Genomic DNA, 288,358 nt, shown 5'->3' on the forward strand with positions numbered 1-288,358 from the left:
GGGAAGCTGGCTCCACCAGATCTGATTCTTCAGCATTGCAGGATGGTCAGCTGGTGGGAGTAAGTGGAGCGGGTGGGTCTGGTGGATTGTGATTTGGAAAATAATTGTGCAATATATCTTGGTGCTGTTTGAGAGGCATTTGTGTGTAATGGCTAGGGATTTAACAATGAAATGTTCCCAGATGGGGAGCTAGTTATCCCCTTTTCCTGCTGCTGAGATGTGCTTGCACTTAAGTGTGCTGAGAGCCACTCTGACGGCGTTATTCTGAACAATTTGCAGTTTGTGCGACGAAGTCCTGCAAATAAGGCATTACAGTAGCCCAGCCAAGGCTTTGTGTATGGTGTCACAACTTTCAGAGGTCAACAACGGTCTGCAGGCATTACTTAGTTTGGAGGTGTGGGTTGCCTTGCCAAAGATGGAATTGCATTAAGTTGTCTTGGGAGGGAGAGAGTAGCGTCCAGGTAAACCCCCAGTGTCTTGATACTGCTTGAGACCATAATGGGGATGCACTCAATGGTGAAGGACTTGTAGGCAGGGCTGAGTTTGTTGAGTGTGGTGTGTGACCCCACCAAAAGGATTTCCGTCTTTTCGTCATTAAGACAGAGATTGTGAGTGGCCGATCCACGCCTGACTGGTGTGATATTTTGAAAGGAGATTAATTGAGTCAGTGGCATAGTTCTGAGTGAGGGAAGCAGAATCTATGTGTCACCTGCATAGTTTGTGTGGGTGATTACTTTGTCATCAAGCAAGTCAAATAGAGGCTTTGTGAATATTTTGTGGTGTCGGGGGCACATACGAGCCTTGTGTGACTGGGGCTGGAAGCACTGTCACGCTATTTGAGAACACCCTCATGGTACGTTCTGAGAGGAAGGATGATATCCAAGAGATGGCATCTGGTGGAAAGTGAAACGAGATGGCTTACTGGCATTTGGTGTTAAAGAGTAAAGCAGGATGGGGGAAAGAGGAGCTCCAGGAGCTTCTCTGAGTGGAAAAAGAGAGGTTTTGACAGTGGCAGTGTGAGAAAGAGAATCAGGGCCATACCGCAAGAGAGGACACCTGGAGCCAGATTACAGAATCGCTGCACATGTACAAGTGCAATGTTTTGCGATAGTGGCAGTATGGCAAAAATGCCCTAGTGCAAACAACATATGCGTTCAAGGCATTTTTGCAACAGGGTAAACTTTGTCCTATTGCTTATGCTTTTCTGATTTATCACTAGGACAGACTCACCCTGGGAAAGAACGCTTTAAAACAATATCATTTTTTTGCAGTAAGACAGTGCTTGCATTAGTGGTAATTCCATTTAAAATGTAAAACACCTACATGTCTGTAATCTCTATGCAGGGTTCTTTTGTTTCTACCAAATGGCAGTGGAAATAGAGATCTCCTACTTTTGCTGATCACCACTCATCTGTAGATAACTCCCTTCGTTGCAGGTCTGCACATATAGGAAATTAATTGTGTTCTTGCTCTTGCCAGAAAAAACATCTCCACCTGCCTGCTAAGGCATGTTGACTATCATGTGAGCACATATGATTGCACATTGGGAAGGAGTGCCATTGGTACCCACCTCCCATGTTTAAAAAGTAAATAGAATTCTGCATTTGCATGCCTGTCTTGAGTATGCAGAGCAAAATCTTTAACATTATAGTTGGGAGTGCACTATGCAATAATCTAAACACAATGTACCCACAAAAAAGAGGCCCTGGTGCAGAGGACCACCAGGAAAGTTACATACATACCACAACAGCAGAGATTTTTGGAGAGAGGAGTGAAGATCTTTTTCATAAAGTTATTTTAGACACCTCAATATCCCTGTTGTATAAGTGATCACATTCTGTACTCTTTTCTACATTTTAAGTAACACTGTGTAATTATCTCTGTACCTTAGCAGTTTTTAGTGTTCCTCAACTGCATAGTGAAACAAAGTTTTTTTTTTAAAAAAAACATCCACTCTAGTTGACCATGTGAGTTATCAATCATGTTAGTGTTATGCTTACTTATTTCCAATTCGTGGATTTAAATTTCAATCTGCATGCCTGATATGATTTGTTCTTTAAGGTTGTACATAATATTTGGCCGTTTGTTCAAATACTTTTAAAAATGAAAAGCCTCATCTTGATATCGCTTGATCAATTTATATTTTTTCTTTTCTTTCCTGACACACAATCAGCGCTGTCATCATTCCCGTGTCGTTTATCGTAGATCTCCTTGTGTGTCACTAGTTTTGGACTAAATATCTCTTAATGGTTTTTAATATATTGTTAGTTCACCATGAATGCAAATTTTGTGTAATCTTCTTTTGTGAATAAGGCAGCACAAGATTACAAATATCATTCAATGCATTGAGTTTACTTTATTTGTAAAGGATATTGTACCACCGCTTGACAAACATCAACCTAACTGCGGTTGAAATCTAAATTTCTATAGTCTCTGCCTGCAGCATCTTTGCCAATCTGCCCTGGTAATCAACCACGCTTTCTTTCTAAACAGCTAAGCAATAAATATACATACAATTCCGTCATTACTTCGATTTTAGATTTTGTTTCCAAACATTCACTTGTGCAGTGGAACTCTATCTTAATAAATAACCTACAGTTCAATCACAATTTTTACAATGAAACTGGAGATGTATGCCTCTGTGGTTCTGTCTCAAATCAAGTTCATTCATCCCAGGGAAAAAATCCCCGAAAAATATATGTTGCAATTTGTATGTAGGCTTTATGATGGGTCAGTCATACATGTATGTCACTGTCTAGGTAAATATATCCTAAATGTTCCATATGTTTGTGTCACAATCTACAAATAGAAATCTGGACGAATAAGATATAGATTAATGTTCTGGACAGGGCCCTCCACTATAAACATTTAATTAGCACTAGCCATACAAGAAATACATGTCAGAAGGTCGGAAACCCATATTCTTATTTGTATAAGGGTACATGGAAAGTCATTGTAATTCTTATGAATAATCAATTTCAAATGTATACGTCTATTATTTGCTTTTTTTAGTGGTGATTTTAACTGACAATTGTTTATTTTCTGCGTTCAGGCTGCTGCTTAGGTCACAGTGTAGTATTAGAGATTCTATTCCAAACATTCTGATTGGCTGAGAGTAGTTCTATAATGGAATGCATGTGCTAATTGGAAATCCCACTTCAGATAATCATTCTGCAATGTGATAACTACCTGAAGGTCATTCCAGAGATAAATTGAAAACATTATTTTTAAATGATTGGATTATGTCCTAATTTAGAAACCTTTGTTTGTTTGTTTATTTTATTTGTAAAGCGCTCCAGACCCGTGGGTAGATGGGGGCATAAAGAGTTCAGTTACAGGAATGAGGTATACATTATACATTGGTCAACAAGTATAGATTACAACAATTTACAGCGTTTTACATTATTTACAGAACTTCAGCAGGTTCAGCGGAGATTCAGAGGTAATCACTACTCTTTGTTCAGTAGCCAGCGAATAACCTGTTTCCTAAAGATAGGGAAGGACTCAATTGTTTTGATATTGAGGGGTAGGGAGTTCCAGAGTCGAGAGGCAAGCACAGTGAAACTGGAACCGCCTGCTCTGTTTAATGTGAATCTAGGCACTACCAAGCATAAGGAGTTGGATGACCTGGTAATTCTGGGAGCGGATTTCATAGTGAATTTGTTGGTGAGATAAGGTGGGGCTAGGTTATTTAAGGCTTTGTAGGTGAGGCAGATAGTTTTGAGGTCAATTTTTTGTTGTATTGAGAGCCATTTGCAAGCTTTCCTTGTAGTGGAAATGTGCTCTCGTCTGGGGATGTTAAGTGCTGCGCGCAATGCATTATTCTGGAGAACCTGGAGTTTGTTAATTATTGATTGGGTGGCACCTAGGTATAGGCTGTTGCAATAGTCCAGTTTGGACTGTGTGAGTGCTCTGGCAAGTGTGAGGCAGCTGTGGGGCGAAAGGAAATGTCTGTAGGCTCTTATCAGTTTGCCAGTATAGGCGGTGGCTGATGTGGTCATATTAGTTTGTTTGGTGAGGTTGGTGTTGGCATCAAAGTAAAAGCCTAGGGTTTTCACACTATTATCAATAGGAATGGTGTTGCCATCGATGATGATGTTTTTGTAGTGAGGACTGATTTTGGACAGGTTGCTGGGAGAGCCAACTAGGAGAAGCTCTGTCTTCTCATCATTCAGACAGAGAACCCAGGGTTGTTTTAGGTTGCTAGGGACTGGGTTATTAGCGAAGGAGAGGTTGATAAGTTTAGTAATGAAAGGGGAGAGGTCTCTGGCTGCATCTTTTATTATCTGGGCGGGACAGCTGTCCCCTTTGCAATTAGATGGGTTTAATGAGGCGATGATTTTTTGGACTTCTGCAGTAGTGACTTTTTTAAAGGTGAAGGCTGTATTAAGATCGGTGGGAGAGGATGCGTTTGGGCTGGTAGATTTGCTGCTAAGGAGTTGTAGGCGTTTGTCCTCAATTTTGGTTTGGATTCCTAGGAATTTGGAGTTAAGGGCGTTTTGGATGCTGGTGCACCAGGGCTTGTCTTTTATACAAGTGTCTGCAGGTGGATCTGGGTTCTCTAGTTCCTTTAGAATTTTGAAGAGTTCTTTAGTGGATGAGCCTGCCTGATCTATCCTGACATTATAAGCGTCTTTTTTAGTGCGAATTATCTCTTTTTTGTATAGGGTGGATGTAAGCCTGAGGTTGGATTTGTTTTCCACTGATGGGTTTGTCTTCCATATGAGTTCTAGTTTAGCTTTTTGTTTCCTGAGTTGTTTAAATTCAGGGGTGTACCACGAGTTTAGATGGGCTGTTGGTTTGCTTTTGTGTGTTTTCAGGGGGGGAATGGTATCTATGGCACTGGCCATGGACATGTTGACGGTGTCAACCCGTAGGTTTAGTTCAGCATTGGCCGGTAGTGCATTTAGGGCTGGTAGGACCAGTGGTATCAAGGCCTTGGCCGTAATGTTTCCTTTATTTCTGGTCGGGCAGGCAGGTGCCATTGGGCATTTGTAAGGAGCTGCCTGATAGATATTAATAGCGTTGGCAGTACACTCTGAGCTGCTGAAAGCAATAGGGCTAGAGCAGAGTAGGCAGCAACATTGGCAGTACACTCTGAGCTGCTAAAAGCAATACGCCTAGAACACAGTAGGCTACAGCGTTGGCAGTACACTCTGAGCTGCTGAAAGCAATAGGGCTAGAGCACAGTAGGCAGCAACATTGGCAGTACACTCTGAGCTGCTAAAAGCAATAGGGCTAGAGCCCAGTAGGCAGCAACATTGGCAGTACACTCTGAGCTGCCAAAAGAAATAGGGCTAGAGCACAGTAGGCAGCAACATTGGCAGTACACTCTGAGCTGCTAAAAGCAATATGGCTAGAGCACAGTAGACAGCACCAGTGGCAGTACACTCTGAGCTGCTAAAAGCAATAGGGCTAGAACACAGTAGGCTACAGCGTTGGCAGTACACTCTGAGCTGCTGAAAGCAATAGGGCTAGAGCACAGTAGGCAGCAAAATTGGCAGTACACTCTGAGCTGCTAAAAGCAATAGGGCTAGAGCACAGTAGGCAGCAACATTGGCAGTACACTCTGAGCTGCTAAAAGCAATAGGGCTAGAGCACAGTAGGCAGCAACATTGGTAGTACACTCTGAGCTGCTAAAAGCAATAGGGTTAGAGCACAGTAGGCAGCAACATTGGCAGTACACTCTGAGATGCTAAAAGCAATATGGCTAGAGCACAGTAGACAGCACCAGTGGCAGTACACTCTGAACTGCTAAAAGCAATAGGGCTAGAACACAGTAGGCTACAGCTTTGGCAGTACACTCTGAGCTGCTGAAAGCAATAGGGCTAGAGCACAGTAGGCAGCAACATTGGCAGGACATTCTGAGCTGCTAAAAGCAATAAGGCTAGAGCACAGTAGGCAGCAACATTAGCAGTACACTCTGAGCTGCTAAAAGCAATAGGGCTAGAGCACAGTAGGCAGCAACATTGGTAGTACACTCTGAGCTGCTAAAAGCAATAGGTCTAGAGCACAGTAGGCAGCAACATTGGCAGTTCACTCTGAGATGCTAAAAGCAATATGGCTAGAGCACAGTAGACAGCACCAGTGGCAGTACACTCTGAGCTGCTAAAAGCAATAGGGCTAGAACACAGTAGGCTACAGCTTTGGCAGTACACTCTGAGCTGCTGAAAGCAATAGGGCTAGAGCACAGTAGGCAGCAACATTGGCAGTACACTCTGAGCTGCTAAAAGCAATAAGGCTAGAGCACAGTAGGCAGCAACATTGGCAGTACACTCTGAGGTGCTAGAAGCAATAGGGCTAGAACACAGTAGGCAGCAACATTGGCAGTACACTCTGAGATGCTAAAAGCAATAGTGCGGCATTTGGATATGTGGGCATATTGTTAGGCTGGATTACAGTGGGCAGCAGTGATGACAGTATACTTGAGGCTACTGCATTTCCGGGTGTATATTTACAGATAGTTCGAATGGAAACAGTTTTCTGTAGTACTTACAGATTGTGATGGCAGGGTTGCAATTGGCAAAGGGTGACAGTGAGGACTTTGTAGTTTCAATGTTAGCCAAGGCAAGGGCGGTGGTGCACCCGAGCAGAGTTTTGGAGCCTGGGCTCTGGCAGTCTCTGGTCAGGCTCAGGTCAGGAGCCTTAGTGAGTGCATCTGGGGGCAAATTAAGTGAGTGTGGCGGCGGCCATCTTAGAAGGTGGCAACATCGTGGAGTGTTGGGCAAATGTGCCGGGTAGAGGCTTGTTGCTGCAGATATTCTCGTTGCACACCTCACAGAGTGGTCGCAGATAATTACAACACGGAGCTACGGGCTCGACGCGTGTGTGTGCGACTGGATGCAGGCATGCCGGAGGTTGGCTGTAATAAGCCTCAGGCTTACCTCGGCATCTGGGAGGGCTGCATGAGATGAGGGGGGGGGCGGTCTGCTTCACTGCAGCGCCCGAAAGTGGCGCGAGCTCCGGCTCAACCAGGTTTTGGAGTAAAGAAATAGGAACATGTTCTCCCTGGAATGTTATCTGAACTGAACTTTAACTGGGACTGGGATTGACTCCCCCAGGTGTTTGGCCATGGACATGACACAAAGTGAGGATCACATGGGCCTAAAGCCTAACGCTACAATTTCAGGAATCAATATCGTTTGAAATATCGTTCTAGTTATTTGCAGATGATTAATCTCTGGATACTAGCTACATTCTTTGATCAATAAGTGCTTCAGGTTACAATGACAAAACAGGTGTCCTGGTATACGAGACTTTTGAGCTAGTCTAATAGCATCACCACCTGCCATTGGATTTAAAGGTTGGGTGATAGGCATTGGAGTTATTAATTCAAGTGAGGCTACCTTACATCGAGTGCTGCCCTTAGAGAGGGAAAGGCAGCAAGTCTACTGTATAAAGTCAACTCAGTGACAGAGAGAAATCAACCCCATGATTGGCAAGGCCACTCTATGCCCAGAAAGAAGCCAATTAAAAAAAAAAAAAAAACTTTACGTTGCTATGCAGTTGAGGTGGACATCATTTTTAATGTAATCAGGGATGCCAACACTACCACCGTTAAATAGGGATCTGTGAAAGAAGATCAAACAACTGGAATATCTTAATCGAAAAGAAGTCAACCGAAAACTACATGCAGTAATTCTAGGATGATATTATAGACTCCAAAACACACCAAGTGGACTGTGTACGCCACTTGAACGTACATTATGTAAAGACATTAATGATTTTGTGAACAAATCGGAACAGGCCCTCAATAAGTGTTCCCTGGATTTGATCTTACTGAGCATGCAGGAAAAATCTAAATGTGTTGTCAATTTAAATAAGGAGATTAGTGAAATTCAGGCTGAACTCAGTACATTTATGAAACGGGACGAATTGCAAACAATATTCACTGATATAAATACTAGATTAGAGGCTAACCCCTCTGAATTGGAGAAAAAGAAAATCAGAACACTGAAGAGGGATATCTATGACCGCATAAATGACGAGGTACCTAAATTACAGACACTACCTATGTTCTCACATGTTTATCCAACATTTTTTTATTTTTTTTTAATTGTGTTTTATAACACACCTAATAGCGTACCTGAGTTCAGGTTCTAAGCACAGATCAGTATTTGAACGCTGTTGCTCTGTGTGGTTTTGCTTCCACAACTAGCATGTTGCCCCTGTGCTATCCTCCTTACATTGTGAACCAAGCAATACTCTGCTTACTATAAATTCTAAGAGCCTTTACATGAACATTCCAAGTGACTTAGGCTTGGACACATTGGAATGCCTGTTGCTGAATGAGGCGCATACAGGCACCAGCAAGGATGTAATTCACATCGTATTAGAATGTATTGCCAGAACACCTAATTCTGCTACGTTCGTTAGTTAATACTTTATTTCTGCAAATCATGCCATAAAGGTAGACACATGAAACGCATATACAAAACACAATTAAAACCATTAAAATAGGGATAAAAACAATTGTAAAATACTCTCCATAAGGTTGCCAAACACCCACCATATTAAGCTACCAATACAAATGTAATACAGTCAATACACAACAATAACAAATAAATGATTCTAATAGTCACATATGCATGAGTTACACAAATTACAATGATTACACAGAAACGACGTTGCAAACCAGTACAGGTTATTGCATGTGCTTTGTTCTTCTTCTCCATACTCTAAATACGTAGTTGCTCATGGAGAAAGTTGCAAGAGTGTCCTTAGTGGCTAAAAATAATGGCATAGCCTTGTCAATAGATCTGTGGCTGACTTCTTTTCTCTCCGACCGACCCTCCCAGGTCCAACTTGGGTCCTTCCTCTGCGATATCTTTTTCTCTACCTGTGGTGTCCCCCAGGGATCTAACCTCTCTCCCTGGCTGTTTAACCAATACCTGACACTCTTTGCCCACTGCATTGCCGCTCTCTGCCCCAACTTTCAGTGCTATGCGGATGATACCCAGATCATTTTCAGGCTACCCTCTGCCTCCTCCTCTCCTTCCCTCATCTCTGTCTGTCTGCCATCCAGGATGGTGTGCCGCCAATTACATCTGCCTTAATGCCAGTAAGACTGAGATTCTACTCATTGGCACACACTCCCGCCTTCCCTGCAGCTCTCTGGCCAGCCTCTCTTGGCCCTCTTGCTGCTCCCACCTGCAAAGCTAAAAACCTTGGGGTCATCTTCGAATCCACACTCTCCTTCTCTCCTCACATATCTGACGTCTCTAAGAAGTCACACTTCCAGCTGCACCTCCTTAGAGGTATTCTTCCTTTCCTCTCCTTCCCCCATGAAGCTCACTGTCTCCAGAGCCCTAATTCTCCCCTAGGCTGGACTATTGTAACAGCCTCTATCTAAATCTGCCTGCCTCTACTCTCCACCCTCTGCAACCTATCCAGAACAGGACTGCGAGACTTGTCCTTGGCCTCAAGCCCAGGGATCGTATCTCTCCAAGACTGAAATCTCTGCACTGGCTCCCGGTGGCTGCGAATGATTAAGTTCAAAACCCTCTGCATTGACCACAAGGCCTTCTGAGGCCTGGGGCCGCAATACCTTCAACTTGCTCTTCCTAAATATCTTCCTTCTTGAGCTCTTCGCTCTTCCGCCTCCAACTCCCTCAGGGTCAGTCGCTTCTCCAAGCGATGAGTTGGTGGTAGATCTCTCTCTCCGGCAGGGGCCTCCTTCTGGAATAGCCTTCCTGCCTCCCTGAAACTTGAGGAGAACCATCTCCGGTTCCGGAAGCACCTCAAAACCTTCCTCTTTGCTTCTGCTTTCTCTCCCCCTCTCCCTTGCTGAATTCCAGACAGAAACTGCACTGGTTACCTGGCCACCCTTTCTGATCTCGGGCCCAGGCCCAGCCAGTTTCCCACTGGAACTGCCTCCCGGACAACCCCTGCACTTGGGGACTGTTTTCTGTATCCTTACAGTGCCCCTACCAGCACTTATGTCTGCACTTACCTTGCACTGTGCCACCAGCTGGCCGTTTCTATTTATCTTATTTATTCTACCTTCCCATGTACTGCACTTTCCCCTCCCCCTTCACCCACGCACTTTCCCTTTTCCCCCTTCCCATGAACGTGCACAATCTGAATGAGACCTGTCCTAGTAGGATCGCTGTCTGTCTTCCCCTTGTTTCTCCCGCCCTTGCCTCGCCGTGCCTTGAAACACTTGTGTATAGGCACATTATAAATGCCATATCATATCATATCCAATTCCTCGAGTTTAAATAATAGGTTTGAGAATACTTCTCCTCAAATCTCTGTAGTGTGGGCAGAACAAGGCAAAATGGGTCATATATTCGATATCATTAGGGCAAAATGGATATATGGGAATACTTTTATGATTCCACTTATTCTTAACAGCAGCCAGTGGAAGAATTCCCAAGAGAGCATTCAAAAACAAGGGTCTCATCAATTAGCGATACATTCTATCTAAATAAACCTCATAGACCAGAGTCTGTTTGAATGACCAAGATCTTGATAATTGGTTAGATTGAGTACACCTTTTACAAATGTAATTCTCCTTCACAACATTTAGGGCATCATTACTGATTGTGTTTTACCTGCTGCAAATTGTATCCAGATTGGACTAGAAGTCGATCAGGCCCAAGGCTTGAAATTTCTTTTTTAAATGCTGCAACAATGGCAAATACATTGCTCCATCCTGGCAGTACACTCTAAGCTGCTAAAAGCAATAGGGCCAGAGCACAGTAGGCAGCAACATTGGCAGTACACTCTGAGCTGCTAAAAGCAATATGGCTAGAGCACAGTAGACAGCACCAGTGGCAGTACACTCTGAACTGCTAAAAGCAATAGGGCTAGAACACAGTAGGCTACAGCGTTGGCAGTACACTCTGAGCTGCTGAAAGCAATAGGGCTAGAGCACAGTAGGCAGCAACATTGGCAGTACACTCTGAGCTGCTAAAAGCAATAAGGCTAGAGCACAGTAGGCAGCAACATTGGCAGTACACTCTGAGCTGCTAGAAGCAATAGGGCTAGAACACAGTAGGCAGCAACATTGGCAGTACACTCTGAGCTGCTAAAAGCAATAGTGCGGCATTTGGATATGTGGGCATATTGTTAGGCTGGATTACAGTGGGCAGCAGTGATGACAGTATACTTGAGGCTACTGCATTTCTGGGTGTATATTTACAGATAGTTCGAATGGAAACAGTTTTCTGTAGTACTTACAGATTGTGATGGCAGGGTTGCAATTGGCAAAGGGTGACAGTGAGGACTTTGTAGTTTCAATGTTAGCCAAGGCAAGGGCGGTGGTGCACCCGAGCAGAGTTTTGGAGCCTGGGCTCTGGCAGTCTCTGGTCAGGCTCAGGTCAGGAGCCTTAGTGAGTGCATCTGGAGGCAAATTAAGTGAGTGTGGCGGCGGCCATCTTAGAAGGTGGCGACATCGTGGAGTGTTGGGCAAATGTGCCGGGTAGAGGCTTGTTGCTGCAGATATTCTCGTTGCACACCTCACAGAGTGGTCACGGATAATTACAACACAGAGCTACGGGCTCGACGCGTGTGTGTGCGACTGGATGCAGGCATGCCGGAGGTTGGCTGTAATAAGCCTCAGGCTTACCTCGGCATCTGGGAGGGCTGCATGAGATGAGGGGGGGCGGTCTGCTTCACTGCAGAGCCCGAAAGTGGCGCAAGTTTCGGCTCAACCAGGTTTTGGAGTAAAGAAATAGGAACATGTTCTCCCTGGAATGTTATCTGAACTGAACTTTCACTGGGACTGGGATTAACTCCCCCAGGTGTCTGGGCACAGCAAAGCCAGGCAAAGTGAGGATCACATGGGCCTAAAGCCTAACGCTACAATTTCAGGAATCAATATCGTTTGAAATATCGTTCTAGTTATTTGCAGATGATTAATCTCTGGATACTAGCTACATTCTTTGATCAATAAGTGCTTCAGGTTACAATGACAAAACAGGTGTCCTGGTATACGAGACTTTTGGGCTAGTCTAATAGCATCACCACCTGCCATTGGATTTAAAGGTTGGGTGATAGGCATTGGAGTCATTAATTCAAGTGAGGCTACCTTACATCGAGTGCTGCCCTTAGAGAGGGAAAGGCAGCAAGTCTACTGTATAAAGTCAACTCAGTGACAGAGAGAAATCAACCCCAAGATTGGCAAGGCCACTCTATGCCCAGAAAGAAGCCAACTAAAAAAAAAAAAAAAACTTTACGTTGCTCTGCAGATGAGGTGGACATCATTTTTAATGTAATCAGGGATGCCAACACTACCACCGTTAAATAGGGATCTGTGAAAGAAGATCAAACAACTGGAATATCTTAATCGAAAAGAAGTCAACCGAAAACTACATACAGTAATTCTAGGATGATATTATAGACTCCAAAACACACCAAGTGGACTGTGTACGCCACTTGAACGTACATTATCTAAAGACAATAATGATTTTGTGAACAAATCGGAACAGGCCCTCAATAACTGTTCCCTGGATTTGATCTTACTGACCATGCAGGAAAAATCTAAATGTGTTGTCAATTTAAATAAGGAGATTAGTGAAATTCAGGCTGAACTCAGTACATTTATGAAACGGGACGAATTGCAAACAATATTCACTGATATAAATACTAGATTAGAGGCTAACCCCTCTGAATTGGAGAAAAAGAAAATCAGAAGAGGGAAGAGGGATATCTATGACCGCATAAATGACGAGGTACCTAAATTACAGACACTACCTATGTTCTCACATGTTTATCCAACATTTTTTATTTTATTTTTAATTGTGTTTTATAACACACCTAATAGCGTACCTGAGTTCAGTTTCTAAGCACAGATCCAGTATTTGAACGCTGTTGCTCTGTGTGGTTTTGCTTCCACAACTAGCATGTTGCCCCTGTGCTATCCTCCTTACATTGTGAACCAAGCAATACTCTGCTTACTATAAATTCTAAGAGCCTTTACATGAACATTCCAAGTGACTTAGGCTTGGACACATTGGAATGCCTGTTGCTGAACGAGGCGCATACAGGCACCAGCAAGGATGTAATTCACATCGTATTAGAATGCATTGCCAGAACACCTAATTCTGCTACGTTCGTTAGTTAATACTTTATTTCTGCAAATCATGCCATAAAGGTAGACACATGAAACGCATATACAAAACACAATTAAAACCATTAAAATAGGGATAAGAACAATTGGAAAATACTCTCCATAAGGTTGCCAAAAACCCACCATATTAAGCTACCAATACAAATGTAATACAGTCAATACACAACAATCACAACTAAATGATTCTAATAGTCACATATGCATGAGTTACACAAATTACAATGATTACACAGAAACGACGTTGCAAACCAGTACAGGTTATTGCATGTGCTTTGTTCTTCTTCTCCATACTCTAAATACGTAGTTGCTCATGGAGAAAGTTGCAAGAGTGTCCTTAGTGGCTAAAAATAATGGCATAGCCTTGTCAATAGATCTGTGGCTGACTTCTTTTCTCTCCAACCGACCCTCCCAGGTCCAACTTGGGTCCTTCCTCTGCGATATCTTTTTCTCTACCTGTGGTGTCCCCCAGGGATCTAACCTCTCTCCCTGGCTGTTTAACCAATACCTGACACTCTTTGCCCACTGCATTGCCGCTCTCTGCCCCAACTTTCAGTGCTATGCGGATGATACCCAGATCATTTTCAGGCTACCCTCTGCCTCCTCCTCTCCTTCTCTAATCTCTGACTGTCTGTCTGCCATCCAGGATGGTGTGCCGCCAATTACATCTGCCTTAATGCCAGTAAGACTGAGATTCTACTCATTGGCACACACTCCCTCCTTCCCTGCAGCTCTCTGGCCAGCCTCTCTTGGCCCTCTTGCTGCTCCCACCTGCAAAGCTAAAAACCTTGGGGTCATCTTCGAATCCACACTCTCCTTCTCTCCTCACATATCTGACGTCTCTAAGAAGTCACACTTCCAGCTGCACCTCCTTAGAGGTATTCTTCCTTTCCTCTCCTTCCCCCATGAAGCTCACTGTCTCCAGAGCCCTAATTCCCCCCTAGGCTGGACTATTGTAACAGCCTCTATCTAAATCTGCCTGCCTCTACTCTCCACCCTCTGCAACCTATCCAGAACAGGACTGCGAGACTTGTCCTTGGCCTCAAGCCCAGGGATCGTATCTCTCCAAGACTGAAATCTCTGCACTGGCTCCCAGTGGCTGCGAATGATTAAGTTCAAAACCCTCTGCATTGACCACAAGGCCTTCTGAGGCCTGGGGCCGCAATACCTTCAACTTGCTCTTCCTAAATATCTTCCTTCTTGAGCTCTTCGCTCTTCCGCCTCCAACTCCCTCAGGGTCAGTCGCTTCTCCAAGCGATGAGTTGGTGGTAGATCTCTCTCTCCGGCAGGGGCCTCCTTCTGGAATAGCCTTCCTGCCTCCCTGAAACTTGAGGAGAACCATCTCCGGTTCCGGAAGCACCTCAAAACCTTCCTCTTTGCTTCTGCTTTCTCTCCCCCTCTCCCTTGCTGAATTCCAGACAGAAACTGCACTGGTTACCTGGCCACCCTTTCTGATCTCGGGCCCAGGCCCAGCCAGTTTCCCACTGGAACTGCCTCCCGGACAACCCCTGCACTTGGGGACTGTTTTCTGTATCCTTACAGTGCCCCTACCAGCACTTATGTCTGCACTTACCTTGCACTGTGCCACCAGCTGGCCGTTTCTATTTATCTTATTTATTCTACCTTCCCATGTACTGCACTTTCCCCTTCACCCACGCACTTTCCCTTTTCCCCCTTCCCATGAACGTGCACAATCTGAATGAGACCTGTCCTAGTAGGATCGCTGTCTGTCTTCCCCTTGTTTCCCCCGCCCTTGCCTCGTCGTGCCTTGAAACACTTGTGTATAGGCACGTTATAAATGCCATATCATATCATATCATATCATATCCAATTCCTCGAGTTTAAATAATAGGTTTGAGAATACTTCTCCTCAAATCTCTGTAGTGTGGGCAGAACAAGGCAAAATGGGTCATATATTCGATATCATTAGGGCAAAATGGATATATGGGAATACTTTTATGATTCCACTTATTCTTCACAGCAGCCAGTGGAAGAATTCCCAAGAGAGCATTCAAAAACCAGGGTCTCATCAATTAGCGATACATTCTATCTAAATAAACCTGATAGCCCAGAGTCTGTTTGAATGACCAAGATCTTGATAATTGGTTAGATTGAGTACACCTTATACAAATGTAATTCTCCTTCACAACATTTAGGGCATCATTACTGATTGTGTTTTACCTGCTGCAAATTGTATCCAGATTGGACCAGAAGTCGATCAGGCCCAAGGCTTGAAATTTCTTTTTTAAATGCTGCAACAATGGCAAATACATTGCTCCATCCTGAGATAGCATGTCTATTAAAGCCTGGCTGTACTTAACTTCTCATTGGTCCCCAATTTTGCCCACTACAACATTGGCTTAGACGTACAGGTCTCAGCAATTGGCTGCAGACTTACTTCAAGACAGACCAATAAATTAGAAGCACTGGCAGGCAGTCACAATAGGTTCTTTAAAAAATGTCTTTTTCATCACTGCCAGGCAAGAGCTGTTAGACCAGCCTAAGAGCTTGGCGCCATAGGGTGCTGCCTGTTTCGCTTGAGCATTATATGCTTTGGGGCTGACCCTCTCATCACCGCCCCGTGTTCTTTAGTAAACTTGTCTAGAACACCACTATGCCTAGCCAAGATTATATTGACTTTATCTAGCTGGTCCTTCCACTTAAAATCCTCCTTTACTCTGATCCCCCAGAGTCAAACGTGTAGACTTGTTCAATCAGGCCATTCCACAGTCTTAATCTTATTTTAGGAGATTTATGGACCATGTTCCACCTGAAGACCATAGCCTTGGTCTTTTGGTTGTTAAAAACAGACAGTTTGCCCATCAAATATTTCCAACTGATGATGCAGTCCCACTGGAGTAAGAGAAAGAAGGATTGTGTCATCCACAAACATTAGAATTGGGATCTTATCACTTCCCAATGTACGTGCATCAGTTGGGGCCTCCAATAATTTATTAATTACCCCATTAATGAATATGCAAAATAGTGTGGGGACCAGCACACATCCTTTCTGAACCCCCATTTCTATTCTCACAGTATCCGGTAAGGCAGGATTAACCCCATAGCAGATCACGGTGCTGTTACCTGTATAAAGGGACTTAATACTGTTTAATAGCTCTAGAACAATGCCCATTTCTCAATGTTACCCCATAACCTTGCTCTTAGGACTTGTTTAATGCCATCCTTAAATCAATAAAGACGGCATGAATAAGAATTTTCCTCAACACAATATGCCTAATTATACGTTTGGTGGTATCTCACTGGTAAATCGGTGGGTTACCACCAAACGGAATTACCATGGCTAGCACTCAGTCTGGTCAAACTACTGCTAGATTCTGAGTGCCATTAAGGGCAGCTACTCCCAATTCTATGAAGTCCCATAGTATTCCATACGTGGAATTGCTGGTATTACCAGCAGTGGTAATACTGGTGCCGGCAATACAGGACATTTCTGCTTGTGGGGTGATGGAATTGCTTCGAGCTCTGAACTGAGTCAGCTCTCCTACAGAATGGAGTAAGGTGGTCTCTGTAGGCAGGGTGACACACTCTGGCCCAAGTTCTGAAAGCAAAGGCAGTTCAAAATGTGGATCAAGGTCAAAAAAAGTTACTTTTACAGCATTCAAAACGTTCTTTCACAGTTTCACAGTTCAACAAAAGTTCATGCAGGTCACCCTCAATCAGGCTTAGACCTATAAAAGCAGAAAGTTCACGCAGGTCTCCCTCTGTCAGTCTCGGACCTTTTAATCATAGTACTTGAAGGGGTGCCATTCCCGAAGTTTAATGAACATTCTTTAGGGGTTCCTAACCCCTAACTCATCACACTTCCAGTCTCCCTCAGTCAGGCTCTGAACTTTTCCTGAAGGTGAAGAATTTCAAATGTGCAATGCTTTTACTAAAGACTTCTGGAGGACCACTTCGACTTTCCCTTCAGCTTGCACTTTTGTGTTATTTGCCGAAGTGTCCCTTGGTCTGGGTAGTACAGTATCATAAGCACAAAAGTTCAACATTCACTTTTCACTTCCCCTTCTGCCGCGGTCAATCTTGATCATTGTGCATTTTAGAGTTCATTCAATTTGTTGCTTTATAACAAAACATTTCACCATTCTATGAACTTTCCAGTGGGCTACTTCCTTTTGCCGGAGCACTCTGCTACTCTGTATCAATGACTTCACAGTTATCAATAATGTAAAGTTCACCACAGGTCTGCCTTCCTTTGCGTCTCATCCACAAATTACTTCACAGTTATCAATAATTTAAAGTTTACCACGGATCTGCCTTCCTTTGCGTCTCATCCACAGGTGTGCAGCCTTCAATTAGGAGATATACTGTTGAAACGTCAATCTTTCCTTGACACATGCCAGCCTTTCATGTCACTCACCAACTCACTGGCTATGTGCATTCCTTTCTTGTCTTTTGCAGTTTGAATTCACATGCCAAGGTTAATACCACAGGCTTGGCTACACCTCCCCAATTCTGTCGTTCACCTGGGAGGGTCACTGGCACCCTTGAAACATAATGCAGTCTTCTTTTCTGGGATTTGACTTTCTCCACATATCTTTCATGGCTCTTTGGAGACAAAAACCTTCTGCAGGGTACTCCTGGATTTCTCTACCCTTTGCTCTCATCACTCTGTCCATTGCTCTGCTCCAGTTGGGTCTCCTTTGCCCCGCAGTTCTGCTGTTTTCGTGTTCCACCTTGTTCAGAGTATGTCTCTATATTCCGCCTTTTATCCGTGTGGGGCAAGCTAATGGTTATCAGATGGATGTGATTGAAGTAAAGGGCCTGAATTTGCCCTGACTCGATTAGCGGGACGTGTCCAATGAGATATGTAAGAGTTAGCCTCATTACTCTCAGTTGCCCTCTTCCTCAGCCCAGTGTTTAAGAAAGGGGGGGTTAGGACAATGGCAAATCCTATAAAAAAGGATTGGTCACAGGTACGGGAAAGGGGGGAATACCGCGTCTCACCATCGGTCACCTTACCATCATTCCACAAAGACCCCTCACCAGGTGATCCTCCTGCACTGGTCCACCCCCAGGTTCTCGATCCAAAGGTGATGGCCATGCCCTGGCCACCAGAGAGAGAGATCCCGAGGGACTATTAGGTGAGACAGTTGTTGGTTTCTCACATACCCTTCCCCTATGCGATGTAATAACTGTTTCACAGGCAAACCGTGCAAGGAAATCAACGTTCCCCTGGTCTTAACCTTTTCGGTGTTCCACAGTGAAACAGTAGGGTTGCAAGTCTAAGAAACATTGCATGACTCGATGGTTAGAGTACTTTCATTGTCTTATCCATACCAAAGGTGAGTGGTCAATAGTGAGTGTGAATTTTCTCCATAGAAGGTAGTAAAATGGACAATTGCCCATCTGATGGCAAGGACTTACAGTTCCAATGCAAGGGAGTTATTTTCATGGGGGAAAGGTTTATGATTAGTGAATAGGATTGGGTGTTTTAATACATTGGGCCTCATTACGAGATGGGCGCAAATGGATACTGGGCACCGTTAAGGACATCGGTGCCGGTAATCCCTTTGGGCCCTATTCCGAGGTCCCTTAGCGTGCCCCTTCCTTAACGCCTGGTTTTACCAGGCGTTATGGATGGGGCCCGTTAAGGGACTTCAGAGCTAATAACGGTACCGCAATTTGCGGTATCGTTATAAGCGCCTTCCCATTGAGTCCTATGGGGCTGAAATGGGAATGGGGAATGGCTTTTTCAATGGGGACTTACTGGTCAGGCAAAGGTCGGAATAGACCGGTAAGTCCCCATTGAACGAGGGCGGCCTCGGTACCAGTATTGGAGATAGTCATGGCGCTAATAGCGCCATGACTACCTCCAACCTTGTAATGAGGCCCATTGTGTATTTGCAATAATACTGATCCTAACCCTGTGAGGAAGGCATTGTTCTGTAATACGAATTCCTTTGAGAAGTTTGCTACCTTTAATATTGGATTTTGGCATACGTTTGTTACAGATTATTGTACCAAGCCATGTCCTGATCAGTCCAATTAATGTTCTGGGGTGCTGCATTCTTTAGTTTGTCTGTCAGTTTGGCTATTTTACATGAAATATCTGGGATAATCCTACAATAATATCCATTCAATTTCTAGGAATGCCTTGAGGTCTCTCTTGGTCTTGGGTGTGGGAGAATCTAGGACATCCTTCACTTTTTCTTACTGGGGCTGGACACTGCCATTCCCTACAAAGAACCATGGGTATTTCACTGCTGGCTGAGCTAGCTTACATTTTGATGGATTGGCAGTTAAGCCAGCCTCTCGGAGGGTTCTCCTAATAGTAGAAAGATGGAAAAGATGGTCTTCCCAAGTTTTACTCTAAATTACTATGTTGTCAATATAGGCCCTACAGAAATCAGAATAAGGCTGTAATATCCTGTCCATGAGTTGTTGGAAAGTTGCTGGAGGCCCATGCAATCCAAAAGAGAGATCTTTCAATTGGTATAGTCCTATTGGTGTCAAGAATGCTGCCTTTTCTTTATCAGGTCCATACACAGGGGCCTGCCAATATCATTTGGTTAAATCTAGGGTTGACAAAAATGTGGCATTTCCAAGTTTATCTATTAAATCATCAATACGTGGCATAGGATAGGCATTGAAGGCGGAGATGGCATTGACCTGCCTAAAGTCTATGCAAAACCTCCAAGAGTGATCGGGTTTAGTCATCAACACATTCGACGAGGACCATGGACTCAAAGAAGGTTTGATGATGTTTGCCTTTAACATTTGTATAACCTAATCAATCACTACCTGCTTTTGTGCTTCTGTGAGTCTGTATCACTTCAAATGGACCACTTTCCCCTTTGGAGTTCTGATATAGTAGTAAGTACCATGTTCTCTCTCTGGTTTCTCGCAAAATACATCTGAAAATGCAGTAATAAGGTTGTTCGAATACTCTTTCTTGTGTTTAGATAGTTCTTGGGGAATGCATTCAGAGTTGTATATCTCCTTGGGTACCAAACAAGAAAATATAGTGTAGGTAGTACACGAAGGATTAACTTTCCACTCTTTCATGTGATTTACGTGGTAGAGGTGCATCTTTTGCCTTCTACCATGTTGGGCTATTTTATAGGTCCAGGTTCCTGTTTGCTAAAGTACCTCGTAGGGCCCATGCAAGTTTGAAACACGTTTATTTTCAGAGGTAGGTAAGAGGACTAGCACTTTCTGTCCTACTGAAAATGATATTAGATTTACCTTCTTGTCATAGGTACATTTTTGTTGGGCTTCAACTTTCTCCATATAATTGTGAACTAGACTCTGGATGAGTTTCATGTTCTCTCGCAATCAGGGTAGCTGTCTGTGATAGGGGGATTGGTGCCTCTTCCCTTTCTTCCCCTTTACTTATCCATCTCCCTCAGGAATCATTTGTAAGAAAGCTGCTGCGACTACTGGATAATGTCACTGGGCGAAGGCTAGGTCGGGAAGGATGGTAGGTTCTGCTTCCTTTTTTCCTTTGGCGGTATGTATCTCATCGGCCTCTCCAAAGCCTAAGTTACCTCTCTCAGTTTCCCCTGGTTCATTTTCTTCCTCAAAACAGGGAAATAGAGCATTCTCAAGAATTCCCTGTCCAATGTTGTCCACAGGACATATTTCAAATGGGGTCTCGCCATGGTTCTGTAAGAGAACTTTTATGTCTCCCCAAAAGTCTGGATCTATAACGCCCGCTAGGACATCTCAATTAAATGTCCAGACTAGGCCAGTTTTTGGAGCCAATCTTATATAACAACCCGAAGGGTGTATTAGAACTAAGTCTGTGGGAATCATCCCTTTTTTCCGAGGAGGGATAGTGGCTTCTCTGCTGATACACATACCAAAGCCTATGGATTTGTTTGTGGTGGTAGTGGGGTAAGAGGCTCTTTGACTAAGTTTCAGGAATTTTAGGGTCCCCCAATTTGTCTCAATTGAGTCCCACTCAACACCATATGTAAGGGAGGCATGGCATCACAAATATGACACTGACGCAAGAGGTACAATTTGTAAAACCTTTATACTATTCAATTTTTGGGGTTTGGAAAAACTCCTACTTTGCCCTATAGGTATGATGAGAGTAATCTCTGCCAGCAAATAATAAAGAAAATACAGTCCTAATCAGTCTCTGCCAAATCAGAGATGGCCTATGCTAACACAACCTAATGCCTGCCCTATCTCTCATACAAAAAGTGTGTAAAGGGGAATATGTATGCAGAGGAAAATAAGTGTTAGAATAATAAGAATCAATGTGGATGAATCAGCTCTGCTCCCCAGATTGGACAGCACAGAGTAAGACGGGCCACGTAGACAGGATGACACACTCTGGGTGAGGTTCTCATAACAAAGGCAGTTCAAAACATGAATCGATGCCCGCCCCCTTCCCCAAGCCTAATGCACATTCTTTAAGGTTTCCATTCCCCTAACTTAATAGACTTCAGTTCTCCCTCAGTCAGGATCGGATCTTTTCCTGATGTCGAAGACATTCGAATGTGCAAGGCTTTTACTATAGACCTCCGCTGGACCCCTTCGACTTTCACTTCAGCTCATACTCCTGTGCTATTTGCCCCAGTGTCTCTTGGTCTGGTTAGTTCAGAATCATAAGCACAGAAAATCAACATTCACTTTTCACTTCCCCTTCTCCCGGGGTCAAACATGTTCTTTATGCATTTTAGAGTTCACTCACTTAGTTGGTTTATAGAAAAACGTATCACCTTTCGCTGAGACTTCCGAGTGGACTACTTCACAGTTATCAGTAATTTAAAGTTGACCACAGTCCTGCCTTCCTTTGCGTCTCATCCAAACGCGTACAGCCTTCAATTGTGAGATAAGCTGTTGCAACTTCAATCTTTCCTTGGCACACACCGGCCTTTTGTGTCGCTCGCCAGCTTACCGCATGTGTGCTTTCCTTTGTTGTCTTTGTAGTTTTAATTCAAAGTCAAGATTAATACCATAGGCTTAGCTTCGCCTCCCCAACTCTGTCGTTCACACGTGAGATTCGCTGGTTCCCTTGAAACACAATGCAGTGTTCTTGTCTGGGATTTGGCCTTCTCTATGTATCTTTCACACCTCTTTGGCGACAACAACCTCCTGCAGGCACCTCCTGGATTTCTCTACCCTTTCTCTTGTCCCGCTGTCCGTCACTCCGCTCAAGTAGGTTCTCCATCGCCACAGAAGTTCTGCTGCTTCTCGTGTTCCACCTTACTCAGAGTGTGTCTTCATGTTTTGCATTTTATCCGTGTGTGGGGAGCTAATGGGTATCAGATGGATGTGATGAAAGTCAAGTGCCTGACTTTGCCTGACCTGATTAGCAGGACACAGTGTTTAAGAAACGGGTTGGGGGTTCAGACGGTGGCGAATCCTATAAAATAGGATGGGTCATGGGTATGGGAAAGAGGGGAATACTACGTCTCACCATCCGTCACCTCACCCCCATTCCCTGAAGGCCCCTCACCCAGGTGATCCTCCCACCCTGGTCCACCCCCACATTCTGGATCCAAAGGCGATGGCTGTGCCTTGGCCACCTGAGAAAGAGATCCCCAGGGACTAGTAGGTGAGACAACAGTGGGTTTCTCACACCACATTGAGATCGTTTTAAAATTCAGGGCAGTTGAGTATTCTTGTTGACATGCAATATTTAACCATTTTTGTATCCGTATTAATCTTCTACTGTTCCTCCATTCTTCCACTCCTCTATCTATTGGTACTGTTTTTACACTCCCTCTCTCCTTAGACCTGCACCATATCTCTGTAAACCATAAGTACAGTTGTTTCTTGCTGTTCACATTTGCCATAGGTTTGCCTGTACTTGCTATCGTGTCTCCCTGCTCTCCAGTACTTGACTGTGTTTCCTCAATTCTACCCTCCAATTGCCATTTCTATTCACCCTTGCTTTCTAACATTTCTCTTTTAGTTCATGCACTTTTCTTTTTGTTGAAAGTGGCACATGCACGTAGTGACGCCATTGTGCATGCCCATGATGACATTACTGCACATGTATGATGCTTTTTAAGCTACTCTGCACTGTGTTTTCTCATACCTTACCACCTCTCTGACTTCCTGTGGTCCTCTCTATAAGAGAGGATGATCTTGACTATCCCAAGAGACTGAATTTGTTTTTACTGAATATGAGGGACAGGTATTTTCTACCACCAGTACCATGTCTTGTGTATGTAATGTTTATCCAGATATCTGTGAAACTGTTTTGTTTGACATTGTTTTTCTAATATTGTTTTGTATGTTTTTCTCTTTTTGTTGCATGTATATATTATTTCTAGATGCACCATGATGAAGGATAGGTATCTATCCGAAATGCATCAGCCAAGACATCTGCTCTCCTTTGACTTGTCATTGTGCTTTGACATTTGTGTTTATAAATATATTGTTGTGCATGTATAGGTCTTGTACGTGTTCCTATCTATGACACTCACCGAGCACACAGAGTTTTGTAGTGCCTTAGTTGCACCTCTTTTGTGAGCACACGGCATTGAAGCAAGTTTGCCTCAATAATTCTTCTTGCTGGCTAAAAGCCACGACAAGCACAGTTGTGCCTGATTTGTATACGATTCAAAGAAATATGAACACAAATCCCTTCTCGAAGAGGGTGCTGTGGTATTAGGTTAGATTTAAAGTCAAACAGTAGTAAAATGGAAATGTATACAGATTACTGTTCTGTTTCCATAGCTAATATGATTTTGTAAATAGTATATTGCAAATGGTGATACATTTGTCAGCATTATGGTAATAACAACTGAATTGATCACCTCTTGATCATTAAGATAAATTGTCTACTTTAATACTACTTTAATAATTCACCATAAAATGAATTAGAATCTTCCAATCCGTCACTTTATTTTCAAAAAATAAATGCAGGAAAAAACATGTAATGATTTTGTGTAACATACATTGCTGAAAAGACCTGTCTTCTCATTCTAAGACAAAGTACCAACTTACGTTTGTTGCATTTCGATTTTGTGTATTAGAACTACCTTTGAATTTAAGTATTTGTCCAATGGAAGTTACAGTGGTTTTCACTGATAGATACATTTCTTTATGTTGGAGTGCCAATGCACAATCAATGGTCAAAGGTAATACATACATACCCGTTTCACAATAACAATAATGTATACACAATACTCAATTATTTAAAAACATACCATAATAATTCGATACATCATTACTTTATTCATGTTGCTAAAACAGTGGTCAGTCATTATTATTTGTGCACCTGGATCTGAAATACATAACTAACTAATGATTTCCTGTGTTCAATTTCTCTACCAAGTGCCATGCAACCAACCAATATACACAGGAACTATGTAATTGCATTATTCCTTCCATAGCAGCATGCCATGTTTTGTAGATGAAATGATTTCGACAGGCCAATGAATGTTTTCCTCAAGAAATCCAGGCATAACCCAGAGAAAATCACAAAGTGCTCCACAGTTTCATGTCATGAGCGCAACAAAGAATTCACTTGCTTTATTCCGGCATTTAAATGGTGTTTTTTGATGCGTCTCCTACAGCATCGTGCATTTTAAGGCCCAATGTGTGCTCATTAGGCCGCAGTGCTTCTAGTGCACACACATCATCGCAGTCTGATTACTCGCCGAAAATGGTGGCCTCTCCATTAGGCACCAGAGTGCCCGCCTGACTTCCTGATTCGGAACAAGAAATTCTCACCATTAGTCCACGTCCTACTGATAAGGACCAATCGGGAGCCGGCTGGCGAACGCCGGCCCCACCAAAGACCCACGCACAAGAGTCCTGTTAGTGCCTGTTTGTGCCAGCGTGCAGCATTCGGCATAGACATCTGCCCACTTACCCCAGGGTAGGCCACCCTGCAACCTTTCAGGTTACTGCATAGTATTGCCTGCAACCAGTCTATCATGCCTGATAATCAGCTCTGTACAATGCCTGAACGAACAACGCCTCACACCCAGGTACTCTAATCTCATACAACAAACACCTTGACAGTCCCCCATTTAGACATCTAAAGTAACCGAGCACGACTTTCCAATACATTCAGCTATAAACCACTGTACACCTAGTATCCACTTGTACTGAATTATACCCGGCATACAGCTGCCTGACCAAAAATGCCATGTCTCTAATAGGTACCTCAAACACCCTGATAAACGCGCACTGTGATGGTAACTTGCACTGCTTTTGAAATCTGCATCAAGCTTGTCGTGCTAACGGTGTACTGTGATGGTAACTTGCACTGCTTTTGAAATCTGCATCTAGCCTGCCGTACTAAATGCGCACTGTGATGGTAACTTGCTTTTGAGAATTTGATTCTTGCCTGTCGTGCTGAGGATGTACTGTGATGGTAACTTGCACTGCTTTTGAAATCTGCAGCTAGCCTGTCTTGCTAACGCTGGACTGCCTGCCATCTCAGCATGCGCATATTCATCCTACCTGTCGCCATACTATTCCATGTCTGCTAACAATATGCATGTTATGTTCGCTACTCCACCTCCTCTTTACCTACAGTAAGCTCCAAAGCTGAACGTACTTGCCTATGTGCACTAACAGTACAAATGGCCCTTAGCCCACACCGCCTGCCCTCAGTAACTGCACTCAGCCCTATGTGCCTCACATCATGCTTCATACTGGGAAACTGTATCTTGGCCATAGCATAATCTAGACATTGTCTAGCCCTATCACTGCCCCCTACACTAGAATATTGCATCTAGCCTACAGAACCTTATCATTGTGCCTCATGCTGGTAAACTGTATTTAGCCCATATTGCCTGATCACTGTGCCTTATGCTGGTAAACTGTGTTTAGCCCATAATGCCTGATCATTGTGCGGTATGCTGGTAAACTGTATTTAGCCCATAGTGCCTGATCACTGTGCCTTATGCTGGTAACTGTATTTAGCCCATAGTGCCTGATCATTGTGCCTTATGCCGGTAAGCTGGCTCCAGAAAGCAGTTGCCCCCACCCTCTCCCTAGCTATCCCTGACAACTTCACCATTATCAGAAAAGACAGAGAAACTCTAAAGGTGGAGAGATAGCATTCATTTGTAAATCCAGCCTCGATACAAGAGAAATGGAATCCACCCCCTCTCATTCCACCAAATTGTTATCAGTCAACTACGACTATCTGCCTCCCATACAGGCTCATTAGGGGCTTTCGAAGAAGACATAACGACTCTCCTCATTACCAATACCAAATCCAGCTCCCAAACTATTTTACTCAGAGACTTCAATCCAAATGACACCATCCTATCTAATGCCATCACAGAAGTAGACCTTACCTTCAGGAACAACAGACCTACCCATACGAAAGGTTGTACCCTGGATTGGTTTGCAGACATCAGCTGTCTTTCCTCCATAACAAATTCTGAACCATGTGTGTGGACAGATCACAACCTGATCTCATTTACCATCCAAGACAGTCCTCAATCTAACTCGGCTAGACCCATGGCCCCTCTGGCCCTAAACAGAAACAGAAAGAACATAACAGTCCCAAACCTCCTGCCCCTGCTACAACACATCACCAATTTTGTGAACCTACCCTCCAATCCTACAGATCAGGTTGACCTTTACAATAATACCATCAACTCAGCTATTGATACCATTGCACCACTTAAACTCAGCAAAGAGAAACATCCTCCAAACAAACCAGACCCAGTCACCAATTTAAATTCAACTTTTTCTCAACCGTTAAGGCTGGGAAAATAATGTCTTCCCTAAACCATATTAATAAAGAAGCCACAAAAAACGTGCCTCTGTTCATCTCCACCTTTATCAACACCTCTTTCAAATCTTGCTCAGTACCCACTAATCTCAAAGATGCCCGGATACTACTCTTACTAAAAAAGCCTAATCTAAACCCCAATATTCCCACCAACTATAGGCCAATCACAACCGTACCCTTTCTTCTCAAAATCCTTGACAAAGCTGCCTATCTCCAGATTCAAGCTTATCTGGAGATCAACAACCTACTGGGTACACGCCAATCAGACTTCAAGCCTAGACATGGGACAGAGACAGCCCTCATTGACATGAAGAATCAATTAGATGACCAGAAAGATAAAGGCAAAGACTCCATCCTTCTCCTCTTGGACCTGTCTGCCGTGTTTGACCTCGTCGACCATAACGTCCTGTGCAATCATCTTAAAACAACTGCACACTTTTATAAGGAAGCCACCACCTGGATAAGCTCATTCCTGGACAACAGGTCAATGCGATTCCTCTCACCCACCTCCACAGCAGATCCAGTACCCATTACATGCGGAGTACCACAAGGGTCCTGCGTCCCCCCATCCCTATATAATATTTTTACAAAGCCCCTGTTTGACATACTTGACAATCTGGGTGTCTCATATACCACCTTTGCTGACGACACCCAGATTCTCATCCCTATCCTAGGTGACTATGACAAAGACACAACCATAATCAATCAAATGTATCTAATTATACAAATAAGGATGGACACCAACGGCTATGCCTCAACAACGAAAAACAGAGTTCTTAATTGTGGGGTCCCCTAAAAAACGGACTAAATTATCCACCCTGTACAATTCCATCCTCATTGATGGAATTAAGATCAAAGTTTCTACCTAGACTCGGGCCTCAACCTTAATAAAATAATCAACACCACAGCGTCTGCCACCAACTTTACATGCAAACGGATTTATTCATGAAAATCATTCCTGTCTGTGGTAAGCTGTATTACAATTAATCCTTTCCAAAGTGGACTACCGCAATGCCTTATGCTTAGGCACCAGCAAACGTAACACCACTAAATTACAGACAATCCAGAACAACGCCCTAAGAGCGGCTTTAGCCAAAACCAACCCCCAACACATGTCTCACATGAGATGTGATACCAATTGACTTTCCATAAATGACAGAATCAAGCTCAAATCACTCAAACTTACTCATAAATGCCTGTCCAACAAGGCTCCCCTATATCTCACAGACATATTTACCAAACACACCTCAACAAGTCCCATCAGAAAAGCACAAACCAACGGTTTCAGAATACCCAAATTCAAGCTAAAAACAGGAGGTGCTAGCTTCCCAGTCCTGGCCGTGCAGCTATGGAACTCTATCCCTGACTCATTAAGAGCCATATCTCCCTTCCATTGCTTTAAGACTAACGCCAAGTGGTTGCACTCCCTAGACTGCTAAACCCCTAGTATGTTTTCTGGTACTTCTCTCTGTAGACTTCACCTAAATATGAAACAGTAATTAAGGAATCTATCTATTGTATATTTGTACTTCAATGCCTCTTTCACCTGTTTATATCTGTATATAGCTGCATATTGTATATATTCTGTATTCTATTTTATCCTGGCATATGTAACTCTGTAACCTGCTCTGCGCCCACATGCCTACAGGCCCGGCACACACTATAAATGAATAAACAATTACAATTACAATGTCCTTTCATGCATGTGATCAATAATTCATATTACCATTCTTTTTTCCACCTACTTAATTACGCGTTAATTGTTGTTAGCCCTAGTGTAAGTCAAACTAGAATGTCGATATGGGATTTTTTGACAACCCACTGTATATGCCCAGAGATCTGACTCCCCATAATACTACATGCATTCTTTCTTTTCTTCATGTATCATTTCTTATCAAGTAGCTTGGTTCCAAACATAAATTCTGCGGTCCGGTAACCCATCTTTCTAGGCCTAAAACTGTTAAATATTTCTGACTGTAACTCAACTAAAGTATGCTAAAAATTGAAAGATCTGAACACATTTTCTAAGATGGTATTAACATTACATTATTGTTCTCCCATTTTGTAAGCCAAAGTATAATAGGTGCTATAGTTTCAAAACATCTACCTCCTGATGTATATGGTTGTGGATTTCAGGACACACAGAGGAGAGCATACACATTTCTTCTGAACACCTTGCTGTATGGTTGCTTGTTGAACCCACAGTGATGATCCATACAGCCCAATGGACAAGCTCTTGGCTCTGTAAATCTTAACATGTTGATCTATTGTGTGGTAAACCATAGTTCTATTAAGTATGGGATGGCCTGTTCAGTTTTTCCCATCCTAATTGCTTGTCGGGACAGATGATCATTCCAATGACATGCCAAAGTAAAACAGATTCCTAGGTAGTCAAAGCTATATCACAGTTCTGATTTACATGTTCCCACTTGCATAACCTTAAAAAGTGCCATTATGTTACATTTTCAGAAATTGACAATCAACTCTCTGTCTGCAGTGTATTTAGAATATGTCCTCTTCAATTACATTAGAGCCAATAGTGTTCTTGCGACTAAAATTTCAACAACAGTGTAACTGCATACAGGAACTCACCTATTCCCCACTCTTGGCATATCGTATCTACTTCCTCCAAGTATTGAAATAAAGTGTTAGCATTTATGTTAGACAGCATTGGTGCCAGGACACAACTTTAGTTAATCTACTGGTTATACCTTATAATACTGGGCCGCTTATTCAGTATGTAATTCTATAATTATGTTTATAAGTTCCACATTTTGTCAGTGAGCAAAGCTCTAGCAACATTTTCAAAGGATACGGTGAGATCCATAAATGCCACATATCGTGGGCTATTTAACCCATATATACATACTTAGCTATAGTCAAGTGCAAATTAATTCCCTGATGCACAGTGCCTATTCTTTTACAAATGCCTAGTTGAGAATCACATAACATGTGTCCCTCTTCCAGCCAGACTAATAGTCTATCCTGAATAATGTTACTGACATGTTGGTCAGTGTCTGATAGTAGGGAAAATGGCCTACATGGTTCAGGAAATCCTATATTCACCTTTTTTGAGGGGAAGCATGATTACCCGCCTTTCCAGGCTTTCGGAATTTCTTTAAAACATGAAATAAATATAAAGTAAGCAATGGTACTGTACCTGTACTTTAGGCTCCTTTTTATATATGCGCTTCTTTGCGTCCCGCTGCTTTAAATCAGTGTTGGAGATGAAGGGCTATATCGACCCTTGTCTATGTAATTACTGGAATTTCAAACCTATACATAGCTCCCACCAACAAGTTTTTGTCATCATCATGACCTGGCAGGCAATTTACAATTTTTGAAAAATGAGATGAGTTAAAGCTTAATCAGTTGGCCCCAAGACATTTTCTTATGATCTCTTTATCCACCTCCTTATTGCACAATCATTCCAAGTTTAGAGAAATCCTTACATGTTGCTGCTTCTAAGATTTCCTCACAAGACACTCCTACTAATTTCTTGATCCTACTTGTGTGGGTGTTCTCATGGTTTCTCCTTGCTACCAGCCCATTCTCCATGTCAATTAGTCTTTTTTCTAAGAGGGCAAATAACCTCTGACTTTTTGTTTTTCCAATTGCATTACAGCCAGGTTGAAATATGTGCATTCTGCCCATTAAAATCCATCAGCTTCAAGTTATCTACTATGAGTTCCATCAACATTTGAGATGCCAAAATTCTATTTGTGTCTCACAAATCATCAATTAGGTAGAACATGAATTCATTTTTACCGCCCTCCTTTATTTTTTTATACATATGGGTGTTAGCGAGTGCACGGTTGAGTGCTGTTCCGATGTGGGTGTCCACTGGAGTTTTCTAGTATTCTCAGTGATATCTATTGTTCTTCGCCGCTGCCCGTTGGAGGTATACAACAAACTGAATTACCTGCTTTGTCAACTCAGATACTTTAATCTGGACCCATATAAAGTGTATTGACACTCACTTATGATAATTTGTTTACCTGTAGAGCTATACCTGCTGTTGGAATTTGGGCACTCCACCTTGCTACAGGCACAGCTTAAAAGATGCGTGGCACGGGCACCAGAGATGAGTGCACAGTTGAATGCTGTTTCGCTGTTTGTGGTGTGCATGGGGTGAGTGGGAGCTTAATATTTTACCTATTGCTAACTTAGGAACATGCCGACTACTGGAAAACGCTGCCAACTGCGTAGTAATGCTAAACTGGCATGTAAACGCTGAACCAGAGTTCTCACTGGCAAAAAGCCACTAATTGTCAGAGCTAGCCCTGCAGCATCCATGACCTCTGATGGTATGACACAGGGGGTAATTGAAACAGTATGGGACAAAAGAGGTGAACCAGCCATGGCTCGGGATAAAGTTACCACCAACCTGAAACCGGTAAACAAACCAGCTAGTCCCGATAAGTGTACGTCATAGAGGTTCATCATGGAATACACAATTATAATCATATTGACCTGTCTGAGGCAGATCCGAGACAGTAATTCACTTGTGAACATGGTGATGAACCTACAGAAACCTAGAGATATAACAAATGTGCCATTTCTTATTACTTCTGCAACTCTATCGCTAACCTTGGTGTCTCCCAAACTATCCGACCTAGAGAAATCACCAGACCTTGAAAGATACCCAGGTAGGGCCTGAGCATCCTCCTTACTATTAGAGGATTCCTGTTCCTCGTCTGTAACATCTGATGAGGAACAGGAGGGAGAGCCTGAGAGTATGAGGATTTTGAAGGCTTTATTTACCTTGTGCAATTCTATGTATAAAGAGCAACAATATCTGAAAGTGCGTAGGACTAAGCTGGTAGAGGTGGTGTTGAATAATACTGATTGTATGTCTACTGGCACTCAGGTAGGATTTATGGATAGCAAGCCAGCTAATATGGGGACTAATACAAGTGATCAAAATGAATTAAATGCAGATGATTTGATCCTAACAGTACATGCAGGAATGGATGGAACGATAAAGGATATTAATCATTCTCTCCCTGCAAAGAGGGCTCCATCTAACAAAAGGGATGAGGCAATTAAAATTGCAAAGCAAAGCAATGGGTCAATGAACAGATCTAAGATAGTACCCCTAAAAAGGGGCAAGAATAATAACAATAGAGTGAAACAGGCCATGACAAATGCGAAAGTGGATAAGGTTAGATGTGTGGAATCACCATTATAGTACAATTTGATGGATGGGGTGAGGGAGATGGTCCCAATCCAAAACACCAGTCAAATTTACAGGAAACAAATGGGTAGGGTGCCCAAGCATAATGTAACTGACAAAAAAAGTGTGCAAGCTAACCTTGAACCTTGGCTGGATAAGGAAAAGATACAGACAAAATATCAATAATCCAGACCAAGTTCCAAGTAGTGATTCCTGTGATTCCTGTGATCAGTGTGCTGATTGTGAAATCATAGAGGATGATTTGGATTGGTCTACTCCCCAGTGGGAGCCCACACACAAACACACCAAGATATATTGATAAATAATATTACCAAAGTAGGCACTGCAAGCGTGAAGGACATATTATGACACCCTAAATTACAATCTAGAAAGATTCAAATTATTGATCCCTATGCCTCTGCATGGAGCCCCTATTTGAATAGATTGAACATATTGGAACTCATCCATCAAATACCCGATTTAAAAGCCATTGGGACTCAGGACTTAAACATGGTGCGGGTGCCCAAATCTTTACATGAACATCATTGAACTATTATACACCTAGTTTCACCTATCCTGACTGAATGCATACTATCAGATGCTTCACAGTTTATGGATTTGATAGATGAGATTATAAGAATGGAGGAAACCTGCCTATAACTAAAAATAAACCTGGGAGGAATAAAGAGATGGCTAAAAACATTTCTGACATTGATTTGGACAAATTGGTTAAACAAATTGTAAACTCCCTGCGGGATAATACCTCAGGTGGTGGTGGAGTTGTCATTGAATGCAACCATGGGAATCCTAATAAGGCTACTGATTGATGCACCAAGGGGGCGGGGAGCTGCCTTAAATTCATGTCAAGGAACACTAGAGGGTTCCATTCATTTGTATAAAACTAACTTGTTCGAATAGAGATTATAAATTTGGTGGCTATCAGATCCTTAACCATAATTTTGGGAGGCCTTTGTGGGGACACATCTTGGGATTTCGGACAGACTTGTTATTGGCACCTTATGTCCTTACTTTTCCCTCTAGTACCATCTTGGCAGGGATGTTAGAATTTACAATCAAAGGGTTTTTACAAAAAATATTGATCATCAATATATATAATACCCTAAACAACATGATCATGAATCAGATCATTTCTGACTGGAAAGGTTGTTGGAGGACTGGACTAAAGAACATATAGGGCCACATTACGTGTATGGAGGTAATGAAAAAGGGAAGGCAGAATGCTATTACCGGCATTGTTAACGGGTCCGGGCCATTACGAGCCGACAACCCGGCAATACCGCCACCGCCCATACCGTACCCCTTCTCACCGGCATACATGCGTATACATGCCCCTTTGTGGCTGAAATACCGGCATGCCGCTAACAGGGGGACATCACAAGTTACGTGGGCATGCACCTAGCGGCATCCCGAAGGCAGTAATTAGGGCCTGCATGATGGCGGCAATACAGACATCGTGGACCACCCACAAATAGCAACCAACTGCCACAGGTGCACACAATAACCACAGGTGAAGTTAATGGAGCATGTCTCAATACAAAAGGAGCACACCCACACAACACACCCCTTCCCACTCCAAAATGATCGCACTAGCTGTTGCAATCCTGGGGCTGGAGGACATGCCTCTACTGCTACAACAGCAACAACAACAACAACAACAGCAACAACAACAACAACAACAACAACATCAACAACAGGCAGCATAGAGGAGATTCAGGAGGAGAAGGAGGGTGAGACAGGCCCAGCAAGTCCCACCAGTGCAGCCAGTAGTACCACATAGGCAGCCACCAATCCCTCACATCAGAGCCAGTCCATTCAATCTAACCCCTGAGCAGATCCACACCCGGTACCGGTTGGAATGGGACACCATCACCCACATAGTGGACATGATACATGACGACATTGTCAGCCTGATAGAAATCCACACTGCCATCCCCCTCCACTGAAGGTAGTGACTGTGCTCCACTTCTTGGCCACATGCACCTACCAGCACACAGTGGGCCAGCTGCATGGCATATCACAACCTCTCTTCTCACGCATGCTGACCCAAGTGCTGGATCCCTCCTGAAGCATGCTAGCACCCACATATCCCTACCATGCACTGCCCAGAAGCTTGCCGACACTAAAGTAGGCTTCCATTGACCTGACAGGCATGCCCAATTACGTCGGTGCCCTTGACTGCACCAATATCAAATTGGTTGTCCCTCATGCAATAGAGGCGGTGTACCGCAATTGCAAGCAATACCACTCCATCAATGTGCAGATGGTATGTGACTCCAGCAAGATCGTCACACATTGTTGTGCCCGATATCCCGGATCCACACATGATGCCATGGTGTTGCGGAACTCCACGCTACCCTGCTACATGGAGCGCCATGCTGGACGACGTGCCTGGCTGCTTGCTAAGTTGCCTGACTGGGCCATGGTAATGCATTAGGGTTGTAAGGTGGAGGGCTGCATACTCCACCTGGGTGGGTTTGGGGGGGAAGCATACTCCACCTGGGTGGGATTGGGGGGATGCATACTCCACCTGGGTAAAATTTGGGGGGTGCATACTCCACCTGGGTTGGATTGGGCTGTGAGTGGACAATGCACTCAGAGCTAAACAATGTTGTCCTGAACATCCCAACCAGAACATGACACATCAATTCCATACATAAGACCAATGCCGCACATCAATGACAACATGCCAGTCGCACAAGCAGGCCACCATGGGTATGTCGAGCGATGCATGACTAATCATGATTACAACTGTTCCAATGTCGCTAGTGTGATTAGGTACAGAGTAGCATAAACTGCAATAATGGGTGGCAACACATCATTCCCCATCCACAGTACATCCGCATCAGCATGCAAGTGAACACCCTGCATCATCTGTACAATGTAATCAACACTAGTACACCATTGTGCAGTACACAATGCATAAAATGAACCTGTGTGCAAACATCCAGGGACATGTGCATGTCAACATCAAATGGTTGCAGCCATGGCCGTTAATCCTAAAGGTGTTGGCTCAGATTGACTCACACATCCCTCTTTGTGCTCTCATGCAGGTGATGGAGGCTATCCCTTGAAGCCCTGGCTACTTACCCCTGTGCGGAACCCACAAAACAGGCACAAAAAGGAGTACAATCGAGTTCATACCCATAGACGTGGTGTGATTGAGCAGACCTTTGGCCTGTTGAAGGCACGGTTCCGCTGCCTAAGCAGGTCTGGTGGAGCACTCCTTTATGGCTCTGAGAAGGTGGCAAAGATCACCATGGTCTGTGTCATGCTGTACAACATGTGCATCCGGAGGAACGTACCACTGCCACCTGACATTGACATGCATGTATCGGGTGAGGATGATGATGATGGAGGAGAAGCAGCACCCCTGGCAGTATGTGATGCACAAGATGGCCGCGCTGTATGCCAATCACTGATTGATGATTACTTCTGAACCACAGGGACGTTGATGGTTATCTGTCAGTACTACACTGAGCAATGGGAATGGGTGGACATGGACACAGGGTGTGTGGGGAGTTGGGCACTGCGCGCTGTCATGAATAGAATGAACACACACAAAATGAGCAGTGTCCAGGCATTAAATGATTTTGAACACAACGGGTGTATTAAGAAAAATAACAAGATAATGCTTCCTCCCACCAGCACTCACACACACTCCCCCTCCCCTCAAAACACCCAAACACCCCATACCCCCCAAACACCCCAAACACCCCCAAACAGCCCAAATCCCACAATGAACACCCCCTTGATCCCCTAAACACCACCTCCCCCCTCACCATTGTCATCCCACACACAATGTGGTTGGACTGGCTATTTCCTGACTTTTTTGTGTTGGGGGCAGAATTTCTGTGTGCCTTGCACTACGCCTTGTCATCCACACAGGGCTTGAGGGAGCGGAGCTTGCAGGTGTGGACGATGGGGTGGTGGCGGATGGGTTTTGCACCACCGATGCTGGTTGTTGGTGCTGCATGTGTTCCAGCATCCTGTTTAGGACCTGTGTGACGGCCCCCAACTGTCTCGTATCATTATGGCACTTGAATTGATGGCTGCAATGGTTCCGGCATTCGACTCCCAGATCTCACAGCGTGTTTCCTCGCCCTCGGCCACATACTGGCACACCAGCTCAATCATCGAGTCCTGGCAGGCCTCTACCCTTGACAGGCATGCCTTCATGTCAGTGGGGGATGTGGAGGTGGAGGGTGCTGCAGCTGGGTGGGCCATTGCATGGCTGGCCTCTGGGGTGCTTGACAGTTGCAGACGCCGCAGTTGAACAGCTGATTCCAGCATGGAGCTGGATGGTGTGCCCTGTGTGGAGTTGTAGGGGTGGACAGGGGGCTTGGTGTGGGAGGACATTTCTCATGGATGTTGCCATCAATGTCCCCAAATTCCTCCACTTGCACATCCTCATCACTGAGGGGGTATGTGGCTGCTGCCTCACCCACAGAACTGGTGGCAGCGGAGTGGGTTCCATCAGGCTCACATTCAGCAATTGTTGACAACTGATTTTTGGCAGTCTTATCCGCTGCTGTTGTCTCCCCCTGAGCCTGCCTGGCATGTACAGGTGCCCTGGGTTGCACTCTTGCCCACAGTGCTGTCCCGCAGGTGGAAGGCCCAGTGTCCTGTGGTCTGCCCCTGGATGTTGATGCCCTTGGTGCAGGGTCCTGCCCTTCACCTTCTGCATCAGTGCATGTGGGGGAACAAAAGATGCAGGGCATCAGTGATGGTGTTACATGCAAGATGTGTTGGTGCGGTACAGTATTTGATTACTCATGCATTGCATTCTTTTAGTTGTGTTACACAGGGTACTTTCAAGGGGGGGCATCTTGGCATGAGCCGTGGCCTCTCCATTCGGTACTGATGTGTAGCAGGTGGCATACCGTTGTATTGCAGTTTGTGTGATGTGTGACATGCGATTTGTCCCTGTGTGTTGGGTGTCTGTTGGTAATGGAATTGGCACACAGCATGCATTTCATTGTGCCAGGGTTTGGGCCTCCATGTGGACATGGATCTGTATATGTTTGTATGATGGGACATGCTTTGGCTTGGCTCACTTTCACATCTGTTGTACTGCATCATGGTTTGGCCTAATGGAATTTACGTGGTCACTCACCTCCATCTCCTGTCACTGCACCCATCTCCATTTCGCCAAAGCCCTCTATGGACTACATTCATATGGTGGTGCTGCAGGTCTCTTCCCAGCGCATCAATTTCACTGATGAGTGGGCACCCCCACCTGTGGCCATGGACTCCCTGCAATTGGATGGCAGGATATTATGAACCCGGAGAGATAGGTCATCACAGCATTTTTTACAGTCTTTGACTGTGCGGGGGGGGGGGGTGGTGCCAACCGCTGCCACCTTGCGCGCACCCTCCTCCCATATTTCTTTTTTTCTCATTTGTGCTTCCCTTTTGAGGTTGTTTGCAAAAACCTCATCTGCATGGGCTGCAAGAGTATCAGCCATCATGTTTAGCTCCTCATCGGAGAAGCACTTCTTGCGCAGACGGGGGTAGTTTTGCGGGTAGCCTTGGACATGCTGGATGGTATGGCCCTGCTCTCTACTCTGTGGCACTGATGGAATGAGAGGATTGCAATGGATTGTGTTTTTAGAGATGGCCGCCGGCGCATTTCACGTTTCGACGCGATGATGTTACTTCCGCGTCTGGTATTACGAGCCTAGTATTAGCATGATGTTATTACTGGGTCAGTATTAAGGGGTTGCTCCTTGGCTTAGGTGGTATCGGCGGGTCCCTTGATGGTGCTATCGGGGGGTTGGAGGGCCTTTACCGGCATGGTGCTGCGGCCATTACCGGCATGGGGATTCGCGCATACTCGCGCACTCGTAATCTGCCACTATTAGTGGCGTCAAGGGTGCACGGATGTGCTATTACCCCCATGCCGGTAATGACTCCGTTTTTACCTCCATGCTCATAATGAGGCCCATAGGCTCACTATACTTGATTACTGGCCACCTAAATTATAATAGATTCCTCACAAAAGATGTAAATATGGACTTTAAATGTGTAGTTAATAATAATGCAGCTACTCTATACTTGTGGATGAAACTTTAATAATACAAATGGCTTACTAAAGCTGTATCTCGAAAATTGGGAATCTGATGGCCATCCATATACTTGGTCCGCAAGAAATTGCAAGTCATGGATCGATTACATTTTGGTTCCTTATAATATGACACAACACATTGGCAAGCTGGATATTGTCCCCACCTGTGTAAGCGATCATGTTGTAAAGAAGTTCACTATTGCTGACATTTAAAAGAAAAATGGTAGGGGAAGTAGGGAATTTGACTTGGAACAGGACGTGTTGGGCGATTAAAGATATCGAGAAATATACCTCTTTTTTACCATTATTGCCCTGCTGAAATACAAGAAAGAGGAGATTACTGCTGATCTGTTTGTTTGCCTATCTGAGCATGGAAAGAACTATATACAGAAACCATCAAGTGATCTTTGGCAAAAAAATAAATGTATTAAAAGGAAACCATATGACTTAGAGATCGCACAAGGACAACACAAATATGAGAGGATTTTAAGATTAGTGAAGAAATTGAGGGTTATGAATATAACTTGGAAGGAAGAAAACATATGTCAAATTAAAACTAAATTTAAAATTCTCTCAGAATACTTTAGTCATCGATACATACCACTAAATGGTTTTCCATGTATGAAGCTATAGATAGGCTGATGGGCATACATTCTGGTACATTTACAAACTCAGATGCCCAATAATTTAAGAACAGGAACTGAGCTAAATCCAATATCGGAAAGGAAGTGGACTAGACATATTGCTGGGCTATACTCTAAAAAGACTAAAGTAGCTCCCCCAAAGGTTGACCTGAGTAAAGTGGATATAGAAACTGTCATAGGTACTGAATATGATACAGTTGTTGCAATTATCTGTAAACTGAGGCCACCCAAGGGCCTGAACGTGAAGGTTTCCAAATCTAATCTATAAGCACAAACCAGAATATTGGGGCTCCATTTTATCACATCTATTTGCAAATGTCATCAGCACTGGATTCATACCACTTAGCTGGAAGGCCTCTATTGTCATGAACTACAGAACAAGCCCCTTTTGGACTTCCTGGTCCTTGTCTCAACGGGGCTTACACTCCCTTGTACTTCCAACATGGCCTTCCACTGTGAAACACCTTCCTCGCTCTACACCTTCGACGTAGCGTGTTCTATTAATAGACCACGCCTCCCGCGGCTCCGCGCGTCTCAATGCTATTGCGAAGTAGCGACCAGACGTGTGCTCCATAGCTCGCGGTATTGTTTCCCTTGCTTCTTCCAGTCAACCCAATTTCTAGTCCTTTTCCTTCCTTTCTTGATTCCTGGACTTGTGTGCTAGCAGCGCTCTCTGTAAATTTCCCGGATTCCTGGATCCTTGCATCCCAGAACTTTGAACGCACGCTGGAGTCGGAAGAGACTCGTGCAGCCTTATTCAAGACTCGATCCGTCCGCAAGAAGGCATCGATCAAGAAATCCAGCAAAGATCGAACTCAGGTGAGAAGGGGGGAACTCCTTGACAGTTTGAGACGCCACCCGACCGAACTCGATATGGACATGGAAGCGGCCGTCCAGGACCTGATGCGTGGCATGCAAGAGCTATCAACCGAGGTGCAGAATCTAAAGGCGGAAAAAGCCGCTCTCAATTAGTTCTATCCTGTGATTCTACCACAAAAGAAAGTGTGTTGCCTGGCGGCATAGTGGACCAATACGATGGGTCGGGAAAAACCCTTCGCGGATTCCTGGATTCATGTTTGGTCCACTTTACTTTTAAGCCCTAGTACTTTACAACTCCCAGGGCTAAGGTGGGGTTCATAATTTCCCACCTTTCCGGAAACGCCTTAACCTGGGCTACGCCCCTCGTTAATTCCAGCAATGCTCTCCTAGATGACTATGATGGCTTCATACAAGCCCTTAAAACCATGTTTGACCGTCCAGAGCAGGTCTATAGTGCCCAGGAACACCTGTTAGACTTTCAGCAAGGATCCCAGGATATGCTCACCTATGTTACCCGATTCAAGCAATTAGTCAAGGAAGCTGATTGTCCCCTGAGGTGAGTTTTACCCTTTTCAGGAGAGGACTGAATGAGGAGATTAAGGATGAGTTGCCCAGAGTGGCTCGCCCAAACTCATTCCAGGCACTAAAGGACCTTGCCATGCAAATAGATTTCCGTATCCAGGAAAGGAAGGCAGAGAAGAAGAAATCCAGAGGTAATCCTCCGAAGCTGTCCTTTGAGAGTACCACCAAGATGGACACAAACCCAGGCTCAGTCTCTGAACCAGAACCCATGCAGATAGGAGCCTTCCGTGGACTTATATCCCCGCAAGAAAGGATGAGAAGGATTTATACAGGGTTGTGCATCTATTGTGCCTCAGACAAACACTTGGTTGGGGAGTGTCCTCTAGCCCCTCCTTGGCATTCAGGAAACGCCACCTCCCGATCCTAGAAGGAGCAGAGCTTCGGGAGAGGGATGTTTGCTCCACATCAATTCCATCCTTGAACTCTCCTGGACAAAACAATTTGGTGATACTACAGGCCTTCCTGTCGCCCACTAAGAATAAGACCTATCCCATTCTGGCCTTTGTAGACTGCGGAGCTATGGGAAGTTTCATTGATCAAGACTGGGTTGTTAGTCATCATATTCCGTACGAGACACAAAGCACCATGCAGCCGGTGGAAGCAATCGACGGAAGACCCCTCACTTCAGGACCCATAAGCCTGCAGACAAAAGAGATCCTGCTTTCCATAAACCATCACCAAGAGCGGATTACATTCGACATCATTAAGTCAGCTCATTACCCCATGATATTGGGTATGCCCTGGTTACAGAAGCACAATCCGTATATCGTTTGGACAGCAGGATCACTATTCCTAGGCTCAGAGTTTTGTATGTCCCACTGTCTATTCCTGGATCCCTCCTCGACACCCCCTAAAGAACCACTAAGAGACCAGCAAACTCCACTCATGGTTTCCAATATCATATAAGTCCCAGAGGCCTATCAGGGATATGCTGATGTATTTTCAACTGCCATAGTCCAGGCCTTACCCCCTCACAGACCTGAAGACTATGCCATAGATACAGATCCCTCAGCAGTGATTCCCTTCGTTAGAATGTTCATCCTTTCCGAACCTGAGAAAAAGGCCCTCTGAGAATATTTGGATACCAACCTTGAAAACGGCACCATAAGACCCTCAACATCTCCAGCGGGTGCTTCGTTGTTCTTTGTTCCCAAGAAGGACACCAAGGAACTCAGACCTTACCTCGATTATCGTGGCTTAAATCAATGCACCCTCAAAAATCGGTACCCTCTGCCCCTGATCTCAGATAGCCTGGAAGCTGTGAGAGGCGCCGTAATATTCACGAAGTTGGATCTCCAGGGTGCCTATCATTTGATCTGTGTCCGGGAAGGAGACGAATGGAAAACAGCCTTTAGAACACCCTTTGGTCACTATGAATATCTAGTCATACCCTTTAGATTAGCTAATGCCCCCGCAGTTTTTCAACGTTTTATGGATAGGGTGTTTTCTGACATGTTATTCCTCTTCGTCATTGTCTATCTGGATGACATATTGATCTTTTCCAAGGATCCTCTAAAGCATGAAGAACATGTAAAGGCAGTATTACAACGACTCTGTGAACACACACTTTTAGCCAAACCCGAAAAATGCTTGTTTCAAGTTACTTCTGTTCACTATCTAGGATTCATCCTTAGTCCAGAAGGAATTGGTATGGACCCTTCAAAGGTAAAGGCCATACTAGCATGGCCCGCTCCCACGTCCGTGAAACAAGTTCAATCCTTCCTGGGGCTTGCCAACTTCTTCTGGAAGTTCATCTCTACCTTTTCCGAGATCGTTCAGCCGATCGTTGCCCTCTTGAAGAAAGACACCGACTTTATCTGGTCTACACCGCAAGATAAGGCATTCCAACATTTAAAGACAGAGTTCACGCAAGCCCCCATCCTGGCCCAACCCAACATAAAAATCGGCCATTCCTAGTGGAAATGGATGCCTCTAACTACGCCATAGGAGCGGTCTTGAAGAAGGAACGTATAAACTGGAACACCCCATTGCTTACTTCTCACGAACCCTGACTCCCAGTGAGAAACATTACTCCGTCCTGGAAAAGGAACTGTTAGCCATCCACCAAGCCTTCACTGAATGGCGACATCTACTTCTGGGTGCTAGATATCCAGTTCAGGTCCGCATGGATCATCGGAATCTTCAAATTCTACAGTCGTTGGAGTGCAGGAACAGTTATCAGGCGCATTGGGCCTACTTCTTTGCCCAGTAGCAATTCCAAATCACTCATGTTCCCGGATCACAAAACATGATTGCTGATGCCTTATCTCGACGTCCTGACTATGTAACTACTGAAGACAGGTCCTATCCTAAGATGTTTCCCCACACGATATTTGTAGCTCAAGCAGTTAACCTCCAGGAAGAAATTTGAGTGCAAACCCTATCCTCTGACCTCTGGAAGGATATTTCAAGGAAGAATCCATGGAACCTAAGAGTTAAGGAAGGATATTTATTCAAGGACAATGCACTGGTCATTCCTACACAGAAATTACAACAAAGAATAATAAACCTATGTCATGATACTCTTCACTACGGACATCGTGGCATAACCAACACCCGCCGTCTCATACAAAGGCAGTTTTGGTGGCCTGGAATGAAGACCAACGTACAGCAGTACATCAAAGCTTGTACTATCTGCAGTCAAAATAAACATGATAATAAGAGACCGGCAGGTCTTCTACTGCAACCTACACTGCCAACAAGGCCATGGGAATTCATTGCTACAGACTTCATTGTGGAATTACCACCTTCCCGAGGATACACGACCATCATGGTTACCATAGACTTGTTCACTCATATGGCTCATTTTACACCCCTGTGTAAGCTACCATCCTCGTCCGAGCTTGCTGGAATCGTCCTGGAACACATATTCTGTTTACATGGACTTCCTTCCAAGATCATATCTGATCGAGGACCTCAATACATCTCTCAATTCTGGAAACATCTCTGCCGCATTTTGGGAATCCAACGCGCCCTCTCATCTGGTTATCATCCCCAAACCAATGGGGCCACAGAACATGCTAATCAGACCCTGGAGCAGTATCTTCGATGTTTCGCCACCAAGGTTCAGGATGACTGGTCGCTCCTGATACCCGTGGCTGAATTCGCCTAAAACAATTCTGATCATTCAACACTTAAGACCAGTCCCTTTTATTGTAGCCAAGGTTTCCATCCATCAGTTCTACCCTCTGTTCTCCCTCATCCTACACCAGTACCTACTGTCGACTCCTGGATAGAAACCCTCATCAACCTACACCAGGAGGCCAAAGAAAACCTAGAGAGGGCCAGAACACAGACTAAGAGGTATGCAGATTCCAAAAGAAGACCAGGTCCTTCTTTTGCAATTGGTGATCAAGTCTGGTTGTCCTCAAAATTACTACCCCAACATCTACAGCCAAACAAGTTGGCCCCTCGGTACTGTGGTACATTTTCCATCAAGGAAATGATCAATCCAGTTTCATACCGGATCAGACTACCAGACTCCTGGAAGAAAATTCACCCAGTATTTCACACATCCTTACTAAAACCCTACACCCAATCCTCCCGGAAATCCTGCCGACCTCCTCCTCTGCTGGTTGACAACCAATTGGAATATGAAGTATCCCGAATATGTGACTCCAGGTATAAATGGGGTCAGCTTCAGTACCTGGTTGAATGGAAAGGATATCATCCTAGTGAAAGAACCTGGGAACCACTTTCTAATCTCAAGGCCCCTCGACTGCTCAGAAGATTTTACATTATACACCCGGGCAAACCCGGAGGAATGGGTCTTCGGAGGAGGCATGCTGTCATGAACTACAGAACACGCCCCTTTTGGACTTCTTGGTCCTTGTCTCAACGGGGCTTACACTCCCTTCTGGGGCCTGGGGCCTAAATACCTTCAACTCTCTCTTCCTAAATATCTTCCTTCACGAGCCCTTCGCTCATCCGTCTCCAACTCCCTCATGGTCAGCTGCTTCTCGAAGCAACGAGCTGGGGGTAGATCTCTCTCCGCAGCAGGGGCCTCCCTCTGGAACAGCCTTCCTGCCTCCCTGAAACTTGAGGAGAACCATCTCCGGTTCCGGAAGCACCTCAAAACCTTCCTCTTCGCTTCTGCCTTTTCTCTCCCTCTCCCCTGCTAAACCTGCTTAACTCCCCACTGAAATTCTGCACTAAACCTGCATCTTGGCCACTCTCAGCGACCTCGGTCCAGGGCCCAGCCACTCTCCACTTGCACTGCCTCCCTGGCTCCCCCTGCACTGGGGGACTGTCACTGTATCCCTACAGCCCCCTTCCTAGCACTTGCTCTGCACTTACCTCGCACTTGCCACCAGCTGGCCCTTTTATTTATTATTTATTATTTATTATTTTATTACGCCACTTACCGTGTACTGCACTTTCCCCCTCACCTCCTCCCCCTGCACTTTCTCCTTTTCCCCCTACCTCTGCACTTGCGCGATCTGAATGACACCTGGCCTAGTAGGATTGTTTGTCTGTCTTCCCCTTGTTTCCCTCCCTCCCTGCCTCGTCGCGCCTTGAAACACTTGTGTATAGGCGCGTTACAAATACCATATCATATCATATCATATCATATCATATCATATCCCTTGTACTTCCAACATGGCCGTCCACTGTGAAACACCTTCCTCGGCCTACACCTTGGACGTAGCAAGTTCTATTAATAGACCACGCCTCCCGCGGCTCCGTGCATCTCAATGCTATTGCGAAGTAGCAACCAGACGTGTGCTCCGTAGCTTGCAGTATTGTTTCCCTTGCTTCTTTCAGTCAACCCCATTCCTAGTCCCTTTCCTTCCTTCCTTGATTCCTGGACTCGTGTGCTAGCAGCGCACTCTGTAAATTTCCCGTATTCCTGGATCCTTGCATCCCGGAACTTTGAACACACGCTGGAGTCGGAAGAGACTCGTGCAGCCTTATTCAAGACTTGATCCATCCGCAAGAAGGCATTGATCAAGAAATCTAGCAAAGATCGAACTCAGATGAGAAGGGGGGAACTCCTTGACATCTATTCTAATACCGATATTTAAGAAGGGATCTAGAGAAAATCCTGAGAATTATAGACTCTAATCCATGACAGACGCTTCCTCTAAGATCTTCCCTCAGCGATTATTAGCTGAACTTAAGAAGTTGATCACGAAAGAGAACGTTTTACCAACATTTCAAACGTGCTGTAGGCCAGGTATGGGTTGCCTGCCAAATGTATGAACTTTGACTTATCTTATGCGTCAATGTAGATTCAGGAAACAGGACTCACTCTATATTTGTTTTATAAACTACAAGAGTGCTTTTTATATGGTGGATAGAGAAATATTATGGACAATGTAAAAAATCTGGAAATTGAACCTAATTATATTGTACTTTATTAAAGAACGGTATTCTGAAACTCTAACCCAAGTGTGACTCATTCAGGAGGGTTCACTCAGTGAAATAAAAAACACACATTTTGGACTAAAGCAAGGGTGCACCATTGCCCTGACACTTTATAATTTATATGTCACCGATATGGGCCAGTACTTGCGGGATACTCGGAACATCCTTCACAAAATAAATAAGGAATCCATAATCTGGCTAGTTTATGCCGATGATACCCTTTGGATTGACCACACTCAGATTGGTCTCCAACGTAGCATGAACAGCCTTTGTGAATACTGCCGGGAAAATAATCTGAGTATTAATTATGGAAACACCAAAGTAATGCATATCAGCCCAAATACTAAGAGCAGAAATAAATACAGATGGATAATGGATGATGAGCCCATAGATGTTGTAAATCAATACTTATATCTTGCCATTTATATATCTAACTTTTTAAGTGTGAAATGCCTAGAATGTTTTATCAGGCACAAAGTTAAGAGAAGATTCTTGGTGATCCTGAATCTGACCAAAAAGGAGGCGGGTTACTTGATTGAAGCCCTGCTTAAACCTTTTAAATCTTGCATAATTCCTTGTTTACAGTATGGTATGGAGATATTCACAAACGATAAAATATTGTGGGCTAAGAAATTGGAAGGGAAGTCATGGAGAAGAGCTTTGGGGTTACCCGGAAATAGCCCAATAGATGTGATTAATTGCGAGCTGAGATTACTATCTCTTGACACACATCTAAAAGCAAAGATGGTAATATTCCTTCTCTGCATGCTTGATAAAAAGGAGGACAATGTGTCATTGTTTGCTGACTTCAAGAATCTATTACTGGATGGCTGTGCAAAAATTCCATTATCTGTGTGGGCAGATGATGTTCGCCTATTCTTTGAGGAGGTTGGTTTCCAAATTAGCCCTGACGATCCCCTTGGCGTTAGGGAAAAGACACTTAAACATTGTTCCTTAACATGGGATAGGAATGCAAATGTATCCTACCTGAGGAACTTCAAAAACTATTGATTATACGTCTGACAAGATCTCCCGAAAGGTATACCATGTTCCTATATAACTGAACTGTGCAACACTAGAAGGTTTATAATGTAATTGCATTTAGAATTACTCCCTACACTCTCACGCACCGGGGCGCTATGGACTTAAACTCTGCCGGCTTTGTAAGCTATATTAAAACTCTGAAACATTTATTAACTTTGTGTCCAAAACTATTGCTATTACATGAAATAGGCTATGGTGCATTGAAATATATTATTACAAATCTCAGGTACGATCATGTATGGGCAAATATATACTCAGGAAGCTCAATGACTTTACATTTTGCAATTTATAATATATGGATAAAGGTTTTAGAGTTGCTATAATTGATGAACAGTAGACTTGTAATTGTTTTAATAATGCTGTACCATCTAGAAATTGCTCTTATGTGTTTTATAATGACTTTTTCTTTTAATATTCCTAATGTTCTCCGTTTTTTGTTTTTTATTTCTAATGTCTAGATATGTGTTATAAGGTTTATTTAACCATTACGACACAAATAAAATGTATCTATCTATCTATCTATCTATCTATCTATCTATCTATCTATCTATCTATCTATCTATCTATGATTGTTTAACCAATAAATAGATTTGAACACTTTTATCATTTACATGCCCATCCCCTTTTAGATATAATAATAAGGCCTGATTGTCACATTCTGAGCACACTACAATTCCATTGAGCTAAATAAATTCCTGTCTTCTCCTTACTTAAAAACACAATCATTCAGTCTGCTTGAGTTACCTTTAATATAAGCACATTTTGCTGCAATATCAGGCAGTTTTCTCCTGGTTAGTAATGACCACATAACTAAAGCCATACTCCACATTTTATTATTTGTAGACTCAATCAAATTAATGTTCCTATTAATAAAGTCTTCTGTGATGTGCATGTGCAAGTCTATCCCTTCACCCAACCTCAGTTTGAAGTTTCAATCTATGATCTTCACAGCTGTAACCATAATTGTTTTACATTTAATTTAGTTAAGCAACTCAACTAGTGATTTTGTCTCTGATTGTTATGCAAATTCCCAAATGTCATACCAAGGTCATGCCTATCACTCAATAAAACAGCTTCCAAACTATCCTGATTCAAATCGCATTCCTCATACTTAAGCTGTAGACTAACAGAAAGGAAAACACTGATATCATCTGATGACCTACCTGTATGTTTAATTGTCACAGCTGGAACAAAGCAAGAAATGAAAGCATTGAGGTTAACTTGCCTTTTCATCCATATACTTTGAAAATTAAAATGTCAAGGAGCTACCAAAACTAAGCCACCCTTAACATTTAGCTATATCTGCTACCACACAATGTTCCAGAATCATATACTGAGCTGGAGACCCTTGGAAATGTTACCAATATCCTGACCTGCCTCATCTACTTTCTGAATTATTAAAGCCATTGTCCTGCCTATCATATATTGAGCCCTTGTAGGCTGGAATCAACCCTAATCCAGCATTTATCAAAACAATACTTATAGCTCTTCTCTCTTACTATACAATTCTGACAGAACATAACAGTGTTTACTCTAATTACCACCCGTTCATTTATTTTAGTGCAGAATGGCACTGTTTTTACTGGTCCTCTGTGCATACCTTCCTTCTAACATATGATTATTAAACTCATTTTGCCAATTCAGCATAAGCCATACAACTCGAATATACGCTAGTTTAAGGTTTCTAAGCATTCCAAAGTAGTAAAGATTGTATTAAATTGTGAGCAATATGCAGCTCTCATATTCCCTAACACGGGGATCCCAAACGTGTAGCTCAGGAGCAAAATATTGGTTGCACCCCCTTATATTGTTGCTCGCCATTTGCTCTGGGCAATGGTGTGGAGGCCTAGAAGGACATGCTGAACGCATGAGACCTCAGTAGCAATATAGCCAGGACAGAGACCTGGACTTGGACTTCCTGGTCCTTGTCTCAACGGGGCTTACACTCCCTTGTACTTCCAACATGGCCGTCCACTGTGAAACACCTTCCTTGCTCTACACCTTGGACGTAGCGTGACCTATTAATAGACCACGCCTCCCGCGGCTCCGCGCGTCTCAATGCTATTGCGAAGTAGCGACCAGACGTGTGCTCCGTAGCTCGCGGTATTGTTTCCCTTGCTTCTTCCAGTCAACCCCATTTCTAGTCCCTTTCCTTCCTTTCTTGATTCCTGGACTCGTGTGCTAGCAGCGCACTCTGTAAAATTCGCGGATTCCTGGATCCTTGCATCCCGGAACTTTGAAAACACGCTGGAGTCGGAAGAGACTCGTGCAGCCTTATTCAAGACTCGATCCATCCGCAAGAAGGCATCGATCAAGAAATCCAGCAAAGATCGAACTCAGGTGAGAAGGGGGGAACTCCTTGACATCTATTCTCATACCGATATTTAAGAAGGGATCTAGAGAAAATCCTGAGAATTATAGACTCTAATCCATGACAGACGCTTCCTCTAAGATCTTCCCTCAGCGATTATTAGCTGAACTTAAGAAGTTGATCACGAAAGAGAACGTTTTACCAACATTTCAAGCATGCTTTAGGCCAGGTATGGGTTGCCTGCCAAATGTATGAACTTTGACTTATCTTATGCGTCAATGTAGAATCAGGAAACAGGACTCACTCTATATTTGTTTTATAGACTACAAGAGTGCTTTTGATACGGTGGATAGAGAAATATTATGGACAATGTAAACAATCTGGAAATTGAACCTAATTATATTGTACTTTATTAAAGAACGGTATTCTGAAACTGTAACCCAAGTGTGACTCATTCAGGAGGGTTCACTCAGTGAAATAAAAAAACACACATTTTGGACTAAAGCAATGGTGCACCGTTGCCCTGACACTTTATAATTTATATGTCACCGATATGGGCCAGTACTTGCGGGATGCTCGGAACATCCTTCACAAAATAAATAAGGAATCCATAATCTGGCTAGTTTATGCCGATGATACCCTTTGGATTGACCCCACTCAGATTGGTCTCCAACGTAGCATGAACAGCCTTTGTGAATACTGCCGGGAAAATAATCTGAGTATTAATTATGGAAACACCAAAGTAATGCATATCAGCCCAAATACTAAGAGCAGAAATAAATACAGATGGATAATGGATGATGAGCCCATAGATGTTGTAAATTAATACTTATATCTTGCCATTTATATATCTAACTTTTCAAGTGTGAAATGCCTGGAATGTTTTATCAGGCACAAAGTTAAGAGAAGATTCTTGGTGATCCTGAATCTGATCAAACAGGAGGGCGGGTTACTTGATTGAAGCCCTGCTTAAACCTTTTAAATCTTGCATTATTCCTTGTTTACAGTATGGTATGGAGACATTCACAAACAATGAAAGATTGTGGGCTAAGAAATTGGAAGGTAAGTCATGGAGAAGAGCTTTGGGGTTACCCGGAAATAGCCCAATAGATGTGATTAATTGCGAGCTGAGATTACTATCTCTTGACACACATCTAAAAACAAAGATGGGAAAATTCCTTCTCTGCATGCTTGATAAAAAGGAGGACAATGTGTCATTGTTTGCTGACTTCAAGAATCTATTACTGGATGGCTGTGCTAAAAATCCATTATCTGTGTGGGCAGATGATGTCCGCCTATTCTTTGAGGAGGTTGGTTTCCAAATTAGCCCTGACGATCCCCTTGGCGTTAGGGAAAAGACACTTAAACAATGTTCCTTAACATGGGATAGGAATGCAAATGTATCCTACCTGAGGAACTTCAAAAACTATTGATTATACGTCCGACAAGATCTCCCGAAAGGTATACCATGTTCCTATATAACTGAACTGTGCAACACTAGAAGGTTTATAATGTAATTGCATTTAGAATTACTCCCTACACTCTCACGCACCGGGGCGCTATGGACTTAAACTCTGCCGGCTTTGTAAGCTATATTAAAACTCTGAGACATTTATTAACTTTGTGTCCAAAACTATTGCTATTACATGAAATAGGCTATGGTGGATTGAAACATATTATTACAAATCTCAGGTACGATCATGTATGGGCAAATATATACTCAGCAAAACAAAGGGGGGTCTGGGAATCTCTCTACCAGCACGAACACAGCCCAATGACCTGTTCTTGGGTGAATAACCCCTGGGAGGGACTCTACCAAGTCTTAAGCTCACTGTCCCTTTCACAGAGAAGAAATGTCCCTGCATATCAGCCTTTGTCATGCCCAGGGGCAGTCCAGCGCCGAAATGCTAGGCAATTCTCCTCTGAACAAGAGTACCATCAGTAACCCCATACACGTGTTTCAGCCTTGTTGGGCATCATCAATGAGGTGAAACTTTGCCTCTCTAAGAACAGTGAGCAAGGGGTCCACGTCTGGATCGCCCTGTTAACTTAGGGTGAAACCCAAAGTTAATTCATGCAAAACAAAGGGGGGTCTGGGAATCTCTCTACCAGCACGAACACAGCCCAATGACCTGTTCGTGGGTGAATAACCCCTGCGAGAGACTCTACCAAGTCTTTAGCTCACTGTCCCTTTCACAGAGAAGAAATTTCCCTGCATTTCAGCCTTTGTCCTGCCCAGGGGCAGTCCAGCGCCGAAATGCTAGGCAATTCTCCTCTGAACAAGAGTACCATCAGTAACCCCATACACGTGTTTCAACCTTGTTGGGCATCATCAGTGAGGTGAAACTGTTGCCTCTCTAAGAACAGTGAGCAAGGGGTCCACGTCTGGATCGCCCTGTTAACTTAGGGTGAAACCCAAAGTTAATTCATGCAAAACAAAGGGGGGTCTGGGAATCTCTCTACCAGCACAAACACAGCCCAATGACCTGTTCTTGGGTGAATAACCCCTGGGAGAGACTCTACCAAGTCTTTAGCTCACTGTTCCTTTCACAGAGAAGAAATTTCCCTGCATATCAGCCTTTGTCCTGCCCAGGGGCAGTCCAGCACCGAAATGCTAGGCAATTCTCCTCTGAACAAGAGTACCATCAGTAACCCCATACACGTGTTTCAGCCTTGTTGGGCATCATCAGTGAGGTGAAACTGTTGCCTCTCTAAGAACAGTGAGCAAGGGGTCCACGTCTGGATCGCCCTGTTAACTTAGGTGAAACCCAAAGTTAATTCATGCAAAACAAAGGGGGGTCTGGGAATCTCTCTACCAGCACAAACACAGCCCAATGACCTGTTCTTGGGTGAATAACCCCTGGGAGAGACTCTACCAAGTCTTTAGCTCACTGTCCCTTTCACAGAGAAGAAGTTTCCCTGCATATCAGCCTTTGTCCTGCCCAGGGGCAGTCCAGCGCCGAAATGCTAGGCAATTCTCCTCTGAACAAGAGTACCATCAGTAACCCCATACACGTGTTTCAGCCTTGTTGGGCATCATCAGTGAGGTGAAACTGTTGCCTCTCTAAGAACAGTGAGCAAGGGGTCCACGTCTGGATCGCCCTATTAACTTAGAGTGAAACCCAAAGTTAATTCATGCAAAACAAAGGGGGGTCTGGGAATCTCTCTACCAGCACGAACACAGCCCAATGACCTGTTCTTGGGTGAATACACCCTGGGAGAGACTCTACCAAGTCTTTAGCTCACTGTCCCTTACACATAGAAGAAATTTCCCTGCATATCAGCCTTTGTCCTGCCCAGGGGCAGTCCAGCGCCGAAATGCTAGGCAATTCTCCTCTGAACAAGAGTACCATCAGTAACCCCATACAAGTGTTTCAGCCTTGTTGGGCATCATCAGTGAGATGAAATTGTTGCCTCGCTAAGAACAGTGAGCAAGGGGTCCACGTCTGGATCGCCCTGTTAACTTAGGGTGAAACCCAAAGTTAATTCATGCAAAACAAAGGGGGGTCTGGGAATTTCTCTACCAGCACAAACACAGCCCAATGACCTGTTCTTGGGTGAATAACCCCTGGGAGAGACTCTACCAAGTCTTTAGCTCACTGTCCCTTTCACAGAGAAGAAATTTCCCTGCATATCAGCCTTTGTCCTGCCCAGGGGCAGTCCAGCGCCGAAATGCTAGGCAATTCTCCTCTGAACAAGAGTACCATCAGTAACCCCATACACGTGTTTCAGCCTTGTTGGGCATCATCAGTGAGGTGAAACTGTTGCCTCTCTAAGAACAGTGAGCAAGGGGTCCACGTCTGGTTCGCCCTATTAACTTAGAGTGAAACCCAAAGTTAATTCATGCAAAACAAAGGGGGGTCTGGGAATCTCTCTACCAGCACGAACACAGCCCAATGACCTGTTCTTGGGTGAATAAACCCTGGGAGAGACTCTACCAAGTCTTTAGCTCACTGTCCCTTACACATAGAAGAAATTTCCCTGCATATCAGCCTTTGTCCTGCCCAGGGGCAGTCCAGCGCCGAAATGCTAGGCAATTCTCCTCTGAACAAGAGTACCATCAGTAACCCCATACACGTGTTTCAGCCTTGTTGGGCATCATCAGTGAGATGAAATTGTTGCCTCGCTAAGAACAGTGAGCAAGGGGTCCACGTCTGGATCGCCCTGTTAACTTAGGGTGAAACCCAAAGTTAATTCCTGCAAAACAAAGGGGGGTCTGGGAATCTCTCTACCAGCACGAACTTGGGTGAATAACCCCTTGCTCACTGTTCTTAGAGAGGCAACAGTTTCACCTCACTGATGATGCCCAACAAGGCTGAAACACGTGTATGGGGTTACGGATGGTACTCTTGTTCACAGGAGAATTGCCTAGCATTTCGGCGCTGGACTGCCCCTGGGCAGGACAAAGGCTGATATGCGGGGAAATTTCTTCTCTGTGAAAAGGACAGTGAGCTAAAGACTTGGTAGAGTTTCTCCCAGGGGTTATTCACCCAAGAACAGGTCATTGTGCTATGTTTGTGCTGGTAGAGAGATTCCCAGACCCCCCTTTTTTGCAAATATATACTCAGGAAGCTCAATGACTTTACATTTTGCAATTTATAATATATGGATAAAGGTTTTAGAGTTTCTATAATTGATGAACAGTAGACTTGTAATTGTTTTAATAATGCTATACTATCTAGAAATTGCTCTTATGTGTTTTATAATGACTTTTTCTTTTAATATTCCTAATGTTCTCAGTTTTTTGTTTTTTATTTCTAATGTCTAGATATGTGTTATAAGGTTTATTTAACCATTACGACACAAAATAAAATCTATCTATCTATCTATCTATCTATCTATCTATCTATCTATCTATCTATCTATCTATGATTTTTTTAACCAATAAATAGATTTGAACACTTTTATCATTCACATGCCCATCCCCTTTTAGATATAATAATAAGGCCTAATTGTCACATTCTGAGCACACTACAATTCCATTGAGCTAAATAAATTCCTGTCTTCTCCTTACTTAAAAACACAATCATTCAGTCTGCTTGAGTTACCTTTAATATAAGCACCTTTTGCTGCAATATCAGGCAGTTTTCTCCTGGTTAGTAATGACCACATAACTAAAGCCATACTCCACATTTTATTATTTGTAGACTCAATCAAATTAATGTTCCTATTAATAAAGTCTTCTGTGATGTGCATGTGCAAGTCTATCCCTTCACCCAACCTCAGTTTGAAGTTTCAATCTATGATCATCACAGCTGTAACCATAATTGTTTTACATTTAATTTAGTTAAGCAACTCAACTAGTGATTTTGTCTCTGATTGTTATGCAAATTCCCAAATGTCATATCAAGGTCATGCCTATCACTCAATAGAACAGCTTGCAAACTATCCTAATTCAAATCGCATTCCTCATTCTTAAGCTGTAGACTCACAGAAAGGAAAAACAACTGATACCATCTGATGATCTACCTTTATGTTTAATTGTCACAGCTGGAACAAAGCAAGAAATGAAAGCATTGAGGTTAACTTGCCTTTTCATCCATATACTTGGAAAATTAAAATGTCAAGGAGCTACCAAAACTAAGCCACCCTTAACATTTAGCTATATCTGCTAACGCACAATGTTCCAGAATCATATACTGAGCTGGAGACCCTTGGAAATGTTACCAATATCCTGACCTGCCTCATCTACTTTCTGAATTATTAAAGCCATTGTCCTGCCCGCCTAAATCGGGCCCGCCTAGGGAAGACTCTACTTAAATGTTATTGTGGGTTTAGCCTAATTCCTTTGATAAAATTCTACAAATCCAAGGTCATTCTCATCTTAACATACGGGGCAGAGACCGCTATGAACTTTGAAATGAAGAACTGGTCGAAGTTAGAGGGGAGTTTCCGGAAAAGGACATTGAGATTGCCGAAGGACACCATGATACATGCTGTCAGAATGGAATTGGGTTTGACCTCCCTGATGGCAGTAGCAGAATGGAAGATGCTTTCCTTTTATAGAAAATGTATAGATGAATCGCTCAAGGGTGGGTTTGCAAGTTTGAAAAAAGCTTTAATTGATCCAGTGGGAAGCAAAATGTCAAACTGTCAAACCTATCCTCTTCAGAGACTTTGTCAAGCTGACAAATGAATGAGTAAAATAATTTAACCATGTGTGTATGTGTGTGTCCTGGAGAAAATGTTCATATTCTGTTTCTTTGTACTGCTAGTAGGAGCATAATGAACAAATGAGTGGCATGCACATCCAACTTTCCTTTATTAAATAATCTGTATGTACTGCTCTTTGTACAATTGAGGTTTATGTTTTATGCCACCATGCATTATTTTTCTCGGAAATATAAATGTTATTGTCACCTATATTTATTAAAACATAGCGCCTCATTACGAGGTTGCCGGTCCGGTTACTTGTCCGTTGTTACTGGACCGGCAAACTCCGAGTTGTGCCGCGGGTGCCTTTCATTCAGCCAGCTCTGCCCTGACGGAATGAAAGGCATCCGCGAGCACAGCATGCATGTAGCACCGGCACCTTTACTAACGGTGCCGGTGCTACAGCCACCCCCATTTCCATTGGGCCTTATAGGGCTGAAATGAGAATGGGGATCTATCTGCACCGGAACCCGCAAAAGGGGAATTACTGGGTCCGGCGGGGTCAGAATACCCCGGTAATTGCCCATTCACGGGTTCCAGACTTTCATGCTGGTTTGGAGGTAGCTACCTCCAATCGCGCAATGAGGCCCATAGTGGCCTAGTAGAAAAACCTTCATCATTTGATACTCCCCCAACTGGCACATGGGTAATGGGCCGATAAAGTAAATGCATGGCACATCTTTCATAATTAATTTGCCATATATTCAAATCCATATAGGTTATTGTTAATACATTTAAATTAACAAACCAATGAATTAACCCAAAACATTACCATGCCCCTCTATGAAGTCGACATCAAATGCTCAAAGTTTTCACCAATGTTTGCCACTCAGAAAAAAAGAGGCTCACAATCACAATAAAAGTATTATTTGTATTCCTATCTACGTTTTCACCAATGTAATAGTCCCCAGAAGCCTGGTGAGGGAGTCAGCCAATCAGGAGGATTGAAACTTGGGCTGAATCTCCTCCTGTTAGCCTGTGTGTGTTCCAAACCACCTGATGGCCACCTCCTCCACCCACCATCTTTTCCACAACCCGAACCTATTTTTAAATAATCCCCCTCCCCACTTACCTCATTGTTGTGGAGGTGGAACTTGGTTACAAGATATTTTCACCACAATGCACCGCAATGAACTGCACCGGGACTTGGTGAGGCAACATGTGGGGAGAGTGCTCAGTATTCAGCAGCACACCAACTCCCGCCTCCCCACAATGTCTGCTCTGGGGTATGTCAGCCATCCCCATGCTCCCATTTCCAGTGCAGTTTACTTCAGGGTGCAAAGCACCTCAAGCGATAAGTGAAACAGAACAGCAGCCTAGGATCTGTCTACCGAACGTGTTCGGAGAACAGATACTGCTGCTGGTTAATTATATAAAACATAGCTACCATGTATGTCCACGATTACGCAAAACAGAGAAACAACGACAAATTAACAGAAAATAAACCAAATCTTCATGGATTCCTACTTTGCAGCCACACTTTGCGCTGGATCAATTTACACATACCATTAGCATCAACCTCCTGCATTCTGGGGATCTTATGCCACAGATTTCTCTGTGCCATCTTATATGTGTATCTAAGTCGGTATATAAAGCTAAAGAATGCAGCTTATATATAATATGGGGATCTGTCTCTCGTCCCCACCAGACAAGCTCTTTCTTTAAGAGCTATTTTGAGTTGACTTAATGTGCCGAATTTAGTTATATTCCACCCCCTATCCAAATGGACAGTGCCTTACAAACCCCCATACCACACGTATTTTTCTTTACAAGCAGAGGATGCAATCCCACATGCACTGAAATTCAATTCATGATTAGCAGAAAATCCCAGATGTGATTTTTGAACATAAGTGAAAAATCTTAACTGCCCTGACACCTTCAAACCAAAAACCCCCAATTCAGCACATAAGGAGCTAGCAGGTGTATCTGCAAGGAGACCTGCTATTTTGCACAGGAATTTATTTTGTAACCCCTCCAGGACATGACAGTTTGAACCACCCTATATTTCGCTGCCAAAAAATCATTGAACAGAACTTGTCTTATTTACCTCCCAGCACTTGTCCAATCAAAATGCCCCACACATGAAATAAAAATGTAAAAATCCCTTTAATTCTTAATTATTCCCTCTCAGCTGTCTTCTGAAAATGACTGACCCATTCTTTAAGAAGAGTAGGATCAAATACAATCGAGACTGCCCCCTAATCTCTACATTCATTTAAAAACTAGCTACACGGTTTCACCCTTTCCTCAAACACATTAGTTTTTGTTTTTATCAAATTTAATTTCAAACTATAGTTCCCAAAATAGTAATTTGTAGTTAGCAGGCTCTATAGAGACCTGCCAGGGTTATGTCTGAAATAGCTGTGTCTTTGGCATGAAGAAGCATACCATCAAATGTACCCTTTAGTGAGGGTGGATTTCCTAAGAGAAGTACTAGAATCAACGTCTGAAAGGAATACATTGGGGCCAACTGACATCCATACTTTTCACCATTATTGGTGGGGAAAACAATGTATATTTCTCGATCTTGTATATCAGACAGATGCTGAGATGTCTGCGTATCACAGTTGGATAACATTATTAAAACATGGGGAGATCTGGGAATCTCTCTACCAGCACGAACACAGCCCAACGACCTGTTCTTGGGTGAATTACCCCTGGGAGAGACTCTACCAAGTCTTTAGCTCACTGTCCCTTTCACAGAGAAGAAATGTCCCTGCATATCAGTCTTTGTCCTGTCCAGGGGCAGTCCAGCACCGAAATACTAGGCAATTCTCCTCTGAACAAGAGTACCAACAGCAACCCCATACACGTGTTTCAGCCTTGTTGGGCATCATCAGTGAGGTGAAGCTGTGCCTCCCTAAGAACAGTGAGCAAGGGGTCCACATCTGGATCGCCCTGGTAACGTAGGGTGAGACCCAAAGTTAATTTATGCAAAACATGGGAGGTCTGGGAATCTCTCTACCAGTACCAACACAGCCCAATGGCCTGTTCTTGGGTGAATAACCCCTGGGAGAGACTCTACCAAGTCTTTAGCTCACTGTCCCTTTCACAGAGAAGAAATGTCCCTGCATATCAGTCTTTGTCCTGCCCTGGGGCAGTCCAGCACTGAAATACTAGGCAATTCTCCTCTGAACAAGAGTACCAACAGCAACCCCATACACGTGCTTCAGCCTTGTTGGGCATCATCAGTGAGGTAAAGCTGTGCCTCTCTAAGAACAGTGAGCAAGGGGTCCACGTCTGGATCACTCTGGTAACTTAGGGTGAGACCCAAAGTTAATTTATGCAAAAGAAGGGGAGGTTTGGGAATCTCTCTACCAGTACAAACACAGCCCAATGACCTGTTCTTGGGTGAATAACGCCCGAGAGAGACTCTACTTTTAATTTCTTGTGATATATAATTTCTTTCCAATGCCTCCTTTATGAGCTTAGGTATCCCCAACCAGCCCCTCTGGCAGTCGAACATCTTCTTCATGGTGCCTACGCTGGCCATTGGAAAATTAGCCCAAGAGGATAGTGTTCACTCTTTGTTCAAACAGAAATGCAAAATGTCATAACATTCCTGAAGAAAAACAATCCACAATACAGTAATCGATGAGTGTGGGACATTATTGCTGATCTTGTATGCTTAGGAGTGCAGTATTTGCACCACTAAAGGTACCACAAATCCCCCAGGCAGAACCCCAAAGTACACCGGAAAATCATTGCTCCATTTGTAACCAAGGTTACTGTCCAAACATTTGAACTAAATGTCTTTAAAATATATTGCTCGAGAACCTCAAACACCTGGTAATGTTTATTTATTCCTATGTTTTTGAGCAACTTGACATGTGTCTAACTATGTCGTAGTGACCACTCAATTTCCTTAACATTTTCTGCTCACAGCCACTTAACATCAGATGAAGTTAAAGGCACTGCACATTTTCTTTACTAGAATTGCACGTGGTCTACTAACTATGAAGTACTGCAAATTAAAGTGTTCTATAAGCAGTCATGAGTTTCTTACATTTCTAGTTTGTGTTGCAATCATTTGTCTGCTAACTGAGTGCCAATATGTTCAGTCAAAAAATGGATGTTGCTCACAATTTCATTTGATATGCACATTGTGCTAATTTCTTGCAAAAGCTTTGGGACCCATGATCTAGGTCTTTCCTTCCTTTCCCTGCAGAGCCACAGCACCAGGCACTTTGAAACACAATTATGTTGTGTAAAGTGCCTTACAAATGCTCAGTAAAATAAAAGAAATAAAAAACATTCTGCAAATTAGTCTCAACTATCTTGTTTACCCCGTACAGTATATTCCGTATTAAGGGCATCCTACCTTCCTCCTGACTGTTCATTACAATCAGGGGTGTTGCTTGTGGTGGGACATCGTATGGGGTAATCATCACACTGCTGTTTCATATCTTCCTCCCTCTCCCCTTTATCTTCATTAACCAAATACATCAAGTTAAGCCTACCTTTCTTGATGACGAGTCAACTCCCCCTCAATATACCCTTCTGCGTACATGTGTGGTTTGAATTACTTTGGTTTGTATTGTCCTTCATCCCTCCTTTAGTACTGCCAAGGCTCTTTATCAGGGTTTGTTTGCAGAATTTAACACCCCCACATGATGCGACCAGTGTAGTCTCCTGACAAGATATATTTTCCCAAATACTTCTCTCTTCTTTCTATTTCATCATCTTAATCATAGACCGATTAAGAATTTGCAATGGGATACATGTTTCATAAAATTAATTCTGAATATACACTTGTATATTATGTATTGGAGAATGTTCATTCAGGCATTAGTGTGTTATGTGATTTTAGAAATCTATATATTCATATTTTTTGTAGTGCCACAGAGAATACAATTTCTGTAGAAATCCATTATTAAAATCTCTAGAATGTATCTTCTTCTGAAAATGTGGCACTAGTAAATTTGCATTGATTGAGTGCAGCATGTGAAGTTACTTCTGTCTCCCTACCCACATACATGATACAATTGGCATCTAAGGAAAGGATTGGGAAAACATATTTGGACTTCTTTATGTATCATGCATCAAAAATGTCATCTTTGTGGATTTAGACACAATAATTGTGGTGGCTCTCTATTTAAAATGTGTATTTTGTATATTCGCAACACGAGCATTGACTTAGGAGCACGTGCCTTTCATATAACAAGGACGCTGTCACACAAATTTAGGATACACTGTTTTTAACATTTAGGCTTGAAAAACGTGCTATTTTTTATAACTTTTTATAATTATAATTGTTCTTTTATAATGCACTTGATACCAATGAGTGGTTTATAAGCGTGGGATCGGGATTCGAACCTGGGTTGCTGCGTTGTCTTGCTTCCAAAACAAATGCGTTGTCCCTGCGCTATCCTTCCTCCCCAACTTTTACAATTTTAAATGTATATTTTATAGGTATCCATGCATGTGGCAGGAACATAATCTATGCCTCTGACAGAACATTGGACTCTAGGCAAAGGTATCCTTGCTTTGGTTATTTAGTGAGATGTTTTTACACATTAACTTAAATGTTTCTAGTTTTTCCTCCCCATTTTCATTTGTACGATACTAGGTTTTCCCTTCTTGCCTAGGGACATAAATCCCCCATAATGCCATTGTCACATATAGCATATACATTACATATATCTAAAAAGCTATTATGAACGTTTAGGAGGCACTGTTACGAGTATTTAGGTCAGCACAAGGTGCTCTTTGTTTTATTCATTTGTATTATTATTGGCATTTTGATGACACCACACGCATAATAGAAACATAATCTCTACATATTACCACATACTGCCATTTAGGCAAAGACTGCTATACGTTGGTGATGTAGTAAGACATTTTTTAGCAGAATTTTTCTTTATGCTTGTCTTTCATCTCAATTTTATTGTGGACGCAAGTATTGTTTTGCCGACTAGCCTGCAAAAAGACTGCAAAAAGCAGGCGTTAAATTCCCCAACCCGCAAAGGGACCTCGTTGTAAGGCGGTAAGGATTTACCGGTACCGGTAAAATAACAGTACCGGTAAACCCTTACCGTCTACCGTGTAATGAGGCCCTAAGAGTTGAACTCGATGGAGCAAGTGAAAAATAGGAAAAGTTAAGAGCAGAATTGGAGGTATGTCAAAAGGACATGCAATCAAAATGTAAAGATCTCGACACTCAATTGTCTCAAAGAAAGAAACAGTTTGAGGATAGTGAGCAAGAATTAAAACACTTGAAAGCGTTGGTAGATCATATTAGACAAGATAAAGATGAAGTTGTTTTGGAAATGCAGGTTTTACAAAAAGAACATTTTGACAAAGAAAGTGATCTTCAAAATGCTGAACAAGAAATGGTTAAAATGTTTCAAGAAAGAGACAAGAGAAACAAAGAATTTAATGAATGCCAAATGCAAACGGCAATATGCAAGAGGTAATTAATAAGATTGGTGATGAAAACAATTATTTGCAAAAGGAGGCAGATAGGCTGCTTAAAAAGTGCAAGGATTTGGATCAGCAAATATGCATTTCCAGGTCCCAGGACAGACAACTGGGCACCACATTCAATGCAGTTGAGGTGAATTCTATTTCTGCACAGAGAACTAGTGCCCAAGTGGCTGGGCCGGTGACTGAACTTGGTTGCAGCGCTCTTGGGGGATTTGGCACACCCATTGAGGCCTGCCACCAATCCCATACGCCTGAAACCAGGGTTGATTCACAGAGTAGTGCAATTCCATGCATAGCAATGAGTAGCCCCATCAAAATAATTAAATGAATTAAGGCTCTGATCAAACCATTTAAAAAAGGAGGGGAGTGCTATATAGAGGACCACTTAGAGGTGGTACACAATATATGTAAAGCCCTCCAGATACCAAAGGAAGAATACAGGCAATACTTTCACTTAACTCTGGATGTTCCCACAGCCAGTATCATTAGAGGGTTAAACGAACAGCAGAACACGACATGGGCAGAGTTTGAAAAAGAGATTAGACGTAATTTTTCTCCATTCCAATCATTACAGGAGGCAAAGAAAGTCACTTACACAATTACGGCTGGTGCTAATACGTCACCCTGCCAATTTTTGCAAGACTTAAAAAGAGCTTTTTCTCGCTTTTATGTATCTTTTCACCCCAATTCCAATGAGTTTAAAACTGCCTACTTCTATGGGTTACAGAAAGACATCATATCACAGTTAGTCCATGAATTTGACCCTGACAAGTCCCTTGAATGGATTGTGCACCAAAGTACAAAACTATATGAGGTGCTATATTGTCAGGGTAGAGAGAATGATAAAATGAAAGACAATAGACCAAAATCTAAAGTATCCTCAGCAACAGTGATGGAGATCAGGTTAGCCAAAATGTCCCTTGAGTCTGCTCAAAGTACAGGTAAAAATAATGTGACACCTGAACAAAGGGGTAATCAACAGAGGTTGTCACCCCCTGCACCAATGTTTCAATCACATGATCCTAGTAATAGGGAGAGCTACATTAGCCCTAGGTACTTAGGAGACCCTGAGCAGGATATTGGCCTGACATGTCAGTTATGAACAATAATCAGAGACAAAGTCAGATCAAAGAAATAATGGTCCCTACCAGACATTGGGGACCCAAAGCAGATTTGATCCTAATACCATGATATATGGTAATCAGGATAGACCCCGATATGTGGATCGGTTTACTGAAAATGGGAATCAGCATAGGGGACAATACTCACAAAATGAGAGACAAGACATGAGGTAGAGTATGAATTATGCCCCACGTCAATACAAAGAATCACCACCACCAGGGGACTACAACCAAAGGATGGGTGCACCCCGCTTTCCTCAACATACGAATCAAGAGTTCAGAAACAATCACAATAGAAATCATTCTCCTGAGAGATATCAGAATAGATTCAATCAGGGGGGAAACAACCAATATCGACCTAGGCCACAGAGAGAATATTCTAGAGAGATGGAAAGATTCCAATGTCTCGAGGCCCAAGTGAAAATGTAGGCTGAACAAATAGGAAAGGTCTGTATGGCACAAAAACAGTCATCAAAGGAGGGGGCAGAAGGCAATGACTGGGTGGTTTCCAATAATAAGTGACTAAGGGGCCGATTCATGGAACAAACGTGCGCCGAAAATCTACGCGCAAGCAGGCGCAAGCAGGCGCAAGCGGAAAAAAACAGGCGCACACGCACGCGTGCGATACATGGAAGTCCCTGCGCGTGTCTTCCTCGGGATGTGCGCCAAACCCGTGCATGGCGCACACGTCACTGCAACATCCCGAAAGACGTGCGCGACGCACACAGTGATAGCGCACAACCTCGGCGCATACACTCGAAAGTGGGCGGAACACGGGGCGTAACGCGCGGAATGGGGAACAACTCGCGAAAATAAGGGCGTAACTGGGGATGTACTGCAGGGAAGCAGACGGAACGCCCACACGCACCCGAACCACACGTATTCATGGAATCGAATAGGGCAAAGCCACGCACAGCGAAAGACACGCACAAGCCGAAACACGTCCGCCACACGAAGGCAGGCGGTAGCGTCCCTGCGCATTACAAAAGTGGCAACAACAGCAATAGTGCCTGGGGGAGCGGGCTACGTGTATTTCAGGGTTTCGCGTGAACATTCTCACGCGATCAGGCCTGGGGGAGCGGGTTACGTGCATCTCAGGGGTTCGCGTGAACTTTTCCACGCGATCAGGCCTGGGGGAGCGGGCTACGTGTATCTCAGGGGTTCGCATGACTTTTTCACGCCATCGTGCATGGGGGAGCGGGCTACGTGTATTTCAGGGGTTCGCGTGAACTTTCTCACGCGATCGGGCCTGGGGGAGCGGGCTACATGTATCTCAGGGGTTCGCGTGAACTCTTTCACGCGATCGGGCCTGGGGGAGTGGGCTACGTGTATTTCAGGGGTTCGCGGGAACTCTTTCACGCTATCGGGCCTGGGGGAGCGGGCTACGTGTATTTCAGGGGTTCGCGGGAAGTCACACACGCGATTCCATCAGGGTACGTGTATTTCGGGGTGCGCGTGAAGTTCCACACGCGATATCAGCAGGGTACGTGTATTTCAGGGTGCAGGGGAAGTTACACACGTGATTTCCGCAGGGTACGTGTATTTCAGGGTGCGCGTGAAGGTCCACACGCGATATCAGCAGGGTACGTGTATTTCAGGGGTGCGCATGAAGTTCCACACGCGATATCAGCAGGGTACGTGTATTTCAGGGTGCAGGGGAAGTAACACACGCGATTTCCGCAGGGTACGTGTATTTCGGGGTGCGCGTGAAGTTCCACACGCGATATCAGCAGGGTACGTGTATTTCGGGGTGCGCGTGAAGTCACACACGCAATATCAGCAGGGTACGTGTATTTCAGGGGTGCGCGTGAAGTTCCACATGCGATATCAGCAGGGTACGTGTATTTCAGGGTGCAGGGGAAGTTACACACGCGATTTCCGCAGGGTACGTGCATTTCGGGGTGCGCGTGAAGTTCCACACGCGATATCAGCAGGGTATGTGTATTTCAGGGGTGCGCGTGAAGTTCCACACGCGATATCAGCAGGGTACGTGTATTTCAGGGTGCAAGTTACACACGCGATTCCATCAGGGTACGTGTATTTCGGGGTGCGGGGAAAGTTCCACACGCGATTTTAGCAGGGTACGTGTATTTCAGGGGTGCGCGGGAATTTCCACACGCGATTGGGCCCGTACAAGCAGGGTACGTGTAGTCCAGGGGTGCGCGGGAAGTTCCACACGCGATTCCATCAGGGTACGTGTATTTCGGGGTGCGGGGGAAGTTCGACACGTGATTCCATCAGGGTACGTGTATTACAGGGGTGCGTGTGAATTGCGTGTGAATTGCACGTGTGGGCCCTCCCAGTTGTTCCCTCTACACCCTCCACGGCCCCTGCAGGTGGCTCACACCACAGGGGCCTACCCTGCACATGTCCTGCAGGCACCCCATCCACCATGGCCATGCCCCCCAGCCAACCCACATGTCAACTTGCACTACTGCCCACCAACGCATGTCCCCCTGCACCCCCAGCCACCAGGGGCAGCCTCCACCAGGCCCCCACCCATGTCTCCCACCACCCCCACCCCCCAGCAGTGCAGGGGAAGCCTCCACCAGGCCCCCACCCATGTCTCACACGACCCCCACCCCCCAGCCACCGGGGGCAGCCTCCACCAGGCCCCCACCCATGTCTCCCACCACCCCCACCCCCCCAGTCTCCAGGGGCAGCCTCCACCAGGCCCCCAACCATGTCTCCCACCACCTCCACCCCCCAGCACTGTGGGGCACCTGCCAGCAGGCCCCCACCCATGTCCAACTCATGTTCCCCACCACCCCCACCCCCCAGCACTGTGGGGCACCTGCCAGCAGGCCCCCACCCATGTCCAACTCATGTTCCCCACCCCCCCACCCCCCAGCACTGTGGGGCACCTGCCAGCAGGCCCCCACCCATGTCCAACTCATGTTCCCCACCACCCCCACCCCCCAGCACTGTGGGGCACCTGCCAGCAGGCCCCCACCCATGTCCAACTCATGTTCCCCACCCCCCCCACCCCCCAGCACTGTGGGGCACCTGCCAGCAGGCCCCCACCCATGTCCAACTCATGTACCCCTGCACCCCCACCCCCCAGCACTGTGGTGCACCTGCCAGCAGGCCCCCACCCATGTCCAACTCATGTTCCCCACCACCCCCACCCCCAGCACTGTGGGGCACCTGCCAGCAGGCCCCCACCCATGTCCAACTCATGTTCCCCACCACCCCCACCCGACAGCACTGTGGGGCACCTGCCAGCAGGCCCCCACCCATGTCCAACTCATGTACCCCTGCACCCCCACCCCCCAGCACTGTGGGGCACCTGCCAGCAGGCCCCCACCCATGTCCAATTCATGTTCCCCACCACCTCCACCCCCCAACACTGTGGGGCACCTGCCAGCAGGCCCCACCCATGTCTCCCACCACCCCCACCCCCCAGCCACCAGGGGCAGCCTCCACCAGGCCCCCACCCATGTCTCCCAGCACCCCCACCCCCCAGCCACCAGGGGCAGCCTCCACCAGGCCCCCACCCATGTCTCCCACCACCCCCACCCCCCAGCACTGTGGGGCACCTGCCAGCAGGCCCCCACCCATGTCCAACTCATGTTCCCCACCACCCCCACCCCCCAGCACTGTGGGGCACCTGCCAGCAGGCCCCCACACATGTCCAACTCATGTTCCTCACCACCCCCACCCCCCAGCACTGTGGGGCACCTGCCAGCAGGCCCCCACCCATGTCCAACTCATGTTCCCCACCCCCCCACCCCCCAGCACTGTGGGGCACCTGCCAGCAGGCCCCCACCCATGTCCAACTCATGTACCCCTGCACCCCCACCCCCCAGCACTGTGGTGCACCTGCCAGCAGGCCCCCACCCATGTCCAACTCATGTTCCCCACCACCCCCACCCCCAGCACTGTGGGGCACCTGCCAGCAGGCCCCCACCCATGTCCAACTCATGTTCCCCACCACCCCCACCCGACAGCACTGTGGGGCACCTGCCAGCAGGCCCCCACCCATGTCCAACTCATGTACCCCTGCACCCCCACCCCCCAGCACTGTGGGGCACCTGCCAGCAGGCCCCCACCCATGTCCAATTCATGTTCCCCACCACCTCCACCCCCCAACACTGTGGGGCACCTGCCAGCAGGCCCCACCCATGTCTCCCACCACCCCCACCCCCCAGCCACCAGGGGCAGCCTCCACCAGGCCCCCACCCATGTCTCCCAGCACCCCCACCCCCCAGCCACCAGGGGCAGCCTCCACCAGGCCCCCACCCATGTCTCCCACCACCCCCACCCCCCAGCACTGTGGGGCACCTGCCAGCAGGCCCCCACCCATGTCCAACTCATGTTCCCCACCACCCCCACCCCCCAGCACTGTGGGGCACCTGCCAGCAGGCCCCCACACATGTCCAACTCATGTTCCTCACCACCCCCACCCCCCAGCACTGTGGGGCACCTGCCAGCAGGCCCCCACCCATGTCCAACTCATGTTCCCCACCCCCCCACCCCCCAGCACTGTGGGGCACCTGCCAGCAGGCCCCCACCCATCTCCAACTCATGTTCCCCACCACCCCCACCCCCCAGCACTGTGGGGCACCTGCCAGCAGGCCCCCACCCATGTCCAACTCATGTTCGCCACCACCCCCACCCCCCAGCACTGTGGGGCACCTGCCAGCAGGCCCCCACCCATGTCCAACTCATGTTCCCCACCACCCCCACCCCCCAGCACTGTGGGGCACCTGCCAGCAGGCCCCCACCCATGTCCAACTCATGTTCCCCACCACCCCCACCCCCCAGCACTGTGGGGCACCTGCCAGCAGGCCCCCACCCATGTCCAACTCATGTTCCCCACCACCCCCACCCCCCAGCACTGTGGGGCACCTGCCAGCAGGCCCCCACCCATGTCCAACTCATGTTCCCCACCACCCCGAACCCCCAGCACTGTGGGGCACCTGCCAGCAGGCCCCCACCCAGCTCCAACTCATGTTCCCCACCACCCCCACCCCCCAGCACTGTGGGGCACCTGCCAGCAGGCCCCCACTCATGTCCAACTCATGTACCCCTGCACCCCCACCCCCCAGCACTGTGGTGCACCTGCCAGCAGGCCCCCACCCATGTCCAACTCATGTACCCCTGCACCCCCACCCCCCAGCACTGTGGGGCACCCTCCACCAGGCCCCCACTCATGTCCCCTATCACCCCCACCCCCAGCAGTGCAGGGGCAGCCCCCACCAGGCCCCCACTCATGTCTCCCACCACCCCCACCCCCCAGCCACCATGGGCAGCCTCCACCAGGTCCTCACAATCCCCAATCATGTGCGTTATGGTCAGCCTCCACAGCCAAAAAGCCCTACCAAGTAACCCATTCACCCACATGGAAATTGAAATTACATGTTACACCCCCAATGTTCATAAAGCAAATGAACCCATGTCCGTCACACACAATGGTTGCAATTGAATGGGAAAACACCCAACATGAAATGCATGAAACCAATGAGATGATACCACACAGTGAAGTATGAAAACAAAATTGTATTAAAAAAAAGAAGAATGGAAATGAAATGAAACAAACTACAATGGCAAAGAAAAAAAGAGAAGCTGCATGTCCGTCTAAAAAAATTAAAACTACAAATTCAAATCCAAAAAAATGTTGTCCAAAGTCACATCAAAAATAAAATCAATCCAATGGAGAACTATGTACAAAACATCCAAGGGTCCATGAGCCCAATTGAACAAAGGAAACCTACAATAAACCCTAACTAAAATGCAACTATATACAAAAAGTGGAGCAGTGTCCGTCGACTCCAAATCATAATAAGAAAAAAAGGAAACCTAAAACCAAAGAACTATATACAAAGGCGGCGGGCAAGTCCAGAGGCTCACTCGTGGTGTTCCGGGCCAGGGCATCATCGAACTCCTGTTCGATGTCCCGGAGGCGGTCCTGTTCCATGGCCCCGAGGGTCCGCAGGGACGACGCCGTATCCTCCTCCAACCCCCTGCGGATTGCCTCGAGGCACTCGGCCCACCTCAGGGCACTCCGCATGGAGTTCTCCGCCCTGACCATTGTGAGCCGCGCCTCTTCCGCCCGACGACGCTATGCACCTATCTGCTGGCCCAACCGCTGCCACACAGAAGACACACCCCGTCCTGGGTCAACCTGCCCTCCGGCCGATGCCTGCCCCTCCGATGTTGAAGGCCCCGAGCCTTCATGGCTCCCACCACCTTGCTGCTGCTGCTGTGCCTCTGCCCGTGCACTGCCTCCTGCTGCCTGCACATCCTCCGCCGGCTGGGGTGCAGTTGTTGATGTGGCCACCCCTGCTGGACGTCCGACTCCCGACTGTGGCAGGGATGCCTCCTCCACCAGCCTGGCCGCACCGTCAGAGGCAGCTCCACAGGGCACCCAGGTGACTGATGGGTGGGAAGATGGCAGAGAGGACGACTGGCGCGTAGGGGGTCCAGTTGAGGAGGGGGTCGGAGCAAGCCCCATCAGACCGAGGAATCCGGCCTGGGTGACCTGTCCCAGCAGGCTGACGTTGTCAACGAGCCATTCGAGATGACGTGCAGTCTCTCCATGAAAAGACTGCAGGTCACCTTGCATGGCCAGTTGACGGAACGCCACACCAGCCAGGACAGGCTCAACCCGGACCTGGATAGCCACGTCCGCAGGCAGAGGAAGGCCAGTTGATGTGAGCTCATCCCCTGCCTGAAAACGGGTCTGGACGTAGGCATCCCTGCTGGTGCAAGATGATGCAGGGACAGGATTGGGGACAGGATTGCACACAGGCACCTCCGCGGCGGCCTGTGCTGCCTCCTGTCCCTGGTCCTGCACTGCACCACTAGCACAAGTGGGATCCCCACCTCCAGACCCCGTCTCTGGTGCTTGCACGGCCTCCTCCTCCACCAAACCCCCCACCAACCTGGATGACTCCGTGCCATCTTCCCCTGTTGGGCCCTGTGGGGTCCCAGCTGCCTCTTCTGCTGCCGAGGAGTCCAACTCCAACCTCCGCCTCTTGGACCTCCCCCCGGCAGCTGCGGCCTGGGACGCGGCACCGGACTCCTCACTCCCCGACGAGATGACAATCTGGGAGGGGAGCCGGGCCGTGCGTCTCCGGCTGGCGGTGGGATCCCCGCCGCTGTGCTCTACAGCCCCTTCTCCGGACTCTTCATCAGTTGACGCTGCAGACAGGGAGAAACAAAACACAGGCATCAGGGCACTGTACAATGGACACATACACACATGACAGTTGCGCATGAGTGGCATTGGCAAACCTCAAACATGTCATCACAATCCCCAACACACATGTCATTACAACTCGCACACATGAGCCATACCACAGCCATATCGCAACTGCCACCACCATCCATACACATACAACAGCATGAGCAGCCAAAGGTGAGCCAGACATCACATGCAACACAGGAAGTGCACCATGCATGTACACACACCACCACACTTGCATGCATGTGTACACCTCTGCCAAGTGTCGCACTGTTCAGACGGGCATCCATGTCACATCTGCCAATCAGGCTTCCACATACCGCTGTCACATGCATCCATGTTGCATCACTGTTGCACCCTTGTCAAATACACACACATGCACATGTACACAGTGCTGATACATGCAGCCGAAAACATCATACATGCGTGACATCACGGACATGTCTACTTACATACACATTCATCCAAACATGTGTGCCCACACAACTGCATTTGGCATGCAAGCCTACACACACACAAGCACCATCCATGTCTCACACATCACAGCCCTCGCATGTGTCAGCCCCACGGCCCTGTACACCCCCACCCATACTCGACCCCATACAAACAGATATGCAACCTGCACACTACTGAATAATCACCACACGCACTGCTCACAATCAGGATGCATGTACACTCACCGCTTGACTCCAGACGGGTCTGCTTCTCTAGGACCTGGACGTGGAGCGCTGGGGATATGCGTTCCAGGACCCTCATCTGTTCTTCCGACAAGTGGCCCCGGCGCCCCTTGGCATCCGCTGCCTTCAAGAGGCGCCGAGCCTTGTTCAGGGTCCTGGACCTGAAGTCCTCCCAGCGCTTCCTAACATGTTTTAAGTCGCGGACTGCCACCCCCTCCGCGTTGATGGCAGTCACGATGTCAGTCCAGATCCGAGTCCGTCCTTCCTTGTCGGCGCGGGAACTTCTGAAGAGGGCATCATACTGCCCCAGGACTTGCTCCACCAGGACACCAACTTCGGTGGCACTGAAGCTGGTGCCCCTCTGCCTCTCTGGCCAGGGGTTGTCAGTGGTCACAGATGGTGTTTGCCCCGACATGACAACCCCAGAGGCAGGAGTGGGTGGGCAACTGGGTCCTGGGGCTGGGCTGTGGAGCGATGGAATCCCAGTCGGGAGTCTTCGGTTCCAGCAGGGGTGGTCACAGCAACAGCACCCCTGGCTGATGTGCAGGCAGTAAATTGCAGGGCACATGGGCAGCAGGCAGTCAGGCAGCAGCAGATGGCAGGTGGGAGCGTGCTCGGGGCTCTGGGGGGCAGTAGTTCGGCCTTCTGGGCAGGAGCGTGGTCTTCCGTGTGCTTACGCGTGGCCAGCTTGATACGGAGTGATTTGGCACGTGAAAAATCTGCACATCAGCGTGTAATTCGAGGAAAGGCCCTTAGCGTGTAAGCGCGTCTGCACGCATACGCATTTTCATTGGACAGAAGGTCCCTCAAGCGCAAGCGCCCCTGTGACGTGACGCGTACAGACGTACATGGCCATTTCAGCGCGCGTGAAAAACTTCACGTCCGCGTGTAATACGAGGAAAGGGACCATGCGCGTAAGCACGCGTGGAAAACTGCACGTCCGCGTGTAATACGAGGAAAGGCCCTTAGCGCGTATGCACGGCAACACGCATATGCGATTTCATTGGACCAAAGGCCCTTAGCGCGTGAGCACGTCTGTGACGTGACGCACGCAGGTGTTTCCCTCATTGCATGTGATGACAGAACACACGTGGATTTCCACCAATCGCGTGTGAAAGTTCCCGGCACCCCGGAACACTCGTACCCAGGCTAATCGCATGTGGAACTTCCCGCGCACCCCGAAACACACGTACCCAGGCCAGTTGCGTGTACGCTCACTCCCCTCCGATCACACGCGATGACACTCGGACCGTATCAGAATACGGGAAACCCGCGCACGGCAAAAGACGTGCACAGGCGTCAACGCGTCTGCCACACGAAGGCAAACAACTAACGCGTATATACAGCTACGATGAATGCCCCATTTGTCGCTGCACTGATTGTGGGACACCGGAGGAGGAGGAGAATAGCCAGGGCACGCATTTTCACACCACGGACAAGCCTTTTTGGGATGCCTGACGACCAGGTCTATGGCAGGTATAGGTTTCCACGCCATATCATCCTAGACCTGGTCAGGGAGTGGGAAGATGACCTCACATCCCACACCCTTTGCTCCCAAGCATTGAGCCCCTTGGAGAAGCTGCTCAATGTCCTGCATTTTTTGGCCACTGGGTCATTTCAGCGGACCACTGCCATAGTGGGGGGGGGGGGTCACACAGGCCACGCAGTCACGCTGCCTACACCAGGTACTGGCAATCATGACAGCGCGCCCCTCAGTCCGCAGGCCCATATACATGCCCAGAACACCCGCAGAAAGGCAGGCCGTTGTCCTGGATTATTACAGGGTGGCACACTTCCCCAAAGTGCTCAGTGCCATAGATTGCACCCATGTGGCCCTACGTCCACCTAGGGCCATTGAGCACATCTACCGAAACCGCAAGCACTGGCATTCCATCAATGTACAGGTGGTATGTGATGCAAAGGGAATCATCACCTCTGTCTATGCAAACTACCCTGGCTCCACCCATGACAGTTTCATATACAGAATGTCCGCCTGAGCCGGGCCCTGGAAGCTGGGCAGCATGGCGACACATAGCTCCTAGGTCAGTACAAATGCCCTTGCACATGCATGCAAGTCACACACAGACAAATATCCAAACCCTAATAATCTCAACTATTATCACCTCCCCAGGGGACAGTGCCAACCCTCTGAGCAACCACATGATGACGCCAATCCGGAACCCCACCACACCACCCCAGGTAAGATACAACGCCGCCCATATTGCAACCAGGGGCATAGTGGAGCGCACATTCGGAGTGCTCAAGTCACGTTTCCGCTCCCTTGACCGCTCTGGTGGGCAACTACTCTATGCACCACCAGTATTGTGCAGGATCATTGTGGCAGCATGTGTCCTGCACAATGTTGCAACACGGCAGGGCGTCCCGGTGGACATGGTGGTGCCCCCACATCCCCAACCACAGGCGCAGGCACTGCCCATGGGAGGGGACAGGGCACGTGGCGGGGAAGCCCGGACCCAGCTTGTGGCCACATTTTTCACCTAAACTCCCACCCCTGCGGAGTGCACACAGGCCTGGCACATACCAGGTGACAATCGATGATGACAAAGAGACAGTTAACTTTCACAACCCTACCACCCTGAGAAAGTTGCCATGGAAGTGCCACATCGTCTGCATCCCTAGCTACTTAAACACAAGCTATCCTGTGTGACCAAAAGGCACACATATGACATATGACATGATATGGGCCATACACAAGTATTCCAAGGCGCAATTAGACAGGGAGGGGGGAACAAGGGAACACAGAGAACGGTACTACTAGGCCAGGTGTCATTGAGATCGTGCAAGTGCAGGGGTAGGGGGAATGGGAAAAGTGCAAGGGGAAGGGTGGGGGAGAGTCCAATACAGGGGAAGTAGGCCAAAAAAATAATACATAGGTCTCCTGGTGGCAACTACAAAGGTAAGTGCAGACAAGTGCTGGGAAGGGAGGGCTGTAGGGATAGAGAGACAGTGCTGCAGTGCAGGGGTTGCCAGGGAGCCAGTGCAAGTGGAGAGTGGCTGGGCCAGGGACCGAGGTCGGTGAGAGTGGCCCAGTTGCAGCTCCTGTGCAGTTCCAGTGGAGAATTCTGCAAGGGAGAGGCAGACAGTAAGCAGAAGCAAAGAGGAAGGTCTTGAGGTGCATCAGAACTGGAGATGGTTCCCCTCAAGTTGAAGTCAGGCCGGAAGTCTGTTCCAGGTGGAGGGCCCTGCTGCGGAGAGAAATCTACCCCCAGCTAGTTGCTCTGAGAAGCGGATGACCCGGACATGCAAGGTGTGCATCACACACACCTGCAAAACAGGCCATGGCCATCACTGTCATGTCACTCAAACCCTCCCAAACATCAACATGACATGGCAAGCAATACCCATACACCAATGCAGTAACGATAAGGTACACATTGCCATGTCCTAAATGTACAGTGGCATCGGACACTGCTGCCTGACCCGGAATCAGATGAAATGACAGACCAACAAAATCTCCCACCCAAAATAATTCATTTCCAAATGCATTACAACAGTCGTAGACGTAACATCACAATTAATGCCTGTCTACATGCACATTATGCATTGCAAATTCAACACTGCAGCTCATGTGTGCAGTGTCCTACTCCTGCATCACACTGCTCAGCGCACAGCACAGTGAACAGCCATTGTGTGTGATGCACACCCTGAGCATCACATCTAAGTGACAGACCACGTCAAACATCAAATTAGGCATGTACTGGATCCATGATCGGTCACAGAACATGTGCTGCTGGGACACAGTGGGCACCAGAAGGCAAACAGTGTACACGTGGATATGTAAGGGTGGGAGTACATGTAGTGCATCAGAGTGCAAGTGTGTGGTCCTGCAAGGACATGCACTCCACATATGCATGTGCACTCAAGTGACCATCACTGTTCCCTACACATCACATGTGAACATCCACCATGTGTACACCCCAGCATGTCAAACCACAACTATCCCCTCGCACCTGAAAGGAAAACACAACACATGAACAGGCATTGATCAGCAGAACACAACATGTACATAGGATACCACCATTACTATGTCAGAGTTCCCATCACACTGCAGGGCAAGGCAACTATCACTAACAACCCCCCCTCCCTCACAAATGACCATGACCCACTGAACAACTGCACCTGGGTCATTGAGCCTCCAAACCTCAATTCCACCTGGCCACAGGATCACCTTTACCCTTCGTCACCATCTCCCAACTTGTGTGTAAAAAGATGCCTGAACCCTCAGAATCCACACTCATTTCCAAAATCACAAAATCCAAGCCATAAAAAAGAACCCGAACACCCTCCAGTAGATGACTTGACGTAGCAGTACCTCACAAAGGCCAAGTACTACCACAATGATGCAACAACCAGGGTAGAACAGCAAAACAATGTCACGACAGGATGTGAGACATGTGTGGTACATGACATAGGATGATGCACCATGAATGGATGTGTACTGTCACAGGTCCCCTGTACAGGCGCGGGAGTGTCACAAAACAACCACCCCCACCATGTCCCGGGTGCCTGCAAGGTCAAACTCACACAGGCCCCTGAGACCCTGGTGGGGAATGAGGTTCAGGGATATGCAGTCGGGACAGGTGTTGACAAACTGGATGACTGGAATGAGCGGCAGGAGAGGGGAGGAGGAATGACACATGAAACTAGGGAATGCACGAAAATGTACAACCTGCATGAACACATACACAATCCAAACAAACTTGGACATCATTGTCATGGGCTTCTGGAGTCCAGGCTCAGGAGTGGTACGAACCAACCACCCCCTCTAGGGTTTTGGCGCCTGCAAGCTTGGGGCTTACACAGGCATCCGCAACCCTAGTGGGGAAAGAGGGTCAGGGAACGTTGCTTGGATAGGCACGGGAAGCAGGAACACCGGGTAGAGGGTACAGGTTTCAAAATTGAATAGGATCACGGGTGAATTAGGAGAAAAAAACATACCAAATGGAACCACACATACATCCATGCATCAGTACACTCCCCAGCAAGCCTATGCAGAGCAGTTCGTAAGAAAAACAACAAGACACTTAGCTCTGGTTTTGAGTGCTGGCCTCCTGCCTGCGCACTCTCAGGTCCGGTTACAGGAGCACTGCAATGCTGCAAAGAGAGACACAGTCAACAACCTGTACGTGCCAATTGCACAAAAACACAACACCAAACATGCCCCACAGCAACAGACTACTCTACAAACAGACAATCTGTGGTTGATGCTTCGTACCCATATATAACATCACCCCTGTGACGGGTCATACACAGTCAATGCAGTAAGGCAGCCGCTACTGGGTGCGTGGCAAATGGAACACCAATGTGTCACAATTCACACAACATGCAATGTTCCCTGGGTAAGCAGACAGACCCATATAGCAAGCCATGACTACAGAGCAAGTTGCGTACCACCATGACCGAAACAAAGTTGGCAGTGCATTTATCATGAAGTACGTGGAAAAGACATGCACTGCACCCGAGTATGTCCCTTGCTGTATGTCCCTGTGAGCTGCCCCTTTCCATGTCTCGGAAGGCTACATGGTTGATACAAGTGCCTCAATGGACCTTGGTGTACCGGAGGGTATGTGCCACTGCCCCTGCATGTGTCCCAGAAAACCCTACTATCAGCAGCCATCAGTCCACAAACACATCTGAGCTGCATTGCGTGCTTCAACACCAATATTCGTCTAAGCTCTCCCTCAGTGCTGTGACTAAGCCTGCATGTGCAACTCGCCTGGTGCAAGCTTTGCTGTGTCGTTCCCCCCCTGTGATGCTCACCTTGCCTGGAGTTCCTTAGAACATGTCAGCAGTTCTAGGATGTGGGTCTGCAATCACTGTGCCTCTGCTTCTGCACACATGTGCATGTGGGCACCAACAAACGGGTCCAGAATACCGTCGTCCAATGGGCCATGTCTGCTGGGAAAGGTGCTCTGGAGGCTCATCCCCCTGCAGAAAGGGCATGAAACATATGATTAATGCTTGAAAGTCATCTGTGTGTGTCTCATCAGGCATCTCATTACTTGACCATGTCAGAGAGTCACATCACAAATCACACCATCAGTCCGTCTTTCACCTCCAAAGTGTGGAACACTATCTACAGCATGAATTGCAACAAGCACATGTACACGAAAAATATGAAACATGCTACACAATGCATAGCAATCAATGTCCACATTAATCATGACACACCCCATCTAGCAAAAGCTGAACAGTGGACAATGACACCTAAATCATCCCCACTAGGGGTGTCAACACAAGTCACACAGCACCAGACATGCCACAGATATGACAGTCCAAAGCCCTTGTGTAAAATGCTGTAACACCGAACCATCCTTGCGAGCCCATGGATAAGGGAGGCAGGAGTGGCATATGTGAGTCAAGGAACCCAAGCAGCAAACACATACACAAGACGACCATGAAGGGCCCAGCTGGAACAGACAGTGGATGCCTTCAAAAGCCACAAAGCACCGCACCGTCACATGAAAGCACAATAGACTAGCAATTTTAAACTAAATCAACTATTAACTAATTACACTAACTATGGAAAACCTACATTACCTATTTAAACTAACTATCAAACAGAAACTTAACTAACTAAACTAAAGGAAAAATCAAAAATGGCCACGTACGACCCGGGGGGGAGGGGAGGCACCCAGGAGGGGGGAGGTACAAGGTGCTGCTCAACATCCACATGCGATGATGCTGAGCCAAAAAAAAAATCCTCCATGGGCTCAACGCCTGCACAGCACGACCTATGTGGGAGATAGATGGTCGTCCAAGTCTGGCTCATCCTGGAAAGGAGGACGTGGCACAGTAGCCTGGCCACGCCTAGCCGCAGCTTGCCCCTCGTCGGCAGCAAGTCTGCCGGACGGGTGAGCCTGGTTCTGTGTGGCGATGTGACGTAGGTCTGCATGCAGAACCTCCCGTGATACACGTGCTTCCTCTTGCAAGGTAGCACGTGTAACACGGAGTTCCTCCTGCAAGACCTGGCTGGACAACCGCTGCACCTCCTGGCAAGCCTGTAGCTCAGCCGAGATGGTACGCTCAAGCTGTCCAAACCTCTCCTCTGCCCGCTGCCTCTGGGACATCATAAGGACACCCAGAGTGGATCTGAGGGAAGCATACTCCTCCCTTAGGGCATCCATGTGCGCCTCTGCGTGAGCAGCAATTGCTTGACGCAGAGACGACATTTCAGCCTGGCGTGCCGTGTCTGAGGCCGCCATGCCCAGCCTGAGCGAGCGGGCCGTGGACCGTGCCGCCTGCTGCTGGAGAAGCACCTGCCTAGTAGTAGGGAGCACAGATTGGGCCACACGCTCCATGCTCTCAGCGATGTTCTCCATTGCTGCCCCCTGCCGTTCGGAATTGGCAGTCATGTCTTGCTCCCACTCAGTATACAGCGGTTGCGCACGGCGACCGCGTTGCCGGGCTTGACCCCTGCGGGACCCAAGGACCGGGGGTCCTCGCTGTGTTGGCACCGCCTGCGGCTGCACGACTACATGCCCCCGTCGACGTGATGTCCCAGGCACATCAGTGACTGGTGTGGAGGGTGACCCTGCGTCCCGATCCACCACGGGCGGAGGAACCAAGACTGTCTGATCCCTCAGTGCAGGTGTCGCAGAGGAGTGTCCACATCAGAATCACTAACCCCTGACACATGGACTTGATTGTCATCCAACTCAACATGGACGTCAGAGTCGTCATCAAGGCTGGACTCATAGGCAGCCAGAGACAAGATGGACTGCAGCACTTGGGGGTTTTCGTGGCCTACCACCCCACGACCCCCACTAGTGGCGGGTTGATGTGGTGTTACCAACCCTGTGTCTGGCATGACAACACCATCCTCTGCCTCCATTGCGTCATCACTTGAAAAATAGAGAGAAAAAGGTCAATACACATGTCAGAAGCACACAACACACACACACACCGACAGCAAAGGCATCCGGCAGACATGTGACACACAACATATGACCTGGCATGCATGCTGGGTCTACTTTGAATAGCTTCTGAGATCAGACCTGTTGAAAGGTGGCAGTTTCCATGGAAGTGGGTCTATGCAGTGCAGAAAATGTGTACGCCACTCACTGCCTACATGTACAAGCACTACATGGTGTGTGCCAGGAAATGTGAAGGCAGTGCAATGTCAAATTCAGACATCACGTGCATTGTGCACTCAATGTGTACCATGCCTAGAAGCCAAGCACCCCAGTACCAAAGCAGGGATGCCTAGCATGGTATCAAAAGGCTGACCATACACCTGTGTATTGACAGGCAGTGTTGACTGGCATCAACAGCTTAATGTGATTCAAATTACAACACTGCAAATGATGCTGGGACAGTGGGCAGGACACATGATGGAAACTCCGGAGGCCGCCCACGTGTGAAGAAGACACAACAAGAGTTGGACAGAGTCATTGGACATTGAACAGGCTGAGGCCTGTGAGCCACACAGATTGTCAGAGCCTAAACATGTGTGCAACGCAGGACTGAGCCACAGTTGACATGGGAAGGCTGATGAGATGGCAGGCAATGTATGTAACCAAGGACTTATATTACATTGATCATCCAGTAAAGGACACATAGGGGTATGCGTGCAATGCACATGGAGCATGAATGGGCACTCATGTCCCTGCGGGACATCTGACCCATGCACAGTACAAGTGAGATACCCTGCATCGAGTACTAAGGCTGTACCACACGGCATATGTCTTGCAGATTCTACGCTGGAAGTTAGCATCTACACAGGACACAGGCAAGATTGAAGCAGACCAGTGCAAAGGTGGAACTGGGGTGCAGAGTGGTGGAGGAGGGGCAAGGGAGCATGCCTACATGGAGTCCCGCATGCAGGCAGAGGAGACATGCATGACGGTAGCATTGCATTACTTACACATCAGAACCATGTACACGTCACATGTAGCAGCAATCATGCACAACACATCCCACAAGTGAAACACACACCTCCTCAACAAACACGCATCAACATTCACTGGACTGGGCATCAAAGTCCAGCTTCTCTCCCATTCCTTCGACCAATTCAGGTGGTATGAAATCCGCAACGAGAGCCTCATGCGGAGTGAGTTCTTCCTCCTCTGGTGCAGGCCCACCGCCAGTCACCAGAGTCAAGTTGTAATTTGAGGCACGCTTAGCCTTAGTGCTGCGCTTGATGTCATTCCAGCGCTTTTTGCACTCCTGCGCCGTGCGCACCTCATGGCTGAATGAACTGACATGTTCCGCAACATGCTTCCAGTGGGTGTCACGTTGGGCAGCCGTGGTCTGACTATTGGCACCCACTAGCATGTCACGGCTGTGGCCCCGCACGTAGTCTACGAGGAAGTCCAGTTCCTGCTTACAGAAAGGCTTCTTCCTCGACGTGCAGGAGGTCGTGGCTGTGTGTGGGGTCCCAGCCCGTCTGCAGGTGCAACCTTCCTCCTCTTGGACTGCGGCGCAGACCCTGGCTGGCTAATGCCGCCCTGACCAGTATGGCCAGTGGGTTCGGTGGATTGAGCCAAGGGAGTGGCAGGTGGAGGGATGACTAAAGGCCTGACTTGTGTCAGTGGCAGCTGGGTGCCCACTAATGGACCCTGCACAGCAACATCAGCTGTGGCAGGGTCGTTGGCCGCAACGATCCTGGTTGGCAGACTCAGGCTACTATGACATCAAAAATGGGTGCGATACACAGGGGCACCCGCAGTGGGAAAAAGAGCGTGTGCGACTCATCGTCTGACTAGCGCGATGCAGAAAAACACGCGTAGCCAATACCCCCGCCAAAAGAAGAGATACGTCCTTGATAGCTGTGAAGTTGTGATGGCGCGCGAAACAACAGGAAGCAGCAACACACGTCGGTCTCCACGAAAGGCACGTACAGCGAACTGCTGGGCCCGCTCACCTTTAACCCGTGCTGAGGGAAACGCATGCGCGCGTCACGTCACTTACGCGCATGGGCCCTTTCCTCGTATTACACGCGGACGTGCAGTTTCCACACGCGCTTACGTGCATGGCCCTTTCCACGTATAACACGCGGACGTGCAGTTTCCACGCGCGCTTATGCGCATGGCCCTTTCCACGTATTACACGCGGACGTGCAGTTTCCACGCGCGCTTACGCGCATGGGCCCTTTCCTCGTATTACACGCGGACGTGCAGTTTTTCACGTGCGCTGAAATGGCATGCACGTCTGTACGCATCACGTCACAGGGGCGCTTGCGCTTGAGGGGCCTTCTGTCCAATGATAATGCGTATGCGTGCAGACGCGCTTACGCGCTAAGGGCCTTTCCTCGAATTACACGCTGACGTGCAGATTTTTCACGTGCCAAATCACTCCGTATCAAGCTGGCCACGCGTAAGCACACGGAAGACCACGCACCTGCCATGAAGGCCGAACTACTGCCCCCCAGAGCCCCGAGCACGCTCCCACCTGCCATCTGCTGCTGCCTGACTGCCTGCTGCCCACGTGCACTGCCATTTGCTGCCTGCACATCAGCCAGGGGTGCTGTTGCTGTGACCACCCCTGCTGGAACTGAAGACTCCCGACTGGGATTCCATCGCTCCACAGCCCAGCCCCAGGACCCAGTTGCCCACCCACTCCTGCCTCTGGGGTTGTCATGTCGGGGCAAACACCATCTGTGACCACTGACAACCCCCGGCCAGAGAGGCAGAGGGGCACCAGCTTCAGTGCCACCGAAGTTGGTGTCCTGGTGGAGCAAGTCCTGGGGCAGTATGATGCCCTCTTCGGAAGTTCCCGCGCCGACAAGGAAGGACGGACTCGGATCTGGACTGACATCGTGACTGCCATCAACGCGGAGGGGGTGGCAGTCCGCGACTTACAACATGTCAGGAAGCGCTGGGAGGACTTCAGGTCCAGGACCCTGAACAAGGCCCGGCGCCTCTTGAAGGCAGCAGATGCCAAGGGGCGCCGGGGCCACTTGTCGGAAGAACAGATGAGGGTCCTGGAACGCATATCCCCAGGTCCTAGAGAAGCAGACCCGTCTGGAGTCGAACGGTGAGTGTACATGCATCCTGATTGTGAGCAGTGCGTGTGGTGATTATTCAGTAGTGTGCAGGTTGCACATCTGTTTGTATGGGGTCGAGTATGGGTGGGGGTGTACAGGGCCGTGGGGCTGACACATGCGAGGGCTGTGATGTGTGAGACATGGATGGTGCTTGTGTGTGTAGGCTTGCATGCCAAATGCAGTTGTGTGGGCACACATGTTTGGATGAATGTGTATGTAAGTAGACATGTCCGTGATGTCACGCATGTATGTTGTATTCGGCTGCATGTATCAGCACTGTGTACATGTGCATGTGTGTGTATTTGACAAGGGTGCAACAGTGATGCAACACGGATGCATGTGACAGCGGTATGTGGAAGCCTGATTGGCAGATGTGACATGGATGCCCGTCTGAACAGTGCGACACTTGGCAGAGGTGTACACATGCATGCAAGTGTGGTGGTGTGTGTACATGCATGGTGCACTTCCTGTGTTGCATGTGATGTCTGGCTCACCTTTGGCTGCTCATGCTGTTGTATGTGTATGGATGGTGGTGGCAGTTGCGATATGGCTGTGGTATGGCTCATGTGTGCGAGTTGTAATGACATGTGTGTTGGGGATTGTGATGACATGTCTGAGGTTTGCCAATGCCACTCATGTGCAACTGTCATGTGTGTATGTGTCCATTGTACAGTGCCCTGATGCCTGTGTTTTGTTTCTCCCTGTCTGCAGCGTCAACTGATGAAGAGGGCGGAGAAGGTGCTGTGGAGCACAGCGGCGGGGATCCCACCGCCAGCCGGAGACGCAAGGCCCGGATCCCCTCCCAGGTTGTCATCTCGTCGGGGAGTGAGGAGTCTGGTGCCGCCTCCCAGGCCGCAGCTGCCGGGGGGAGGTCCAAGAGGCGGAGGTTGGAGTTGGACTCCTCGGCAGCAGAAGGGGCAGCTGGGACCCCACAGGGCCCAAAAGGGGAAGATGGCACGGAGTCATCCAGGTTGGTGGGGGGTTTGGTGGAGGAGGAGGCCGTGCAAGCACCAGAGACGGGGTCTGGAGGTGGGGATCCCACTGGTGCTAGTGGTGCAGTGCAGGACCAGTGACAGGAGGCAGCACAGGCCGCCGCGGAGGTGCCTGTGTGCAATCCTGTCCCCGATCCTGTCCCTGCATCATCTTGCACCAGCAGGGATGCCTATGTCCAGACCCGTTTTCAGGCAGGGGATGAGCTCACATCAACTGGCCTTCCTCTGCCTGTGGACGTGGCTATCCAGGTCCGGGTTGAGCCTGTCCTGGCTGGTGTGGCGTTGCGTCAACGGGCCATGCGAGGTGACCTGCAGTCTTTTCATGGAGAGACTGCACGTCATCTCGAATGGCTCGTTGACAATGTCAGCCTGCTGGGACAGGTCACCCAGGCCGGATTCCTCCATCTGATGGGGCTTGCTCCGACCCCCTCCTCAACTGGACCCCCTACGCGCCAGTCGTCCTCTGTGCCATCTTCCCACCCATCAGTCACCTGGGTGCCCTGTGGAGCTGCCTCTGACGGTGCGGCCAGGCTGGTGGAGGAGGCATCCCTGCCACAGTCGGGAGTCGGACGTCCAGCAGGGGTGGCCACATCAACAACTGCACCCCAGCCGGCGGAGGATGTGCAGGCAGCAGGAGGCAGTGCACGGGCAGAGGCACAGCAGCAGCAGCAATGTGGTGGGAGCCATGAAGGCTCGGGGCCTTCAACTTCGGAGGGGCAGGCATCGGCCGGAGGGCAGGTTGACCCAGGACGGGGTGTGTCTTCTGTGTGGCAGCGGTTGGGCCAGCAGATAGGTGCGGAGCGGCGGCGGGCGAAGAGGCGCGGCTCACAATGGTCAGGGCGGCGAACTCCATGCGGAGGGCCCTGAGGCGGGCCGAGTGCCTCGAGGCAATCCGCAGGGGGTTGGAGGAGGATACGGCGTTGTCCCTGCAGACCCTCGGGGCCATGGAACAGGACCGCCTCCGGGACATCGAACAGGAGTTCGATGATGCCCTGGCCCGGAACACCACGGAGTGAGCCGCTGGACTTGCCCGCCGCCTTTGTATATAGTTCTTTAGTTTTAGGTTTCCTTTTTTTCTTATTATGATTTGGAGTCGACGGACACTTCTCCACTTTTTGTATATAGTTGCATTTTAGTTAGGGTTTTTGTAGGTTTCCTTTGTTCAATTTGGCTCATGTACCCTTGGATGTTTTGTACATAGTTCTCCATTGGATTGATTTTATTTTTTATGTGACTTTGGACAACATTTTATTGGATTTGGATTTGTAGTTTTTATTTTTTTAGACGGACATGCAGCTTCTCTTTTTTCTTTGCCATTGTAGTTTGTTTCATTTCATTTCCATTCTTCTTTTTTTTAATACAATTTTGTTTTCATACTTCACTGTGTGGTATCATCTCATTGGTTTCATGCATTTCATGTTGGGTGTTTTCCCATTCAATTGCAACCATTGTGTGTGACGGACATGGGTTCATTTGCTTTATGAACATTGGGGGTGTAACATGTAATTTCAGTTTCCATGTGGGTGAATGGGTTACTTGGTAGGGCTTTTTGGCTGTGGAGGCTGACCACAACGCACATGATTGGGGATTGTGAGGACCTGGTGGAGGCTGCCCATGGTGGCTGGGGGGTGGGGGTGGTGGGAACATGAGTGGGGGCCTGGTGGTGGCTGCCCCTGCACTGCTGGGGGTGGGGGTGATAGGGGACATGAGTGGGGGCCTGGTGGAGGGTGCCCCACAGTGCTGGGGGGTGGGGGTGCAGGTGTACATGAGTTGGACATGGGTGGGGGCCTGCTGGCAGGTTCCCCACAGTGCTGGGGGGTGGGGGTGCTGGGAGACATGGGTGGGGGCCTGGTGGAGGCTGCCCCTGGTGGCTGGGGGGTGGGGGTGGTGGGAGACATGGGTGGGGCCCGCTGGCAGGTGCCCCACAGTGCTGGGGGGTGGGGGTGGTGGGTAACATGAGTTGGACATGGGTGGGGGCCTGCTGGCAGGTGCCCCACAGTGCTGGGGGGTGGGGGTGGTGGGGAACATGAGTTGGACATGGGTGGGGGCCTGCTGGCAGGTGCCCCACAGTGCTGGGGGGTGGGAGTGGTGGGGAACATGAGTTGGACATGGGTGGGGGCCTGCTGGCAGGTGCCCCACATGCTGGGGGTGGGGGTGGTGGGGAACATGAGTTGGACATGGGTGGGGGCCTGGTGGAGGTTGCCCCTGGTGACTGGGGGGTTGGGGGTGGTGGGAGACATGGATGGGGGCCTGGTGGAGGGTGCCCCTGGTGGCTGGGGGTGCAGGGGGACATGCGTTGGTGGGCAGTAGTGCAAGTTGACATGTGGGTTGGCTGGGGGGCATGGCCATGGTGGATGGGGTGCCTGCAGGACATGTGCAGGGTAGGCCCCTGTGGTGTGAGCCACCTGCAGGGGCTGTGGAGGGTGTAGAGGGAACACCTGGGAGGGCCCACACGTGCAATTCACGTGTGGTGCTCCCCGCACACCCCTGTAATACACGTACCCTGCTGGAATCGCGTGTGTAACTTCCCCTGCACCCTGAAATACACGTACCCTGCTGATATCGTGCGTGGAACTTCACGCGCACCCCTGAAATACACGTACCCTGCTGAAATCGCATGTGGAACTTCCCCTGCACCCTGAAATACACGTACCCTGATGGAATCGCGTGTGGAACTTCCCGCGCACCCCTGGAATACACGTACCCTGCTGATTTCGCGTGTGAAACTTCCCCCGCACCCCGAAATACACGTACCCTGCTGATATCGCGTGTGGAACTTCACGCGCACCCCGAAATACACGTACCCTGATGGAATCGCGTGTGGAACTTCCCCCGCACCCCAAAATACACGTACCCTGCTGATATCGCGTGTGGAACTTCACGCGCACCCCGAAATACACGTACCCTGATGGAATCGCGTGTGGAAATTCCCACGCACCCCTGAAATACACGTACCCTGCTGAAATCGTGTGTGGAAATTCCTGCGCACCCCTGAGATACGCGTACCCTGCTCGCACGGGCCCAATCGCGTGTGGAAATTCCCGCGCACCCCTGTAATACACGTACCCTGCTGAAATCGCATGTGGAACTTCACGCGCACCCCTGAAATACACGTACCCTGCGGAAATCCCGTGTGTTACTTCCCCTGCACCCTGAAATACACGTAACCTGCTGATATCGCGTGTGGAACTTCACGCGCACCCCGAAATACACGTACCCTGATGGAATCGCGTGTGGAACTTCCCGCGCACCCCTGAGATACGCGTACCCTGCTGATATCGCGTGTGGAACTTCACGCGCACCCCAAAATACACATACCCTGATGGAATCACGTGTGGAAATTCCCGTGCACCCCTGAAATACACGTACCCTGCTGAAATCGCATGTGGAAATTCCCGCGCACCCCTGAGATACACGTACCCTGCTCGCACGGGCCCAATCGTGTGTGGAAATTCCCGTGCACCCCTGTAATACACGTACCCTGCTGAAATCGCGTGTGGAACTTCACGCGCACCCCTGAAATGCACATACCCTGCGGAAATCGCATGTGTAACTTCCCCTGCACCCTGAAATACACGTAACCTGCTGATATCACGTGTGGAACTTCACGCGCACCCCGAAATACATGTACCCTGATGGAATCGCTGTGGAGCTTCCCGCGCACCCCTGAGATACGCGTACCCTGCTCGCACGGGCCCAATCGCGTGTGGAAATTCCCACGCACCCCTGAAATACACGTACCATGATGAGATTGCGTGTGGAACTTCCCGCGTACCCCTGAAATACGTGTACCCTGCTCGCACGGGGCCAATCGCGTGAGGTACTTCCCGCGCACCCCAGTGATACACATAGCCCGCTTGCTGTGCTGGTACAGGGTTAGCGCAGTCCTTTGCGCTGGATTGGGTATATTGATGGCTTTTCCCTGCGCGAGAGGCGTTCTTGGGGGCGTAACTGGCGCTGCTACAGGGTCGCTGCGCCACTGTGCGCCACGGCTGGTTTTGGTGGCTGGAATCCATGAATACGCTGTGCGCAGAAATGGATTTTAGCGCACGCGGCTGGCGCAGGGATTTGCACGCGCACACTGTGCGCTAGCCGCGTGCGCCACTTGTGCACTGGATTCTATGAATTACCCCCTTTATATTAATGATACCTGCAATGCTAAAAAGACAGATTGTCCTGATTTGGTTTTGCATATTGACTCTGAGATGTTTAATGACTTAAAAAGGAAAATACCGACAAATGAACATGTGACAGAAATTGCAAATACATCTAAAAAAGAAGTTTGGTTTAACCTAGAGTTAAATCATACATTGGAGATTTGCACAAATGAAAAAAGAAAACATGAAATGCCAAAAGAACAAAGGGACAGATTTAAGAAAGACAACTCATGCATGGGTAATACAATTGAACAGGGAGTAAGTGGGGATACTACTCAAAAGGAGGGTATCTATTAGTCACCTGAAGAGTTCTTCAAGCCACAGATTTTTGAAGTTAAAAAGACTAGTACCATGCCAAATAACCACATATGCACAGAATTATATAATAGCAAATTATCAAGTGATGTTTCTACACGTGTTCAGTTGGAGGATTGTATTGTGAACTCTGATGATCCGCGGATGGAAGGGCGAACAGTGGCCACACTCCAAAAAACCTCTGAATATGGGGAGATGAGTAAGGTTTCTCAAACGAAAATGGACAAAAAGGAGGGAAAATTGTCCTTTCATTTACCAATGTGTTTAGCCAAAAGTGAGAAGGGGCTGAGAAAGGTGAGTCCTAAAATCAGTAAGAATTCACACTTTTTGTGTGTATTAGAGGAAGTTGAAGACAGGTATTATGCTCCCATCACTGTGGAAGAGAAATGCAACACGTTTGCAATGATTGACTCAGGCGCACAGGCCACGATTATGTCCAAAGAGTTGGTAAAAAGTATCAATGAAGGGAGTTCGCCACAGAATCAGATCACAGTGAGACAGAGTGGAGGCCCAGTGCATAACTTTAACAGTGAGGAGGTGTCTATTGTGGATGTCACTGAAGTTGACATAAAGGTAGGAAACCACAGAATGAAACAGGAAGTATTGATCACATCTATTTGTGAAATTCCATTCCTGATGGGGACAGATTGCCTGAAAAGATTGTCTCCTCTCATAGATGGGGTAAATGGAGAACTATGGTCCTTAACCAAAAAACCATTGAGATCTAAGAAAATAAAATCACAAAACAGCAGTATAAATGAATGTCACACCGTTGCCAAAACGAATGATGCAGTGGAGGTATAGCTGCAGAATAGCTTTGTACCTAGCGTTACTGTCATTTTGCTGTGTCAGGATAAAATGCAAGTGAAAAAGAAAAACAATCTGTGCAGATTTGTATGGATCCCAGGAAGAAATGGCAAACGGAAATAGATGAGCAATCATTGCGCTTCTATTTATAAGAGAAGAAATGCAAACAGAACTCTATTCCTAAAACAGATACAGAGAAACACATCACTACCCTTGCTGAAATACACAAGGAAGTAAAGCAACCATGGGTTCACATTGGTATAAATGACCATTCTAAAATGATAAAAGCCACTTTGGCGCTTGAACAGGAAAGGAGCTTTATTGATGAGAAATTACTGCAGAAAATAATGGAGAGGGAGGAGATCCCAACATTTTGAATTAAAAAATAATATGTCTCTGGTTTGGACAATCCAGACTTTGAAAACCGAATTGCAGGAAGATGCATGCTAAAGATTAACATTGGGCAGAAAACCATCTACCACAATGTGTGGATAGTGAGTGGAACACAAAATGATTTTTACATGGGCAATGATCTCATGCACAGAATGTGTATGGTGTTAGATTTCCTTAATCAAAAAATATGGTCCTGGCTAGGTGGGCCTGCACCTGAATTTGAAGACAAGAGAAAGGCTTATCATTGCACACAACTGGTTCCATGTGCAATTGAATTACAGGTGAGGAAGGATACTACTGTTCCTGCATTCACCAAGCAGATTGCAATAACGCTAAAGTGCAAAAATGGACAGCAAATGAAAGAATCTGATGCATTTGTGTGCTTGAATGAATCCATAAAGCAGCAAGGCCTGGATTATGAATACACCCCATTAATAGATGTTGGAGAAGGATCTGTCAAAATAATGGTGAATAATAATGGGTGTCAGGATATTCATTTAGAAGAGAATTGTTCATTAGGAATGGCCATACAAAAATCACATTATACTGCAGATTTCAATAACATGGTAATTGGAAATATCCCTGAGAGATATGTAGATGCACAGGGTGTGTTGCCAGAATATCTGGATTCTCAGCCCAAAGGGATCTTTAAAATTCAAACTGTGTACCCTTATGATTCAAATGAGACAGTGTGCTGTCACCAAGAGAATTGTATAGTATTTGACCTAAATGAAAATGAAACAGAACATGAGCACATTGAAGTGGAAGCTGATATGCCAAAATATTTAAAGGTGGCAGCTTTATAGAGAGATACAGCCACACAGTTGGAAGAAAGCACAGAGATTCCACCATTGGAGGATAACAATGAATTGAGGAAAATATTTGTGGAATTTAAAGATGTTTTTGCCAAAGATGCATATGATTGCGGCCTAACTAATTTACATGATGCTACATTACCGGAAGGGTGTGGTAGAAATCCAGTATTTGTGCGCCAATACCGGTTACCACTGGCATCTTTAGAGTCATTGGCAGAGATAATTAAAAACTTGGAGTCTCAGGGAATCATCAGGCCCATTCATAGTACATCCAACACTCCTATTCTGGGTGTGTTAAAGCCAAATGGTCAATGGTGTCTGTGTGAAGACTTGAGAGAGTTAAATAAAAGAGTGCCAGTGTCCAGAAGGCAATTGCCATTCATTGATCAAGGCCTTGCTCAGGTGCATGGCTCAAAGGTATTTACTACCTTAGATCTCACATCTGGATATTGGTGTGTGCCACTGGCAGAGCATATTCAGAATTTATTTTCATTTTCATTTGATAAAACGCAATAACCATGGGCTAGAACACCATTCGGGTATGTCAGTAGTTGGAGCGAATTTGGCATATTTTTGAGAAATGCTAAGCCTGATGCAGCAGAAAGAGGAACTATAGTTTATGTGGATGATAAAAAATGAAAGCTTAAAAAGCAATTTTTAATGAAATTAGACATGTTCTTGGCCAATTGCAAAAGGCGGTTGCCAAAGTATCTTTACAGAAAGCACAATTGTGCAAGAAAAAGGTGAATTTTCTAGGCCATGAAGTAACTGAACATGGACTAAACCCACAAAAGAAGAAGGTGGAGGCCATACAAAAGTTAAAAGACCCTAGAAATGTGAAAGGTTTAAAAAAGTTTATTAGGCATGACGGTATATAACAGGAAATGTATTGAACATTATGCTGAAATGACTCAACCATTAACTAAACTATTGAAGCTCAATACGCCCTGCAAATGGGAAAAAGAGCAATCTGAGGCAGTTGCTAAATTAAAGGAATGTCTCATAAAGGCACCATGTTTAGCATACCCCATAAAAACAGGAGTTTCTTTATAGAAATAGGTTTCACTGAACATTGTATGTCAGCAATGTTATCTCAAAGACATGATTTGAAACCATTGCTTATGCAAGTAAGGCATTTTCTCAAGTTGAAATTAAATTCAGTGAATGTGAAAAGGCCCTTTTGACTACTGTGTGGGCGTTACAGCATTTCCTCCCCATTGTTCAGGGAGAAAAGTTAATCATTGAGACAAATCATCAACAATTGCAGTTTTTAGAGAGGAAAAGGATTAGGTCAGGCAACCTAGTACAGTCCAGAATTACTTCATGGACATTGGCATTGCAAGGCTTTCCTGTGGAAGTGAGGAATGGCCAAAATAAAAAGAGCCCAGTTGCTCAAGGATTAGCAGATTTACATGACTGTGCAGCTGAATGTGTATCCAACGAAGTAGAGGTGGAATCTAGTTTGCAGGAGTGTGAACTATCACCACACAAAGCTTTTGATCAAAAGACATGCAAGAATTTGCCAACTGTATATGTTGATGGTTGTGCATTTCACATTGAAAATGACAGCAGCAATGATACATTTTTGTGGACATTTAAAAACTCCACGAGAAGATAAGGAGGGAAATGATAAAGCAGATCATTTAGCCAAAATTGGGGCTGTGATGGGAGAATTACTACCTATTGAACATTTAATTGGTGAAACACAGATTAATGCAGTTACACGCTCTAAGGCTTCAAAAGAGGTAGAACAACCAGTAGTACAATGGAGGTATGATACACCAGATCAAGATTTGATTAAAGCGCAAAAAGATGATCCAATATTGGGGATCTATTATAATCATTTAATGGACCCCGAACAAAATCCTTTAACTGAAAATGATTATACAGGAAAACAAGAGTTGAGGGTGTTATTAAAGAATGAAAAACAAATCAGACTACAGGATGGACTCATGATTAGGGAATCCATAACCGGACAAACACAATGGGTGGTACCACTTTCATTCAAAGGGCTAATGCTACACCATCCACATGATGCAATAACTTCAGGACACAGAGGTTCACAAAAGACATAAGATATACTGAAAGATTATGCTTACTGGCCACATATGTCCCAAGATGTAGAATTATATACTACGGGTTTCTAGTATGTGCCCAATTTAAACCCGCTTCACCAATACATAGAGCTCCACTGATGAAAAGAGGCTTAACCCTTCCATGGTCAGATTTGCAAATAGACTATGTAGGGCCTGTAAAAAGGTTGAGTGGGGGAATCGTTATATTTTGAGTATGGTCTGTTTGATGTGAAAATGGATAAAGTGTATTCATGCACCAGATTGTAGTGCACAAACTGCGGCTACATTATTGGTAAATAACATATTCTCAACATTTGGATTACCACAAAGAATAGAATCAGATAGAGGAAGTCATTTTACAAGCACATTAATGAGTAAAGTGTGGCAGATACTGGGGGTGAAAAGAAAACTGCATATTGTATACCGACCCGCCTCTTCTGGGAATATTAAACATTGCAACTGGTCTGTTGTGGAGATATTAAAGAAGTTTGTAGCAGAGGCAGGTTCCAGCTCGGATTTACGAATACCCCTAGTTTTGATGGCAATCAGATCGACTCCTGCCAAAGCAACAGGTATCAGCCGTCATGAGTAATTAACAGGAAGGAAAATGGTACTGCCACAACATTTATTATACAGGACACATGAACAGACACTTGTAAGCGCATCTACAGTTCACGAATATGTGGAAGAACTGAGGAAGCATTTGCAACATGCATTTGCTTTTGTGCAACGAAATTTGGAAAGGGCTGCTGGCAGTGCAAAATCATATTATGATAGAAAGACATCTGTGAAAGAGTATACCGTAGGGGATCAGGTATATAAATTTCATTTTGGAAAAGGTAAACATAAAAATTCAAAATTGTTGGTGGCCTGGCAAGGCCCTTTCAAATTGTAGATAAGGTGTCTCCAGTAGTATACAAAATATTGAAGACAGAAGGTGAAACGGTAACCGAGCAGTTTGTTCATGTTAACCAAATTAAGACCTGTCATCCCAAACATGAAGTCGGGAGACTTGAGCAAGTAGAAACAGCTTAAGTACCCTGGAGACATGGAAGGGAAGACACTGTGACTGTGTTCATAGTACCACACATAATAACACAATATACATAGTTTAGTCATTATTAGAGAGATAAAGGTAGAAAATACCATAGATGGTAAACATTGACAAAAGGGGCTGAAACAGATTGATTTATTATGATACAATGTTGAAATATTTTAATGTATAATGGTGTTTTATGTATATGTTTATTTTCTCTCTAACATGTCCTTAGTGTCAGGAGGAAGTGGAATGTTTTGGACAATTGTTTTATGGTAGAAAGGCTGAAATTGATATTATGCTATGTACTTCATCTGTCTCTTTTCTGTTTAATTAGAACGACTAACTAATATTTTGAGGTTGAAGGACGCAGGACCAGAGGACATAGGAGATGATGGAGTCCTGGAGTCCACGGAAGGAAATTCCAAAATAGCCTCAGGCGGGGGCGAAGACCAAGTCTATAAAACGGATGTTATTGATGATGGCGCCAGCAACATGGATAACACTTTTAATGATCTCAGGGAATCTCAAAGCTATGGAAGCACAGGTTATCATTGAGCCCGGACCAGCATCTGGCATTGCAGTGGAAGAAGCGCCTGGGTTTATCATGGATGATCTTTCAGAATATATATATACCCATGAATCCTAATAGTTTGATGGAAAAACACTTTAACAAAACTGGAATTGTTACCAATCAGACTAAAGAGTGGCTAGAATTAAGAAACGAGTATGCTAAGCAGACAATAAGAGATATGTTAATGCAATTAGAAAATACATGTGTGAATTCAGCGGATATAAAGAAAAGGAGGGAAAAGAGAGGAGAAGTAATGCTTGAGGTCTCCTTGGTAATGTCTATTATTGGAGCTGTAATAGGTACTACAATGTCAACAGCCTATGCCATGTCAGTAGGGACATTGAGTGCTAAAGCACAACAATTGACTTAAGATATAGAAATGATCCAAAAGACCTTGGATGGAATTAGAGGTGGATTGGATGTACAAGTAACATTTGTCAACAAAACTGCAGTAATACTAAATGAACAGGCTGAAATTATGCAGCATAGTACCAAACTAATAATTTAGCATGACCGAATATTGAATGAGATTATGAATGCAATAAATCCTGTTGATAGATTGTTGACAAATTACATGAGGGAGGTCCAAACTGCAATTTTCCAATTCATTCAAGGACATATACCGTTATATTTTGTTTAAGGATATTGTTCATCAAATGATAGACTGAATAACCAGAAGAGAGATTGATACGGTACAAGTGAAAGTTGCATTTGAAATGGGCAATGCAATGCCCCTATATGTGAATTTGGAAAGATTAGAAATTGGATTTTTGTTGTGCATCCCACATATAGCTCCTGAACCTATTTATCAAACTAAGTGGGTACATAATGTGGGATTTTGGCAAGAAGGAAAATATATAAAAATTAAAACTCCAGAGGTGGTGGCATTTCAGTCATGGGAGCCTGAAGTCTACCTAATCCCGAATGTGGAAACATGTATAAAGTTTAAAGAGCAAAATTACATGTTTTCCAGGTAAACCATTTGTTCCTGATGCTACAGATGCTATTTGTGGTCTGAAACCTGATCCAGGTGTATCAGGAGGATTTGAAGTGGTCATTAGTGATTTGGGTGGTGAGGAGTTAGCATAAGCCAAAATGGTAAAAAAATAAATGGTTGGTCAGCACCTTTATGAAGAATATGACAATTACGCATATAAATCATGGAACATTTGTTGTCAAGCATTTGAAATATAATGTATTTTACTTGCAGGTTCCAAAGGATACAGTTGTTTCAATTGGGGGTTTAACATTATTTCATATTACAAATGATATTTGGGAAAGTCAGGTGGAAAATATTGAATTTTTCAAAGGGATACATTTCCGATAGACCCGGATGTAGAATTTTTGTTGAATCATAAAGAAAGCATACTATTAAGATGAATCTGAGAAAGAACAACATTACAGTTAGTAGCCTGGGTGTAATGGAAAAGGAAGTGCTTAACTGAGGAACCTGGGTAGAACGCACTATGGTGGGTTTAGCCGCAATAGTGTTAGTGATGGGAGGATGGTTAATCATTTTGTCCGTAAAGATGAAGATGTTGCTTATGATATTGGCAACCATAGGGAATGAAAGATATCCCAATGCACATACATTTAAAAAAAAGAGAAACACAATTTGGGTTTCCTCCAATTCTGGATTTGAGTAGCCATATTTGTCGGAAAAGGAGGGAATATGTAGTAATATATATAGCGCTTTATAAGAATATATAGCGCTTTATTAAATGTGATGGCAGTTTTTTTGTTGTTGTTGCCAGCAATAATATGGCACACACATATAGTTATTTTATGTTGCCAGTATAACATGTGAATATGTTGTTGGTGGCATGCAAGGTACAGAATTCATAAGAAAGCAACAGCTCAATGTGAAAATGCAGAGAATAAGTGCACCATACATTTTTTTTTCCTTGAATACCTTATAGATATAAGACTACATTATTTATAAAACTAACTTAAAAACTAACTTAATTAACAGTTACTAAACACTAATTCTACTTTCTAAAATTATAATGCAGTCTCATGTGCAAAACAAGGTGAAAATACATATTTTGGTAGCACTGCCATAATGCATTTTAAATGCACATTGGCACTTTTTTTTCTTTCTCTCTTTCTCTATCTTTCTGTGTTGGGTTGCAGAAAGCAGAAAGTATGCATAGCAGGAAATAATAATTGAAACAGCTGCTCGGTGAGCAAGGATCCTATTGTTATAAAAGTAAAGGGTGCTGTTGAAAAAATCCTTTTAATATGATTGGAGGAAAGTGTCAGCAAATAAAACTACGTAAAAAGGGGCTGGAGGAGAGCTCTCTTGATGACAAGGGAGGAGAAAGAAAATTAGTTCGTGTTGACTGGGCTTTGAAGACAGAAGTTCATGGTGTCACTGAGCGCTGGCTTGAGAGTTTCTCGCCGTGTTTACAGGAGCAGTTCGTGCTGACTGGGCCTGTCTTTGTGAGGCGAATGAAGCAAGGTCGTGTCAGGGAAACTTCAAAGAAACATTTTGGTAAGAAAATATGTACAAGTGAGGTCACTGTGTAAGGTCGCATGGATGACTGATTGTAATACAGTGTAGACAGGATAGTAAATCCCTGCATTTTATTTTGTTATGTTCAGAATGTGGAAAATGAACTCCTGTTTTAAAAGGCTTGCTTGCTCTGTTTTTTTTTCTTTTGTATTACAGATGATGGTGCAATGTTTATGGTCAGAACTGATAATTGTGAATTGTATTTGTATATAATATAATGAGAATATAAAAACAAATGGCTTAGTGTCATTTTTGCATCTGTGAATTTATATGAATACACAGGGGAGATTAATTCTCAATAGTAGTGCATTTGTCTATTTGCCCATGCAGATAGAATAAGAACCCAGAATACACTGATCATATTTAGTGATAAAGCAGGTTTGTGTGTGTGTGCACCTTCCTTGAATGTTGTTTGGAAGGAATCTGATATAATATATAGATCGCTGGGTGTAGATAAACCAGTGATGCCCAAGGGCGCATAGATCGCTGGATGTAGATAAGCCAGTGATACCAGCCACAACCTATAGGTGGCATGCTATATAAAATTGTTGGGTTTCCATCACTTGCATAGGTCCAGGGCTCTCTATAGATCACTGGGAGGTACTCTAATAGAAAGGAAGGTTTTGTTTATGATGGGGTTATAATATAGTGAAGAAAAATATGCTCACCAGTAAATACCGCAAACAATATATTTCCAGATTCCCCAATATAATGTAATAGGGTATGGTTACAAAAATTATATGAGGCCAAGCCCGATCTAAACGCGTGGCTTATTTACCACCAAACTACCGCTCATATTTAGACGGTAAGAAAATACCACCAAACCCCAAATTTACCCCAATAAGAAAATACTTGAACTTTAGCCAGGGCCACAGTTAGATGGAATCGTGAACACTAGCCTGCATCACATCTCGGCAGAATTGTGAATAATTGCATGTGCCACACTTGGATGGAATCAAAAACATTTGCCTGTGTCGCATCTAAAAAAAATTTGAATCATGACATGTGCCACACTTAGATGAAATTGTGAACGTTGACATGCGCCACTCTTAGATTGAATTTGTGAATGTTAGCCAGTACCGAATCTAGAAAGAAATGCAAAGATATTCACGCGCCACATCTAGAAAGAATGTAGACATTTAGTACATCACTTCTAATCAGCGGAGTCAATAACCAGCTCACGAACAATTTCACCCCTCTGCATACACCTCTCAAACACTCGAGACACGGGTTCAGTCCTGTTTCGGCTTCGCGTTCTGGGATTTGTAGTCCTGGGTTTATAATGGAGGAGATCCAGGATTGCAAGTCCCGGAGTGCAGGGTTCAAACCAGGCCTGGTTTACTGTCTCCCACATGGAATAGATAATGTTGACATGTTGACATGATAATGAGACTGGCGCCTTTTCCAGCGCAGCTGTCCTCCTGTCCACATGTGTGCATGTAGCTTTACAGAGCGTGCTCCCTGTGCCCACCTCACCAAGTTTTCTCCCCACCGCTCCAATCCCATGTTCACCTTGCAGTGACCTCTCAGCTCTGTAAAGCCAAGCCTGCCCCAGTTCTGTCTCACCCTGGCCTCTCTTTGAGTTAAGTCATGTGTGCTAAGGGTTAATAAAGAACCTCTGCCAATCACTGCAGGCTGCACTCCGTGCAGTTACGCAATCGCTATATATCTATATTCCCATATATATATCTGTATCCCCATATTTACCTGTATCAACCCCTGTCCATATATATCCGTATGTCGCTTTGTTTGGCCCCACCATCCTGTTCACGTGCCTGGTCTCAGGTGCCTTACAGATAACCACCATATCCCACCACTAAAGTTACACTCTACTATACACCATCACTCAACTAGAACACAGCTATACCTCTGATAATTCGGCCTAGCTGTTCACATATGAATATGACCCCATGAACGCCCATCACCCTAATAAAACGCAGTTAGCTGAGCACATTCTGGCCTATCTGCTCAGATAGGCGTTCTTCAGGCCTAACACAGCCAGAACCAATTCTGGGTGACCACCCACCAGACTGCACACATCCAACTGATAACTTCAGCACCATACTTATCGCTGGGAAGCAGCTATCATCCGACAACTACACCAGCTGCACACATATCTGGTGCACCCACGCACCATACAACACTATCTCTCTCTACTGACCTGAACTACGGTTCCCAAGGGCGTTCAAACTACCAGCGCTTTGAGGTCATACCAATGATATATAAAGTGCTATATAAATGGCAAGTAACATATCATCACATACATGTTGTATGGAATAAAAATGCAGTTACGAAAAGTTTGGAGATGCTTTAATGATTGCTCATTTTGAAAATGTGTACACATTTAGTGGAATCTTTGTACCTAGTGAGCATGTAACCTCTTTTTCTTAATGCACATTGAACATTAGGCAATACACACCATATCGGTTGTATTAGTGACACATGTGAGCACTTAAACATAAAGCTTTCATGTTTACCTTCCATTTTCACTTCTACAACAATCTGTGAAGTTGTATACCACAGGATATGCATGGCAAAATGCCTTCTGTCCTGCAGGAGTACGAGGATGAGTAGTGGCTAAACCGCCTATTCACTCCTCACACATTTACAAAATAAGGTGAAGAAGGCACAGTTAAGAGATATACTCTTATGCGTAACCAGTCTGTAGGATTAAAAATGTGGACCAGGGGGAAAGGTAGCAGTCAATAATACCTTTTCACTGTTCACCTTGGTTCTGTGCGAGCGGTTCAAATCAGCTCTAATGAGACAGTGGTGTTCTTCCAGATGGTGAGCAGGTATCAAGCAGGGGTAGAACTGAAGTATACTATGGTTTGAAGCAGCATTCAAGGAAGTGCCAATTGTGAGGGCCAACAGGGTCTGGTCGACAGTCAGTTAAATGGCAAAGATGCTTGTGACTGGATGGCTAGTTCGGGTCAACAGTTCGATGCAGCATTTGAGGGTCACAATTTGATGATGCCACCAGGGTCAGTTCAATCATTGATTTGGATTGGTGTAAAAAAAAGTCTGGAGGTTGAAAAAGAGGTTCTAAGACTATAGTTGCAGCTCTGAGCATCTAGTTCAAGCCAGGGCAAGGACACTCTTGATTGCCATGGTTCAGTGGCAAACTAGTTCATATGTTCGACAAAACAGCTTGAAGATTAAGCAAGTACCAAAGGCAGCTCTTGAGGCTCCTGTGGGTTCCACTGAGCAATGGCTCAAAGTGGTTCAATGGCAAAAACACAGGTATTCTGGCTGTTCTGCCTCTCAGATTGTGATGAGTCCCAATTTAGGCACAGAAGGACAAAATAGGTCTGTGTTCTCATTCTGTCAAACACGGAGGAGGCACGCAAACACCTGCAGGAGACCTTCATCTCCAATGAGATCCTGGAAAGCAGTGTAGCTGGCATAAATGTAGGTTTACTCCAGTAGCGGGTCACCCCCAATATGTCCAGGAGATGTCTAGGGAGCAGCGCTTGCCTCTGCCTTGGACACCCAAGCTGAACATCATGATAGAGTCTACTCTCCCAAAAGATGTCCACATTAATTATTTCTTCTGCCTGGATGGTCCAAAAAATAATCAAATAAGGAGTGGGAGACCTCCTCTTCAATAGGTAAAAGTCCCCAAGTGATAGGACAAAGCAGGCCTATTTTAAGCGGCACAATATTTGTCCTTATGACATGTGGTTTTTGACTTTGTATATAATACACAAAGTAATTTGTTCTAAAAGGAATTGGAGGGGACAGGAAGGAACAAGAGTTACAGTGACAAACATGATGGGGGAACCCTTCCCCACTGTGCTGTGCTTTCTCTGTCTAAATGAACACTGCACCTTTCAAAGGTCCAGATCCAGATCATCAAAGGCTGCTTGGTTTGCAACACCCTGGTGCGTGGTTCATCCTTTTTCATTGGGTGCGCCCTTTAATTCCTTTTTCACTTGACAGCTTCTGATGGTAGGTTATCCTACTGGAGAGAGGTGTTACCAGATCTCACAAAGGATCAAATAAGAGGCACAGTTTTTCTTTCTCTTGCCCTGCAGGCCGGCAGGGCCAGGCTGTCTGACTAGAACTCACAATTCACTTCCACAGCTGTGCTGACTCAATGGTGTTTACAGATGTATGATCTGAATCAGATGTGGCTTCTTATAGTTATGGGTATAATTGAATCAGATGTGGCTTCTTATAGTTATGGGTATAACTATCCATCATACCCTAGACGCAGATATGGATTTATGTTTAAATAGTAAAATGCCACCAGACTAGTAATTCCACATTATTATGTGGTTTTGTAACAGAGGTGTAGAATTTAAATGCAGCCTCTCTGCCGAAGTGATGTGTCTATCACATAAACTGTCAATAGGGAAGCTCAGACCTCTGAACCTCCTCTGTGCCACTGGAGAGAAGTCACTGTAGATCATGAAATTGATAAAACAGGGCACATATTATTGCGATGTTGGTATGGGGTTTATGAAAGCAGGATCTGATTAGCATATCACCCTCTCAGAGATGGAAGTACCTGCATCATTGTATTCATTAATAAATAAAAAAATACAGGGCTTCTACACACTTCTCAAATGGCGATTCCCTTCAGTATTGCTGTCAAAAAGTATTTAAGAGCATATATCGTTCATATACAAGAGACACCAATAGGAGCATGTAGGAGACACTGCTATGAAACTTTCAGTTACTTTAGACATTTGTTGGAATTTTACATGCATCTCTGCATATTGTAGCATGATTATCGTTAGATTTTACTGCATATTTCACGTTAGACAAATCCTGCTTTACTTTGGTTATTCAATGGACCATTTGCACCTTTTAAAGTAATACCTGCTGGTATATACACCTCAGTTTAACTTGTACAATAGAATTGTTTGCTGTATGCGTGGGACTTTGATGCCACAGGATGATTCGGTGCACCAATGGCAAGCCCTTCTATGGCCTTTTGCAACAGGTAGAGATCACATCATTGCCTCCTATGATTCCTTTTTTTCACCCAAATCTGGTTTGATAGTCAACTCTGGAGTTAAGGAAACTATGACCTATGGGAGTGATCCCTAAAACCTAATGCAGACATGTTAACACGACTAAGAGGTACACACGTTTCTTTTTTTATTTTAAAACATTTTGGTTTATATTTTAAACCTTTCATATTTGTTTGAAACATGTTTTATAACTAATAAAAGAACTCATGATTATACTTCAGTGGATTGTTTCTTAATGACTGTTTTCTTGTAGGATTGTTTTTAAGAAATATACAATAGTGAAAATCTCTTTTTTTGTATCACCCCGAAGAAACTTTGCCCATCGATCTTCAGGATTCAATTGAACTGTTGCTGATAGATACATGTCTCTAATACAGATCTTGGAATCGGTCAAGGCCGAACAAGATATGATGATGTGATTCAAAGTTTCTATTTTGTTTTCTTTTTTACAGAATCTGCAAAAGGCCATGTCCTTTGGTAAGAGTTTCCTCGATGATAGCGATTCCCTTGTTGGTAAAAGGTTTAGTCGAAACAGGAGAAAAAAGTTTCTGAATTCGGTCGATGGAAATCATTGGAGATAGGGCGAGAGACAGTTAATTAGATGATTGTAAAATGTACAATCTTGGTTAAGTTAGTAATTTCTTTTGGCTTCCATAGTCACTATCCAATCGTTTTGGGTTATTCTTTTTTTTGCTTTTCCTGGTTGTTGTGTTAGTAGTTCGATTGAGATATTTGCCGATTTTCTTAGGTCTTCCATATGATTTTTCCAGGCCCGAAGAGTTGTTGCTTGTGTAGGATTTTCTTTTGTTTGAAATATTTCCAGTGCTAGAATATGTTGATCGGACAAGATCTTCCTATATAGATCTAATTTTCTCCATGTATGTAACGATGATAACAATTGGAGTGCCGGTTCATATCTTATTCGAACTACTGGAAGTGATTGGGGTAATGATAATACTTTCCTCAAAAAAAGCCCTCCAAATATGCCCATATCATGCCGTCTAGGTTGATAAGCGATTCATTGCCATACAGGATAGCCACCACCTTTTGTCTGTAAAATGTAGTGATCGGTTGTACTGAAAATTTCCCATATTTGCGGTGGAGAAAATAAGACCAAGTTTTGGTTTCAAGAAGTTAGTCCAATTGGTTTCAGTTGTTGATTGATTCATCCATATCCCCAAATATTTTACAGTTGTAACTTGGGCTAAGGGTTGTTGGTTTAGGTACATTCTTTTCATTTTCTGGTTCATCTTTCTGGTCAGTGCTAGCAGCATAACATGCAATTTTTGTGTATTTATTTCAAGGTGATTTTCCTTCATATAGGCTTCGATTTCTGACAGAGCTATTTGAAGCCCCCTTGGTGTTTGAGAGCATATGACAATGTCATCAGCATACATCATGCAGGGGATGGGTTTTGCATTTAACTTTAGGGGATTAGCCGTCTCGGTGTTTGTCTCGGATTCATAATCAGCCGTGAATAAGTTGAATAGTGTTGCTGATAGTGGACAACCTTGTTTGAGACCATTAAAGGTTTGGATGTTATCCGAGACTGTGCCTTCTTTTGAAAAGTCTGATTCTGATTGAAGTATTTTCATATAATAATTTCAACGGTTCCAGTACATGATCTGGGCATCCCCATTTATGTAATTTAGACCATAGTTGGGTTTTATTTGCTAGGTTGAAGGCCAATTTGAGGTTGATGAATGCTGCATATATTTGTCGTTTAGTATTAATTGCCTCTTGTTTTAGCAAGTTTAAGAGGAGTAGGTTGATATTTGTACCGACATGCTTTACAAATCCTGTTTGTCTTTTGCAAATATTTGATTTGCTCTTGCCCAGGTGTTTAACTTTTCTAGTAGTATATTGGCAAACATTTTTCCCAATGGGTCTAAGAGGGTGATAGGTCTGTAATTGCCTTGATCTTTTGAATCACCTTTTTTATAAATTGGTAGCAATACCGCTTTTTGCCAGATGGTGGGATGGCTTTGGTTTTTATTAATTGCTGAGAAGATGTGTGAGCAGATCTATGTCCAGGTGGATTTGTTGGCTTTGATGATTTCATTAGAGAGACCATCGGGACGTGGTGCCCATGACGGATTTAGTTTGGAGATGGCCCTCTCAATATCTTCTATCTCCCAAATGAAAGTCCAGAAGTCTTTTGGTTGTCTATTAGATTTCTTTCTTTGATTCGTGGTTTCCTTGTAAAGGCTTGAAAAATGCAATTTCCAGCTCTGTTCATCCACATTAGATGACAATGGAATTGCTGCTGTCGATTGTGGGTTTAATAATCTCCATAAATCTCTAGTGTTGCGCTTTTGTAAGGCAATCAGCATTGTTTCAGTGTCATTTTGATTTTGCAAAACACGATTGCTCTTTATCCAGTTTTTGTAATGTTGTTTTAATTGTCTTATTTTTTGTGGTTTATTTCTGGAGACCATTGTATCTTCTTAATTTCACGTCTCAGCTCGTTTTTCTTATTCGCAATAATGTTCGAATATGCATGTGCATGGAGTTTGACCGGTTGTTTTGGTAATTTTCTGGGTCGTTCGACATTGTTCAGCAGTTGGGGGGTAGTTCAATCGTTGTGTATCAGACAGTGTATTACTGTTTAGGCAATCAGAGAATATTCCCAGAGTGGAGCTTGTCATTCTTAGTCTAGTTAGACTTGGGTTTATAGTCAATTCTGGCAATTTCAGTTTTTCTTTTGATGGATTGTACATTTGTCATGAGATTGTCATGAGTGAATGATTACTTTTGGCAGATTTCACAATCCCCACTTCGGTTAGTTTGGAGCAAATCTGTTCAGGCAGAAATATATAATCAATAATGGCACCGGAGGAGCCTCGGGACCAGGTGTGCAGCGGTTTAGATGTGATATGGTCCAAAAATAGTACCCTGGAGAGGCCTCTGGTTGACATTTCTTTTCGCCATTGTTGGGCACGTGGAGAAATATTATTAGGTTTTAATCGTAGGCCCGCTTTGTTAAACAGGTGAAAGTTCAGGTCTCCACATAGTATTATGTTGATCTTAGGGAATCTGAGGGAAATATTGTCTAAACAGGAGCACACTTTGTCAGTGAACATTTCATTGGCAATAGCCACTGGGTTCCAGTAGCTGTTGACTATGCCGAGTGTGGGGAGATTAGTAGTTAAATCTGTCTTGCTTACTCTTAGTATGGTTATTTGTATCCATTCATTGATGCTAGTTGATTCCACAATTTGAACATTACTGCTCGTTTTGATTAGAGTGAGCAGACCGGCAGACGGCATTCCTTTTTTATTATTTATGGCCGGCGTCATCAGCACGCTGTAGTTGTCACAAATCGGTTCGCTTGTGATCCCAGATTCCTGAATGCATATAATATCATATATTGTTAGATCCTGATCTCTGAAAAGGTGGCTGTTTCCTCGTGTATTCCAGGAGCATAAAGAGACTTTGGATTGAGTTTGTTGCAATAATGGTTATTGGTTTGTGTCACTTTGCTCCGAATATGTTGATTGGTACCAATCCATTACTCTTCTTATATGATGGTCATTTTGATCAATGTACCTATGGTGGCACTTATGTGATAAATGGTGCATGTGTTCCTCTGTCCAGGTGTTTCTCTGGGTTTTTTCAGTTCTTGTCGATCTTCGTTGACTATCAAAATAGTTTGACTGAATGAAAAGAGAGCTCTTTTTTTGTAGGGTTTTTTCGATTTCTGCTTCATCTTGTGGCTTCGCATTATCCACTTCGAATCCAAGTGAAGATAAAGTCTCCTTGTGGTTGATAATTAGCTGTTTTGTTGTGGAGAATTAAGGAGTAATTGAATCCTATCCAGATGTCTCTAGTCCATGAAGTTTACTGTCAAAATGTCTTGTGTTGTGATATTTCTTGAGTCCGGGATTACTTTAAATAACCTCAAGACATTAGTCCAATTAAGAATCAATTCATTAGTATTATTTTGGGTTCTTTTTAGTAGAATGGCACGTGATTTGGTGGATTTTCGTGGGTTGACAAATATAGGTTGCAATGTTCCAGATTTTAATGTTTGATTTGAGCCTGGTGAAGAGTAAATATGCGAGACATCAATTCTAGTGTGGATTAAATGTGATTCATCTGAAACGAATGTGGAGTTAGATATATCTTGAGCGTGTGTTCGCATATTCGTCTACAATCATTTGAGAGGTATCACTTAGATGGATCTGGACTTCTTCTGAGATGTATGGTTCTTCATCGGTATATTGTGACAGATCCAGCAGCAGATCTAATTGCGCTTCCTCAGATAATTCTTCAATTTGACTGTTTTCTTGAGGTATTAATGAGCCAATACCTATCGCACTTGGCAGTTGCGGTGGAAGAGCACTTATACCAGGAGCTGCCGTTGTTGGTGCAATTTCAGTTGTTTGTCTAGGGACATTAAGATTTCTCAGAAAAGCTCTAGAACCAACTTGTTTTTTTTTCTTTTTGATTTTGAGTTCTTTTGTATCTTTGCACTTGGGAACAAAGGACTAAAGATGGCCTAGTTGCTTGCTAGTGTGTTGGAGTTATTTGCTTTGTTTTTATTTAGCGTATTGAAGTTTGGTATGCAAGCACTTGATCCAAGATCTTGCATCAATTGAGTAGGGTTGTTGGAATAATTCGACGATGGTATCACTGGCCAGGAAGAACTGTTTGTTGAGCTTTTGTTTTCTGTGCCTGTTTTAGTTTGGCAATGGCAAAGCTCTGGGTCAGTTAAATGAGAAACCGGTAGTCAGTTACCAAAGGTCATCATGGTTATTAATGCTGAGGTTAGTTGTGAGTTGCCTGCTCTGTCGTTTCTTGCAATGTCTGCGAGGCATGATTGCCACATCTTACTTGTTTCGGCCTCATAGTCTAGGCGTCTTCGATTTTGTGGATGAAAGACTCACTAAAAATCTGTTTCACATGAATGAGGGCCAGTAGTGTGGCTTGATCTTTACTCACCTCTAGACATGCGTCTTGCATTTTTAAGAAAGGTATCATTGATTGTGATGTGACTGGGATGAGCATGTTTTGAAGGTCCTGTATAGTGGTTGGTATTTAAGGAAGCTGTTTGATGTTAGATGTTGTGTTCACATTCTCATGTTTGAATGTATTCACATTGTTTGTTTCATATGCGGAGATCCTTTTAATCTGAGACGATATTTGTGTTGTATGTTTTTTGATTTCGTGCCATCCCCATTTGAGTCTATATGTCTGAAGTGGTCATCTAACTAAATTGGTTGCAGCATAGATGTTGAGTTTTCGTGATATGAGTGTCTGAAAACTTCCTTACGTTTTTCTTGGTTTGCAAGAAGTGTTTCAATCTCAATCATATCCAGTGATAATCGTGCTATTTTTGGGTTGTGTTGTGCTGACATTGAGTTTGCTATGTACCGTGAGAGGCGCTTACTTTCGTAAATTGATTGCCAAGGTCTCATCGCTAACGCTGTTTTGTCTCTTTGCGAGATCATCAATGTAGATTGATCCTCCAAAACATGGTTCCCAGTTGATGGCGCTTTTCAATTGGTTGTTAATGGCGAGTCAGCAAGATCTATTTCACCATCATACGGGAGAGTTCTTTTCAGATGACATTCAAGTTGGTGTTTTTTTTTAACCTTTTATCAAACTGTTCTTCTAGCGCATTGTATTCCTTGGCTTGCTGCATCCTCTTTGGGGAAGTTTTCTTCATGTGTAGTGTTCTGCATCTTCTTTTGACTTGTACTGTCTTGTTTTTGAGTGGAAGAGTTTTTAGGTGTATCCATAGGCATCAGCCTATTCCTTGCTTCCAGCGAGGCAGGCTCGATGGGAGCTCCATTTCTTTTCAGGAGTTTGCTTAAAATAGTTTTTTTTTCGAATGGTTTGTTTTTTCTATTCTCGGGAGTTGGATGTCTTCAGCATTGTCTGGGTCTGCAGATATCAGATCATAGACTTTTGGTGCCGTTTGGATGGATGGTGACTGTGATTCTGTTATCGGAAATACCTCTGAGTCTTGCTCATTTTTAATTGACTTCAGAGTTTTCGTTCTTGGTTTGGTTTACAGGTCAGATGTAGAGATCGCTTTTGAGCGTTGTCTTGTATGAGGAACACTCTGAGTGTCATTTAATGGGTCTGGTACAGCATCTTCTGCCATCATGTATGCTAATCAAGTTCTGAGCTTTGTAGTTTGAAGATGGAATCTATCTGCAGTGGCGTAGCTTGGTCTAAAATGGTCTGCACTATGCAATATGCTTGTGTAAATCACTGTTTCTTACTTCGAGTAGGAGTATGCTAAAATTAACAGAAGGTTAGACACCTCTATCAAATCTCTACCACTCCTGAGTCAAAGACTCGTGGCCCGCAGTCCTCAGGGCTAATTTATGTGTTCCTGTGATGAGATGTAGGGTCCAAGTTGAAATATGGTCTTACTGGTTTCAGTCAGCAGGTTCCGGGGAGCTCCTGAGTCAAAGGCTTGTGGCCCGCAGTACTCAGGGCCAGATTGATTCCCCTGCAATTGAGTATTATTATTTTGTTTTAATTTTTTATTTTTTTGGGTTGTGTGGGGCGCCTCGTCAAAATCAGATTCTATGAGCTGTTGTCTGGGCCCCAGAATCACCAGACAAGCTGCCGACTTGTCTACTCAACAGTGAGTATTCAGGAGTTAGGGCAAACACTTAGGTATTTGTAACAAGCTTTAGTAGAGTGTGATATATACAGTCACGTAGAGCAGTTACAGTAATATGGGCTCAATTTTGCTGTAGTTGGTATTAGGAATTCAAAGTTCAAGATCATACACTGAAGAGAGAGTCCTTACCTTCCATCACATATATCCGTTATGCTTGTTGTTGGCGGCAGCATCACAGCAACGCAGCAAACAGCCAAACAGTAATTGTAAAAAGCACCCTTGACTTGCTGGGGCATTACGCCGCAAGGGTCATGCCTCCCAGTTTTTGTAGTGCCACTTCCTGGAGGGGGCGGAGCCTCAGTAGAGCAATGGCTCTTAAGGCAACAGCAGCCGCAGGGTTCCCATGATTCACACAGAGCTTCTCACAAAGCAAAAAGCAAGTAGCAAAATAGTCCAACACTGCTATCAGACAGCCAAACAGTAATTGCAAAAAGAGCCCGTGACTTGCGTGGGCTTTACGCCGCAAGGGTCACGCCTCCCAGTTTTTGTAGTGCCACTTCCTGGAGGGGGCGGAGCCTCAGTAGAGCAACGGCTATTAAGGCAACAGCAGCCGCAGGGTTCCCACTATTCACACAGAGCTTCTCACGAAGCAAAAAGCAAGGAGCAGAATAGTCCAACACTGCTATCAGACAGCCAAACAGTAATTGCAAAAAGAGCCGTGACTTGCGCGGGCTTTACGCCACAAGGGTCATGCCTCCCAGTTTTTGTAGTGACACTTCCTGGAGGGACAGAGCCTCAGTAGAGCAATGGCTCTTAAGGCAACAGCAGCCGCAGGGTTCCCACGATTCAAACGGAGCTTCTCACGCAGCAAAAAGCAAGGAGCAAAATAGTCCAACACTGCTATCAGACAGCCAAACAGTAATAGCAAAAACTGCCCTTGACTTGCACAGGCTTTATGCCGCAAGGTTCACGCCTCCCAGTTTTTGTAGTGCCACTTCCTGGAGGGGGCAGAGCCTCAGTAGAGCAACGGCTCTTGAGGCAACAGCAGCTGCAGGGTTCCCACGATTCACACAGAGCTTCTCACGAAGCAAGGAGCAGAATAGTCCAACACTGCTATCAGACAGCTAAACAGTCATTGCAAAAAGCGCCCTTAACTTGCGCAGGCTTTACCAAAGCAACATTTCCTGTTATCTTGATTCTCTACTGAGAGCCTCGTCTGTCACATTTCCAAAGCCTACCATATCATTGTCTCCCAATGCTTTGTTTACTTGGAAATAAAAAACTTTATTCTGGAGAGCAGCTCAGACTTTTCTTGACTGAATTCTGGCTAAAGGATGCTTGGACCTCAACACTAGACAAACTGAACCCTCCAGCACAACTAAGTTATTCAAACCAACCAGAACGAGCCGCATGGAGGAAACCTTACAGTGACTCTCTCCCATCAAGCCCAAGTTACACTCCTCTGCCTAAGAAGTGTTCATTAATGTATTACTCACCCAAAGTAGAATCTGCTTTTGCATGTCCACTGTCTGATCTAACTGCCTAATAATGTCCTACAAACATCTGATTGGGTTAGGAGATTTTAACATACGAGTGCACTGGCAGCACTGCTGCAGAGAACCTGACATCTGGTATGGAACACCTTGGGCCTCATTACAACCCAGGCGGTAAGGGGTTAACGCGCCGTAAAAGGTGGCGGCGCCATTAACGCCTTACCGCCTAATTACGAGGTCCCTTTGCGGGTCCCTACCTTAATGGCTGGTGTTACCAGCCATTAAGGAACGGGCCCGCAAAGGGACCTTGAAGGCAATTACGGTACCGCAATTTGCGGTACCGTAATTACCGCCTTCCCAATTCCCATTGAGCCCTATGGGGCAAAAATGGGAATGGGGAAGGGCCAATGGTGAATGGGGAATTACCGCCCGCCAACCTGTGATGGGAGCGGTAATTCCGCCATTCAACATGGCGGATTCCGACATCAACCATGGCGCTAGTAGCGCCATGGTTAATGCATGGGTCGTAATGATCCCCCCTTGAGTTGAAAGAACGAATTACTGGCCCTAACTACAATGCAGGCCACACTCTGGAGTGTTTTGTGCAGGAGAGTTCACCTACGTTGAACCCCAGAGCTCTTTAATTAGATGGATGGCTTTGCAATCCTTTTCAAAGAAACTAGTACAAATTGACCCATGCCTCTGATCATTAGAAAGGGAGATTGTCTGACCCAATGTTGATATCATATATTGAAAACATTATCTAGTTTTTGGAAGGCAGCCCTCCTGTCTATGATACACCAGCGGAATCTTGGGAATATTTGTGGGTTGTCGGGAATCCGAGTTATCCTTGATCTTACCTTTTACCATTCTTTTTTCCCAGCCCTCATTGATTCTCCCTTATAATGCATCACCTCCCCTCAAATCCCCAACACCAATCCCACATTCTGCATCCCCTCATGAAAACACGTCCCTTAGCCTCTTTAACGCATGCCATAGTGACTGCATGAGCAGCCCACCAACCCGTCCATACCTCCTGCTGTCCATGTGGATTTGCAATGTTCATGCACCATCATCTCGATTTGGTGTATGATTGCTGGTTTATATTCAGCAGCCCTATTTTTTGTGAGGCACGTGTGGTGGTTGGGCTGCTCTTCTAGTGCCTCTAGTGGGCATCCTCTTCAACTAAAACCAAAACATTATGGAAAAGATCTGGGGCAACGGTAACCTCTGAGCTGTCGGGACCCGGGGATAGCTAGCCTTTTGGTTGTAACCCCAGAGCTTTCTGGGGCTACAAACAAAAGACCTGGAGCTATGGCCCCACTGCCTTCCTCTAGCGACTCCTCTGCATTTATGGTCTTGATGATCCCTGGAAATATATGATGTATACCTCCGTCCTTGCTCACTGAATAGATGCATACCTGTTATTTTTGTTGTAAAATTCAGTTAGTTACCTCTCCAGGTTTAATGCTGCCTTCTTTTACTTGGATGTCTCGCTTTGATTACGCCATTTTTATGTAGTCTTGCTTCAGTTTGAGAATGGAAAATGTAAAGGACATTAGAGCTTTCATCGATAGCATATGCACAAAATTTGTTTCCTTGCTTTCTTTTCTTCCAAATAAAGAGAAGACATGCTCTTTTTTGTTAGGATTTCCAATCACTTTCTGAGGTATTACTTTTATTGAGAATATCGTTCTAGTATCATGAAATATATAATGCCATCTAGAATAGTTGCGTATCCTGCTCAATGTGCTGTTTGTTGCTTTCCTATTAGAAGAAATGCATACCATTTCTATTTTATTCATATATAATAAAAATAGCTGTTTTAGAAATCTACTTCCCTATAGTTAAAAAAAACGCTTTAATTAACAGGATTATATTAATTGGAGCAAGTGGGTCTTTGAGTGAAAAGGTTTGCCTTCCCGGCAAGTCAAACCCCTATGAATGGATCTATGAGTAGTGATTGTTAAAGAAGGGAACATCGGATAGCTACAAGTAATCCATAATCAAGTGGCCAGGCTTATCCTAAGCCTCAAACCCATGATCACATCACACCAGCACTGCTCTCCTTAGGAATTATAACTGCCAAATATTTATGTGAATTTGGCACTTCCCTGTCTCACAAAATGTGGGTCTCATTCCACATGCGTGTACTGCGCTAATAGTAAGTGACTTCTTTTTGAACTCCGAAATGTCATCTTGTAGAGCTTTATGTGCTATTTATTTTATGATATTTTACTCAGCTTTTAATTCACTGAATAACACTGTTGGTGTCATGCCTCGATGGTGTAGTTCAGTCATAGTGAGGGACTACTTTTGGAGCTCTAACAGGTCATCTTATAGAGTTGTACGCCCTATTTATGTAATGACGTGTTAATTTTATAATGCTGACATTTTAATGCATATTCTGAACTTCCCCCTATGACACTTTGAAGGTGTAATTCCTCATTAGTATCTTTTGCAGATGCTACGTGCTACGTTGTGATACTCTAAAATGTCATCTAGGCCTCATTTTGAGTTCGGAGGTGCGGTAAACGCAACCCCCACTTGTTTTGGCAGTAACGTAACTACTGCTGTTTTTTCCAAGATTGATCTTGAATTGGAGGTTTTACCACCAGCATATGCCTCTCTAAGCACAGTGAGAGGGAGACCACGTCTGGTTGCCCCCAGGAGACCTAGGGTTACCAATCCCAGGTTCCTTGAAATTTAGTTTGCAAAGCTAGCGGGCGCCCCTCTCTCGACAGAACAAGGCCTGATAACCTGTTCAGTGGTTACTAACCACTTGAGAGTTCGCAGCCACTGCTTTTACTCACTGTGCCTTTCACAGATGGGAAATATCCATTTGCATATCAGTCCTTTTTACACGTGTATGGGGTTGCTGGTGGTACTCTCGTTCAGGTTGGAATTGCCATTGCATTTCAGTGCTGGACTGCCCCTGGGCAGGACAAAGACTGATATGCAAATTGATAATTCCCATCTGTGAAAGGCACAGTGAGAAAAAGCAGTGGCTGCGAACTCTCAAGTGGTTAATAACCACTGAACAGGTTATCAAGTCTGTTCTTTCGAGAGAGGGGCGCCCGCTACCTTTGCAAAACTATTTTTCAAGGAACCTGGGATTGGTAACCCTAGGTCTCCTGGGGGCAACCAGGCGTGGTCTCCCTCTCACTGTGTTTTGGGAGGCATCAGCTTCACCTCACTGATGATCCCCAACAAGGGTGTGTAGGGTATTTTGTGGAGATTTGGGGCCTGACGGTATTTTATTACCGCCGAAAAATAACTTAGCAATAATCACTCTTTGTATTCAGATTTGGCCATGTGCAACAATAATACAATGGACATGCATTATTTCAGCACCCAGACCTGCATATTTGGTATACGTGGTTGGTGGTGTTTTGGTGAGCATAATTCCCTTGTTTTATTTGTGGCCCCAATGTCCAGAATCCCTTATCTTTGCTTAGATTTTTCGTGTGATCACTAGAGAGACCTCAGACCTGCATTCTAGGAATACCACATTTCCAGTGAGATTTGGGGCCTGACGGTATTTTATTACCGCCGAAAAATAACTTAGCAATAATCACTCTTTGTATTCAGATTTGGCCATGTGCAACAATAATACAATGGACATGCATTATTTCAGCACCCAGACCTGCATATTTGGTATACGTGGTTGGTGGTGTTTTGGTGAGCATAATTCCCTTGTTTTATTTGTGGCCCCAATGTCCAGAATCCCTTATCTTTGCTTAGATTTTTCGTGTGATCACTAGAGAGACCTCAGACCTGCATTCTAGGAATACCACATTTCCAGTGATAGTGTTGGTGTGCCACCATGGGCGAACTCACTGACTTATTTACGACAGAGAGCTATATGTGGTAGTCTTGTGGTAATTTCCACTACCTTATATACGGTAGGGAGCTATGTTCAGAGAGTCTCTCTTCCCGTTGGCTCATGTACCTCCAACAAGTTATGCTACAGTCACTCACAATTATTCATACTGATTCTGACATGCACACATCTGTCTTAAAATGACCATTGCACTGTTTAAAAATCTCCCCACATCATTGGCATTGTAATGGTAAATAGAAAATAAACCACCCGTCTGTTTTCAAATATTTTCTGTATTATAAAAGTTGCATTTAGACATGATCTCATTCTTTACAGAAATAAATAAAATGGTACAGTAAAAGCATTTTCTATGTCACACTGCAAAGAGCGTGGCGGAGAACAGAACTCAAATTGCAACATTGGTATTTGATTAAGACACGCACAGGAATCCTACACTGACTGCATATTTTCGTGCACACACCCGGCTCCCACGCTTAGGTAATTACCTTATCTGAGTGTTCTTCAGTTGTTCTCTTTGTGAATGTGGCTCTCTTGGATTAACTCCAGCAAAAAGGAACGCTTGCCTTCTCAAGCCGGGGTCATTGCCTGGAATTCTCAGCTTTTTCAGATAGGAATGCCTCAGCCAGTGGAAAGGTTTTTCTTTCAGCTCTCCCCAGTCTCGACTGCAGCAGGACACCGGAATTTGCATTCAGTCAGGACCCCACAGCCAGGTCTTCTCCCCAGTAGTGCAGAAAGATGTCTGCCTGTCTTTTTCCCTGATACTGCCCACTAAAACTTTCCTCTCAGCCCCCTGTATGACGTGTCCCAATGAAATCCATCATCTCTCATCCTCCTACTCTTCAACAATAGCTTCGCTTATACATTTGCAATTGTTGCAAATCTGACTTCCTCCTTCCTGCAGTTACTGTGCACAAAAACACGGAGAATCAGGCAGAGAAGAGAAGAGAAAAAATCTGCACACACCTTTAAATGGTTTTCAGAGTATGCCTAATTCTGCAGTGGAGAACACATTTTATTAGTGAGTTATATTAAAATAAGGTTTTATTAGTCAGGTTAATGGTTAATAGGTTAGCTGTTAATTTTCAAATGTGTCTCTAGCAATATAGGCATTTCAGGTGAAAAATAGTGTGCATTTTTAAATGAACACGTGTGCTTTTAACTGTAAAAATAGATTTGCATCTTATATGTTAAAATCGTTTTTGACTGAATAGTCTGTCTTTCCTTGTTAATCTGCTAACCCATATAGCAATGCACCGCACCCTTGTGGTGGTGGTGCTGCAAAAATGTTGCTACTTGTGCAGTATTGCTGTACTCTGTACTGTAACACGCCAAATATCCTTACATATACCCTCCTTTTGTTTTTAGAACCTGGCTATAATCCAAGCCAATTCCTAAAAACAACTTGTTCTATTTTTTTTACAATATAGCAATCCAACAAAATGAATATTCATGTGCATCAATGAAAATTTGCAATCAACATTTCATCTGAGTCCATCAGTTCATAAAATGTTCCACATTTGCCTTCTCAGTGGAAGTGGCATTACTTTAAGTTTAAATTTTCCAAGTCAATTAAAAACAATGAAATAAAACAACTAACTAAAACAAATAAGTAATATAACAAGTTAAAATAAATAATTAAAATAATAAATACGTGGAACTTCATATGCCGGAACTTTTGTTTTGTCTCTTTTGGTATGTCCCGACCAGCGATGTTATTCGGTTCATTCGAGTACTCTTTCATCTTGGCAATCTTGAATCCACAGTAGTCATCTCTTTTGGCATTCCGGTTATTTTGTCTTCACCTCCACCTGGAGGCAGGCATCTTTTGGTCTTCATCCAGGGGACTCCAGGACTCCATCGTCTCCCGTGGCCTCTGATCCCGGAACCTCCGACCAAATAATGTTAATTGTCTAAATCAAAATAGAAAATAAACAGATTAAGTACATAGCACAATACTAACTTCATCCTTTTGCCAAAAATAAAACATGCTTGGTAAAAATATTTCGTTTTTTTTTTTCTTTCTTCTGAAATTAAACACAAGTTAAAAGAAAACCAACACATATAAAACAGCATTCAATATTTAATACACTTTCTCTCTGCACACCAACCATGAGCTTCCATTATATGTGCATTTATTTATTTATTTATTTATTTATTTATTTATTTATTTATTTATTTTATATTATATATTTTACATATACTACAGTGTTTATGTGCCATCATAACAATCAACTTTTTAACTTCTTTGTCACTGCCTCCTGATTGTACCCATTTATTTTCTCAAGGGACTCTATCTGTTTCTACATGCTCAAGCTGCCTGATCTCATGCCTGGGATGGCATGGTTTGATTTGATTTACATGGACAAACTGCTCTATTGCTGTTTCACCTTCATTTTTCAAAATTTTATACACTACAGGAGAGACTTTATCTATAATTCGAAATGGCCCCTGCCAGGCTGCTAGAAATTTAGAATTTTTCTGTTTACTTTTTCCAAAATGAAACTTGTACACCTGATCCCCTACACTGTATTCCTTTACTGATGTCTTTTTATCATAATATGACTTAGCACTGTCAGCAGCTCTTTCCAGATTTCTCTGCACAAAAGCAAATGCGTGTTGCAAATGCCTCCTCAGTTCATCAATATATTCATGAACTGTGGATGCACTCACTAGAGTTTGCTCATGTGTTCTGTATAGTAGGTGTTGTGGTAACACCATTTTCCTACCTGTTAAGACCTCATGGGGGCTAACACCTGTTGCTTTGGCAGGAGTCGACCTGATTGCCATCAGAACCAACGGTAAACGTAAATCCCAGCTGGAACCTGCTTCTGCCACAAATTTCTTTAAAATATCCACAACAGACCTATTGCTTCTTTCAACTGTACCTGAAGACGCCGCCCGATATGCGATATGTAGTTTCCTTTTCACACCTAGTATTTGCCATACCTTGCTCATTAGAGTACTTGTGAAATGACTTCCTCTGTCTGACTCAATTCTTTGCGGCAACCCAAACCTTGAGAACACATGGTTCACCAGCAATGTGGCTGCTGTTTGCGCACTACAATCTGGTGCAGGAATGCACTCAATCCACTTTGACATCAAACATACCACACTCAAAATATAACGGTGTCCCCTGCTCGACCTTTTTAAAGGACCTACATAGTCTATTTGCAAATCTGACCATGGGAGGGTTAGGCCTCTTTTCATCAATGGTGCTCTATGCATTGGTGAAGCAGGTTTAAATTGGGCGCATACTAGACATCCTCTAGTATATAATTCCACATCTTGGGACATATGTGGCCAGTAAGCATAATCTTTTAGTATTTCTAATGTCTTTTGTGAACCTCTATGGCCTGCAGTTATGGCATCATGTGCATGGTGTAGCATTAGTCCTCTGAATGAAAGGGGTACTACCCACTGTATTTGCCCTGTTATGGACTCTCTAATCATGAGTCCATCCTGTAATCTAATTCGTGTTTTGTTCTTTAATAACACCCTCAACTCTTCTTTTCCCATGCAATCTCTTTCTGTTAAAGGATTTTGTTCAGGATCTATCAAATGATTATAATAGATTCCCAAAATTTGATCATTCTTTTGTGCCTCAATCAAATCTTGGTCTGGCGTGTCATGACTCCACTGCACCACCGGTTGATCTACCTCCTTTGGTGCTTTAGAACGTGTGACTGCATCAATTTGTATTTCACCCATTAAATAATCAATAGGTAGCAATTCTCCCATCACAGCCCCAATCTTAGCCAGATGGTCTGCCTTATCATTTCCCTCCTTATCCTCTCCTGGTGTTTTTAAATGCCCACGAATTTTTCTCCAGTATATTGTTAAATTATTTTCTGACACCAATTTGTCTATGGCTTGTATCATTTTTCCATGTTTAAGTGGCTTTTTGTTGTATGTAACCATGCCTCTTGCTTTCCAACCAGGCAAATACTCCACAAAGCTATTCCGTGCATAGTCAGAATCAGTCACCAGGACAATTTCACTGAACTTTTTATCAACTGCAGTAGCAATTGCTTTATAGATGGCTGCCAATTCCGCCACCTGACTGCTCCTATCTCCAATCCTCATCCCTATACTAGGAACGCCTTCACATTTCAACCAGACATTTCCTATTCCTGCCACTAATTGTTTATTACTGTCATTTTCAATGTGAAAAGCACAACCATCCACATATACAGTTGGCAAATCCTTGCATGTTTTTTCATCAAAAGCTTTGTGTGGTGATTGTTCAAATTCCTGTAAACTAGCTTCCACTTCCATTTCATTTGGTATTTGTTCAGCTGCACAGTCATGTAAGTCAGCTAACCCTTGAGCAATTGGGCTCTTTTTATTTTGTCCATATCTTACTTCTACGGGAAAACCTTGTAATGCCAGCGTCCATGAAGTGATTCTGGATTGCGCTAGATTGCCTGATCTAATTCTTTTACTCTCTAAAAATTGCAAAGGTTGATGATTTGTTTCAATAATCACCTTTTCTCCCTGAACAATGGGGCGAAAATGTTGTAGCGCCCACACAGTGGTTAATAGGGCCTTCTCACATTCATTAAATTTCATTTCAACTTGGGAAAATGCCTTACTTGCATATGCAATGGTTTTGTGATTCAAATCGTGTTTTTGTGATAACACTGCTGACATACAATGTTCAGAAAAGCCTATTTCTATAAAGAAATCCCTGTCCTTTATGGGGTATGCTAAACATGGTGCCTTTACAAGACATTCCTTCAATCTAGCCACTGCATCAGACTGCTCTCTTTCCCATCTCCAGGGAGTATTTAGTTTAAGCAGTTTAGTTAATGGTTGAGTGATTTCTGCATAATTCTCAATGAACTTTCTGTTATAGCCTGTCATCCCTAATAAACTTTTTACTCCTTTCACATTTTTAGGATCTTTTAATCTTTGAATGGCCTCTATTTTCTTCCTTTGTGGATTTAGCCCATGTTCAGTCACTTCATGCCCTAGAAAGTTCACTTTTTTCTTGCACCATTGTGCTTTTTGTAAAGATACTTTGGCGCCTGCTTTCTGCAATTGGCCAAGCACATGTCTTATTTCACCAAAATGGCTTTTAAGGTTTTCATTTTTTATCAGGACATCATCCACATAAACTATTGTTCCTCTTTCCGCTGCATCCGGCATGGCCTTTCTCAAAAATATGCCAAATTCACTCCCACTATTGATGTACCCGAACGGAGCTCTAAGCCAGGCATATTGAGTCCTGTCAAATGTAAAGGAAAATAGGTGTTGTATCTCCTCTGCCAATGGCACACACCAATATCCAGATGTGAGATCTAATGTGGTAAATACATTTGAACCATGTATCTGAGCTAGGCCCTGATCAATGAATGGTAGTGGCCATCTAGATACTGGTACTCTTTTATTTAACTCTCTTAAGTCTGCACACAGCCGCCATTGACCATTTGGCTTTAACACACCTAAAATAGGCGTATTGGATGTGCTATGAATGGGCCTAATTATTCCCCGTGATTCCAAATTTTTAATAATCTCTGCCAATGATTCTAAACATGCCAGCGGTAGTCTATACTGGCGTACAAACACTGGATTTCTGCTACAACCTTCTGGTAGTGTGGCCACGTGTAAATCAGTTAAACCACAATCATAAGCATCTTTTGCAAATACATCCTTAAACTCCATAAATATTTCCCTCAGGTCGTTTCGATCCCCATCGCTGTCACATGCATCCGCTAAGGAGATCTGCTCTTCTACCATTCTGGAAAATTCTGGAAATTCTTCTGGTAAAGGAATCTCAGCGCTTTCCTCTAACTGTGTGGCTGTGTCTTTTTGTAGAGCTGCCACTTTCAAATATTTTGGCATATCAGCTTCCACTTCAATGGGCTGATTTCCTGTTTCATTTTCATTTAAATTAAATATTATGCAATCCTCTTGATGGCAGCACACTGTCTCATTTGAATCATAAGGATACACAGAATGAATTTTAAATATTCCTTTGGGCTGAGAGTCCAGGTGTTCTGGCAACTCGCCCTTGGCATCTACATATTTTTCAGGAATATTCCCAATCACCATGTTATTTAAATCTGCCGTATAATGTGATTTTTGTATGGCCATTCCTAATGGGGAGTTTTCCTCTAAATGAATATCCTGACAACCTTTATTATTTACCATGATTTTTACAGATCCCTCACCAATGTCTACCAATGGAATGTATTCATAATCCAGGCCTTGCTGTTTTATGGATTCATTCAGGCATACAAATGCATCAGAGCCTTTCATCTGCTGTCCATTTTTGCATTTCAGTGTTATTGCAAACTGTTTTGTAAATGCAGGAACAATAGTATTTTTCCTCATTTGTAATTCGACTGCATACGGAACTAGTTGTGCACAATGATAAGCCCTTCTTTTGTCTTCAAATTCAGGTGCCGGCCCACCTAGGCGTGACCATATTTTTTGATTAAGGAAATCTAACACCATACACATTCTGTGCATGATGTCATTGCCCATGTAAAATTCATTTTGTGCTCCATTCACTATCCATACATTATGGTAAATTGTTTTCTGCCCAATGCTAATTTTAAGCATGCATCTGCCTGTAATTCGGTTTTCAAAGTCTGGACTGTCCAACCCAGAAACATATTGGTTTTTAATCCTAAATTTCGGGATTTCTTCCCTCTCCATAATTTTTTGCAACAATTTCTCATTAATGAAACTCCTTTCATGTTCAAGCGCTAAAGTGGCTTTTATTGTTTTAAGATAATCATTTATACCAACGTGAACCCATGGTTGCTCATCTTCCATGTGTATTTCTGCCAGAGTGGTAATGTGTTTTTCTGAATCTGTTTTAGGAACAATATTCTGTTTGCATGTATTCTCTTTTAAGTAAAAACGTAATGTGTGCTCATCTATAGCAGTCTGCCAATCTTTCCTTGGGTCCAAGTATATTTGTACAGGTAGTTTCTCATTGTCGCTCTGATCTTTGTCTTGACACATTAATATAACAGTGACACTAGGTATGCAGCTATTCTGGAGATATACCTCCACAGCATCATTTGTTTTGGCAACGGTGTGACATTCTTTTATATTGCTGTTTTGTGATTTTAGTTTCTTAGGCCTCAATGGTTTTTTGGTTAAGGACCACAGCACTCCATTCACCCCATCTATGAGAGGAGACAATCTTTTCAGGCAATCTGTCCCCATCAGAAATGGAATTTCACAAATAGATGTGATCAATACCTCTTGTTTCATTCTGTGCTTTCCTATTTTTATGTCAACCTCAGTTACACCTATGATGGGCACCTCCTCCCCATTAAAGTTATGCACTGGGCCTTGATTTGCCTTCACTGTGATCTGACTCTGTGGAGGCCTCCCTTCATTGATACTCTTTACCAGCTCCTTGGACATAATTGTGGCCTGTGCGCCAGTGTCAATCATAGCGAAGGTGTGGCATTTTTCTTCTACAGTGATGGGTGCATAATATCTGTCCTCAACTTCCTCTAATACACATAAGAAATGTGAATTCTTACTGATTTCAGGGCTCACCTTTCTCAGGTCTTTTTCACTTTTGGCTAAGCACATTGGTAAATGAAAAGACATTTTTCCCTCCTTTTTACCCATTTCTGTGTGAGATATTTTATTCATTTCTCCATGATCAGAAGTTTTTTGGAGTGTGGCCACTGTTCGCCCATCCATCTGGGTAACATCAGAGACCACATCACAACCTCCCAACTGAACATGTGTAACAACATCATTCAGCAATTTGTCATTTTTTAATTCTGTGCATTTGTGATCATTTAGTGTAATACCAGCCCTTTCAGCCTCTTCAAAAATATGTGGCTCAAAGAATTTTTCAGGTGATTGACTTGTACCCTCCTTGTGAGTATTTCCTTTTTCTGTCTGTGTTTGGTCATTGTTTTGTTTGCCCAGGGAAGGAGCTATGGCATCCCCACTTACTCCCTGTTCACTGGTATTCCCCATGCATGAGTCATTTTTCTTAAATCTGTCCCTTTGTTCTTTTGGAATTCCTAATGTTTCTTTTTCATTTGTGCAAATCTTTACTGTTTTATTTAGCTCTAAGTTAAACCGTACCTCTTTTTTAGAAGTATTTGCACTTTCTATCACAATTTCATTTACTGGTACTTTCATTTTTAATCCATTAGTCACCTCAGAGTTGTCATGCAAAATTATATCAGAGCAATCTGTCATTTTGGCACTGCGATTATCATGAGTACTTAGTCACTTTTCGGAAGCCCCCCGGTCATTGCTATGGCCATCAGCCCCCTCTTTGGAAGGTTGTTTTTGCGCTGTATAGAGCTTTCCTATTTGCTCAGCTAACATTTTCACTTGGGCCTCAAGGCACTGGAACCTTTCCATCTCTCTAGGATCCTCTTTCTGTGGCCTAGGTCGATATTGGTTGTTTTCCCCCTGATTGGATCTATTCTGATACCTCTCAGGTGATTGATACCGGTTGGGATGGTTTCTGAACTCTTGATTCATTTGTGGAGGGGAGCGGGTTGCACCCATCCTTTGATTATAGTCCCCTGGTGGGGAATCATTGTACTGGCGTGGACTGTAGTTCACGTTTTGCCTCATGTCCTGTCTCTCAGATTGTGGGTACTGGCCCCTATGTTGATTTCCATTATCAGTAAATCGATCCACATATCGGGGCCTATCCTGATTACCATATATCATGGTGCTGGGATCAAATCTGCTCTGTGTCCCCAATGACTGGTAGGGACCATCATTTCTTTGATCTTGATTTTGTCTCTGGTTATTGTTCATACCTGCCATATCAGACCGGTATCTTACCCGGGGTCTATCTCCTAAATATCTAGGGCTGATGTAGCTCTCTCTATTACTAGGATCATGTGATTGGAACATTGGTACAGGAAATGGCGATCTTTGTTGATTACCCCTTTGTTCAGGTGTCACATTATTTTTACCTTGGCTTTGAGTAGACTCAAGGGACATTTTGGCTGACCTGATTTCCATTACTGTGGCTGAGGGTTCTTTAGATTTAGGCCTAGTATCTTTCATTTTATCACTTTCTCTACCCTGACAATAGAGTACCTCATATAGCTTTGTGCTTTGATGTACAATCCATTCAAGGGACTTGTCACGGTCAAATTCACGGACCAATTGGGATATGATGTCTTTCTGTAGCCCATAGAAGTATGCGGTTTTAAACTCATTGGAATTTGAGTCAAAAGATACATCAAAGCGAGAGAATGCTCTTTTTAAGGCTTGTAAAAATTGGCGAGGGGATGTATTAGGTCCAGCAGTAATAGTGTACGCGACTTTCTTTGCCTCCTGCAATGACTGAAAAGGAGAAAAATGACGCCTAATTTCTTTTTCAAACTCCAGCCATGTCATATTCTGCTGTTCATTTAATCCCCTTATGATGCTGGCCGTCGGGGCATCTAAAGTTAAATGAAAATATTGTCTGTACTGTTCCTTAGGTATCTGGAGCGCTTTAAAAATGTCATGTACCGCTTCTAAGTGATCCTCAATGCAGCATTCACCTCCCTTTTTAAATGGTTTGATCAGGGTTTTAATGGATTTCATTATTTTTATGGGGCTACTTGTTGCAATGCATGGAATTGCACTATTTTGTGATTCAATCCTGTTTTCAGGTGTATGAGATTGGTGGCTGCCCCCAATGGGAGTATCAAATCCCCCAAGGGCGCTGCAACCAAGTTCAGTCACCGGCCCTGTCACTGGGGCACTAGCTCTTTGGGCAGAGCTAGAATTCACCTCCACTCCATTGAATGTGGTACCCTGCCGCCTCTCCTGGGACCTGGGGATGCACATTTGCTGTTCTAAGTCCTTACACTTTTTAAGGAGTCTGTTGGCTTCATCATGCAAATAATTATTTTCATCACTCATTTTATTAATTGCCTCCTGCATATCGCACATTTGCATTTGGCATTCATTGAACTCTTTATTTCTCTTGTCTCTTTCTTGGATCATTTTAATCATTTCTTGTTCTGCACTCTGGAGATCACCTCCTTTTTCGCAATGTTCTTTTTGTAAAATCTGCATTTCTGAAACAACCTCATCTTTATCCTGCCTAATGTGATCCACTAAGGCTTTTAAGTGTGTCGATTCTTGCTCACTATCTTCAAATTGTTTCTTGCTTTTGGATAACTGAGTATCAAAGTCTCTGCATTTTAATTGCATGTCTTTTTGGCATACATCCAATTCTGCTCTCAACATTTCCTGATTTTTACTTGCCCCATCTAATTCAGTCTTTAACCTGTTAATTAGCTGAGTATCATTCTCTTGCATTCGCAGGGACTTGTTTAAAATAAACCATATTTTGCCGCATAGCCGTATTAAACAGTCTTTCTCTGCACTTTTATCGGCTGCATTCAATAATCTTGTAAGGCAGACCTGAATTATGCTGCCTTCTGCAAAAATATTGTCTAGTTTTTCTTTCTGCACCTCACCCTGAATGCGGTTACTCCAGTCTAACGTGCTATTCGAAGACCAATTCCCATGTGCAAATAACTTTGCCTCTAAATATTGCACTAGATCTGAGAATGTGGTTTCCCTTTGTGACATTCTGAAATTCGTTTTTAGTGGCACACTGCTATTATAAAATGGGTTCCTTTTAATGTGCAAATGGCAGTGTGAGACACGCTTGCCACGCCCAGTAGGTACTCTATGATCACTTTCCCGGCCTGCAACGCACCATAAATATGTAGGGTATTTTGTGGAGATTTGGGGCCTGACGGTATTTTATTACCGCCGAAAAATAACTTAGCAATAATCACTCTTTGTATTCAGATTTGGCCATGTGCAACAATAATACAATGGACATGCATTATTTCAACACCCAGACCTGCATATTTGGTATACGTGGTTGGTGGTGTTTTGGTGAGCATAATTCCCTTGTTTTATTTGTGGCCCCAATGTCCAGAATCCCTTATCTTTGCTTAGATTTTTCGTGTGATCACTAGAGAGACCTCAGACCTGCATTCTAGGAATACCACATTTCCAGTGATAGTGTTAGTGTGCCACCATGGGCGAACTCACTGACTTATTTACGACAGAGAGCTATATGTGGTAGTCTTGTGGTAATTTCCACTACCTTATATACGGTAGGGAGCTATGTTCAGAGAGTCTCTCTTCCCGTTGGCTCATGTACCTCCAACAAGTTATGCTACAGTCACTCACAATTATTCATACTGATTCTGACATGCACACATCTGTCTTAAAATGACCATTGCACTGTTTAAAAATCTCCCCACATCATTGGCATTGTAATGGTAAATAGAAAATAAACCACCCGTCTGTTTTCAAATATTTTCTGTATTATAAAAGTTGCATTTAGACATGATCTCATTCTTTACAGAAATAAATAAAGTGGTACAGTAAAAGCATTTTCTATGTCACACTGCAAAGAGCGTGGCGGAGAACAGAACTCAAATTGCAACATTGGTATTTGATTAAGACACGCACAGGAATCCTACACTGACTGCATATTTTCGTGCACACACCCGGCTCCCACGCTTAGGTAATTACCTTATCTGAGTGTTTTTCAGTTGTTCTCTTTGTGAATGTGGCTCTCTTGGATTAACTCCAGCAAAAAGGAACGCTTGCCTTCTCAAGCCGGGGTCATTGCCTGGAATTCTCAGCTTTTTCAGATAGGAATGCCTCAGCCAGTGGAAAGGTTTTTCTTTCAGCTCTCCCCAGTCTCGACTGCAGCAGGACACCGGAATTTGCATTCAGTCAGGACCCCACAGCCAGGTCTTCTCCCCAGTAGTGCAGAAAGATGTCTGCCTGTCTTTTTCCCTGATACTGCCCACTAAAACTTTCCTCTCAGCCCCCTGTATGACGTGTCCCAATGAAATCCATCATCTCTCATCCTCCTACTCTTCAACAATAGCTTCGCTTATACATTTGCAATTGTTGCAAATCTGACTTCCTCCTTCCTGCAGTTACTGTGCACAAAAACACAGAGAATCAGGCAGAGAAGAGAAGAGAAAAAATCTGCACACACCTTTAAATGGTTTTCAGAGTATGCCTAATTCTGCAGTGGAGAACACATTTTATTAGTGAGTTATATTAAAATAAGGTTTTATTAGTCAGGTTAATGGTTAATAGGTTAGCTGTTAATTTTCAAATGTGTCTCTAGCAATATAGGCATTTCAGGTGAAAAATAGTGTGCATTTTTAAATGAACACGTGTGCTTTTAACTGTAAAAATAGATTTGCATCTTATATGTTAAAATCGTTTTTGACTGAATAGTCTGTCTTTCCTTGTTAATCTGCTAACCCATATAGCAATGCACCGCACCCTTGTGGTGGTGGTGCTGCAAAAAATGTTGCTACTTGTGCAGTATTGCTGTACTCTGTACTGTAACACGCCAAATATCCTTACAGGTGAAACACGTGTATGGGGTGGCTGGTGGTACTCTCGTTCAGGTTGGAATTGCCATTGCATTTCGGTGCTGGACTGCCCCTGGGCAGGACAAAGACTGATATGCAAATGGATATTTCCCATCTGTGAAAGGCACAGTGAGTAAAAGCAGTGCCTGCAAACTCTCAAGTGGTTAATAACCACTGAACAAGGTTATCAAGTCTGTTCTTTCGGGAGAGGGGCGCCCGCTACCTTTGCAAAACTATTTTTCAAGGAACCTGGGATTGGCAACCCTAGGTCTCCTGGGGGCAACCAGATGTGGTCTCCCTCTCACTGTGTTTAGAGAGGCATCGGCTTCACCTCACTGATGATCCCCAACAAGGGTGAAACACGTGTATGGGGTTGCTGGTGGTACTCTCGTTCAGGTTGGAATTGCCATTGCGTTTCGGTGCTGGACTGCCCCTGGGCAGGACAAAGACTGATATGCAAATGGATATTTCCCATCTGTGAAAGGCACAGTGAGTAAAAGCAGTGGTTGCGAACTCTCAAGTGGTTAGTAACCACTGAACAGGTTATCAAGTCTGTTCTTTCGAGAGAGGGGCGCCCGCTACCCTTGCAAAACTATTTTTCTAGGAACCTGGGAATGGTAACCCTAGGTCTCATGGGGGCAACCAGACGTGGTCTCCCTCTCACTGTGTTTAGAGAGGCATCAGCTTCACCTCACTGATGATCCCCAACAAGGGTGAAACACGTGTATGGGGTTGCTGGTGGTACTCTCGTTCAGGTTGGAATTGCCATTGCATTTCGGTGTTGGACTGCCCTGGGCAGAACAAAGACTGATATGCAAATGGATATTTCCCATCTGTGAAAGGCACAGTGAGTAAAAGCAGTGGCTGCAAACTCTCAAATGGTTAATAACCACTGAACAGGTTATCAAGTCTGTTCTTTCGAGAGAGGGGCGCCCGCTACCTTTGCAAAACTATTTTTCAAGGAACCTGGGATTGGTAACCCTAGGTCTCCTGGGGGCAACCAGACGTGGTGTCCCTCTCACTGTGTTTTGAGAGGCATCAGCTTCACCTCACTGATGATCCCCAACAAGGATGAAACACGTGTATGTGGTTGCTGGTGGTACTCTCGTTCAGGTTGGAATTGCCATTGCATTTCGGTGCTGGACTGCCCCTGGGCAGGACAAAGACTGATATGCAAATGGATATTTCCCATCTGTGAAAGGCACAGTGAGTAAAAGCAGTGTCTGCGAACTCTCAAGTGGTTAATAACCACTGAACAAGGTTATCAAGTCTGTTCTTTCGAGAGAGGGGCGCCTGCTACCTATGCAAAACTATTTTTCAAGGAACCTGGGATTGGTAACCCTAGGTCTCCTGGGGGCAACCAGACGTGGTCTCCCTCTCACTGTGTTTAGAGAGGCATCAGCTTCACCTCACTGATGATCCCCAACAAGGGTGAAACACGTGTATGGGGTTGCTGGTGGTACTCTCGTTCAGGTTGGAATTGCCATTGCATTTCGGTGCTGGACTGCCCCTGGGCAGGACAAAGACTGATATGCAAATGGATATTTCCCATCTGTGAAAGGCACAGTGAGTAAAAGCAGTGGCTGCAAACTCTCACGTGGTTAATAACCACTGAACAGGTTATCAAGTCTGTTCTTTCGAGAGAGGGGCGCCCGCTACCTTTGCAAAACTATGATCCATACAAATAGAATCATTCAGCCCTGCCTAACTCCCGCCACATGTCTGCGGTCTCCTTTCCCACATTCTACCCCTCTCAAATCACCCTTGCTCATGTTAATCCTCCCAGCAAATTAAGGTCTTGGACAGGGATTCAACACTTTGGGCCTCATTACAACCCTGGCGCTAATGGGTTAACGGTGCCGTAAAAGGCTGCAGCGCCATTAACCCATTAGCGCCTAATTATGAGGTCCCTTTGACCAGCCGTTAAAGTAGGGACCCGCAGAGGGACCTTCGTGGTAAGCATGGTACCGCAATTTGCGGTACCGTACTTAGCGCCTTCGCCATTCCCATTATGCCCTATGGGGCAAAAATGGGAATGGGGAAGGGCCATGGGGAAATGGGGAAATACCGCCAACCTTGGAATGGGGCGGTATTTCCCCATTTCACCATGGCGGACACATTACGATACCGGCACCAACCATGGTGCTAATAGCGCCATGGTTTAGCGCCGGTATCGTAATGAAGCCCTTTGCAACTACGGATTGTGATCATGGTTAGATCCAAGACTCATTTAATTGGAGAGGGTTTGTCCCCATTAAAAGGAGTACACCAGGCTGCCCTGTAACACCAAACTGACACCTTAACATAATGTCAACAAACAAGGCTCAATACAGTATTTTAACTATCAGCACAGGATATGTGTAGTAAAATTGTGTCTCCAGGTTTATAAAAATCTGCTATCTAGTAGACATAGGGCCTCATTATAAGGTATAAGTGAGCTCACCGGCACCCTTATTTCTGGAGCAGAAAACAACCTGTTTGCCTGCCGTGGCCGCTGTGCCGGACAGGTCTGAACCTGCTAGGTGCAGCGTTCACTTTAGGCAAACCCTTCACAGAAGCACCAGATTCGTTAGAAACTGTGCCGGTGCTTCCTTGTCCCCAGTCCCATAGGACTCTCTGGGAATGGGAACTTACAATTTACTTGCACCTGACTTCCAAGGCCACTGGACTAGTAATAGCCCGGTGGCACTGGAAAGTCAGTTGCCGGTAAATTATTACGGGTCCATCGGCAACCCACCGGTAGCACTGGCAGGGTTACCGCCAGACCCATAATGAGGCCTATAGAGTAAAGCAGCTCTGATAGTCACATGGGGGTTGTCTTTGCCCCTCCCAGGGAACATTCTCGCAAACCATTTTTTTACCAGGCAACATGTTGCCTTTATGTCTAATAACAAGGTTTTAGTTTCGGAACCTCCATTTTTCATGAATCTAGGGTGTCTTAGTTATTTTAGCATAGCTCGGAACCCAATCACGGTCCTCCATTCTGGACACAGGCATAAAGTGTACAATTGATCTTCTTGCACACTAACATCTGGTGGTAAATATTTTGTATATCATAGATAATGGTTTATATATGTGAGTTTGCTTCTATAAGCATGGTAGGAAATCATAGCGTTATGGACCAGCACACAGGCACTAGGGATGATTGGAAGTGTGATTGCTCCTGAGAAAGGGGGGTTTCCTTGAAATGCATAGAGCTAACTAAAATCAGATTACTCTCATTTTGAGAATGTGAAACTATTTTTTAATTATATTTTTTGGTCCTTTAATCAGTAACAAAAAAAAGAAAATATACAAATAATGTTTCTATGTTGGAACAGAGTGGAAATTAATATTTAAATTGGACTCAAATTGTTACGATAAGAAAAAGATTTCCTATGGGGATTCTTGCATTCTAATTTATGATTTATTGTTGAAGATTTGACTGGTGTGCGGGAGACACGAATGTCCCACGGGCTGTGAGCACTTCTTGTATGTTCTTTAACCACACAGCATGCCAGAGTAAAATCAGCCTCAGTGAAAATCAATCCATTAAGAGAGGTAAGCCTTTCTCCAAATGCTAGAGATACAAGGATGTGAAAGAAGGGACACAATAAGACATGCAAGAAAACGATTGTCCACCCTCTTAACGTCTCTAGGTTGCAGCATGCCCATAATTCAGTTCCATAGGCCTCTGCAGCCACAGCCTTTCCCTTATAGACTTAGAGCATGTGTTCGACTGAGCGCTGACTTTTTTGCAAATCTAAATAGGCCCCAAATAATTTGCTTCATACTGGACATCTTAATGTCAACATCGGTCTTCCAAGTAAGTCGTTCATTAAAACTAGGAAAAATATGTACAGTTTGGGATTCCGCAGCCATTTAATTAAATTAATGGGGGCTTTCATTTACCATATGAAAAGCACATATTATAGTATTTCCAGGCATTACTCATCAGACTTTGGTGTGTCATGTTATTGCGGGAGCCTGCAGAGATGTAATGGTTCTTGCAAGCAGCACTGCATCACCCACATAGCTTAAGGCCTTGTGCCATGACAATGTGGTATGACAGCATTTGTGGATTCTGAATTTCATGAAAGGAAATGTACATAAAGGTAAACAAGATAGGTGTGAGAACTCACTCCTGCCGCACTCCACTCCCCGCGTTAATGGGGTCACTCAAATGATCTCTCTGTCATATTGAACCCAGGAAAATGAGTCAGGGTTGGGGGACTCTATTATCTGTACCAAAGGCCACTGGATGCCCATCTGTTCAATGGTTGCCCAAAGGAGACTCCTGTCCACGTGGTTAAAGACCTAACTTAGATCCATATATGCCACAGAGACAGGAAATCCTAAGAGAAGGGCATAGTTTGCTAAGATCAACTTTAAGTGTAGGCACTGATTGATGGTGCTGATGCTGGCAATAAAGGCCAGTTGGGTATCAGACAGAAGTCCATGCTCCATCACCCAGTCTTCCAATCTATTTAGTAATATCCCTGAGAAATGCGTTGGTGTCGCATCCAATAGGGTGACTGGGTGGAATGATGATTGCAAAGACGTACTGCTCTTTTTGTAGATTAGTACAATAATGCCTATTTTCCAACTTTCTGGTACAAGCCCAGCAATAATGTTATCATTAAAACATTGTGTCTGAAAGGGGCCCCACAAATCAGTGTTTGCACAAAAAAGAGGGTTTGGTAGCCCATTATAACGAGGGGATTTACATTTTTTCCCTGCCAATTACAGATGTAGTTCCTTTTCGTGATGGTTTTCAAAATGTCCTCACCCAGCAGTGCATATTCCAAACTTGATCCATATGCATTGCTACTAGGACAATAGAGAGTGAGGAAGTGCTCATTCCAATCCCTCTCAGAAACATGCATGTCAGAGACTTCAGAAAAACCCAGATCTAGTATTTTCAAGTTTCTGGCTACAATCCTCCAGAAGGATTTAGAATCATTAGACCTGGCAGCCACACAGACGGCCTCCCAATGGTTCTGAGCGATCTCTGCCTTCCTATTGGCAAGTTTAGCTGCGTAGTCTGTAAGGAATTGTATATCTCTAGGTCACTTTCACCATATACAGGAGCGTGCAACAGTGTGCAACAATGTGTCTCTGATTTTTGTTTGCTAAAACATAGGAAATTAGCTCACTGTTATACCATTTTATATGGGACACTTTGGCTAGGGCAATGCTAGACCTAGTGCTGCACTGAGCACACTAAATTTTGCCACAAACGGTACAAATACACCAGGCACCACACACTATGTATCATGAAATAAACAGAACACACATGGCTTTCCCAATAATGCTCTTTGGCATTTTATCTTCATTTATCAAAACAAAATAACAATGCAGAGGAAAACATTAGCATTTCATTTCAAAACATGTGCCAGAAATAGGATGGGTCGAAGCTGCAGATATATGTAATTTCGATTTAATTTCTCGGCCCCAACATGCAAAAAGGAAATTTGAGGCTTGGATAGTCAATATAGAAAAGCGAAATCAAATGGACTCAACAAGCTTGCTAGGCTATGTGCAAAAAAAATTAAATGACCAGGCTTCTTATCTGACCCAATGCTACACTAGCCATTATCGCGAGCAATTTCTGAGATTCCGCCTTAATATTTTAAAATCTAAGGAAATCTTATGGCGTCGTAAAGACCCATCTACAGCTGACAAATACTGCCGATTCTGCTTTGTTTGCGTAGAATTCTTGAAACATCTAATTTTGGAGTGTCAAGCAACTAATGACTTGCGTTCCTTATATCTTGGACAGTTCGCACCTCTGATGATATGGAGGCGTGGTGGCGCCTGGTCTCCTCTGGCAATAACGTCAAACATGTCTGTGGAATTGTGAACTATTTGAATGCGTTATTGAAATTTCCTTTTTAATAGATGTTGCCAACCCTAATTTTTTGAAGGATTAATGACCCTGAATAGTGTGTCCTTAACTACTTAATGCATGGATGTCTAGGGCAGTTGAGCCTAAGGTTGCATCATTCACAATGGTGGATGGTTGCGCGGGATGAAATACCTTGACTTTATGGAGCGGTTTGAAGCTCAGAGATACGGAGTTATGGAGTCATGGAGTTTTTCCTTTTATCTCTTGAAACAAAAGTTTTTTTTTTGTTTTGTACAAAAGAAACTGTAGTTTTTTCAATTAAAAAAATAAATAAAAAAATAGGAAGAGCAGTCTAAATGCAGCTTAGCCACATACAGTTTTCATAATTGGTTAGTAAGTTTCTAATCATAGTACATTGTCATACACATTCTTAATTTCCCCACAAAGACAATAGTCCCTCTTTAGGGCCCAGTGAATCTGACTTCTATTTTTAGTAAACCTGGCAGAGCACACACATTTTTATATACAACCTTAACATATACAGCAGGCCTACAAGCTCCCACTTTACAACAGATTATTATCTGTGCACAGAAAAGAAAAACATTTGTTCACTGGTGCATGAGGAGGGGGTGGGTTTTTCCCCCTCATGCCTAATCTGACACTTCACTAATTAGAATAACATTACCTTTAATTCGATATTTCTCTTTTATTTTTTGTCACTTCTGCTTACCAAGGTTTCAGTGCCATTTTGTCTGCATGGTCGGCAGAGAGATGTCTTCTAAGAAATGGGACGTCTCTCTCACACTCTCCACGACATGCCGAGATTACAGTCAGCACTTGCACATCTCCCTCCTTCCTGCACTGTCTCCGGCTCAGCTACAGATCCCCACACACAGACTGCAGCTTCACAGCCACAGCCAGCTCCTGATCTCGCTAAATGTTCCTCTTCTCCTTTCTGCCTTCTTCCAAACAATCTTTTTCTCACCGGTCCCCTCCTTCCTTCCTTCTCTGTCTAATAACCTCCCTTTTCTTCTATACCCCTGGATATATCTTTATAAAGAAAGCATACGGTTTCACCACCCACTTTCGGGCCTTCTGCTGTGAGATTATCAATCAATCAAACACCCCCCTTTAGCCAACCCCCAGTAATTTTCCAAAACCCTGTCTGCTTCTCAACAATAACCTTTATACATCACTCTTTCTCCAGACATTTCATATCCATTTCATATCCTACCATCCTGTTCCAACAAAAGAGGTTTTTTTCTAGTGTGCTTTCTGCTCAGCTTTCAATTTGCAAATTAATTTTCTAAGGCAATATTGCAGTTCATGCACCCACCCCAGCCTGCAGCTGGGCTATAGCCTAAACACCAATCTAATTACTAATTAGTATTGTTTGTTTATGTTAAATATTAGTGTATTAGTACTTAGAATGTTAATGGTTAGTAGCCTACACTATACTGCTCTGGTCTAACTCCCAAATCATGCCTCATATCAGCACTAAATCGCACATATAGCACAACATTAGCACAAGTTTTGCAAAGTTCACCTTACCACGACTGCAGTCAGTGGTACTGCTAAAATGAGTGCATAGTGGACATTTGTGCACTAATTATCCCTACATGTCCCACCACCTTAACCTGATATCCAAGACATTAGAGGGAGTCGTTTGAAAGCTGCAAGAAGTAACCCTTTCTTAGGCCTGCAGCTGGCCGATAGCCAAAATGTATTCCTGGCACAACATCCACTTTTGCAAGGCTCACTAGACATAAACAGTGTCTTCCATTTAGCCACACAAAGGACAAAGGCATCAATAACACCTGTTGGGGAAGACAGAACATTGAGACAAGCCAGAAGGACTCCCTTGTTCAGTGAAATTACGTAATTAAGTAACTTAAACTCCTTGTCAGCTCCCCAGCGGAGCACATAACCATGGAATCCCTTCAGCAAAGGTTGAGTATAGACCTTAGCAGTATCTCTTGTTTCCCTGCCACCCAACCCCAAAGTAAGTAAGAGTAAAAATTGGTCACTCTCACAACGCCTGGATATCAAAACTTCTAATACAGTCCCATACCTTCATAGGAATTAAAATACAATCTATAATGCTATGGAATCTACCGTTCTAAAAGATGCAATTACCAGCTATTTCTCCATCAAATCTTCCATTTACTGTTCTGAATTCTCTCTCCATCGGAATGCCCCACAACACAAGTGCACCACTCAAATTTGTGAGATCCATCAAACATGATTTATGAATTGATACATACATGTCTTCCTTATTATTGTAAAGGAGATCCTCTCCGGACCCTAACAGTAAATTAAAGTTTTCCCCTACTAATACAGGGAGACCCTGTCACAGCTGATCACAGTCATTAGTTAGGCATTGTTGTAAGGATATCAGCAAGGTGACCATCTCATTAACTCTTTTATTTTTATAGAAATTAACCACTCAAAGGAATGCGGCTCCCTGGCTTACGGCTTTCACAGAAAGAATGTTAGCATCAGACTGTTCGGATGGGCATATATCTCATGATCTTTTTTTTTTTTTTTCTTTACCTTATATATGGTGGCTGCAACAATCATATGATGCAATCATACCATTGGTCTCTACAGACAGCTGCAATTTGAATTCACATTAGTCACTTAATCTCTTTCTATTCCCCCTCTCATTCGCCATTCCCTCTGCCTCTCTCTTTATCTCTCTGTATTAAATGTATTATTCTCTTTCTGTCAGTCTCTCTGTCTCCCTCTTTCTCTCTCTTTCTTTCTCTCCTCTCTCTCTCCCTATATCTCCCTCGCTCTCAGTACCCCTCTCTCTGTTATTCCCTCTCAGATAGTTACATGAAACCCCTATGATCAGAAGGATTGTGGCAATTGGCAGATGAATATAGTGGCTAGTCAATAGATTACACTCATACTAAGAGTAAAGTGCTAAGAGAAAGGGTTCTCTGATATATTCTCTGATATATAATGGCCACATTGCCTCATTTCACCTTTCATACAGTGCTAGTTGGTAGAGTGAGAGCCATCATAATTCTCACTCCGATGTTCTTAGGTGCTTTTCTCAAAGGCCTGCTGTGACATTTTTCCTATCGGAGCTTGTCGGGCAAATGAACTGCGATTGTCAGACAATTGGTGGAGGGGCAAGAATCACTCCCAGAAGTATACCCCAGTGACTGCAAAAAGCCTCAAGCTCATATTGCACAGCAAAAAGGCCCCCATTGAATACCCTGTAAGCCTACCTTTAACTCCACATATCTACCCATCACCTTGTGTTAAAGCAGCCCCATAATCTTGCTTTCAGAAAGATTGTTTGATTTTCTTAAAGCGTTCTTGGTGACTCACAGATTAAGACTTGGATGCAGGACAATTGGCATAGCATTAATACTGATATAACTGAATTGGTCAGTTCATATACATAGATTTTCACATCTGCTTTTGCCTACCTCTTTTCATATAGTTGCCTGTATCCTTAAGATTTTGCCTAAGATTACATCACTAGGCTTTTATTTTGTATTCTCCTCTGGATTCTTCTGCTTCGATAAATCTAGAAGAACCGGTACTACCTATTGTTTTAGACTTTTTAAACAAATCCAACCCAATTTAGACTCTGATCTTCTGGCCATTATTGCTCAAGCAATTATTAGTTCTGAGTTAGGTTACTGTAATTCTTTATATCTGGACCTCTCCAAATGTCTTTGCCACAAGTTACAGATTTTACAGCACAACACAAATAGAATATCTATGAATGTCCCCTACCATTCACACACTACACCCATTTCGAGACATGTTCACGGGATCCATGTTACCACCAGAATTTCTTTGAAAGATGCTACTTCAGTCCACAAATATATTTATTGTATAGTGCCATCTTACCTGGCACACACATTCACTATTCACACTCTAGACTAGCCCACTTGCCCTGTACTTTGTAAGACTCTTGTGTGTCCCTGATTCAAGTGAACTACTCTGGTGGGCGAACCTGTGGTGTTCAAAGTGCCGGAATGTGGAATAAACTCCCCCTGGCACTTTGAGCTAATCATATCATAAGTACATTTCATAAAGGGTGTAAGGCCCACCTGTTTTCCTTCCATCGGTTTTGCTAGTAGTGGAATTACTATATGTCACTATTTACCCTATGCTCGATAGTGTTCTCATGCTACAGTTTCACTTCTCTACACATTCAAATTCAACATTCTGAATCAAGGGTTTCATCACGGGCAGGTTAAAGTTGAGAAGCAGCAGAATAAAAGGTGGATTGTTGGTTCTCCAAAATGCCCCATAAATGTTTGGTGTAACAACTGTGCACCTAAGCCGGCCACGTGTTTTCCTGTCAGGGGATCCCATAGATAGCTAGGGGGAGCACAACAATTTACTTTTTGTGTGAATTGTGTTATTGTGAAAATACATCTATTCTGTGGATGTTTCTGCATGTTACCATCAACAACCTTTCTGGGTTTTCGGTTTTTGTTATGACTGAAATCAACTCTTCAGAGTGCAGAGTGGCAGGATTCTCGAAGTAAAAAACCTGCACCCTTGAACCAACAGATAGTACTGTCTCCTGGCATATTACAACTGCAATAACAAACCATAGACAATAGTCAATTATTATTGGTTATGAGATTGGTACTAGAAAATAAAGACCTAAAAATTCATCAGCAAGTGATGAAAACAACATTTCTGAACAGAGGACCCTCAACAATTTTGGTTTAGCAAATAATGTCTAACCATTTTTTTAAATAGAGCAACTCATAGCTGGGGCTCGGCGAAATAGTTCGACTATTTTCCACCAGCCACGAAAGGGAAATCTGTCCGATTTTGATCTGCTTCACCTTGATTCACCGTTCCACTACACCCGCACATCGAAAAGAACAGTGCAAAGTGGCTTAAGTCACTGTGCGAACATAGCATGAATAATAAAAAGCAGATGCAAAGTTTCTTTTGTCACTGCATGAAATTAGCATGGATCGAAAAACACATGCAATGTTTCTCATGTTGCTGCGCAAATCCAGCAGAGATCAGAAAAAACATGCAAAGTTTATCGCGTTGCTGCATGAAGCCAGCACGGAGCAGGAAACAATGCGTAGTTTCTTGGGTAACTGCATGAAACTAACATGGTTTGGCAAAAAGCACAAGTTCCTCATGTCGCTGTGAAAAACTAGAATGGATCGAAAAAGAGCCACACAGCATTTCTCGTGTCGCTAGGCGAAACTAACACGGTTCTGAAAAAAAGCACAAAAAGTTTCTTGTGTCGCTATGCGAAACTTGCATGGATCAAAAAAAGACTTGTGCTAAGTTTCTCATTTGACAATACAAAATCAACATGGCAATGAAACACCACACTCTGTGTGTAACTGCACAAAACCAGGCGACATTTCAGTGGCAGCGGAATTGTAATGCTGATGTTGCAGACCAGGTGGAAACAAAGGCAAGTACAAATTCCGCTCTTTTGGCTACGAAGGCATACAATTCACCCACCTCTTCTCAAAGGTAAACATAAGACATGTTTGTCTGAATGATCCATTATATTGAAATGTTCACAGCAAAGCACCTACAATTGTTGTATAAATATTTCAAATTGGCAAATACTACAGCCAAATTGAAGAATGCCGAAATATTTTAGAGAACCTCTGACTTGGCATGTACATGTTGATGTAGAAACTACACGATTTAATCAATTTGTGACATTGATAAAGTATGTCTAGTGTATTTATTTATTTTGACAATAACAACAGGAGGGCAAAGATCTATGTTCTGTCAAAATTAATATGACTTGATCAAAGCCGAACCAGTTTGATAGCCCTCAAACAGACACAAGTTTCACCTCTTCATTGTATGCAACGTGTGACTGTAATAACAGAAAAGCAAACACTCAATGGATTGAACTTTGTTTACATATTTAGGAAAAGGTGCTCAGATTAGCTGTAGCACAACCTTTTCTTGTAAATGTTAATTCAATTTTACAACATCACTTTTTGATTCTAGGAACTAACAAAGCAACAAAAAGAGAGGGGTGACATGGAAAGTCTCCTCTTACAAATAAAAGCCATTTAAGATGAGGCTTTGCAAATGCTATGGCACTGTTGTATGATTTACAAATATAGCTGGATGGATTTCATTTGTAGATTAGTTTTTCATTTTTATCATAAGTTGTTATTGAGCTTTGCTTATGCTACTATTAAATTGCTCATCATTTCTATTACTTATGTAAATATATATATTCTGTTTTCTTTTTTGTTTGTGATTTCTGTTTCAATTGGATTATTCAATCATCATTTATTTTTCCAGGTTTTAGAAGACTTTTTTATATGCTATGAATATCGGTTGTTCCTAGTATTTATGATAGGAAACTATTAATGGCTTGGAGGCAAGTCTTATTCATCATTCTTTTCTTTGTTGTAAATACCCACTACTCATGGAAAGAAGAACAAAAAATGCCAATATAAACCAGAGCAATCTCAGAATAAATGGGGTGAAACGTAACTCATCAGAAGACTTCAGTCATGCCATTGATATAATACTGACTCTATGATATAAATATTAAGAGCAATTTACATTCTATTGGATGGCTCAGAAGCTTCCTATAATGCACATTTAAAGATCAATAAACAATGTTAAGGAAGCATGCACAACAGGTTTACAATAAAATATATGTGTTGTTTGTATTTGTATTTGTATTTGTTTTATTTGTATAGCGCAAACCAGGCCCGGAGGCTACCGGGCGCATATCTTAACAGCAGTGGTTACAAAGTATAACGACATATCAAGTAACATTTAAATTGACATAGTAATCAGCAGCATTGATATTTTATACATATATACATAGGTGAGCAAGTTTTCACAGTGCAGCTTGGCCCTCAGATGTGACTAGCCAATGTTTGGCTTTGTATTTGAAGAGATTCAGAGAAGGAAGGTTTCTGATAGTAAGGGGGACAGAGTTCCATAATTTGGCTGCAAGAACTGGGAAGCTGGAACCACCGGCTGTTTGGAGCTTGTATTTAGGGATCATTATGAGGAGGATCTTAGAGATCGAGATGGTGTATAGTGCGTGAACCGTGAGGAGGGGTAGATGGGGGCCAGGTTGTTCATGCATTTGTAGGTTAGGGCAAGCAATTTTAGAGAGATCCTTTGGGTGACTGATAGCCAGCGAAGGTTCTTCCTCGTTTTCGAGAAGTGGGCCGATCTCGGGATATTCAGGGCTGCTCTAATGGCGTTATTTTGTATGACCTGGAGTTTGTCTAAGTTGCATTGATTGGTGCCTTGGTACAGTGCATTGCAGTAGTCCAATTTGGACATGACCAGAGTTCTAGCAAGGATTGTGCAGTTATGAGTGGACAGAAAAGGGCGGCATGCTGTGATCAGCTTGCAGGTGTAAGCAGCGGCGGCCACAACTGCATTCGTTTGTCTGTGGAGGGAGAGCATGGAATCGAGGTAGTTCCGAGCGTTTTGGTATCTTTGGAGACTTTTATGGGATTTCCATCGATGTTGAAGGAGCTGAACAATGGGTTCAGCTTGTTAAGTCTTTGCTGTGTGCCTAGGATGAGGAGCTCTGTCTTGTCGTCATTGAGACAGAGCTCATGTTGTGCCATCCAAGTTTGGATGACGAGGTATATATCATTTAAGCCTTTCAAGTCTACCGTGTAATCGCCCGTGATGGGGATGAGTATCTGGGTGTCATCGGCATAGTTAGTGTAGGTGACACCCAGATAGTCAAGCACATCAAACAAGGGTTTAGTGAAAACATTGTAGAGAGTAGGGGACACACAAGATCCTTGGGGGACTCCGCAAGGGACTGGTGCGGGGTTGGCGGCGGCGGTGGGCGATAATACCCTCATCTGTCTGTTATCCAAGAAGGATTGAATCCAGTTGGTGGCCTTGTCAGAGAAATGGGCGGCCGTTTTCAGGTGGTGACAGAGGATTTGGTGGTTAACCAAATCGAAGGCTGCTGATAAGTCTAATAGTAATAGTAGGGCTAGTTTGCCTTTGTCTTTAAAGTCCTCAATTTGGGCTTTGAGATCTAGGAGGGCTGTCTCAGTACCGTGCTTAGGTCTGAAGCCGGATTGTCTCATGCCTAGTAGATTGTTTGTTTCCGGTAGTTTTGTATCTGAAGATACGCTGCTCTATCTAAGATTTTTAGCAGAAATGGGACCGTTGTGATGGGCCTGTAGTTGGTTGGGACCTCCGGATCTAAGGTAGGTTTTTTTAGGAGGGGGATGACCCATGCATCCTTCAAGTTGTTGGGGACCAATCCTGATTGAAAGGAGGCATTGATAAACGTGGTGATATACGGTGCAAGGTCATGAGCTGATTCCTTAATGATCTGGGCTGGACATGCGTCCCCTTGGCAGTTGGAAGGTTTTAAATTGCAGATAATTTTTTCAACTTCCATAACAGAGAGCGGTGTGAAGCTGAATGGCACCGGGGAGTCAGGGGTGGTTATTTTGGGTGGCAGGGTGTTGCTGAATGTAGGAGTGTGGAGGGAGTTTTGTTTGGCTTTAATTTTGGATTGCAGTGTGGTTATTTTGTTGAGAAGTGCGTTTTGTATATTGTTGCACCAAGTGCTGTCTTTGGTACACACGTCAAGGACAGGGGAGGGGGATTCTAATTCTTTGAGGATTTTAAATAATTCTCTAGTGTTGGATTCTGCTTGCGATATGCGTGAATTATAGGTCTCTTTTTTAGCTTGAAGGATAGCTTCCTTATAGTTGAGAGAGGTGATCAATAGGGAGGCTTTGGTAGCTGGGCTGGGATGACTTTTCCAGAGGGCTTTGGCCTTACGCTTTTCTTTGCGCAGCACGTTAAGCTCCGGAGTGAACCAGGAGTTTAGGTGGCACTGTTGTTTGGCTTTGCGAATTTTTAGTGGGGCTATGCTCTCAATAGCTTTGGTCATCAAGCTGTTGAAGGCATCTACTAAGACAGTGGGGTCCTTGTCCTTATGCTGAGAAGCGAAAGTGTTCAGGCAAGGGAGGATAAGAGGAAGCAATTTCTCCCTGGTAATATCCTTTTTATTTCTGGTGGGTACAGCAGGGGCTATAATGGGTGTGGGCTGGGGGTTGGAGGCTGGCAGGAGGAAGGTGATAACGTGATGGTCAGACCAAGCACAGGCATCGTTGGAGATGACATTAGTATTGCAATTTAGGTCAGCTAACCAGTCGAGTGTTCTACCCTTGTTATGTGTGGGTTCACGAATGCGCTGCTGGAAGCCTAGATTGGAAAGGGTAGTGTCGACTTCAAAGGCCATGTGGTCCTTGGGGTCAGAGAGGCCGAGGTTGAAGTCACCTAATAACAGTATTTGGGAATTTGGCTTGGTATTAGCCGACACGGTGGAAGCAACATTGTCAATGAAAGAGCCCAGTGGACCTGGAGGTCTGTACACAAGATGGAGTGTTGCTGTGTTGGTAGGAGAGAGAGAAAGTTTCACTGATAGTGATTCTGCGGATCTGAATTGTGTGTTGTTGGCAGTTCTCATAGTGATCTTGTCTCTATGTATGATGGCGACTCCTCCTCCTTTAGACGTGTTGGAATGACGGTCATTTCTAATAATAGTATAACCCTTGGGTAGGGATAAGGCGAGGAGTGGGCCAGAGGCATCATGTAGCCAGGTTTCGGTAATGGCTAGGAAGTCAAGGTTATGGACAGTGATGAGGTCAGCGATGTCAAGGGCATGGGCCGTAAGAGATCTTGCATTAATAAGGGCTCCCTTTAGCGCTGAGGTGGGTGGGGTGGACGGGGTGGGGCTGGGTGCTACTGGTTTGTTGGGCTGTGACGGAGCGGAGTGATTGCGCTGAATACAGGGTGGTCTGGGCAGTCTGGATCTAAGTCTGATATTCCTATGTTGTGGTGTGCATGGGAGGTTAGGTGTGGGTTTGGTTGCAAAATGCTTGAGCCACAGGGCTGGGTCGTTAAGGTAGGGGTTCAAGGGATGGTCCGAGCAGTGGAGCATGGTGGAAGGACGAGTATGTTGGTGGTTGTGGTGTGTCTTAAAGATAGTAGTAGGGTAGTTGCTAGCAGTAAAGGATAAAGATTCTAAGATGACTATGTGGGTGAGGAAGAGGCTAGTATAGGACATCGACTGCATCGACTGCATGTCGAGATTAGATGGTTCACAAGTAACTTGTGGTGTGGTGCCAGTACGTGGTAGTAACTGTGTTTGAACTAATGCAGTGAGGCTACAAATGGCAGTGGTGCGAATATCATTTGGGCTCAGTGCTAGGGCATCAGGATACAAATAATGCACACTAGGCTACAAACAGCAGTCTACAGAAATCATTTGGGCACAAAGCTAGGGCATCTAGATTCAAATAATGCACACTAGGCTACAAACAGCAGTCTACAGAAATCATTTGGGCTCAAAGCTCGGGCATCTAGATTCAAATAATGCACATTAGGCTACAAACAGCAGTCTACAGAAATGATTTGGGCTCAAAGCTAGGGCATATAGATTCAAATAATGCACATTAGGCTACAAACAGCAGTCTACAGAAATCATTTGGGCTCAAAGCTAGGGCATCTAGATTCAAATAATGCACATAAGGCTACAAACAGCAGTCTACAGAAATCATTTGGGCTCAAAGCTAGGGCATCTAGATTCAAATAATGCACATTAGGCTACAAACAGCAGTCTACAGAAATCATTTGGGCTCAAAGCTAGGGCATCTAGAATCAAATAATGCACACTAGGCTACAAACAGCAGTCTACAGAAATCATTTGGGCTCAAGGCTAGGGCATCTAGATTCAAATAATGCACATTAAGCTGCAGATAGTGCCGGTTAGACTACAGTCAACAAAGCTGCAGGGACATTTGGGCTCAGACAGAGGCTACAGTCAGCAGGTCTTACGTGAAATTCGACTCAATGCACTGAAGTGTCAACTATGACATAATAGTTTAGGTGGATAGACCTGTGGTGACTGCAGATGAGCATACGGTTAAGCAATAGCGGAGAGAGCAGTGTACACAGAGGCTCGTGGGGGAAGTGATGACAGGCATAGAGGGACGAGCAGGTGAATAGTACAAAGTACGGCACAAAAGTTACAGAGCCGAAACGGGCGCAAGAGGCAACAATCAGCAAGGTGCTGAGACTCGTTATGTGGTAAGGATAGCTCACGTGAACACTGCAGTGCAAGTTGGGGGCGTGAATTATGCAAGAGCGATTGTTTGTAGCTTTGCATTCAGCGTAGGTAGGGCAAGAGTACCTTAGTGTTGTCGGCAGGATGGGCAGCAGGACAGGGCCCTCGGCCCAACGGCTCAGGACAGGCTCAAGACAGGAGCCGAGCCTTGTTGGGTGAGCCTTAGTGGGTGTTGCCGGCGTTCGCCTGCCGGCGTCTGGTTGGCTCTGATGTAGCGAGAGCAGGCCAATCGGGTCGCAAGGGGATGTGCCTGGTGAGGGTTAGGCCCAGCTTTGTTAATTTGCAAAACAAAACAGGTGGTGGCCGAAAGGTTTAGAATTAATTTGAACCTCTGGCATTGCTCTCGGAAACCCCCCAGACCATCGTTCTTGGCCTGTCAAGCCATTATAAAAGGGGAAAGACCATATGCAAATCAGGATTGGTCCTACCCCAAAAGGGGCCGTCCAGTCCTAACTGCTAGGCCACTTCTGTTCTGCATGAGGACACAAGCATCCCCAGACATTTATCAACCTTGGTGAGCCTGAGCAGTGAAGAATAGCTTGAGTCTCTAGGTCCAGCAGACATGTGACCAACATCTTGGCATACCCGTCCTACTCAGGGTGACTATAGCAAAATATAAGAGGTGATGCCTGGAAGGTTTCAACAAACACCCTGCAGCACCCACCCCCAGTTACACCAATCAGCCCAGCAGACGATGCTTGCCAAAACTCCAACCATGCAAAAAAAAAAACTGCCCTCTCTGTTCTCCCACTTTTTCAAACCACTCATTCAAAACAACCTCCTCTATATGTTTGTCTACATTTCTGTAATATTTCCCAGCCTTTTTCGTAATGTCACCTTTGGCCATGTGCCAGAACTTTCCCGCACCAATCTTGCCCCCTCTGCGACCTTTGAGCTTTCTGTTTAGTACAATCTTGCAATAATGTTGCACTTCGCTTTATCCTCCCTTCCCCTTTCCTGCATTGCACAAACAATGTGTTTTATTTTCAAGGCCCATTGTTCTGTTACATAGCTCTGCCCGCTAAGAATCTTTGACTTTCAGTTTATTAATTTTGCTTTGTGTTCTAGGCCTGGCCATGTGCATGTGCCTGGAGCTATGCCAGCACGTTAATGTCCTAAGGAAATGTGACCAACACTATTTACACCCCAACATTAAGTTTTAGTGTTAAATGTTAAACTACACACTGAAAATACTGCACAACGTATTCAGCTCCTAAATACTCTAACAGTTCCACCATCAGCAGCTGCTCTTTCACACCACTCTTTATCCTGGAGTGTACAATTCACGTGACTAGACGTTTTCTCAAAAATAACAGCACCCTATACATTATTTTTAAAAAATAGCAAAAACTGACAAACCATAAACATATCCTCCTTCTGGACGATCTCTTATCTCTTACCCCAATTATTTTAGCGCTTGCTACCAAATGTTGTTAATTTAGAAGAATGGTGGTTATTTTATTTTGAGTAGCACTTCCATATTAATATATTGTGCCCAGAAAAACGACAGGATTTAAATACAAAAATGTAAATTAGTAGAATTTTCATGTTATCACCATTAGCGTTGTGGACAGTCACTAAGAGCTTTGAAAATAAGCATGCTTTTGTCATGTAGAATATTGTACAAACTAATTTATCCAAAATGTATCTAACTGCACATAAATTAGCAGTAGACCAGCGTAAAGATCTTTCCACATTATTAAAGCATTAGAGCCCACAATAGAGGACCCTGCTGTGTGGTGTTGAACGCTTCCCAAGTTAGTGGTTCCAAGGAAAAGACGAGGGCCTCCAATGAGGACAAAGTTCACTTAGCACACAAAAGAGCCAGCTGGTAATAGCTTCTTCTGGGGGGAAAGGGCTGTCTCACGTCATGCTTCCTGTGACGCAGCTTGTCCATGGCTCCTTGTACACATCACAAAGGGACACTTGGAATGCAGCCTTTATATGTGTTTAGAACCTCCATAAGATTCAAATGCACTATTGTATTGTATTGACGTAAAGAAAGGCCATTGGCGGAAAATTGAGAGTTTAATCCAGTCTTTTCTCTGGGAGAACAAACAGCCACGCCTCAGCTTGTGGAAATTGCAGCTGCCCCAAGACTGTGGAGGTTTGGGGGTTCCTGACTTTGAGAATTATCATTTGGCCTTTGGAGCCAGGCATCTGGTTCCATTTATTGAAGATTCGGAGGATGTTTGGACGCTGGCGGAATCAAGTAGTTCTTCTCCGTTGCCGCCTAGGGCCATACTGTCCACGGTGGATGGATCTGGTTATCGCTCATTTCCGCCGACAAGATTCCTGAGAACTTGTTGGAGGGAACTATGGAAGAAAAGTAAGCGTAAGGTATGTGATAATGATTACATCCCTATCTGGTTGAATCCAGGTATTTTGCTGAATGGGAAGCCGCTATTGTGGTTGAACTGGCTCCTGAGTGGTGTACTATGGTTGAGTGATCTGATGGAAGACGGCAAATGGATCAGCTATAGAAGACTTTCACAAATTAAAGATCTCAGAGACTGTACAGTGGGTGAATACAGAAAATTGAGAGGTTTGCTGCAGAACCAGAGAACTGTTGATGGCGGTGGTTGGCAGTTATGGCTACCTGAATATAAGACATTAGGTGGTATGGCGTCCAAAGTATATAGAAATCTGAGCCAACAGTACACGCCAGCAGAGGGGTTGTTAACTAAGTGGTCTGAGGTCCTTGGCTCTGATATGACTGTGGAGAGGTGGAGGTTTCTTTGTAAAAACGTAACTCTGACATCCATTAATCTTGGAGAACAATGCCGCCAAATCAAAATTCTTAATAGAGTGTTTTGGACTCCCCAGAGACTTTATGCGAGAGGGATGATTGACTCAGAGTCCTGTTGGAGGTGTAAGCATGATGTCGGCTCCTTTGAACACTTGATCTGGGACTGTTATGAACTGAGGACATTTTGGAGGAGTGTCACTGAAAAGATTAATGAGGTTCTATTACTGCAAGAGGATTTTGATTATAACACTATCATCTTGGGTGAGGATGATAAAGTGGAAGATCTCACTTATCCACAGAAATGCTGGTTTTTTAGGGCTACAAATTCTGCGAAAAAAATTGTTTTGAGAAAATGGAAATGTGATGAGAGACCGACCTGTTCAGAATGGGTGGAGGACTTGAGGCAAGTGGCCAGAATTGAGAAGGTTATCCTTCGCAGGAACAAAAAGTTGAAATTGTTTGATGATATGTGGGGTGGGTTTTTGGATCACATGTGATAATAAGTTGGCCTGTTTTGCTTTTTAGATTCTGTGAAGATTGGGGATGGATATGGGGTGTGGATTCTATGCAATGAGTTCTACGATTACAATGCTGATAAGTTTGTTGCTTGTATGTTTTCTATAAAATTCAATAAACTTAATAATAAAAAAAAAAGATTCAAATGCACTGTTTATAGAGCTGGAAGCTGTGAGACGATAAAAGGAGAAACAGAGAACAGCAAGCTTCTGCATTGGATAGAAGCTGGATCCCACACTTTGCGAAGATCCAAAGAAAGAAAATATGCTCGAATTAGTGAATCATTTCTTGTGCTATTTCTCAGAAAAAGACAGCATTTTGTTAAATGCAACAGTAATAGCCAGAGTCGCTACATTGCAAGAGGCATTCAGCGCAATGCTGACCAACTCCTCCAACGCTATCACAGAAATGACCTTACAATAGAGGGAAGAGACGATCTTTCAGTGATCATTCGCCTAAAAAAGTGAAATATCCCGTTATCATTTTATCTGGCGTCTTTCATAACCACTAAATCCGCTGAAGTGTAAGCATATTACAAAAATATTGCATCTGCTCAGTGTCAAAATGAAACACACAGCAGAGCCAAATGTGTTGCTGGGCAGAGCTGAAATTGAAACTGCTAAATGAAGCCCATGAGTGGATGTAAATGATATTACAGTTCCAACGAATAACCTTTCACACAATAAATGTTAAGTATCTCAGCCTTTTTTTGGCATGGAATACTGGTTTCACACCAGTTCATAGACTCTCACTGCTAACTAAAGCCAAATCTATTATTTCTTTCATGTTTCAATGGCTCATTATGTGCAATACAGTTTGTCAACCATCATTTGAAGCAGCAGTGGGTATGGAAGGAGGCTGTTTTATGCACCGGAGCTGCAGAGTGCACATCTGTCTTCACAGACAGCTCCAATCTTGCATGGTTCGCTGGTTCTACCATTATGAATTCTTTTGATTCACAATTGAGTGAATAAATCTTTGAAGAACTTACATAAACTCCAAAAAAGCCCATTTTAAAATTCTAGAATAGCCCGCTGGTGTTGTTATGCGGTCATTTTCACATTCTTAGGACGCTTCCTTCCCTTCTGCCAGTCTTGGAGGCAGGGCTATATTCCATTTTATTGTACTTATCTGCAGTCAAATGCACCATCCTTGACCTTACTGTCTATGTTTCATCAATTGGATGATATGGACCTGGTGCATATCCCCATTTACATACATGAATGACAGTGAACAATAGGATTGCAGGTTGGCAGCTGGTGCATTGCAGGGAGGCAACTGCAAGATGGTCATGAGCCGGTGTGCATCAGATTAAATCATTTCAACTATGATATTTGAATTGAGAGGGAATGCAGGGGTTGATGCACATGTGCAATTCTGATTGTACTGCAAAATAAAATGCAGAGCATTTGGCTCTTGCATATTGCATGTTGCAATATTCCCTTTTTCAACCGTATTAGCTAATTAACAGGTATGTCATAGCCTTATTTATTAATATTTGATAATCCTTTTGTTCATTTAAACGGGCAGCTTGTTTTGCTTTGTATTTTGGAATGATATTGTCCACCATTTTAAATGACAGGGTGACTTTTACAAAGCGAATCCTAAAATGGCGGATTGGCCTGAAATGGCGGCTTATATTGATTTAAAGTCAGGACCTTGCAACACGGATTCTTTTGCAAGCGACTTTCGAGCAGCTTGGCGTAGGCCAATACACATATATTTATTGCAATAGGAGGCACAATATAATTTCTCTTTTGACAAGCCAAACCGGTCCGCAGTGAAATGGTGGTGCCAAAAGAGGATTACAGCCATCCTAATGGCAGACTTGAATAAATCAATCATTTAATCTGACTCAACAGTAATATACGTTGACATAATTACACACTTTAAACTATTTAACCAACCGATATAGGCATATAGCATTTTAAAGCTTTGCATTTCATGTTTGACCAGTCTGCTCAGATGTAATATTGGCCCTCAATTGGACCACATTTGCTGAAAGCTGTTGCTGCACCAAAGTAACAGGTTTCTCACGTGCCAAGAGTTAAAGAGTCAGATGACATTGTCTGCAGTGTATGTGGGATGCCTGGAACCTTTTTTCGCCTCATCACAAGCTAGGCAGAATAAACCAACGTTTGCCTTCCATCAGAGCTCTGATGGAAGGCAAACAATGATGAGAAGAGGGCCTAGACAGACTAACGCATGAGGAAAGGCAACACGCGAACGCGTGTATCCACGCAAACAGGTGCAAGAGACACGAAGGACAACACAATGTTAAAACGTAAGAAACGTCATAGCGAAAGAACCAAGATGGAAGAATCAAACCCGTTAAATGTGTGTAAATAGGCTTGAAACGCAAGATGCTAAGAAATCGATACTGCTTGCAATGCTTAGTAGAGGATAGAGCGGCAAGCGCCAACCATATATCTACCTCAATAAGGCACAATGTACACATGCAACTCCATTTTGTAAAAGCAGAAGTATGTCCAGGCGGCCAAGGCCTAACTGGTCCGGTTTCATATCCATGCCCAAGCCTGGGGAAAGAGCGGAATCGAAACTCAACAAAGGACGGCTCAGGCCTGGGAAATCGAGATCAACCCAAGAGAGGGGGCAAGCTCCAGCTAAAGAGAATCGAAACTTCAGAGCATACCAGCCTGCCCTGTGAAGGTCAAGATAAGGAGGCCCCGGCAGGTGGTGGAGCTTCATGGAGAATTAAATAGATGAAAAGCTGGAAACTGAAGCAGATTCACAGTGAACCAACATGTGACCAGCCAGGCACGAAGATCTACCACCATCTGATGTCACCCAGATCCAAGGGGTGCCATAACTTTTTCTGATAAGAGACTACAGTTTCGAGGCCTTCCTTAGCCAACTAATTGACACATCGCCCTAAAACCACTGATTGATGGAAGGGAGGCAGAGTGAATCTTGGGACGCTAGGCACCTGGGTGTCCAGCCTGCTTGCTGCTAATTAAAGTGGAGATTTATGGTTAGGGGTGTAACTTGTCCAATCACAATGGACCATGTAATCTAGGGTCCTATAGACACTGTAACCAATAGGACGTCGTACTTATAGTGACGTCCATCACGTGTGATGTAGAAGGATGGGCGTAGACGGCCACCAGATAAGAGTTAACCAATCTGCATGCTCTATTGTCATATACAGATATAACACCTATACTTAAGTTACCTTTCCCAACCAATTATATTGCGTGATGATTTTTTATAGAATTAGACGTCAATGATGACGAGTTTAGCCTATAAAAACGGCTGTTGGACTAAAGTTCGAGGAAGTCGGAGCGAGACATGTGTATGCAATGCTGCTGATTTCCATATGCTGATGTATGTATCATTAAACAGACTTCCCTTTGCCAACTTACTGAGTCCTGATTTTTTAGATGTGCTGGGGTATGTGAATCCTATACCCTGTCCTCACATGGTACAGCTATCCAGTATTACAAGTTCTCGGGGGTTGAGTACTGACCAATGGGCCCGTCAGTAATTTCCTCTCCTCGTGAACACTTGGTAGCGTGAGGATGGTGTCGGCCATCGATTATTGATAATCGATTAATATAGTTATAAGACACCCTTAGACCGACAGCACGAAGTAACTCTGGGCCTTCGGTTACATCACGAGTCCTTTCGCCATTCCGGCTGAGGAGGCCGAGAACCTCCCTGTGGGCAATGATAGAGTAAAGAATTAAAACAAATCTGCAGTGGGTCTGAAAGAACCCGCCTTTCCAAGCATAACCCTTCTCATTCCCACGGGCAGCGGATCGGACGAAAATGTTAAAAGCGGGAAGAGGAAGGGGCGGTGATCCTGAAGTTCCAGAGAGGAAAAGAGGCAATCGGTGAGTGAAACAACGAAACTCGTTACCTTGGCAAATGTCTCATAGGCATTAGAGTAAGTAGGGGAAAGGTAACAGTGGGTGGCACAGAAAAATAAAGTAGCTAGAGGTAGAGTAGACGGTATATATTTAAAGGGTTAATGACTCAAGTATAAAAAGAAAAACATATATAAAGAGGAATACCAGGGGGGCACCTGAGCCAACACGTAAAAGAATACCAGGAGGGCACCTGAGCTAACACCTAAGAGAACACCAGGGGGGCAGCTGAGCTAAAATGTAAAAGAATACCGGGGGGCGACACCCGAGAGAAAAATGAGATTTCGCCTTGTTCCTGCGCTTTAAAGAGTGGTCAGAAGGAACGTGAACCCAGAGCCCACAGAGGGGGGACAATTTAGTCTACGATTACATTTAAAGACGGAATTAACAGGGTTCGTTCAAATCCCATGGTGGGGTATTAATTAGAAGGCAGGTACATGTATGACCAACTGGTGTCTGTCTAGTCTGTCAAGTGTCAAGTCTTACTGCATGTTAAATATACAACAATTGTATTGGTGATTGATTGAAATGCATTTTGGCCTTATGCGATTCTGTAGCTAAGAGGGAATCGCCAGTGAATTGATGGTTTCTTTTGAGTTAATTGATAGTATACATTTTGGCGGTAAGAAGTGGATTGGAGCTTGTGGTTGTGGTGCTCGCTCATACTAGTGGGAAGATTAAAAGATTGTGTAAATATTGTTGGTGTCAAAGTTAAAAAATGCAAAAAAATTGAAGAAATATAGCCAGGAGTGAGTTGAGGGTACTACCAATAAGATGTTTATGCCTTGGCCCCAGAATGGGTCATTGTCTAAGGCTGTTTTACAGCACATGACAACCTTCCTACATGCCACATATACTGGCAAGAAGCTTGAGAAACGCCTTGCTGTTCTCGAGCTTTGGAAGATGTTTCAGCAAATGAAGGAAGAAGAACCACCTGCAGACTGGATATTAAATGTATGCATGTAGGGGGGTGAGACACCTACCGCGCCACCAGCCTCGCCAGAACCAGTCATTGAGGGAAGCAAATCAGAGGGTCTTTACCCGTTACGAGAACTCAAAGCAGCCACAGGGTACAGTAGCCCCACATATGAGTCACCTACATGTAGTAGTGACGAAACTAAAGAACAGAAGTAGGAAATTGATTTGGCCTCCACAGTCCTGATGGAGAAGGACAGGCACGGCGATAGTAGTAAGGATCGGACACAGGCTAGTGCACCTCTCGATAAAGAGAGAGAGGGAAAGAAGCAGAAAGGAAGTGATGAGACAGCATTCGCAAAAGACGAATGGATGGGAGGACAGATACTACTAAAGCTAGATGGAAAGCGAAGTGATGATGTGCGGACTAGAGGAAGGCACGATGAAGAGCAAAGAAAGGAGAAAGAAGCAAGGGACGAAACAACGAGAAAGAAGGATAGATTAAGGCGAGAACTATATTGCGAAGAGCAAGGAATACCGCTCAGTCGCACACAGTATGCAGCCTATGAAAAATACAGACTGAACATGTTAAAGTTGGACGATGAAAGGAGAGTGCACAAAAGGAAGGTGAAAAAGCGGGAAGACGAGGAGAGTAGAAGGGCAAAGGAACGTAGAAATGAACAAATGAGAAAAGTAGATAGGGCTAGAGAAGAAGCGAAAAAGCGAAAGGGGATAGATGAGGAATTGGAACGAAAACACAGACAAAGGGCACGAGATCTTGAGTATTTGGAGCGGGTAGTCATTAAACCCAATCCTACAGTAAAATGGGAAGATGCGGTACCAGGTACAAGCAGGATAAATATTGACGATGACTTCGATACCAGAAGCATCGGGGAAACAATTGATAAAATCTATGATGAAATGGGGCTGGAACTAATTTCCTAAGTGGAAAAGGAAGATGAGCGCTTAGAGAGCACTCAGCTATATGACACTTAGGATGTTACTCAAAGTAGTGGGAGTAGGGGACTGTCCCTAGATAGACAAGAAATTGGACAGAACAAAGATGATGCAAGACGTTGTGTAAACTGGGAATATTCAGAGTCTGACTCCGGTGGGGATACGGAGGACGAGGCACAGGGAGGCGATGTGAAAAGCTGCTCCCTCGAGACCAAGGGGTACAATGGTCCGACGCCAATGAATCTGAACCTAGGACATCAAAGCCTACCAAGGCACATGGCAAACGTGAGGGAACACCCCGCGATCAGAGGGGGGAGCCAGCATCCACCTATACAGGCAGATTAAGGGCACTGCCGGGTAGACAGCAAGGTGGTAATACTGCCCCTCCAGTAGATGGGAGGAGTGGGGGAAAAGAAAAGGAAGATTGTACCTTTCAATTCTCGCTGCTAGAAAAAGGGGGAGTGAGGCCACAATACATTCCATGGCCACACATGGACCGAGAACATTTAAAAAATAAGCTTCCAATGCAGACATCAGGGGCTAGGAAATGGATACACGAGTTAGAAAAGATGACCGGGGGAGTCACCTTAGCTATAGGGGACATCAAGGGCCTCCTGATCGCCATACTTGGTGAAAGGGCTGACGATGTGTGGAAACGGGCTGGTTATCCAAGGATAACGATAACTAACACTACCCATGACGGAGCACTGTTTAATAATTGTAGAGCGGCAGTGTGGAAAGCGCTGCAAACGCCTACCCAAACACATTAGAAATGGGAGCTATAATGACTCGGAAAATGACAGAGTCAGATGATCCGTTGATTTATATCCAACATTTTCAAGACGCGTGGGTTCTCGAAACGCATGAATCTTGGTCAAAGTCTATCCCTGTCTTTTACCACATACTGTGTCAAGGGTTGCCTGAACCAGTGCAAAAACAGCTCAAGAAAGTGGTAGGGATCGAAGCCAAACCGTGGGCCGGAATTCAACTGACAATTCCACACTTCTGCAGATTGTTACAAGAAAAGAACTGAAAAAAGGAAGCAACCCATAAGGGGGAAGAAGCAAAGCTGGTACAAAAGAAGGTCTCGAAGTATACTCTCGAGGGAGCCATGTTGACCAGCCCAGCTGAGCCCAGCACGCAGCAAGTAAATTACCAAGCGAATACGGGATATAACCTGAGGGGTAGAGGATTTAGAGGAAGAGGATGGCAAGGTGGCCAGGCAGGTGTCCATGGTAATCAGGGAGGTTTTCAAAATAACCAAAGCGGTTTTCAGAATGAACAGATGAGCGGTCAAGCCATGCCAGATGGGCAGATCGTCCGACCACCGCCAGTATGCTGGCTGTGCAGAATGACAGGACATTTGGCGCGCATGTGCTGAAAACAAGGCATGTGGCAAAATGGCCAAGGAATGGGAGCAGGTATTGTCCCGCCTCACACATCTGTATGAGCGACATCCACACACCTAGGGTGTTAGCTACCTCCAGCCCAGGTACCGCCTATGCTCATATACGTAACGTCCCTACATGGGGACGAACAGATACTACACTACCAATACAAACATACTCCTCTCCTTCTTTGCTTTAGGATTCTCCTAACCCAGCACACCTTACAGAACCCATTGAGCTTTCTTTAGCACACGCAATTGATAGTGCTAAGACACTGTTTTGTCTCTTGCTTTTTCTGCACAGAATGATGTTCCCTGCATTATCCATTTTTGTGGAACAAATTCCAGCCACTTTCTCATCAACCAAGCAACACACGGTCCGGTTTGACTGGTCCCGCCCACAAGGAGTGCCTGCCTCCCAGTGAGATTAACCTCAAGGTTTCTGTGGTGAGTTAGGCATGTCTTCCAACCACCACAGACAGATTACAGTTGCAATCTCTTGCATTTACGTAATGGATTTTTAGGATTGCCCACCTACTAAACTTAGGTTTCTTATGAATTCGAACATTCGGTTCGTTGCACAATTTAATTGTTGTTACTAATTTAACCCAGTGATGTCCAGAAAGAATTAGGGTCTGGATACATAAGGATTTGACTTTGATTCTCTCCTTTTGTTTTTTCCTTTTTTTTTTTTTTTTTTCTTTTCTTTCTTTATTTTTATCTTCTTGCTACAGGGGCCACCCACTCGCCCTGATGAAGGCGGTTCACGTAGAACAAAATGCATCCCTCAGAAGCATTTCCAAATGGGATAATTTTTCCGCCGAAACGTGTACTATGTGCAAGGGGGCTGTATTGATCCATATGTCTGATTAGTACTTATTTTACCAACATCCTTAGGCCAGCATTTGTATTTCACAAGCTGACCCAGTTCCCCCTGCCACGTTGGCACCTGCAAGATGAGATGCTTCCTTGTATAGAAGCATCTCCCTAAGTAACTCCAGGACCTATATAGCTACAGGTCTAATAAATCTTTTCGATTCCCACATGTATCATAGATGGAGCATGTTCTAAAACTCAGAACCATACAATCATTTGTGAATATTTCACGCCTAAATACTCTCCATTCAGCAAACACTAAAAGGCCTGAATGGGCATTTTCTTGATTTTCTCATGTACCCCACCAAGTTATTCGTTGTCTAGATTATTGTAATTTGTCTCATACATATTGTTTTCAAATTGTGTTTCTTTGATGTTTTTCTGTTTTAATATAAACCTTGTATGTTCACAACCTTTGACACGTGTGAGTTTCCTTATTTGACCTTTCTTCTTTCTGGACAGACCTCATGGGTTACTAACTTAGGGATTTAATCCATTAGTATAATTATACCAGGCTCCCCCACTTTCATTTGTTTCATTTACTGATAAAAATTGGGTATAAACCTGGAAGGTAGCAGTTCTACTTCTTTTTGTTTTGGTATTGTGAATCAGCCTGCCGCCCCGCAACAAGGCAGTGCACAGGGCCACATAGTACAGCTGCAGGCAGCAAGCTTGCAGCAAGGTGCACAACAAGGGTTTCAACCCCCAAACATGGGGAACTTGCAACAGGGGCAGCCCCAACAGGCACCACTGCCAGTGCCACAAGGAATGACCAATGGAGGAGGAACCAACCCCAGGAATGGGGGTATTCCACAAACTTACAGTGGGCCAAACCTATACATAAAATAGGACAGCTCACTGGAAACTCTGATGTGCTCTATCCTATTGGTGACACCAGACCCTAATAGGGAACCCAGGGTAAATGTCACCATAGGGGGTAAAAAATATTTCTTCTTAGTCGACACGGGTGCGACGCGTTCCTGCATACAAGAAGGCAAGTTTTCCTTGTCCGGCGAGGCTCTAGATACTCAGAGTTTCACTGGAGCTCATAGCAGAGTTCCCTTTACAGACACACTCCCAGTCTCAGTGGGAGAGCGTGAAATGAATGTGCCCTTATTGTACTCACGTCAGTCCCCAGTAAACATCATTGGTCGAGATTTGATGACAAATTTGAATATGTCAATCTCGTTTACTGAGGATGGTGTATTGTGCTCCACGCCAGGAATGCATTATTCTAAGGTGTGCGAAATGATCAGAGCATACTCTGGACGTGCAGCCATGAGAGCTATACCGGAGCCAGAAGTTTTTGCATATGGCGTACGAGCTCTTATGACGGGATTGCCATTCCTCACAGACAAACCGATGAGAACCCCTGACAAATTTCTATTTAGACCAAGAATACCCATGCATGAGGAAGAGGGACAAATATTTCCATTGGAAATACAATCTGCCGCAGTAAAGGGGAAGGTGGTCCTGGTAGAAGGATATGATGGCGAAGGAAGGCAATGGTGCGCTATTATCGCCATTGAAGAAGGGTATCGAGTGACTGACGTCACGGATGAGGATCTGTTTGAAGAACACCCTGACTTAGAAGAGACAAGACTGGAAGTAATTCTCATATTCTGGGTCAAAATGATCAAACGAGAAGTGCCAAAAGAATGATGCTGGCGATGGTACGTCCAGAATACTTTGAGGAGGACATGGCCCAGGTGTCTGTCGCAGTATGGACAACAGGGCCGTATGACATAGGACTCCTGAAGGGGGCGGGAGAGGTGAAAATCAAACTAAAGCCAGGAGTGATCCTACCAAGAGCGCGACGATATCCCATGTCCAGAGAAGCGGATGAAGGGATCGCGAGGACAATTTCCGCCATGATGGAACAGGGCATCCTAGTGACGTCAGAATCTCCTTGTAACACGGTGATCTATCCCGTCAAGAAATCGATTTGAGGGTCTTGGTGTTTAATCCAGGATTTAAGGGCATTAAATGACATTGTGGAAGCCGAGTTTCCTCTAGTCCCTAACCCGTCTACAATTTTGTGCGACATACCCACTGAGGCAAAATATTTCATGTTGATCTATTTCGAAAAATGCATTTTTCTCAATTCCGTTGCACTGTGACTCGCAAGAGTTGACATCGTTTACGTTCAGGCAGATGCACCTGAAAAGCACGAGGCTGCCACAGGGGTATTGTGAGTCCCCATCCATTTTTAACAGAGTCCTGCAAATGGACCTAAGCAATATTGGGGTAGACAGTGTTGTTTTGCAGTATGCAGATGACATTCTGATCTGCAGCACCACTGGGGAGCAATGCAGGAGTGACTCTGTCCAGCTACTAACGATACTAGCTGAGAAGGGGTACAAAGTTGATAAAGAAAAGTTGCAATACTGTCAGCGGGAAGTGCTATACATAGGGCAACTAATCTCTCATGAAGGGAACAAGATAACCCCAGAAAGGGCTGAAGCCATCATGAACACAGCCAAGCCACGCACAATGAAGCAAATGCAAAGCTTTTTAGGCCTGTGCAATTATGTCCGAGCTTGGGTCTTTGACTACAGTTCGTACACCAAGCCCTTGCTTCAGGCCCTGAAGAAGGCCCAAGCGACAAGGGAAGAAATCGAGTGGACTGAGGCAATGGAAAAGGGTTTTTCAGAACTCAAGGGGGCAATTTGTAAGGCCCCAGTGCTCGGGATCCCTAATTATGCAGAAGAATTCTATCTGTTCTCACATACCGATGGCAATTTTATGACGGCAGTACTTGCTCAACGAACATCGCTGGGGTACAAACCTCTAGCGTATTACAGCGGGAGTCTGGACCGGGTTATGAGGGGCCACTTCCCATGCGAACAAAATCTGGCTGCCGCCATGTTTGCCATCGAGAAGGTGTCTTCCATTGTGATGGGGTGCTCCATGACATTGTATGTTGAGTACTCACTGTTCGCCATATTGGAGAAGCCAAAAGGCGCATTGACATCACAAAGAGAGCATCCGCCTATGAGGTGATCATCTCTAATCCATCGATCAAAATAGTTTGATGTAAAACGGTGAACTCTGCAACGTTTATAATAGAATCACTAACCGAGGATGAATCAGTCCACGACTGTTAAAACTATGAAGAATTCTACGATGAAATCCCAAGGGTAAAGGAAAACACCCTGCCAAGTGGGGAGGTCGTCTTCATTGACGGGTCTTCTAGAATCGACCAAGAAGACGGACAAAGGTATACAGGCGTAGCCGTGGTGAAACACCTGGCGAATGGAGAGTTTCGGTACTCGTCAGTGCGCGGATACCCTCTCACTATTCAGCCCAAGTAGCAGAACTGGTGGCACTGATACTCGCCATCGAAAATCATGCAGATCAGGAAGTGACGGTGTACAGTGATTCCGCCTATGTGACGTCCACCGTGCATGCAGGTTTAGCACGATGGAAAAGGAGGGGTTACCTCCGAGCAGACGGCATGCCAGTGCAACATGCAGCCTTACTGGATAGGCTGGTAAAATGGTGAAATGCGCCGCTCACACCAAGGGGACAGATTTCGTGTCACGTGGAAACCATGAAGCGGACACGGAAGTCAAGCGCATGGCATCCAAGAATGAAACAATCATGGACGTGGAGGTGGCACGTACCCATGAACGAATGATGGTAGCACAAGCCACACCAGAAGCCTATACCAATATGGGGCAGACTCAGTTAATGGAGCTTCAAGGGAAGGCACCTCAGGAGGAGAAACATGTATGGAAGCATCAAGGGTGTTCTTTAAACCCCTCTGATGGATTGTGGAAGCAAGACAGCACTGGTAAACCAGTAATACATGTCACCCTTCTAAAGGTAGCGTTAGAACAGCTCCACTACCCCTTACACATGTCAAAAGAACATCTTGCTGCAACGCCGAATTTAGCGGAGCATGTTGCATTTTTTATGGTCAACTGCATTATTTGTCAGCAATTCACCTCTGAGCACACATTAAAAGTAGTAAAAGGAATCATTCCCAGACCTAATGGACCGTTCCAGCACCTACATATCGATTATGTCGATATGATTCAGGTGTGTAATGGGTACAGGTATTTAATTGTGGTGGTGTGTCCTTTCTCAAGATGGATAGAAGCAGGTCCCTGTACACACCCCGATGCAGCCTGTGCTGCAACATTTCTGGTGAGGGAAGTGTTCCCTGGGTGGGGGGTGTGTGAGGTAATGAGATCAGATGGGGGGTGTGTGAGGTAATGGGCCCCATTTTGTAAACACAGTGTTTGAGCAGATAAGCTTATTGCTTGGTATAAAGCACAAGTTCTCGTCGGCGTATCACCCAGAGGGAAATGGGATATGTGAGCGGCTCAACGGCCTGTTAAAAGAGAGAATAGCCAAATTGAAGCTCACATTAAAGAAGGGATGGTTGCACTGTCTACCACTGGCATTGTATGCTCTTCAGAACCAACCAGGCTCCAACCATCATCTTACGACGCACAAAATTGTTACTGGTAGAAGGATGAGGGCCCCTCTTACCTCTGAGACAGGGCTAGATGTGATGCCCAGCCTGCTAGGGAGGTTCTGGGAGCAGAGATGAAGGATTACCTTAACTGTCTCACATCCAGTGCCACTGTCATTTCATGCCATCTGCAGCGACGGTGCAAAGGGAACAGCACAGCACAAACCACAACAGACAGCGCTGATACAGGCGCAGCTCACAGCCTTCATGCACCCCTTGTCTTCCCTGACGACAGCATACTTGTACGGAATTTTACAAGGAAAAAACGGGACGAGCCAAGGTTTAATGGCCCTTTCATCCTAGAGGACTGCACCCCGTCCGCTGTCAAACTCGAGGGCAGAAGAGCCTGGATCTTCCTAAACAACATCAAACCGTTTATAGGAGAGAACACTCCTACTGCATCCACCAGACAAGATCTAAGGCGAGGAAGAAGGACGCGTGAGCAGAGAAGAAAGGAAAAGAGCCCGTTTGTGAAAATCGTGTCCACAATGAACTTTTCCTCTATGCACAGAAAGAGACAAAACCAAGCAAACAAACACTCTGTGCAGCCAAAAGTGCAGGGTAAAAAGGAGAATCATATATTCCGAAACAGCAGTGACACTGGTAACTCGAACACGTTGAACCACACAAAGCATTGAACATGAACTCTAAGACTCTGATAAGTAGTAAAATAAGACATTTCTGAGAACCAAAAAATGTTATTCTAAAGCATCCAGTACCAAGACTTTGTGCACAGAACTTATGGTACATCCCGGCAGAAGTCTCAAGTGGGATGTACTCACCTATTTTCAGCTCATGCTCCTAACATATCCGTCACTCATAGGGAGAGGAACAAGTGTCACAGAATACATTTAAGATCCAAAAAATAAGAAGGTAATCAGGCAACTACTGACTGTCATCACAGAGGTCTTTGCCGAGTTGCCCGAGCACAGTGAACAAGAGACTAATGCTCCTACCCCAAGTGATCATTGATGAAATAACATATACATTATTCTTCCGAATCATAGAGGAGTGCCCAGGACTTGTCGGGAGAACCACAGATACACTGACTTTCATCAGAGATCCCCGAAACAATGACTTTTTGAACCAAGTGTGGTATAAACTGAACCACGTGGTAGCAATCCACGCAGCAGGAAAGTGCAAAAACTGCTCACGACAAAAGAAAGACTTGTGATCGGGACCCAGCAAAACAAAGCAAATGTCCCAGTCCCCTGCAGACACGCAGCTAGCCCACAATGCCCTGATTAGACTAGTCACAGACTATCCAGAAATGGTGGGAAGGCCTGCTGATGTTGATGTTGTCACTTCCCTCAGAGATCCAGTCAATGTCCTACACATGAAGACTCTTCTCCATGGGATCGTGCTCCAAGTGGAACTGTCCAACTCCAGCGAGAATTCCTAAGGAGATTCCTGTGAGACTGTTCGCCGAAGGACAGATCGAGGGAAGTACAAAGACTGTTCATGGCACAAAAAAGGGCCTGTGATCTAGAAGCCAGAAAGTAAGAGGGAATGTCGTTGACACCAGGAGACAGCAGATACGCATTCCGAGTCTTCTTCCACCTCATTGAGAACTTTCCAGAACTAGTGGGTAGACCCATCACTGTCGACGTGCCCACCTTCCTCAGTGACCCAGCAAAGAACGCGCAACTCAACAGGTTCCTGAGAGGTATCATCTCGCAGCTGAGAAGCAATTACGGACATCCATTGCTGAGAAGAGCCTTGGGGTTGGAGATCCACGATAAAACTCTTCATCATCCTTCCGCCGAAGAAAGAGTAAGAAAACAAGGACAAAGTTCTCCATCCTGCTAACATAGGACAGATTGAGAAGAGCAGAAACAAGGATAACCACATCGTGTTCGTATTTTATTTTTATTTTTATTTTTATTTCTGTATTTTTCTTCTATTTTTCATCATCTTTCTGCCATGGCGAAGATGGAGGAGAGAGACACTACACTGACTAATTGGAAGGAACGGACACAAGAATTTCACCATTGTGTTTTCCATTTTCAACATCTTTCTTATTCCTACCTTCTCATATGTTCACTTTTATTGTTATTTTTATTAGGATTTTTTCCAAATTTTATTTTTGCGTGATTTGTAGCGAATCCATCTCTTCATGGTGTCATTGCGAACAGATTCCTTCATGTCCTCAGGGCCATGGTGAATTGGAGGGGTGCCCTGGGACTGTGTTAATTATAGAAATGCAAAATGAAAATGATATGATAAAGACAGTAGTCTAACCTTTCTCCATAGTCTAGCTAAACGGTACTGTGCCGCATACCTCGAGACTACTGGTTACACCCATAAAGGGGACATTTGAATAATACTCGTCACTTTAGTATTTGCTGAACCTTTTTGAGAAACGAGATCAAAGTAAGAAAGGAAATAAACTATTGACTATGGACTTGATCGTCATGGGGGCCCAGAACAGTAACCTAGTTTTGCCACCCGCGGAGGGGCACCCCCGCTTCCCTGGAAGGAGATGCTGCAAGCTATTGTTTAAAGCCATTATATGTATATACATATTGATTATTATTTTTTTTTTTACTCTAACTATCAGAACTGCATTTTTTATTGGTGCACGGAGTGTCCCATTGTCTGTGCATCCACCAGAATATCTGGGTCCCACAAAAGCACCCAGACCATATATCGTCATCCCTGTTCCTAGAATAGCTGGTGGTAAAGCAAACAAACTGAAACTGAATGTAATAAATAGTGACAGCTACACGGTTGAGGTTATGAATGATGAGAAAAGCTGGAGACATGTCAGCTCAGAATGACAGATAACATAGCACTGTCCATGGCATGCACCCACACACTGAGTGCACATGAACAAGGGCAAGTGTCAATGGCTACAGGACCTCAGACCAAATCAACAGTAAAAGAAAAACTGCTTAAGGAATAACCGGCTCCAGAAAATAGTGGAAGTAAACAAGAGGAGCCAGGTGAGAACCTAAGCAGAAGGGGCATGACAGAATCCCTCAAAGAACCGGAGGAAGCCACGAAAGATCCTACTGGGAAAACACATGCGTTGGTTGAATATGTGTTCCCTCTCATACTTAGAGCAAAGAAGCTACATGAGGAGCTGAGCAAGAAAACCACAGAAACTGTAATAACGAGCACGCCTACTCCAATGCCAGAAATAAGCATCAGGGCTACAATGCCACCACGCGTTGGGAAGATGACGAGCCAATGGTGGTGGGAGGAGGTCTACAAAAGAATGCATGAGGGAAGGAAAAGAAACACAAAACATTTCCCTGTTACTGCAGGGCAGGAAATGAAACCTGCCCCACCAAGGATAGTACCCGATAGCCTACCCGAATGGAAGAGCAGTACGGACGTATTCAGAGACATAGTGACAGCCAATTACAGAAAAACCTTAAGAAACAAGAGAAGCCCATATGAAACCGACAACGAACTAAACGATTACTTGGACAGCACAGCCCATCTACGAAACAACATTTGGTACCAACACATGAAGGAAGATGGAAGGAGGCAATCAGAATGGGAATGTTTTGTCTGTGCACTCCTGCCATACAGCATGGGCAAGTCCAAAATCTTTGTGGCGATAGAAGTTGATGTCCCCACTGCACACTGCATGTCACACGTAGCAATGTGCAACATCAGAGAGCAGTTTATGGGGAGAGACGCCTCCCTGATATGGGCCAACGAAAAGGATTTCCCTGATGAAGACGGGTTTGTTCAGGACATCAAAACAAGAAACAGGCCACACACCAAGAATCATGTGATTAGATATGAGAACCATGACGTCAAAGGATCAGGAATAAGATGGGAAACCCGAAACTGAATGTCAAACGGAAAACAGCTGAAGAAGCTCAAATCTGGAAGAACCGAGGCCAAATGCAGATCTGGGGGTTAGTAGTGTCCCCACATGGATGGGAAGAAGGGGTCGTGATCTGCCGAGCCTGGATGGTCCTTGGAGCCTGCCAAGAAGCAATAGAACATTCAAAAAAACTATGCAAACCATTGTGTCCAAGATTGGTAAAGCTGCTAACATGGGTCAAAGACAGAGGAGGACCCCTGCAAATAGTACCACTGGAAAACCCGAAACTGTGCTTCAGAAGTAATGGCACGAGGAAAATGGGGGAGAATCAAAACAGCAGACAAATATATGAAGCCCCAGGGATGTTGCAAGGAACCGCAGTCCTGATGGACCATTACTGGGCATGTGGATCCAAAGCATACATAAGGCTACCAAGGAACTGGGGAGGCATATGCACACTGGTGAACTTCCACGTTCCGGCACTGGTGATTCCAAAAAATGAACTGAATTTGGACAGCTTCCCAAAAGCAGATGCTCACCTGTGGAAAAGGAGGTCTGTGAAGTTAATGTCGAGGATGAAGAGAGAAAATTACTTCTCCACCAAATCAGAGGACACATTTCATGCCATTCTCTACGAACACAGGCTGTTTAGCCTAACCTCATCCATATTCACAACAATACTTTTGCTGCATATCCAAGTTAGTGCAAATACTAAATGGTTGCAGATAACCAGATGGGAATTACTGCAGACCATCAATACCACCATAAAAGGATTCAACGCGATTAAAGAAGAACTAAGAGCAGTCCGCCTGATGACTCTCCAGAACAGATATGTGCTTGACATGACTACAGCGATGGATGGAGGTGTGTCAGGTGTATCGACCCACGTTCAAGTTATTATGCTGCAACATTTGGTGCTGTGGGCTTATAAAATCCAAGATGGCTGAAAAACCCACATTTGCGCCAGAATCCAGGAAAACCGCGCAGTTTTTGTGCACACCAAAATGGTCGCCTGACCTGCCACCCAACAGTGCGAGCGTGATGGGCCAGGAGCGCCATGAGTGAAACGTGACGCCAAAGGAGAAACAGCAGTGCATGTTAGCTCAACAAGCGCTTTGAAATCACCTTTGTTTCTCTGAATGCAAGCTCAACATGCCTATTTCAAACATTGCAAGATATTCAAAAATCTTACTGAACACCAGCAGACATCTGGTAGAATGAAGTCTTGTGTGCATACCAAATCTGGAAAGATGAAGAGCCGAAAATAATGTCCATAACAAAACTGGCTGAGCTGTGGACATCAGCAGCTTAAGTGAAATGGGATTTAAAGCCACTAAAATCGAAATGTTTAAAATAAATGAGTGACCTACTTTTGAGTGTCAAATAGGTTGCAACTGCTTAAATGTCATGGTTTTGAACTTAGAATCAGCGTTCTAGCTGCATGTGTCAAAATTGTAAGTTTGATTTGAATGAAGAAAAATGGGAACACAAGTGACCTTTGGCTGAAGCCTGGCTTAAGGAGATTGAATTCTGCCTGGCAACTACCCCCGACAGGAGTTGAAACTTGCCCAGCAACTGCATTCACAGGCCTGGCCTGCCTTCTGCTGCCCCAGCAAAAGGAGATTACACCTCTCTGATTGAATCAGGGGAGGGGTACCTTGGACTGCAGGAAAACAGAACAATGAACTTCCCTTTGCTCCAAGCAATTGCTAAATCAGGGGGTCGTAAATGGCTTCCTCTTGGAAGGAAATGGGAGGGGCACTGCCTCTGTGAGCCAGCTGAGCTTGGAGGAAGTTGACAAACCAGAAATTCCCCCATGTGCTTTGGGGACTTAACCACACCCATTTGGACCGGAGCATAATTTTAGAAAGATGGATAATTCATAGTACAAAATTGTCAAAATAATATAAATAATATCATTATTCTTGTGATTTTTTGTGCACATTTCAAGAAGTGTTAGGACTCTGTGGGATGTTCTGGGGGGTAGTAGCTGAAAATAGGGTATTACTCCAAATGTCTGTATGTTAAAAATCTGACACTTCATCATCTGATGCCCATATTCCTTGCGCACATTTGTGTAAATTCTGGAAAAGTTTAGAGGTTGTGTTCTGCATGAAAAGGGCAGAATTCTGTCAGAAGTGAACACAACATCTTACAAAGACAGGGATCGGATGGTTTGGTGCTACAGAAAATATGTTAACTGGACATATAATATTAGAAAAATTGTACATAGATAAATATGCATTTAAGTCAAAAATAGATTTGTGTGCAAAGTGACAAGGGGAGTGTTCTTTCTGTATGCCATAAAAATGATGTCTCATGACACGGGATGACTCACAACTCAGTTCCCCAGTCAGGCGACACAGAATCCTCTAGCCTATCAGGATCCTCAGAGGGTTGGGCATAGAAAGTCAGCCTTCCCACCCATTTTCAAAAGACATGAAAAGAGCCACTGAGACCCAGGTAGGGAGATTCACTTTACATTTTCTTGCGAAGCACTTTGACGGACGACATCCAAATTCAGGCACTATCCAGAGACCAGAACTTAGAAAACCAGACTCCAGACTCCAGAATTTTGAAGCAGAAGGCCTAATGCAAGCTAAAAGTATTCTCAGCTGGCCTTACAAATTTGCAAACTGATTTACCCCAGACTTCCATGGGGCACATCAGAATAAAACCGCCGGACTGTGCTGTTTGATTCTAGCCAAGAACTTTCGCCAGAACCAGACCCAGAGAGCAGTGCTGTATCCAGAACCGGAGACCAGACTGTTGTGCAGTGCCAAGAACTTTTGCCAGAACCAGAGATCCAGACCAGCAGAGCAGAGAGAACCGCAGCTAAACCTGTTGTGCAAAACCAATCTCTTAGTTTAAAATAATCTAATTCAAACCATTTCCACCTATTTAGAACTGCATAGAAATCGTGTGTCGATTCTGTGATTTCAAACCTGTGAAAGTGTCATTTGTCATTTGAATCTTACTTTATTTCTGAGAATCTACCTCCACTAAATTGTCCGTATCCTTTGAACCGCACGTCCTAGTGCTGCGAATTGCAATTTGACTCAACTTCTTCACCTGTCAAAAATAGCTGTCTTTTGCTTCCATTGCTGAAATTCGTTTTCAACCTGATAATCCCTGATGAATCACTGATAGTGTTGACCTGAACCAATCTTAAGTAGCTATCACCTACCCTGAATCTCCTATAGGGAATTAAAATAATTTTTAGCATATTTTTCACTTCATTGCAAATCACATTTAAAAGTATTTTTGACTGTTTAAAAGCATACCGGTTGCTCTAAGCTTGCTAGGGGGGAACTGAACTGCTTTTGATTGTATTCCTGAAAACCGTGTGCTCTCTTATCAATCTCTTTATATTGCATAGGGGGGAGTGAATTGTCAAAAGAAAAAGTGATCATATTATCTCTTGTTGAAACCATATCAGTTTATTTCTGTGCTGCATTCTTTTCCATCATTGCATTTCCTTGAAACCATAAAGTATTCTCAGCTACCTTATCCTTTCTATACCAACTCCTAAGTGATTTAAAAAAAAGTGTGCTTGTGTAATATTATCCATTGTTGATCACTGTCATATTCATAAGTGTGCTATCAAATATTAATTTATTTATACAAGTGTGATATATATATATTGTTCAATTTTTCAATAAATCTTTTAATTTGCAAAACAAACCTACTTCTTGGCTTAGTGAGGTCAGGGGGATTCAAAGAGAGGGGCATTATATAAGGGTTTATCATCCAGATTATAACTTGTCATAAAAATATATAAATAAGGGCTTCTCTAGGGCATCCCAGACTAGGCATTGACTTAGTTGGAGTGCTGAATTGAAGTCACTTAACAAGTGTTTGTGCAAAAATTGGAGAATCGTGTTACACATTTATACCATCGCACTATGAGGAAAATGGAACCCTCACCGAGGCCATAGGCATGCTGACAAGCCTAAAAAACCAGATGACCGAGGAAACAGATGAAGTGGACGTTGACAGCTGGTTTGGGAACATATTCTCCTGGGTCCCGCAATGGATGGCTGACATATTCAAGTTTCTGGGAGCCTTACTAGCTATGGTGCTGCTAGGTTTCTTTGCAGAAAACTGCAAAGAAGGCCATTGGGATGCAAATTACGGTCCATATCGAGCCAGGTTGGAAGCCCAGAGACCTGACAGACGAAGAGATAAAGGACTTTGTGAAGGCCAGTGAATTTGCACCAGAGGGAACAAAATTCACTTATCCCAAGAAACAAAGAAGGTATGAAGGAACATGCCAATGCCAGCTGATGACCTGGAACAAAGATAAGCATGTGAAAACAGCAGGAAATTTGAAAGGGGTGATAAAGATATGGACACCAAAATTGCATGCATTCACGCCATCTTGTGTAAACCCAGAAGACGATGAACAAGACATTGAAGAAACAAAGAAACTAAATATAAAGGAGGAAGCAGAAGTGGTTGATGAACCGACCAGAGGGGGGAGTGTAGAGGAGGTCCCAGATATGGCCTGCACCCCTGCCCCCTAGTGCGAGTTGCCAGTAAAATACTCGCCAAGGTATGTGATGTATGAGGAGCAATTGATCCAACAGAGAGCCGCATTGGGTCTCTGCCCTGTGTACATTAGAAGATCAGTACCTGTTGAAATGCCAATAAGCAGACAGCCCTGGGCAGCACGGTACCCAATCAGAAAACCATACCAGCCGCTGATACGAAATGATGAGTATTTACAGACTGTCCATGAGGAGACACAAAGAGCCCTGATGGATGGCAAATGATGATGAGAAGAGGGCCTAGACAGACTAACGCATGAGGAAAGGCAACACGCGAACATGTGCATCCACGCAAACAGGTGCAAGAGACACGAAGGACACACAATGTTAAAACGTAAGAAACGTCATAGTGAAAGAACCAAGATGGAAGAATCAAACCTGTTAAATGTGTGTAAATAGGCTTGAAATGCAAGATGCTAAGAAATCGATACTGCTTGCAATGCTTAGTAGAGGATAGAGCGGCAAGCGCCAACCATATATCGACCTCAATAAGGCACAATGTACAGGTGCAACTCCATTTTATAAAAGCAGGGTTTCATATCCATGCCCAAGCCAGGGGAAAGAGCGGAATCGAAACTCAACAAAGGACGGCTCAGGCCTGGGAAATTGAGGTCAACCCAAGAGAGGGGGTGAGCTTCAGCTAAGGAGAATCGAAACTTCAGAGCATACCAGTGTGACTGTTTATGCTTCTGAACCCCCTTGTCCTCCCGTACCTCCACACTCTCCTCACCTGAACTTCCTGAGTTGTCTGTATCCTGTAGGTTCCGCTGGCTTAGGTAGTCTCTTCCCTTTTTTGGTAGCACTTGCCTGTCTCGGAGCGAAGCCACAGTGACCGCTGACTGGACAGCCGTCCCGGGACTCCTCTTCCGGGAGCAGGCCGGAAAATCAGGGAAAAACCCACACGGGGGAAAAACCCTTAGCGAGGAGATTGTAGGCAGGCGAAAGTCCAAGGCAGAACTTGCCGGTGTGAAGAAGTGCCGAAATCCGCCAGAAGGATGACGAGGAACACACTCCGGTAGCTGAGGAGAATACTGCGGTTAAGTAGAAGAACCCCTATGAGGTAGAGAACCGGCAGCCGTGGTGGGTAAGGTACTGCCGAACCACCGGCCCCGAGAACACGGCCCAGAGAGAAAGGGGAAGTGAGAAAGGGAAAACTGGAGAACCGCTAACGGGGAGGGTAGCGGCAAAGGAGAAAAGCAGAACCCGCCGCCGAAGCAGCAACTGAGAGGGGAAAGAGAGAACACAGGGATCGCCGAAAGGTCAGCGACGGAAAAAGGAAGAGGGGAGATCCACTGCCTGAGGAGTAGGCAGAGAGACAGAAGAAAAGAAGGTAAACAGATTTGCTAGGAGAGCGAAAACCAGCCGGCACCAAGATCCGCTGCAGAAGCCGAAGCAGGCAGAGGATAACAGGAGGAGCCACAAACAGAGCGAAGGAACCAGGGTAGCTGGAGCGAGAATCAGCGAGGTTGATACGCAGCGACTGCCGGGAGGAAGGAGAATTTAACTCCCGGCAGCCCTGCGCCCGGCCCATGGGCCTATACCAGAAACAAAGAAGGGACTGCAATCCCTATCTGCCGGTTCGCAGTCTCCAACGTGGAAGGAGCTGCCAACCGCGGTGGCGATTGCGGAAGACAGTATGCCCTCCTCCCCACCTTGCCTCCCCGGGCTTCCCTGGGTAACGGCGGTGAAATTGGGCTAGCAGTCTTGGTGCGTGAACCTGAGAAGCCCTTTCCCAAGAGTCTTCCGACTCAGGGTAGCCCTTCCAGGACAAAAGATATTCAAGACGCCCACGATAAAACCTGGAATCGCGGACACAAGATACCTCATACTCATCCAACTCCGGAGAACGTGCCGGAGCAGACTTGGGAATGGGTCTGTGGTGAAGATCAGGATAGTAGGGCTTGAGAAGAGAAGAATGAAAAACAGGGTGAATGCGGCGAAGAGTGAACGGTAGTCGGAGACGATAAGCCACTGGATTCACCTTTGAGAGAATGGGAAAAGGACCTAGAAATCGAGGAGATAATTTAGAAGGCTGTGTCCATCTAGGCAAAAACCGGGTGGATAGCACACCAGATCACCGGGCTCCCAGGCCGGACAATCTTTGCGGTGTCGATCGGCACAGGATTTTGTCCGTTGACGGCTGGCCTCCAGACTCCGGATAGCGGAAGACTGGGCATCCTTGATGTTTCCTAAGACTTCTTCCGCTGCCAGGGAGTTGGTGTACTCAGGAACATCTGGAAAGACAGATCGGGGGTGAACCCCATAAGTACAGAAGAAAGGAGAGAGTCCAGTGGCAGAATGCCCGGTGTTGTTATAAGAGAATTCCGCAGTAGGAAGTAATGAGACCCAGTTGTCTTGATGTTGGGTGACGTAGCACCGTAAGTATTGCTCCAGAGTAGCGTTGAGGCGTTCCGTCTGACCATTAGATTCCGGGTGAAAACCCGACGACAGAGCCCTTTCAATGCCCAACCGGTTGCACAAGGCAGTCCACAATTTTGAGATGTACTGGCTAACCCGATCGGAAATTATCTTATCGGGAAGACCATGCAGCTTGAAAACATCCAGAGAAAAAACCTCTGCCATTTTGGCAGCAATGGGCAGACCTGGAAGAGGGGAGAAATGCGCCAGCTTAGAAAAGGCATCCACTGTAACCATGATGCAGGTACAGGCTTCAGAGACTGGTAGGTCGACGATGAAATCCCTGGAGATCAATCCCCATGGACAAACAGGGAGTTCGACCTGATTCAACAGACCCAATGGTTTCCCCAGGCGATACTTGGCTCTGGCACAAATCGGACAGGCTTTGACATACTCAAAGGTCTCCTTCTTCGCGTTAGGCCAAAGAAAAGTCCTAGAGAGGAGCTCAAGAGTGTTATCGGCTCCTCTATGTCCAGCAGAGCGAGAGTCATGACTCCACTTCAGGATCTTGGTGCGTAGGGGACCCGCCGGAATGTACAATCTTCTTTTGTAGAAAAGCCAGCCCCCTTTTTGTTGAAAAGGAGAGGTGGGGCGTAAGGACATTCGAGGCATATCTTGAACTAGGGCTGTCTTAACCTCTTGAAGGAAAGAACCGATGAAAGCCAAAATCTGATAGCGGTTAAACATGGACTCCTTCCTGATGGCAGTGTGCTCTTTAGTAGAGTCCTTGCGGGACAAGGCATCTGCCAAACTGTTCTGGGATCCAGGGATATACGTGACTTGGAACTCAAACTGTGCAAAAAGGTGTGCCCACCTAGCCTGCCTGGAATTAGAACACTACAATTCTTGTAGAACCTTGAGATTCTTGTGATCGGTTCTGATCAGAAATTGATGTCTGGCTCCTAGTAGCAGATGTCGCCACTCTTCACAGGTAAGCTTCATGGCCAATAGCTCCTTTTTCTAGCACCGAGTAGTTGAGTTGATTGGAAGAAAGAGTTTTTGATAAATACGCCACTGGATGTTCTACACCCTGCATGGTCTGAAGAAGAACAGCTCCAACCGCGACCGCTGAAGCGTCTGTTTCCAGGATAAATGGTTGTGTTTGATCTGGGTGCTGGAGAATGGGAGAAGAACAAAAAAGGCTTTTAAGATAACAGAAACTCTTTCCGGCCTCATCCGACCAGAAAAATGGAAATGCCTCTTTCTTGAGCAGTCACGTAATGGGGTACACCACATCAGAAAAATTTGCGATGAATCGTCGGTAGTAGTTAGCTAGTCCCAAGAATCTTTGGACCTCCCGAACAGAAGTAGGGGCCGGCCAGTCGAGAATGGCTTCCACCTTGGTCTGATCCATGGCGACTCCTTCTTCAGAAAGGACGAATCTGAGATAATGTACTGAGCATACAGTGAATTTGCATTTTTCGGCCTTGACAAGCAACTGGTTCTCCTGAAGCCGAGACAACACCTGGGTGACGTGTTTGACATGTTCCTTCATGTTGGGGGAGAAAACCAGGATATCGTCAAGGTAGATTATGACTGAGACCGACAGTAAATCTGAGAACATCCTGTCCATGAATCTTTGGAACGCCGCTGGTGCGTTCACAAATCCGAACAGCATCACCCTATACTTATAAAGACCGTATGGGGTACGAAAGGCCGTCTTCCATTCGTCCCCTTCGGTTATGCGGAGCAGATGGTATGCATTCCTGAGATCTAACTTGGTGAAAATCCGAGCTCCTTGCACGGCTTCGATGATGTCGGTTATGAGTGGCATGGGATACCGATCACGAACGGTCACCTTGTTGAGACTCCGGTAATCAATACAGGGTCGGAGATCGGTGGCGTCTTTTTTTTTGATGAAGAATAGAGATGCACCGGCGGGAGACTTTGAAGGGCGGATAAGCCCATTCTCCAAATTTGTGTCCAAATAGCTCCTTAGTACCTTCTTTTCTGACTGGGAAAGCGAGAACATTCGCCCAAATGGAACCAGAGCATTAGGTTCGAGATCAATCGAACATTGTTCTGGCCGATGGGGAGGTAGTCGAGCGTGAAGGTTTTCTTGGAATACCTCAGAGTATTCAGCACAAAAGTTGGGGAGAGCGTGAATCCCCACATGATAATTGGAGATAAACCTAACCGACTGTTGATCTTCTCTAGCTTCTGACGGAAGACAGTTGGCAGTACAGTAGGAGGAACAAAAGCTCAGTTGGTTTTCGGTCCAATTGATGCGAGGGTTGTGCCTGCAAAGCCATGGAATACCTAAAATAATGGGGAAATGAGCGACCCTAATGATGTCGAATTGCAGGACCTCCGTGTGTTGATTGATGACCAAAGAGTATGGTATGAGTGATAAGTCCGGAAGATAAAGGGGTACCGTCGACTCCTTCCACCTTCTGACCTTCCTTCCGGGATATCCGTGTTAGACCCATTTTATCTGCCCACAGAGTGTCCACGAAGTTGCCTGCCGCTCCGCAATCCAATAAGGCCAGTGTTTCCACCGGTATACCCTTGAGGAGAAAGTGAACTGATAAAACCATCAGTCTGGAATCATCTTGAGATTCTGAGGCCGACACTGAAAGAGTCACATAGGGACGATGAAGAAGATCTGAATTCCCCCGGACACCGGTCCCTATTGGCGCCGAGGGTAATCGTTTCCCGCCTTCTTCTCTGGCAATTCAGAGCAGTCTTTGAGTACATGTTGGTCGGAACCACAGAAAGCGCGCAGTCCTTTCTCTCTTCTATGTCGTCTCTCGGCAGAAGACAGAGGTGCTCTTGTGGCGCCGATTTGCATCGGTTCGTCAGCTGGGTTAGAAGAGAAGCGTCCAGAGGAAGAGTGTGAGGGGGGGTCCACTGGAATTCCCGATCCCTTTTGTTTCCGGTGTTCGGTCCTTCTCTCTTGGAGATGGAACTCGATGTGTAGAGCAGCAGCGAGTAGATCTGAAAAAGTGGGAGAGCGGGGAGATCTGGCTAACTCATCCTTGATCTCTTCTCTCAGACCCCTCCTGAAGATAGCATACTGCGCCTGTTTGGGCCACCCAGCCCCTGCCGCCAGTGTCTTGAAGGATGAGATGTATGTCAATACATCTAGGGTACCTTGTCTTACATAAAGTAAATCTTCACATGCAGTAAAAGATAATTCAGGACGTTCAAAGGTCTGTTTTAATAAGTTCTGAAACCCAGAGTAGTCCTGCAGAATGGCATTACCACTTGTCACCAAGGGAGTGGCCCAGGTCAAAGCGTTCCCCGTCATATTGGAGATAAGAAACCCCACTCTGGCCTGGTCCGTACAAAAAGTATGAGGTCTGAAGGTCCAGGAATTCCTTCACTCTCTTAGGTGAACCATCAAACTTTCCTGAAGAAAGGGCCATGGAGGGTAGTTCTGGAGGGTGGGAGGGTTCCCTGGCTGCTACCATCTGTTTAAGGAGGGTGTTCTCGGTCTTAACACCCTGTAATTCTAGCAACATAGCTTGGAAAGCCTTCCATAGCTCCTGGACTTGTTCTTCAGCTGACATCTTGATAACTCTTGGCGTTTCAATCTGTGACTGTTTATGCTTCTGAACCCCCTTGTCCTCCCGTACCTCCACACTCTCCTCACCTGAACTTCCTGAGTTGTCTGTATCCTGTAGGTTCCGCCGGCTTAGGTAGTCTCTTCCCTTTTTTGGTAGCACTTGCCTGTCTCGGAGCGAAGCCACAGTGACCGCTGACTGGACAGCCGTCCCGGGACTCCTCTTCCGGGAGCAGGCGGGAAAATCAGGGAAAAACCCACATGGGGGAAAAAACCCTTAGCGAGGAGATTGTAGGCAGGCAAAAGTCCAAGGCAGAACTTGCCGGTGTGAAGAAGTGCCGAAATCCGCCAGAAGGATGACGAGGAACACACTCCGGTAGCTGAGGAGAATACTGCGGTTGAGTAGAAGAATCCCTACGAGGTAGAGAACCGGCAGCCATGGTGGGTAAGGTACTGCCAAACCACTGGCCCCGAGAACACGGCCCAGAGAGAAAGGGGAAGTGAGAAAGGGAAAACTGGAGAACCGCTAACAGAGAGGGTAGCGGCAAAGGAGAAAAGTAGAACCGGCCGCCGAAGCAGCGACTGAGAGGGGAAAGAGAGAACACAGGGATCGGCGAAAGGCCAGCGACGGAAAAAGGAAGAGGGGAGATCCACTGCTTGAGGAGTAGGCAGAGAGACAGAAGGAAAGAAGGTAAACAGATTTGCTAGGAGAGCGAAAACCAGCCGGCACCAAGATCCGCTGCAGAAGCCGAAGCGGGCAGAGGATAACAGGAGGAGCCACAAACAGAGCGAAGGAACCAGGGTAGCTGGAGCAAGAACCAGCGAGGTTAAAAGAATTTAACTCCAGGCAGCCCTGCGCCCGGCCCATGGGCCTATACCAGAAAGCAAAGAAGGGACTGCAATCCCTATCTGCCGGTTCGGAGTCTCCAACATGGAAGGAGCCGCCAACCGCGGTGGCGATTGCTGATGACAACCAGCCTGCCCTGTGAAGGTCAAGATAAGGAGGCCCAGGCAGGTGGTGGAGCTACATGGAGAATTAAATACACGAAAAGCTGGAAACTGAAGCAGATTCACGGTGAACCAACACGTGACCAGCCAGGCGCGAAGATGTACCACCGTCTGATGTCACCCAGATCCAAGGGGTGCCATAACTTTTCCTGATAAGAGACTACAGTTTCGTGGCCTTCCTTAGCCAACTAATTGACACATCGCCCTAAAACCACTGATTGATGGAAGGGAGGCAGGGTGAATCTTGGGACACTAGGCACCAGGGTCTCCAGCCTGCTTGCTGGTAATTAAAGTGGAGATTTATGATTAGGGGTGTAACTTGTCCAATCACAATGGACCATGTAAACTAGGGTCCTATAGACACTGTAACCAATAGGACGTCATACTTATAGTGACGTCCATCGCATGTGATGTAGAAGGATGGGCGTAGACGCCCACCAGATAAGAGTTAACCAATCCGCATGCTCTATTGTCATATACAGATATAACACCTATACTTAAGTTACCTTTCCCAACCAATTTTATTGCTTGATGATTTTTTATAGAATTAGACGTCAATTATGACGAGTTTAGCCTATAAAAATGGCTATTGGACTAAAGTTTGAGGAAGTCGGAGCGAGACAGGTGTATGCAATGCTGCTGATTTCCATATGCTGATGTATGTATGATTAAACTGACTTCCCTTTGCCTGATTTTTGAGATGTGCTGGAGTATGTGAATCCTGCACCCTGTCCACACATGGTGCAGCTATCCAGTATCACAAGTTCTCGGGGGTTGAGTATTGACCAATGGGCCCGTCAGTAATTTCCTCTCCTCGTGAACACTATCTAGCAAGTCAAATCTTGACCTAGTTATATCAAATCTACGAAACACATCTATTCACCTGATTAAATGATCTTGGTTCCTCGTGAGATTGTTAATGATTGTGTTAGCCTGATGCAATGCTTTAATACAATCAGAATCCTCCCTATTCATATGAGCTCTAGCCGCCTACCACATAGTTGTTTTTTAGTGAATATTGGTATGGTCTCTGGTTTGAGTCACCAGTCCAGCCAATTAATAGGTCTTAGCTTCCCAACCCCCATATTGGTGCACCATATAAAGGGAGAGATTGTACCTTGGCCCGCAATTTGGCAATATATGGGCTTTGTTGAGCATTGTGTTCCTCTCAATTGAATGCAGCATTCCATTTGCGTGTTTTTCTATGTAAAACTTCCTGGCAAACTTCCCTTTCAGGTTCGCTACAAATCTGGCACCCATGTATATTATTTAACATTGACTGGACGTATGTTGACACCAAATGTTTTCATGTTTATCTTCAAATGTCGGTCCTTATTAAAATGTGTATATTTTGTTATACATTGTTGTGAAGTGTTGGGGTGCCAGCCATCAGGACAACATCACATGCACAGTAAAGCAACGGACGTCTACATGGACCTATTAGTGGAACATTTAGTGTTACTTTTTTGAATGTGACTTTAAGGACATTCCTATATAAATTAAACAAGTGGTGAGTTGTGTAGTAGAACAACACCCTGTCAAACCCCCATTGTGTCCAAAACGTCATGCATGTAAATATGCTCCGGATTAACTAGACTTAATTAACTACACCTAATTATGCACCCCTGAGTGTATGCTTTCTTTTTCTACTCAACTGAGAATCGGTAGCCTTGAGTCTGTATTTTACAAGCACATTTGTCATGTCCATGATTTGATTTCCACATCTGGCATGCTGTTAAGATGGATTTCTAGAATCTGGCCTGGTGGATAGATTTTCGAAGGCCACCCTAGTTATAGTGAGCCAGGGAGTTCTGAGAAGATAGCCAAACACAATCAGGGTAAGCATGGAGAGTGGTCAAGGTTATTCTCCGGACAGTGTGAATGGGATCAGGGGTCCACAATGAGCCCACACAGTGAAGCACACAGTAATTAAATTTGGACAGATAGTACACAAATAATGTATTTATTTAAGCTCAAAACACAACCTAAGAAATGAAATAGGCAGGCAGTAATTTCACACAACATTCAGTTTTAAAACATATACACAGTCACATGTAAGGTCTTAGAAATGCATTCAGTAATTTAGGCAATGCAAAGAAGGTAAGTATTGATGCAGTAGAATGAAACAAAAGCACAAGAATGATACCCTAAATGTATAAATCCAATCCCTGTGATGTATGGGGCCTTGTACCCAAAAGTCATAAAGCTTTTTCTTAAGAGGAAGGGCTGGTGTAGGAAGAATTCTTGTGGTGGTGAAATGTTCCAGAAAATATTCAGGAATGTAGGTACATTTATACTCCTATCTTTCAGATACAAGATTTTAGATCCAACGTTCAAAAAGCTTTGGAATGGAATAACCAAATTGTATTCTAAGGTTTATTCTAAGGAGAACCGCAGGAGGTAGATGTGTTGCAATTACTTATCCCCCTGAGTCAGATTTTCCCAGATGACAAGGTGGGTCGACTGGGGGTCACTAGAGGTAGGTATTCCCTTTGTTTTTTCCGGTGCAGGATGTCTACAGGTTGCGGGTCCAAGGATTTCTCTGGTCAGCTGTGGGTGCATGATGCAACCTCTGGCATGGCAGACAAGCAGGATTGACCCCTGCAGGACTCTACTGGACACCACACAGGACACAGGAAAATGACTTCCACTGACAGTTACAACACAGAAATGATTGCAGGCATCTTTCCATTTGCGGTCCAGAGGAGGATCTCTTGAACCTGGGAAGCTGAAACTCAGCAGGAAGGTGACTTGCGGCAAAAGCTGGTGACCACTGACGCTCCGGCAACAAATGCAGAACAGTGATGATTCTACCAAGGTAGCTCACTTGAGAGCTGATAAGTCCACCGGGTGGTCCAAGGACACTTCTGAAGGCTCAGAATGGCTGTATCCTTAAGATTGCTTCATGACTGGTTGCTCCTTTCAGTTCAAGGGTTGAAGCACTGCTCAGGGCCTTCTCAGATCATGCAGTCCAACAGGGATTCACTATGTGAAACGCAGGAAGGGGATGCAGGTCTTCTTCGGCATATAGACCTTCAGTCAGCTGATCTTCCACGCAGAATACTTTGCTCCACTGCTGATCTGAATAAAATGTTGCAGGAGTCCTTTAATTATCCTTAATCCTGCCTGGAAGCAAATTCAAACCCACCAATGGTAAGGATCTTCACCATTCAAACAGCCAAAAGTATTCCATTCAGGGAGCTCTGTGGATTTCACTTATGCCCCACACCTAGACTCTCTGCTGCCTCAGATGCAGAGTTAGGCCATACAGTCCCACCCACATCCTGGGTCCACACACACCAGGCCAGTAGCAGGCCACAAAAGCAGCAGCTTCCCTGGCTGAATGCATGACCCTATTTCATGACCTGAGAAGACAAGAAGAAGGCCAAACAATATGGTCAAAGAACAAGCAAAAGGATTGTGGCTCGGCCATTGTAGGGCACTAGCCATGTTTAGTATTCATATCCGATAAACACAATTATGTACACTAGAAATAACACAAACATTGGTAAAAATGTATCTGCTGCCACCAGCTTGTCTTTAGACACATATAAAAGTAACCAATAATCCCAAGTGTAAAGCACTATGATGATACAAATGTATCCCCAGTGCACTGCATTTTAAGATGATGTGTGCACTGTCAAAAAGTTATGCAAAAGGTAAAAGGTAAACAAAACAAAGAGAAATATAGAAGGACTGATCAGTTTCCCCATAACAAATTGAGCAAAAGACCAGGGAAGTGAAGCTGAAGGTCACTTCCCTTTAAAAAGCCTGGACAGGTTAAAAATCAAAAGCAAAACGTTTGGAGGTCCATAGGATATGGAGGGAAAGTTACCAAAAGAGAAATCTTTCCTAATAGTTGCCAGATGTTCAATGTCAATGCTGCAACGGTGTAGTCCTTTCTAGTTAAAGAAGAGCTTTTTTCAGCATGATCTATGGAGTTTTACAGTTTTGACATAGTAAAGTATGCATTTTGAAAGTTTCAGATACGGTTTTGTGAGTCAACGCTTTCATGGTTATTTTGGTAATATGAGGAGCCTTATTACGGTTCGACTGGGTGGGCTTTCTCGTCATAATCCTAGTGTAGCCACACTACCACCAGTAACTTTGCCAGGTACACAGAGTAGACTGGGGACCCAGACGAGGATATGTAATGCCTCGACCCATAACATGAAATCCACACTGTGAAATGTCTTACCCTAACATAAGAAATAGCTTCATGTTGTTAGTCACATTCTGTGCAAGTAAACTGTTTGCAGATGGGGGTGCTGGAACCATTCTGACATAATCATAACGAAGAAATGGCGTGCTTGTATTTGGGGAGGTGTTTCGGGAGGTATGAAACAGTTATTTGCTGGCCATTATCACTGACTAGCAAATTAATGGCATACCACGCAAAGAATCCAGAAAATGAAACTGTGTATTCCTATCACTGCCACTGTGGAGTATACTTGCGTGTCCTTACTTATCAGCACACTCAGCTGTGCCAGCCAGGGATCAAATAGGTATTTGGCCAAAGGTATAACAAAACACATGAGAGTTTGCTTTATCGTTATCATCTTGGATAACCTATTGTTTATTGGGAATTACCCAATTTGATCATTTACTTTTGCTCGTTATCTCCTTTTGACCTACTTTTTATACGTACTTTTTGACATTTCGCATTTTTTACATTGTGAATTTTTGACCTTCTTACCTAAACATGAGGAGCAGCGGTTGCGGGCGTGTCCCCTGCTCCTCATGTTCAGGTAAGAACGTCAAAGGGGGCTGCAGGGGTGTCCCGCGCATCCTTAACAATGGAGGCAGAGGACAAAAATAATATCCTAATTTACTGCTGTGGTACAATGTCCCTCATGTCTCCGGGCTGCGCAGAGGTGTAGGGGAAGATGTTATGTTTGTTATTCTTTGTATGTTGTGTCACATATCAAAACGAAATAAAAATAAATAAAATAAATGTTTGGCCCCCATTTTCAATGAACGGTCAACACGGGGGACCCGAGCAGTTTTACTAAATGTTCGCTGGCAGATTTGACTCTGCCCTAAACATTTGTTTGAAAAATCCTGTGTTTAACAGATGTATGCAATTTGAAATGTACCGCAGGGAATTTCTGTTAGCCATTCATTTCTTCAAACTTCTTGTACAGTGTTACGGGGCCAGATTGTTCATGAAGCCAAGTCATCATCCCAGGAGTGCTTCAGTTGCTCTGGACATGTAGAGTAGTTGACAAATAGCAAGCTGCATACCCATTACCGTGCATTGCATAGCCGTGCTTCGAACTGAAATACCACACTTGGTGAGGATTTAAACCATTCACACCACGTCTCTATTGTACATGCATAGTTTTAACAAAAACGTTGTCAGGCTCAATTTCTGTGAGGAGTTTTTAAAGGTTGCGATGCAATGGCCCAGTTGACCACAATTAGAAGTGACGATTTTAGTGAATGACAATAGCTTTAATGGCCTTGCTCCCCTTAGGATAGGTTTGAATATGTATGCCCCAACCTATCTTGCTTCTGGTCACACATTTTTTGAAAAAAAGGGGAATGTTGATGACAGAATTCAGGAGGATCAGAAGATCGGATTGCAATTCAAATAGTCATAGAATGCCAGCAATTATCTGACATTGCACTAGATGTTGTCAAATTACCAGTTGAAGACAGGGTGCTTTGCTTCTGGGATTCCACAATGCAATTGATACAATACAGAAATAAACTATTGCAAAAATCATGGCCAAACAACGAGTAAAAGAAGATTATTAACAGTATGTCAGAGGAAGCTGTTGAGGAATATATGGTAAGTGCTATTTGAGAAGGTACCCTAATCAAAGATGGACTTCCTGCTATTAACATGCCCATCATGGTGAGGGACATGATTTGACTGACGAGCCAGATAACTGCTCTCAGCTTTGTCTGGGAATGCAAACATAGTTGCAATGGAGCCGGTCATTCAACACACCATGTCACCCTTTAATGACCATCGCTTTTAAAGTGAATTACCAACATTTTGTGAGCTAGGGGTGCATATATAGTCGGGAAACAATTTCATGAAGAGCAAAACAACTTTTAAATGAACTACACCCTTAGTTTCACAACATAGCACAACCAAACATACTGTTCTTTTAATAAGACTACACTTACTGACCCTTATCTGCCAGATTAGAAGAACACTGATATTGCATTATCTGCTTGTAGGCAGAGGGGATTGTAAGAACACACTCAAGCCCAATTGGCCTACTTCTATTGTGGGCACATTAATCAGGAAAGGGAAACAAAGACATGTGTTCTATATCTATTTCTATAAACATGGGTGGACTCACACACATGTTAGACATCGCTGGCCCTGTTGCACCAAAGCCACGTGGTTGCCAAAAGAATGCAGGCTGTGTGCGCTCTTTTCAAGAAAGAATGGTTGTGATGAATACGTGCGCCACAGAAAATGACAATCTATATTCCTGTGCCACTGTGTCACATAAACATTACATTGCCCTTAGACTAGAGCAGTGACAACACTTACTTATAACCATTTCTGCGGATAAAGTGGGATTGCAGCAACTTCTGTTCCCTGAGAACAAGCAAATGCTCCCAACAAAAAAAGCAAATAAAAGACACCAAGGAACCTTCTTCTTGTTTCCACCCCCAAAGTTCCACTGGCATTTTTGGATCAGATGTATTGCTACAGAAGTGGCATAGGACGTAGCTTTAATAATAGCACTGCCTCTTAATAGGAACTCTAAGTGAAAAAAATATTTTAATAAACATTAGTATGTCTCATGTCCACGGGATTATACTGAAAGGTGATTGGCTCATTTCCGAGCCATACCTCAGTGTAATCCCATGGACGCACGTACGTGCACTGCCTGCGTTCGTTCCCGGTGGGGGGTGTGGCAGCTCCTTAGCCACCCGCAACCCCTGCAAACTATCCCCTCCCCGCCCTCCAAACCCAACTTCCCTTCTTTTTTCTTCTTTTCACGGTAGCGAACGCGCTGGGAAGAATTCTGTTCCCAGCGCATCTGCTCCCGATGGCCGCCATGGAAAGGGAAAACAAACTACGTTTTTGCTTTCCCGGTGGCCATTTTATTTGACTTTTGCAGCAGCGTTTCGTAACAGAAGAACATGCTATTAGTACCCTGGTCTAACAGGCCGGGGTACTAATGGCTATAAGCCCCGAGACAGTGGGCCAATACCGCCCACAGCAATGACTAACTAGGTGTCGCGAGGGCATTGCTGTGGCGGTATTGGCCCGCTGTCTCAGGGTTTATTGCCACATGAATTACTATGTGGAAAGGGGTATGAATGACAAGTACTGTTGTTGAGTTAAGTATCTCAATTGCCAATGAAAATGACTGTTTTAGCCCCTGAAAAATAACTTGACTCCAAACTTCAAAAAATATGGAGTGAAGCCTTATCAGAGTTAGGCTTATAATACTAAGCTAGGGAGAGAAAAGTCTGGTCACAGATCCTACTCTATAGTTGTTCTCACCCTTCCTCAGCCAAGCTTAGCAAAACTAAACAAATCAGAGCCGCAATGAGGTTACTTAAGTGACCCCACTACAACAAATCATATAGGTTTTTCTTCTAATTTAATAGCAGGTCTGCTCAGAATGTTAACAGATGAAGTGCCTACTCTAAGTAGGGGGCCATATCTGCCATTCACTGTTAACATTTAAACAAGGTGGAGGGGATGCTAGAGACTCTAAACACATAAACCAGTTTTATATTGAAAAACCCTTAACAGCTAATCACAGAAAGGAATCAGTATAATTAGCATTATATTGGCGAGTCAGGCAGGGCCAGCAAAGTAGCTGTAGTGCAATACCGGTTTGAATATTGTCATCTTCTAGGGAAACAGTTCCGTTATATCTTAAATGTATCCATAGAGAGCTCCATTTTATCATCAAGGTGATTTATTCAGATCCATGTGGTGTATGACTGCTTGCAGCCGACACGTGGTTCAACCATAGGTCGTCCTCAAGGCTGCCATTCCAAACATGAATGTTATATAGATTACATCATCAAATACAACCGTGTTACAAAAAATTACAAAATATAAATATGTACAGAATATAAATTGTAGTTACATACCATATTTGTAAATATGAGACCAGCAGGATTGGTGGAACAAACAGACAAACAGAAAACACAGAAGAAAGGTTCATGCATGGTATATTTAATCAATGCTTGTTCTGCTGTTGCATCTCATTAATGATATATATTTTCTTATTTTACGCAGAACGGTTGGCTATTTGTCATTCCATGGTACACCATACAAGCATCCCCATTCTAGGTGATTGTTATCTGGCAAAAGAATGGCCTCTAATGTGGACGTTTTTGACTTAATAATTGCATAAAGGCAGTGATTAAGTGGTTTGATGGACTTAATCCTGCTGGCTTCCTTAATGGATACACAATTAAAATTAAAAGTAGCCACTTACTTTTCATCCACATGTCTCAGGAAGGAGAACTCACAGCAAGCATCACATGGAGGTGACACTGTCCAAATGTGCAAGCATGCTTTGCTGCATCACTGGGGAGGGTGTGCCACAGATGAGACTATGAGGTGGAAAATCTGTGGCACACCCTCCTCAGTGATGCAGTCATCTTTGGTCGTCACCAGCAACAGACAATGGACCATCAATCACATGGATACTTAATGCCTCTACTTAAGACTTACCAGTGGTAAGGCCTAATGACCTGTTACTGTATTGGTACAGAATGTGGTCCATCTGAAAAGCAACGCTTGAGTGAGTTGCTGCACATTTGCTAACCTGTCGACTCACCATTCTGCAGGTGAGGGAGATTTCGGTTTGGCTAGTTCTGTTGTCTGTAGCTAGAGGAAACGCCCTGTAGTGCCTTCAGATGAACAATTAACGTTTATACAAAATAAATAACTGTGCGCTACATTGCTAAACATCTATCCATATCCGGCACACTAGGTTGAAAGATGACAGTGATTTTTTTTACCCAGTGCATGCTCTGTACAGTTGTTGTGTTACAATGGCATTGTGCGAACTACATTGCAAGCAATGCTTTTGAATCCTGTTGCCAATAGTATCGTCAGAGGTCACAGACACCGACCACATTTCTTTTGCTCTTTTACAGGGCATGGCCACCCATAAAAGGTGTCATGCTCTTTCATTGAGCGCAGCCACTGCCCTAAACCCACCTTAGGCATCCCTCTCCTTCACAGTCAGCCATCACTTACCTGTCCATTGTTCTGTCATCGGCCATCAGTGGACATTGAAAAGGGACTCTGTTTTTATATGCATGGTGGCTATCTTTCTTTGTAGTTTCTTTCTCATGTGTTCATTTTTTCAATGGGAATTCAGTGTGCAACACTCTGTGTGAAGCCCACCGCCATTAAAACAGAACTATTAGCATCACAGTGTGCTTGTCTGGGGTGCTAATAGCTATATATATACGTCAGAGAGGGGCATTGCTGGCAGGTAATGGTCCAGGTCCCATGTTAAGGACCAAGGGTTGTTACAAGCCTGTAATGGCTCCCTCCGTTGTGTACTTTGCTTAAATAACGCACATTGAGAATAGCACATTTTTTCTTCATTAGTGGTGCTGCGATTTACAGAGACATAGATCTAAATCCTGGCAAATATTCATGTAATGTTTTGTTAACTGATTGTGTTGCTTTCAGTAAGAGTCTGATCCCCAGGTACTTATTCACGCACCAGAGATCTAACAGGAATTGGCATTGTTTTTAATTTTCAGCACGCACCTCGAGAAAATGGAAAGAAACGGTAATTGTATGTTTGCCAACATTAGCATTTTTACTTATCAATGTCAAGGAAATATCACTTGAAACACATGATCATTTAAAACTTCCATGTTCCTTAATCTTCGGAACATGAGGAGCATATTTTGCGGACCCCCCCATCCACACCCCGAGAGAAAAGTCTGGTCACAGATCCTACTCTATAGTTGTTCTCACCCTTCCTCAGCCAAGCTTAGCAAAACTAAACAAATCAGAGCCGCAATGAGGTTACTTAAGTGACCCCACTACAACAAATCATATAGGTTTTTCTTCTAATTTAATAGCAGGTCTGCTCAGAATGTTAACAGATGAAGTGCCTACTCTAAGTAGGGGGCCATATCTGCCATTCACTGTTAACATTTAAACAAGGTGGAGGGGATGCTAGAGACTCTAAACACATAAACCAGTTTTATATTGAAAAACCCTTAACAGCTAATCACAGAAAGGAATCAGTATAATTAGCATTATATTGGCGAGTCAGGCAGGGCCAGCAAAGTAGCTGTAGTGCAATACCGGTTTGAATATTGTCATCTTCTAGGGAAACAGTTCCGTTATATCTTAAATGTATCCATAGAGAGCTCCATTTTATCATCAAGGTGATTTATTCAGATCCATGTGGTGTATGACTGCTTGCAGCCGACACGTGGTTCAACCATAGGTCGCCCTCAAGGCTGCCATTCCAAACATGAATGTTATATAGATTACATCATCAAATACAACCGTGTTACAAACAATTACAAAAATATAAATATGTACAGAATATAAATTGTAGTTACATACCATATTTGTAAATATGAGACCAGCAGGATTGGTGGAACAAACAGACAAACAGAAAACACAGAAGAAAGGTTCATGCATGGTATATTTAATCAATGCTTGTTCTGCTGTTGCATCTCATTAATGATATATATTTTCTTATTTTACGCAGAACGGTTGGCTATTTGTCATTCCATGGTACACCATACAAGCATCCCCATTCTAGGTGATTGTTATCTGGCAAAAGAATGGCCTCTAATGTGGACGTTTTTGACTTAATAATTGCATAAAGGCAGTGATTAAGTGGTTTGATGGACTTAATCCTGCTGGCTTCCTTAATGGATACACAATTAAAATTAAAAGTAGCCACTTACTTTTCATCCACATGTCTCAGGAAGGAGAACTCACAGCAAGCATCACATGGAGGTGACACTGTCCAAATGTGCAAGCATGCTTTGCTGCATCACTGGGGAGGGTGTGCCACAGATGAGACTATGAGGTGGAAAATCTGTGGCACACCCTCCTCAGTGATGCAGTCATCTTTGGTCGTCACCAGCAACAGACAATGGACCATCAATCACATGGATACTTAATGCCTCTACTTAAGACTTACCAGTGGTAAGGCCTAATGACCTGTTACTGTATTGGTACAGAATGTGGTCCATCTGAAAAGCAACGCTTGAGTGAGTTGCTGCACATTTGCTAACCTGTCGACTCACCATTCTGCAGGTGAGGGAGATTTCGGTTTGGCTAGTTCTGTTGTCTGTAGCTAGAGGAAACGCCCTGTAGTGCCTTCAGATGAACAATTAACGTTTATACAAAATAAATAACTGTGCGCTACATTGCTAAACATCTATCCATATCCGGCACACTAGGTTGAAAGATGACAGTGATTTTTTTTACCCAGTGCATGCTCTGTACAGTTGTTGTGTTACAATGGCATTGTGCGAACTACATTGCAAGCAATGCTTTTGAATCCTGTTGCCAATAGTATCGTCAGAGGTCACAGACACCGACCACATTTCTTTTGCTCTTTTACAGGGCATGGCCACCCATAAAAGGTGTCATGCTCTTTCATTGAGCGCAGCCACTGCCCTAAACCCACCTTAGGCATCCCTCTCCTTCACAGTCAGCCATCACTTACCTGTCCATTGTTCTGTCATCGGCCATCGGTGGACATTGAAAAGGGACTCTGTTTTTATATGCATGGTGGCTATCTTTCTTTGTAGTTTCTTTCTCATGTGTTCATTTTTTCAATGGGAATTCAGTGTGCAACACTCTGTGTGAAGCCCACCGCCATTAAAACAGAACTATTAGCATCACAGTGTGCTTGTCTGGGGTGCTAATAGCTATATATATACGTCAGAGAGGGGCATTGCTGGCAGGTAATGGTCCAGGTCCCATGTTAAGGACCAAGGGTTGTTACAAGCCTGTAATGGCTCCCTCCGTTGTGTACTTTGCTTAAATAACGCACATTGAGAATAGCACATTTTTTCTTCATTAGTGGTGCTGCGATTTACAGAGACATAGATCTAAATCCTGGCAAATATTCATGTAATGTTTTGTTAACTGATTGTGTTGCTTTCAGTAAGAGTCTGATCCCCAGGTACTTATTCACGCACCAGAGATCTAACAGGAATTGGCATTGTTTTTAATTTTCAGCACGCACCTCGAGAAAATGGAAAGAAACGGTAATTGTATGTTTGCCAACATTAGCATTTTTACTTATCAATGTCAAGGAAATATCACTTGAAACACATGATCATTTAAAATTTCTATGTTCCTTAATCTTCGGAACATGAGGAGCATATTTTGCGGACCCCCCCATCCACACCCCGCACGTTCTTTAAGATTGCCAGCGTTAAGGTCTCGAAGGCCAGTGAAGGTTTTATTTTGTTGGTAAAGCAATTTCCCTTAAAAAAAAAAAAAAAAAAATGTAATGATAACATTGATGCGGTACTTGAGCTGAAACATGCTGTATGCCTTAGCTTTCTTATGCAGACATTTCAATTCCTTCTCATGGTTGTTATAACAAATTAGACCACGGGAACCATTCCCAAATGTGCACTTTGCATAGCAAACAGACACTGCCTGCCAGGCTCACTGACAGCACCTTCTGAAGCTTAAAGAGTCTTCCTTTCATGTTAACATTTCAATGAAAAGTAATATGAGGATGTAAACTTTAAATTAGACTTTTCTGAATAACAATAGATAATATAATTTAATCATAGGAATTTCATCAAGGAATTGTATGAATTAGGACTGGATGTATTTTTAATTGCACTTTCATGAAGTGAGTGTTGCGGCTTGTCTGATATCTATGCAATCTATTATTTAACCATTATATTTTATTCAGAATTGTATAGTGTCGGAAAAGAAAGCGAAATCATATTTCTGCTTCACAGCTGTACTGGAGGAAAGAACACGTGGAACACAATTAGGGTGCTTGACATTTATTTTTTGCTTATAATGAACAGAAATGTCCAGCAAGTGTGGTACTTAGAATAGTGAAAAGAGCAAGCTATTGATGGCACAAGTTGGAAAGTTTCTGCAAAATAATGATTTCTTTTCAGGCTTACAAGTAAGCCAAGTAATTTCCTGATCTCTGCATATGCCTGTAAAATATCTACTGCAGGGTGATTTATGAGAAATGTTAGCCCCTTGGATATAAGGGCTTACATCGTATGGAGGCCTAGACTGAGGTTTCCCTCCAATAGTTGGGCAAATGACATGTACAGAGCAGTAGAGAAGAGAAACCACTTTCTAGGTTTGAAGGTGGCTGACTAGGCCTGGTATAAGGGAGATCCAGATACTTACCACGAGAAGCGAGCTGGAATTTGACAGGTTTTCTGAAACTGCATATTGACAGAGTGTGGATAGGGTTTGTTAAAAAAGAAGGAAACCGTTTGTAAAGGCTAACAGCAGCTACTGGAATTTAGGGAGATCTGTTGTGTTTTGGAGAGCAGGAATGTAGCAATTGGTCAAGGGGGGTCCTGTGTTGCTAATGGGAGTCAAACATGTTAGTAATAGTTTGCAGATATGTTCTTCTTTGTAATGGCTTTCAGGCCCCATGGACATTAATCCATCTACTCCCCAACCCTAGAGACTAGCTAGGTGACCAGCCATCCATTTTATACAAGTACATTTCCCTTTTATTATCATTGTGGTTATTGTTTGTTTTTTCCTTCCCTGCTTTATTACCCAGAGTGCTACATCTTCTATCCTTTGCATGTTCCCTGTTCTTTCCAAAGGGGTTGCTTTTGTACCGTGTTTTTCGATTTAGTGTTCTTACGAATGGCTCATTTAATTAAAGTATGCATAGTTTTTTTATGGAACATTGATTTGACTATTATACATTCCTGTTTTGGTTGCTACTGAAGCACATTCACACCCCTCTTGAGAGCATAGCCTTTCCTTGACCCACATTACCACAAATGGTAAAGGAGATATATCTCCTAACTGTGTTTGTTTTACCTTCATGCTTGGGATCACGGTTGGTTTATAATTGTATGCGGGCTGGCTAAACAGGTGGTTTAATCACTACTCACCCATATATTCCAGCAGAGCAGAAGTCATTTCGGCACAGATACATTGACCGAAACCAAGAATGGAAAACCTTAGACAGAGAAGAGGGTCAGCACCCACCTCTTGGTACATGTACAGAGCAATTTGTTACATCTAGGTCGGCCCTGCACTCCTAACAAAAGGAGTTATTCTGCACTAACTCCTTTGGCTATGATGTTTATGCTATAAGGGCTTTGGCAGTTAACCTTTTCCACATTCCAGGGTCAGCACAGATATACTCAGCACTTTAGAGATGGAGTGGCAACCCACAATATGGGGTTTGCAGACACTATAATGGGCATCAATTAGAGACTATACAGCAAGATCATCAAGTGTGAATTCAATTATTCAAGGAACGTAGTTCACCTGAAGCTAGGAGAAGAGGGTAACGTTCCAGCTGGCGGTTGTGTAAAAAGGGATTGCAAGGCAAAAGTGATGTCTCAGCCCAACTACTGACAAAGAGGGAACTAAGAGACGCCTGTTGGTCTGGCTGCCTCTTTTCCATAGATTGTGCAGGCATGGATGCTGGCCATTTGCGTGATGATGGCTCACCCAAACGTTTTTGAGATGCAGTTTGCACTTCAGTGCTCAGATAGGTTTCTGTGAGTTTTATTCAAAAAGTGTGACAGGGTGAATACAGCTACAACCAATGTTCTGAGTGATCAGTCTTGATAGTGGAGTGGTGAATCATGGAGAGGATTGTTGAATAATGAGGTCATGTGGTTTCTAAGGCTTAATAGGAGCTGTGTGTGTGAGTGCAGCCACACGGCTGAAGGGCTGCTCTCTCAGGTGTGTTATTGTGTAATGTGAAAAGTACAAATCACGGTATCCAGCTAGACCGGCATGTTGCTATGCCGTATTCGACAGTTTCTACAATATGTAAATGTTGTGCTAAAACCTGCACCTTATAGTTATATCATGACTGTACGTGGCATACGTTTAAGTGAAGGTTACGTCTTAAAAGTGTGTATTAAATGGCTGTTATCTATCCGTCTTAAATAATGGACATTCTGCATTGTCTGAGGTTACCTATATTGGCTTCTTTTCATCATTCACCAAACGAAATGTACATGTTTTATGTATCATGTTTCATTATTTATATAGCGCCAAAGCTACCCCGTAGACATCAGGGCGCTAACAAAAATAACGAAAACAGTGCACGCAACACATATATCAGCGCAAAAACACACACAAAATGATACTAACAAATAACAATACAAACAGCCAGCCTACCTAACTAATTCATCTTTGAGGGCATGACACGGAAGAAGAGTCCTGGACACACGGCAAAGGCATATCTGGCACACTGTACTAACTGACTAAAAACTACTGCAACCAGGGTCGGACTGGGGCACCAATGAAAAAGTGGGCCACATTTGCAAACGGCAATTCATTCCTTTTGTGACAGAACACTGTGAATATTATTTGTTTTCCATGATACTATGAGAAATGTCACTATTCGGAGGGTCTGAAACAGATTGATCTACTAAACCTAAAAGCTGAACGATTTCAAATATTGATGTGAATATTTTTTTTAAAATTATTATTCTTTTTTTACCCACGGCTTGGTGAACAATTTCCAACTATCCAGTTCCGTGAAGTTGGGAATAATTCCGTTTATTTTTGTCAATATTACCACTATAGAGTTTTCGAATGAGCAACTTTGTAATGGGTTCAACAACCTGACAGCCATTTCTGGTGCCACATATCACTGCAGAGAAAAGTTTATTTATGTTTAGTAAGCAAGCATGACCACCGTTTGAACAACATTTTTGGCCCTGGGGATTATTTATTGCTTTTTTTAGATACTTAAAAGCAGCAGGTTTAGTGCTGAAAAGGTGGCTTCTCCTCCAGTATGTTGTTAGGTGCATGCCAAGGATATTTCCATGGAGGAGTAAGTAAAAACGGATTCCATCTTAGAAGAGATGTCGATTTACCAGAATGCCAGGGTTAGCGGAAGTGACATCAGAGACCTGATGACATCACAGTAAGTGATGTCTCTTGACCTTTGACCCGGGTGGCATCAGTTCCTCTTTAACTCTGGTTACATCAACAGAAGTGGCTTGCGGGTGTACAAAAAGTACATACATGTAAACATTTTCAAATATCAAATGCATAATGAAGTAGACAAGAATATTTTAGATACAAACCACATTTAATAAGTGTGCTGCCTTCATATGCATTGAAGGGGTCATGACATGATAGGGTTAGACCCAATATTCCAAAAGTACATCATAGGCAGAGGCAATGTTGGTTCCACCATTGGATTCGCTATTTGAAGATTTAAATATATCTTTAAGCAATAATTATGACAAAGCATTGAGCAATTTTGGGGAGAACTGTGACCCGATTCTTGCTGAACTGGACTCAGGCAAACTTACATTGATGGAAAGCCTGGTGAAGATGTTCAACAACATTTAAATTGTAAAATGGTGAGAGCTATACAGAGAATTTCATTGTATACACTACAAAAGGAGCTTACCAGATACCGAGGAAATATAAGGAGATACAGTCCTCCCTGATGAGATATCCAGGGTTGAAATATTGGTACATTTATATGCACTTTTTGTAATTTACCAGGCTAACCACACAGGTGGGGCCCCATAGGAGGGATTCCTTAGCAAGATAGAAATTGTCTGCTCTATGAAGAGCCAGGGGAGCCAGAAACACTAAAACATTGGCTGATTGACTGTAGCGCAATACTAGGGCCGAGTTAAATGTGGTTGGGAGCGTCCATAAAGAGATTAGAAGATTTAAACAGTAGAGTCATGTGGAGTAGTCTCTTGTATGAATACTCTATCTCAATGACCATTGCTTTAGTGAATATTTTAATAGTAATACACAAAATGTTGGGGGGAATTTTTTTTCTCAATTAGACCACCATAATGAAGTAGGGAAGGGAGTAATTTGCCAGAAAGGGGAAACATGTAATCGTGTAAGTTAGAAAGGATCGCCCTGATAGGTATATAATATATATTATTATATTTTATTGTGTTGAATAAATTAATGTCTGAAATGTTTGTTTTAGAATGTTGTGTCTGAAGTAATTTATTGCAATTTGTAATGGACTAAGAGTTACGTGATGTTATTTTGCATTTGTATCGCGCCTTTTCCCATTGTTATGATTCCAAAGCACTGTGGGTTGAACGGCCTCTGGGAATGCAGTCCAGGTCAGTAGAGAGAGAGTAGTGTGGAACAACGTGCTTGGGTGCACTCGGTATGTGTACAGTCAGAGTGCAATCAGTGGTGTGCAGCTGCATACTAGAGCAAAATGTGTGCAGCAAGACCAATGGACTATGCTATCTGCATTCTGGAGGCGCTAGTTGCTTGAGAGTGACGTTATGTGTGCAGCTAGGCCAGAATATCGAGGGGTGTAGCTGCATTCTTAAGACTGTTCAGGCAAACAAGGAGATGTGTCAGTATATGTGCAGCTAGGCTGAATTAATCAAGGGGTGTAGCTGCATTCTATGGTTTGTTGGTGCAGAGGCAAGAGTAGGCATAGTGGTGTGTTTGAGTGTTTTCCACAGGAACCTTGTTCCTGTTCAGATTTCAGTGCCTGTCGGGTGCATGGTAGCTCCTTGTTTCCTGAGAGGTTAGATTTGTTTGTTGAAGACTGATGGGTGGTGACAGGAAGATCTGTCCATGTGAGGAATTCGACCATCCACCCAGTGGGTGTGTGCGTGCCTGTGATTTTTTGAAATTTTAAATGAAATTGAATGATGGTAGATTAACCTCCAGAAAATGTGTGGGGCTAATCCACACACATTTACCTATACTCACTGCATGACACATACATAGACCTGTGTACTCTGGATGGACACAGCCTACAGACACTGTCTCCCCTGTCATGTTTGGTTGTAATATGACAGCAAAGAGTACATCAAGGTATCACAGAAGAGGTAAGGCAAAACCTTCCTCCTTCCATGGCTAGCCTAATTAACTATAAAATGCTCCATGGATCTGCCCTTTCCGTTTGTTTACCCTCTGTAGATGGTGCCAGCAATTAACATAATTAAAATAGAGTATACTTCAAACAGGCTCACATGGGGCCTTTCTGCAGAGGGGTAGCAAAGGAGACGGGAAGTCCCAACAAGCTTTGATATGCACTGTGTCAACCTGAAGTCCGCTCCCGCCTCTCAGTATCAAGGACAGTAACCTGTCATGTCTGGGACTATGTGTTTACAGTAAGCAACCCCCACAGGGGGACCCATTTCGGAAGGTATGAGTATGTGGTTTGATGGAGACAGAAAGTATGTTCACACCGCAGCTTCAAGCGAGACCTGCTGCTTTAATCAGGAACCACAGAGAGCTTCATTAACTAGAGAGACCATTTGATCCTCTTATTGGACCTTCTGGAATGCTCTTAAAACATGGCTATTTTGCTAAGCATCTGGACATTTACATGGCTCCCTACCTAGCCATATGCACCTGACGTTTGCTATATTTCAGTGTAACTTTTTGTAACAGTGCCGTGGTGCCTGAGGGTTTTGTGGTCTTAATAAATGTAAAATAAATAAATTAAATAAATAGACCCACAACAGACAGGAAGTTGGGTGGGACTTAGTATTACATGTTTTCATCTCTTTACCTTTTCTGTTGCAAAGCACTCTGGTTATGACCTCATACATACAGGAAATTGCTGGTGGGGACCCAGGATTGGTTCATTAAGGTAGGCCTAGCCTGCACAAATCACGGTGGCCCATGTGGCTTTAAAAGAGGGCTGAGCCCCTCTTTTGGGGGGCCATCGGAAGACTTTGCAAGGAGTAACAAAAATAACTCATGTGGACCCTGGCTGAAGATAGCGTCTGCCTTACAGCTTCCACCAGTGAAGGAAGGCCAGGATTTCCAAAGATGGAACATCTCCCAGGAAACAGTGGGACATACTGAATCCAGAGGAACCTCCAACAGCCCCAGAACCAATACTCAGCCGGCACACAACGTGCCCAGCTAAGTTCTGCAAGCAAGCTTCCTAGGTGAAAAGGTCCAGAGAATCTCTGAAAAAAAACAAGCACAAAGCAGTTGCCTGCAACATTCTCCTCAGCTGTGGGCCATCTGCCTTAAAGTTTGACACAAGCCTAGTGAAGAGGCTAGGAGAAGTGCATCGACATGCATCAACAAGCATCCACCTTAAAGGACATTTTTGAGCCAGTCAAGCCCCTCTAGCTGTAACTAACTTCACCTCTGACTGTTATTACACCGCAGTCAATCACACCATCCAAGAGGCCACGACCAGTGCTTCAGATCGACTGACCAGCACTGAGACAACGATTCTGACCTGAGCCACCATGAAGGCGAGCTGGCAGCCATCCATCCATCATTGATTGCGGAACTGCCTGCCGCCTGATACCCACAGCTGTCTCCCATCTTGAACTCTGTCGCAGAAGCTGCAAAATGCCCTGAAACCGAGTCGACCCTATTTAGCAACAAGAACTTCTACAAGCACCAGGTACATTGTGGTTCTGTCCCCCTGGTCCTTCACTGAAGGAACCTAGTGACATTCTATGACCCATTGCTCCCTTTGTGTTGAAACCAAGTATCCTTAATCTATTGTGATTAATTACTGTACCAAGTACCCTCCTTTCAGTTTCCAGAATACATCCCTTGTCTTTCTTGAAACTGTCTGTGCTCTGCATTCCTTTACAGGTTGGGTTTTATTTTGTAGTGTGCTAGAACTGTCTGTTGTGATAATAATAAAGCAGATATTTGTATACAACCTTGACTGGACAATCCCTTTCATCATTGGGTAATAATTGTATTTTCGCTGTGTTCCAACTAACCGACAATCCACAACCTTGTGGAGATAACCCTGCTGTTCCATCCTCGTTACCAACATTGGACAAGGATGTATATAATTTGCTTGTGTTTCTAATCTGTTTGTATCCCCTCTGGTGTACTAGAGGTGTGGGGCTGATTGATAGTTTAGAAATGGATATTCATCCCTAGACCACTGGTGCCCCGGAAGGTTATTCGACACATTGGTGGCAAGCAGTCGGATCTAGTTGGAGCCTTGTGCCGATCATAGTCATCCGATGATACAAGTAGTGTTGCAGGCAACATTTAGACACGTCTAGTTATTTGTAATAATCATGGATCTTGACATAGGGACTGTGACAGGTATGAGCAAGGATCTGCTGAGCAACAAGAGAGGGGACTTCCCCACATCACTGAGGTTAATAAACCTGAGTTGCTGACCAGCCTCCAAGATTGGGTAGAAACAAGTGTGCTTGAGGAGAAGACCCTAGGGGGTGGGCTAAGCCCTGTGTACCCAAAAGTAAAAGACCTTCCGGAGGGGGAAGTGGAAGATGATGAGGAAGGAAGCATGAGCAGTGTTTCTCGCCAGTCACCCCGCCGTGGGGCAAGCATGGTTTCTCAACACTCTTGACTGTCAGTAAGGTCCAGGAGTAGTGCGGCATCCCGCAGGTCCCAGGACTCAGCACAGTCTCTAAGTGGTCCAGTAATTTTTCAGGCTGTTATTGATATGGCGGCTAGAAAGCTCATGCTGGAGGAGGGGAGACTAGTGCTAAAGGGACAGAAGCAGCGGGCCAAGGTCACCATAGAGCGGGACAGGGCCAGCATAGAGCTGTTAAAGCAGGAGGTTGAAGAGAAGAAGGAAGCCAACAGATCCACCTATAGTGAAAGCAGCAATAGTGGTTGAAACCAGAGTGCCTGGGATAAGCCCCGGCGGCACAACCCCAAAGACTTAGTGCAGGCTTACGAAATGGGGAAGGATATTTTTGACTGGTTTGAAGCGCTTGAGCTGGCTTTTCAGCTACAGGAGGCGGACAAGTTACTGTGGGGTGCAGCCATGATGAGTCACTTACTGACACCAGGGGCTGGTGAAATTCTTCAGTTAACTCCTGAGGAAAGGCCTGTTTATGAAAGCATAAAGGTGGCCTTCTTCAGGAAGTTCTGTAAAACACCAGAACAATATCTCAAGAGCTTCAGAGAGCTTGGAAAAAAAAGTGGGCAGACATTTGATTGCGTGTGAGCATGTATTTAACAATTGTGAGGTTGACCTATACCAGAATCTTTTCGACAAAATGCTCACAGACCCAAGGGAACTTGCAAAGACTGCTTCCAGAAAAAGGCTCAGGCAAGCACACCCAAACTGAAAAAGAAATCATCAGACAAAAAAGTAAACAAGGATGGGAAGGAAAAAGTCTCAAGCCACTCCTCTTCAAAGTCAGGTCCCCAAAAGAATGAAGGGACATCCAAAACTTTGGTTCAATTGTACATACTGAAAACAAGAGCACAGGCACCCCTAACACTGGGACACCGGAATACTCACCACCCAAAGGTAGTTTCGTGTTTACAGAGCTAGGCCATAGGAAAGGTGATCCTGCTTGCAAGGGCTTACCCAAGCAAGTCATAGTGAATGTCGGACTCGTGGAGGAGGACATCATTAGTGTGGGTCTCCTAGAGGGGGACTTCCCACAAGGTCAAGGAGTGGCTGAATATGTACTGGTTACTCTGAGCGGGAATGGTACCGGTCTCCAGAAGAGATCCCAGTTCCCAATCATACTCAACTCTATTTAAAACATGTGTATATCAATGGACACAAAACTCCTACGCTCCGAGACACTGCGGCTAGAGCAACTGCTGACACCCAGCATTGGGTGCAGCCAGGCCATTGTGTTGATGGTCCTGATTGTAGTATCAGTGGGTTTGAGGGAAAGAGTAAGTGCCCCTTGGCAATAGAAGAGTTTGGCTGACAAGGTAAAATGACCCTGCGCCGTTTACAGGCGAAAGACTCCATTCCTGTCCCATGTCTTTTGGGTAATAATCTTCCTATCCCGAGATAGTCGCAGAGTCTACCTGATCAAGAGCCAAAGAGATTGCCAGATTTAACACGCTCAGACTGCTTCCAGAGGGCTTGTTGGAAGGGCTGGCATGGCTGGTAGCTCTTATTCCAGTTCCAAAGACTGGTGAAAGGCTTACTTTTATGGGAGAGGGGCCAGTAGCCACTGAGGACCATAATTTGATAGCTAGGGTCTCTGTGACTTCACAAGAGTTGCCTGGTGCTGCACAGTAACCTGAGGTGGAGGACCAGGTGGATGCAGATCTGAAGGACCTGCCTAAACTGGATGAGTTTGCATCAGCTGGGGGCCCAGATAAGACTGACTTCTTAACAGCCCAGAAAGAGTGTCCTTCTCTTGTGGGTCTGTGGAAGCAGGCAGAGAAGCAGGCTAAGGGTGAAGCCCATGGTCTGTTCAAAGTGAACTGGGAGGATGGACTTCTGTACAGTGAGCCAAAAGACTCTGAGGGTGAAGGCACCACAAGGTTAGTGATACCCAAGTGCCTCAGAAAGTTCCTTTTGGATTTGTCTCACCAAATTCCTTTAGCGGGTCACTTGGGAGTGACTAAGACATCAGAGCGGTTGCCTGTGCACTTTTGCTGGCCGCAGTTCAGCATTTAGCAATTTGTCTGGTCCTGTCCGACCAGTCAATCTTCTGACAAGTCAGGGGGTACCCCAAAGACCCCCTTAATTCCACAACCCATGATTGGGTAAACTTTTGAGAGAATAGGCATGGGCATTGTGGGTCCTTTGTATCCTCAAACCAGCTCAGGGAACTGATACATCCTGTAGGTGGTAGACCACGCCCCAAGGTACCCCGAGGCTGTCCCTCTGAGGAGCATTAAGGCCCCTGTGGTTGCAAAGACTCTGATTGGGATATTGTCTCATGTTGGATTCCCCAAGGAAGTTGTTTCTGACAGGGGATTAAACTTCCTATTAGGGTATATGAAGGCTATGTGGGAAGACTGTGTACTCACCTACTGGTTCTCTACATCCTTCCATTCACAAACAAATGGGCTTGTGCAGTGATTCAACAAATCCTTCAAAGGCATGATAGGTGGTTTAGAATAGCACCTGATTTGAAAATTAGATATTCTCCCTAAAGGGAGGTACCACAGAACAGAGTAGAGTTTAGCTCCTTTAAGCTTCTGTTTGGAGACCCTGTATGAGGCCCTCTCAGGCTAGTGAAAGAGGGATGGAAGAACAGCCCCTCATCCCCTACACAATATGTTGTGAACTATGTACTTGGCCTTCGGGTTAGTATGACAAAGTAAATGGAACAGTCAAAGAGAAACCTAAAAGCCAGTCAGGAGCTTATGAAGTACTGGCACAACCAGAAGGCCACAGTGACAGTCTATTCTCCAGGCCATTGATTAGGGATTATTGAGCCGGTCAAACCCAGTGCCCTTCAGGACAAGTGGACTGGGCCTTACTGTGTGCTGGAAAAAGTCAGTGATGTTAATTATCTCATTGACCTGAAAGGACCTAAACATATATCCAGGGTCTTTCACGTAAAACAGCTAAAACCCCATTATAGCGGGTATGACTTGGTCATTGCATTAGTGGCTGACGGAGAGACTGAGGAGGAGGCTGTTCCCCTCCCAGACCTCCTTGTCACTGAAGCCACAGATGGGTCAGTTGAAGGTGTCAACCTTGCAGTGGACATGTCATAACAGCAACTGACAAACTGTCGCTGTTTACTGGGACAGTTTGCCAATCCATTTTCACTGATTTCAGGTCACGCAGATTGGTGCACCCAAGATGTGGACACTGGTAACAGTAAACCGGTGAAAACAAGGATTCACAGGATGTCCGATAAGATCGGGGACAGCATCAAGGAGGAAGTTTCCAAGATGTTGTCGCTATGAGTGACAGAGCCAGCACACATCCCCTGGGCTAGCCCATTGGTATTGGTCCCTAAAAAGACCAGTGGTGGGAAGACTGAAGTTTGCTTTTGTGTGGACAACACAGAGATCAATTCTGTCATGAAGACAGATGGTCACCCCATTCCTCTGGCAGATGAGCACACTGACAAGCTTGGCTCTGCCAAGTACCTTTATACCTATGACCTCACGGCAGGGTATTGGCAGGTCGGCCTGACAGATGGAGCGAGAGAGAAGTCAGCATTCACAAATCCAGAAGTACATTATCAGTTCACTGTGATGCCCTTCGGATTGAAGAACGCCCCTGCCACATTTCAGCAGATGGTTAACTAGGTTTTGTTTGGTCTAGAAAACCTCAGTGTTGCCTATTTAGATGACATTGATGTCTTCTGCCATACCTGGGAGGATCACTTATCCCACATAAAACAAGTGCTTCATGCGCTACAGAATGCAGCTCGGACTATCAAGGCCATGAAGTGCCAGATAGCGCAGGGCACAGTGACTTACCTATACATCTTGTTGGGGGATGTCAGAAACAACCTCTTGAAGCAAAGTTACAGGTTGTGCAGGATTGGGACATCCCCACCACACAGATGCAGGTGAGTGCCTTTCTAGGTCTCATCGGGTACTACGTGTCAATCATTAAGGGGTATGAGACCATTGGCATACCACTCAATGATGTAACTTCCAAGAAGATGCCAAAGAAGGTAACTTGGACCCCACCGGTCAAACCTCCTTTTGGATTTAAAGGATGGATTGTGCAGGTCCCCAGTTCTGAAAGTGCCAGACTATGCACAGTAGTTAATTATCCAGACAGACACCTGTAATTTTTGGATTGGCAGTGTTAGTGCAGCAGAACTCTCAAGGGCAATGGGTAGAGCAACTGTCGCCTACATTAGCAGGCAATTGACAAAAATGGAAAGAAACAGGGACGTTGTTGAAAAAGAGGCTTATGCGGTTGTATGGGCCGTAAAGAAGCAGCAACCCTGCATCTTTGGGTTGGACTTTATGATCCAGACAGACTACGGCCTCTTTGATTATTAAGGCCATGCAAAGGGGGAACCCTAAGCTTCTTCGTTGGGCCATATCCCTACAAATATTAGATATTGACATCCAGTGCAAGCCAGGCTCTCAGCATGGAAATGCAGGTGGCCTAAGCCGGAAATGTTGCCTTCATGAGCAACCAGACCCGCAGTAGGGTGGTGGTTCACATGTTGAGGCTGGAGGGCATGTGAGGAAGTCAACCATCTGCCTGGGGGGCGTGTGCTCACTTCAGCTTTTTTGAATTTTTAAAAGAAATTGAATGTTGGTAGATCAATCTCTGTAAAAAGTGTGGGGTTTACCCACACACATTTTCCTATGCTCACTGCTCGACATGCACATAGACCTGTGCTCCCTGAATGGACACAGCCTACAGGTTCTGTCCCCCCTGTCATATTAGTTGGAATATGACAGCCAATAGTATATCAAGGCATCTCAGAAGGGGGAGGCAAAACCTTCCTCCTGTCATGGCCAGCCTAATTTACTATCAACAGCTTGATGGATCTGCCCTGTCCATTTGTTTACTCTCTTCAGGTAATAGCATCAATTAACATAATTAAAATACTAATAGAGTATACTTCAAACAGGCCCACATGGGGCTTGGCTGCAAAGGTTTAACAAATGATACAGGAAGCCCCAACAACCTTTGATATGCTCTGTGTCAACCTGAAGCCAGCTCCCACCTCCCAGTATTAAGGGCAGTTACCTGTCATGTCTGGGACTATGTGTTTACAGTAGGCATCCCCGCAGGGGGACCCCATTCAGATGGTACGAGTATGTGGTTTGATGGAGACAGAAAGTCTGTTCTCGCCACAGCTTCAAGGGAGACCTGCCGCTTTAACCAGGAACCATTGAGAGCTTCATTAACTAGAGAGACGCTTTGATCTGCAACAGACAGGAAATGGGTGGAACTTTATATTATATGTTTTCACCACTTTACCTTTTCTGTTGCAGAGCACTCTGGTTATGACCTCACTCTAATCTCCCTTCTGTCCTCATACTCCTTGATCAATACTTTGCTTTTGACACGGTCAACCATGCCATCCTGCTCAATCGTCTCTGGGACAACCTTGGTATTACTGATCAGTCCCTGGCCAGGTTGACCTCCATTCTCACCGATCAACCCTCTCAGATCCAACTGGGATCTTTCCTCTCTTCTATTTCTCTCTCTACTTGTGGTGTTCTCCAGTGCTCTAACTTCCCTCCCTGGGTTTTCAAACACTACTTGGCACCTCTTTCCCACTGCTTCGCTACTTTCTGCTTCAATTTTCAATGTTATGCGGATGCTCTCTTTCAGGATCCCCTCAACCACCTCTGCTTCTTCTCTCACACCAGACTGTCTGTTTGCAATTCAGGAATGGTGTGCCGTTAATGATCTCTGCTTATTGCCATTAAGACTGAGATCCTCCTCATGGGAACACGTGCTACCTCCTTTCCTCTCTCTCTCTCTGCAACCCACTCTGGGACCTCTTCCTGGGCCTGCTTCCTGCTCCCTACTTCCTGTGAGGCTAAGAACCTTGGCGCTATCTTCAACTCCACCCTCTCCTCTCTCCTCACATCTCTGATGTCTCTAAGAAATCACACTATCAGTTGAACCCCCTCAGAGGTATTCTTCCTTTTCTCACTTTGCCCCAGAAGATCACTGTTTCCAGAGCTTTGATCCTCTCTAGGCTGGACTATTGCAAAAGCCTCTTTCTAAATCTTCCTGCCTCTACTCATCGACCTTATCCAGAACAGGACTGAAAGACTTGTCCTTGCAACCAAGCCCAGGGTTTGTATCTCTGGAGCTCTGAAAACTCTTCACTGGCTCCATGTGGCTTCATGGATCAACATCAAGACCCTCTGCATTGCCCACAAGGTTTTCTGGGGCCTGGGACTGCTCTACCTCCAACATTCTCTTCCAAAACATCTTCCAACTCGATTTCTCCATTCATTCACCTCCAACTCTCTGAGGGTCAGATGCACCTCCAAGCAGAGAGTTGGGGCAGATCTATCTCCTCGGCTGGGGCCTCCCTCTGGAACAGCCTTCATGCCTCTCTCAAACTTGAGCAGAACCACCTCTGGTTCCGGAAGCAACTGAAGGCCTTCCTTTTCACTTCCGCTTTCTCTATTCCTCTCCCTTGCTGATGCACCTGACTGCTCTGCACACTGGTCACCTGGCCACCCTCTGAACTGGGGCCAGGCTCCTGCATGTCCAGTTGCTCTTGCACTGCCTCTGGCTCCCCAGCACTTAAGGGTCTGCATCTGCAACCATACAGTCCCTTCTCTCTACACTTATGAGCCACCTGCTGGCTGCACTTGTGAGTTAACAGCTCTTCCACCTTCCCTCCCCCCTGGCACTACTTTCCTGAAATCTGGAATTCTCAGAATACACATATGTGCAATGGCATTGCGAGGAGGAAAGGGGAACTTTCAGATCATTCAATCTTCCACCTTTTCCAGTGGTAAAAAGCAAAGCTAACAATGAGCTACTAGAGCTTTAACCCAGCACTGGCTGGTGCACCTTTTGTTTGCTTCATATGATGTAGTTCAAGACTGTCATCAATCACTTCTCGTGAGTGTAGTGGATGAATCGTGTGATGCTCATACAAACAGTTACATTCAGCAACAGTAAGAAGCTGAGACTAACTTTCACTGTTCTTCTCGGGCAATCCAACATTAAGTATGGACCCGTCTGAAACATTCATACTGGCTTTGTACAGCTCATTGTGATTAATTAGAAACTGTAATGTTTCCTTTACCTTTGTGATATCTATAAACTGTTGCCATATTTGTTTATCCTGTGTAGCAACACCATTCACCAAAACAAGCAAATAATCATTCACTTCACATTTCACCCACAAAGTGTTGAGGCTGAGTCTAACAATAACCTGAAAAGGATGAACAGTATGCAATGCAATCACCTCAAACATGTTTGCATTTCAGGCACATTCTTGTTGTTCAATATGCTTCTTGAAGGAATGTTTCCTCTTTTTAACACACTGAAACAGCATCAGACTCAAAAAGTGCATCACTTGTAATGAATCACTCCCCTACAAACACATACAAATAAAGGTTCTTCCTAACATCATCTGCACAGTTTGTTACATTGGCTTCTATGTACACTTATGAACTTGTTTTCTGTAGAATCTCTGTCGGCAGGACACACAAACACACTCATGTTCTTCACTTGAAGAAGACTCAATCTTGCCATACTTTTGATAGCATAGGATTATCACGGTCATTTCCTACAAGTGATTCTTCTACAGCTGGTCTTTTAAATCTAGGCAATGCTCACTCTCACAAATGTTGGTAACTGTCCATGGAACTAAAAGTGGTGTAGGCTAGCCACTGTAGTGTACAGTGGTTTTATGCAGCTATCCTTGATAATTATATAACACCATACACACCGCAACAATCTTTAGAATGCAGCTACCCCCATGATAAATTCCGCCTAGCTGCACACATGATCTCACAGCGCAGGGCAACCTCCACTAGAATTAAGCTACACCCACAACAAATTGAACCTAGCAGCACACATACTAGAGGTCATACATACACTGCCCACTACTTCCAGTATTGGAATTCAGCTATACCCCACGTAAATGTAGTCTGCACACAAAGAGAGTGCACACAAGCACTATGTAGTTCTTGGACTAGCTCCGCTTACCTGGACTCTGGTCGCCAATGCGTTCAACCTACAGTGACCATGCCAATAGTGAAAGGCTTCATACAAATGCCTATTAACATAACATATTACATGCAAATCATATTTGAAATGAGAGATTCTTTACATCTCAAGTGAAGAAACTTTCTATACTAACTGTAGTCAACACCTTATTCAACTGTGGAAGTGACATAGATGGTGTTTTGCACTCATACAGTGTAAGAAGATACTGTATTTTGCTATGATGTGCATACATATGTGGTGAAACTGTCACATCTCCCTTTCTTAACACAGGTGGTACTTTACCCCTGAACCACCTACTCAACTGGATATCTCAGTACATGAATTATCATCCAATCAAGAAGCTATTTACTTGTACTCAAATAATCAGGTGAGTGTTCATCATTATGTTAATTTGGAAGGTACTTTTCCCCCGAATCAATTACTCAACAGCTTTGCTGTATCTCATCAAGATACATCCAGAGATATGCGTTCATTAGTAAAATACACGGTCACAATTGTCGATTACATCCAAGAGATCAATATAGATATTACTTTCGTGACTGAAACCTAGCTTTCATCTACTTCTGCCCATTATCTGGCCTTAGCAGTGCCAGGAGGGTACCATGTCATTAACATGAATAGAATTGCTAGTGTTTGAGGAGTGGTTGCTATCATCTTTCATAATACCCTTCACATTTACCAGGTTCAAATGGAAGCTCCTGAAGGAGTTGAACTATTACTTCTTAAGTAATCAGTTAATCCAAGCATGTCATATAGTTTTATTCTACTTTATAGACTGCCTTATAGTATTTCTACTTTCGAAGAGCAATATTATTGTTATTACACTCCTTTGTTAAATCCTCTGCTAAAGTTATCATCATTCAAGATTTTAATCTTTGGCTGCACGGTTATAAAGGTCGGAGGGCTGTATCTATGAACCAGGCCCTTACTGATATTGGATTTATTCAGGGTATTTTAAATCCTACTCATAAGGATGGCAATATTTTAGAATGGTTGTGCACCTTAGGTATTCCAGTCGGACATCCATAGATTTGAGCTGGTCCATGATCTGACCATTTTATTAGCATCTTGAAAGATTAGTGGTTTTAGTTTACAACCACAAGTCTACTGGAAAACTGTGATGGTAGTTAAACATAGTCTATATAGGATTACGCCACTTTCTCTTAAGCCTTTTTTAGAGTCCCCTAACTAAATCCCAATCACTAATTCCTTACTGTAAAACCTAGCAGCATTCTATAATCATAAACTATCTCTATCTATTCATAGTATTGCTCCTTCAAGATCTACAAATCTACCATGGTAGAAATGATGTTGCAGATCTGATATACCCCGGACCTGTGTAACCTGAGTATATATCTCAAATTTAGGTGGCCTCTACACTGGGTACCTAATTCGTTTTTACTGTTTTACTGTTGCTCTGAAACTGTGGTAAACTAGGGCTTTTTCTCCCCTCGCAGGACTCTCAAATTTAGGTGGCCTCTACACTGGGTACCTAATTCGTTTTTACTGTTTTACTGTTGCTCTGAAATTGTGATAAACTAGGGCTTTTTCTCCCCTCGCAGGACTCTCAAATTTAGGTGGCATCTACACTGGGTACCTAATTCGTTTTTACTGTTTTACTGTTGCTCTGAAATTGTGGTAAACGTGGGCTTTTTCTCCCCTTGCAGGACTCTCAAATTTAGGTGGCCTCTACACTGGGTACCTAATTCGTTTTTACTGTGTTACTGTTGCTCTGAAACTGTGGTAACTAGGGCTTTCCGCTTCATTCCTTTCCGCTTGATCTCGTCTATCTTCCCCCCACTCCCTCCTTATTCCATGTTGCTCTCTATCTCCTATCTTCTCTAACTGCTTTTCCATTGACTATCCTGCTCTCCTCACTAAATCTGGTAGGAAAATGTTTTAAAAGGATATCCTGGTCTCCAACCCAGGCCTCCCTATCGCTGACACCTACACAAGCGCCGCCTCCAAGGAAACACTTACTGACATCCTCTTTTTCGTGCCTTCCCCTGACCAATGGACCCTTCATATGGTCTCTGTGCTCTCTCCCTTCTCCTCTTCTTCCATTAATGGTGGCACCTGTTGGGATGTCCTCTTGGCCCCCTTCTGCTCCTCTAAGGCCATCATTAATGTCTACGATAATGGAACCGTCTTGGTCCAAGGCCCTCAGGCCAACCTCCACCTCTTTGATAGACGCTTCCCGTGCCTTATCAACTTCCTTTCCTCTCCTGCTGTCCCCTCTTCTCTGTCCTCGGCTACCTTGCCTCTACCCTCTCACCCTGCCCTCTCTCTAACTCCTTCTTCTTCACCTCCACAGGGCGTACCTCTGATCTGCACCCCTCCCCAGAAGTCCTTCAAGGATGGCAACAAACTCCACATTGCCACTCTCAACTCTCGCTCTGCCGTCAAACATTCCTCTGATATCTGTCGCCTTCTTGAGGAACTGGACCTTGATATCCTCGGTCTCACTGAGACATGGTTCACGGCCAGCTCTTTTGCCAGCTTTGACACACTCCTACCTGACGGTTACAAGATCCTCTCCTTACCCAGGCCCAACCGTGCTGGGGGGGTGTGGCCCTTATCTTCCCTGAGTGGATTCCTGCCACTGTCACTCCTACGCAGACCTACTCCTCCTTTGAATGCCTTGTCTGCCGACTCTCTCTCTCTCCTAGCCATTCCCTTACCGTGGCTACTATCTATCGGCCATCTGGTAAAATTTCCTCCTTCCTCTCTGAGTGGGCTGACCTCTCCTCCTCACTCCTGTCCTTAAACACTCAACTCCTCTTTCTTGGAGACTTCAATATCCACCTTGATGCCTCCTGTCCTCCCTCTAGACTCTTTTGCGACCTCTGTGACTCTCTCTCACTCTCTGTTCTCCCGTCTGGGCCGACCGATTCTGCAGGGCACACTCTTGATGCTCTGATCTCTTCTGACCTTCCCCTCTCTGTCCCTCTCTCCACTCCTCTCTCCTGGAGTGGTCACTCTCTCCTATCCTCCCACCTCACCCTCCCTACCCCACAGGCAAAGCCACCCTCATCACTGCCACCCACCTTCGCGGTCATCTGACCCATGAAGCGCGTGTCAGTTGAGGCTTTCGCTACCACCTTCTCGCCCCCCATCCCCTTCGGCTGACTCCCACCCTGACACAGCCCTCTCCACTCTCCACTCTGCTATATCTGATACCCTTGATATCCTTGCCCCTGTCATGAGAATCCGCCTGAAGCCCAAAGCCAAATGTAACTCCTGGTATGACTCAGATATCGTCACCCTTAAACGCAAGTGCAGGGTGGCAGAGAGGAAATGGTGTGCTTCTTGTTCATCCTCTGACAAACTGGCCTGCCGCCTGCTCCAAAGGCAATACCGGCTCTCCGTTCTCTCTAAGAAGAGCGCCCTTATACAAGCCCGCATCTCTGCGCATCTAACAATTCGGCCAAACTCTTTAAAATCTGCAAGGAGCTGGCCAACCCTGCTGTAGTCTCCACCTCTCCTGTCCCCTCCCAGGCCCTCTGCACGGCACTGGCCTCTCACCTCATTTCAAAAACTCAAGACATCCTGTCCTCACTCTCCTCCTATCACCTCCCCTCCCCTATTCCCTGCTCTCCCTCTGGCCTTTCGGCAGCCACCCCTCCTCCCTCCTTCTCTGCCTTTCCCCTTTTTTCTGCTGGCGAGGTTTCGAGACAAGTCCGATCTATGAAAGTTTCGTCAAAACAGGCCCACCCCTGTTCCTCCAAAACTATCAAGGACCACATCGACTCCCTGGCGCCTGCCTTGGCTGACTTCTGCAATCACTCCTTCGCCTCTGGAGTCTTCCCATCCCCCCTCAAGCACTCCCTTGTGCACCCCCTTCTTAAGAAACCCTCCTCCGAACCCTCCTGCCCAGCTAACTATCGCCCAATCTTAATCACTCCCTTCCTGGGCAAGCTCCTGGAGAAACTGGCCATCTCCCAGCTTAATCTCCATGCTGAATCTGTGGGTAGTCTTCATGACCATCAGTCTGGCTTCATAGCTGCCAGAAGCACGGAAACTGCTCTCCTGAACATCCATGAGGACCTGCTCTCAAACCTTGACTCTAACACCCCTTGTGTTCTTATCTTGCTCAACCTTCTGCCTTTGACACTGTTAACCACACCATCCTGCTTAACCGTCTCTGTGATAACCTGGGAATCACTGGTCAAGCTCTGGCGTGGCTGTCCTCCTTCCTCTCCAATCGACCCTCCCAGGTCCAACTGGGTTCCTTCCTCTCTGACATCTTTTTCTCTACCTGTGGTGTCCCCCAGGGATCTAACCTCTCCCCCCTGGCTGTTCAATCAGTATCTGGCACTTCTTGCTCACTGCATAGCCACTCTCTGTCCCAACTTTCAGTGCTACGCTGATGATACCCAGCTCATTTTCAGGCTACCCTCGGCCTTCTCTCCCACTTCCCTCATCTCTGACTGTCTTTCTGCTATCCAGGAATGGTGTGCCGCCAACGACCTCTGCCTTAATGCCAGTAAGACTGAGATTCTACTTATCGGCACACCCACTTCCTCCTTCCCTGCAGCTCTCTGGCCGGCCTCCTTTGGCCATCTTCCTGCTCGTACCTGCACGGCAAAAAACCTCAGGGTCATCTTCGACTCCACACTCTCCTTCTCTCCTCACATCTCTGACTTCTCTAAGAAGTCACACTACCAGCTACACCTCCTCAGAGGTATCCTTCCTTTTCTCTCCTTCCCCCAGAAGCTCACTGATTCCAGAGCTCTGGTTCTCCCTAGGGTGGACTACTGTAACAGCCTCTATCTAAATCTTCCTGCCTCTACTCTCCGCCCTTTGCAACTCATCCAGAACAGGACTGCGAGACTTGTCCTTGGCCTCAAGCCCAGGGACCGTATCTCTCCAGGACTGAAATCACTACACTGGCTCCCAGTGGCTGCAAGGATTAAGTTCAAAACCCTCTGCATTGTCCACAAGGCCTTCTGGGGCCTTGGGCCAAAATATCTGCAACTCTCTCTTCCTAAATATCTTCCTTCTCGAGCCCTTCGCTCATCCACCTCCAACTACCTCAGGGTCAGCCGCTTCTCCAAGCAACGAGCTGGTGGTAGATCTCTTGCCGCAGCAGGGGCCTCCCTCTGGAACAGCCTTCCTGCCTCCCTGAAACTTGAGGATAACCATCTCCGGTTCCGGAATCACCTCAAAACCTTCCTCTTTGCCTCTGCTTTCTCTCTCTCCCCTGCTAAAATCACTGAACCTGCACTAAATCTGCAACTGGGCCACTCACCGATATCATTTCCTGGCCCAGCCACGCTTCCTTGCACTGCCTACTTCCACTACGGGACTGTCTCTGTATCCTACAGCCCCTTCTCCCGGCACGTACCTTTGCACTTGCCACCAGCTGGCCCTTTTATTTATCTCGTATTCTATTAACCATGTACCGCACTTTCCTTGCACTTGCCACCAGCTGGCCCTATTATTTATCTTGTATTCTACTAACCATGTACTGCACTTCCCCTACACTTTTTCCCAGTCCCCCTACCCTTGCACTTGCGTGATGTGAATGACACCTGGCCTAGTAGGATTGTTGTCTGTCTCCCTTTGTCCCCCCCCGCCTCGTCGTGCTTTGAAACACTTGTGTATAGGCGCGTTACAAATGCCATATCATATCATACGGGGGCGAACAGAATCCCAAGGCAAAGGGTAGGGCATTCGGCACAAGCAGAAGAGGCCACCTGAGCAGGGTGAACATATTCCATCTCTCTGCCATACTACGTGGTGGGTTAAGTACATTTCTAAAGTTGTTTTCATCTTCAATGATCTCGGCTATTGGAAGTCTTTTCCTGATTTTGTTTGTAACTGTTCTGCAGCTGACATGGTGTTGTGCGTTTAATCAGATGTTCAGCTCTATTTTTGCTTTTAAAATGCCCTTTTCAAACATACCTATTTTATATTTGGGCCCTGTTTAAACTTTGTTCCTGTTGCTGGTAATTCTTTTTTCACGTTATACAATGACTAAACGCTAAAGACTAAGCAATGACCATTTGGATCTGAAGGCAAAAAAAAATCCAAACATGGCAGGGAAACAATTCATAACAGCGCCCAATCCTTACTGGATTCCTACCTATTGGAAATGGCATGCAAAATTGAGGAGCATATTTTGGTTATGGCTATGGTGGCCGATCATCAAGGTGAGGCCCCCTTGCATAACCCAAAACCCCTACTCATCCCCATTACTTCTAAAAACAAAGTATCTCAAGGTCAATGTAGTTACTGTGGGTGGTCGGGCAATTCAAACAGAGAAACGGGTTAGGGGAAGGGAGAAAATTTGATCAAGCTGGGGCTGTTCACACCAGTATGCGTTCAAACAGGTGGCATCAGCAATAGGTGGTGTAGAGTGCAAACCAATTCGTCTTTCCTGTCAAATACTGTAAAGGGAATTGAGTATATTCCATCCATAAACCACATGCTCTTGCCTGTGATACTGTGACCCTAATTGAGTGTCTAAAAGAAGTGTTCAACTGGATGAACACCAAAAACTCAACCCACGAAAGTCAGAAATCATGATTATATCGAACAATCAAGAAAACAATACCTACATTCCATAGCCAATGGAAATGGGAATCTCAACAACACCATCTAAGGTAATAAAAAATCTAGGAGTCCTGATGGACAACACCCTAACCTTAGAACCACAAATAAATGCAATAATCAAGAAATGCTTCTTCCTCCTCCACACAACAAGAAGAATCTTACCTTTCCTCTCCTTCACCCACAAAACAATCACAATCGTCGCCCTCATCATGTCAAGAATTGGCTATGCAAACAACCTCTATCTCGGGATGCCAGAATACCACGTGAAGAAACTACAACGCATCCAAAATACAGCAGCCAGACTCCTCCTCAAACTATCCAGAAGAGACCACATCACTCCAGCACTAAAAACACTGCATTGGCTCCCAGTCAAACATTGCATCACCTTCAAAACAATGTGCATAACACGCAGGGCAATCATCGGACAGGGAGCCAAATTCCTACAAAAGAAAATAACAATCTACAAGCCAACGAGAATCCTCATATCAAGCAACAAAATCCGCCTACAACAAAAACTATACCTTAAGAAAAATCTAGGAGGCTGCTCCTTCTTCCAGCTAGCTGCAAAAACCTGGAACACTATCCCAAAAGAAATAAGAAACACCAAAGCCCACCTACATTTCCGAAGATTACTAAAAACCTGGCTCTTCAACACCACAGATTCAAATTGAAAAAATGAAACACTCAAAAGGGAAACACAATAACTGGATGACAGAATATAGGATGACACTGACAAGCATCCAGAACCAACTAAGGGAAACCCCTTACTATAACAAGAGAGACAATGCTAGGTCAACAGGACAAAAGCTACACCCCATGAGGACAGAATCAGCATCCCTAGACAACTCCGGCCAACAACCTCACCGGTTCCATAAACACTACCGGGTTTGAAATTTGAATAAGAGTTGTGTGAATGTTAGCAATTGCCACACTTGAACTAAGTTCTGGACATCGGCATGGGCCAAGCCCGGATGTAGTTCTGAATGATGACAGGTGCCAAGCCTGGACTTGAATGCAAGCGCTCCCATGTGCCGAGCATCAAAGGGGCTCAGAGCAGTAGCATGAATGAGCAACTGGATAAGACGATGAATGCCAAGCAATCCTGTATGTGGTTGAAGTAGCATTGGCTGACCAATGCTGTGTACTGACTGGATTGGGAATGCTATCAAGTCCAGTTTTGGATGGAATCAAACATCTGCTTGTCCCGCATACAGACAGGTTGGACCGAGATGGCAGCGGCCGAACTTGGACAAGGTTATTAATGTGAGTGGGCGTCGTGTGTGGAAGGGACGGTGAGTGTCAGCCAGTCCCAAACCTGGATGGAGATGCTTGCGTGTCCCGCCTGGAGAGAATATGAAAGGTTAGCGCCTTGCTTCCGGACAGCAATGCCATTAAACCAATCCACTAACAATTTCGTCCTCTGCATACACCTCTCAAACTGTAACCAAACACAACCAAAAACCTGTGACACAACAATCCGCACAAACATCACTACACCGCAACAGCAAAACAAACGACACAAAGACTCGCACAACAGCACACGACAACTACCAACTGAAAAATACCCCAAGCCCAGCCAACAGAGTTAACCGGGTTGAGGCTGCCAACAGCACATCACTGCTCTCTTGCACTTTTACAGCTTATTCCCACTAACTCACCCCCCTTCGCTTTCTTTTCAGAGCCACCAGAGTGCCAGGGGACCACTATGGTGGTGATAGTGTGCAGTACAAATAGCCTTTAACATTAACATACTGGTATGTACTTTACTCTCATGCCTGACTGTGAATAGAGGCACCCGGCCTGAGTGGGCTCACATGCATGGGCGTAGGACATGGGGGATGGAGAGGACAAATCCCCCCACAATCTTAAGTGGGGCGATACAGTGTCATTTATCCCCCCAGTTTTTGTGTCCTGCTGCCGTGACTGATGCATGCAAATTTCAGACTCTGACGTTTGCATGCAGCGGGCGCGGGCCTTTGATTCTATCCGAATCCGCTACGACCACAACAACAGTGGGGGTGTGGGAGGAGAACGATGCAGGAACACAAGCAAGAGTTGTTGACAACAACTCTTGCTCGCGCGTTCCCCTCCTCACCAGCCCTCGGGAATAATGCACGTGCCACTGCCAGCCCAGCCCTGCCTGGCAGTGCGCAGTGCACTGCTGCACAGCTTGCCAGCCTCCTCTCATCAGAAGCCACTCCAACAGACAGTGATGCGTGTGTGAGCCTGACTTGACAGTGACTGGGATCTCCATGGTCCTCAGTAATTATTCTGTCCCTGCTCACTGAACCGCCTCGTGTTGCAACCATGTCATTGTGTTTTGGTAAATAATTCTGGAAGGTTTCTGATAACTTTGATTAAAAAATTGGCTCCTGGTTATGGACCTATTCTACCCAGGAGGGCTACTTTAAGACAAAAATTACAATTGAATAGGTACAAAGAAGAGTGCTCTAATGAAAACACACTGTTTCACCCCTTATTACCCTCTGCATTAAAGGAGAAAAAGAAAGAAACTCACTTTTTTTGTTGTTTGGAGAAAATAATAGTTTGTTTATCTATGCAGTTGTAAAAATCAACCTAGAGTGAACAGTTCTCCAAACAACATAACATCACACGGTTTAATGAAACCAACCGTACAGGCTTATAGGATATATTTACAAACACATGGGGTCACATAGTTTGACACAACAGTCGTGTAAGTAATACAAACTCAATCAAAATACATAGTTTGTTATGGTGATTCATATACTTCAGTATAAAACAACACAATTAGACAAAGTAAGCAACAACAGACAAAAAAAGGGGTTCGTGAATTGACAATTGGTAGTGGACAGTGACAATGCACTGTTGTTCGGGGTGCGTCTACACCAAGGTGTTTCGGCCGTTTAGGTGGACCAATTATGTCCCAGCATATGTACGGCCTTCATCAGGACGAAGTGCTGCACGGGGTGGAATAGGTGCTGCAGGGGAAAGGGAAAAACTCGTCAGGGGAGTGTGTTCGAGCGTGTATCATTTAAACAAATGAATAAATCCAATACTGTGAGGCCACAGCTTACCTGTGGATAATTATTTCCACTGGCACGAATTTCTAGTATTACGCCAGGCGTGGGAAGGATCTTAGTGTAATCCTATTAAAAAGCAAAAAAGGGCACTCAATAGTAATCTGGTGTCTTACAGATACTTAAATAACAAATGAGTTATAGGTCAACCAATCTTACCTCACTTGTGAGGATCTTGGAGTGGGATGGACTCTGATTTAAATATGCGGTCCTCGCGCGGGAACCTGAACACATAAATGAATAAGGGGCATATTAGTGGGGGTTCCACTCAGGGAACAAAATGCCTGACCTAATGGTGGTGTGTCTACAAATATCTTACCTTTGTGCATGAATCACGAATAGCGGGCCAGTGGAGAGCGCTGTAGGGATGTGCTGACTCACTCCGGGGCTCGAAAGGGGCCTGGCGGCATAGCGTTAGTAACGCTGTTGCTAGGAGCCTTTTCTATTTATACGGCGGCCATTTTGGATCGAGTGCGTCCGAAAATGACAGATAACTCAACCATTAGGGTTGGGACTGGAAAAATACACTATTATCAGTCTTGGCCATGGTATTGCCAATCTAAAAACGTAATTTAGAATGTAAATTTGAAAAATGATATCTACGTCGGCCATGTTGGATCGAGTGCGTCTGAAAAAGACAGATAACTCCACCATTAGAGTTCGGACTGGAAAAATACACTAATATCAGTCTTGGCCATGGTGTGGCCAATCTAAAAACGTAATTTAGAATGTAAATTTGAAAAATGATATCTATGTCGGCCATGTTGGATCGAGTGCGTCCGAAAAAGACAAATAACTCCACCATTAATGCTCGGATTGAAAAAATAAACATTTATCAGTCTTAGCCATGGTGTGGCCTGTCTAAAAAAGTAATTTAGAAGTGTAAACTTGAAAAATGGTTTCCATGGTAACCTCAGAAGCCTTGTTGAAGAACAGGGCGTATTAGTGAAACTAAAGGGAAATTAAAATAAATTAGAACACTGAAAGCGCTCCTTGTGCTTGAAATGACTGGCAGGGTAGTGACATGACGTGATGTTGACATGCTTGTAGTAATGGAAAACAAATCCACATAGTAACATAGCACAATTTGTACACATGTTCGACAAAGGACAATGTGTACACATGGTTCGAGTGGCCCAGTCAATTCAGTGTTATGCATGCCACTCGACATTGTTGGAAATCTTTACAGCTGATAGACACTGATAGGCATCTTAATTCATTCATAGCCCTTTGGTAGAGATTTCATATTACATTTCTTGACCGCAGGTCATAGGCATTTTACAGGTGCATATACATGATGACGCTGCCAATGTTTGGGATCTACAGAAAAGATTTCCATTCTACCGCAATATTCAAACCTGCGTGCACAGTGTTTAGTTTGTGGACCCAACGCTGTTCTAATTGCGTCAGTGTTTTATTTAAGTCTCCCCCCCGCTTTGCAGGTGTTACTTTTTGTAGAATGAACCATCGTAGATCTGTATCTTTGTGGTTTTTGTTGGTAAAATGTTCTACTAGTGGCTTGTCGGCAACTTTGTTCCTGATACAGGACCGATGTTCCGATATTCGCATCTTGATGGCCCGTATGGTTTTGCCTACGTATATCAGGTTGCAAGGGCATTGTATCACGTAGATCACTCCCTTCGTGTTGCAGTTAGTGAAATCATTCATGGTCCATTTTACTCCGTGATGTTCAAAAGTTTTTTTCTGTAGAGTTAAAGGGCATGCTACACAGTGGCCACACTTGTGGTGGCCCACTAAGGGAGGCATATCCCATAATGTGGCTTGTATTGCTCGTGGTGGTTCTATGAACGTGTGAACCAATGCGTCTCTTAAGTTTCTGTTCTTTTTGAATGCAAAACATGGGACCTTGTCCAGTGTCCCCGGATGTTTGATCAAATGCCAATTCTTTTTTATGGTTTTCTGAATCAATGGACTTAGTGGTCCAAAGGTTGTGACACATACCATCCTGTTCAACTCTATCTTGGGTTTATTTTCCAGACAGATATCTCTTGGTGTGTTTTTGGCTCTTTTTTGGGCCTGACTGATGGCCTTTCGTGGGTAACCCCTGTTGATTAGTCTTTTTCCTAAATCCTCTGCATGCAGTTGAAATTTTTCCATGTCTGTGCAGTTCCTCCGTATTCTTAAAAACTGCCCGTAAGGTAGGTTATATTTTAAGCCCATAGGATGGTAGCTTTGAAAATGGAGAAGACTGTTACGATCAGTGGGTTTCCGAAAAAGTTCTGTCTTGAGCCGGTCGCCTGTTTTGTAGATATGTAGGTCTAAAAAGTCGATTTGGTGGTGATCCCATTGTATTGTGAACTTTATGTTGGGATTTCTTGAGTTTATCCAGAGATGAAAGTTCTGTAATTCCAGAGGGGTCCCTTTCCATATGATGATAATATCATCGATGAATCGTTTCCATAAGGAGATGTTTCCTAGGAAATCTCTACCAAAGGGCTATGAATGAATTAAGATGCCTATCAGTGTCTATCAGCTGTAAAGATTTCCAACAATGTCGAGTGGCATGCATAACACTGAATTGACTGGGCCACTCGAACCATGTGTACAAATTGTCCTTTGTCGAACATGTGTACAAATTGTGCTATGTTACTATGTGGATTTGTTTTCCATTACTACAAGCATGTCAACATCACGTCATGTCACTACCCTGCCAGTCATTTCAAGCACAAGGAGCGCTTTCAGTGTTCTAATTTATTTTAATTTCCCTTTAGTTTCACTAATACGCCCTGTTCTTCAACAAGGCTTCTGAGGTTACCATGGAAACCATTTTTCAAGTTTACACTTCTAAATTACTTTTTTAGACAGGCCACACCATGGCTAAGACTGATAAATGTTTATTTTTTCAATCCGAGCATTAATGGTGGAGTTATTTGTCTTTTTCGGACGCACTCGATCCAACATGGCCGACATAGATATCATTTTTCAAATTTACATTCTAAATTACGTTTTTAGATTGGCCACACCATGGCCAAGACTGATATTAGTGTATTTTTCCAGTCCGAACTCTAATGGTGGAGTTATCTGTCTTTTTCAGACGCACTCGATCCAACATGGCCGACGTAGATATCATTTTTCAAATTTACATTCTAAATTACGTTTTTAGATTGGCAATACCATGGCCAAGACTGATAATAGTGTATTTTTCCAGTCCGAGCCCTAATGGTTGAGTTATCTGTCATTTTCGGACGCACTCGATCCAAAATGGCCGCCGTATAAATAGAAAAGGCTCCTAGCAACAGCGTTACTAACGCTATGCCGCCAGGCCCCTTTCGAGCCCCGGAGTGAGTCAGCACATCCCTACAGCGCTCTCCACTGGCCCGCTATTCGTGATTCATGCACAAAGGTAAGATATTTGTAGACACACCACCATTAGGTCAGGCATTTTGTTCCCTGAGTGGAACCCCCACTAATATGCCCCTTATTCATTTATGTGTTCAGGTTCCCGCGCGAGGACCGCATATTTAAATCAGAGTCCATCCCACTCCAAGATCCTCACAAGTGAGGTAAGATTGGTTGACCTATAACTCATTTGTTATTTAAGTATCTGTAAGACACCAGATTACTATTGAGTGCCCTTTTTTGCTTTTTAATAGGATTACACTAAGATCCTTCCCACGCCTGGCGTAATACTAGAAATTCGTGCCAGTGGAAATAATTATCCACAGGTAAGCTGTGGCCTCACAGTATTGGATTTATTCATTTGTTTAAATGATACACGCTCGAACACACTCCCCTGACGAGTTTTTCCCTTTCCCCTGCAGCACCTATTCCACCCCGTGCAGCACTTCGTCCTGATGAAGGCCGTACATATGCTGGGACATAATTGGTCCACCTAAACGGCCGAAACACCTTGGTGTAGACTCACCCCGAACAACAGTGCATTGTCACTGTCCACTACCAATTGTCAATTCACGAACCCCTTTTTTTGTCTGTTGTTGCTTACTTTGTCTAATTGTGTTGTTTTATACTGAAGTATATGAATCACCATAACAAACTATGTATTTTGATTGAGTTTGTATTACTTACACGACTGTTGTGTCAAACTATGTGACCCCATGTGTTTGTAAATATATCCTATAAGCCTGTACGGTTGGTTTCATTAAACCGTGTGATGTTATGTTGTTTGGAGAACTGTTCACTCTAGGTTGATTTTTACAACTGCATAGATAAACAAACTATTATTTTCTCCAAACAACAAAAAAAGTGAGTTTCTTTCTTTTTCTCCTTTAATGCAGAGGGTAATAAGGGGTGAAAGAGTGTGTTTTCATTAGAGCACTCTTCTTTGTACCTATTCAATTGTAATTTTTGTCTTAAAGTAGCCCTCCTGGGTAGAATAGGTCCATAACCAGGAGCCCATTTTCTGAATCTATTTAGCACAGCCCGTGGCTGAGGGCAATTCACTGACTCATTGCAGAGTCAAAATCAAGACAAAACCATCGTTCTGAACAATTCCTCTCTATGGATAAAGTCAATGTAGTCTCGTACACCGATGACTACTTCAAACAGTTACTGGGACCCGCATCCACGCTTCGTAATGAGGAGGGTGAGATTACTAGGGGTCTGACAGAAGACCAGCTTGAGATATTGAATCAAAAGAAAAAAAGAATAATACGTACAGAACTACATGGAAAGTTTATGCTCGAGTACTTAAGAGCAGGCATAATACCCAAAGGACTACAAGTACGTAATATACCCAGGGTTTTTACAGACAACCCAAAGTTTACTAAAGATTTTAGTGGAGTAGGAAATAAATGTAGCCGCGACTGGCTGATTCTGGTCATTGATACCGCAAAAGAAGAATGCGATAAGCAAGGCGCCGAATTGTTAATTTTGGAAAAAAAGTTCATTGATGATAAATCAATTCAGGACGCAAAGGACAAGCTTGAAAAGCTTGAGATTGAGATCGCCAAATTCAAAAACTTGACTTTGGACAGAAAGGTAAACAAGTTCAAAAAAGATCTGGCAACCTACGCAGAGGAGAGGACCTATCCTTATTTAAAACCAACCTACTACACAGACCTACAAGCGAATCGAGGCTATAACCGCAGAAATAGGTCAGTGAATTTTGCAGGTACCTCATCGAGTGGAAGTGGAAGCTCCTCGAGTTTACCAGGCTCCTCAGGGCAACAACTACCGCAACCTTTTTTTCCCAGGGGGGGCCAGAGAGGAAGAACCAGGAGACACCCAGCACCATCTGGACAGCGAATGCGAACGCAACAATGGTACCAGAACCAAGGATCGAACATGGCATACCAGTCTTCGTCCTATCACCCAGGTCCATGACCGCTCCTGAATTGACTCTGCTTGGAAAAGGTCTATCTTTTGTCCCCTCACAAAGAGCACGTCCTTTTGAACTGGAGCTGGAATTACGGAGATTTTTCAGGAACATACGCTTAAAACACTTCTTCGAAGTATATCTACCTTCGACCAGGGATTCACAGCCTGAACAGTCCGGAAAAACAGCAGAGAACGCCACTGGCCTAAGAGAAAAATCAGATTTTGTCCCCCCCCTGGGATGTACCCCTGGAGAAATAATAACTTTTGAGAAAGTGGTCACTAAAACTATAATGGCTGGTTTCAGAAAGGACAACTACTACAAAGACAATCTCAATAAAGAAGAAAGAATAGCCATGAGGAATTTGGAAACCGATAAGTCCATTACAATAAAACCAGCAGATAAGGGAGGAGGGATTGTCGTCTGGGATACCGCTGACTATAACATCGAATGCCTACGCCTCCTTGACGATCGAGCTGCTTATCAACCTCTGGATCATAATCCCACAAAAGATCTTCAGGAAGAAATTGCCAGCCTGACACAGCATGCTCTAATGCATGGTTGGATATGCGAAGAAGAAAAAAGGTTCTTAAATAAAACAAACCCACGCGTTCCGGCATTTTACATTCTGCCCAAAATGCATAAGAATGTTAAAAAACCCCCTGGCAGACCAATAGTGTCTGCCTGTGAATCACTTCTGGAACCACTATCTGTTTACACAGACCATTTTCTAAAACCCTTCGTTCTGAAGATGCCCTCCTATTTAAAGGATACAACGAGCACTATCAACCTGCTAAACGATCTCACATTGAGCACCGACAGTCTACTCGCCACAATGGACGTAGAGGCTTTATACACATCGATCCCCCAACTTGATGGTCTAGAAGCCATATGAGAATGCCTGAACACTAGAAATGATACTGAGTCCGCCCCGACGAATTTCATTTTGGAGTGTGCCAGACTTGCGATGTCGGAGAATTTCTTCCTTTTCCAAAACCAGATCTACAAACAGATTAAGGGTGTCAGTATGGGAGCTACTTTTGCCCCTGACATTGCTAATTTATATATGTCACACTACGAAAGCAAAAATGTATTCTGTGAAGAGAACCCTTTCCTAGGAAACATCTCCTTATGGAAACGATTCATTGATGATATTATCATCATATGGAAAGGGACCCCTCTGGAATTACAGAACTTTCATCTCTGGATAAACTCAAGAAATCCCAACATAAAGTTCACAATACAATGGGATCACCACCAAATCGACTTTTTAGACCTACATATCTACAAAACAGGCGATCGGCTCAAGACAGAACTTTTTCGGAAACCCACTGATCGTAACAGTCTTCTCCATTTTCAAAGCTACCATCCTATGGGCTTAAAATATAACCTACCTTACGGGCAGTTTTTAAGAATACGGAGGAACTGCACAGACATGGAAAAATTTCAACTGCATGCAGAGGATTTAGGAAAAAGACTAATCAACAGGGGTTACCCACGAAAGGCCATCAGTCAGGCCCGAAAAAGAGCCAAAAACACACCAAGAGATATCTGTCTGGAAAATAAACCCAAGATAGAGTTGAACAGGATGGTATGTGTCACAACCTTTGGACCACTAAGTCCATTGATTCAGAAAACCATAAAAAAGAATTGGCATTTGATCAAACATCCGGGGACACTGGACAAGGTCCCATGTTTTGCATTCAAAAAGAACAGAAACTTAAGAGACGCATTGGTTCACACGTTCATAGAACCACCACGAGCAATACAAGCCACATTATGGGATATGCCTCCCTTAGTGGGCCACCACAAGTGTGGCCACTGTGTAGCATGCCCTTTAACTCTACAGAAAAAAACATTTGAACATCACGGAGTAAAATGGACCATGAATGATTTCACTAACTGCAACACGAAGGGAGTGATCTACGTGATACAATGCCCTTGCAACCTGATATACGTAGGCAAAACCATACGGGCCATCAAGATGCGAATATCGGAACATCGGTCCTGTATCAGGAACAAAGTTGCCGACAAGCCACTAGTAGAACATTTTACCAACAAAAACCACAAAGATACAGATCTACGATGGTTCATTCTACAAAAAGTAACACCTGCAAAGCGGGGGGGGAGACTTAAATAAAACACTGACGCAATTAGAACAGCGTTGGGTCCACAAACTAAACACTGTGCATGCAGGTTTGAATATTGCGGTAGAATGGAAATCTTTTCTGTAGATCCCAAACATTGGCAGCGTCATCATGTATATGCACCTGTAAAATGCCTATGACCTGCGGTCAAGAAATGTAATATGAAATCTCTACCAAAGGGCTATGAATGAATTAAGATGCCTATCAGTGTCTATCAGCTGTAAAGATTTCCAACAATGTCGAGTGGCATGCATAACACTGAATTGACTGGGCCACTCGAACCATGTGTACAAATTGTCCTTTGTCGAACATGTGTACAAATTGTGCTATGTTACTATGTGGATTTGTTTTCCATTACTACAAGCATGTCAACATCACGTCATGTCACTACCCTGCCAGTCATTTCAAGCACAAGGAGCGCTTTCAGTGTTCTAATTTATTTTAATTTCCCTTTAGTTTCACTAATACACCCTGTTCTTCAACAAGGCTTCTGAGGTTACCATGGAAACCATTTTTCAAGTTTACACTTCTAAATTACTTTTTTAGACAGGCCACACCATGGCTAAGACTGATAAATGTTTATTTTTTCAATCCGAGCATTAATGGTGGAGTTATTTGTCTTTTTCGGACGCACTCGATCCAACATGGCCGACATAGATATCATTTTTCAAATTTACATTCTAAATTACGTTTTTAGATTGGCCACACCATGGCCAAGACTGATATTAGTGTATTTTTCCAGTCCGAACTCTAATGGTGGAGTTATCTGTCTTTTTCGGACGCACTCGATCCAACATGGCCGACGTAGATATCATTTTTCAAATTTACATTCTAAATTACGTTTTTAGATTGGCAATACCATGGCCAAGACTGATAATAGTGTATTTTTCCAGTCCGAGCCCTAATGGTTGAGTTATCTGTCATTTTCGGACGCACTCGATCCAAAATGGCCGCCGTATAAATAGAAAAGGCTCCTAGCAACAGCGTTACTAACGCTATGCCGCCAGGCCCCTTTCGAGCCCCGGAGTGAGTCAGCACATCCCTACAGCGCTCTCCACTGGCCCGCTATTCGTGATTCATGCACAAAGGTAAGATCTTTGTAGACACACCACCATTAGGTCAGGCATTTTGTTCCCTGAGTGGAACCCCCACTAATATGCCCCTTATTCATTTATGTGTTCAGGTTCCCGCGCGAGGACCGCATATTTAAATCAGAGTCCATCCCACTCCAAGATCCTCACAAGTGAGGTAAGATTGGTTGACCTATAACTCATTTGTTATTTAAGTATCTGTAAGACACCAGATTACTATTGAGTGCCCTTTTTTGCTTTTTAATAGGATTACACTAAGATCCTTCCCACGCCTGGCGTAATACTAGAAATTCGTGCCAGTGGAAATAATTATCCACAGGTAAGCTGTGGCCTCACAGTATTGGATTTATTCATTTGTTTAAATGATACACGCTCGAACACACTCCCCTGACGAGTTTTTCCCTTTCCCCTGCAGCACCTATTCCACCCCGTGCAGCACTTCGTCCTGATGAAGGCCGTACATATGCTGGGACATAATTGGTCCACCTAAACGGCCGAAACACCTTGGTGTAGACGCACCCCGAACAACAGTGCATTGTCACTGTCCACTACCAATTGTCAATTCACGAACCCCTTTTTTTGTCTGTTGTTGCTTGCTTTGTCTAATTGTGTTGTTTTATACTGAAGTATATGAATCACCATAACAAACTATGTATTTTGATTGAGTTTGTATTACTTACACGACTGTTGTGTCAAACTATGTGACCCCATGTGTTTGTAAATATATCCTATAAGCCTGTACGGTTGGTTTCATTAAACCGTGTGATGTTATGTTGTTTGGAGAACTGTTCACTCTAGGTTGATTTTTACAACTGCATAGATAAACAAACTATTATTTTCTCCAAACAACAAAAAAAGTGAGTTTCTTTCTTTTTCTCCTTTAATGCAGAGGGTAATAAGGGGTGAAACAGTGTGTTTTCATTAGAGCACTCTTCTTTGTACCTATTCAATTGTAATTTTTGTCTTAAGGTTTCTGATAACTACTACTTGGGCTGCCTCGTGTTGCAACCACTCGCTTCCCTGCTCTCTGGTTTAGACATCTGTGATCCCGTGTCCTTTCCTTTCCCTTCCTCTCAACTGCCTTCTCTCTTCCCGCTGCCTTCTTCCTTCATGTCATCACATTTTGGTAAATCATCTGGAAGGTTTCTAACAACTCTACTGCGGCTGCCTTGTGTTGCAACCACACGCTTCCCTGCTCTCTCGTTTAGACACCAATGATCCAGTGTCCTTTCGCTTCCTCCCACCTGCCTTCTTTCTTCCCGCTGCCTTCTTCATTCATGTCATCGCGTTTTGGTAAATAATTCTGGAATGTTTATAACAACTCTACTGCGGCACTCATGTTGCATCCACTCGCTTCCCTGCTCTCTGGTTCAGACACCAGTGATCCTGTTTCCTTTCATTTTCCTTCCACTTGCCTGCCTTTTATCTTCCTGCTGCCTTCTTCCTTAATGTCATCGCATTTTGGTAAATAATTCTGGAAGGTTTCTGACAACTCTACAGCCACATAATGCATTTAGTTTCTGTGCTTTTTGGAAATTCGAACTTCTTGTTGTTAGAAACACACAAGGCAGGATCAAAATGTATTGAAACAGAAGGAAGAAAAAAGGCACAAAACATGCGTATTGCTCAAAATGCATTCAAAAGTCAAAATGCAGCCTGTAAACTAGAAGGAAGGATTACAACCTCTTGATAGGTCAAGAGACAGAAAAATTAGCTCCAACAGACGCCTACATGCTCAGAATGCATTGAAAAATCCATTATTCAACATACAGCCTGTAAACTACTAGTGAGGAACAAAACATATTGAAACATATCAAAGACCAACAAAAACAGCTTCCATACACCCTTCCCTCGCATTTTGGTAAATGCAAATTCTGGTGGATTCCCATTTGTGTTGGGTTTCCATGCTTTGTTATTTCGAATTCTAATATATTTAACAACTCTCTTATCCCATACAAGGCAGGATCAGAATCCAGCCTGCTGTTGATAGGCTTTTTCACTGATGAAATCTTCAATGCATTTTAAGATTTTCTGAGTGTTTTGGAGCTTGTATTTACCATCTGCTGGTCCATTCAACACGTGTGCATACTCCCTTGTAGTTTTCAGGCTGGATTTTGAATGATGACATTTTCAATGCATTTTGAGCGTAACATGTATGTGTTTTTCGGAGCTAGTTTGTCCCTCTCTCCTCCTATGCGTCTAAGGCTAGTTTTTCACTGATGACTCTTTGAATGCATTTTGAGCATAGGTCTTGCTCTGGAGCTGTTTTTTCCCCCACTGACTCTTTCAATACATTTTGATCCTGCCTTGTGTTTAGAGTCTGGATCTTGAATGATGACATTTCGGAGAAAGGTTTTCCTCATTGAACCTCTGAACACAAACTGGTTCTTAATTCCATTGAAACTGAATACATTTTGATCCTGCCTTTCAAAGAAAGAAACCACCTGGATGGGCTGATAAAACACTGACACTCCACTAATGAACGGCCCCAGTATGCATGCACACCGCTAGTCTTTCAGAAACACCTGCATGAACACAATTTCATGGAACATATGTGGCATGGTGCATGCCAGTAGAAGTGTGTGGCTGCTGCATGAGTGCAGAACTGCTAACAGAACTGTGTTCACTTCATGGTCTGTGTGGAGGAGTTGTGAGTGCAAGCATAGGTGAGTGAGCACACATGGAAGTGTGAGTTAGGCTATGTTATTGGATTTACTAGGAGCTCTGCTGCTATTTTAATGGTCTCTTGATGTTCTGGGAGTTGTGAAGGAACATGGTTGGCTTTCGTTAGTACTCACAGCATAAAACATTGAAGGATTGCTTTTATGCTGTATTGATGCATGCAGCTCTAGTATATTGGTAAGTTTTTTGTGTCAAGGATACTTGATGCATTTGTATCGAGAGATGCGCTTTATGCTTCGCTAGAGCGAGGCTGGTGGACTTATGCTGTGTTTTTTCTTGTTTTATACAGTGATGATATATGTGATTTAATACGTACTGATATTTTAAATTTGTGAAAAGTCGAGTTCCTTGACTAAAAAACAATAAATAAATAAAAAAAGTAAAGTCCCAATGTGTCCCCTGTCCCCCCATAGATTTTATGGGTCTCCTACGCCCCTGCTCATACGCTTGTGGACTCCTCATTCACAGCCAGTGTAATCTCAATAGGGGATGACATCAAATTACTTAAAGATGCACCCCTATTATGGACTCTATATCAGCACTCTGGTCAACGGTTTTGAGCATTCGTGCCATAATGGATGACACAATCAGAACACTAAAACATTTTTTGTGGATTCGTCACTCATCCTGTGGCCACTTTGATAGCACAGAACCGAGAAAAGCTTCCTCAGTGGTTAGTTCCCAAAACTCAGGTGGAGGCAGGAATGTGTCCCATCAATAAGTTGCTGCACCCCTTTGGCAAAAGAACATCTGACGGGGATGTCCAGTGTGTGACCTGAATGAGACCGGAAGGGATCTACTTGGCCACCCACCGGCTGCTGCTCCATTAGTTGGTGTAATTATTGGTGTTCCGGTTTTTCCCCTTTATAGGTTTGAATCCACTGTTACCTTGATTAATAAGTTGAGCCATTGGATAAACACGAAACTAATTGGCCCTACTATGAATCTCCACTCAATTCTGATGGCTGGGAAGGTGAGTTGAGTGGGCATTTCTCTGAAGAAATCCAACAGTGAATCCATTGTGGTTGTTACTTTTCCACAGCCCTCCCATCAAACTATTTGCTTAATTCTAATCTTCCACAGAATAAAACAATCCCAACACTAGAACATGCCAGTAGATAAATCGCACTTGCATATTTGTAATCCTCAGCCCCTATGCAGTCAAGGGCGGCTTGAGCAGTCCTCAACATCACATTTGCAAGTTCCCTTTAGTAAAACTGACACATGTTCAGGGCTGTTGTCCCCTTGTCTAAGTTCAGTGGGACTTTTGTGTCCAACAATTTCAATTGTGGGATGTCAAGAAAGGCAGTATAGTGATGGGATCATTCCCTTATCGAACAGCTTTGCAGCCCTCTCTACGCTAGAGGAGATCGACTGACTGAATTTGGAGGCAGGAACAGCTTCAATCGCCTTACTTAAGTCTCAGGCGGGCGATGGTTAAATTTCAGAGTCCTGATATTATATCCTATTTAAAACAGTTCAATGTCTTTCTAATGCAGGAAACGTGCACTGTTATAAGTCTATGTTTAGACTGGTTTGTGGCCATCCTTAACCTCGCTAGTAAGAAACATAGAGGGCAGTGTTCCAGGGGGCTAATGAGTTTTGTTTTTAGGGAGAATTCTCATTCTATGGCTAATTTCTCCTTACATATAGAGTCCCCAGAGCTTTGCTGGACACAAAGGGTTTGTTTCTTTTTACCTGCCAAGAGTGAGACTCTTTCTCCCACTCTTAGGCACTTTTGCTATGTGTGACCTAGGCTATTTTTGTGTTTAATGCCTATGGGATTTTCTCTCCCCCATAGGAACCATCTTTATTCACATGTGTTGCACTGCACCTTCAGTGCAGTGACACAGGGGTGTCGTAGTGACCCCCAAACATAGACTCCAAACCCTGAGATGGACTACTGTCTCCCAGGGCATGATTACATAAGGCAACAGGGATCTTTGAGAGGCATGTGTTTGCAATTTCCCCGGAAACCGTGCCGCAATTACAATGGAACCAGTTATGTGGGCCTGAGGCAACTGGACAGTCATTTTAGTGTGATGCCATGCAACCTGGCCACCAGATTTTTCTTGACCAACCCTTTACAAGCCTTTGGAGCCACTGCACATCCAATAAGCCCCAATGCAAATTGACTGTTAGTCGCTCATACAATATGTGGCTTACATAGTCGCTCCCCCTCAGAGCAACTATCGATGTTTGGGATTGTGACACTGTTAATCAATCTTGTTTATTGTGCAATGCGCCATTAGAGGACTTGACCCATTTTCTGTTGTTTTGCCCCGCATACTTTGAGCTAAGAGCAAAGGTGATTTGGCCGGTATTGAGTGAACTTTGGTTCACCAAATTCAAACCTGCTTTGCTTTATTTGTTTGTGGCTGACTTCCCTAGAGTGGACTGGGATTTTTTAAATCATTTTTAAGGACATTTTTTGCACAGAAGGACACGTTTAATGCAACTCTAGATATGTTTGTCTCGGTCTGCATTTTTATTATTGGCTCACTGTCTGTGCGAAGGATTTGTTGGAAATGTTTCTTTGTTTATCTGGTATGTACCATTCTTGAACTGTTTTTAAAGTATTTTTGCATGTGCATATGTTTTATGAAAACTGTGTTATTTCCAAAATAAACTTAATTTATGATTATGATGATATGAATGCAGGCATATATCATTTTACAGAAAGAGAACATGTATGTCTCATTTATTGATCTACCCACTGCCTTAAATGGGGACCCACACGTGAAGTTTTGGGAAACTGTATTGGACATTCAACTTCCATTGTTTAATGTATTATTGGCTCGTTGTGCTGGCATCAAAGCAGTTGTATGGAGTTTGGCAGGTGAAGTAACACTTCTGTTTGAGTCCAGGAGGTTGTACAGGAGGACTATGTTATACCCCCTGCCTCTTCTGCCTATTCATTTATAAAACGATTGATACTGTACTCATATATTCCCACCGATGCTCTTACACTAGGCACTCATAAATAACCACTGCTTTTATTTGTGGATGGTGCAGAGCTTGTATCTTTGAATCCAGTTGGCTCAAAAAAACAGCTTGCTAATCAATCAATCATATAAAAACGAAATCCATGATTTTTCCACCTATTTGAAGAAACCAGCCCAAGCTTTGTCTACAGTTTAATGGTGTTGGCAGGAAACTATAGAACATTCGATTACCTGGGAATACGATTCATGGATTCGGGTAAATGATCCCATCAACTAGATAAGTCAAATCTCACACTTTCTCTGTATGTATAGCCACTATTAGATTTGCAAAAGAACACAGTGATTGGGCACTGAGACCATCTTTAAAAATGTATGAACTCCAGGCCCACTATAACCAAACAAGTGATGGGTGAAAGATTTTGAATACATCTAAACCACTGGGACTGCTCTGGGAATCCATGCACACCACCGTTTTTCGTTTTTTAGCCCAACTGCACCATTGCAAAAGGGGTTCAGGCCTGTCAAGCAGCTCCACATGGATCAGAATTTTGGGGCTTTCATGCCTTAAATTCTATAATAGCAACTGAGAATAGATTATTGAAGAAAATGTGTTTACCTTAAGAATATCCCAACTATTCCATTACATGAGGAAACAAATGTAAATTACATTGATCATGCTATCACATACAAAAATAAATAAATAAACTCGGTTTTGGATTAGGATTTGAAGTGTACCTTCCCTAGTTAAATACACAGATTACCTACGGGATGCTCAGATGATTTGTTACCATGGTGCAGGCATGTTAAGGAACTACTATCTTTTTAGGTTGTTTGGCTGTAAGAGCCAAACTTCTAATTAAATCAGAGCTGCGTCTTAAGGAAGAAGAACGCATTGCATTTGAAAGTTTAAATCGGCACTGTTCACAGGGTATTTGGAATGGAAAACTGGCAGTCGGTTGCGAGTGCTACTTAGATTACATGTTACCAAAGCTAGCGAGCTCTTCCTTTATCAAATTTAGATTTGGAATTCTATCAATGGCATATTCAACTAATTCCTGTGTGACAATGTCCTTATTGCAAAAGTGTAACAGAAACTGAAGTGCATTTACATTGATTTGTCCTTTATATATTAGATGCAGGAAATTATATCTGAGACCTAGGATTATTGATCTCAGAATACAAAATACCTGTGAGGCTCTGACTGTACCTAAAAGGGCAAAAAATTTAGTTATGAATCATGCTGTGGACAGATAACTCCATTGAGCGTGGAGTTGCAGGAAGCATTTTATCAACAGTATGTTAGTGATATGTTAATAGCGTTGTCGTCATATTGTATTCCCATAAACTGGTGCCTTGTAGAATGATGCGTCTTATTACATGGCCACGGTAGTGGCCATGTAGTTATGGTTAAGTTGCTGTTTCCATAGGAAGAGCACTTTTTGGGTGGCTTATAACTTCGCTCTCCCTGGACGGATCCTCACCAAACTTTGCAAAAAAAAGTATTTGGGTCACTTTTTTTGCAAAGTTTGGTGAGGATTCGTCTAGGGGGGGCAAAGTTATAAGGGGGTCCCAAAACTTTTTTTTCCCCATATACTGAATGGGAAAAAAAATGTGCTTGCGCCTACAACCCAAACCGCTGGACGGATTTCAACAAATTTGGACCAGGAGCAGCGGCTTGGTCCCGAAAGCGTGCTTTTGCAAATTTGGTGAAAATCCGTCCAGTAGTTTTTTTTAAAATGAACAAAAAGTAGGTAAAAAAAAATAGTGATATCTGTGTTCAGTTCGCAGACACACTTCCCTGTTCGCTCCGCGGACAGTGTCCTGATTGGCCAATCGTCTTGCGTGATGTTCGCGGACATGCAACGTGTTCGCTGATTGGACGGCGTGGAGCGTGAAGCACGTCAGATTTTTCGGTAGCGCCCGCCATCTTGGATTCGCGGACGTCCGCGGACAGCGCGGTGAACCTTTGTTCAAAATGTGTATTTTGTAGAGTGTGTTGGTGTGTAGGAGTGTTTGGGGAGGGTGGGAGTGTATGAGATAGGATGAAAGTTGTGTTTTTTATGTGTTAGACGTTCTTTTTGTGTTCGATTTGTTTGCGGACATCACGGGTGTTCTGAAATATTCTAAATAAACTGACTAGGGGGTGTTCAATATGTGTCCGTTTTGTTCGCAAGCAAAGTGAAACTGTTCTAAGAACACTCGCGGTGTCCGGGGAGTGTTCGTTGGGGGTGTCCTGAGGACGCTGTCGTATTGTTCTCTGTCAAGTTGAATGTGTTCTAAGAACACCCGCGGTGTCCTGAAATGTTCGCAAATAAACAAAATGGGGGTGTTCTGAAGACGTTTTTGAGAACACTCCCGGTGTCCTGAAATGTTCGTAGGGGGTGTCCTGAGGACGCTGTCCGTATTGTTCTCTGTCAAGTTGAATGTGTTCTAAGAACACCCGCGGTGTCCTGAAATGTTTGCAATTAAACAAAATGGGGGTGTTCTGAAGACGCTTCTAAGAACACTCGCGGTGTCCGGGGAGTGTTCGTAGGGGGTGTCCTGAGGACGCTGTCCGTAATGTTCTCTGTCAAGTTGAATGTGTCCTAAGAACACTCGCGGTGTCCTGAAATGTTCGCAAATAAACAAAATGGGGGTGTTCTGAAGACGCTTCTAAGAACACTCGCGGTGTCCAGGGAGTGTTCATAGGGGGTGTCCTGAGGACGGTGTCCGTATTGTTCTCTGTCAAGTAGAATGTGTCCTAAGAACACTCGCGGTGTCCTGAAATGTTCGCAAATAAACAAGATGGTGGTGTTCTGAAGACGCCTCTAAGAACACTCCCGGTGTCCTGGAATGTTCGTAGGGGGTGTCCTGAGGACGCTGTCCATATTGTTCTCTGTCAAGTTTAATATGTCCTAAGAACACTCGCGGTGTCCTGAAATGTTCGCAAATAAACAAGATGGTGGTGTTCTGAAGACGCTTCTAAGAACACTCCCGGTGTCCTGGAATGTTCGAAGGGGGTGTCCTGAGGACGCTGTCCGTATTGTTCTCTGTCAAGTTGAATGTGTTCTAAGAACACCCGTGGTGTCCTGAAATGTTCGCAAATAAACAAAATGGGGGTATTCTGAAGACGCTTCTAAGAACACTCGCAGTGTCCGGGGAGTGTTCATAGGGGGTGTCCTGAGGACGCTGTCCGTATTGTTCTCTGTCAAGTTGAATGTGTCCTAAGAACACTCGCGGTGTCCTGAAATGTTTGCAAATAAACAAGATGGTGGTGTTCTGAAGACGCTTCTAGGAACACTCGCGGTGTCCGGGGAGTGTTCGTAGGGGGTGTCCTGAGGACGCTGTCCATATTGTTCTCTGTCAAGTTGAATGTGTCCTAAGCACACTCGCGGTGTCCTGAAATGTTTGCAAATAAACAAGATGGTGGTGTTCTGAAGAAGCTTCTAAGAACACTCCCGGTGTCCTGGAATGTTTGTAGGGGGTGTCCTGAGGACGCTGTCCGTATTGTTCTCTGTCAAGTTGAATGTGTCCTAAGAACACTCGCGGTGTCCTGATATGTTCGCAAATTAACAAGATGGTGGTGTTCTGAAGACGCTTCTAAGAACACTCCCGGTGTCCGGGGAGTGTTCGTAGGGGGTGTCCTGAGGACACTGTCCGTATTGTTCTCTGTCAAGTTGAATGTGTTCTAAGAACACCCGCGGTGTCCTGAAATGTTCGCAAATAAACAAAATGGGGGGGTTCTGAAGACGTTTTTGAGAACACTCCCAGTGTCCTGGAATGTTCGTAAGGGGTGTCCTTAGGACGCTGTCCGTATTGTTCGTTGTTAAGTTGAAAGTGTTCTAAGAACTATCGCGTTGTTCTGAAATGTTCATGGGGGGTGTCCTGAAAACGGTGTCCGTATTGTTCGCTGGCAAGTTCAAAGTGTTCTAAGAACACTCACATTGTTCGCGGACATTAAAAGTTTCCCATAGATCATAGTTGAAATGTTTGACTCTATGGATGTGATATGCTGCGGTGGTTGTTGCCAGGGCATAGAGTCTTGGGTGCATGGCCATTTGGCCATGCACCCAAGACTCTATGCCCTGGCAACAACCACCGCAGCATATCACATTCATATTTGCTTATAACTTTGGGTGAAAAACAAATGTATAAGGAACAAAGGTATTAGATACTATGGATGTGATATGCTGCTATGGTTGTCCTTATTATTGTATACTTACTGTTTGGTCTAGTAATGGGAGTCCATGTTTTTCTTCTTAATTTCTGTGATAAAAGAAAATAGCATGTTAGTATTAGTATTTTGTAATGACTTATTACATTGTATAAGCAATATACTTTTATTTTTTTTCGACCCTCATATTTAGTAGAGTACAAATCAGAGTACTGTGCAATTTGCTCAGTTTCTGTATTTGTTGCTAAAATCATTGGGTCTGTGGGAGAAAAAAAAAATCCATGTTGGATTAAAAAAAAAACCTTTTTCTGTTATGCTACAGTTTATTTGTTTGTTTGTTTTCAGTGTTCACTTGTTGTTTCTGGCTAATGCTTTATACTTTGCTTTGTTGTATTTTTTTTGGAGCAGTAACAGATTCTTCATTTGTTTTGATATTATAACATTTTGGAGCAGTTAGATACCAATTGGCGTATTCTAACTGTCTATTTTTTTAATATATTTTAGTGGTTTTGATTTATCTATTTGGATATTGTCAAATTTTCCGACAGTTAGATACCAATTGGCGTATTCTAACTGTGTATTTTTTGGCCTAATTTAGTGGTATTCATTTATCTGATTAGTTGTTGTAGAATTTTTGAGCAGTTAGATAGCTTTTGGAGTATTCTAACAGTTTATATTTTTTTAACACAAATTTAGGTTTAAATACAGTTTATTTATCAAATTTTGGTTTTAAGAACATCAAATAAGCGTTTGTCAGATTTGCTGGTAATCTCTGCTTTAGAGTAATGGTACTATCATTACATTCAAACCATCCACATTTCTTTTTTATATATGCAGTGTAGTGCCCTGAATTGGTTGTGGCTCCTGCGTGGTAGATTATACCTATTGTTGTGAAGGTTTTCTTACCAAGTGTTATTTGACCATGTGTGAATCCAGTCAGCTTGCAGTTGTTTTTGGTACCATCTGCATTGTAACGTAGAAGCATTAGTATTACGTATTTACTATGTGTGTGTATTACTAACGTGGAGCGATTATCTGAATTGCAGGTAGAGCATAATCTATCATGGTTTGCATTTTGTACAAGTTGCTGAAATGGAATGGATTCACAATTTGGTATTGATATATATATGAAGCGTTCATTGGGGATTTCCTCTTGTGTCACATTGTTGCAGAGAGTGCATGTATGTTTCCACATGTATGAAATCTGAAATATTTCATTTATAGGTATGTTTTTGTTTTCCAGTACTTGTAGTAAGTACAATAGAAATTCGTGTGGATCTTCCTGTGAGTTTATAGTGAATTTCACCATTCCAGCACAGTAGTCCAATTGTCGTCTTATTCCAAAAACATTATATGTGTTGTCACGATTGTTTGCTGCATTTCTGTGAAGTACTAACATTTGCAAACACAATGGGTCTCTACTGTGTAAGTAAATGTTGTCAACAATTGGTGGTAATTGAAATAGAATATTCATTGCTACATTTGCATAGCAACTTACACCAACTATATTTGAGAATTTAAATGGTCCAGGTAGTTCTGTATCTAACTGCTTTTTTTGGAGTTTGTCTTCCTTCTTTAAAGAAGTACCTGGTTTACTTTCTCTAATTGATTCTTTTTTGTTTGTGGTACTTGATGAAGTATTAGTTTCTTTTACTCTCTTTGGAGGATTTGCAGTGACGTCCTGTTGCATTTCTGTTTGATTTAGTTTTCTTTTACAACGTTTTAGTTTTTGTGGAACAGAATATGTGTTTAGATGGGGAGTGTATAGTGAGCGAAGTCTATTATATTCTAAAATGCAAGGAATATCAGCGTTTACTTTACTTGCATCAAAGTTGATTAGAAATAGACCGTCAAGTGTACCTAAGCGTGATAGTGCTACGTAGCTCATGCCTTCTTTAAAGACTGTGTTACCAATATCTATCGTTGCTTTGTCTAGGGTAAGACCTTGTGATTTATGAATCGTGACTGCGTATGCAAGAGTTAGAGAAAATTGTTCTCTGCGTACATACATATCTTTGAAGAGAAGGAATCTAGCTGTTGAGCGTCCTATCCGTTTTACTTCTGAAAGTTTGTCAAAGAGTATATTGACAAACTGAATTTTGTTGTCACGTGGGTATGTTTGAAAGCCAACAACTGTACCCAGTGCTCCATTAACTAGTCCTTGGTCCACGTCAAGGTTACGTTTAAGCATTACTCTGCAATTTAAGGATAATTTTAACATCTTTTCTAAGCCTGCTGTGTTTGAGATTGATTTTTCTAAATTATTTAGTCTTGTTGTGGCTTGGTCACACATGGGTAGTGTCATACCATGTACATCTAGTTTGTCTGTGGCGCTAATTTCCATTATTGGTTGCATTTCTTTACTTAACATTATTTCATTGAATTTGAGACAGCTTGCAAGAGTTGGCATTAAGGCCATACAATTGACATTTTTGTGGGCTAATTGTTTCATAACATCTGTAGCACATGCATTATCGCCATAAAGTGCAATAATGTGAGGGGTTTTCAATGTTGCTTCTGCTTCTTTAGAAAGTATACCAACTCTCAAACTTTTTAAAATGTTGGCATAAGTTAGATCTGCAGATTGGCGCATGTTTTCTGTTAATTCTCTGTATTGGAAATGTTGCCAAAGGTTGACATTTCCAATGCTGCCAACAGTTTTACGGCAGAGTTTGTGCCCTAATGTTTTAAAAATAGGTTCACCTTTTACTGGTGTTAATTGAAGCAGATCTCCAAAAACAATAATGTGTTTTCCTGCAAAGAGCTCTTCATAGCCTGTTTTGAGTACTTCTTGTAATCTGAGGTGAATCAAAGATAACATCAGGTTGGAGACCATGCTCACTTCATCTATTAGTAGCATTTTCATTTCTTTCAATACTCTGCGTAATTCCATTGCAGCTTCTGCAGAAAGTTTGTAAGAGTCTAATTTGTTCTGGTGTTCTACTGGTAATAGTAGTAATCGGTGTAATGTAACACCACCTATGTTGTAGGCAGCTAAACCTGTGGGGGCAGTGACAACAGCTGACAGTTTGTTGTTTGTCAATTGTTGAAGGAATTTACTAATGATTTGATTAGGAATGTTTTGCCAGAACCAGCTTCACCACTGATGTACAGTAGTATAGGTTTATAATTATGGCAGGAACATTCTTTATTTTCATGTTTTACACCATGTGCAATTTGTTTTGTTACTTCTTGAAAAATGCTACTTTGCTCATTGTTTAGTTTTGATTGTAGTATAGTTAAGTCTTCCTTATCTTCATACTGACACATGGTGTTTTCTACTTCTATCATAGCTAATTCTGCCTGATTTGTTATTAGTGGTTCTCCCAGTGGTTCTTGGCTTCCTGTTACAGAAGGTTGACTACTGTCAGGAGTATCCTTATCTAGTTGGGCTTGGAGTTCTTCTTCATGTTCCTGTTCATTGTGCAACATTGTTTTGTACTGTGTAAAGTTTACATCAGTTATAGTGCTTTCACTTGCTTTGAAAGCATCCTCATATGAGTCATAGTTATCTAGTAATTGTTCTTCTTTTCTCCATGGTTTGAAGAGTTGTAGCAGGGACATGTAATATACGTCTTTATGTTGAGGAGTCTTCAATGACAATTTGATATGATTAATTAAATTTGGTTTAGTGAGTTTAACTAAGCTGCCTTCACAGTCTGTCACCCTATATTTACCTTTTTTTTTCATCAGGTTTCATATTATTTTTGTATGTGTAGTTTTGGGCTATTTGGTATAGACACATGTTTTCCAAAGTATTACTTCTGTTTGGGTAGTATGTGTCCAATAAATTGTTTTTTAAAATGTCTTGGCTGTTGGGATCATGTTTGGCTATTGTTTCTATATCTTCATATGATTTTAGAACTCTTTTTCTAGATTTAGCTGGACCAAGACTTAGCCATACTATATTTTCAGATTTACCATACAATGAAGTACCAGTTAAACGATCAGCTGCTTCATAAGATCCACATCCTCTATGGGTGAGCATTTTGATGCCCAAGCTGTATAATTTCTGAGATACTGTTTTATCTGATGACAAGTCATTCCAGAGGTCTTGGAGCTCTGTCTTTTCTGCTTTAGTTAAGTATGCTGTGACATATCGTGCAACTGCAGTAGAATTGTCTGCAATGTACTGCACAACTATGTTTGCATTCCATAAGTGGGCAATGATTGCATTATAATCATTGATATATTTTTCTTCTTCTTTTCATTTTATGTAATATGTATTTTTAGGTGACTTACCTTTAACACTATGTCTAACTGAAGACATGAGGTTGTTTACTTGACCTGTATTTGTAACTGGTCTAGGGAAACAAAATCGGCATTTGGTGTAGTATTTGCCTTTGTTTTTGTATTTGCGATGACAATATTTTCCACATTTGTGTCTTTGAAATTGTAAAATTTGTGCACAAAGATCACTATTTGCGGCTTCTGATGGAATTTCACAAGTGACATATTTTTCAATAAACTGTAAAACAGTGGCATCACTGTCTTGACCAAATTTAGGAGCATCTTTAATCCATAAAAGCATGTGGATATGTGGTGCTCCTCTGGCTTGGTATTCTTTTCTCCAAAAGAAGTGTTGCACTTCTCCAAGAGGAGGAACAGTTTTATTACAAATAAAATGTAGCATTGCAATGAAGCGATGGTGAAAATATCTTGAAACATTAACAGGATCCAAAGAACAAAGTTCTCCAGGTGTTAGAATATCTATGTTTGTTTTGTTTTTATTTGATATGCGTAGGAAATCATGTAAATCTTCCCATGCATATTCTGCACAACTTAATGTAACAAACCAAGTGGGTGGGCCAAGGTTTCTGATCATACAACGTACATCTCCATGACGTCGAAACCAGTACTCTTTAGTACCATGCATATTTGCTAATAGATTTGTAATATTTGATTGTAAAACCTCATCCTTTTGTTGCACTTTCTCTAATAATTGTGTAGTTGTCATATTTTGAAAGTGTGATCCTGATTTTAATATGTGTGCAACTCCGTAACATAAAGTTGCTAGTTCACTTTCAAAGAGTAGGTGGAATATGTATTCCACATTTTGTCTAAATCTGGGATCATCAGAATACATCCGTAATGAGCGTATTCTGAAGCTGATATTTGAATAGGTCTATCATCATACCTTCCTCCTTTGCCAGTAGGAAAGAGTAGAGGAAAAGCACGTGCTTCTATACTTTTTTCCCATATACTGATTGGCGATCCTTTTGTTTGACGCATTTGGTAAGTTTCCAGTACATCTTGTACGGTGTCATTACAGTGCAAAGGATGAATTGTATAATGGTCTAAAGTATTTGATATTGTAGCAGGATCTAGTAGTTCAAATTGACCAGCTTTGTGTGTTTCTTGAATTTTTTCAGTTGTATCTTTCAAGTTTTCTTCAATTTTAATTTCTTTGTAATATTCATTATTCTCTTTAAGATATTGGAAGGCTTGTCTAACTTTATATAAATCTACCAGCTGTTGCCATATTTTTTTGTCTTTTGTAGGTACTCCATTTAATAATTTAATTAAAGATTGCTGCATTGGACGTTGCACTCCTAGAGTATGCACATTTTCTTTTAGATTTAATGGTAAATAAACTACTTTTCCACAAATGCCTTTTACCAATTCAGAGGGAGGTAATTTTGCTGTTTTTGGTTGAAGGCGTATTATTGCTTGAAATGGGTGTACTGTTTGAATTATGATGCTCTCATATAAATTAAGTTGTTTTAGAGGTTTTGGTACTGGGTATAATTCCAAATTATTTGTGATAGAACGTGAAGGAGTTTGGTTGTTGTCAAGTTTTGTAGTGCAATAACTGCAAAGTATTAAGGGCTCAGTTATTTCATATTTGTTTTCTGCTACAAGGTAGAGAGCTAATTCAAACCATTTAGAATCTTCATTGTCTTCTATTTTGTATGATAGGTCCACAGTTTTTGTGTTACTTTTATAAAAAATTCTACGGCACATACACATACATGGTTTGGTACTTCAGCTGATGTACTTTTAAATTTTAGTATTTCTTTTTTGTATGTGTTTAGCAAAAGGTTGCCATGTGTAGAATTGTTGCTTAATTGGTTTAAAGCTATTTCATTCTGTAAATGTCTTTCACTTCCAAAATTTTTTTCTGGATATAGTGAATTTCTTCAAGTAGGTCTTTTGCTGTACCATGTAGAAGGATGTTATTTAACTTTGCTAGTGCTAAAGCAGGACGTTTAGCATAGTACAGTTTATAGACTAGATTTCTTATAGTTGAATGATGTGTTGATATCCTTTTGATATCATGGAAAGTGGTTTTACAAGTAGGTCCTGTAATGCAGGCCAATGAATGTCCTTGTAGTCCTGTGTACTTGCGCACTGAACAGGTATCTATATTTTGCAGTAATTTAATTTTGATTTTGTCTTTGCTTTTTACATATTTATTGAGGAATTGGCGTAAAGATTTGAAACATTGTTTGGGAATGTTACACATTGACGTGCATGGCCATTTGTACACTAGACGTTCTGATTCAGTTGAATGGAGGGGTAATTCTAAGTTTTCAGGGCATATTTTTGTAAGAAGTACTTCTTGTTCCATTATGGTATTATTCACTTTTTCATAACCTCGACCACTGCTATGTATGGCAATTGTATTAGTTTGCTTTTGTTTGTACGCTTCTTCATTAAAATATGGTTCTGTGCTTGTAGTGTGATTCCATTCACCTCCGCTGATACTTAAGTTTTTGTAATTTAGTTATTAGTTTTGTTAGTGGTTTCATTTTGTTTAACAGTAAAATAAATAAATTTCTTTTGAGAAGAATTGCACTGTCCATCAATGCTTCTAAGATTAATTTCCTTCGATAGGTTTTAAGCTTTGAACCTGATTTCTCTCCTGTTTTTATAAGATTTTGAAGGACTTTGTGATGGTATATTTTGGCTAAAATACCTTTCTTGGTATGCTTACTTTGCACTATATTAAAATTTGAAGAAGTAGTTTTATCTGTACTGATAGCTGATTTTCTGTTAATTGTTTTTTGGTTTGTTTTACATTTTGATAGAGGAAGCGAAGTTGTTGTACTTGAAACGTCTTGTGTTTCACTAAATGATTGTATTAGCTGTTTTGTTTCAACTTTTTTTACAAATTCTGCTAGAGAGGGATGCTTATGTTTGACACCTTTATTTTCATTTGCTCTACTTTTGCGTTGCTTTCTACGGACTTGACTTTTGGTAGGCATTCTTTAGGGTCTGTTAAAAAAATAAAGAAGATATGGGTTGGGGTGTTCTGGAATGTATGTGTGCTGTGTGCATGAGTGTTTGAGTAAGATGACAAAGATGTATGTAATGGTGTGTGATTGTGCATTGGGAACTAAAACTAGTAGGGATAGGTGTTCTTGAATTTATGTGTTACTAAACTGGGGTTCAGATGACAAAAAAAAAGTAAGCAGGTGGTGTGGAAAAGTACAAATAGTAAATCTAATGTATACAATTAAAACAGTTGTTTGTTCTATAATACGAAAATTGTAGTGGTTCAGTTGGGTAATTTGTGTGTCCAAAAATAGAAATTTGTGGGCCATTCTGGCTGTAAATCGCTGTTTAAGACATGGAAATTTTTGGACAAAATGGTACAAAATCTCTATTTTTAGAAACCGAAATAGCTCGTATTAATGTTATAGTATATTTGATTAATAATACAAATATTATGGTGATATTTTACTTACTTTTTTTTAAATTAACAGGTAACTTCTTAGTTTTTCTTTCTTCTTCAAATTCGGCTGCTTCTTTTCAGGAAACTGTTCTTCACTGCAATTGTAAAAGCTTCAAATTAGTAACTTTGTTTGTATATAGCACTGTTTTTAATTTATTGATTTTCTTTTAATTGAAATCCTCAGTGCCTTCTGTAAAACCATTAAACTAATTTATTTACATAAGATACATTGCATCAGTTCAGTACATATGATATGTTCTTAATGAACAAATTGTATTGAATGACTAACTGTAGCAAAAAAAAAATATCTTTACTATGTCTTGTGAAATTTATAATATATTATTGAATACCACTATTTCTGTAAGTAAACTGTTCTAGGTAATAGCGCCTCAATGTCATGTCTAATTTAAAGTAATTAAGTAAATAAATATATAAAAACAAAAAATATGAAATTGTATAAGTATTTTTATAAAGGTTTAAACATAGATTGTGTTTGCATGCAATTTTGTTTGAATATATGTAGTCTATATATTTAATTTAAAAAATGTTAGTTTAAAATGATTTGAGTGTGTGTATAAAGAAAGTAAAAAGTATAAAGGTTTATAAGTGATAGTTGATTTTAGGAAATTGAAAAAAGTACAGTAAATTCATTTTACAGATTTTACAAGGTAAACGTCTGTTTGAAAATGTGTTCATCTACTATACAGAAAATATGCATACCTGAAGTTTGTGTTCATGCATATGGATATGCATGGAGCTGCAAGTAGAAATCTTGAAGACTTGTACAGTATTTCTGGTAGATGCTGCTTGCCAATGATATGACACTTGTACTCAGAGAGATTCAGAGTACATTTGCAGTGCTGATCTATGATGATGCAGTTAGATGTAGAGGTCTTGAATGTGATTGGTGCACGGTCATGTGATTTTTGAGGATCATCCAATGAGGGAATGGCAGAGAGAGTGTAGTGGAAATGGTAGAAGGGCTGTTCATGTTACGATATGTCCGCGGACATGGCGGTAGTTCGCGGACATCGGGAGTTACATCCGGGGATTTCTGGGTTCGGAAGTCATGCAAATGAGAATAAGCACTGAAAGGGATTGGTCAGGAAAGTTTGGTGGGTGTGTTGTGCCAGGAGAGATTTTCTCAGATACTCTTTTTGCTGAGAGAACAAAAGATAGCTATGGCTGTGTGTTTCAGAAAACAGATTGTTTGGATTTTAGGAGATTCGTGGAGATATTGGTTGAAGGTGCATGCAGAAAGCTGTGGAGTAGCTGTAGATCTTGGATTCCCACATGTGGAAGTACACTGGCATGGAGTACGTGGAATGAAGTGGTTGGACTTGCTACCTCTCTGTGCTACTTTGGAGACAGAGCAGCATCCAGACATAATTGTAATTCATTGTGGAGGGAACAGTTTAGGACATGTGACTGGAATTTTTTTGCAATTTGCTATGAAAGAAGGACTTAGGAAGGTTATGGACATGTTTCCTAATTCTCAAGTGATATTTTCACGGATTGCGCAGAGACAAATGTGGCTTCGTTCTTCTTCATTTGGTCCACAAATGGAAAAAGCAAGGCGCAATGTTAATAAGGCTGTTTGTGGCTTTCTAAGAGATTTTGGCATGTCTTCTTTTCACAATGAAAATATTATGTTTTGTAGTACATACATTTTTCGCACAGATGGAGTCCATCTTACTTATGCTGGCAATCAGATTTTTCTGAGAAATGTACAAAATACATTGCGACCTTTTTTGGAATTACAACAACGATTTTGAAGTAGATGTTAAGCATTTACAATTTTTGACTTACAAACACCACCCAAAGGCTCTTTTCAGAGCCACCACTTCTTTCCAGAGAAAATTACAATGTTTGTGATGGAGTAGCAACCCAATTTTTTTTAATGTTCGCAAACTGTCCTAAAAAATACAAAGAGCCCTGCTTCATTTATTTTCACTTCTATTTTTTAACTGGGAAAGGCGGCTCTGAAAAGAGCCTTATTTTTTTTGATTTTTGTAATTTTGTATTTTTTTTGGTTTTTCAGACACGACACACTAGGAGAGGAGGGGAAAGGAGGGTAAAGGGGGGGACACCAACCACAGGGATAACAAAGGGCGAGCTGAGAGAGGAAGATGTAGAGTGGGTTTTATTTGGGTAGTGAGCAGGTCTTCTCGTGCTCTGAGACGATAGTCTCAAAAGCACTCCGAAGTCGCTCCCCCCTGCAGAGTACTGTGTCACAGTACATACATACAACTGTGACCCTCGAAAGGTAAGGGTCATCAGCATTCTGTATGGCCTGTGAGGCAGCTTGAGAAAGAAGCTGTCCCACAGAGGTGGTCCTTGTGGTGACAGGATCAGAAACAGAGGATGAAGTAGAGGAAATCAACCTGCTACGTTCTTCGCAAGGTACAACCCTGCGAATAGCCCCAGAGTGAAATGACCTCAGGTGTCGCTTCATAGTAGTGGTCCCAAAGCTGTACTTACCGTGCTTCCCGCGACTGAGTATCATTTTGCACTCATTGCAGGTAACAGGGTTCGCACGAGCCTTAGGACCATTCCCATGAATGGTAAATAACCGCCACACCCAAGACTCACGCCTAGTGCGGGTAGTAGGGATTTCCTCTACCTCATTTTCATCATCCTCTTCTTCCTCCTCCGCATCCTCACTCCTGTTCCCCTCTTCAGGCCCTTGGGGAGGTGGTGGTGGTGGAGGGGGTGGGGGTGGTGCTGAAGCAGGTGCAACACCAAGTGGCAGTTCAGCAGCCACGGATGCCATCTCGATGATGGTGTAGTCTGCAGGTGGCAGCAGAAATCACTGTGTTCTGAAGAATAGCCAGAAACACAATGGGAATAAGCTCTTGGGCATGGTCTTTTATAGGGGTGCTTGTGCGCGTTCCGCGGACATGCGCACTGTCCGCGGACACATCGAACACAAAAAAAGGATCAGAAAGTTTCAAAAGGTATATAGAATCTCAAGATTGCTATGTGGGACTTGTGCCATGGTGAGATTTTATTGAAAAATATTATGGATTAACTGAAAATGTACTTTTAAATTGTTCGGGGACACGAACAGTGTCTGCATTTCAGGACACACGATGAGCGTGGGCACGGTCATATGATCCGTTTGCGAACTAGTCCGCGAAGGAAGCGCCTGTCCGCAGGACACCAAGTGCACGGAGATTGGTTAGCGCATGCGCATTGATGTCCTACGGACACTGTTCGGGTTCTGAAGTAATTAAAAGTGCGTCACATGTGAAACGAACATTTCAGGACACTGCGTGTGTTCTTAGAACAGTTTCAACTTGCTAGTGAACAGTACGAACAGGTGTGGTGTTCTTCAGGACACCTCCATTTTCGTTTATGTATGAACATTTCAGAACACTCGCACTGTCCGCGGACACTTTTATTGTTTTTTTTTTTAAAAAAAACGGAAACTATTTACAATACAATATAAAAATTAAACTTTATTTAACATATATTAATAATTTATGACAGAGAAGGTGAGGCAGAAACAGAAACAAAAACAGGAGAATTTGGGGTTTCAACATGATTGGTATTAGGTGAAGAAGGGATGGAAATCTCATCAAAATGTTTTGGATTATGGAGAGGGTTTGGGGATAATTGACTGGGATATGGTGAGGAGGGACAAGTACATGTGGGGCAATGGTACGTGGTTTTTGGTTTGAAATGATTTTCTACAAAAGTTTTTAAATTATTAAAATTAGGAACAATACATCCATTTTTTCTTCTATATTGTGAAGACTGTTATCCATAAAAGCCATGTAGTTTTGGTTAAGTTGCTGTTTCCATAGGAAGAGCACTTTTTGGGCGGCTTATAACTTTGCTCTCCCTGGACAAATCCTCACCAAACTTTGTAAAAAAAAAAAGTATTTGGGTCACTCTGAATTTTTTTGCAAAGTTTGGTGAGGATTCGTCCAGGGGGGGCAAAGTTATAGGGGGGGTCCCAAAACTTTTTTTTTCCCATAGACATAATGGGAATAAACTTTGCTCACGCCTACAGCCCAAACCGCTGTACGATTTACACCAAATTTGCAGCAGGAGCGGCGGCTTGGTCCCGAAAGCGTGCTTTGCTTTATTTGGTGTAAATCAGTCAAGTAGTTTTTAAAAAAATGACAAAAATGTAAGTGAAAAAAATTTGTGATATCTGTGTTCGCTTCGCGGACACACTTCCCTGTTAGCTCCGCGGACAGGATGGTGATTGGGCAAGCAGCTTGCGTGATGTCCGCGGACATCTGAATTGCTCTCTCATTGGATGCGTGAAAGCGTGCAGTGCGTCTGGCTTCAGAGACGCCCGCCATCTTTGTTCCTCGCATGAGAGGCTTTGTATCCCGCCTGCACAGTAAGTCCCCCACCCCTGCTCATGCCTGTGTCTGTCTCCTGTTCCTCCCACCCCTGGTCATGTCCGTGTGTCTTTCTCCCTCCCGCCCACTCCCCGCTTATGTCCGTGTGTCTTTCTCCCTCCCGCTCACCCCCCTCATGTCTGTGTGTCTTTCTCCCTCCCGCCCACCCCCCGCTCATGTCCGTGTGTCTTTCTCCCTCCAGCCCACCCCCCGCTCATGTCCATGTGTCTTTCGATCCTCCAGCCCACCCCCCGCTCATGCCCCGCTCATCTCTCCCCCACCAGCCCACCCCCCGCTCATGCCCCGTGTGTCGCACCCACCCTCCGTGTGTCTCTCCCACCCCCCGCTCATGTCCGAGTGTCTCTCCCCACCCCCCGCTCATGCCCCGTGTGTCTCTCCCACCCTCCGTGTGTCTCTCCCACCCCCCGCTCATGTCTGTGTGTCTCTCCCCACCCGCTGCCCACCCCCCGCTCATGTCGGTGTGTCTCTCCCCACCTGCCGCTCACCCCCGTTCATGTCCGTGTGTCTCTCCCCACCCGCCGCCCACCCCCCGCTCATGTCTGTGTGTCTCTCCCCACCCGCCGCCCACCCCCCGCTCATGTCCGTGTGTCTCTCCCCAACCCCCGCTCATGTCCGTGTGTCTCTCCCCAACCTCCGCCCACCCCCCGCTCATGTCCGTGTGTCGCTCCCCACCCCCCGCTCATGTCCTGTGTGTCTCTCCCCACCCGCCGCCACCCCCTGCTAATGTCCGTGTGTCTCTCCCCACCCGCCGCCCAACCCCCGCTCATGTCCCATGTGTCTCTCTCTCTCCCCCCACCCCCACTCATGCCCCGTGTGTCTCTCCTCCTCCCGCCAACCCCCCGCTCATGCCCGTGTGTCTCTCTCCCTTCCCCCCACCCCCCGCTCATGCCCCATGTGTCTCTCTCCCTCCCCCACCCCCGCTCATGCCCCGTGTGTCTCTCCCTCCCCCTCAGCCCCCACTCATGCCCCGTGTGTCTCTCTCCCTCCCCCGCTCCTGCCCTGTGTGTCTCTCTCCCCTTCCCCCACCCCCCGCTCATGCCCTGTGTGTCTCTCTCCCTCCCCCCCACCCCCGCTCATGCCCCGTGTGTCTCTCTCCCTCCCGCCCACCCCCGCTCATGCCCCGTCTGTCTCTCTCCCTCCCGCCCACCCCCGCTCATGCCCCGTGTGTCTCTCTCCCTCCCCCCACCCCCTGCTCATGCCCCGTGTGTCTCTCTCTCCCTCCCCCACCCCTGCCCCGTGTCTCTCTCCCCTTCCCCCCACCCCCACTTATTCCCCGTGTCTGTCTTCTGTTCCCCCCGCTCATGCCCCGTGTCTGTCTCCTGTTCTCCCCACCCCCTGCACATGCCCCGTATCTGTCTCCTGTTCCCCTCATGTGCCATGTCTATCTCCTGTTGCCCCCCACGCCCCGTTCATGCCCCTTGTCTGTCTCCTATTCTCCCCATCCCCGCTCATGCCCCGTGTCTGTATCCTGTCCCCCGCACCACCCGCTCATGCCCCGTGTCTATCTCCTGTTGCCCCCCACGCCCCTGCTCATGCCCCGTGTCTGTCTCCTTTCCCCCCCACCTGCTCATGCCCTGTGTCTGTCTCCTGTTCCCCCCACCCGCTCATGCCCCGTGTCTCTCTCTTGTTGCCCCCCAACCCCCTGCTCATGCCCCGTGTCTGTCTCCTGTTCTCCCCACCCCCGCTCATGCCCCGTGTCTGTCTCCTGTTGCCCCCCACCCCCCTGCTCATGCCCCGTGTCTGTCTCCTGTTCCCCTCATGTGCCATGTCTGTCTCCTGTTGCCCCCACACCCCCGTTCATGCCCCGTGTCTGTCTCCTGTACCCCCCACCCCCGCTCATGCCCTGTGTCTGTCTAATGTACGCCCCACCCCCCGCTCATGCCCCGTGTCTGTCTCCTGTTCCTCCCACCTGCTCATGTCCTGTGTCTCTCTCCTGTTGCCCCCACCCCCCGCACTTGCCCCGTGTCTGTCTCCTGTACCTCCCCCACCCCCCGCTCATGCCCCGTGTCTCTCTCCTGTTGCCCCCCACCCCCTGCTCATGCCCCATGTCTGTCTCCTGTATGCCACCACCCACCGCTCATGCCCCGTGTCTCTCTCCTTTTGCCCCCCACTCTCCCACTCATGCCCCGTGTCTGTCTTCTGTTCCCCCCACCCCCGCTCATGCCCCGTGTCTGTCTCCTGTTCCCCCTCCCCCCGCTCATGCCCCGTGTCTGTCTCCTGTTGCCCCCACCCATGCCCCGTGTCTGTCTCCTGTACCCCCCCAATCCGCGCTCATGCCCCGTGTCTCTCTCCTGTTTCCCCCTACACCCCCGCTCATGCCCCGTGTCTGTCTCCTGTTGCCTCCCACCCCGCCGCTCATGCCCCGTGTCTGTCTCCTGTTCTCCCCACCCCCGCTCATGCCCCGTGTCTGTCTCCTGTTCCCTATGCCCCCGCTCATGCCCCATGTCTGTCTCCTGTTGCCCCCACCCAAACCCTGTGTCTGTCTCCTGTACCCCACCACTCAGCGCTCATGCCCCGTGTCTCTCTCCTGTTGCCCCTCATCCCCCCGCTCATGCCCCGTGTCTGTCTCCTGTTGCCCCCCACCCCGCCGCTCTTGCCCTGTGTCTGTCTCCTGTTCTCCCCACCCCCACTCATGCCCCATATCTGTCTCCTGTTCCCCCATTCCCTGCTCATGCCCCGTGTCTGTCTCCTTTTCCCCCCACCTGCTCATGCCCTGTGTCTGTCTCCTGTTCCCCCCACCCGCTCATGCCCCGTGTCTCTCTCTTGTTGCCCCCCAACCCCCTGCTCATGCCCCGTGTCTGTCTCCTGTTCTCCCCACCCCCGCTCATGCCCCGTGTCTGTCTCCTGTTGCCCCCCACCCCCCTGCTCATGCCCCGTGTCTGTCTCCTGTTCCCCTCATGTGCCATGTCTGTCTCCTGTTGCCCCCACACCCCCGTTCATGCCCCGTGTCTGTCTCCTGTACCCCCCACCCCCGCTCATGCCCTGTGTCTGTCTAATGTACGCCCCACCCCCCGCTCATGCCCCGTGTCTGTCTCCTGTTCCTCCCACCTGCTCATGTCCTGTGTCTCTCTCCTGTTGCCCCCCACCCCCCGCACTTGCCCCGTGTCTGTCTCCTGTACCTCCCCCACCCCCCGCTCATGCCCCGTGTCTCTCTCCTGTTGCCCCCCACCCCCTGCTCATGCCCCATGTCTGTCTCCTGTATGCCACCACCCACCGCTCATGCCCCGTGTCTCTCTCCTTTTGCCCCCCACTCTCCCACTCATGCCCCGTGTCTGTCTTCTGTTCCCCCCACCCCCGCTCATGCCCCGTGTCTGTCTCCTGTTCCCCCTCCCCCCGCTCATGCCCCGTGTCTGTCTCCTGTTGCCCCCACCCATGCCCCGTGTCTGTCTCCTGTACCCCCCCAATCCGCGCTCATGCCCCGTGTCTCTCTCCTGTTTCCCCCTACACCCCCGCTCATGCCCCGTGTCTGTCTCCTGTTGCCTCCCACCCCGCCGCTCATGCCCCGTTTCTGTCTCCTGTTCTCCCCACCCCCGCTCATGCCCCGTGTCTGTCTCCTGTTCCCTATGCCCCCGCTCATGCCCCATGTCTGTCTCCTGTTGCCCCCACCCAAACCCTGTGTCTGTCTCCTGTACCCCACCACTCAGCGCTCATGCCCCGTGTCTCTCTCCTGTTGCCCCTCATCCCCCCGCTCATGCCCCGTGTCTGTCTCCTGTTGCCCCCCACCCCGCCGCTCTTGCCCTGTGTCTGTCTCCTGTTCTCCCCACCCCCACTCATGCCCCATATCTGTCTCCTGTTCCCCCATTCCCTGCTCATGCCCCGTGTCTGTCTCCTGTTCTCCCCACCCCCCGCTCATGCCCCGTGTCTGTCTCCTGTTCCTCCCACCCCCCGCTCATGCCCCGTGTCTGTCTCCTGTTGCCCCCCACCCCCCTGCTCATGCCCTGTGTCTGTCTCCTGTTCCCCTCATGTGCCGTGTCTGTCTCCTGTTGCCCCCCACACCCCTGTTCATGACCCGTGTATGTCTCCTGTACCCCCACCCCGCTCATGCCCTGTGTCTGTCTAATGTACCCCCCACCCCCCACTCATGCCCCCTGTCTGTCTCCTGTTCCCCCACCTGCTCATGTCCTGTGTCTCTCTCCTGTTGCCCCCCACCCCCTGCACATGCCCCGTGTCTGTCTCCTGTACCTCCCCCACCCCCCCGCTCATGCCCCGTGTCTCTCTCCTGTTGCCCCCCACCCCCTGCTCATGCCCCATGTCTGTCTCCTGTACACCACCACCCACCGCTCATGCCCCGTGTCTCTCTCCTGTTGCCCCCCACTCTCCCGCTCATGCCCCGTGTCTGTCTTCTGTTCCCCCCACCCCCCGCTCATGCCCCGTGTCTGTCTCCTGTTCCCCCCGCCCCCCGCTCATGCCCCGTGTCTGTCTCCTGTTGCCTCCACCCGTGCCCCGTGTCTGTCTCCTGTACCCCCCACTCCGCACTCATGCCCCGTGTCTCTCTCCTGTTGCCCCCTACACCCCCGCTCATGCCCTGTGTCTGTCTCCTGTTGCCCCCCACCCCGCCGCTCATGCCCCGTGTCTGTCTCCTGTTCTCCCCACCCCCGCTCATTCCCAGTGTCTGTCTCCTGTTCCCTACGCCCCCCGCTCATGCCCCGTGTCTGTCTCCTGTTGCCCCCACCCAAGCCCTGTATCTGTCTCCTGTACCCCCCACTCCGCGCTCATGCCCCGTGTCTCTCTCCTGTTGCCCCCCACCCCCCTGCTCATGCCCCGTGTCTGTCTCCTGTTGCCCCCCACCCCGCCACTCATGCCCCGTGTCTGTCTCCTGTTCTTCCCACCCCCGCTCATGGCCCGTATCTGTCTCCTGTTCCCCCCATCCCCTGCTCATGCCCCGTGTCTGTCTCCTGTTCTCCCCACCCCCCCGCTCATGCCCCGTGTCTGTCTCCTGTTCTCCCCACCCCCCGCTCATGCCCCGTGTCTCTCTCCTGTTGGCCCCACCCCCCGCTCATGCCCCGTGTCAGTCTCCTGTTGCCCCCCACCCCCGTTCATGCCCCGTGTCTTCCTCGTGTTCCCCCCACCCCCCGCTTATGCCCCGTGTTTCCCTCGTGTTACCCCCACCCCCTGTTCATGCCCCGTGTCTCCCTCGTGTTCCCTCCAACCACCGCTCATGCCCCTTGTCTCTCTCCTTTCCCCCCCACCCCGCTCATGTCCTGTGTGTGCTCTGTACCCCCCGCTCATGCCCGTGTCTCCCTCGTGTTCCTCCCCACCCCCCGCTCATATCCCATGTCTCCCTCATGTTCCTCCCCACCCGCTGCTCATGCCCTGTGTCTCTCTCGTGTTCCCCCCACCACCGCTCATGCCCCGTGTTTCCTTCCTTTTCCCCCACCCCCTGCTCATGCCCCGTTTGTACCCTGTTCCCTCTCACCCCCCGCTCATGCCCATGTGTCTCCCCTGTTCTCCCCCACCCCCCTTTCATGCCCTGTTGTGTTCTTTATACACCCCACCTTCCCTTTCCATGGTGGCCATCTTGCTAAAAGATTTTCCTTCCTACACCGGAACGCCGCAGGCGTCCCAGTGTAGGAAGGAACATCTTTTTGTTTTTTTTACCACCTGGCGTTGCCACTTTGAGGACATAAGATGTTAGTGGTCTTCATTTATTGAAAAGGATGTTATGGTGACGTTGCACTAATAAAAACCTTTAAAATTTTGTAAAAGAAAATGTTACGGGACGTTATGGTTAAGTTGCACTAATCAAAACCTATGAAATTCAATGAAAAAACTTTGTTAAAGGGACGTTATGGTTAAGTTGCGCTACTAAAAACCTATGAAATTCAGTGAAAAAGCTTTGTTAAAGGGACGTTATGGTTAAGTTGCGCTACTAAAAACCTATGAAATTCAGTGAAAAAACTTTGTCAAAGGGACGTTATGGTTCCAAGTAAAATTGAAAAACCCTTGAAATTCGCCAGTTATGGTAAGCTAAGCAACCATAACTCACGCCGCCACCGTGCACTGCTAACACGAACACCCAGGACATCAAAGATGACATCACAAATGTCATTGATGACATCACTGATGACATCACATGTCTGGCTCACTCTTTTTTCTTTTGCTGACATATCTAGGCCACATGGTTTTCTTCAGTAACAGTCAGAAACTAAACATTTTATTTTATTTGTAGACGTATCCTTCAAGTAGGTTCTTACAGTAATTCCCTTATAGTCCAGTCACATCATATGAAACATATACATACGGGAAGACACAAGCTTGAAAGACAGCAATCCTTTTTGTGCATAAAGATAATCAATAGACTTATGAGCACTTTCTGATAGTTCTGTTGTTTTTTTTGTTATGGCTGTACTTTCCCTGTGGGTCCAATCACATGAAGTGATACATATACATAGGGTAAATAGCAGCTTTGAAACAGAGCAGTCATTTATTTGCATGAAAATAATCAGTTAAGTTATGAATTCTTTCTGCTACTATTTGTGCTTTTTTGCTAACTTCACTTTCCCTGTATATACCCATATTGGTATGTGTTCTTGTGTCTTTGTGTTTTGTCTATAGTAATGCAATTATGTAATACATGTGTGTTAGGTGGAAACATGTGCAGTTCCCACTGGGACCACTGCAAAAGATTTAGGACTACAGATGTTTGGCAGTAAACCCACTTGGTAGCAGTCTGTACCACACAGATTCACTTGGTAGCTGTGGCTGAGCAGTCAGACTTCCCTCAAGAAGAGTTAGGCAGTATGTGGAGTATACAAAATAGGGCAATTCACACAGTAGAACAAGCTAACACGGAACAAGGCTGCGGTGTAAAGATATATAGTTATTTATTTATAAAAACACATCTATGAAAACACACTGGCACTAATACGGTAAACACTTCAAGCACAATTACTATAAGAAAAATCAATCCCCCTAACAATAGTTCGACAAGTCTAGGTTCAACGGCACCACTTATTTGCAGACAGAGGTGAATGCTTTAACCTAGATGGCACTCTAGTATTCGTTAGGACGGGAGAGAAAAGGCAGGGTATGAAATCAACTCGGTACCAACACTTTTTCGAACAAATGTAAGGCAAGTAAGGCAGGGTCTACTGTAGATCACAAAGTTCAGAGGCCAGGCCCACTCGGAGAGAGGCAAGGCGATGTGTCCAAAAAAAAGTATCACAGTGGAAATGCACTTCGAGTCTTTGTCGCAAATTGTTATTGAAAGATTGGACCAGTTCAGAACAGAAAGATGAGAAAGCTTGGAGGCAACCCAATGGAGAGGTGAGGATTCAGACACCTCACACTAACCGACACAAGGGAAACCAGGCGGACACGGTACCTTGTTTGTGGAGAGACAGCTCCGGCGGGGGCAGTTGTTCCTGGTGGTGGATGCAAGTTGGGTCTTTGCCAAGAGAAGAAATGATCTCGTCGTCGAAGGAAAGTGGAAGATCGTTGCACCACCAGGGAAGAGACCAGCCGCGGAGTGCTCTGTCACAAGGCACCACCTTTTGGTCGCGGTACAGGGGTAGTGGCTATCCGGTTGCCGGGGTGCTCTGCACGGGCAATTCGACCACTATGTCCTGGAACGAAGAAAAAGCAAAGGGGACTGGTTGTTCCCACCAGTCAGGGGAAGAGACTCTCTGGCGGGGAGATCTCCTCTGTCGTCGGGCGGTGGTGAGTCGATTCAGCAGGGCTCCACCGGAGGTGTCATCGTTGCAGGCCGGCTCAGCTTTACCCTCGTCGGATTCTTAGGTCCTGTGGCGACTTCTGAAGATCCAGTCCCAAAAGCCCTGCTTTTATGCAGAAAACCCCCATTCATTCAGCCTAGCTGTCACTCAAAACACGCTAAGTGGTGAGCGGGGTGGCTCACCACTTGGGCCAATCACACCAGAGTGCGACTTGAGTTGGCAAGGTAACTCCGTCCAGGGTGCCTAAACCCCCTCCCACACCCCCTGTGGACCTAGATAGAATGGCACCACTTTGAGGGCCTCTGTGTAGAGGCCCGCCAAAAGTGGAACAAAGGGCTCAACCTTTGGTTTAGGAGTCACAGAGACCAACACAGACGCCATTTTACAAACCGAGTTCTGGCAGAAAATACCAACCGATAGATTTATTTAAGATAAATAAACCGGTGGTATGTTAGAGATTAACGAGAAAAAGTATTATCCTCCAACAATGGGAAGAATCCCAAAGGGTTATATTCGGGGTCGAATATAACAAGTAGTTTCCACTGCCACCAGCCAAAACCTAACGAGGGGGGATGGGAGAGTGCCCCCTCGAATAACATACCCAGGAGTAATCAAATTACCCCTACTAGTACGTCCACAATAGGATGGTTTGTACTAGTTCTGTTAGTAAATTTAGGTCTAGTAAAGCCAATGGTGACTTTCCATGCCCGGGGAGACAGTAGTCAGTCCCCGGGCATGGAGTCTATGATGGAGGTCCGCTAGGATGCCCCAGTGCTACGGCACGGAGGGTGCGGTGTAACACACATAGAAAAACATATGAGACCCTATGGAGTAAAAGACCCCATAGCCCATAGGACACATTGCCATTCAAAGGACTTTCACACATTCATGTCCAAGAGTGGGAGAAAAAGAGCCTCACTCTTGGCAGGATGGAAAAAAAACAAACTCCAGAAATCCAGCAAAGCTGCTGGGGGAATCACTAGGTTAGGAAATTCAGCCTAAACAGAGAATTCTCCGTAACAATGTGTTTTATTAGCTACGTATTACATATTTCACAGTACACAAAAATCTATTAAGAAAACAATTATCATTTCATTATTCAACATATTAACATTACGGATATTATACCTTCATCTTGTACGCTGCACACAATGTTATGTTTCTGTATGAGTAGCTTAGTATACTAGATAGAACCCCGTAATAGAATGCTATTTATATCAATGCATCGTTCAATGCACTAATTAGGGTATGATATTTATTGCAAAGATCCTTGACACTTGTTTCGCAACATTATAATAAGAATCCCTTGTACACATATTTCATGAAAAGTACATACACATGTGATGTCATCAGTGATGTCATCACTGACATTTGTGATGTCATCTTTGATGTCCTGGGTGTTAGTCTTAGCAGTGCACATGGTGGCGCGAGTTATGGTTGCTTAGCTTACCATAACTGGCGAATTTCAAGGGTTTTTCGGTTTTACTTGGAACCATAACGTCCCTTTGACAAAGTTTTTTCACTGAATTTCATAGGTTTTTAGTAGCGCAACTTAACCATAACGTCCCTTTAACAAAGTTTTTTCACTGAATATATATATATATATATATATTACACTGCCACGGTAGTGGCAGTGTAGTAAGGGTTAAGTTGGTGTTTCCATAGGAAGAGCACTTTTTGGGCGGCTTATAACTTCGCCCCCTCTGGACGAATCCTCACCAAACATTGCAAAAAAAGTACATGGGCCACTCTGAATTTTTTTGCAAAGTTTGGTGAGGATTCGTCCAGGGGGGGAAAAATTATAGGGGTGGTCCCAAAATTTCAGTTTTTTCCCATAGCCTGAATGGGAAAAAAATGTTGCTCACGCCTACAGCCCAAACCGCTGGACGGATTTTCACCAAATTTGGACCAGGAGCAGCAGCTTGCTCCCGAAAGCGTGCTTTTGCAAATTTGGTGAAAATCCATCCAGTAGTTTTTTTAAAAATGACCAAAAAGTAGGTAAAAAAAAAATAGTGATATCTGTGTTCGCTTCGCGGACACACTTCCCTGTTCGCTCCGCGGACAGGACAGTGATTGGGCAAGCAGCTTGCGTGATGTCCGTGGACATCTGACGTGCTCTCTCATTGGATGCGGTGAAAGCGTGCAGTGTGTCTGGCTTCAGAGACGCCTGCCATCTTTCTTTCCCGTATGAGAGGCTTTGTCATGTCAGCAGGAGTGTGTCTGTCTCCTGTCCCTCCCACCCCCGCTCATGCCCCGTGTCTGCCCCACCCCCCGCTCATGCCCCGTGTCTGCCCCACCCCCCGCTCATGCCCCGTGTGTCCTTTCTGTCCCCCCACCCCCGCTCATGCCCCGTGTGTCCTTCCTGTCCCCCCACCCCCGCTCATGATCCGTGTCTCCCCTGTTCCTCCAGCTCCCCGCTCACGCCATTGCACACGGCGGCCAGCGGAGGGCTGAGGAGCGGGATCTGCCGCACAAACTCATGTCCATGTTTTTGTTCCTCTCCTGACATACAAACCCCCCCACCCCACGCTCATGCCCCGTGTGTCTCTCTCCCTCCCCCCACCCCCCACTCATGCCCCGTGTGTCTCTCCCCTCCCCCACACCCCCGCTCATGCCCGTGTGTCTCTCCCCTCCCCCCCACTGCCCGCTCATGCCCCGTGTGTCTCTCCCCTCCCCCCCACCCACCGCTCATTCCCCGTGTGTCTCTCCCCTCCCCCCCACCTCGCGCTCATGCCCCGTGTGACTCTCCCCTCCCCCCCACCCCCCACTCATGCCCCATGTGTCTCCCCCACCCCCCGCTCATGCCCCGTGTGTCTCTCTCCCTCCTCCCCACCCCCCGCTCATGCCCTGTGTGTCTCTCTCCCTCCCCCCCACCACCGCTCATGCCCCGTGTGTCTCTCTCCCTCCCTCCCACCGCCTGCTCATGCCCCATGTGTCTCTCTCCCTCCCTCCACCCCCCGCTCATGCCCCGTGTGTCTCTCTCCCTCCCCCTACCCCCGCTCATGCCCCATGTGTCTCTCTCCCTCTCCCCCACCCCCCACTCATGCCCCGTGTGTCTCTACCCTCCCCCCTACCCCCCGCTCATGCCCCGTGTGTCTCTACCCTCCCCCCACCCCCCGCTCATGCGCCGTGTGTCTCGCCCCTTCCCCCCACCCATCGCTCATGCCCTGTGTGTCTCCCCCCCACCCCCGCTCATGCCCCATGTGTCTCTCACCCACCCCCTCCCCCTGCTCATGCCCCGTGTGTCTCGATCCCTCCCCTCCACCCCCCGCTCATGCCCCGTGTCTGTCTTCTGTCACCCCACCCCCCGCTCATGCCCCGTGTCTCTCTCCTGTTGCTCCCCATCCCCCGCTCATTCCCCGTGTCTGTCTCCTGTAGCCCCCACGCCCCGCTCATGCCCCATGTCTGTCTCCTGTTCACCCACCCGCTCATGCCCCATGTCTCTCTCCTGGTGCCCCCCACCACCCGCTCATGCCCCGTGTCTGTCTCCTGTACCATTCTCCCACCCCCCGCTCATGCCCTGTGTCTCTCTCCTGTTGCCCCCCACCACCTGCTCATGCCCCATGTCTGTCTCTGTTGTTCCTTCCACCCCCCGCTCATGCCCCGTGTCTGTCTCCTGTCATGCCACCCCCCGCTGATGCCCCGTGTCTCTCTCCTGTTGCCCCCCACCACCCTCTCATGCCCCGTGTCTGTCTCCTGTACCCGCTCACCCCCCCACTCATGCCCCGTGTCTCTCTCCTGTTGCCCCCCGCCCCCTGTTCATGCCCCGTGTCTGTCTCTGTTGTTCCTTCCACCCCCCGCTCATGCCCCGTGCCTGTCTCCTGTCACCCCACCCCCCGCTCATGCCCCGTGTCTCACTCCTGTTGCTCCCCATCCCCCGCTCATTCCCCGTGTCTGTCTCCTGTAGCCCCCACCCCCCGCTCATGCCCCGTGTCTGTCTCCTGTTCCCCCCACCCGCTCATGCCCCGTGTCTCTCTCTTGTTGCCCCCCACCACCCGCTCATGCCCCGAGTCTGTCTCCTGTACCCTCCCCCCACCCCCGCTCATGCCCTGTGTCTCTCTCCTGTTGCCCCCCACGCCATGCTCAAGCCCCATGTTTGTCTCCTGTACCCCCCCAACCCCTGCTCATGCCCCGTGTCTCTCTCCTGTTGCCCCCCACCTCCTGCTCATGCCCCATGTCTGTCTTCTGTTCCCCCACCCTGCGCTCATGCCCCGTGTCTGTCTACTGTTCCCCCACCCCCCACTCATGCCCCGTGTCTGTCTCCTGTAGCCCCCACCCATGCCCCGTGTCTGTCTCCTGTACCCCCCACCCCCCGCTCATGCCCTGTATCTGTCTCCTGTTGCCCCCCACCCCCTGCTCATGCCGCGTGTCTGTCTCCTGTTGCCCTCCACCCCCCGCTCATGCCCCATGTCTGTCTCCTGTTCTCCCCACCCCCCGCTCATGCCCCTTATCTGTCTCCTGTTCCCCCCACTCCCCCCTCATGCCCCGTGTCTGTCTCCTGTTCTCCCCACCCCCCCGCTCATGCCCCGTGTGTCTCTCCCCTCCCCTTCATCCCCCGCTCATGCCCTGTGTGTCTCTCCCTTCCCCCCACCCCCCGCTCATGCCGCGTGTGTCTCTCTCTCTCCCCCCAACCACCGTTCATGCCGCGTGTGTCTCTCTCCCTCCTCCACCCCCCGCTCATGCCGCGTGTGTCTCTCTCCCCCCAACCCCTGCTCATGCCGCGTGGGTCTCTCTCCCTCCCCCCCACCCCGCGCTCATGCCCCGTGTGTCTCTCTCCCCCCACCCCCTGCTCATGTCCCATGTGTCTCTCTCCCTCCCCGCTCATGCCCCGTGTGTCTCTCTCCCTCCCCCGCTCATGCCCCGTGTGTCTCTCCCCTCCCCCACCCCCCGCTCATGCCCCGTGTGTCTCTCTCCCTCCCCCCATCCCCGCTCATGCCCCGTGTGTCTCTCTCCCTCCCCCCACCACCCGCTCATGCCCCGTGTGTCTCTCTCCCTCCCCCCACCCCCTGCTCATGCCCCATGTCTCTCCCCTCCCCCCCACCCCCCACTCATGCCCCGTGTGTCTCTCCCCTCCCCCACCCCCGCTCATGCCCCGTGTGTGTCTCCAGTCCCTCCCACCCCCTGCTCATGCCCTGTGTGTCTCTCCCCTCCCCCCAACCCCCGCTCATGCCCCATGTGTCTCTCCCCTCCCCCCACCCCCCGCTCATGCCCCGTGTGTCTCTCCCCTTCCCCCCACCCCCCGCTCATGCCCCGTATGTCTCTCCCCTTCCCCCACCCCCCTGCTCATGCCCCGTGTGTCTCTCCCCTCCCCCCCACCTCCCGCTCATGCCCTGTGTCTGTCTCCTGTTGCCCCCCACCCCCCGCTCATGCCCCGTGTGTCTCTCCCCTCCCCCCACCCCCGCTCATGTCCCGTGTGTCTCTTCCCTCCCCTTCACCCCCCGCTCATGCCCCGTGTCTGTTTCCTGTTGCCCCCCGCTCATGCCCCTTATCTGTCTCCTGTTCTCCCCACCCCCCGCTCATGCCCCGTGTCTGTCTCCTGTTCCCCCCACCCCCCGCTCATGCCCTGTGTCACTCTCCTGTTGCCCCCCACCCCCTGCTCATGCCCGTGTCTGTCTCCTTTCTCCCCCCACCCCCGCTCATGTCCCGTGTGTGCCCTGTACCCCCCGCTCATGCCCCCTGTCTCCCTCGTGTTCCTCACCACCCCCCGCTCATACCCCGTGTCTCCCTCATGTTCCTCCCCACCCGCTGCTCAATCCCCGTGTCTCTCTCGTGTTCCCCCCACCCTGCTCATGCCCCGTGTCTGTCTCCTGTTCTCCCCACCCCCCGCTCAACCCCCCGCTCATGCCCCGTGTCTGTTGTTCCCCCCATGCCCCGCTCATGCCCTGTGTCTGTCTCCTGTTCTTCCCACCCCCCGCTCATGCCCCGTGTCTGTCTCCTGTTCCCCCCACCCCCCGCTCATGTCCTGTGTCTGTCTCCTGTTGCCCCCCACCCATGCCCTGTGTCTGTCTCCTGTAACCCCCACCCCCCGCTCATGCTCCGTGTGTCTCTCTCCCTCCCTCCCACCGCCTGCTCATGCCCCATGTGTCTCTCTCCCTCCCTCCACCCCCCGCTCATGCCCCGTGTGTCTCTCTCCCTCCCCCTACCCCCGCTCATGCCCCATGTGTCTCTCTCCCTCTCCCCCACCCCCCACTCATGCCCCGTGTGTCTCTACCCTCCCCCCTACCCCCCGCTCATGCCCCGTGTGTCTCTACCCTCCCCCCACCCCCCGCTCATGCGCCGTGTGTCTCGCCCCTTCCCCCCACCCATCGCTCATGCCCTGTGTGTCTCCCCCCCACCCCCGCTCATGCCCCATGTGTCTCTCACCCACCCCCTCCCCCTGCTCATGCCCCGTGTGTCTCGATCCCTCCCCTCCACCCCCCGCTCATGCCCCGTGTCTGTCTTCTGTCACCCCACCCCCCGCTCATGCCCCGTGTCTCTCTCCTGTTGCTCCCCATCCCCCGCTCATTCCCCGTGTCTGTCTCCTGTAGCCCCCACGCCCCGCTCATGCCCCATGTCTGTCTCCTGTTCACCCACCCGCTCATGCCCCATGTCTCTCTCCTGGTGCCCCCCACCACCCGCTCATGCCCCGTGTCTGTCTCCTGTACCATTCTCCCACCCCCCGCTCATGCCCTGTGTCTCTCTCCTGTTGCCCCCCACCACCTGCTCATGCCCCATGTCTGTCTCTGTTGTTCCTTCCACCCCCCGCTCATGCCCCGTGTCTGTCTCCTGTCATGCCACCCCCCGCTGATGCCCCGTGTCTCTCTCCTGTTGCCCCCCACCACCCTCTCATGCCCCGTGTCTGTCTCCTGTACCCGCTCACCCCCCCACTCATGCCCCGTGTCTCTCTCCTGTTGCCCCCCGCCCCCTGTTCATGCCCCGTGTCTGTCTCTGTTGTTCCTTCCACCCCCCGCTCATGCCCCGTGCCTGTCTCCTGTCACCCCACCCCCCGCTCATGCCCCGTGTCTCACTCCTGTTGCTCCCCATCCCCCGCTCATTCCCCGTGTCTGTCTCCTGTAGCCCCCACCCCCCGCTCATGCCCCGTGTCTGTCTCCTGTTCCCCCCACCCGCTCATGCCCCGTGTCTCTCTCTTGTTGCCCCCCACCACCCGCTCATGCCCCGAGTCTGTCTCCTGTACCCTCCCCCCACCCCCGCTCATGCCCTGTGTCTCTCTCCTGTTGCCCCCCACGCCATGCTCAAGCCCCATGTTTGTCTCCTGTACCCCCCCAACCCCTGCTCATGCCCCGTGTCTCTCTCCTGTTGCCCCCCACCTCCTGCTCATGCCCCATGTCTGTCTTCTGTTCCCCCACCCTGCGCTCATGCCCCGTGTCTGTCTACTGTTCCCCCACCCCCCACTCATGCCCCGTGTCTGTCTCCTGTAGCCCCCACCCATGCCCCGTGTCTGTCTCCTGTACCCCCCACCCCCCGCTCATGCCCTGTATCTGTCTCCTGTTGCCCCCCACCCCCTGCTCATGCCGCGTGTCTGTCTCCTGTTGCCCTCCACCCCCCGCTCATGCCCCATGTCTGTCTCCTGTTCTCCCCACCCCCCGCTCATGCCCCTTATCTGTCTCCTGTTCCCCCCACTCCCCCCTCATGCCCCGTGTCTGTCTCCTGTTCTCCCCACCCCCCCGCTCATGCCCCGTGTGTCTCTCCCCTCCCCTTCATCCCCCGCTCATGCCCTGTGTGTCTCTCCCTTCCCCCCACCCCCCGCTCATGCCGCGTGTGTCTCTCTCTCTCCCCCCAACCACCGTTCATGCCGCGTGTGTCTCTCTCCCTCCTCCACCCCCCGCTCATGCCGCGTGTGTCTCTCTCCCCCCAACCCCTGCTCATGCCGCGTGGGTCTCTCTCCCTCCCCCCCACCCCGCGCTCATGCCCCGTGTGTCTCTCTCCCCCCACCCCCTGCTCATGTCCCATGTGTCTCTCTCCCTCCCCGCTCATGCCCCGTGTGTCTCTCTCCCTCCCCCGCTCATGCCCCGTGTGTCTCTCCCCTCCCCCACCCCCCGCTCATGCCCCGTGTGTCTCTCTCCCTCCCCCCATCCCCGCTCATGCCCCGTGTGTCTCTCTCCCTCCCCCCACCACCCGCTCATGCCCCGTGTGTCTCTCTCCCTCCCCCCACCCCCTGCTCATGCCCCATGTCTCTCCCCTCCCCCCCACCCCCCACTCATGCCCCGTGTGTCTCTCCCCTCCCCCACCCCCGCTCATGCCCCGTGTGTGTCTCCAGTCCCTCCCACCCCCTGCTCATGCCCTGTGTGTCTCTCCCCTCCCCCCAACCCCCGCTCATGCCCCATGTGTCTCTCCCCTCCCCCCACCCCCCGCTCATGCCCCGTGTGTCTCTCCCCTTCCCCCCACCCCCCGCTCATGCCCCGTATGTCTCTCCCCTTCCCCCACCCCCCTGCTCATGCCCCGTGTGTCTCTCCCCTCCCCCCCACCTCCCGCTCATGCCCTGTGTCTGTCTCCTGTTGCCCCCCACCCCCCGCTCATGCCCCGTGTGTCTCTCCCCTCCCCCCACCCCCGCTCATGTCCCGTGTGTCTCTTCCCTCCCCTTCACCCCCCGCTCATGCCCCGTGTCTGTTTCCTGTTGCCCCCCGCTCATGCCCCTTATCTGTCTCCTGTTCTCCCCACCCCCCGCTCATGCCCCGTGTCTGTCTCCTGTTCCCCCCACCCCCCGCTCATGCCCTGTGTCACTCTCCTGTTGCCCCCCACCCCCTGCTCATGCCCGTGTCTGTCTCCTTTCTCCCCCCACCCCCGCTCATGTCCCGTGTGTGCCCTGTACCCCCCGCTCATGCCCCCTGTCTCCCTCGTGTTCCTCACCACCCCCCGCTCATACCCCGTGTCTCCCTCATGTTCCTCCCCACCCGCTGCTCAATCCCCGTGTCTCTCTCGTGTTCCCCCCACCCTGCTCATGCCCCGTGTCTGTCTCCTGTTCTCCCCACCCCCCGCTCAACCCCCCGCTCATGCCCCGTGTCTGTTGTTCCCCCCATGCCCCGCTCATGCCCTGTGTCTGTCTCCTGTTCTTCCCACCCCCCGCTCATGCCCCGTGTCTGTCTCCTGTTCCCCCCACCCCCCGCTCATGTCCTGTGTCTGTCTCCTGTTGCCCCCCACCCATGCCCTGTGTCTGTCTCCTGTAACCCCCACCCCCCGCTCATGCTCCGTATCTGTCTCCTGTAGCCCCTCACCCCCCGCTCATGCCCTGTGTCTGTCTCCTGTTGCCCTCCACCCCACGCTCATGCCCCGTGTCTTTCTCCTGTTCTCCCTACCCCCGCTCATGCCCCATATCTGTCTCCTGTTCCCACCACCCCCCGCTCATGCCCCGTGTCTCTTTCCTGTTTGCCCCACCCCCTGCTCATGCCCCGTGTCTATCTCCTGTTGCCCCCGCTCATGCCCCGTGTCTGTCTCCTGTACCCCCCACACCCTCTCATGCCCCGTGTCTGTCTCCTGTACCCGCTCACCCCCTGCTCATGCCCCGTGTCTCTCTCCTGTTGCCCCCCACCCCCTGCTCATGCCCCGTGTCTGTCTCTGTTGTTCCTTCCACCCCCCGCTCATGCCCCGTGTCTGTCTCCTGTCACCCCACCCCCCGCTCGTGCCCCGTGTCTGTCTCCTGTTGCTCCCCATCCCCCGCTCATTCCCCGTGTCTGTCTCCTGTAGCCCCCACCCCCCGCTCATGCCCCGTGTCTGTCTCCTGTTCCCCCCACCCGCTCATGCCCCTGTGTCTCTCTCCTGTTGCCCCCCACCACCCGCTCATGCCCCGTGTCTGTCTCCTGTACCCTCCCCCCACCCCCCGCTCATGCCCTGTGTCTCTCTCCTGTTGCCCCCCACCCCCTGCTCATGCCCCATGTCTGTCTCTGTTGTTCCTTCCACCCCCTGCTCATGCCCCGTGTCTGTCTCCTGTCACCCCACCCCCTGCTGATGCCCCGTGTCTCTCTCCTGTTGCCCCCCACCACCCTCTCATGCCCCTTGTCTGTCTCCTGTACCCGCTCACCCCCCGCTCATGCCCCGTGTCTCTCTCCTGTTGCCCCCCACCCCCTGTTCATGCCCCATGTCTGTCTCTGTTGTTCCTTCCACCCCCCGCTCATGCCCCGTGTTTGTCTCCTGTCACCACACCCCCCGCTCATGCCCCGTGTCTCTCTCCTGTTGCTCCCCATCCCCCGCTCATTCCCCGTGTCTGTCTCCTGTAGCCCCCACCCCCCGCTCATGCCCCGTGTCTGTCTCCTGTTCCCCCCACCCGTTCATGCCCCGTGCCTCTCTCCTGTTGCCCCCCACCACCCGCTCATGCCCCGTGTCTGTCTCCTGTACCCTCCCCCCACCCCCCGCTCATGCCCTGTGTCTCTCTCCTGTTGCCCCCCACCCCCTGCTCATGCCCCGTGTCTGTCTACTGTACCCCCCAACCCCTGCTCATGCCCCGTGTCTCTCTCCTGTTGCCCCCCACCTCCTGCTCATGCCCCATGTCTGTCTTCTGTTCCCCCACCCAGCGCTTATGCCCCGTGTCTGTCTCCTGTTCCCCCCACCCCCCGCTCATGCCCTGTGTCTGTCTCCTGTTGCCCCCCACCCATGCCCCGTGTCTTTCTCCTGTACCCCCCACCCCCCGCTCATGCCCTGTATCTGTCTCCTGTTGCCCCCCACCCCCTGCTCATGCCCCGTGTCTGTCTCCTGTTGCCCTCCACCCCCCGCTCATGCCCCATGTCTATCTCCTGTTCTCCCTACCCCCCGCTCATGCCCCTTATCTGTCTCCTGTTCCCCCCACTCCCCGCTCATGCCCCGTGTCTGTCTCCTGTTCTCTCCCCCGCTCATGTCCCGTGTCTGTCTCCTGTTCTCCCCACCCCCCCGCTCATGCCCCGTGTGTCTCTCCCCTCCACCCACCCCACTCATGCCCCGTGTGTCTCTCCCCTCCCCTTCATCCCCCGCTCATGCCCTGTGTGTCTCTCCCCTCCCCCCACCCCCCGCTCATGCCGCGTGTGTCTCTCTCTCTCCCCCCCAACCCCCGCTCATGCCGCGTGTGTCTCTCTCCCTCACCCACCCCCCGATCATGCCGCGTGTGTCTCTCTCCCCCCAACCTCCGCTCATGCCGCGTGGGTCTCTCTCCCTCCCCCCCACCCCGCGCTCATGCCCCGTGTGTCTCTCTCCCCCACCCCCTGCTCATGTCCCGTGTGTCTCTCTCCCTCCCTGCTCATGCCCCGTGTGTCTCTCTCCCTCCCCCGCTCATGCCCCGTGTGTCTCTCCCCTCCCCCCACCCCCCGCTCATGCCCCGTGTGTCTCTCTCCCTCCCCCCATCCCCGCTCATGCCCCGTGTGTCTCTCTCCCTCCCCCCCACCACCCGCTCATGCCCCGTGTGTCTCTCTCCCTCCCCCACCCCCTGCTCATGCCCCGTGTCTCTCCCCTCCCCCCCACCCCCCACTCAAGACCCGTGTGTCTCTCCCTCCCCCCACCCCCGCTCATGCCCCGTGTGTGTCTCCAGTCCCCCCACCCCCTGCTCATGCCCCGTGTGTCTCTCCCCTCCCCCCAACCCCCGCTCATGCCCTGTGTGTCTCTCCCCTCCCTCCACCCCCGCTCATGCCCCGTGTGTCTCTCCCCTCCCCTTCACCCCCCGCTCATGCCCCGTGTCTGTCTCCTGTTGCCCCCATGTGTCTCTCCCCTCCCCCCACCCCCCGCTCATGCCCCGTGTGTCTCTCCCCTTCACCCCACCCCCGCTCATGCCCCGTATGTCTCTCCCCTTCCCCCCACCCACCTGCTCACGCCCCGTGTGTCTCTCCCCTCCCCCCCACCCCCCGCTCCTGCCCCGTGTCTGTCTCCTGTTGCCCCCCACCCCCCGCTCATGCCCCGTGTGTCTCTCCCCTCCCCCCACCCCCGCTCATGCCCCGTGTGTCTCTCCCCTCCCCTTCACCCCCCGCTCATGCCCTGTGTGTCTCTCCCCTCCCCCCACCCCCCGCTCATGCCGCGTGTGTCTCTCTCTCTCCCCCCCAACCCCCGCTCATGCCGCGTGTGTCTCTCTCCCTCCCCCCACCCCCTGCTCATGCCCCGTGTCTGTCTCCTGTTCCCCCCACCCACCGCTCATGCCCCGTGTCTCTCCTGTTGCCCCCCACCCATGCCCTGTGTCTTTCTCCTGTACCCCCCACCCCCTGTTCATGCTCCGTATCTGTCTCCTGTAGCCCCTCACCCCACGCTCATGCCCCGTGTCTGTCTCCTGTTGCCCTCTACCCCACGCTCATGCCCGTGTCTGTCTCCTGTTCGCCCTACCCCCGCTCATGCCCCATATCTGTCTCCTGTTCCCTCCACCCCCGCTCATGCCCCGTGTCTCTTTCCTGTTTGACCCACCCCCCGCTCATGCCCCGTGTCTATCTCCTGTTGCCCCCACTCATGCCCCGTGTCTGTCTCCTGTACCCCCCACACCCTCTCATGCCCTGTGTCTGTCTCCTGTACCCGCTCACCCCCTGCTCATGCCCCGTGTCTCTCTCCTGTTGCCCCCCACCCCCTGCTCATGCCCCGTGTCTGTCTCTGTTGTTCCTTCCACCCCCCGCTCATGCCCCCTGTCTGTCTTCTGTCACCCCACCCCCCGCTCATGCCCCGTGTCTCTCTCCTGTTGCTCCCCATCCCCCGCTCATTCCCCGTGTCTGTCTCCTGTAGCCCCCACCCCCCGCTCATGCCCCGTGTCTGTCTCCTGTTCACCCACCCGCTCATGCCCCGTGTCTCTCTCCTGTTGCCCCCCACCACCCGCTCATGCCCCGTGTCTGTCTCCTGTACCCTTCTCCCACCCCCCCGCTCATGCCCTGTGTCTCTCTCCTGTTGCCCCCCACCACCTGCTCATGCCCCATGTCTGTCTCTGTTGTTCCTTCCACCCCCCGCTCATGCCCCGTGTCTGTCTCCTGTCATGCCACCCCCCGCTGATGCCCCGTGTCTCTCTCCTGTTGCCCCCCACCACCCTCTCATGCCCCGTGTCTGTCTCCTGTACCCGCTCACCCCCCACTCATGCCCCGTGTCTCTCTCCTGTTGCCCCCCACCCCCTGTTCATGCCCCGTGTCTGTCTCTGTTGTTCCTTCCACCCCCCGCTCATGCCCCGTGTCTGTCTCCTGTCACCCCACCCCCCGCTCATGCCCCGTGTCTCACTCCTGTTGCTCCCCATCCCCCGCTCATTCCCCGTGTCTGTCTCCTGTAGCCCCCACCCCCCGCTCATGCCCCGTGTCTGTCTCCTGTTCCCCCCACCCATGCCCTGTGTCTTTCTCCTGTACCCTCCACCCCTGCTCATGCTCCGTATCTGTCTCCTGTAGCCCCTCACCCCACGCTCATGCCCCGTGTCTGTCTCCTGTTGCCCTCCACCCTGCGCTCATGCCCCGGGTCTGTCTCCTGTTCGCCCTACCCCCGCTCATGCCCCATATCTGTCTCCTGTTCCCTCCACCCCCGCTCATGCCCCGTGTCTCTTTCCTGTTTGACCCACCCCCCGCTCATGCCCCGTGTCTATCTCCTGTTGCCCCCACTCATGCCCCGTGTCTGTCTCCTGTACCCCCCACACCCTCTCATGCCCTGTGTCTGTCTCCTGTACCCGCTCACCCCCTGCTCATGCCCCGTGTCTCTCTCCTGTTGCCCCCACCCCCTGCTCATGCCCCGTGTCTGTCTCTGTTGTTCCTTCCACCCCCCGCTCATGCCCTGTGTCTGTCTTCTGTCACCCCACCCCCCGCTCATGCCCCGTGTCTCTCTCCTGTTGCTCCCCATCCCCCGCTCATTCCCCGTGTCTGTCTCCTGTAGCCCCCACCCCCCGCTCATGCCCCGTGTCTGTCTCCTGTTCACCCACCCGCTCATGCCCCGTGTCTCTCTCCTGTTGCCCCCCACCACCCACTCATGCCCCGTGTCTGTCTCCTGTACCCTTCTCCCACCCCCCGCTCATGCCCTGTGTCTCTCTCCTGTTGCCCCCACCACCTGCTCATGCCCCATGTCTGTCTCTGTTGTTCCTTCCACCCCCCGCTCATGCCCCGTGTCTGTCTCCTGTCATGCCACCCCCGCTGATGCCCCGTGTCTCTCTCCTGTTGCCCCCCACCACCCTCTCATGCCCCGTGTCTGTCTCCTGTACCCGCTCACCCCCCACTCATGCCCCGTGTCTCTCTCCTGTTGCCCCCCACCCCCTGTTCATGCCCCGTGTCTGTCTCTGTTGTTCCTTCCACCCCCCGCTCATGCCCCGTGTCTGTCTCCTGTCACCCCACCCCCCGCTCATGCCCCGTGTCTCACTCCTGTTGCTCCCCATCCCCCGCTCATTCCCCGTGTCTGTCTCCTGTAGCCCCCACCCCCCGCTCATGCCCCGTGTCTGTCTCCTGTTCCCCCCACCCGCTCATGCCCCGTGTCTCTCTCCTGTTGCCCCCCACCACCCGCTCATGCCCCGAGTCTGTCTCCTGTACCCTCCCCCACCCCCCGCTCATGCCCTGTGTCTCTCTCCTGTTGCCCCCCACGCCCTGCTCATGCCCCGTGTCTGTCTCCTGTACCCCCAACCCCTGCTCATGCCCCGTGTCTCTCTCCTGTTGCCCCCCACCTCCTGCTCATGCCCCATGTCTGTCTTCTGTTCCCCCACCCTGCGCTCATGCCCCGTGTCTGTCTACTGTTCCCCCACCCCCCACTCATGCCCCGTGTCTGTCTCCTGTAGCCCCCACCCATGCCCCGTGTCTGTCTCCTGTACCCCCCGCCCCCCGCTCATGCCCTGTATCTGTCTCCTGTTGCCCCCCACCCCCGCTCATGCCCCGTGTCTGTCTCCTGTTGCCCTCCACCCCCGCTCATGCCCCATGTCTGTCTCCTGTTCTCCCCACCCCCCGCTCATGCCACTTATCTGTCTCCTGTTCCCCCACTCCCCCCTCATGCCCCGTGTCTGTCTCCTGTTCTCCCCACCCCCCCGCTCATGCCCCGTGTGTCTCTCCCCTCCCCTTCATCCCCCGCTCATGCCCTGTGTGTCTCTCCCCTCCCCCCACCCCCCGCTCATGCCGCGTGTGTCTCTCTCTCTCCCCCCAACCCCCGCTCATGCCGCGTGTGTCTCTCTCCCTCCTCCACCCCCCGCTCATGCCGCGTGTGTCTCTCTCCCCCCCAACCCCTGCTCATGCCGCGTGGGTCTCTCTCCCTCCCCCCCACCCCGCGCTCATGCCCCGTGTGTCTCTCTCCCCCCACCCCCTGCTCATGTCCCGTGTGTCTCTCTCCCTCCCCGCTCATGCCCCGTGTGTCTCTCTCCCTCCCCCGCTCATGCCCTGTGTGTCTCTCCCCTCCCCCACCCCCCGCTCATGCCCCGTGTGTCTCTCTCCCTCCCCCCATCCCCGCTCATGCCCCGTGTGTCTCTCTCCCTCCCCCCCACCCCCCGCTCATGCCCCGTGTGTCTCTCTCCCTCCCCCCACCCCCTGCTCATGCCCCATGTCTCTCCCCTCCCCCCACCCCCCACTCATGCCCCGTGTGTCTCTCCCCTCCCCCACCCCCGCTCATGCCCCGTGTGTGTCTCCAGTCCCCCCCACCCCCTGCTCATGCCCTGTGTGTCTCTCCCCTCCCCCCAACCCCCGCTCATGCCCCATGTGTCTCTCCCCTCCCCCCACCCCCCGCTCATGCCCCGTGTGTCTCTCCCCTTCCCCCCACCCCCCGCTCATGCCCCGTATGTCTCTCCCCTTCCCCCACCCCCCTGCTCATGCCCCGTGTGTCTCTCCCCTCCCCCCCACCTCCCGCTCATGCCCCGTGTCTGTCTCCTGTTGCCCCCCACCCCCCGCTCATGCCCCGTGTGTCTCTCCCCTCCCCCCACCCCCGCTCATGTCCCATGTGTCTCTTCCCTCCCCTTCACCCCCCGCTCATGCCCCGTGTCTGTCTCCTGTTGCCCCCCGCTCATGCCCCTTATCTGTCTCCTGTTCTCCCCACCCCCCGCTCATGCCCCGTGTCTGTCTCCTGTTCCCCCGACCCCCCGCTCATGCCCTGTGTCACTCTCCTGTTGCCTCCCACCCCCGCTCATGCCCGTGTCTGTCTCCTTTCTCCCCCCACCCCCGCTCATGTCCCGTGTGTGCCCTGTACCCCCCCGCTCATGCCCCCTGTCTCCCTCGTGTTCCTCACCACCCCCCGCTCATACCCCGTGTCTCCCTCATGTTCCTCCCCACCCGCTGCTCATGCCCCGTGTCTCTCTCGTGTTCCCCCCACCACCGCTCATGCCCTGTGTGTGTCTCCTGTTGCCCCACCCTGCTCATGCCCCGTGTCTGTCTCCTGTTCTCCCCACCCCCCGCTCAACCCCCCGCTCATGCCCCGTGTCTGTTGTTCCCACCATGCCCCGCTCATGCCCCGTGTCTGTCTCCTGTTCTTCCCACCCCCCGCTCATGCCCCGTGTCTGTCTCCTGTTCCCCCCACCCCCCGCTCATGCCCCGTGTCTCTCCTGTTGCCCCCGGCCCCCCGCTCATGTCCTGTGTCTGTCTCCTGTTGCCCCCCACCCATGCCCTGTGTCTGTCTCCTGTAACCCCCACCCCCCGCTCATGCTCCGTATCTGTCTCCTGTAGCCCCTCACCCCCCGCTCATGCCCTGTGTCTGTCTCCTGTTGCCCTCCACCCCGCGCTCATGCCCCGTGTCTTTCTCTTGTTCTCCCTACCCCCGCTCATGCCCCATATCTGTCTCCTGTTCCCTCCACCCCCCGCTCATGCCCCGTGTCTCTTTCCTGTTTGCCCCACCCCCTGCTCATGCCCCGTGTCTATCTCCTGTTGCCCCCGCTCATGCCCCGTGTCTGTCTCCTGTACCCCCCACACCCTCTCATGCCCCGTGTCTGTCTCCTGTACCCGCTCACCCCCTGCTCATGCCCCGTGTCTCTCTCCTGTTGCCCCCCACCCCCTGCTCATGCCCCGTGTCTGTCTCTGTTGTTCCTTCCACCCCCCGCTCATGCCCCGTGTCTGTCTCCTGTCACCCCACCCCCCGCTCGTGCCCCGTGTCTGTCTCCTGTTGCTCCCCATTCCCCGCTCATTCCCCGTGTCTGTCTCCTGTAGCCCCCACCCCCCGCTCATGCCCCGTGTCTGTCTCCTGTTCCCCCCACCCGCTCATGCCCCGTGTCTCTCTCCTGTAGCCCCCCACCACCCGCTCATGCCCCGTGTCTGTCTCCTGTACCCTCCCCCCACCCCCGTTCATGCCCTGTGTCTCTCTCCTGTTGCCCCCCACCCCCTGCTCATGCCCCATTTCTGTCTCTGTTGTTCCTTCCACCCCCTGCTCATGCCCCGTGTCTGTCTCCTGTCACCCCACCCCCCGCTGATGCCCCGTGTCTCTCTCCTGTTGCCCCCACTACCCTCTCATGCCCCTTGTCTGTCTCCTGTACCCGCTCACCCCCCGCTCATGCCCCATGTCTCTCTCCTGTTGCCCCCCACCCCCTGTTCATGCCCCGTGTCTGTCTCTGTTGTTCCTTCCACCCCCCGCTCATGCCCCGTGTTTGTCTCCTGTCACCACACCCCGCTCATGCCCCGTGTCTCTCTCCTGTTGCTCCCCACCCCCCGCTCATTCCCCGTGTCTGTCTCCTGTAGCCCCCACCCCCCGCTCATGCCCCGTGTCTGTCTCCTGTTCCCCCCACCCGTTCATGCCCCGTGCCTCTCTCCTGTTGCCCCCCACCACCCGCTCATGCCCCGTGTCTGTCTCCTGTACCCTCCCCCCACCCCCCGCTCATGCCCTGTGTCTCTCTCCTGTTGCCCCCCACCCCCTGCTCATGCCCCGTGTCTGTCTCCTGTACCCCCCAACCCCTGCTCATGCCCCGTGTCTCTCTCCTGTTGCCCCCCACCTCCTGCTCATGCCCCATGTCTGTCTTCTGTTCCCCCACCCAGCACTCATGCCCCGTGTCTGTCTCCTGTTCCCCCCACCCCCCGCTCATGCCCTGTGTCTGTCTCCTGTTGCCCCCCACCCATGCCCCGTGTCTGTCTCCTGTACCTCCTACCCCCCGCTCATGCCCTGTATCTGTCTCCTGTTGCCCCCCACCCCCTGCTCATGCCCAGTGTCTGTCTCCTGTTGCCCTCCACCCCCCGCTCATGCCCCATGTCTATCTCCTGTTCTCCCTACCCCCCGCTCATGCCCCTTATCTGTCTCCTGGTCCCCCCACTCCCCGCTCATGCCCCGTGTCTGTCTCCTGTTCTCTCCCCCGCTCATGTCCCGTGTCTGTCTCCTGTTCTCCCCACCCCCCCGCTCATGCCCCGTGTGTCTCTCCCCTCCACCCACCCCACTCATGCCCCGTGTGTCTCTCCCCTCCCCTTCATCCCCCGCTCATGCCCTGTGTGTCTCTCCCCTCCCCCCACCCCCCGCTCATGCCGCGTGTGTCTCTCTCTCTCACCCCAACCCCCGCTCATGCCGCGTGTGTCTCTCTCCCTCACCCACCCCCCGATCATGCCGCGTGTGTCTCTCTCCCCCCCAACCTCCGCTCATGCCGCGTGGGTCTCTCTCCCTCCCCACACCCCGCGCTCATGCCCCGTGTGTCTCTCTCCCCCACCCCCTGCTCATGTCCCGTGTGTCTCTCTCCCTCCCTGCTCATGCCCCGTGTGTCTCTCTCCCTCCCCCGCTCATGCCCCGTGTGTCTCTCCCCTCCCCCCACCCCCCGCTCATGCCCCGTGTGTCTCTCTCCCTCCCCCATCCCCGCTCATGCCCCGTGTGTCTCTCTCCCTCCCCCCCACCACCCGCTCATGCCCCGTGTGTCTCTCTCCCTCCCCCCACCCCCTGCTCATGCCCCGTGTCTCTCCCCTCCCCCCACCCCCCACTCATGACCCGTGTGTCTCTCCCTCCCCCCACCCCCGCTCATGCCCCGTGTGTGTCTCCAGTCCCCCACCCCCTGCTCATGCCCCGTGTGTCTCTCCCCTCCCCCCAACCCCCGCTCATGCCCTGTGTGTCTCTCCCCTCCCTCCACCCCCGCTCATGCCCCGTGTGTCTCTCCCCTTCCCTTCACCCCCCGCTCATGCCCCGTGTCTGTCTCCTGTTGCCCCCATGTGTCTCTCCCCTCCCCCCACCCCCCGCTCATGCCCCGTGTGTCTCTCCCCTTCACCCCACCCCCCGCTCATGCCCCGTATGTCTCTCCCCTTCCCACCACCCACCTGCTCACGCCCCGTGTGTCTCTCCCCTCCCCCCCACCCCCAGCTCCTGCCCCGTGTCTGTCTCCTGTTGCCCCCCACCCCCCGCTCATGCCCCGTGTGTCTCTCCCCTCCCCCCACCCCCGCTCATGCCCCGTGTGTCTCTCCCCTCCCCTTCACCCCCCTCTCATGCCCTGTGTGTCTCTCCCCTCCCCCCACCCCCCGCTCATGCCGCGTGTGTCTCTCTCTCCCCCCCAACCCCCGCTCATGCCGCGTGTGTCTCTCTCCCCCCCACCCCTGCTCATGCCGCGTGTGTCTCTCTCCCCCCAACCCCCGCTCATGCCGCGTGTGTCTCTCTCCCTCCCCCCACCCCCCGCTCATGCCCCGTGTGTCTCTCTCCCCCCACCCCCTGCTCATGCCCCGTGTGTCTCTCTCCCTCCCCCGCTCATGCCCCGTGTGTCTCTCTCCCTCCCCCGCTCATGCCCCGTGTGTCTCTCCCCTCCCCCCACCCCCCGCTCATGCCCCGTGTGTCTCTCGTCCTCCCCCATCCCCGCTCATGACCCGTGTGTCTCCCTCCCCCCACCCCCTGCTCATGCCCCGTGTCTCTCCCCTCCCCCCACCCCCCACTCATGCCCCGTGTGTCTCTCCCCTCCCCCTACCCCCGCTCATGCCCCGTGTGTGTCTCCAGACCCCCCACCCCCTGCTCATGCCCCGTGTGTCTCTCCCCTCCCCCAACCCCTGCTCATGCCCCATGTGTCTCTCCCCTCCCCCCACCCCCGCTCATGCCCCGTGTGTCTCTCCCCTTCCCCCCACCCCCCGCCCATGCCCCGTATGTCTCTCCCCTTCCCCCTACCCACCTGCTCATGCCCCGTGTGTCTCTCCCCTCCCCCCACCCCCCGCTCATGCCCCGTGTCTGTCTCCTGTTGCCCCCCACCCCCCGCTCATGCCCCGTGTCTGTTACCTGTTGTCCCCCGCTCATGCCCTGTGTCTTTCTCTGTTTTTCCCCCCACCCCCGCTCATGACTCGTGTCTGTCTCCTGTTCCCCCCACACCCCCGCTCATGCCCCGTGTCTGTCTCCTGTTGCCCCCCACCCCACCCTGCTCATGCCCCGTGTCTGTCTCCTGTTCTCCCCACCCCCCGCTCAACCCCACGCTCATGCCCCGTGTCTGTTGTTCCACCCATGCCCCGCTCATGCCCCGTGTCTGTCTCCTGTTCTCCCCACCCCCCGCTCATGCCCCGTGTCTGTCTACTGTTCCCCCACCCCCCGCTCATGCCCTGTGTCTCTTTCCTGTTTACCCCACCCCCCACTCATGCCCTGTGTCTATCTCCTGTTGCCCCCCTCTCATGCCCCATGTCTGTCTCCTGTACCCGCTCACTCCGCTCATGCCCCGTGTCTCTCTCCTGTTTCCCCCCCACCACCCGCTCATGCCCCGTGTCTGTCTCCTGTACCCCCCAACCCCTGCTCATGCCCCGTGTCTCTCTCCTGTTGCCCCCCACCTCCTGCCCCATGTCTGTCTTCTGTTCCCCCACCCTGCGCTCATGCCCCGTGTCTGTCTCCTGTTCCCCCCACCCCCCGCTCATGCCCCTTGTCTGTCTCCTGTTGCCCCCCACCCATGCCCCGTGTCTGTCTCCTGTACCCCCACCCCCCGCTCATGCCCTGTATCTGTCTCCTATTGCTCCCCACCCCCCGCTCATGCCCCGTTTCTGTCTCCTGTTGCCCTCCACCCCCCGCTCATGCCCCATGTCTGTCTCCTGTTCTCCCCACCCCCCGCTCATGCCCCTTATCTGTCTCCTGTTCCCCCCACCCCCTACTCATGCCCCGTGTCTGTCTCCTGTTCTCTCCCCCTCTCATGTCCCGTGTCTGTCTCCTGTTCTCCCCACCCCCCCGCTCATGCCCCGTGTGTCTCTCCCCTCCCCCCACCCCCGCTCATGCCCCGTGTGTCTCTCCCCTCCCCTTCATCCCCCGCTCATGCCCTGTGTGTCTCTCCCCTCCCCCCACCCCCCGCTCATGCCGCGTGTGTGTCTCTCTCTCCCCCCCAACCCCCGCTCATGCCGCATGTGTCTCTCTCCCTCTCCCACCCCCCGCTCATGCCGCGTGTGTCTCTCTCCCCCCCAATCCCCGCTCATGCCGCGTGGGTCTCTCTCCCTCCCCCCCACCCCGCGCTCATGCCCCGTGTGTCTCTCTCCCCCCACCCCCTGCTCATGTCCCGTGTGTCTCTCTCCCTCCCCGCTCATGCCCCGTGTGTCTCTCTCCCTCCCCCGCTCATGCCCCGTGTGTCTCTCCCCTCCCCCCACCCCCCGCTCATGCCCCGTGCGTCTCTCTCCATCCCCCCATCCCCGCTCATGCTCCGTGTGTCTCTCTCCCTCCGCCACACCCCCGCTCATGCCCCGTGTGTCTCTCCCTCCCCCCACCCCCTGCTCATGCCCCGTGTCTCTCCCCTCCCACCCACCCCCCACTCATGCCCCGTGTGTCTCTCCCCTCCCCCCACCCCCGCTCATGCCCCGTGTGTGTCTCCAGTCCCCCCACCCCCTGCTCATGCCCCGTTTGTCTCTCCCCTCCCCCCAACCCCCGCTCATGCCCCATGTGTCTCTCCCCTCCCCCCACCCCCCGCTCATGCCCCGTGTGTCTCTCCCCTTCCCCCCACCCCCCGCTCATGCCCCGTATGTCTCTCCCCTTCCCCCCACCCCCCTGCTCATGCCCCGTGTGTCTCTCCTCTCCCACCACCCCCCGCTCATGCCCTGTGTCTGTCTCCTGTTGCCCCCGACCCCCCGCTCATGCCCCGTGTGTCTCTCCCCTCCCCCCACCCCCGCTCATGCCCCGTGTGTCTCTCCCCTCCCCTTCACCCCCGCTCATGCCCTGTGTGTCTCTCCCCTCCCCCCACCCCCCGCTCATGCCGCGTGTGTCTCTCTCCCTCCCCCCCAACCCCCGCTCATGCCGTGTGTCTCTCTCCCTCCCCCCACCCCCCGCTTATGCCGCATGTGTCTTTCTCCCCCCCAACCCCCGCTCATGCCGCGTGTGTCTCTCTCCCTCCCCCCACCCCCCGCTCATGCCCCGTGTGTCTCTCTCCCCCCTCCCCCTGCTCATGCCCCGTGTGTCTCTCTCCCTCCCCCGCTCATGCCCCGTGTGTCTCTCTCCCTCCCCCGCTCATGCCCCGTGTGTCTCTCCCCTCCCCCTACCCCCCGCTCATGCCCGGTGTGTCTCTCTCCCTCCCCCATCCCCGCTCATGCCCCGTGTGTCTCTCTCTCTCCCCCCCGCCCCCTGCTCATGCCACGTGTGTCTGTCTCCCCCCACCCCCTGCTCATGCCCCATGTCTCTCCCCTCCCCCCACCCCCCACTAATGCCCCGTGTGTCCCTCCCCTCCCCTCACCCCCGCTCATGCCGCGTGTGTGTCTCCAGTCCCCCCACCACCTGCTCATGTCCCGTGTGTCTCTCCCCTCCCCCCAACCCCTGCTCATGCCCCATGTGTCACTCCCCTCCCCCACCCCCCGCTCATGTCCCGTGTGTCTCTCCCCTTCCCCCCACCCCCCGGTCATGCCCCGTATGTCTCTCCCCTTCCCCCCACCCCCCTGTTCATGCCCCGTGTGTCTCCCCCTCCCCCCACCCCCCGCTCATGCCCCGTGTCTGTCTCCTGTTGCCCCCCACCCCCCGCTCATGCCCTGTGTCTGTCACCTGTTGTCCCCCGCTCATGCCCCGTGTCTTTCTCTGTTCCCCCCCGCTCATGCCTCGTGTCTGTCTCCTGTTCCCCCCACCCCCCCGCTCATGCCCCGTGTCTGTCTCCTGTTGCCCCCCACCCCCACCCTGCTCATGCCCCGTGTCTGTCTCCTGTTCTCCCCACTCAACCCCCCGCTCATGCCCGTGTCTGTTGTTCCCCCCATGTCCCGCTCATGCCCCGTGTCTGTCTCCTGTTCTCCCCACCCCCGTTCATGCCCCGTGTCTGTCTCCTGTTCCCCCCACCCCCCGCTCATGCCCCATGTCTCTCCTGTTGCCCCCGGCCCCCCGTTCATGTCCTGTGTCTGTCTCCTGTTGCCCCATTCCATGCCCTGTGTCTGTCTCCTGTACCACCCACCCCCCGCTCATGCTCGGTATCTGTCTCCTGTAGCCCCTCACCCCCCGCTCATGCCCCTGTGTCTGTCTCCTGTTGCCCTCCGCCCCCGCTCATGCCCTGTGTCTGTCTCCTGTTCTCCCTACCCCCGCTCATGCCCCATATCTGTCTCCTGTTCCCTCCACCCCCCGCTCATGCCCCGTGTCTCTTTCCTGTTTGCCCCACCCCCGCTCATGCCCCGTGTCTATCTCCTGTTGCCCCCCGCTCATGCCCCGTGTCTGTCTCCTGTACCCCCCACACCCTCTCATGCCCCGTGTCTGTCTCCTGTACCCGCTCACCCCCCGCTCATGCCCCGTGTCTCTCTCCTGTTGCCCCCCACCCCCTGCTCATGCCCAGTTTCTGTCTCTGTTGTTCCTTCCACCCCCGCTCATGCCCCGTGTCTGTCTCCTGTCACCCCACCCCCCGCTCATGCCCTGTGTCTCTCTCCTGTTGCTCCCCATCCCCCGCTCATTCCCCGTGTCTGTCTCCTATAGCCCCCAACCCCCGCTCATGCCCCGTGTCTGTCTCCTGTTCCCCCACCCGCTCATGCCCCGTGTCTCTCTCCTGTTGCCCCCACCACCCGCTCATGCTCCGTGTCTGTCTCCTGTACCCTCCCCCCACCCCCCGCTCATGCCCTGTGTCTCTCTCCTGTTGCCCTCCACCCCCTGCTCATGCCCCGTGTCTGTCTCCTGTACCCCCCCAACCCCCGCTCATGCCCCGTGTCTCTCTCCTGTTGCCCCCCACCTCCTGCTCATGCCCCATGTCTGTCTTCTGTTCCCCCACCCTGCACTCATGCCCCGTGTCTGTCTCCTGTTCCCCCCACGCCCCGCTCATGCCCCGTGTCTGTCTCCTGTTGCCCCCCACCCATGCCCCGTGTCTGTCTCCTGTACCCCCCACCCCCTGCTCATGCCCTGTATCTGTCTCCTGTTGCCCCCCACCCCCGCTCATGCCCCGTGTCTGTCTCCTGTTCTCCCCACCCCCCGCTCATGCTCCTTATCTGTCTCCTGTTCCCCCCACCCCCGCTCATGCCCCGTGTCTGTCTCCTGTTCTCCCCACCCCCCGCTCATGCCCCGTGTCTGTCTCCTGTTCTCCCCACCCCCCGCTCATGCCCCGTGTGTCTCTCCCCTCCCCCCACCCCCGCTCATGCCCCGTGTGTCTCGCCCCTCCCCTTCACCCCCCGCTCATGCCCTGTGTGTCTCTCCCCTCCCCCCACCCCCCGCTCATGCCGCGTGTGTCTCTCTCTCTCCCCCCAATCCCTGCTCATGCCGTGTGTGTCTCTCTCCATCCCCCACCCCCCGCTCATGCCGCGTGTGTCTCTCTCCCCCCCAACCCCCACCCATGTCGCGTGTGTCTCTCTCCCTCCCCCCACCCCCCGCTCATGCCCCTTGTGTTTCTCTCCCCCCACCCCCTGCTCATGCCCCGTGTGTCTCTCTCCCTCCCCCGCTCATGCCCCGTGTGTCTCTCTCCCCCCACCCCCCGCTCATGCCCTGCGTGTCTCTCCCCTTCCCCCCACCCACCTCTCATGCCCGTATGTCTCTCTCCTTCCCCCCACCCCTCTGCTCATGCCCCGTGTGTCTCTCCCCTCCCCTCCACCCCCCGCTCATGCCCCGTGTCTGTCTCCTGTTGCCCCCCACCCCCCGCTCATGCCTCGTGTCTGTCTCCTGTTCCCTCCACCCCCCCGCTCATACCCCGTGTCTGTCTCCTGTCCCTCCCACCCCCGCTCATGCCCTGTGTCTCTCCTGTTGCCCCCCGCTCATGCCCCATGTCTGTCTCCTGTTGCCCCCACCCCCGCTCATGCCCCGTGTCTGTCTCCTGTTCTCCCCACCCCGCTCATGCCCCGTGTCTGTCTCCTGTTGACCCCCCACCCCCCGCTCATGCCCCATGTCTGTCTCCCCCCACCCCCCGCTCATGCCCCGTGTCTGTCTCCTGTTGCCCCCCCACACCCCTCGCTCATGCCCCGTGTCTGTCTCCTGTTGCCCCCCACACAACCTCCGCTCATGCCCTGTATCTGTCTCCTGTTCTCCCCACCCCCGCTCATGCCCCGTGTCTGTCTCCTGTTCTCCCCACCCCCTGCTCATGCCCCGTGCCTGTCTCCTGTTCCCCCCACCCCCCGCTCATGCCCTGTGTCTCTCTCCTCTTGCCCCCCACGCCCCCGCTCATGCCCCGTGTCTGTCTCCTGTTCCCCCCACCCGCTCATGCCCCGTGTCTCTCTGTTGTTGCCCCCCACCCCCCGCTCATGCCCCGTGTCTGTCTCCTGTTCTCCCCACCCCCCGCTCATGCCCCATGTCTGTCTCCTTTTCTTCCCACCCCCGCTCATGCACTGTGTGTGTCTCCTGTTGTCCCCCCACCCCCACCCTGCTCATGCCCGTGTCTGTCTCCTGTTCTCCCCACCCCCCGCTCATGCCCCGTGTCTGTTGTCCCCCCACGCCCCACTCATGCCCCGTTTCTGTCTCCTGTTCTCCCCACCCCCGCTCATGCCCCGTGTCTGTCTCCTGTTCCCCCACCCACCGCTCATGCCCTGTGTCTCTCCTGTTGCCCCCGCCTCCCACTCATGCCCCGTGTCTGTCTCCTGTTATCCCCACCCCACGTTCATGCCCCGTGTCTGTCTCCTGTTCCCCCCACCCCCCGCTCATGCCCCGTGTCTGTCTCCTGATACCCCCCACCCCCCGCTCATGCCCCGTGTCTGTCTCCTATTTCCCCTCACCCCCGCTCATGCCCCGTGTCTGTCTCTGTTGTTACCCCCATCCCCCACTCATGCCCCGTGTCTGTGTCCTGTTCCCCCACCCCCCACGTCTCTCTCCTGTTGCCCCCCACCCCACGCTCATGCCCCGTGTCTGTCTCCTGTACCCCACCACCCCCGCTCATGCCCCGTGTCTGTCTCCTGTTGCCCCCCCACTCATGCCCCGTGTCTGTCTCCTGTTCCCCCCACCCGCTCATGCCCCGTGTCTCTCTCCTGTTGCCCCCCACCCCCAGCTCATGCCCTGTGTCTGTCTCCAGTACCCCCCACCCCCCACTCATGCTCCGTGTCTCTCCTGTTGCCCCCCACCCCCCTGCTCATGCCCCGTGTCTGTCTTCTGTTCCCCCACCCCCCGCTCATGCCCTGTGTCTGTCTCCTGTTCCCCCCACCCCCGCTCATGCCCCGTGTCTCTCTCCTGTTGCCCCTCACCCCCCTCTCATGCCCCGTGTCTTTCTCCTGTTGACCCCACCCCCCCGCTCATGCCCCGTGTCTGTCTCCTGTTCTCCCCACCCCCTGCTCATGCCCCGTATCTGTCTCCTGTTCCCCCCACCCCCTGCTCATGCCTCGTGTCTGTCTCCTGTTCTCCCCACCCCCGCTCATGCCCCATGTCTCTCTGTTGTCCCCCCACCCCCCGCTCATGCCCCGTGTCTGTCTCCTGTTCCCCCAACCCCCCACCGCTCATGCCCCGTGTCTTCCTCCTGTCCCCCCACTACTCACTGATGCCCTGTGTCTTCCTCCTGTTCCCTCCCACCCTCTGCTCATGCCCCGTGTCTTCCTCTTGTCCCCCCTCCTATGATTCCCCTTGTTGACCTCTTGTTCCACCCACCCCTGCTCATGCCCCCTGTCTCCCTTCTTTCCCCCCCACCCCCCACTCATGCCCCATGTCTTCCTTTCCCCCGCACTCCCCGCTCATGCCCCGTGTCTCCCTCCTGTCCCCCCCACCCTGCGCTCATGCCCCGTGTCTGTCTCCCTCCTTTTCGCCCCGCTCATGGCCCGTGTCTCCCCTGTTCACCCCCACCCCCTGCTCATGCACCATGTCTCCCTTCTTTCCTGCTCATGCCCCGTGTCTCCCTTCTTCCCCCCCACACCCCGCTCATGCCCCGTGTCTCCCTTCTTTCCCGCTCATGCCCCGTGTCTCCCTTCTTTCCACCCCCTTCTCATGCCCCGTGTCTCTCTCCTGGTCTTCCCGACCCCCCGCCGATGCCCTGTTGTGTTCTCTTTATACACCGTGCCTTCCCTTTCCCTGGTGTCCATCTTGGTAAAAGATTGTCCTTCCTACACCGGGACGCCTTCCTGCGGCGTCCCAGTTTGGGAAGAAAAATCTTTTTTTTACCACCCCGGGTTCCCACTTTGAGAACCTAGGATGCTAGTGGTCTTCCTCCATTGAAAAGGACATTATGGTTACGTTGCACTAATAAAAAACTATGAAATTCAGTACAAAAACATGTGTTAAAGTGACTTTATGGTTAAGTTGCACTAATAAAAACCTATGAAATTTAGTAAAAAAACTTTGTTAAAGGGACGTTATGGATAAGTTGTGCTACTAAAAACCTACGAAATTCAGTAAAAAAACTTTGTTAAAGGGACGTTATGGTTAAATTGCGCTACTAAAAACCTATGAAATTCAGTAAAAAAGCTTTGTTAAAGGGACGTTATGGTTAAGTTGCGCTACTAAAAACCTATGAAATTCAGTGAAAAAACTTTGTCAAAGGGACGTTATGGTTCCAAGTAAAACCGAAAAACCCTTGAAATTCGCCAGTTATGGTAAGCTAAGCAACCATAACTCGCGCCACCACCGTGCACTGCTAAGACTAACACCCAGGACATCAAAGATGACATCACACATGTCATTGATGACATCACATGTGTATGTACTTTTCATGAAATATGTGTACAAGGGATTCTTATTATAATGTTGCGAAAAAAGTGTCAAGGATCATTGCAATAAATATCATACCCTAATTAGTGCTTTGAACGATGCATTGATATAAATAGCATTCTATTATGGGGTTCTATCTAGTATACTAAGCTACTAATGCAGAAACATAGCATTGTGTGCAGCGTACAAGATGAAGGTATAATATTTGTAATGTTAATATGTTGAATAATGAAATGATAATTGTTTTATTAATAGATTTTTGTGTACTGTGAAATATGTAATAAGTAGCTAATAAAAGCCATGTATTACATAATTGCATTACTATAGAGAAAACACAAAGAGACAAGAACACATACAAATATATGTATAGCGATGTCATCAATGACATTTGTGATGTGTGTTAGTGTTAGCAGTGCACGGTGGCGCGAGTTATGGTTGCTTATCTTACCATAACTGCTGAATTTCAGGGGTTTTTCGGTTTTACTTTGAACCATAACGTCCCTTTAACAAAGTTTTTTTTACAGAATTTGATAGGTTTCTAGTAGCGCAATTTAACCATAACGTCCCTTTTAACAAAGTTTTTTCACTGAATATATATACATGTATATTTATATTTTTATTGTTTATGGTTATTTTATGGTGTGATTTGATATGATGTTTGCATAATAATGTTCTGTCAAATAAAGGTATGGTGCTAATGACCTGTACAAACACCATATAATACATAGCCAATGTAGCTACTGAAAATCCCTCATCATGTCCCACACCAACATAAAAACCATCATACCTAACTGAGTCGCATCAAATGGACCTCCAGCAGTGGAAAGAACATTACGAATTACCCAATATATCCTAGCAATATAGGTGAAAGTGTATAAACCAGATATCCTAGTTGTCACATGGCTAATTATATGCAAGTCCATCAAACACACCCCAATTTAAGCATTTACAAATACAACTTGAGTTAGTTGAGGTGCAATTTGGAATATCCCATGTGTACTGAAATCACCCCAGGAGAAAAATGCAGCCACCTACAGAGTTCATGTCTGTAATATAGGTAGGCATTACTTTATTTGGCTTTCGCAACATCTATAAATGTAATAGCTTTTGAATGTTAGGTTTCTGACTGTCAGTAAATAAAACCACCTGGCCTAGATATGGCAGTGAACAAAAAAGAAGGGGCTAGATATGTGATGCCATCAGTGATGTCATCAATGATATTTGCGATGTCATCTTTGATGGCCTGGGTGTTAGTCTAAGCAGTGCACGGTAGTGGTGCGAGTTATGGTTGCTTAGCTTACCATAACTGGCGAATTTCAGGGGTTTTTTGGTTTTACTGTGAACCATGATAGCACGTTTTTATTATGTCCCCTTAACAAAGTTTTTTTAGTGAATTGTATGGGCTTTTAGTAGGATAATGTAAGTATAAGGTGTAGGTAAGAAAGAATGTTGTACTACATGTCACAGATTTTCAGTAGGGCACATAACCAAAACGTCCCTTTAAGAAGGCTTGTTCGCTAAACAGTATACACCTTGCGAAGAGTGCCACATGAAAGGATACTGTCGTACAGCACCGTGACATGTCCCGGAATCAGTGCACACTTACCTGAACAAACTATGCCTGGTGGGCAATGTGCAGATAGAGTTTATATTCATGTAGGAACGTGCACCTTCAACATTTGCCTTACACAACGCCAACACATATTGGTATGCAGCATTGTCAAAGCACTACACATTATATATTGGTAGTGAAAGTTGTACTTATCTGAAAAAGACATCAGCTAAGGGCATCCTTTCTCCCTTAGAAACAGCAGTAGTGGTGTAATGTAAAAGCATAAGAAACTGTGCCGCTACCTTGCACATAACAGACGGCCAAAATTTGTTGCCATACATACACCCACTCACATTACCGTTTGATGCCTTTTTGCTCAATGCCGTTCTCACATTGCCTTATTGCCTGCTGTGCCAAAAAGTCGAACCACCCGTAAACAAAGATAACAATGTGTTAATAACGAAGTTTCACAGTATAAAGAATTTTTTTTAAAAAATGTGCACACACTCCACGTACTCCATATCTCTCAGTACAGTACCTAGACACAATAATCTTTGCCAGTAGTAGTCTAAATTATTAAAGCAGTAACGTGTGCTACTAAAAAGGATGTTAACTTGTTGTAATCCGAGGCAACTTTGGCAGTGCGGATCACAAAACAAAATCCTCTTTCAAGATGGCCGCCATAGAAAGGGAAGGCGGTTATTGCATACATAGCCCCTCTTCCCTTTCCATGGTAGGTTGCAAAAAACACAAGTACGTGGTGTGACGCAGAACCTGTAAATAAACATTCAGTAACGTACAACCTAATAACTTACATTTGGAAATAATACAGTTTAATGTAAAAGAACACGTGAACATTTTACAGGTTACAAAGTATGTTTATTGAACAACAAATTTTAAGAGACCATCGGAATAGTCCCATAATCAATGCAATGATTACAATGCTTGTAAAGGAGGCATTGCAAATGTTCAAGATGAGGAGCCCATTTTTTTTGCTCATACAAACATTTTGGGGTCTTCGTTGAAGCAGTCACTTTGTTTCCACAGTGATTTCCCAGAAGTCGTTATGCCCTTGAGCCTACATCACCATAAATGATGTGACGTTGCTCTGAACAGCGAGTTCAGCGTACGGACAAAGCGGGCTTACAGTCTCATTCCACATTATTGTCATGGACAGGCAACCGCTCACCAGCAGTTGTATTTGCCGTCCGAAGAAGCCCTCACTCAGTATTTGAAAACCATGGCACACAGAGTAAGGCAATATATAGCTAGGCGGGTAAGGTTACAGAAAGTTGGTGTCAGTTACCAACCTGTACCAAAAAAATGTAAAAGTACACATAGAAAATATGCAAAGTGCTACACAAAAGTAAGTGCTCAAAGTTGACATTCTGGTAATATGTTACTAATGTCCATGTGTACCTATAGTTGCAGGCTACATGCGCCGTAATAGGAAAAAAAATGCCAAGTCCACAGAAAGAAGATAATTTAGTTATGACATGAAAAAGAGTGGACACATAAAAAAAAAATGACGTCTCGTCATTTATAAGAAGACCAAAAAAATGTGGGTTATACACAAAAGTATGTGGACAAAGTAAACTTTTAAAATTAGAAATATTAATGCTAAAAAAGGTTGAGTGCAGTAATACCCTACAAATGAGCAACCTGTACACTCTGCAACATTACAGGAAAAATGTAACAGGGCAGAAAAATAATACATCAATTATATTGGCACAATTAGATGTGCAGTTATGTAAACATAAAGCACGGTTCCCTGTAGAGTGGCCAAAAGTAAACTTACAAAATATTTACTGCCTCCATTTTTTTTCTGCAAATCAGAGACGAATGTGTTCGCAGCAAAGAATCTTCGTTGACTGATATTGCATGTCCCTTACAAACTTTTTAAAACATAACCTTATCAATTGCTATTTTTTTCGACCCTGGCCCTCATTACGACCCTGGCGGAAAGTGACTGACCGGACCGCCACAGCGTAAATAGCGTTTCCGCCATTGCACGATGGAGCAAAGTGCGGCCCATTCCGACCCATCGGGCACGAGCACCACGGCATGGCGGAAGTGCAAAGTCCGCGATGGCGGAAATGACCCCAAAACGGCCCACACCGCCGCCGTACGGCGCCCTAGGTGCAATACCGCCACCCATCTTAGAGGACACCGCAGTGAGCGCCAACCGGAAAGTACGGTGACCGGAAATATACGGAAACGGAAGTAAAAACATGGGCCCGGAACGGGAAACATCCCGCCGTACACCTATAAAACCACAAAATCCACACAACCACTAAAAACACTACCCTGAGACACACCCCAACCCGTCATCCACCCTAGCGAAACAAAGAAAAATGGGAAAAGTAGCGAAGAAAGCGTGCGACCGCAAGCGGCAGGTCCACTTCTCCCGTGAGGAACTCACCGTGCTAACAGAGACCCTCCAGGAGAATGCCGCCGCCGTCTTCTCCACGCAAATGACCAGGACGGCACTTGCGAACAAGAAGGCCATATGGGCTCTGGTGGCACAGCGGGTAAGTGCGGTGGGGACCGCACCCCACAACCCACAGCAATGCAGAAAGCGATGGGACGACCTGCGGATACGCGTCCGTAGCATACTTTCTGCCAACCGCAACATTGCCACAGCCACCGGGGGAGGATCGGAATCACCCATCAAGTTGACCCCCTGGGAAGAAATCTGTGCCTCCACCATTGGAATGGAGAGTATAGAGGGAGTCGGAGGGATGGAGAAAGGAGTGCAGACATCCGAAGAATCAGGTAGGTGGGCCAAATAAAACAATGCCAAATCCACAATGTCCAATCATGTGAAGTACCATGTGTCCACATAGTGCAACAGAAACACATGGCCAGGAGAACGTCCACACACATTGGCCTGATAGCGCACTTTAAAACTCACAATATATACATAAATAATTAAAAAACCCAAAAACACCCACTACACGTGCAGCAGGCACACCCTAACTTCAGGCTGCCAAACAACTGCACCCTCACTCCACACACAAATGAAAGCACCTCCAAGGCCCCGACCCAAATCACCCTCAGGTACCACCCCAATGCATGTGATACATTGCCATTCCAATTCCCACAGACCCATTAATAACGCTCGCCCTCCTTTACTCCACCACAGGGTCCGATCCAAATGACGAGCTTCAGGACACCCCTACCAGCACACCTGCAAAGAGGGCCAAGACCAACGGCCAAAGACCCTCCACCTCAGCTGCACGCATCAAGACACGGCAGCAGCACAAATCAGGTGGCAGCACAGAGGAGGGAACATCAACAGGCACCCCAGCAGCCAGCATGCCCACAACAGCAGCACCACAGGTCCCCCCAATGGATGCCACAGAAGGCACTGCCTCTGGTGGCAGCAGCAGCATAGGTGACACCCCATTAATGGCAGCATGCTCCGACACAGAAGACGGGGATGTCGAAGTCAGATCCATCCATGACCTGTCCCAATCCCCCTGTCTGTCCCATCCCGTACACCATGAGGATACCACGCAGGGGCACCCACAAGACGACGACTGGCCATCCCCCACAAGCCCTGTGGCAGGGCAACATGATGCGAACAGCCACTCTGTGACACCACCGCAAATGGCCATGGCCCAGCAGAGGCAACAGTCCCTCGACCAGTTAATCGTGCAACAGCAGCAACTGGCCACGCTCCTCAAGGACCATGCCGATGAATGTGGGGGCACTAAGGCAGACATAGAAACATCAACTGAGATACTTAGGGCAGAAATGGAGAGAAGTACAGAGACACTAAGGGCACAAATGGAGAGTAGCACCGAGAGCCTGAGAGTCCAAATGGAGAGTAGCACCGAGATCCTGAGAGTCCAAATGGAGAGAAGCACCGAGAGCCTGAGGGGGGAACTGCATGCGACGTCCAAAGACGTATGTGCCGAACTTGCCGCAGTGTGCCGTGTGCTCACTGAGCTCTCACAAACCCTTAGGGACATGCATGGACGTGAGCAGGCAGAGACATCATCCGTTGCAAGTTCCGTCCAGGGCAGCCCCCAACGTAGATCTGGGAGGAACCTGCGCTCCACAGGCAGGGGTGCCCCTGATACCCGCAGAGGGGGCTTGCAATAGCGACTGCCCACTGACAATGAGCATCTTTGGACACTGGTGTTCGGGGGGGAGGTAGGAGGGTGGAGGGGGTGTGTTGGGCTCACTTGGGTGGCGGGTCGATAGGGTGTTTAACATGATATCACATATGCCATAAACAATGCACGATCAACCAATGAGATGTGTGGACAATGATCTTTGTGTACTAGGCCATCATAGGCGTACAGTCCATATTGTGCATGTACCAGACACACACAGTGCCACGAGTCCCGTGTCCATGTATCAGCCACCAGGCGTGAGTGCTAGAAGCATGCATCAATGAGATGCTGACGAATGTCACGGCCCTCCTGTGCCTCGCAGACTCCTTGAGGTGCTGCCACATCCCCACCCTCATCATGACCATCTTCAGGTGCTTGCAGTTCTGCGTCAGGGGGCATGGGCACATTTCTACGTACGCACATGTTGTGTAGCATGACACATGCCATCACCATCTTTGCAACCTTCTCATGGCGGTACAGGAGTGCCCCGCCAGACCTGCTGAGGCAGCGGAAACGAGTCTTCAGTAGGCCGAATGCCTGTTCAATGACTACACGGGTACGTGAGTGGGCATGGTTGTAGTCCTCCTCATGCTGGTCCCGTGGGTTCCGGACTGGTGTGAGGAGCCATCTCTTCAGTGGATATCCAGCATCACCTGTATGTGGACGATAAACGAATTATGTGGAATGCCATTGCTACGTACGCACACCCCCCCCTTCCTGCCAGGTCATTGCCGCATCACATACCCCACATCATCATGCATGAAATGAGACTCACCGAGTAGCCAGGATCTGTACCCTGCGTGTCGCTCCATGTAGCGTGGTATTGTAGAGTTCCTCAAGACCATAGAATCATGGGTTGATCCAGGGAATCGGGCACAACAATGTGTAATGATCCTGTTGGAGTCACACACCATTTGTACATTCAGAGAATGAAATTGTTTTCGGTTGCGGTACTGGGCCTCCATGGCATGTGGGACGACCAATTCCACATGGGTGCAGTCGATGGCACCAAGGCAACCCGGTATGCCGGCAAGTGCATGGAATCCCACTTTTGTGTTGGTAATTTCCTGCTCCGAGCGTAGTAGAGAGATGTAGTCGTCTGCGTGCTGCAGGAGGGCATCGAGCACTTGCAATAGTGTCCGTGAGAACAGTGGCTGAGAAATGCCATGCAACTGTCCGACTGTGTGCTGGTAGGTGCCTGTGGCCAGGAAGTGGAGTACAGACACCACCTTCAGTAGGGGTGGGATGGCGGTTGGGCTATCTATCATGCTGACAAGGTCAGCCTGTGTCATGTCCACAATGGCGGCTATGGTGACCCGGTCCAAACGGTAGAGGGTGTGGATCTGCTCATCAGTGAGGTTGAACGGATGTGCTCGGAGGCGTGGGATTGCGGGCTGCCTGCGTGGTGGTAGTGGCTGTGCTGGCGGCCCTTGCTGGCCCTGCCTTGCCCTCCTCCTCCTCCTGCGTCTCCTCCGTGCGGCCGGTTGTAGTTGGTGTTCGTCTTCTTCTTGGAGCTGGAGTACTTGCAGTGCTATCAGGTCCCCCAGGGCCAACATCGCGAGTCCTGCCGGTAGCATTTCGGAGTGGGTGTGGTTGTGGGAGGAGACTGGGTGTGCAATTTATGTGTTTTCAGGCTGTATGGCCTCCACCTGTGGTGATTCATTCCACCTGTGCAAACTGCTCTCCCCTTTGGCCGAGCACGTCCCGCACACAACGCTGCAATTCGAGGAATGGCATCTTGCTATTACAATCATGTATTTGTACCCGATGGCCGTGTAACATTGGTTGATATGTTCATTCGGCTATGGTCCCATTGTTTCACATACAATCTTTGCAGTCGCGAACAGACTTGTGAAGGGTCAGTGGAACGTAGTACTCGAGTAACGGTGGACCCTCATGCATCACTGTACCGAGTTGCAACGACGGGCGGGGCGTCCCATTTGTGAGTGAAGGCAGTTGCCATTTTCACACACAGCCGCACTAGATGGATTAATTTGTGATTTCAAGCGGCCACAGATGCCTTTTCGCCGTGATGTTGCAAATGAGGAATTCGAAGGGCGGCGCTTTCGGTTATCAGCTAGCGGCGAGGAGATGCCCACAGGTCTGACTGCAAATATAACGTTCTATTGTTCAATGTCCTTGGGACAGGGGCCATGGCGAGGATGCAATGATTGATATGAATAGTTTGGGATGCGCAATAGCGAAGTGGACGGTGAGGCCGGACGTTCCCAAATACATGTTACTTCACAACACTGGAATAACGGGCTGGGGCACAGTGGATTTTGCAGGCTGCATAACGCACAGACTCAATGGAAATTTCACATGTTATGTGAGTATGGAAACAGGCGTTTTCATTACGGGATCAAGGAATGATGTATGGATGCATGGACAGATGATTTGATACAGAGTTTGCCATGTACAGGGCTTCTTGGAATCTATCCGCCTCCCCTGCGCTATGTGATGCAGGGCTGCCATAGTGGGACCATCGTCTATCTGGCCTTGTTGAGCCCTCCCTGTCTCGACGCGCCTTCAGACACTTGTGTCCATGCACGTTACCAATCCCATCTGATGGATTCTGTTTTGACAGACGCATGCACAGGTACACTCGTTTGTGATGGTGTTTACACCTCGATATAGATAGTTATGAGTCGCAAGTGGTTTTGGGGTGGTGATGATCCTTTGGAGTGGGCTAGCATGCATATGGCTGTGGATTTAGTGTGATCATTGAAGTGAGTTGTTCGAATGTAGTTCTGATGGCCATTCTGTTCTTTTTCTTTTCTTTTGGTTGACAGGTATCTCCTCCCCTTTTGCCACTGCCATCTGTATGCCACTCCTGCAGATGGCTTTTACTCCCGACACCTGCTGCTTCGTGTTAATCAGTGGAGCAGCATTACGATCTTATGGGACGATCGCCAATGGGCCACATGCCCTTACGCAGTACTAGTGGCTCGGAGCAACATTTCGGCCTTTCAGCTGGACTAGTGCCTCCCCATTGGGACGGCCCTGCGGTTCTGTGCGCTTCCATGTTGCCTTTTCGTACGTGAATGTGGCTCTGTGTACCATGAAGGAACAGGGCGTCACACAAGAAGTAGCTGGTCATTTCTTGCGGATGCAGCCCACAATGGTGAAATGTGTTTTGGAGTTCATGGCCTAATGGCTGTATGGGCTTGGTGATTTTGTTGTGCATTAAATTTCTATTCTGATATGGGCCGTGTAGCGTTCTTCTTTGCAAGTGATGTGGCATATTCCTATTTGGGGAGCGATGTATTGTGAGGAGATCTGCATTGGGTTCCAGCTTCGGAGTATAGTTGCGTGGTACTGTGCTGGGCGCGTTTGCCTACGTAGCCCAGTGAGGTCAGGGATGAGGGCTGCCAATATGACTGTTTGAATGATGTCATGCTCAGGGGCGGGGGATTAGGTTTTGTGTAACAGATGCCGGTCAGCCAGGTGGACTGGTGGAATGATGTGATTTTCGGAATATTGCTGGTCACAGGTGCCTGTGTTTGCGTGCGTTTCTTGGTGGGGGACTGTGGTCATGTCCATTGGAATGGCTTCTGTATTCGTGCCATCTGTGCCCTGCAGCTCCCATTGGCCCCTCTTGAGATTCTTTTGTTCGTTGGCATGCATGGGTGACTTGTACATTTCACTGGTTGCATTGTGACTTCATTGCACCTATGGGGAGTTGTACTATGTCGGCAGGGAGCGGTGTACAGGCACTCTGTGGGGCCGTTTACGGTTGATTCGCGATGCCGTACTTCTCACCATGGCGGAATGGTACTTTCCGCCGTGCTTGATGGCGTTAGGTACATGTCCGCTAGGGTCGGAATTTGCGTACCCTTGCGCCATGGTGGTATTTACGGTTTGGCATGGCGCGCGCGTACTTGGTGCAGTTAGCGTTGGCGTTCACTACGGTGTCGCTAATGGCATCGTACTTTGCGGTGACGGGTCATAGTCGCACCGAGCGCTATTCGATGGCGGTATTGCATTTCCGCCATCGTTTTTCGATTTCCGCAAGGGTCGTAATGAGGGCCCCTTTCATTTCTGTGAATAGCTAGTAAGTTTCTCTTTTGCTCAAGGTCAAAAAACAATTGCCCCTTTACCCTCACTCGGATGCGCGGGCGTATTGAGCGGTCAACCAAAAAAGCAACTCATGTGGCCTTCACTCAGAAGCCAAATACATTCTTTCCTTGAAACAACATATTGAAATTCAATTATGAGAACCACTACTCCCATACACCTCATGAAGCGCTGTTTCCAGCAAACACTGCAGATGATGGCCTTAGTTTTCAAAACTTTAGAGGCCAATGTGAGGGAAATATTATTCCAAAATACATTTTATCCCACACGCTGTAATTGGTCGTGGTGCAGTGAGCACTAACTTCCATTTAAATGTATCATTTTGGAAACAAAAATGCTCCACTTTTTCGGTTTGTGCTTCCACAGCTCATTGGGCCCCCACAAAGTTCACCTTCTGAAATACTATTACTTGAGTGTGAGAAGTCCAATGCTCTCTTGTTTTGGAGGTGTTTCTGGCGATATCCGCGCACACAAAACATTAATAAAAGATAGGGGGGGCACCTAAGAAAGCTGACTTGGTTCACGCTGTTCTTCAACTAATCAGGGAAAGAGCCACATGTTCGTGAGCACAACCTTTTTCCCCCATTCAATTTAAGGGGAAAAGAGATGTTTTGAGAAGCCCTCCTCCTTATAACTTTTTCCCCCTGCACCAAACATCTCCATCACCAAACACTGTACACTCTCCCCTCACCCATGTAATCGATAATCAATACTACACGTGTATCCATGGTCGTGAGATGCTGTGGTGGTTGTGGGCAGGGCCTACAGTCTTGGAAGTATGGCCTTCAGCCTACGGCCTACGGCCATGCATCCAAAACTCTAGGCCTTGTCCACAACCACCGTAGCATATCACGACCCTGGTGGATACTAACCAATAACACACCAACATCTTCTGACAAACTGGCCTGTCGCCTTCTCCAAAGGCAATACCGTCTCTCTGTCTGTACCAAGAAGAGAGTCCACATTCAAGCCCGTGTCTCTCCGTCATCTAACAGCTCGGCCGAACTCTTTAAAATTTGTAAGGAGCTGGCCAACCCAGCTGCAGTCTCTACCCCTCCCCTTGCCTCTCAGGCTCTTTGCAATGCCCTGGCCTCACACTTTATCTCAAAACCCCCGGACATTCTGTCCACACTCTCCTCCACCCCCTCTCCTCTCCCCTCTCTGTCGGTACTCACTGACCCTCATCCAGCCACCCCCCCCAACCTCCTTCTATTCCTTTCCTCTCTTCTCCCCTGATGAGGTCGCCAGACAAGTCCGATCTATGAAAGCCTCGTCAAAACAGGTTCATCCCTGTTCCTCTAAAACTCTCAAGGACCACATTGATACCCTTGCTCCGGCCCTTGCCGACTTCTGCAACCACTCCATTGCTTAAGCATCCTTCCCCTCCCCTCTTAAGCACCTTGTGCATCTTCTCCTCAAGAAACCCACAGCGGATCCCTCTTGTCCGGCCAACTATCGCCAAATTTCCATTACCCCCTTCTTAGGCAAACTCCTTGAAAAGCTGGCCATCTCTCAGCTAAACCTTCATTCTGATTCTGTTGGCTGTCTCCATGACCATCAGTCTAGCTTCAGATCTGGCAGAAGCATGGAAACTGCTCTCCTGAACATCCGTGAAGATTTGCTTTCCAACCTTGACTCTAGCATTCCCTCTGTTCTCATCCTACTTGATCTCTCCTCTGCCTTTGACACGGTCAACCATACCATCCTGCTCAACCATCTCCGGGATAACTTGGGCATCACCGATCAGGCTCTGGCCTGGCGGACCTCTTTCCTCTCTGATTGACCTTCCGAGGTCCAACTTGGGTCCTTCCTATAATCTGTCTTCCTCTCCATCTGTGGTGTTCCACAGGGGTCTAACCTCTTGCCCTGGCTTTTCAACCAATACCTGGCAACTCTCGCCCGCTGAATTGCCATTTTCTGCTCAAATTTCCAGTGCTACGCAGACGACACTCAACTCATTTTCAGGCTGCCCTCGGCCACCTCCTCCACCTCTCTCATCAATGATTACCTAACTGCCATCCCAGATTGGTGTGCAGCCAACAATCTTTATCTTAATGCCAGCAAGACAGAGATCCTCCTCATTGGCACACCATCACCTTCCTTTCCCCTCACTCTCTGGCCAGCCTCCCTTGGCCCTCCTCCTATCCCCACCTGCGAGGCCAAGAACCTTGGTGTCACCTTTGATTGCACACTCTCCTTCTCTGCCCACATCGCTGATGTATCAAAAAAGTCAAACCTCCTACTGCACCTCCTCAGAGGTATTCTTCCTTTCCTCTCATTCCCCCAGAAGCTCACTGTCTCCCAAGCTCTGGTTCTCTCTAAGCTGGACTATTGCAACAGCCGCTTTCTTAATCTACCTGCCTCTACTCTCCGCCCTTTACAACTTATTCAGAACAGGACTCCGAGACGTGTCCTTGGCTTCAAGCCCTGG

This window comes from Ambystoma mexicanum, chromosome 4q (genome assembly GCF_040938575.1).
Source record: "Ambystoma mexicanum isolate Mex_15411 chromosome 4q, UKY_AmexF1_1, whole genome shotgun sequence".
Taxonomy (NCBI): domain Eukaryota; kingdom Metazoa; phylum Chordata; class Amphibia; order Caudata; family Ambystomatidae; genus Ambystoma; species Ambystoma mexicanum.